Here is a 288358-nt window from a genome sequence, read left to right on the forward strand (position 1 = left end):
GTGTATTTATATTCTCTATTTAACTTCTCTGTATGCATGTCATGAACATAAAATATTCACCAGTGAATTTGTGCTAGTCACTGCATGTCAGCATGCAACCTCCCATTAAAAAATCAAATTGCCACTGATACACTTCTCATTACATTCCAGGCCTTCCGCATCATTATTTCTTTTAAAAGAGGGTATTTGCTTCCCTTCACTTAACTTAAGTCCTGAAAATTTCATTATAATTTTGTCACTTGCTGCAATTTGACCACTTAATCACCACTTAATCCAACCTGCCAAGAAAGTTGATTTCCAGGTAAAAAATCTCTTTGAAGCCTCTACTCAGGGGAGGAAAAAAATAAAAGAGACTACAAATTAGAAACTGACGAGGCTCATCTAAGGGGAGAGGAAGGAACAGTGGAAATTGGCATGAGCGAGATGCAAATCTTCCTTTGGAGGATCTAGATAATCAAACTAAATGGATTAATGTGAGGACTGAGAAGAAATGGCTTTAGTTGTTACCCTAATTCAATTCCATTTATTTTTATATGGCATCTTTCATAGAGAATGTCTCCCCGCCGCTTCACCCAGGGCATGAAATAATAAAGAGATAACACTCCAGCGGAACTGCAGACAGCGACAGCCGTAGGGGCTAGCACGACACACAGAGTGGGACTGGAGGAAAGGAAGAGGAACGGGGTCCGTGCCTAGGGGATTTGATTTTCCAAATCAGAAGGAAATCACAATCAATGTTTTCTTCTTTTTTTTCAGATTTCTAAATATAATAATATTGCTAGGCTTTGGTTATAGCTTCCTCGTAATACACTGGGGCTGATTCCAATCTCATGCTGGTTTTATAGCAGCATTGGTCTGGTCTCACACTGGTGCAGTTCCATTTATTTCAACTGAGTTGACTCCTGATTTATACTAGCAGAACTGAGAGGCGAAACAGGCCCAGTGACTTCCATGGAGTTACTCCTAATTCACACCAGGGTGAGTGAGAGGCAAATCAGGACCACTGGGGTCCCACAGATTTAAAACTGTTATAAACTTATGGTTAGCCCCCTTATTCTTTAAATATACATTCGTTACCTTATATGAAATGTAGCATGTTTATGAAATATAAGATATATAAGAGGAAGGACTAGGATTCAGGACACCTTGTTTAAACTCACAGCTTTGCCATGATGTTCTCCCATGGATGTATCCAGAAGAGGGATGGGACACCAAAAACTGTTATTGCAGTCCCCCTAATTGTCCTATACTGAATTCTGAGAGATCCACTAACTCATTTCCATTTGTTCTCTTAATAAATCTGTGTACATCTCCATCCTACTAAGTCCCAGTTCTGCCTGCTAAGTCTGTTGCTTTGGATTAAATGGAAATGTATGTCCTGTTTGCTTAAAAATATTAAAATGTAATCCTGGGGAATGAAATCCCTTAAGATATCAGTGTGATAGGCCTGCATGCAAGATAGTATTTCTTGCCATTTAGCGCACAAAGCAAAGAGACCAGAGCTGTGTGTTCCCAGAGTCATAGATTAGGTCACAAATGGATCTGTTTTCAAGGGCAGGATCACGTAATTCTAGTTCTTTTTTTTTTTTCTCATGTTATGCACTAGACAGCTGATCACTGCTTGCCCTGAGGTTTGGTTTGTTTGGGGTATATTCATTTCCTTGGTTTCTCCTCTGTGATGTGATCAGGGATGTAGCTAGCAATTTGAAACCTGGCTTACGGGCTGCTCCTTTCCCCATAACTGCAATAGCCCCAAAATAGACACAACACAGTGAGCTAAACCCTGAAATCCTTATAGAAGGCCTGGTCTCAGTTACGCAGGTGTCAATAAGAGCAATTCCACTGACTTTAATGACATTACCTTGGCTTTACACCAGTGCACCTGCCCTTGACTTTCACAGGGACTAACTCCCTTAAGAACGTTTGAAACCCTCACCCACTGAGAATAAAATTTGTCTTTAATTTGTACTTTCTCTTTACACAGACCAAACTCCCATTGAAGCCAACCGAGCTGCACTGTCAGGGAGTGTTTTAGGGAGGGTAATCATGTGTATCATCATAAGGGCATCAGAAATTGATGCCCGGATCTTTTCCAGAGACATCCCTGGGAAAACAATTGCACCCAGGCTGAGAAGCATTGCCAATGTTTTTATAACACCATAGCACGTTGAGTCACCACCCAAGATCTGGGCCCCACTGTGCTGGGCACTGCACGAACAGCTGTTGCCACAAAGAGCTTACACTCTAAGTTGATAAAAAGTGGGAGGGAAGATGCACTATTCGCTCTATTTTCTAGATGGGGGAGTTAAATACGGAAAAGTTAAGTGACTTGCCCAGGGTCACACAAGAAGCTTGTGGTAGAGCTGACTCCAGCGGTAGACTACCAGAGGTAGCCTCCAGCGCACCAGCAGCCCAACCCAGCATTTTAACCACAGAGCAATCCTTCCTCGATGGGGAGCACCTGCCATTTCTCCCAAGCTGGAGTTTTACCTTATCCTTGCGAAAAAGGGGATGTTTTCTCAGTGGGCTGCAGCTGCGCCCAGTAAGCACATCAGTCGGCTAGCTCTCCCTCCTCTCTCAGCCTCTCCATTTTTAAAGGACAATTCACTGAATAAAAATGGCCTTCTTAAGGCAGGGTGGAAACCTCAAGAGAGTTTCACTGCTGTTGCTCAAAACGCACCAACCACACTTTGTTCTGACAGCTGATCATGTCGGCTGAGTCTCCTGATCATTGAAATTTAGTCTTCAAGCCCGCCCCATCCGCCTTTCTTTGTCCGTTACGTATGAGAGCAATGCCCTTCCCTCGGTGAGGGTTTACCCTGGCAAGACTGATTGCCTCTCACAGAGTGAAGCACTCTATTAATAAGATAAACAAGGGCCAGTTGTAATTAACGACCATGCAATTCATCAAACATTCATGGATCCTGGCGTTTTTCTGCATGAAGCTTGAGCTTCCTTGCAAGAAAGGATCAGATCTGAGACCTGGGAAAAGGGAGATGGGAAGGAGAGACGAATGGTAAAGTTTGCTCTGTTGTTATTAATAAAGGAATTTAGTCATCCCTTGGGATGTTTATAGGCCCTTGAAAGCTGAGATCTCAAAGCACTTTGGTAATTCTCCCTCCTGACTCCTTTCTGAAGTCTGGCTATCCCCATTTTAAAGATGGTCACACCGAGGCACAGAGAAATGAAGTGGCTTGCCTGAAATTCACTTAGTCTGCATAAAGACTGGATAACTGGCCTTCAAGCAGGTGAAGTGTGAGAGAGATGAAGAGGTGAAACCCACCACCTATCAATGCAGGGATAGAATGCAACCCCCTGCTCCCCTCACCCCGGTACACTAGTCTACAGTCAGCAATAGTGGCCTCAGCACCGTAAGGTGTTAGTGTCACTGGATCAGTGTAATCTCAGATCATGTCCCCTTTTCTGCCCTCTACTTGGGCTATGCGGGGCTAGCACAGAACTCTTTCTGTGACAAACAGGGGTGCAAAACTCCCTGCAATAATGAGACCACTCCATCTTCAGCCCTGTAATGCAACCTGATCCTGGGGCCTAAATGAGGTGGAGAGCCTCTTAGCCCCCTCCCACCACCAGCGCCACATGGGTGAATTGACCATACAGAGAGTCAGTGGGAACAGAAGCCAGGAGTCCTGACTCCCACTTCGCAAAACCACCAGACACACTGGGTCAGAGTAGCTCCATGGAGTTTTATGGGTCTATGCCTATTTATGCCTGATGAGGATCCCTCATTGTTTTAGATCCAGGAATAATTTTGTGTGGCCCACCGGATTAGGAATTCCTCTGCCCTTGTTTTATGCAGTGCCCAATCTGGCCCAGTTGGATTGAATTTCTCCCATCTTGCCTTGTTTTCAACAATCTCGTCCTGATGTTCCCCCCTTTCGTACATTTTGTGTTTACAGCCCAGAAGGAACAATTTTCTGCTCACTACACCTTGAACTTGGCTCACCACAAGCCACACACCCCCTACACTCTCACTCAGACACACAGATAACCTCCAAATGACCTACCATACAAACTTACACTCAAGGAAAGGGACTTCTGATGGACCCTCTTTGCTTTACAAACTTTGTGCAGTCGGCTGGAGTCTTGCCAGGAGGGCCTATAAGGCTGGGATGCCATGAACTGACATCAGCAGAATAAAATATTACCCTGGCAGTAATCTGATAGAACTTGATGGTGATGACGGGGAGGGGGAGAGAGACATTTGAAAGGACAGTTTCTTTCAATGCGTTGCTGAGAAGACCATTAGGTAAACCACTAGATTATTTTTCACATTCTTCAGTGCAAAACTACTGCACTTTATGGCCGCTATCAATAACAGCTATCATATTACTAATGCTACAGTTGCCACATATATAATATTTAAATCACATTTGCGGCTGACAGAGACCTATGGATATTCTCAATCCCAACAGCCTATTACGGTTCATATCATGTCTGTCATATAAATATTATGAATCATTTCCCACTGTCTTTATGGGGTCTACGCTGACATCATCGAAAAGGAGACGGTGCGCCAGATACTGGTTGCATATTTATTCACCCCTTATGTATATGTATGTGTATGGGGAATGATTTATATAACAATCGTCAGGAATAAATGCTCCTGATAAAGCATATTATCGTCACACTTCATTTGCAAAGTGTTTTGTATGCAGAGAGAGTGAGAAGGCTGGAGGAGAAAGCAGCACTGGGCCGGATCCTCAGCTGGTGTGACTCAGTAGAGCTGGAAATACTTCACTGGAACTATGCTGATTTCCATTAGTTGAGGATCTGGCCCTATTATTTGTCTTGTTAGTGCAATTGGAGTTACAGGTAATATCACAGGACCAGATCTTCAGTTGGTGCAAATTAGCATTGTTCCATTGACTTGGCTGGTGTTATGCTGATTTACACGGGCCGAGAATCTAGGCCATAATAACTCAAAAAGGGGAACTCAGATTCTTTCACCAGAGCTCTGTAAATCTGATATTTAATGCGTGACATTTAATCTTCAATCAATTGAAATTTTCTTTCTTTTTAGCTTCACTGCTAATCAACTTCTGGTCCAGATAATCAGATGGATCCCCATCCATTGTGTAAGGCAGATGCAAGTCGGGCTTGCACTTATTCAGAGCCTTTTTGCAAGGTTGCCAAAGCATTTTACAAATATGAATTAATCAAACCTCACAACCACCATCCCTTTGCAACAGGTGAGCAACTTATTCCAGTTTCACCAGCGAGGGGAAATGAGGCACAGGAGAGGCTAGACTTGCCCAAGGTCATCTGGTAACAGATCAGAAATAGAACCCAGGAGTCCTGACTCCCCATGCCTGTTTTAAGTACTTGGCCATACTAGGTAGATAAACTACATAGGCATAGCTATAGACAGACAAAGACAAATGCTCTTCTATGGCTTAGAAGTGATAAGGATCTTTCATAGCATTTCATGTCCCATACTAAGAGCTGACCATATAAGACAATGTGTCTTGCACTTTCTTGTTCTTCTGATTAAGTTGTTTCTAAAAGAGAGTAGGGTGCGGAGTCTTTTTGCCTAACTTCATTGTGGGAATGTGGTTTCCAGGATCAAAGATCAAAAATATCATGTAAATTTCACTTTACAAACAAGCATCGTCTGCCAGTTAAATGCTTCTGGGAAAAATAAACTGTTAACTTTGAATCTACAATGCTTATGGAAATACCTTTAAGATTGTTTTGGTTTACATTTGCAATGTGTCTTGTAGGAATCAGCAACTGGACTCAACAGGTTTTATCATTACTGTTGATTCTTTGTATTTGGGGAGTGTCTGGAGATCCCAGCTGAGATCTGGAGACTGTGCTGGGAACTGTGGAGACACACAGCGAGAGACAGCCATGCCCCAAGGAGCTTACAATTTAGAGAGATAAGACAGAAGAAGAGTGGGAGGGAAAACAGGTTTTTCAGGCTGTTCACCCAGCTCCTGCCTCGCCCCGTGCTCTGTATTTATTTAATCTGCATGTGTTTGGAACGAGGGAAGTAGAATACTGGGCTGAGGGATGGGCATTTTGTTTGCTATTTGGGATCTGCTAGCAAAATCCAAAGGTCAGAAGGGATTTGAGATGGTCAAGAAACTTTAGGATTATGAGTGCTTGAAAGGCAAGTGGAACAATTTCTAGGTATCTTGTTTTCCTGGGCAAAACAGTAACACTACAAAGGACAGGGGCTGGTGGCAGGTGGAGGTGGGTGGGCGTAATAGGGGACCCTTACTACCAGTGTCCAGTTTTAAAGGAAATGAACCAGATTCTGACTGCAGTGCGGTGCAACCCCATTGACTTTCATGGGGTTGAACTGGTCCGACTGAGGATCAGAGTCGGGCCCTGATGGGTTTAGCAAGCACAGTAGGCCTGTACGAAAGGTGTCATTCTGTTTTTTCCTCAGCACACTTTTCAGTGTAGAGCTGTCTCCCTGTCTGCTGCACTGTGTGTCCATTTCAGAGGCAGTGCATTAGGGGTTGCCAAGTTGAGGGAAATTTGCATCTGTGAGACAAAGGGAAAACAGCATGACATCTTTCAGACACTGAACTACCATGTGCACTAAAGGCATTGAGACATGTCTACCCACTGGTCCAAATTCTCCCTCAGTTAGATCAGTGCAACCACAGTGAAGTAGTTATAGCCAGGCAAATTTCCATAATATACACAGGGTTATTTCTCATGGAGACCTTATATTAGTTATTTCTTTGTTCGCTGTTTTCCTTAATCTGCTATAAAAGTAATCTAGAGTGGAAAATACCTGCTTTTTGCTCTTTATGTGGGAAATCATGGAACAGCAGGAAACCACAACAAGTCCTAATTTTGTTCCATCAGTCAACTCTGAGTTGCAGATGAGATCAAATAAATAAATCCCAGTAGGAAAAATAATCAAGACTGCAATTTTCAAAGCCACCGAAAGGATTTAAACACCCAATCCCCATTCAAGGTGGAGTTTGTGCTGGGTAGCACTGCCTTTACTCAGCTGAGCTTCAGACACTGCTAGATTTTATAGCAAGAGCCAACCACAGCGAATCCATTTCCCACTGTTATGTGAGAAACAAGAAGTCCCCAAACATGAGCAAATGAGCTGTTATCCTGCACCAACAAAAGCTGTGGGGTGTGATTCATACTGTCCCTAACTGTGAAATTAAAAATAAATTCAAGGCATCGGGGAGACAACCAATGATGATCAGAGACCAAGAGGCACGGAAGGTGTTTTGCAGGACAGCTCCCTCTTAGACAGTGTCGGAACTCCAAGAAGCCCAGTGCCAAACAGACGTACAAGCCAAAGGCCCTGAAAATGGATCATTTTTTAAATTATTCAAGTCTTTACTAAAAAGTGCCAAGACAGAGTTCAGTGTAGCACAGATCAGCCTGATGCAGGTTATTAAAGCACATTAAAATTCATTGCCGGGGGGTGGGGTGGGGGGAATGGTTTGTAACAGCATAAAAATATCCTTGCCACCTTCTGGCATCTCATGGAGACTGCAAATATGGGACCTCATCTGGCAGCCTTCTCCAGGGCAAAATTCCCATTGGCAGGATCACTGGAATAAGGACTGCAGGATCAGACCTATTGACACTACAATTAACGTTTGGATTGCACTCTGTTGGGCTGGTTGGGGGGAAAATGTAATTTACTGTAAACAGCTTGCTAGGAGAAACATACTAGATATGAAAATGTGATGTTTTATAGTCTACAAAGGTCTGTTTCCAGCAGTGGCTACTGTGTTATTGTGTATCTCAGCTTTAACATGGTGTGGGATGCACCACTGAGCCAGATCCTCAGCTAGCGTCTCATAGGGGTGTAGCCTGCGTACACCAGCTGACGGTGTAACCCATTATTATCTACCAATCTACCTATATAAACATACACAGATTCGTAATGGGCCAATTTTTTCTTTCACTGACACTGATGTGACCCCAGTGGCTTGAATAGAGTTTTCAGTGGTGTCAACAAGCACAGAATTTGGATATATTGATCTACACACGCACGCACATTTACCTCGCTCATTTCTGTGGCGAGCCCGAGGTTTGCTGCCCCTATAAATGAGTTCAGCCCTTTTTAGATTAGTGCGTTTGGACACCATTGATTATAGCTGACTTCCGATTCGGAGATGTTGATCTCTGCCCTTGTCGTGTTGGGTGTCACACACGTGCATGTATTAAGTGTCTGACTTTCCCACAGCTGCACCCAGAGTTCGAAAGGCTGGACCTGCTCTCCTCTAACAATCCCACTCCCGTTTGTTACTATTTCCACCCAGGAGTTAATATAACAAACTCCGCCATAAAAATTGACTGGGAGATGAAACTTGACACGCAAGGTCCCAGCCTGGGAGCAAATGATGTTACCAGTTATAAACGCACACACACACCAATCTGTTTGGCCCTGCTTAAATTACAGGAACAAAGCATAAAAAGGAGTGCACTGCTTTATTTTGTTTTTCCTTCTACAGCTCCCAATGAGTGCCAGGCTGCAGCCACTTGCAGCTGACGGAGAATGGTTCCCGCTGGCATTTTTCATTCCTCTTGTGATGTATTGCTATCGCGAGCTATGAAAGGGACGGAGAGGGAGGCCCCATTCTGTTCACGGTCCCAGAGCTGGTCCACATAAGGATCCTGGGGATTAGTAGCAGTTTGCCCCTTTGGTGTGATCACAGTCCTCCTGCCCTCTGGGTAGAAGGGAGGGTGAGTGCCTGTCCCCTGACAGGGATGTGCTAAAGAGGCTGCAGGAGGAGTTGTTAGCATAGTAAATTACCTTAGCCTTTCTCTATCCTTGTCTACAGGGGCTCAGATACCACGACGGGCACAAGATAGACAGACAGACAGACAGACAGACAGACAGACAGACAGACAGACATGCCATGACAGCAGTCACCCTCGCATACATTTGCAACCTGTCCTCATTTTAGACTTAAATTTCGTTCCATCCCCCCAAAAGTCAAGGCCTGATCCTCAAGGCCTCCCGCACTCATAGTCCTTGTTCACATGAGTCTCCTTCAACAGGATCAGTCAGGTGAGAAGGGGTTGCCAGGTTGGGATCCCCTGGTGTTCTCCTACTTGCTCTTGTAAATGGTTTGTCTCTCAAATGTAGGGCCATTCACCTGAGTTCATACAGCCTGGCCCTCAGTCCAATACCACTTCAGGCTACCTGTGCTATCATGCCACTCATTCCAGGCCCCCGTCCCCACAGCTCGAGAGCAACTCCTACCTACGGAACAAACCTACTTGTTATGCACATTGTGGTCGTCCAGAGTGCGGGTCGATATGATGCTTCCTATGCTTTACTCACAGTCGAGTCGTTCCAGTCCGTCAGGTTACTAATATATGTTCTTAACAGGCTGAGCGTCATTTGTTAAAGCTGGAGACACCCCAACATATTGGATATGTAGCACAGACAGTTAAAACCAGAAGAAGGCCGAGGTGGGTTTGCACCCGAGAGGCTGGAGTGGGCATGTGAGCTCTCAGGAGCTCTGCACACCTACCATTAGTTATTGACTTGTATCTCCGTTACAGGAAGTGAAATAAAGCATGTTTAAGTAGCAGGAGGGTCAGACTAGATGATCATGATGGTCCCTGTTCTGATCGTAAAGTCTATGAGACAACCTGAGTCAGAACTCACACTTGGCTCTTTCCAGAGGGGCAGGAGCTTGTTCCTGTCTTCCTTAAGCCTGCACTTTGTGACTTGTGTCAGTTACTTAAATGTGGTTTGTCATGTGTGCGTGCATGAATCTATGGTAGATCGACTGATCATTTGAACAACCGACAGACAGACGGACCAGCAGATCTAGCCTATTTACCCACCCACCAATTTTCTCTATAAGGCTGAGAGATTTGCAGAGCTGCCTCCGGAATATGAACACTCCAACCTCCCGTCAAAATCAATTCCTTAGGCAGCTTTGAAAATCTCAGGCCAAAGGGCCCCATCTTGCATCCTTTACTCTCAGAAGTAATCCCATTGATGTAATTGGCTCTACTCAATCACCTTACTAGCTACTTAGCTGTACAAACTCGAGTTTCAGGACAGGGTCCAGCCTTTCTAACCCAGACAAAAAGCCCCATAAAAGCACTGAAGGGAGTCACTCCAGCAAGGGCTTTATCTAGCAGCATTTACACAACAGAGCAGGTCCTTTATCCTCCTCCTCCTCCTCCTCCTCAAATAAATGTACCTGTGAGCTGGCACTTTGCCAGCCTTTGCCAGTAATAGTCTTCTTTAAATCCTGCAGCTTTGTTAAATTAACATTTGCACGCATAAGACCATTTACTATGGTTGTTCTTCTGATCCTAAAGCAGCCCCCTCTTAAAACCCCCGCCCCACCCTCAAGGAAACTAGTTGAGGACAGAAGCACACAGCCGCCAACCCTTAAGGTTGGTTAGTTGCAGACTCCCAGCGGGCAGCGCCGTCGCTGCTACCAGGTTGGCCCTCCCGCTCCCCCTTGGCGGGGTCCCCTTTGCATTGCAGCTTCTGTAGTTGGAATAGAGAGACACAGAGACACAAGTACTTTAGTTACATTGTTGGGTGAGTTTGAAACAACTCCCCCTGCCTTGGGCTTACACACACTGTGGCTGGATTTCCTATCCCCCCCCCCCCCCGCGCGCTCCCGGGCTGTGTGCCTTCTGCTGCTGCTTATTGTTAAATCCATGCAAAGCTGCAGTCTTTGATTGTTTTTTTGCCTCCCCCCCCCCAGTTTTTTTCCTCTCTTTTGCTTTGATTTCTGCGCGCGCGTGTGTGTGTTTTGCCTCCACCGATCTTCACAAATCGTTCTGGCATGAGTTAAACACCCGATATGGACACCAAACATTTCCTGCCACTGGGTGAGTTTGCTTCAAAGGATTCTTCTTGCCGTACGGCGCGATGTCTTGGGCTTGAAACGCTCCAGCTCGCTCGGGGTTTGGGGGGGGCAAGCGGGGAAAGGAGAGACGGTCGGAGAAGTGGAGGGAGGAGATGTGTGTGTGTGTGTGTGTGTGTGTGTGGGGTGTCTGAGAAAAGTGGCTTAATGGCAGCGCTGATCGTTTGATCCGGGACACCCCCGTGCCCCCGTTTCCACAGGCGATTGCAGGCAGGCCGGCTGGCTGGAGAAAGCTTGTTTAATGCATGGGGACGGGAGGCATTTGGGGTGAACGCTGCCGCGTGGAGAGTTGTTGTCAGTTTCGCCGACTGCCCTCGGAAGCCTCGATCCTTGTTTGTTCGGTTTGTCCCGCTTTGCAAGGAACAGTTTTAGCCGATGAGTGTCTGGGGTTTTTGGTTTTTTCTCTCTCTCTCACTCTCCTTCCCCCTCCCCCCCCCAGCCTTTTTGGGGTAAGACAACGTGTCGAGTGAGCTTCATTGTGTTTTGCAGAGGGAAACCACAGATTAAACTACTGCTCAGGAAGGGGGGGGGGGGGGATTTGATTTTTTTTGGTTTACAAAGCGAGGTGACCCTGGGTTGGAAATGTGGGTTGCGTCGTGTCCTGGGCGCTTGGCAGATGGCAGGGGGCTGGCATTGCGTTGAACCCGCGCTGGCGTGGGGCCGGGTGTGGGGGGGCAGGAAGAGAGGGGAGATTGGAGAAGCTGGAGACATTTTTAGGGAGCAAACTGCGCGCGCGAGGGAGAGAGATCTGCGAAGGAAAGTGACAGTCGCAAGCGCTATTTTCAAACGTGGGACCAGCTACGGCGCAGCCAGAGCGACAACAACAAGGACTCAAGTTTGCCTTCCAAGTGGCTCCTCAGACTCCGGCCACAGGTTTGGGGCACAGAAGCCAGCCCCTTCCGCGTTGTCCCTTTAAAAAGAACACGCAGCTCTGGCGTGAAAGCAGGGTGTTCGGTGGGTGACATTTCGAGGGGCGTCCCCCACTCCAGACACTGGTTTGTTTTGTTTTGCACAAGAGGGCTGTGGCTTTGCCTTGCCTTGAGCGAATGCTCTGTTTTATTTCTGGAGCAGTGTTTGACATGTCACCAGGCCTTTTTTCTTTTCTTTATTTACTTCTTTGTTTGTTTCATCCTCCCCCCCCCTTTTTTTTTTTTTTTTTTTTGCTTTTCCACCCCTCTTCTCTCCTTCCTCTGTAGGCATTTGCAGTGTGCCGTCTGGCAGAGATAAATTTAATCGCTGGGGTTAAAGGTGCCTGCCGGTTAAACATTGACAGGCAAGTGTGGACCCAAAAGATGTATTTCGGTGGCATCTTCCTTCTTGTTCCAGAAAATATGGGCCACACCTGATGGTTCTTTGTTTTTGTTTTACTGTGTTTTAAATGTATCTCCAGCTGGATTTTGCCAACGTTTCTGCAAGGGAGTCAAGTCTTGGCTTGTAAGAGTAAAAGCTTCCTCGTGTCTCGGTTTCAGGAAAGTGCCGTGGTTTTGCACTTATCCTACAGGTCAGCATTAAAAAAAATTATATCAAACTCATCTGGGAGAATAACTCTGAGCTACAGAAGCAGGGAAATTCACAGCTCAGATGGGGTGGGGGGGTGCAATTCTGCTCTCATTGAGCTCAATGGCAAAACTCCTGATGATGTATCAATGGGCACAAGATCAGGCCCTAAATTCCATCTCACCTTTTTACCCCCAGGTTGTATTAGTGGGGCACTCGGGCTGGTCACACACATGACATGAGCTACAGCACCTTAGCCCGATGCAGGACAGTGAGAGCAACTGTGCTATCCTGAACTCTGAATTCTCTTGCCTTTGCTTGGTTCATATCCGTGCATGGCCCCTTTTTTAAAGAGTCGCCGTTTTAATTAACGCAAGCCTCTTTTTGTACGGCGGAATCAACAACAAGAAAAGCCGCACCTTCCGTTCGCCCATGCGACCGCTGGAGCAGCCTCAGCCCTGCGTGCTGTGTCAGGTCTTCTGGACCTGATATGGTCCTAAAAGTCACTGGGGTGTTATTGCCGCGTGCAATTGATTTTGATGGGAGATAAAAATGCCCCCGAAGTGCCCAAGTGGCTGTTCCAAGTGGCAAGATCTCTTTGCAGCTTGACACCCATAACATCTTCCATTTTCAGTCCAACAGATTTATTTTTTTATTACCGTTATTTTGGGGTGGCGCAACCCAGACCATTAAAAAAGCACGTTCTGCCGAGTACTGTGATGCTCTCTCTCTCTGCCTTCCCCCAACACATGCCTTACTTTTATTTGCAGCCCTGCATGTTATTTACGCTTCACGTTGGGAGGCACCGAGGCACTCGCATGGAAGACAAAGGCAAAAACCTCCACTGACTTCCTAAATCGATACTTGTGTTTTTCTACGGTTTTCTGAGATATTTTGATGGCCGGGTGCTTTATGCCTTAAACAAAATGTAGTGTTATTAGAAATTTGATCTCGAGGGGGCAAAAACATGTGGGACCAGGCTGATGACTTGTCTAAGGATTTTTACCCTGCTGCAAATGAAAAAAAGTTGATTTATAAACTCATTTATAAATGTTGGGGGCAGGGCCTGGTTCTCTGCTATGGAAATTTGCAACATACACTCAGCCCATCAGGATCTGTCTAGTGAAGCATTCAGAGGAGATCAACAATGCCAGCTAAACACATTAGCTTTCAGTAAAGGGGCGGGGAATAAAAGCAAACCGTGACTGTTTATTAAAAGATTTGTCCGCTTTCAGGAGCTGTTTGAAATGGGAGATCAATGTTAGTGACTTGCGGGTGTTAAAAATTCCCAGGCTTTACCCAGGAGCGTTTTCCACCTGCCTTTGTAAAAGTTTGGTTTGTGTGTAGGGCACCAGGCTCAGACTGGGGAGATGAGGGTTCATGTTTGGTCACAGAGGGCAGACGCAGAGCTCAAAAAAGAGAGAGGAACCCCTCGGAGTATCGGCCAAGTCCTTCCCAGTGAAATCAGAGTGTCTCATTGGGACCGGGGTCGTCTGCAGCTCTGTGGAGTCTGATTGGTAAGGAACAGGGAGAAGTGACTGGAGGCTGACTTTGTTGAGCATAGGACTGTTTTAGAAATACTAGCGGGACAGTGGGGGAAGCTGGCGGTTGTAATCAGAGGGTGAATTACGGACAAAAAAGTTTGTGCAGTTCCTGTATTCCCTGCAAACCATAGGGATCTTAGTTGGATGATCACAGAGAACACATATTGGTAAAGGGCCCAAATCAGGTCGTGGGTACTATGCAGTCCCACTGAAGACTCCTTGGGGTTCAATTTGGCCTAAAGAGGATCAGTAAGTAAAGATTTCTGGCCAAAAGTTCTGACCCCAGTGGCACTCGGGTAACCCCACTGTTGTCACCGGTGTAAATGAGGGCAGAGCTGGGCCCATTAAAGGTTGCAATCTAATGTACCTATCTAAGTACCAGTGAATGCCATAAAGAAACTCCAATTAGTGCACCGTGTGCCAGTACATCTTCTAACCGCCGCGGGGTTCTGAGAACGGTCCCTTGATGCTCTCCAGGTAATACCAGGCCCTAAACTTCCCCTCCAAAAGTCTTTCAATGGCTAGTATCTCAGGACTCCTAATATCTGCTGATATCTCAGTATCTGCCTCCCTTCCCATGACTGCCTTACCAAGATGGCTGTGCTGCTCAGGGACACTGGAGTGGATTATTCTCTGGAGTGAAACTCCCACATACCTCTTGGTACACATGGGCCTTCTTGGTAGCTGGCTATAGATTTCATCTAGGTATGAAATGGCCAGGGACCTTCCTACTTTTGGACTCACCCCTTTACATCAGCCATGCTGCACTAGCTCCCCAGGAGGAGAAAAACAAGAAGATATTATCGTGCATGCTCTCGGCACAGGCTGGTGGGACGAGATTACAGACATTCAGGCTGATGGTATGCTTTGGGTTACTTTGGTTATGCTCTAGCACTAGGCTGAACTAGGACTTTATAAATACCAAAATAGACAGAGTTTGATAAGAGAAATACAGATGCAAAACTAATCTCTGTTTTTGTTTGCTTGGTCTATGTCTGAACGTTACAAACCGATAACTCTTGTACCTGCTTCTATTTCATTGTTTCATGGATAGATAGGAAAAAAATCTATTGTGACTAGTCAGCTGTACCTGTTTTTGCGGAACAGGTGCATTTAGGACAATCACACTTGAGCATCAGGCTCTTGGAGGAAAGAAACAGTTAAATCTGAGGCTTTTGTTGAATCCAAGGTCAGTTTCCCGACCAGAGGTCGCAGAGTGGCTCAGTTCGTTTGGTTTCAATGTTCATAAAGTCCGTCTTCCCATCCCATCGGGGCTGTTCAGCCAGGGACAGTTGCAGCTGCCCAAGGTGTGGCTTTATTATTGGCTGTCCAAGAAACTGTACAATCAAAATAAGCAGAAGTGTCAGGGAGGATTACCAAAAAAAAAAAAGGGCAGGGTTTTGTTTTGAAGGAAGGAATGTGGTAGAGAACAAAGTGCTGGGGAGAATAAGAAACTATCCAGATTGGGTAAAGGCCACCAAGTGTGTAAACTTCTGGACAGCCTATGCACCTTCATCTTGACTTGCTTATATCCGTGTTAAGTGGGGCCTGGTCACCATCCGAGACTGGTCACTGGGCAGAATTCTGTGGCGGATTTCGTTATGTGAACAAAAGGCGTCACAGAGGAGACACGTCAGACTGATTCCTCCTGTTTGTGGCCCCAACTGTATCCTGATACACTGTTAATGAGCTGGAAGATGTGATGTAGCCTACAGCTGGGTGGAAAATGAGGGGGTGGGGGAGAAACCCCCAAAAGGTTAAAAATTTCAAAGCTGTTTTCATTTTCAGGTTTGTGAAAAGGATGGATTTAGAATGTGATAATTTTTTTTTAAATGTTTTTTGTTTTCTTCTTTCTCTGGGGAAACTTTCCTCCTTTTCCCTATTTTGCTGCTGAAAAAAAAGGAGGGGAAAGAAAAAAGAGGGCAAAAGAGGAACCCCTTCCTCTGCAAAATGAAAAAAAGGTTTTTGTCAGAAAAAAATGGAGAAAAATGTAAAAAAACAATTGGCAGAATTTTCGATTTTGAGAAAAAGGCGAGTTTTTGACAGGACGTGTTTTTATTAAAAATATTTTTTTCCTGGATCTTGAGACAATTGAGTCTTCATTGGGTGTGCTTGTAAATAAAAGGAAATCCTGTGACCTGGACAAATAAAGGTGCTTAGCATCTCCTTGAGGTGATGGAGCCCAGGATCAGGCCCTCAGGGGACTGAGATTTGCACAATAATTCTTCTGTTCAGCTATTTTATCTTTGACTCTAATATGGTGCCAGACCTCCCGACTTTACATATGCAAAATAAGTTGGAAAGGGGTTTTCGTGTTTATAAGACGCCTTGGTTGGATTCAGATCTCTGCTATACATGTGGAATCAATTCCCTGAGGGTCAGTGGACTCCACATTTACCCGGGTATGAGAGAGAGCAGAATCTACCCTTCTCTTATTAGGGGCATTTTATTTTATTTAAAAGAAAGAGACACAGAGCGGAATCCACAGAATTTTAGTTATTCATTACAAATATTATTGTTGGCATTTCCATCCTGTTCGCAGACCAAGGGAGAATCAAAACATCTTGCTGGAGAAATATACCACAACGTTGTCCCGCAACCTTTTGAATGCAAAGATAAATATTTTTTTGAGAAACAGGTTAAAAATACTCTGTGTCGAGGGCTGTGGTAGGGGGGCAGGTTCCTCGCAGCCGTGGTTCTGCCACCCGTCTGCATTTTTCGTGGCACCGTTAACAAAAATAAAGAAACAAAGCTATGTTGGAGCCGATCTCCTTGCAGGAGCGGGGCAGGGCCTCTGGCTCGAGATGATGTCACGACCCCCCCGAGACCCAAGTTCACAGAAGTTCTGGAGTCATCCAGATGTCAGGGTCATGTTACATTCTGGGGCAAAGAAAGCCCTGGAAGTCAAGAGTGATTCCTTACACCGAGAACGTGCAGGGTTTGGTTCAGGGATTGCCCTTTATTTACTAGGTGGGGGGGGGGGTGTTTTGGTAAAAACTAAGATAAGGAGAAAGCTCACTTGACCCCGTGCTTGATGTTGGTCTGCTGGATATGCCAGTGGCCAACAACTTAGCGTAAGGCTGTGAAGTTCTTTCTGGGGAGCTTTTGTAGCTGGTCAGTACGGCAGGGCAGCTCTGGTGTTTATCAGACAAATACACCTTCAGGTACAAAGGCGTTTACCCATTTTTGGTACCGTTTGTTAGGGCTTGAACTTTTCTGATCCCCAGCTGCTCCGCTCCAAGCGCTGCCAATGCACCTCCCCACCCATGAGCTGTAGTACCCCAGAGAAGTCCAGTCTTGGTGCCTCCTGAATGCAGGCTTGCACCACGGTGCTGCTGCTGATCTGTGTGGTGAAATCAAATTCTTCTTCCACCAGTGGCATGCACCAGGATTTGAACAGAGGGCCCCGCTGATGAAGGGGATTGTGCTAATCCCCAAACTCCACACACTTGCAGTCTAATATCCTAGCCACTAAACCACGCTGCCTCTTATAGAGAATGGATGTGCATGGCTCAGTACATTGAAAACGAGGCTGAGGGAAGTGGTGTATATTGTAGGGGACACTCCTTTGTGATTAGCTGACCTAGTAGGACTTTTACTATCCACTTCCATGGCCCTCAGCACCATTGTATGTGAGCATCTCCTAGACATCTTCAGAGCACCCCTGGGAGGTGAGGAAGTATCGTTATCCCAATTCTAGAGCGGGGGAAACTGAGGCACGGAGCAATGAAGTAATTTGTCCAAGTCTTACAGAGAGGTTGAGGCCAAACCAGGAATTAAACCCAGATCTCCTGCGTTGTTTAATGACAAGTCTATCCTTCCTTTCTGAAGTCTGGGATTTTATCAATGGATTTTCATCAATCGGATGAAGTGAGCTGTAGCTCACGAAAGCTTATGCTCAGATAAATTTGTTAGTCTCTAAGGTGCCACAAGTACTCCTTTTCTTTTTGCGAATACAGACTAACACGGCTGCTACTCTGAAACCTATCAATGGAAAGGCGCTCAGCAGAACTAAGCCGTGTGTCAGTGCAGAATCCAAACCAGGGAGAGGGTTCCATAATGTTTCCTAAAAGACCCAGGTGGGCTTTAAACCTTCCCATAACTACCAAGTGATGAGGAAGCTGCCTGGGCTGTTTTATTTTGATTGTTTTTGTCAGTAGGTGCCATATTTTATTGCATTTAAAGACCAGATTGTGGGATAGCTCTGAACATTTGATATACACACACAAAAAGCAGCTTTCTGACATTTTCCTCTTTGAAGGTCTTTTATTTTTCCCCCCTCCTACTTCTCAAAGAAATGGAGATGGGGGAGGGAGGACAGAGCAGAAGAGACCAGAGGCTGCGTCTCTCCAAAAGCTTCTCAATGCGAAGGAAGAGCAAAGCAGTTGAAGGGAGATCCACAAATAAGAATTTAAAAAACTCTACAAACTATCTCTCTTCTCCCTCGCGTGCCAGCAACTACAGCTGCTTGAAAATCTTCCAGTGGAACATTTTCCCATCAGAAAATGCTGCTTTGTTAAGATCAAAACTTTCTACTGGAATGTGTCTATTTTGACAAAGTTTTGTTTTGGGGGGAAAACCCGCCCAGAAAGGAAGCATTTTGATTTTTCATTTTGAAATTACTTTTTGTTTGAAAAATTATATTCCAAATGCTAATATAACATTTTTTAAAAAAAATCAGAACAAAATGCTTTACCGAAACGCAACATTTGGATTGATCCAAAATGAAATATTTCAGAAAATTTTGTTTCATGGGACATTTTTTTAAATGTTCTGAGTCGGAACTAAAACAAATGTTGAAATGTCGGCATTCCCTGGGGAATGGAAATTCCGGGTTTTGACTAGCTTTCCTGGCAACTGATCAACAGAAAGTGAAGTGGCATTAGAAAAGAAGATGGGGGCAGGTACTGGATGTGCTGAGCCGACATTCTAGGGCAGGGGGGTTTTCCCTAAAATGTGTCAGTTGTTCGTGCTGTGGTTTGAACACGTTGCCAAGGGATTTTTTGGTCTTCTGGCCCGAACCCCCTCTTTTTATTTGAAGTTGAGTTAAACAAACGTGGGCTTGCGGTTATGGAAGGCCTCTTGACTTGGGGTGTGATTCCAGTTCAGATAGGACTACTCACCAGCTTAAAATGATTTATTAGTATCATCCCATTCTTTGTCTTACAATAGTGTCTACATTAGAGGCCCCAGCTGAGATCAGGGCTGCATTGTGCAAGGGGCTGTGTGTACGCATAGTGAGAGACAGTCCTTGCCCTGAAAAGCCTACAGCCTAAATATACACGAGATAGAAAAAAGGTCAGAGGGGAAACAGAGGCACAAAAAGGGGAAGTGTCTCCTCAAAGTCCCACAAAGCCACTCAATGGCGGAGCTGGGATTAGATCCCAGGGATGAGTTTCTGGTCCCGTTGAAGTAACTGGCAAAATTCCCGTTGACATCAAGAGGGCCAGGATTTCACCCCAGGTTTGTTAGCTCCCAATCTAGTGCACTAGGTATAGGCCGCACTGCCCCGCCAGTTAAGTGCGTGCTTTAGTGCTGTGCTGGATTGGGGCCTATGCATCACCTTCTACTGCATATGTCCAACGTCGTTCAGCTCCATTCATTTCTGCTGGTAAAGAGCTTTGAGAAACTGGGATGGGAGACTCTGGAGAGGGCTCCGTGTTCATGCTGGGCCCGATTCCCAGCACTTACACCAGTTTCACACGGGAGTGACTCCACTGACTTTGATAGAGTCACTCCTGATTTAGCACGGTAGTGAGCGAGAGGTGAACCAAGCGGAAATGTTAAGTTTGGCAGAGTCCCTGTAACTTGGGTATGTGTGGGGACAGCCTGGCTTTTTGGATTCCCCAACAACAGCATCTGCGTTGAATACGCTCTGGTTAGGCATGGCGACAGGGGTTATTTTTCTGGCCCCCTCCGCTGGCACCTCAGGCAGGTTTTTGGAAACAGAGCAGGGTTCTTTCTGCTCCACCTCACTGTTGAGAGGAGGGTCTGGATCTGGAGACTGAGCTAAGCAGAATGAAATCAAGGGGTGAAATTCTCCCCTGTGCGGAGGAGTCACAGCAAGATCTAGGCAGCACTTGCCCCCTCAAAACAGGGCAACATTTACACTGAGGTTCTAGATCCTTTCGTCCCTCCCCACGCCCAATCAACATTGTGCTCACATTGGCCTTCATTTGGAGCTCATCTACACTCGTGTAAACCCAGAGTAATCTCTCTGAAGTCAATGGAGATACATGTTGGTAAAATTGAAATCAGAATCAGGTGTATTTTTTGAATTGCGGAGAACGGTGAATAGATTTTGGTGTGTGGCCTGGCAGTGCTTCCAACTCTCAGGACTTTATCATGAGTCTCATAATATTTGTTGTGTTTCCTACACACCCACTCTCTGAGGTTAGGTGATTGTGTGAGAATCTTGGCTTTCCTTTAAAAAATGAAGTAAGTTTCTATCCCGTATGGCTGGGGAGAAACACTTGAAAACATGAATAGGAATGAAAACGAACAGCTCAAAAACCAGAAGGCAAAGGGGAAACAACCAACCACTGTATTATTTTATAAAATTCTCATGATCTTTAAGCCAATCTCATGATTTTGGGGGGCCTGATTCATGACCTTTAAATGCTTGGGGTTGGCCATCCTGAAACTAGCTATTGTTCCTGACGATTTTGCAACGCTGCTGGGCAGTAAAATCTTGTTTTGGTTAGTTAATGGAGCAGGGAAGCCTCAGAAAATACAGAGGGAGAAGATAAGTGCAATTTACCAGGTGTCACCTTTTTTTTACGGAGTGACTTTTCTGATCTCAACCTCACTTTTTAACTTGAAGTGGAAGAAAATGTGGCTTTGGAGACCTTTCTGGCTAATTACTTGCTCGCTGGGGCTGCCAGAAGGAACTGCCAGAATCAAGTTTGTCGGATGGATTTCCCATCACAGTTAGCGGTCAGGTTCCTTTATTGTTTGCATATTTGGATTTGGGTCTCCTCTGAACCGTGCCCCTTTTCCTTCTATTGAATTGTGTGTGTGATTGCGGCTGAGCAGAGAGATAAAAGGTGCAGGGCTGGTATTTGTGACCCATAAAATGGGAACGGGATTCCCATCTGGTTGTTACTTTTCATGGCGTCTTTCTCTTTGTGGAGCCTTGGCTTTCTATCAGCTTTTATAGACTTTCAAGAAAAAGAAAGAAACTGGGTGTGGGGAAGGATAGAAAAAGGGGGATGAAAACACGAACCCAAAGTCCCTAACGCATCCCCGCCCTTGGAGGTTTACAGCTCCGCTCAGCTTGCAGAGAGACCCCTTTTGTATTCAGAGCTGCCAGGAATGTGAGGGATGGATGTCGTCTAGTTTCAACTCTGGGGCTCTCAGTATTAAGTCAGAAGCATCCTCTTATAATTACATATTTGGCTGAAGGTTAGTGCCGGAAAGTTTTTCCGTGGACTGTTTCGATGCAATTTCGTCATGGGTGGTGTGTGTCCCACCAACACATTCCAGAGTCAATGATACAATTGCAGAGGTTGGTGATAGGAGGGTGAGCCATGGGAAGGTGCTGGCATAAGGGAATAGATATATGTCCAGGTGAGATCTGAAACAGAGAGAAATTCGGCGGGGCTGCTCCGCATTGGCACAGGCTGCAAAGGAGAGGACTCACACACCAGCAGTGGCGACTGTGTAGCGGGAAAGAGAGCAGGCTGGCCTTAGGGGAGCGGAAAGTGTAGAAGGGGCTAGAAAGAAACCTGGCAAGTGAGAGGTAGGAGCAAAGCCATGGAGAGCGACGTGAATGAAGGCAGTTTGGGACTGGATCCTGAAGGGAACGGAGTCGCTTGGGAATGACCCTGAGGTAGCTGTACTTCTTTGTACACGGGAGAAGGCAGGCGGCAGCAGTCGCTCCACGGGAGAGCTGCCCAACTTGAGGCCGGAGGGGCCAGAGCCAAGGTGAGAGAGAGCAGGACGGGGCGGAGGAGTGTCCCAGGGATGGGGGCGCTTGATCTGCAAAAAACAACCTCACCATTTCGTTCTCCCGACCCCACTCCCATCTCGAGGAGCAGCCGTGAGGTGAGGCCGATCCTTTCATTTGCCTTCGTTCGCTGGGGCATGTGCTGCTGCGCTTTTGAGAACCCAGCACTGGGAGCGCCCGAGGGCATCCCCCTGCCAGCCAGCCGGGCGGGTTGTGGGAGTGAAGGCTTCATCTGGGAGTGAAGGCTTCCCCTTGCCACAGAGGGGTGTGCTTAACGCAGAGCCTCACACCCCACTGAGAGCTGTATTTACCCCTTAATTCTTCTGTGTTTAAATGCGTGCATCGAGCCCGCTTGATCTCCTCTGGCCGTGCTTCAGGTTTCCAGTGAAAAGCGTTCTCCCTTTCTTCATCCCTACAGGCGTGTTTACTACAGGTGCCTTTCTTACTTCCCTCTGGTGCCAGCTGCTCTCCGGCCTTGCCCCTGCTCTTCTGTGCAGGCTCTGGCTCAAGGTGCCCATCTTCTGCGGGTCCCCATTACTCCTCTGCCCCAGATATTGTGCAGACGACCCACCTGGCAAACAGGCAGGGTGGGGCCATATCACCTGGGCGCAAACAAAGGCAGAACTCCTCTCCTGCCCCGTTTTTATTAGACCCGTGGCTTTCTTTCTTTGCACCAGGTAGCTGCAGGTGCTTCCTTCAAGCTGAGCCCCAGTCTTCCCTGATCTGCTGTGCATGGTTATCAGCCCCTTGGGCTGTGTTCAGTAGTGACCACTCCTGAAGGTGAAGGAATGGTTCCTTAGAGATGCACGTTGGTGGCTGTAAGACTGGGGGTGGGGAGGCACTGGGGGAACGGTGAGGTAAAGACAGGGCTTCCGAAGAGATGCAGAGGACCCTGTGATCCAAACCATCCTGGTCCCAGTGAAACTTCAGCCACTTGAATAATCCTCTTGGAACCTGTACCTGAAATCCAGCCCTAGCATTTGACCTGCACTTATTCAAGTGTGACTTTCAATTGATCATGAAAATCCAGTGTGATTCACCTGGCTTTTGCCCTCCAGCCTGCAACATGCAAGTCTCTCCCTCTCCCTGTCCCCTTCCAAGTGTACCTAGTGTGAGAGAAGATTGCTCTCCCATGCACCCTCCGAATTCTTAAAGCAAGACGGAGCTCACTAGAGCTAATCTCCTTGCTCCCCCTGCACGATCCCTTTCAAATAATAAATGAAGATAGGTGGCTCGGAATTTTAAATTTCATTCCCCTGTTTTTTAAAGTTAGTGAAAAGAAAAGAAAAATGTTTGGGGGATAATAAAGGCGACGGTTATCTGTGGCTTTGTCTCAGCCCAGAACCCACCCGTGCGCACGTGTGCGTGTGTGTGTGTGTGTGTGTGTGTCTCACAGACAGTGAAATTGCACCCTAGAGTTATAAAGCAATTGTCTAGCTCAGCTGCAGAAATGAGCATGAAATGGTGCAGAAAGCAACTAAATAAAATTGGGTAAGGCAGATGCATGAAAATAATGACATCTATATACTGGAGTCAGACACGCTCTCTCTCTCTCTCATACACACACAGAGACAGATAAACTTTTACAACAGAGCTGGCATTTATTTTTATAGAAACTCTTAAAAATGTAAATTTGTTTAGTTGGGTGGTTGTTTTTTGTTAACAGAAAATACATGTAGTGGGTGAGCGAGTCATTCCTATTTCGACCCCCCCCCCCTTCCGATTTCCATTCTTGTTTTCCCTTTTTTGTTTTCAGAGCTGGATTTTTATGCTCAGTCAAACATTCAAACGATAACCTTTGCAACTTCATTTCCCTTTTGCTGTGGCTGCACTGCAGACTCGGGGACCGCTGGAAGCGGGTGCTGGTTAGCAGTGGCGCGCCAGGTCCAGTGGAAATTAGGTTTCAAGATGCTGTCATTGCTTGCTCTCTCTTCTCCTGGTCCAGATCCACAGCTGGTGTAAAATCCCTTAGGTCTATGGGAGTCAGTGGAGCAGAGCTGATTTACACCAGTTGAAGATGAAGTGTGTGCGTGTCTCGGAGGTGAAAATCTGGTCTATGTGTGTATCTGGTCCAGAGGGGGTGTTATATGTGTTGTATGTGTGTGCCGGGGATAGAAATCTGGCTGTGTGTGTGTGTTGGGGACAGGAATCTGGTCCTGTGTGTGGTTGCGGGGGTGAAAATCTGGTTGTGTGTGTGTGTGTGTCTGGCCCCTGTGTGCATGTTTGGCCCTGTGTGGTGAGGGTGGGAATCTGGTTCTTTGGGTTATGGAGAAGGGCTGGCTTCTCACCAGGGGTAATCAATTCTTTTTTTTTGTCAGGGTCCAAATTTCTTGCTCAAGGTATAGTCAAGGTCCAGACTTTCAGAGAAAATAATACAAAAATACTAACAATAACGATAATAATAAGTAAATAGAAAGATTTCGGGGTCCGTTCAAAACCATGTGTCTGGCCCGTGGGCCGCCTATTGCCTGCCCCTGATGTACACCCCTGTGAGTGCCGGCCCAGTCACATAAGGCCAGTGATCACCAGGCCGGTTACAAATGGTAACTAACAGGATCAATGGACCAGTTGGAAGTTCAGCGCCAATTATGGCATGAAATTAAAAACCCAGATCAATGCAGCTCGTTGTGTCTGCTGCCCCCCCCGCCTCCCCCCCAGTTGTCCGCTCTGCTGAGCGCAGCCGGCTGGTTGCTATAGCTGTGGCTGCAGCAGCATCGCTCGGCCTTGGCTGAGATGGGCAAGCGGGCAGTACCAGGGGGCTGCTGTCCTGTGTATCATTTCTATTGACCGAGGTTACAGCAGTGTCTGGGAACCTCCCTCAGGGATCATTGCGCTAGGACCTGGGTAACTTATGCAGTCCCTGCCCTGGAGAGCTTGTAACTCACTAGCCCAATGACCATTGGTCCAATGACCAGACCCTGCTGTTGCCCTGGGACACCCCTGCAGTGTAACCCTGGGTGCAGCAAAGATCCATAAGGTCTGATTTCCAGCCAGCCTCGGCCAGCTTCTGTTCTTTGCTTGTCTGCCCCACTGGTCATGTCTGAGCACCCTGGTATAAACCGGTCAGCCCACTTCCACTTTTGGCATGCAAACGACGGTGGCACGTCCATTTCCTTAGACGCAGTCAGTCACACGTGCAAAAACGGAGGCCTGTAGATTTGGCCTGTTAAATTCGATGAGTCCTGATTGCCAAGCTCAGCATTTGCATCGTTTGGTCATCAACAAGTCCCCCAAATAAGCCCACCTTAGTTCTTCCTATTCCTGCTCCCCCACTTTCCACTGAGCCCCTTGCTAAGTTTCATCCTCCTAGCGACTGCCTGCCTTTATCCTCAGACCGCTGTCCAGAAGCCTTTATCCTTAACGTGGGCATGATACCCTCTCTTCATTAGCTCTGTGGAGGTTTATATATTTCCTGACATTGTCTGATGTTTCACTCATTCTGCTGCGAGATCCCTCACAGGATGGGAATAAGCAGCTAATCTGACCACCCAGAAGGCCCTTAAGTGAAAGTCAAGTTGGATTCTGGCGGCCAACTGCCTGCTCTCCCTTTCCCTCTGTGCCACCCCAGACCTCGGGCTGGCACCGAGGGACGTGTTTACCGCTCTCTGTGGGAGGTTTCTTGGTAGCTCCAGCTGGCGCAATTACAGCGTGGTGTTGCCCACTGCATTCCACCCCTCTGGGCTGCATTTCGCAGCCTCGTCAAAGAATCGCATTTGCTGTGCTAATTCTGACCCAGAAGGCTGCCAGCTCCTTTAGGCCCAATATTCAGCCTAGCTCAAGAGTTGCTTTGACTTGGTTGGAAATGTCCACGGCTGAGCTATTCAAAAACGACCAACCCCAAGAACGCTGTTCTCGGGAGGTTTAAAAAGTCAAATAAACCAGGCACTATTTTTGGACCACCAAAAAAATAAAAAAACCCAGGGTCCATGTTTAAGAGCTTTGTCTGCCGCCTCTTCGTCACCTACGGTTTCCATTGTTTCAGCGGGGTTGGGCCAATTTACGCCGTTGCTCCAGCACCGTCCAGCTCTGGGAACCTGTTAATTTGGACTCCTCCAGAGACACAGCATGGACGTTTTGGGGGGGTGGGGTGGCAAGAAAGCATGCCGATGAAATGAAGCGGCTTTGTAAGGTCCTGGCATCTGTGTCTGAGAAACTCAGGATTGTAGCGGGGTGCCACGCGTAGGGCCAAGTCCTCCGCTGGTGTAAACCAGCATAGGTCCATAGAAGGCAATGGGCCAGATCCCTAACTGCTGTAAATCAGCATTTCTCCATTGAAGTCAATAGGTCAGATCTCCAGCTGGTGTAATGTAGTGTAACTCCATTGAAGTCCAGGGGACGGGTAAATTGACCTTAGTTCCATTAAATTGGATGGGGCTAGGCTGAATTATACCATATGGGAATCAAGCCCTTCGTTTCTTTACAAGGGCTTGATCCTGCTTTCATCGAAGTCAATAGGCCAAATCCTCAGCTGGTGTCAATCAACATAGCTCGTTGACTTCAATGACTGGGGCTTTAGTAGGAGTAGATCCTACATTTACTGGTGCAGGATCAGCATGGTGTATTCAAATGGTGAGCTGATACAGCACTCCAATAGTGACAAACCCATGGCTGTACGCTCCCCCTCACATCCCCTGGTTATAATTGTCTTCCATTCAGAGTACACAGTTGGTATATTGTGGTTGCGATTTGTGCTTCCCCCTCTGCTAATGAACACAGAGGCATAGTTAGTCCTTTATTTGCCCACGTCAGAGGCCCTGATTGCTCCCTTTCATGTTTGTTTGCATTCCAAGGCAGTGTAAAATTCAGTCTCTGATTTCCTGTTGGTCGGACCTACCCCTCAGGTCCCAGATTAACTGCTCAAGTGCATTGTCCACCGTCTCCCAGCCAGATGCAAAGAACACAGATTCCATTGGCTGCACATAATCGCACATTGTCTGCTCGCCCCCAAAGCAAACAGCGCTGCAGAGCACAGGATGCAGCATGAATGGACTTTATCCTTGCCTGAGCTCTCTCTCCGCTAAAGAGGGCTCTTTGAAGAGTTACAGAGAATGAGATCTCTCACAGAACACATGCTAAGAAGTTTTCAGGCCGCCAGAGAATGCTGTCATGTACAGTGCACGAGCAATGGTATTGATGGCAGTGGAGTTACGTGTACGGAAAAACAGTCTAGGGCGTAAATCAGAGGAAAGAAACCTAGGAGAAACATAGCTGTGCTGGGAGAGATGAAGGTCTTTCCTCTACGTTCTTCTGCCATCCACATGACCTTCCTGTTAGCATAACTAATACCACCTCGCTCTTATATAGCCCTTTCCATCAGTAGATACCAAAGTACTTTACAAAAGAAGTCAATATCATTATCCCCATTTTACAGATGGTGCCACTGGCTTTGGAAATGGGACTCACTAGCACGTTAATAAATATATTGGAGAGCCGCTTAGCCAGTGCCCCCGTGTATGTTGTGCTGGGCCCTCTCCTTCTGTAGCAATCCTCGGTGTATCACAGCAGATGTTCTTAGGTACCCTTGGGATGGGAGGGAGTTATTTCCCCATCCCTGTAGCCCAGTTCTAAGGCTCTAGTCCCTTTTGCAGTAGTATTTTCAAATGCAGCATGTGCAGCTGGATTGTCCAAAGAGCTCACCGTTCAAGGTGTACCCAGTGTGCTGAGCTCTTTTGAGAGCCTGGCCACTGATTTGGGTGCCCAAAGGGAGCTGAGCACTTTTGAAAACCTGTTCCCAGGTGCGGGTGCTGAGCCCTTCTGAAAATGCAAGTGATGAAGTGCCAAATAGAAAAATCAGATCTTGCTTTCATCCCCAAAATCTCCAAATGCTTCACAGAATCTATCTATCTATCTATCTATCTATCTATCTATCTATCTATCTATCTATCTATCTATCTATCTATCTATCTATCTAGCCTGCCTGCCTGCCTGCCTGCCTGCCTGCCTGCCTGCCTGCCTGCCTGCCTGCCTGCCAGGAATCACTTTTCAGCCACAAAGGAAATGCAGCCACTTTTGGATAGCAGTTGTTTAACAACCCAGAGCAACACTGCACAGCTCTTTAGGCCAGGGGATGGAGAATATTGAGTCCAAAGGGGAACTACAGGAAGAATTTAGACAGGAAGAATGTGGTCGTTCAGATTTCACCCTTGCTTATGGGGAAAGAATCAACAAATCTTCCATGGTAGTTAGTGGCCAGATCCTTAGTTTTACGTTAGCCGAGAAATGGGTTCCATCCTTAAAACCCAGAGGCACCAATTCAAGATTTGCTCTAGCTTTTCTCTGCCTCCTTCGGTTTTCTTTCTATGCCCAAATGCTGCTGCTACTCCTTCTGAGAGCTTTCCCATGTACAGCTGTTCTCACAGCTGTTTCATGGACACTGCGTTACTGCCCCAATTACTCAGAGATGCTGGGTAGCAGGCCGGATGTGCTGCAGCAACGTGGGTGCTGGCAGCATCTATAACAAGAGGCTGGGTCCCAGTAGGGGGAAAGGTGCCCGTGGGCGAGAGCTGGGCCCGAGTGTCTGTGTGTGTAGCGACGTGGAGGAGGATTTATTGTCAGCCTGTTGCAACAAATCCGGGATTGCAGCTAACAGACACAGTGACTATATAAACTCCACACCCATCCAAGCTGTGGGACTAAAACTCTGCTCCTTCCTACCCAAAAGCCCAGACCGCTGCTGCTTGAGCAGAGAGTGGTGTTGGGCAATCCTCCGTCTGTCCTTCTGCCAAGCAGCAACTCCTCTGAAACACCCCCAGGGCCTGATTCCCAGTTACACAGAGGCCCTTTTTGCTGCGCTGGCATGTGGCAATGACCCACTGTGAATACTTCTTGCAAAGGGGCCTCCCCAGTTAGTGTAAGAGCTCTGTGCCAGACATATCCCAGCTCCCAGAGTAGAGGGTGTGTCGGGGCATGGCCAGAGTGCACTGCGTCATAGGTAGTGTCTGTCTCTCAGAGCCCACAGGGGGACTGGGAAATGAGAGTGTAAGTTAGAGCAGCCCTGTGGCTACTCTAATTTACAGTGGGGGCCAGGCCCAGAGTACAGAGCGTGTCAAAGTGGCTTCAAAACCCCCAGTGCAGAAACAGAGGAACCAAGGATCAGGCTTGCAGTCTGCGCTGGGCAGAGCACAGAAGCCCCAAGGTCTGCTCACTCAGTAGGAGCAAGCTGTTGTAGGATCAGCTACTGTCCCTGACATGCCTGGGCCATGGTTCCCACTCAGCGTGCCAGCTGTAAGGCAAACCTTGCACAAATCCCATCCTGAGCCGTGTTTGACACTCGGCTTCAGATGGATCCCGGTGAGTGACTGAGACTCAGAGACAAGGCGAGGCAACCAGAGTGAGTGAGCTTTGCCTCACGCCTGAAGCTTCCGCGTCGGGGCGGTTCAGGGAGATGCCTTCCTGACTCAGCTGCATTCCACTCGGGACAGGGAAAAGCCAGCCAACCTGCTTTCCCACTGATTCTTGGGACCTCAGTCGCTGGAACTCAGGGCAGGGTTTTCAGCTGCTAACGAGCTGCCACCAGGGGAGACTGGACAATAAATAGATCCCAAGAAGCCTTAGCTTTACCTTGGTTGGTGTCCAATAATGCGCTTTACTCAGTAGCATTGTGAGAGGAAGGATGGCTTAGTGGTTAAGTACTGAGCTGGGACTCAGGGGAGTGGGGTCCAATGTCCATCCCTACCACAGACTCCCTGTGTCACCTTGGGCAAGTCACTTATATCTGTCTGTGCCTCATATCCCCAGCTGTAAAATGAACTCTCTCTACTGTCTAGACTGTGAGCTCTCTGTGGCAGAGTCCACCTCTTACCATGGGAAATGCCTACGACAACATTCTTCTAGGGACTACAGTCATACAAATATTAACAAGAATTAGGATAGTGAAACTTCCAGTCCACCTAAAAGGGAGAGTTGGTTTGAAAAAAATGAAACTGTGTTCACCCCACTGACTGTATCCTTGCAAATGAACAAGGTAGAAGCTAGTCTACCTAAAAATAGCGCATTTGGTCGCCTGTATAATTATTCGTATGGAAATCATCAATACATCATGACTTGGCAGCAAATGATCCAATATGATGCCTTATTTCAAAGCCAGCTTTCCATTGACTTATGGCATGCTCTTCAATGTCTAATATTCTAGCAGGAGTTAAAGTCTGAGCCGGCCATGGATTGGTGTGAGATTTTTGTAATACCATTAAAATCGGCAGGGTCGACAGAATTTATTCTACTGAACTGATTCAGCCTTGCATCGGCTCGGCCAAAGTAAGAAATGAAATTGACCTGTAGTGATTTGCTGACTTTATTATTAAGACAATGATTTCACTGGCGTGCTAGTAATTAACATCTGTAAATGGTGCTGAAATCCTCCAAGAAAAGGCTCTGTGGAAGTCTAAGGAATTATCATGGTTACTGTTCACACTTCTGTTTTTTATTGTATATTTCATTGTGAAAAAGGTGAAATCCTCTCTGTGCCTTGAAAGAAAGCTAAGAAGGACTCTCCATCCATCCCTGACCCTGTCAGGAGCTGTAGAAGAGGAATGCTGTACGGGGCTATTCATCATTTCAATTATTTTATTAAGAGTACAGAGTGTGCTTGGCGGCTGGAAGAGATGGAGCCCGTGGGATGCTTTCAGAATTGTAAATACTGGCTTATCATTACATCACCTGGTGTTTTAAAAACTGGTGTGTGTAGCCCTACTGAAAGGGGCTGTATTGACAACCCTGGAGACAGAGATCTCTTCTTTATCCCGAGCCATGTGCTTGAAGGCCCCTCACCCTGCTATGTAGGGGCTGCATCCCAAAGAGCAAAAGAAGAATTAAGTCTCATGACCGCTCAGTTCTTTGCCTCTCTCCTGAGGGATCCAGTCAGTGTCACATGTGGTGGTTTTTTCTGTGGTGTGGACAACTTGTCCACTACACACAGGACTGAAACCTCCCAAACGCACTCCCCCGGGCGCTGCTGAGCAGCCATCAAAGCAGGTCTTGACTTTTGCGGCCGGGTCTTCAGCTAGCGTGAATGACTTCAGTAGAGCTCCACCCCCCAGGCTTGTCTGACCTGGGCTGGATTTGAACTGGAAGCCTGGGGATGTGTGTACAGCCTGTGCCATGCAGGAGGTCAGACTAGACGATCACAGTGTAGAGCAGGGTGGAATGGTTTTGCGAGCAAGAAAATCAGCTTCCATAAGGGGAGGGCTAAAGCCCGTGGCAGGAAAGTGCCCTGTGGACTTTGTCAAGTCAGAGGGAGACCTGAACTTGGATCCCTTAACTATTTCATGGCAATCTCTTTCTAAAGGCCAACAGGAAAACAGCAGGCAGTGGCCTCCTTTTGGGGCTGGCTTCTTGCTCCAGGCTGTCATTAGAGGACTGTGAAAAGGGAGGTAGTTAAGGCAGAGCCTCCCCTCTCCTGTTGTGTCAGCGCAGTGAAATTGAACAGGCCAGGCAGCTTTCAGGAATGTCTGGGTTACAGCATGAGTGAGCCTCTTGCTAGACAGAGCACATTCCCTCCTGGTGGATTTCAGGTTCTTCCTCCACTGCCCCGCTTGGCCTCCCAGCCATGGCATGGAAGGAAGGGGACGCTTTGGTGGGGCCAGAATATTCAGGGCTAGATTCATATTACAGCGAAGGAGGACTTTAAAGAGCTCACAGGTCGTCATCCCCAGCGTCCCTAATGCGTGTGGAGCGTGCGGCCCTTTCTGTGGGTGGCGTCAATACAATGGTGACATCCCGAGGTTAAATGCGCTGGCTCCATCTCTCGTGTCCCTGCTCATTTGAGAGGCGGTTCCCCACCCTCCTTCTCCTTCCTCCCCGGCCAGCGGCACTGTAAACAAAACCCTTCAACACCGTATGACGCTCAATGATAAACTTGGTTTTTGACTGCGATTGACACTGGTCCGGCCTTAGTGCGGAGGGTTGGACCGGATGACCGTTTGGGTCCTTTCCAGCCAGATGGTTCTGTGAGACCAGACCTGACAGCGTTTCATAGCTGGCTGCGATACCCCCTTGGGCCTGTTTTATTTGCGCTCAGCAGGATGAGGTGCCGGCTCCCCTTGACCTCAGAGACTCAGACACTTGAAGGTCAGAAGGGACCATCATGGTCATCTCGTCTGTCCTCCTGCACATCACAGGCCACAGAACCTGTGTGTCCGACGCTCTCTAAACCCACAAGTGTAGCCTGCATTCCACATCTCCAGGAATTAACGGAGCCCCTTGCTACTGCGTACATTTATTACAAGAAAGGTTGGAGTGGGGAGGGTGTTAGTCCACTTCCTGGTGGACAAGCCTCCATGTCTCACGAACCTCCGCCTTATTTGGCAGCCTCTGCAGAGAGGCTAGAGAATGAATGGGCCACACAGACCGAGCGCCTTTCTCCACCGTACAGATGGCTCCTCCATGGTTCAGGCATGTTGGCTGGGAAAGATGTGTGCGAGGACCCGGTCAGTAGGTCCCCAAGCATTGCAGCACGGACAAGACTTCAGTTTTCAGGGCTGCCACTCCAGCTCCTTTCCCCTGGTTTGTTTTGGCCCCTCCTCGCTTTACAGAGGTGTCGGGAGGCTGCTAATCGTGTTTCCTTTGGGTGAGTCCAGTGGAGGGCTCTAGCAGATTACACAGGCCAGCGCTGCTCACCAGAGTTAGCGTCCCGTAAGACTTGGAACGTGGTTCTAAGGAACATTTCCGAAGGCCGTGCAGATGTTAAAGCGAGTTGGACTGTGTGTGGGGGGAAGGGGGGGGGGAAATGGTTTAAAGTTAGTCCAGGAAACTAAATCAAAAGACAGCTTCCCTCTGATGCTGCGGCCAGTTGTGTTGACCATCACGGGGGAATCAATCAATTTGCAGCAGCTGTGGACGGCTCCATGCGTCCGCGGGCTACACCGCTCCAACAAGGGAGGAGGCATGCTAGCATTTAAAGGGCCTGAGTCATGTGAAATCCGTGACTTTTGTCTGTTGCTGAGCAGAGCTCGCCATAGTTGCGTTTGGGAGGCCAAGGAGATGGGAACATCACGAAAGTATTTATCATCAGGCTGAACTCGTACAATGTTCACACGTGGTTTTTCCCAGGGTCCCAGTAATTGCTGATGTGCCTGGCTTTCCTCTAGGTTTAGTGCTCAGGGGGAGTCAGTGGAAAAGCTCCCGTACGTTTCAGCAGGCATTGGGTGAAGTCCAAGGCTCCCTATGGATGGGAGGAGGTGCAGAAGGGAGAGCCAGATCCATGTTGAGCCAATCCCAGTGATTTTCTGCTGATAGAGCAGGCTGTAATAAGCGTGCTTGTGGAAGCCGTGTCACCGATGGGTGTGCCAAATTAGTGTCATTGACGCTGGTGGGTTCTGCGGTGCAGGTAGATGCCTGCTGCCAGATTCTGAGGTGGTGTATTGAAGTTGCACTGATTTACGCTACCTGAGGGACTAGCCCCTGGATTAGGTTAGGGTCTGAGAAATCATCCAGCGGAGGTTACCCACAACAGCCGTGAGGTAATATCTTGTATTGCACCAGTTTCTGCTGGTGAGCAAGACAAGCTTTCGAGCGGCACACAGCTCTACTTCAGGGCTGGGTCTGTCTCTTTCACCAGTGGAAGTTGGTCCAATAACAGATATTACCTCACCCACCTTGTCATTCTACTATCCTGGGACCAACACGGCTGAATGACACTGCACACCGCGTAAGGTGATACTGGCTTTCTGGGGACTCTGGGCTTTGAATTCACACTCTTGTTCTGGGGGAGAAAGGTTTTGTGCCTTATTGCCAGTCGCATGAGCTTCTCAAAAAGAAAAGGAGGACTTGTGGCACCTTAGAGACTAACCAATTTATTTGAGCATGAGCATCCGATGAAGTGAGCTGTAGCTCACGAAAGCTCAGGCTCAAATAAATTTGTTCGTCTCTAAGGTGCCACAAGTCCTCCTTTTCTTTTTGCGAATACAGACTAACACGGCTGTTACTCTGAAACATGAGCTTCTCAGTAAGTGAAGCTTATTTTATGGTGAGAAATTACACACACGAACCCTTTAGTACTGGGTAAAGTTTGTTTTGTTTGTTTTTGTCACCCATTGTGTTTTCTGCTTTGGAGACTTGCTCAGATTTTTCTGATTTTCTGTGTTTTATGCGGGTTTGGGGTTTTCAACTTAATTTTTTTAAAATTTCACTTCCTCACACTGCTGCTGCTCGTTGTGCAAGCATCGTTTTGTTGGTTTCCTCAGTAGTTTTAAAGGGACACCGTAAACCTAAAAAAAAAAAAAAAAAATCACACGTTTGTGGGCAATTTTAAAGAGAAAACCCTGCTATTGTTACAGATAATACTGAAGATTACTGTAACTGAGAGAGATTAGAGAAGAAAAACACATTATTCCTCTGTTATTGCACTTTGTTTACTTAGTGTTTTTGACAGCACTTTGTGAGTAGTCAGTTTCACTGTTTTCTCTGTATAGTCAATTACACCAGGCTCCTGCAGACAGGTAGGTGTGTGCTTAGTTTTGCACGTGTAAGTAGTCCATCAAAATAAATGGGACTGTGTATATGTCTAAATCTCTGCAGGATTAGAGCCATGCTTTCCTCTGTTGTTTGAGTGGGTCTTTCACACAGCAGCAGGGGAGAGAAAAATCAACTGAAAAGAGAGGAAAATGTGATTGCAGACCCCCAAAAATTGTGAAGGGAGGTTGGTGCACAAATGTAGCACCTGGAACTACTTTAAACTCCGTTTCTTTTCTTTTCTTGGTGTGTTAATGGACAAGATTTCAAGCTGACACTGTCATTTAAAAAGAAAATAAATGTGAGACATTGCATAGATGTTATGTCAGATCTGACCCTCCGTGAGTAGTGTAGGTTGTTACTAGGAAAGGTGTAAATAAATAAATCATAAATCCTTTGGCAAGATTCCCTTGTTTTGGAAGGTGGAAACAAATCCATTCTGCATTGTGTGCTCTTGTGTTGAGTGCTATAATGCTCGCTTGTCATGGTGTGTGTGGGTGAGAGTGAGAGTTGTAATATTCACTTCCCTTTGTGGGGGGGGGGTGCGTGTTTGAGTGTTGGTGTGTGCGTTGTACCCATTTATTTTGGTTTGTGTGCAGGTGAGGGAGAGTGTGAGTGTTACAACGCGCACTTATCTTGGTGTGGGGGTGCGTGTGACAGAGCAGAGATTGAGATGAAAGAAAACTTCCTACTCCAATGTCCAAAATATAAAAGCACGAGTGAGAGAGATTTCCTCAAATGATAAAAAACCCCACATTTCTTTTAAAAAGCCAGGAGGGAAAAGAGCTGTGTCTAGCCCTTGGAGGGAGAAAAGGGAGCGTCATGCTCCAAGCTATAGCATCCTGTCAGAAAGAGACTCACAGAGGCTCAAATCCCAAACTCTGAGTGCTGGCTGCATCTGGCCTGATCCTTTTCTCCGGCCTGAAGCAGGAGTCACTCGGCTGCAGTGACGCTAGCGTAAAACCGAGCTGAGAGGAGGATCAAGCTGGGGGGTTTTGTGTCTCTTTTACACTCTGTCAGCACTGGCTTGTCAGGCCAATCTAATACATGTCTGCCAGAGTTACCCCGGGCTCTGGGATGCTCTGAACTCGTGAGGGCTCCGTCCCTTCTTTGTGTGGGCGAATGAGCCCCCGACCAAGCTCAGGGGACCCTTTGCTTGGGCCCGGTGTGTTCCATATTGCCCTGCTGGGGCTGTGCGTTCGGCCAACCGCCTCCGTGAAGGTTCTGGAAGAGGCTGGTTGCATACCTGCCTTGCTCAATCTGCTCCTTTACGGAAGAGCCAGGCTGGCTGAGCCCTGCCACCCAGCTGTTTACGCTGTGTGGGGGCAGGGAGAAGCTTTTCTCTTTTTGTTTACCTACCTCCCATGCAGGAGCAGCCTGGCCAGGAAATAAGGCCACATGCCTGTAGCACCCAGAGCATGCAGCAAGGCTTGCCGCTGTGGCTACTGGTTGGCATGGCATTGCAGGTGGCTGCAGGGCCTCTCAGATCCTTCTGCCCACCGTGGCAATGAGCTCAAAACCTGGAGGGAGTTGTAGGCCTGTTAGGGCCCAATCCTGAGCTCCCTCGACTCCACTGAACCTGATGGAGTTACGCCGCTGGGAGGTGAGGGCTCCCAGATCCCCTTTGCAGGAGTAGGCCCCTTACTGTGGATGGGTGCTCCGTAGGCATCTGAAACACTGGGGGCCCGATTCTCTCCTGCCCTGCGCCTCGCGTCATCGTTTACACCCTTGCAAAGGGGGCGTGAACTACTCAGCTGGTGGGAGTGGGTGGGCAGCTCTGGTCTGGGGGTGGGGAGAGGGGTATCTCACACCCCACTTTGCACAGGTATACATGATGACACCAGGTGTAAACATAATGCCAACAGACCCGGGCTGGCGGCGGGAGGAATCGAACCGGGGACCTCTGGAGCTTAGTGCATGAGCCTCTACTGCATGAGCCAACTGGCTGTTAGCTAAGGCTGTAGAGCAGACTCCTTTAACTCTCTCTCTTTAAGTGGTCTCGGTGCTACTAGATGGGCCCCTGATACCATGTGCCACCAGTTTCCTGGCATGAGCCAACAACAGCCATTTCCATCGGTCAAGGTCATGCTTGCAGTGCATCCTAGTCACCTGGTGAGGAAACCCGGGGGCCTTGTCATTTACCCCACGTCCCATACGGTCCAAATGAAGAGATGCTTCTGCGCTGGGTTATTTATTTGCAGCCTTTGCCCAGCTCGTGACCTGATTATAAACCAAACCCAAATGGCATCCAAGAAGCTTGTGCTAGCAGTGACTTCTTTCTTCCTAGGTCCTGTCCCAGCTCTGCAGGAGATGGGAGTTTCCAGCTTATGCTTATGGAAAGCAGTGCAGTTCAGGGACCTGATAGCTGGCAGGCTCATTGGTTAGGAGGCTGGTGGATGTAGACCCGTAAAGAAAGACTGAAAGAGCTGGGACCCTGATGCTGCACTCCATGAAACCCACGGGGACACTTGGGGGGCACAGAGTTATTTGAGGGTGAAATTCATCCATGTGCAGAGCAGCCAACACCAGCTGTATCCACCATTTGGATCTTCAAAATAGGCCTTAAGAGGGACTTAAATCGTGCGCAGGCCACATGCTGGTCCTCTGGCTAGGTTTGAATTGAATCACAAATGGGTGTTTGCAGGATCGGGGCCTGGTTATTTGCAGCTTGGTGACTGGGAGGGATCTGACACTGATGAAGACGCGAATAAGGGAGAGGGATTGGCTGGCGCTAGGAATGACAGGATGAAATTTGGCCAGGTAATATTTAGGCTGGATGTCTGATCAACTTTCCGGACAGAGAGATCTGTCAGGCTGCAGGACGGTCTCACAAGGGTTGAGGCAGGAAACCCATCACTTGGCACATTTCAAATTAGACTGAACAAAACAATAAGCAACAACCCCGCTTTGGCAGGGGAGATAGATTAATGGGCCTTGTCCATCACTGGGTTCTGTGATTCTCTCATAAATCGTATAGATTTATCTGCCTGTTAACGATTCTCATGTCTCCTTGTACTGGATAACGGTTATACATACAGAGGAAAGCCCTCATTATATCGGAGTGAACGAGTTTCTTTAAAAACCACTGGAAAGAAAACTCCATTAGAGACAAGCCTATGATTGCGAGGGAGCATGATCTAAAGGGCTGAGGAAAATGGTTGGAGTTCGGGAACACGACAGCTCTAATCCTGACTCTGCAACTGAGTGGCCTTGGGCAAGTCACCTCATCTCTGAGTGCTTTGCTTTCCCTATCTGGAAGATCGGGATTGCCTTACTAGTGAGGGTTAATGTTTGAGAAATGCTTTAAACATGTATATTACGGAAGCAGCAGCACTGACTACCTAGTCTGGCTTCGAGCTCGCTGCAGCCTCAGTTTTCCCTCTTGGGCTCCTCATTAATGCACAAAGGTTTTCATGGGTCCAATGTCAACACTCCTTCTTTGTGTTTGGTTTATTAACATAAAGTTCAAAGGGAAACAAAACTCCCTGGGGAAGCTTTTCCTTCACCCTGCTTGTTCCCTACACTCCAGCCTTTCTAGTGGTTCCTGGCTCCGTACTGTCTTCTGAAAGCTTCCTACTTGAGAGGATCCAAGAGCCTGGCCCACCCAGGGTCCACTGCCTACCTTGTGACACTCTGCTCCACTCTGGCTACCTTCCCCAGGCCTCTCCCTTAGCTATAAAGGCCTGATTTAATCACGTGAACCACCTGATATTCCTCATTCTCTTCACGTGGGGAGGCGAGCTAAGTGTGTCACAGGTGGGGCTGGACCCATTTCCACTTAAGGAGGCCAGCCATTCTGTGATAATTACTAATATTATTAGCTATAATTGAAATCTTATGCATGGGGAAAAATTGTTACAACCTCCTTAACTGTGAATGCTCTTTGAACCGTTGCTAAATGAGAGGTATTTTAGACGGTGGAATAGTCTCCCATCAAGGGAATGTGACTGAAACCCAACGGCTTGATACATTTAAAACTGAACTGGGGAACGTACTACGAGGAACAATACTGTGTTAGCTCAGGAGGCTGAGTAAGAACCAGCTGGTCTATGTGATCGCTAATTTCTATTTGTTTAGCGTGGGATTCATTCGTTCGTAGTGGGTGCGTACAAACTTTTCTGATCCATTGAATGCTGCATTGGAGGATCTAAGACAAGTGATGCAGGGCACTTTGCATAGGTTTTATGCCCTGGGGTGAATTTCATCCAACTTCTAAATCCATTGAGGTGTCTGTGTGTCTGGTGAAAAATCTTCCCCAATCAGGCGTTAGTTATCCTTTGTGCAATTTGTGGAAACGGTTGAAAAAGGGTGGTTGCCGTCCCTGCAAGTTAGAATCCTGCGCGCGCCTTGTCAGTTGCACTATCCCTATCATTACTGTTATTAATTCCTCCTGCCATCGGCAGCTGTTGCTTCTTTCCATCCATTCTGGGAGAGGGCGGGGAACGGGCACCTTTGTGAAAAAGACCAGGCAATTTGCTTGTACAAAAGTTGGTTTTTTAAAATCAAATTTGAGAAATGTTGGTTAAAAAAGTTATGTACATTTTAAGTGTCTGGTTTGTTAATCCTTCTGAGAGCTGAATGAAAAATGAGATGAAATTTTGAAGAAAATGTTGTTGAAAACTTTGATTGTTTTTAGCTGAAATTTGAAACGGCAATGAAAAAGTTCCTTGAAGTTTTGAAAATTTTCAACAAGCTATCGCAATTCTTAAGCTTCTGAGGAATCTGTCTATCTATCTACTTTAGAATATGCCATAACCTTGTCTCTAACGTTAGATTATAAAAAGTTGAGGCCTGATTGGGGAAAGTGCTGTTATTTTTTCTGTCATAGAAAGATCCCACACTGGCCAGATTATGAGGAACATGTAAGGAATATGCCAGAATGTCCTTATGTGGTTATGATCCTTGAGTAATTTTGTATGAAACTGTGTAACTGATCCTTGAATAACCTGCAGCGAGCCTGCTCCTCTTCTTACCAGCAGGGGAGACAAAGTGACCATAATTTTGAAGGTAACTGCATATCCTCTGAAGAAATGGTGTAAAAATTTAAACCCCATTAGTCCAGGATCTAACCCTTCTGTCACATTTTGGCAAAAACCCATCACCCTTTGTATACAAAAGGAGCAAGTGACTCATAAAACCCTCTAGTCTACTGGGGATCAGGAAATTAGCTCTTGCAAAAGAAAGAAGCCAACATGATACCTATAATTAAATAGACTTTCCTGTAAAGTAATGAAATGAGGATTCCTTAAGGTGCGTATCACTGGGAATAAAAACAATGTCTCTCAGCTGACTGGAAGGTGGTAATTCCTCTCTGGCGATGACATAAGGAGAACGAACACTGAGGTTCAGTTTTCAATGTTCTGTGTTGCTTTGCAAGAGACGAGGGTATCAGACTTGGTGACTTGCTTCCTAGGTCAGTAAGGAGTGAGGTTGTTGCCCTAGGTTGATTGCCCATGATCCTTCAGGATGCCTGGGAGGTGCAGATCCGCTCTGAAGGGAGGTAATTGTGACAAGAGATCTCTATTGATATAGATATGTAGTTATATAACTTCTATCACCCTGTATCTGACAGCCTCAGATATAGATGGTGCAGAACTTCAGTGCAGCTACTCTGATTTATATCTGCTGAGGTTCTGGCCCCTGGTTATCCTTGCAATGCTCCTGGGAGGCAGGAAAGTATTGTTACCATTGTAGGTGGGGAACAGAGGCACCAAAGATTAAGTTCCTTGCCCAAGGTCCTAGACAAAGTCTGTGGCAGAGGCGCAAGCAGAGCCCAGGTCTAGAGAGTCCTAGTCCAATGCATTAACTACAAAACCATCCTTCCGCTCAGGATTAGGAACTGGGAAATTGTGAGAAAGTGGTCAGTGCTAGCTAGCAGGGACACAGGGATCTGCCCAGGCCGAAGAAGAAATTGACTGAAGCTCTGTGGTACTTTCCCCAGCCGCTGAGAATTTGGACCTACCTTTCCAGTAGTGATCGTTTCATTTCTGAAATTGTCATCACTGCAGTTAGGATTCCGCCAGCACCTTGTTGATCACATCTCTACTATCATTATTGTTATGATGTCCTCCTGCCGCCCACAGCGATGGCTTCTTTCCGTCCGTGCTGGGAAGTGGTGGGGGATGGGCACCTTTCTGAGAAAGGCAAGGCAGAGCTCTCACGAAAGGCTTTAGGATCTTGAGGCAATTAAGGGTTTTTCAAAAACTCAGGATTTTCAACGCATTCTGGGCAACTGGCTTGGAATTTTGACTGCCCTGGTAAATCATGTATTCCTGTTATAAGAGGAATTGTTGTGTAGTGTTTGGAGCAGGGGAGGGAGCGGCAGGACTCCTGGGTTCTGGTCATAGATTTGCTGCCGACTTGTGTGGGCAAGCCATTTAGTTGCTCCGTGCCTCAGTTTCCCCTTCTGTATAATGAGGGTGATACTATGTACCTGCCCCATGGAGGGATGTGGGACTTGGTGCCAAAACCATTGGTAAAACACTTTGCAAGCTTCCATGCCTCCTGGCCTGACCTGTCGGTACAACATGCCTCCTGGCTGCTATTTTCCAGCCTGATGGGGTGGCTGGGAACCAGAAGCAGGATCCCCCCACGAGGGCAGGGTAAGAGAAAAGTAGGGTGGTCCAGACCCACTCTAGATTCTCAAACTGCCCCTTCCTTGCCTAGAAAACTTCCCTCGAGCTGCACCTCTTAGTGGATCTCTTGCAATTTAGGAAATTAACCAGTCGTCAGTGACGTCCAACCAGGGGATTAGCAAATTCCTGAGAGTTAAAGTCCTCGCTGATAGGGATCCACTGAGCGAAATCTCATGATGCAGAGTCTGTAATGTACTGGCTGCTATTTTACCAGGACAAGTGTGACATGAACTGAGCTCTCAGAGGGGTGGAAGCTATTTAAAGTGACCTATAAATAACACTGGTTGGCTACATTTGGGACAGTGAGTAGATGGGAGGTTGTTCGAGGCAGCCAAATGAAATCCTTTCTGCACTGACTCGTCGTTCTGGGTGTGGGCCGTAAGAATGTGGTAACCTTTGGGGATCCCTGGAACACTTCGTACTTGGTTAGTGCCTTCCATGCGAAGCTCTGCAGATGCGAATGAAACATAGCCTCATAACACCCTTGAGAAGTATCATTATCCCCAGTGTGCAGTGAGGAAAGTGAGGCATGGGGATTTTAAAGGACTTGCCTGAAGTCATATGCTGAATCAGTGTCAGAGCGCAGAACAAACCATAAGAGTCCTGGGCTGTGTTCCCTCTCAGAGCCTTTGATAACCATGGTGGGAACGTTACTGTGGCCTCCACCCCGACACAGACCAGCCGGCTAGTGCCGAAGGAGATGTCGAGGTACCGGTTGTGGTTGATGGAGGAGCCACTGTCCGAGCACATTGCAGCATTCTAAGCCACTTGCGGGAACTGCCGCAAAAACCGATAAATCTTTCAATCCGCCGATCGTTTCTCTTGAGTTCTCATGTCAAGGCAAGGGAGGCAGCACTAGATACCACACCACTGAGAACAAAGGGGGATTGAGAGCATCCAAAGGGTGTAGATAGCCAAGAGAGAGAGATGGATTGTTCAGGGCACTCCAAGTCAGGACTCCTGGGTTGGACGTGAGCAAAGGAAAATGCTGGCTAATGGGGAGGTCTAAGACCATGGCATAGTCTCCCAAGGGAAGCGCAGGAATGAATAGTACAGTAGTTAGCACATTTAAAGTAGGCTGGAGAAAGTGCTCTACTAGCTGGTATGAGAATGGTCACTGGATGATCTTCTCTACCTTGGGTACTCCTATGTCCCCCATCACTGCAGAATCTGATCGTGCAGTGCTGGTTTCCCCTCCACAGCTGGGGAACGGAGGCACAGAGAGGCTGAGTGACTGAACGAAGGTGGCACCAGGAGGTTTGTGGCGGAACAGGGAACTGGTCTCTCGAGTCCCCCCCTCGTTCCCCAACTCCTGGGCCATTCCCTTTCCAGAACTTTACCATCTCTAATTTCTGGGACCTCATTAAATATAAAAGTGAAACAACGAAACAAACTTAGAGCCGTGGGTTGGTTTCATTTTGTGCCCCCTAAATGGGGCACGTGCTTTTGTGTCATTTTCAGGCTTCCTAAACTTGGCTTGTCTAGATTTAGATTAAAAATCCCTCTACTACAGTATGCCCCGGCTGTTAGTTTATTTAAGACGAACTTAAAGTCTGCTGAGCAGGCGGAAAAAATAATAATAAAAGAAAGAAATGTTGGTGAGTGCTGAGTGGATTAGTTAAGAATCCTCAGTGGATTCCTTAGAAGGGAGGGTTCTGTGTTGGAACGTCAGCACCAGATGGTGTTCCTGCATTTTCCCCTGATTCTATTACTGGTTTGGGGACTGAGCTTTGCTCTGCAATTATATGTTTGTTTTTCCTTAAGCTGGTTTGAATCCTTTGAGCATTGCCTTTGCTTTCCACAGGTGCTCTCTGGTCAGAAGTTTCTTGGTGTTGGGACAGGTCATGCCCAGGGCCTGAAGTCTGGACAGGTGGAGAGTTCAGAAGTGATAAAAGGAAATACTTTCCCACACAAGGACGAGGCACTCAGTTTAACGCTGAGGCAAAAAGAGAGTTTTTCCACACAACTGGTCGGTGGAACTCACGCCACAGGACGTCTTGGAGGCTCAAAACTTAGTAGTATTCAAAGAGGGATTGTACACGTGCATGGATAACAAGCATACCCAGAATTGTAATTGTAAATAATACAAGAAGAGTTTTGGAAGGGATACAAACCCCCAGGCTTCAGGGCTTATATCAGCCTCTAACTACGTGAGGTCAGGAAGAGACTTGCTTGGGGCACCTTATCCCATAACTGCCATACTGCAGGGTTTCTTGTAGAAATATCTGCTGTTGTCTACTATCAGAGACAGGATACTGGGCTAGATCGACCACAGGTCTGAGCCTGTCTGACAATTCTTACGCTCTTTATTCATTTGGAGTTTAGCCTGAGTAAGGACCAAGTAAAATTTGAGCCAGACCCTCAGGACTTAGTGCACTGCATCCTATAGTCAGTGCCTCGCAAAGCACTGTACAAACATTACTTACAGCTGCTAGTCCCCCTGTGTGGGAAGCAGTGTGCCTTAGATAGAGCCCTGGACTAGGGCTTTTAAGACCTACTTTCTATTTCCGGCTCTGCTTGCCAGGCAAGTCTCTGTACCTCAATTTTCCCATCTGTAAAATGGGGATAATACTACTACCCTTCCTTTGTAAAGTGGTTTGCGATATAGAGCTGAGAAGTGCTATATGAGAGCTAGGCGTTATTCTAGAAGGCTCAAAGGAGAAGCAGCATAGTTAACTGGCCTGCCGCATTGAGGGGCAGTGCTCAGATCAGAAATTTATAGTGAAAATGTCCCGTTGTAAATCCGTTCTTTGAAGTAGTCTGTTATTGTAGGGTTGCATATGAATGTTGGGCCTTACATTTGTTATTGTGAGGTTGCCTGAATTTTGGGCCATACACTCTGTCTTGTTATTGTCGGGTTGTTCATACAGACTGGGATATACACGTCCTTTTGTTATTGCAGGGTTGGTTGTGTGAGCTGGGGTATACAATAACAAAAGAGTATGTAAGATTGCTGGTGGGGGTTGGGGGGTGTACACACACTTTTGTTATTCTAGGGTTGCTCCCGCACTGCAGTGGGGGAGGGCAGAAGCATCTAAGACATTTCCTTCCTTGCCATTGCAGGGAGCCGTGCTGATCTGACACTGCATGGGTTGCAAACCTTTGCCCCATAACCTTTCCCGCTCCAGTCCTTCCTGGGACCAGCTCTTGCCCTACAGCCTTGAGTTGCAGGGGATGCGAAGTATATCCTCTTGCTCTTGGCAGGCTGATTTGGGCACCTGCCAAGAGCCAAGCTCCTGCCAGGTTGCGTGGAGAATCCTCTCGCTTTCCTCCCCGCCTCACAAGCAAGAGCTTGGGATGGGAACTCGGGAGGATCCCAGAGACTTGAGATTTCCCAGAGCAGAGTGCCGGGCATTGGGGGCGTAGGCGGGGTGTGATTGGGATGGGGTGACACTTTGGTAACACTCTGAATTTATTAGGTACAGTTCCACATGAAAATCAGGATGGTAAAAAGTGTAGCATTCAGCTAGAGAGCTTGCTGGTAGGTTTGGTTACATCTCTTTAGGCCTTGTCTTGAGCAACCCTACAATAATAAGGGCATGAGCAATCCTATGATAACAAACCAGGGTGTGCAGCCCAGTGCTTATGAGCGACCCTACAATAACAAAGCAGCCACCACTGGCCAGCGCTCACAAGCAACCCTACAACAACAAGGTCGCATGGGAAGCCTACAACGGTTCTCATTAATGGACGTTTTGCTGTTGACGTCTGTGGGAGCAGGATCCAGCCCTCTGACAGTGTCCTTTGGGCTGGGGTCTCTTAGCGGTGCTGTGGCTTGCTATGCCCAAGTGCTTCCTTAATGGTGCAGCAGAGAGCCTGCAACTGCAGTGACTGTTATACAGATGGGGAACTGAGGCACAGAGAGATTAGGTGAGTTGTCCAAGGTCACAGAGGGAGTCTGTGGCAGAGCCAGGAGTTAAACGCTGATCTCCTGAGTCCCAGCCCAGTGCTTGAGCAACAGGACCATCTTTCCTCCCCAACAGATTTCTCTTTACTTTGTACAAACCCAGAGAGAGACCCTAGAAGAGCTTCCTTTTCTCTTTGGAGAGGCAGCAGCATCCAGACACTGGGGCTTTGTGGGGATGTACAGCCCTCATTCCTGCCTTAGTAGACGTGAGCGCTCACAAATTAGTAGGAAAATCCAAGGTATTTTTCATAATTAAATAAGAAATGTAAGCTCATTATTTATAATATTCTCGTGGAAGAGTCAAGCTGAATATTACTTTCTTACTAAATTTTTCCCTCTGTCGCTCATGCACGAGTTTATTATTGTTGGATTGTCCCTGAGATCTTGGCTTTATGTGCTGGTTTGCTCTTGAATGCAGGTCTGTGCCTGCTGGTTTGTTGTTATAGGGTTGCTCACAAAAACTGACCGATACACATTGGTTTGTTATTGTAGGGTCACTCGTGTCTGCTTGGTGATAAACATTGCTTCGTTATTGAAGAAGGTCTCGTACTGCTTTTTTATTGCAGGGTTGCTCATGAATGCTTCGTAGGGCACACTGGTTTGTTATTGTAGGGTCTCTCCTGAATGCTTGGTGGTGAACACTGGTTTGTTATTGTAGGGCTGCTCATAAGGGCTGAGCTAACAGGAAGCTTTATTTTAAGAACACAAAAATACACTTGTGCAGAAATACACGGCCTTAGCGAATGGAAGAAAGTCAAAAGGTTGGTCAAATTCCGGGCCAGCTTGACTTTGCCGTTGTCACTTTAAGGAAGTATCGTTTTGATCCTCTATATCGGGGTCACAAACTAAGCTGATGGATTCTGTGGAGAGCTGTAGATTGCTTGAGCTTCCCCTGTTTACCAGTGTGTCCAGTGGAGCGAGTCATCCAGAAACATAGCAGGACTGTTGGCTGTGCTTCCATTTAGCATGGGGGAGATTCCACTTTGAACTTGTGCAGAGCTCTCGAATGCTGGATCTAGGGGGGCTGGTAAATGGGGTATTTCGCTGCACTGGGCTGGGTGTGTGTGAAACTTTACTCTGGCCCAAGTCAGGGAGATAGCATTGCTGCACGCTGAACTGGAAGTTGGGGTTCATTCGAAATCGACTCAGCAGAAGAGAAGCTTGTCAGTTTTCCAGGCGGGTTGGGGGGCAGCTGATTTTAGCGGAGCGACTTTTTACGGTTGCCACTCTCACGGTGTAAGCCCTGAGGGACCAAGTCACGAGCTGATGACGACATTCCACTGCCATGATGATGTCAGTGTGTGCGCACAGGGGCGCTTTCCCTGCACCTAAGTTCCACGGTGCAGCCTCGCAGGATGCAGGACGGGCCTCTCACAATTAGTGCCAGCTGGTGTCGTATGGGCTGGCAGCACCCTGGTTTGAGATCACGCTGTGCAGATAACGCTCCACCCGCTGCTTTGCAAACATACCCCTAAGGGCAGGAGGCAGGATCTAGGTCCTGGACTGACTGAGGGGGCTGTAATGCAGCAGGCAGCGAGGCCAGCCCCGACTGACATGTCAGTGTGGTCTTGGTTGGGAGGAATATCAGGACTCAGGAGTTACAGCAAGACAAGTGTGCACTGGGGTTGGGAAGAGGAGTCCGTTCTGGGTAGGGTGGGGGTGGGGAGGGCTCTGAAATGTCGGTGGATCGGAGCTCTGTTTATCACTAGTTCCTGCCCTGCCTGGGACTGCTTAGGAGGAAGAGGAAACAGCAAGAGGCCCAGGAAGAGAGTGCGTTTGGTGGTGTGGGGGAAACAACCCAGAGAGGGGAGTGAGATGCAGCCTGAGAGGGTTCCCCCGCCCCCCTCCTGGCTGCACACGAGACAGACACTGCAATACGAGAAGCATATGGTCGTATTCTAGCGCCAGATGGGTATTTGTTTCCACGCCGCGGACCCCCTGTGGAAATGTCGAGCTTTCGCTCTGGGCAGCCGTACAGCCCGCTCAGATGCAAGGCGCTGCATTCAATCCAAGCTTTGGGGTTATTAACGAGTGCTGTCCAAAAGCTGTGAATGGGACGATGGCCCAGCCGGGCTGCGGGTTGGAGCCAGGGCGTGGGACTGGGAAGGCCGTGTCTATTCAGGGAACAGCAGGGACTGCAGAAGGAGGAATGGGGAGGCTGTGCCCAGTGTGGGATGTTGCTCAGCTTTGTTGCATGTGCAGATCGCTCTAAGGCGGGCCATGGCACTGTTTGCTGCACAGCAATGACATGATTTTGCTGCTGGTTTCCAGCAGCGGTGTACAGCAAATATGCCTCCGCGGCATCAATATTTTGGGGCAAACACCATATGGAGGAGTCAGATGGCGTCAATATTGACATGAATGAGGAGCTCGGGTAACACACCCGGCCCCTGGATTCTTTCGCGGGTGTTCTAGACTGGCAGGTGTTGGACGTGCAGACAAGCAAGTGACAGGGATCCTGTCTCAATCCAAACAGGATCCTGATCTTGTGAGGTGCCGGGTGTCTCGAGAAGCAACGAGTGCCTTCAACATCCACAGAGTGTCATTTTCGCTTGCGAAGCAAATGATGATTTGAAATCAGGCCCTCAAGGTCAAAGCCTAGCTAGTGCATTCTAATAATTAATGAGGACTTAACTTCAGAGTGCTTTACAAATGTGAACTGATTGGCTTGCTGTGAAGGCGGTCAGGATATGTAATAATCCCCACTTTGCAGACAGGGAAACTGAGGCAGATAGTGAGGTCACTTGCTCATGATGTCAAGGATTGTTAAAGTCAGAGCTGGGATTAAATCCCATGCGCCAAATTCTCCTCTTATTTACACTTGTACTTTACACACATAGGGCTCCTGAAATCAGGGGTTCAAATCCCAACACAGTTGACTTACTTCTGTCTTTCTGAGATAAATAAATTGAGATCTATGCAATTTAAAGTCTGTGAGTCTCTCAAACGCTGGTTCTATCTGCCTGAGACATTGCCAATCCAGTGTCCCGTTCTGTAGGAATAAGGGATTGCTTTTACACCCTTAGGTAAAGATTTCCCCTGCAGCAGGCTATCAGTTTCTTCCTCTCCACCCCAGAAGTGGCAGAAATTCAGTGGTGTCACATGTATATGAAAGGCACGACGTAAGTGTTTTTATTAATATTCATTATGCACATAATAACAATCAGACAGTGTGCGGTACATTTATTTGTAAAGCACCATTTGACTGAAGTATGTAGCACAGGGTTTATTGCTAGTTTTTATTTTGGTGGCATAAAATGTTTCTATAAAAAACTCACATATAGAAACTTGTTGAACCTGGTGTGTGTGTATGTGGATGGAATTAAAACTCAGACGTCCATTGTGTGACCACAACTTTAGTTCTCTAATGTTAAAATAGATGAAAGGGAAATGGGTTTCCCCACGAGCCAAGAGAAAATTTTCAGCAGACACTGGTTGGCTGCGTCAGTGTCTCTTCACCGGGGCCGCCTCACGGGTGGTCAACCAACGTCAACAAGCCAGGGAACCAGCCATCCTCAAGGCTGGCAACTGCCCACCCCACGAGGGCAGCGTGAGAACAAAACAGAAAACATCTCTGTTGAATCAATAATACCAGGCTTGGTGGAGCGTCCTTAGCCACACAGCGAAGTTCCTCCGCGAGTGAGGTCTAATGGGCCTTGGGGCATCTGGGCCACACTGTGGCTTTCTGTCAGGGATGGGCTTAGGGCCAAAGGGGTGTTTGTGTATGTCACAGAGCATCAGGAAGGGCGCTTTCTCTTCCCTCGGAATGTCTCTAGAAATGGAGGAACACCACTCTTCTCCAGCCTGGGCTACCTGGCGGTGATGTGGGGCTCAAAACTGCCATCTTCCAGGGGCAGGGATCACGAGTAGGGTGTTTGGTGTGTCTGTGTGTTGTGCGGGGTGGGGGGGGGGACGGGGGGGAACTTATTGACGAGGCAGCAAATACCTACAGCTTCTGAGCCACCCACACATGCAGCCAGCCTTCACGCTGTGTTCATCACCATTGTACCTGAGTGCCTCACAAGGATGATCGCAACTGGGTTAGTCCTGGGATCTGGTATCTTCCAAGGCAGGCAGGACGTTGGACTTTATTTCTTTGCTTTTTCTGCCCCCCCCCGCGTCCCCCCCATCTTCTTGGAAGTCCATGGAAATCCTTACAGGACTGGTCCCATCAGTATCCTGGCTCCATGTTAAGCAGCACGGTTAGTGTGCTCAGAGTTGTACACAGCATCCAGGAGGATGTTTCCCTGTGCCAAGGGATTTACAAGCCTGTGTGTGGATGGACTTGGAGTGATTCATTGTTACCACTTAATACAAACCAACCATTTCATGCAAGTTAGTTCACAGACGTGCCTGCGACGAGAGCAGCCGCCAGGAAACCAAGGTGAAGAGCCACTTCCAAAAAAGGCACTAGAGTGATCTGTGATTTATCCTTGTATGGTTTGGCCACATGTCTGGAAAGCTAGAGGTTTAGGGTTGAGTCCGTCCCATCACAGATTTGTGGACCTAACTCAACAGCACATGCCACCTCCGATTTGTACTCTGTTCTGATTTCTCTAACTCCTCCCCCGCATGCCTCAGAGCCTTGTGCGGTTCTTTGAAGCCTCCTCAGAGGGCAGCTCCACTTCTTCTCCATTTTCAGTCAGGGCTGCATGGAATTAAAACAAATAGCAACGTTTATCTTCCCAGATATCTGGAACAACCAGGCCTAACGGTAAGTGATCAGACTGCAGTCCTATGCAGGGAGGTCCATTGTGCTCCTTCTGTTCAAGCCAACTTGTTCTCAGCAATAACCTTCTCATTTTGGGCTCTGTAGCCATTTGGTGATGGCAATGGGTCTCTCATTCTAGCAATGCCGGATGGAGGTTCTCACAAGGGTTGCCATTGCATTGTCGCATGAAATGTAAGCGTATGCTTTTGGTTGTGTGCACCAGACCAGCTGAAGTAGAACCACATTCTTCTCACCATCCCTCCAGCTCTGGTTGACTGTGGATGGAATATGCATTTCTCCCATAGGCATCTCCAGGGATGGGCTACAGGACCTGACACTTACAGGACTGTGCAGATATTTTACAAGTCTGTCCTGTGTCCTGCAAATCTCTCTGGATGATAGCAGTGTCTTCCTGAATTGGAGTTCTGGGATGAAGATGGTGCCATGCATGTCACCGATGTCCTATCACCATGGCATCAGCACAGTATTGCCAACCCCAGATGTTCAAAAATCAAATAGCCCCCCCAAACAATAGGGGATTCTTTTTGTTTCCCTCCTGGTTCCTGAGCTTACCGAATGCACTTTTCAAGCTTTTCTCCCCAATCATGAGGGTCAGAAATGTACTTTTTTAAAAAAGGAAAGCTGAGATTCTCCCATAATCACAGGATTCCAGGAGCTGGGGCTTTAAGAAAGACATCAAACATTGCAAGGCTCACAATAAAGTCATGAGAGTCAACAGCACAGTCAGCAGCACCATCCAATGTAGCTGATTTGCCGCCATCGCTCTCTGGAATCCTGAAGATTTCCCCTGCCTTTTAAACACACACTGTTATAGATTCCCTGCCTTATGGCCATCATTGTCCTGGCTCACAACGAAGCCTGGATGGGATTCCCCTGCAGAGCCCAACAGTATTGCTCCCTCGCTGACCACAGTGGTCTCACCCCTCCCAGCCCAGAAAGACAGAGGCTGGAGTTTTGAGAAGCCCAAGCTCAGTGGTTCATTAGAGCACGTGCTGCTGAATAAGAAGAGGCTGCAGGCCTGGGATGGTGGCAACACCCCTATGCTAAGGGCTGATCATTAGGGGCCATGTCCAGCTTCTACTCAGCAGCACTTAACTCCCATTGTCTTCACTGTGAGCGAGAGCAGGCCATCGGGGAGGAAGAAGGGGATGCTAGTATAGTCTGGGGTCCCAGGGCTGAAGTGCCCATAATGGCATAGAGACCAGGGGCTGTGGGGCCCTGCTGCACTGAGTCCCCTCAGTGCCCTTTGTAGCTTATCCAGAGCTTGGTTCCTGCTGTCCTTCCTCTCACGCTTTAAACTACAAAGAGAGGTTTTCTCACTGCGGACTGGCCCCTTTCAGGCTGGAAACCATTTCACGGGGCTGACTGTCCCGTAAGCAAATGTTCTGGCTATATTAAAATGCTTGGGATTGTCTTGCGAATTGACGCTCCCTGAGCCCTGCCAAGAATAATTCAGCAGCCTCCAAAAACATCTTTCCCCAAGGATTATTTGGTCTTTCTGCCAGGAGGGTCGATTAAAGCTGGTGGGTCCAGGCAGCTCAGCCTGGCTTGTCTTAACCCCTTTCCCTGCTCTGTCCCACAGTGTCTTGCTTGCTTCCAAAGAAGTGTTTGAGATGGTTGCTGAGGTCCTTCAAGGGTGGGCTGTGTTGGGATCTCACAGTTAATCCCCATAGCATTTGATTCCCCCTTTCCATGCAGCATTCCTGGCGGAGCAGAGTCAGAAGGAACAGGCTTCAGTATTAGCCAGCAGCTAGCCGGGCATCTTGAAAACATCCTATGAACTTGTCAGCACTTGGTAATCTCCTTTCTCCCTTCTCCCCATGAAGCCCATTCCAAAGGTGCTGACAAATTCAGAGTCTGTTACAGCTGAGCCCATGATTGACCAGAACATAGAAGCAACACGCAGGACATCATGTGTTACTTCATTTTTATGTTCCCCTCCCACTGCCCCAAACACCCCTCCACTGCAATGTCCAATCCCAGTTGGCTGTTTAGAAGCCCAAACTCCGTGATAAAGACCAAGGCCTGGTCTACACTTAAAAATTGGATCCACCTAGCTTCACAGGCAGTTGTGCTAAGCATGAGGGAAGCGTGGCCTACATACAACGCCTTCCCCATCCTATGGCCTGGGCATGCACACAGGATTCTTGGAAATTGCTGAGGTGATATTGCCAGGAGAAAAGACAAGTCTAGGATCCGCCTTCCTTTTGTTGAGGGATGGGGCAAGTGGAGTGACCATGTTGGCGTGGTGCTGTGAGCTGAGCGATTCCTCCCTTCCCCCTCCCAAAATGCTAGCTACAAAGCAGTTAAGCCAATAATTCACAGATCTTTCCACCAGTCCAACCAGACAGAAAGCAGATCGCAATCTCCTCATGTCACCAGCTGTGATAACCTCTCCCATGCACTTGAATGAAAAGCCTCCATGATAGCTGCATAACCTGCTAACGCCCGCTTGTCTTCTTGAGTACATGTCTATTTTAAACAGTAATCCTTTGACAATAGATAGGGTAAATTCCAACCGGAGTGGTGGAAATGTAGCCCAAATGTTCTACAGAGGAATATTAACAAATTAGGGTATTTTTGTCTTTATTTTTTATTTAATTTTTTTAAGTGGATTAGTGCTCGTGTGTGCGTGGCCAGATTAAGAGCTTTGAAGATGAAGGGTGAAATCCTGGCCCTGTCAAAGTCAATGGCAAAACTCCCTTTGACTACCACGGGGCTAGGAGTTCAGCTGGAAAATTTGGAATTGATATCGAGAGTGGGTAATGTGATCTTCCTTCATCCAGCCCTGACCATGCGACTCTTCCCATCCTGGGAGAGACCTAGTGGTATTAGGATAGTTAAGTCTCCGTGGCCCACTGAGACGTCCTCTTCTAACAACAGTGGGGCTGTTAGGTACCAGCTTGTTTCTTGGTTTCTCTTGACCCAGACGAAACCACCACATTCATTTAATGTATGTCGCCAACAAAGACGTCAGTGGTAACATGGTTCGGTCATTGCCAGGCCCGCCAGTGTTCTCTAGAAGGCACAAGGAGGGACCTTGGGAGTGGTGTTCTTAATTTGGGCCTGTTTTGGGGCCTGTAATGGTTGGAAACCTGACATGGGAGGGGGGAAGCCATAGGGGGAGATAATATGAGGCCTTGATGTGACTGGTGTAAATGGCACTCACACTGAGAGGAGATTCTAAGGGAGAGAAAGGTGGTGTGGGGCCCAGCGAGAGCGAGCGATCATTCCCAGACCCACCAGAGACCAAGGATCTGATCCTTCAGGGAGCTGAGCACCCTCATTCCCTATACATCAGCAACAAGTGATGCCGTGTGCAGGTAGCGTTGGAGGAAAGAGACCTTTATGGAGCGTGCACAGGGGCCAGTGTTGAATGATAAGAGACCTCTGTTGAGCTGGAACCCCATAGCCCTTGGTGTAACATCAGCTAGATCCCTCCTGCAATCTGACTCTCTTTTCACAGTTCCACTCGTACTACAATTCCCTTTGAAGTCATTAGGAGTTGAGGGCGCCCAACACCTTGTACAAAGTGCTGAGCACCTTGCAGGACCGGGCCTTAATTCGTTGAGGGCAGGAGGGGGAAACCCAGCTCCCTTTGTCCTTTCAGCCAGCGCTAACCCATGGGCAAGGAGGGATCCAGAACCGGAGCAGGAGGCAGCCAATGGGGAATCAAGAGAGGACTAAGAGTGAAATTAGAAAGCAATGCATTGCACTCCTCCGCTCTTGCGGTCTCCGTCTCGTCTCTCTGAGTGGGGCCTGTTCCACGACGCCACATTGCTTTTCAGCTGAGCCAATGAGCCAGCCATTACTTTAATTTTCAACCGGCTTGGGCTTCTGGTGCTTTTTGCAATCGCTACATTACAGTACTTCAGGGAGCAGCCTGACTGTCTGCTTGACTGCCCTTCTAGTCTGGCAATAACAGCTGAGTAAACAGGAGCAGAAAGGGCCCAGGGAAGACAGGGAATTCTTGCCTTCCACTAATGCTAGATGTGGGGTGCTTTTAATTAGATGTGTGATTAAGTGTGGTATCCCATAGGGTCATCCCTGCTGGGGGGAGATCACCATGCTAGTGCCAAAATCTAATGGTATGACCATGGGTGTAGGGGCCACGACCTTATCTTGGTTCTTATATGAGTCTCTTCTCCCCCCTCCCTGCTGTAGGTACCTGAACACATCACAACCATTTGCAGGTTCCATCCTCACAACACCCCGGTGAGGGAGGGACATAGTATCCACATTTTACAGAGGAGAAACAGAAGCTTAGGGCTGATTAGGTGACTTGGCCAAGGTCACACTGGAAGTCTGTGGCTGAGCAGGGAATTGAACCCACTTCTCTTGAGCTCCGGTCCTATCCACTAGGCCAGCTTTCCTACCCTGCTCTGCATTCAAAATGCCATTTCTGTCCTTAGGCAAATCACTTAATTGCTCTGTGCCTCAGTTTCCCATGTCTAGCAAATGGCTATAATGCTATTTTACCCTCCTTTGCCCAGACCATCCTAAGAGCTTCACAAATTCTGTACATGCAACTGCCTCTGGGCAGAAGGTGACAGCGGCCTGAATTTTAGATCACGAGGGCAGACCCTTACAAAAACCTTTAAGGCCTTTGTTTGGTTCAAAAGACCCACCTACAGTTAACTGCCTGGTACTCCTCAGGAGGCAGAAGAGTTGGGATCTGAACCCTTGAGTCCAAGTTGTGCCAAACTAGAGCCAGATTTGCCTCTCTGTTGTGTCAGTATCACCCCTTTGAAATTAGTGGTATTGTACCAGTGTATCTTAGAAGAGAATTTGCCTCTTAAATAAGAATGGTTCAGACCCTTGGTCTATCTAGCCCACTATCCTGCCTCTGACAGTGGCCTGTCCCAGATGCCAAGATACAGGGGCAATGCTCTATGTTAAAGGAAGTATTTAGGGCCAGATTCTGTCTCCTTTATTTTAAGCAGTAGCTTACTTCTTGAGTAGTGCAGAGGACTAATTACGTTCTCAGAGGTACTACTCAGTGTGAGAATGTGGGAAGAATCAGGTCCTCTGTGGCAGGGAAAAAACATTGAAATTAAACAATATTTTCGAAGAAATATAACCATTTCTCCCTGCCGTCTTACCCAGCCTGCACCAGCCCCTTCAGAATGCTTAGTTTGATTTCCAAATATGCCACAGACGATCTAAAATGGAAGAGCTGCAATTTCCAGAGACTTTTGCTGTTAGTGATAGGCAGGAGTTAACCACTGAAGCTTAAATTAATTGTGCTTTTTTTTTTTAATTGATGCATAATGTATGATGAGAAAAAGTGAAAAAATAATTAAAGTCTGAACAGTGCTGCATGGATTCATTCATTACTAAATCTGGGTCAGCAGCCGGAGAAGAAAAACAAGGGGCGGGGGGCGGCGGTCGGAACGGAAAAACAGGACTTCAGAAACGCTGGAGGCATTAAAGTAATTCACAAAAGCGCGTTTGGGGCAGCTTGGGAAACCCAGAGTTGCAACCTTTCTTCCCAGGAGAAATATCACCCCTCCCCCGCCCTGCTTTGGCTGGATGGCATGCAAGTTCTATCTGAGGATGTATTTCAGGCACTTCGTTTTGGAGGGGGGATTCCCTCCGCATGGCATTTGGAAGAGCACCATTGGCTTCATTTCTGAGGCGGTGGTGGGGGAGCAGCCGTTTGGCTGGCAGGAGCAGCAGAAGAGAGAATAGATGACCAAGGCGTGGTCTGCACTAAAAAGTTAGGTCAACCCAGCTGTGAAAAATCCACACCCCTGAGCGACGTTGTTAAGCCGACCTAATTCCTGGTGTAGACAGTGCTAGGTTGATGGAAGAGGTGGATGACTGACGCTGATGGAAGATGTTGTAGATAGTGTCCGCACTGAAGTGTACTGCAGCAGGGTGTTTCAAGTCTAGACATGCCCCAAGAGAGGAATAAGGAGGGAGACACAAAGGGATGTGCTTTGAGCATACAAAGCGTGGGTCAAATAGGAAATCAGCTGGTGATTTAAAAGGGTCCCTTCTTCAGAGGGCGCTGAATGCATGGGATGGGACTGGGGGATCCCAAAATCTCGGGGTGAAACTGAGTCTGAATTGATGCAGATAGATTTTATCAGAGAGACACAAGGGTTGGAGCAAAGGTCCACTTCAAAGCTTGTTAAGCAAACAGCTGGTGATTGGGGAGACCAAAAGATAAGTCTGTATCATCTCAGTATCCACTTCAGAGCCCTGCCTGCCTCGTTCCATGCTTACTAGGGCTGAAATTTACCCCTCAACAGAGGGCTGGCACAAGTTCTATGCGTTCTGCAGAGGGGTGCATTTCACTTTAAGCTAGCCATGCCCACATGTGCAGCATGACCTTCCCCAGCTGTGTACTTCAGGCCTGATCCAAAACCCGTCTAAGGCAATGGGAAGACGCCTATTGGTTTCACTTGGCTTTCCACCGAGCACTTTACAAGCCTAAGAGAAAATTCCCATGCAAAGTGCACTGCTTGTGTGCCAAGTGCTATTTTCAATAGCCTGTAAGTCAGTCAAACCAGAGCAGATTTCCAACCCTAACCCTAACCTTTTCTCGGGTCAGATGTCAGCATCCTATTTCCAGCCCTATGGGAGGTGGAGCTGTTTAAAACCAAAAAGAAGCAAGATTTTTTTAAAAACAATCTTTTAATAATATTTGAATATTTTGGAAGGCTACAGCCAGTGGCGTTTGTAAAGTGACTGAGACCAGACACTGCCAACTCTAACTTGCTAACAGAGAGGGGCATGGGATTGTGTTTGAAGCACGGAGCTAGCAGGGTTCGATTGATGGCTCTGCCATAGGGCAAGTCACTTAACCCCCTGTGGGTCTATCTGCACTGCGTCTAGGAGCGCGCCTCCCCGCCCCGGTCCGCAGATTCGCGCCAGCCCGCTAAAACCAGCTGGGCAGACATTCCAGGATGGGGATGGGGTGGGCTGGGGAGCCTGAGCTCCCGCCCGAGTCACAGCGTCAAAACACTGCCTATGCCACTCTTTGGAGCGGGCTAGCGCGAGCCCCGCTACCTTCGGTCTGTGGGCCCAGGCTAGGAGGCTCGTTCCCAGATGCAGGGTAGACAGACCCTGTGGGCCTTCGTTCCCCAGCTATGAAGTAGCTCATTGGATTGTAAGTTTTTCGGGGCAAGGGGTGTCTCTTCCTATGTTTTTGCACAGAGCCGAGGCCTTGATGTCAGCCTCGAGGGGCTACAGTAATGCAAATAATATTTAATCAGACAGTTGTTGATAATTCTCCATTTACAACACACGCCTCCCTCTCTCTCTCTCTCTAATTGTACTACAGCAATGTCCACACACACATCTATCCCCAGACGGGACTACTATCATCACCCTCACCCAGACACACGTTTTTATCGCCCTCACAAGATATACTTCCTGCTCTCTCGCAGATCTACTTGTGTTGTGTAGAGACCATAAATACACCCAGGTTGGATTTAGATGCTAGCGGAGTTTTAGGGAGGATGATATAATCTTGCCCACACTCGAAATGGCAGAAGGGGATGGTTTTAAGGACGGAAATAAATGGGTATTGATTGTACTTGGCTGTGGTGTGTATGTGTCTGCATTTGTGTCTAAATGAACTTTATGAGGCAGATCCTCAGCGGGGATAAGAGCTATGACAGTTCCCACCAGCTGAGGAACCCTCCCTACGTTGATTGTGGATAATATGGGCTGGCTGGGGTTTGATGCAGCCACCAGCACAATGTAGAGCATACCTCTATGGCATGGGTTCATGTACATTTATGCCTGTACACAAAGTGTGTATGTTGTGTGTATAAGAGCGATGCTGCTTTCTCTGCAGGTATCTGATTTCTGCCATAGCTTCCTTCAGTGCGACTGGCCTTTGCTTTATTCTTAGGCAAAATCAAGGGATCCTTTGGGTCAGGCCCGCTGGGAAGGAATGGTTACACCAGAAAGCCCAGCTGTTTGCCCACACCTGAATGGGGAGGGAGTATTGAATCAGAGGGAAGTAATAATGCTTCTAATTTTCCTGTGTGATTTAATAAAAATGTAAATTGACTTCGGGTGGATGACTCACTCTGGCGGATGGCGTTGATCAAGATTAATTGGCTGCTGCATATGCCCAGTTGGGCTTTGTTCCTTCCCCGAAAGAACAATCCAAACTCCACTGCAATGGCAACGAAACAAAGCAAAATCTCAGACCGGTGTATCCCCTGGGGCTGAGCTCTGAGATCGGTGGGTCTAGGAGGCAGTGACATTGACTGGGTTGGCGGGTAATGGCTTCATAACAAAGGAAGAACAACCCTTGGCCTTTATTTTTTAATATTACCAAATAAGGCCAAAGTGACGATCATGCCGTGGGCCCTGTCTCGACTAGGAAAATGGTCACTCACGCCTTTGCACCAACTGATTTTTAGCTACTAGTCCAGGCAGAGTTTGACACCATGTTAGCTGGTCATGGTCAGCCCTAGGCACCCAAGTCTAGATAGGAACTTAGTGTGACAAGTTACGTGTTCCATTGCAAATCCTGCACTGAACTGTGTGTGTGAGAGAGAAACCCAAAGCGGCTTCTCTGGGGAGAGAGGGAGGCTTGCCTCATCTTTTCATTTTATGTATCTGGTGCTGATTAAAGTTACCTGGTGTCAGAACCACTGGACTAACTGTACGGCTCTGTGCAGTGTTCGCTGTCCTTAACATGGGCAAGGCTGGCGTGCCAGGCCACATAACTCTGCTCAGCATCCAGCATGCTGTTGAGAAGAATCTGACCCCAGTCGCAGGTGCTGAGCCCTTCTGAACATTACAGCCGGACTGTCGCAGGGAATGCTGCCTCAACCGGATGTACGTTGGCAGACCTGCTTGTGGTATGGACAGAGGCAAGACTGGATTAGCAAAGGAAGCGTTGCAGGTCAGGAGTCAGGTGCAGGGGTACAGGGCTGGAACTCCAGGGGGTGCTGCGGGTCCTGAATGAATTGCATTGGCAGAGTTGTGGGGGGAAGAAGTGGCCTAGCAGGGATGTTGCATTTCACAAGTGAGGTTCATCAGCAGAGGGGCATGGGTGCCTGGTGGACTAGCAAGGGGTGCTGCGACTTATGAACTAGGTGCCTTAACAGAGCTGGGAGGGGGGAAGCTTGCACAGTTGGTAAAAGGAAATATTTATTTACACAGTGCATAAATAACCCTTGGAACTCACCACCACAAGGTAATGTTGAGGCCAAGAGTTTAGCAGGAACTGAAAAGGGATTAGGGTCTTTACGGCAGGGACTGTCAGTTACTCCTACGTGTATGTAAAAGTGCCTGTCTCTGAGCTCAGCTGGGGCCTCTGGGCGCTCATGGAACACAATCAACAACAGCAACATTAAATGACAATAGATCGAATAATCTGACTAATGTAATTTATTAAATTAGCATAATTCTTTTCATAATAGTTGTACATTAGTATACAACTATTCCATTCGTATATATATGCATAAACCCTCATGCTTCAGAGCATAAGCCAACCTCTGACTGGTTGGAGTTAGGAAGAAATTTTCCTTATGGGTAGATTATTCCATATTTGTGAATTCTGCACCTTCCTCTGAAGCATCTGGCTCTGGCTACTGTCAGAGACAGAACAACAATCTAAGTAGACTATTGATCTGATTTGCTACGGCGATTCCTATGTGCTTACATTCATGAGGCTTGCCAGATTTATACCCACTCCAAGCTTGTGCTACCCGTCCCTCACTTCCACTAGCACTGAGATCATTCAGGAAAACCTCTGATGGCGACATGACAAACCGAGGGGTGTGGTCACAGCAGGCAGAGCAGGGGCTCCAGTGACCAAGCTGGGCATAGACAGGAGCAGCTCTGGACACAAATGACCGGTACATTTTACAAAGTTGGGTTTAGCTCTAGTCAAGGAGAGAGGGGGAATAAAAAGCCCCAAAGGTCTGGATGAGCTTGAATTTGGGCACTTCACACCTGAGCTGTGTGAGGGAATCCATGGCAAACAGCTCCTTTGATTTCTCCAAAGTGAACAGCTGGCGTGACCAAGACCCAGTTCTGTCGAAAGTAATGAAGTGAGAGCCCGTCCCCTCAGTTATTTTTAATGCACTGAGCGTGCAACGGTTCTGCTCCAGCTCTTGGCAATAAGAGAGAGCTGCCCTTTGTTTGCAAAGCAGAGCGTGGAGCAGCCAAGCACCTCCGAGTTTCTGATTCCACCTCCGGTGCTGGGTGTGTGTGTGTGAGCTGTAGAACTGATCATCTGTGTGTAAATTATTCGTTAGGCTAGTAGGGCTGATGGGCTCCCTTGCATTTGTGCCTGGGCCCCTCCGCATCTAGTCATATTAGCATAAGCACAGATGCCTTGTACTAGTGCTTGAAAGAGTGACAGCATCTGCAGTTTGGTGTTGGGCCCCAAACGCTGGAGCTGTTGGAATACCGGTTCTAGTCTAGGCTGCCAGTCCAGGTGGCTTGCACTGTGCTTTCCCAGTGGCAGTGCTGTGTGGCGTGACCATCCCTGCAATTCTGTCTCCTCCATGGGCAGTGCCATCCCCAGGACTGTATGATCATCAGAAGTCCGGTGTCTTGCTGAGAAAGGCAGGGCATAGCCGGGATCCTCAAGGTATTTACAAAAAGAAAAGCAGGACTTGTGGCACCTTAGAGTCTCTAAGGTGCCACAAGTCCTCCTTTTCTTTTTGCGGATACAGACTAATATGGCTGCTACTCTGAAACCTGTCAAGGTATTTAGGCACCTAATTCCCATTGGGAAGTTAAGCGAGACACTTCTTACCCATCAGCTGGGAGCCTGAATGTGCTCTCCAGTCACAACCAGGTCCTAATCCCAGCTTCAGCACTCTATGTGCGTGCAGCATCATGTGCTTCCACAAGACCACCCTCCTTGTGACCCAGCTACGCTGATGTAAATACAGAGTAACTCCAGTGAAGTCAATGGGCCTGATTCTCTGCTCACTGATGCCTGCATGAATCACTAACCTCAGTGGAGCTACTCGAGTGACATTGGTGAAAGAGCTCACTCGAAGAGGAAGCATGGCCTTGGGGTTAAGGCACTACCCTAGGGCACTGGGGAAATGGGTTCTGCTCCTGGCTCTGACACAGACTCAGGGTGTGACCTTGGCCACATTCCTTAGTCTGTCCGGCTAGAACTTTCAAAAGTGACTAATTATTTTGGGTGCCCAGTTGGAGGCGCCGTAAAAAGCCTCATTTTCAGAGGGTGGGTGCTCAGCACTTTCCAAACACAGACTGGTTTAAGAAAACTAAAGGTGGGCCCCACAAAATCCAGGCACCCCAAATTGCTAATCACTTTAAAAAATCTGTGCCTCTCTTCCCCATCTGTAAAATGGGGATAATCATACTGCTCTCTTTGACTGTGTAGTTAGATTGCAAACCCTTTGAGGCAGGGAATCTCTCTCACTATACTTTCATACAGCACCAAACACAACAGCTTTCTAGGCACTGGAGCACCTGTAATAATACCGATGATGAATTTATCTGGGTGTAAATCCAGTTTAATTTAATTGGCGCGCATATCAATGCGGTTACTCCAGATTTGTGCACAAGAGGGCCCTAGTCCAGGATTGGGGCTCATGACCGCTACTACACTACCGATAATAAATCATTGACACAGAGTTTGCCGACAGGGGACAGAGCACTGCCCTAGGCGATGCACAGGAATTGGGGGCTAAGAGCAAGACACCCGTCTATACTACTCCAGGTGGCTTTGCTGCTTCCTGAAACGGTGGTCTGCTTTCCTGGTGGGATGGACAAGGTAAAATGGGGAGGATTGGCATCTCACTCATGGCTGGTTGTGGCAGCGGCTGCTGCTTTGGATCCATGGCTGGGACAAACAAATGGGGACAGATTGGCTATTAAGAGATCAAATCGCAGCGTGCTGTGCCATCCTCTGTGCCTGCTTATTGCTCAGGAATCATTCAAGTGCTCCGACTTCTTTCCTTTGCCATCATGTCTTCTGCAGTGCCATGCTCTGTAGCTTCCAAGGAGGCAGCTGTAGAGGATGGATTACTTGGCATGTGGGGTGGGTTTCTCTACGTCCCCTCCGCAACCCCGTCTCTCTCCCACCCCAGCCCCTTCCGTCCTCCCATTAATTTTTGATCTCTCTTGCTCTCTTCTCCTCCCGAGAACGTGAGCTGCAGGGAAGCAGGAAACATAGACCCGCTGCCAGATGGCTAGAAATGTAGCATCTGTAATACTTCATCAGAAGAAATTACAGCTGAATCGCTCTCTCTGATTAAATAGCCTGTCCAGATCCTCTGCCAGCCAGTTGGACAATTTCAACCTCTCGTGACAGGATGTAAAATGAAGGAGCTGGCTCATGCGAGGTATTAGCCTGTGGTGGCGTGGGGAACAGAGACATAAGCTCCGGGTCTGGGGGGTGGGAAAAGGCAGAGAGAAATTGCAGGCAGTGGTGAGTTTTGCAGTGCAAGTTTCTGAAGGCTTCTCCCCTGGTCTTTCTTTTCATGGAATCATAGAATATCAAGGTTGGAAGGGACCTCAGGAGGTCATCTCGTCCAACCCCCTGCTCAAAGCAGGACTAATCCCCAACTAAATCATCCCAGCCAGGGCTTTGTCAAGTCTGACCTTGAAAACCTCTAAGGAAGGAGATTCTTCCACCACCTCCCTAGGTAACCAATTCCAGTGCTTCACCACCCTCCCAGTAAAAAAGTTTTTCCTAACATCCAACCTAAACCTCCCCCACTGCAACTTGAGACCATTACTCCTTGTTCTGTCATCTGCTACCACTGAGAACAGACTAGATCCATCCTCTTTGGAACCCCCTTTCAGGTCCTTGAAAGCAGCTATCAAATCCCCCCTCATTCTTCTCTTCCGCAGACTAAATAAGCCCAGTTCCCTCAACCTCTCCTCGTAAGTCATGTGCTCCAGCCCCCTCATCATTTTTATTCTGGTCTCTTCTTGCAAGAACGCCTCCTATTTGTTAATCCTCCAAAGCTAATTCTCAGCACTGGGGAAAACTAAACAAAACCAAACCAGCTTTCGGTTGATTGAGAATTAATTCCCTGTGGTTTATGCGCCAGTCGAGCTGTGACCATTCCAATGAAAGTCACTGCTGAATACGAAGCCATGGACACTCAGGGGACGTCTACACTTTGACCTGGGGGCGTAATTCCCAGCGCGAGGAGAGGTACCTGCGCTAGCTCTGGTCTAGCTAGCACACTAGAAATAGACTGTAGCCTTGCAGGCGCGAGCGGCAGGAGAGGCTCTAGCCGTCCCAAGTACATAAGCGAGGCACATAGTCAGTCAGCTAGCGCCCCCCTCACACCGCCGTGGCTACTCTCTACTTTTAGCATGCTAGCTCGACAAGAGCTAGCGCGGGTATGTCTCTCCGAGCTGAGAATTACACCTCCAGCTTGAAGGCCTTCAGGACACCTCCTGACCTCAGTTATGCCGGTGGAAATCCGCGTCGGCGTCTGTGGCGTTACTGCAGCGTTACACCGTAGAATTAGGGATCTGGCCCTTAGTCTGGCTATTGTCCAAATCAGGGAGCTGTTCCAAAGACACAGGGAGAAGGGAGGGGAAGAGACTACTTTGTAAGAGGCTGCTCGGAAAACTGCATGGAGGCGGGTGGAAGAAACTGATGTGGCTGCCCTTTGCTCGCTGTGACTTGCCTTCCTTCCCCCCTGCCCCCGACCAAATCTTCTGCCTTAAAAAACAAAACAAAACCCAAACCAAACCGCCCTGCAGTGTGATGACATTTTTGCTTCTGAAAATCCTGATCAGTTGTGAAACGGCAGAGTGTGACGAGGCAGCAGGGGGACAGCAGGGAGGACCGGGCATGGATCTCAACAAACAAACACAGACAGGTGTAATGTCACCTTCCTCCTCCTCCCCCAGCTAAAGCCCAGGTCTTGGGAGTCTGCCCCTCCCAGATCACCTTGAACAGGTACCTCCAGCGCTGGCTGTTAACCATTAGCACTTCCCATTGCAGCCCCCGCTGTCGAAGCACTTCCTAAAGGAGGGACCCAGTGACATTTTACAGAAGGGAGGTAACCTGACAGGCCGCCAGGGTGTGTGACTTCCTGAAGGTTGCTTAGAAAGTCAGTGGCTGAGCTAGGAATAGACCCCCCCCCCCCATCTCCTGACTTTGCCATCCACAGGACCCCACTGCTCCTTTGCTCTGGTGCTGCACTAGACTCACATGGTCAAATCCAGGGTCCGACTGAATTCACTTGCCAAACTGCCATTGGCTTCTCTGGTGCTGGGATGTGACCCAGGCACACGCGTGGGCGTGGCTATCCACTGCCCCTCCTCCCCCCCCCCATTTACATGCACGCCACTTTGGCCAAAGCAGCTATCAAACGTCAGCAAGTGAGAATTCTCCGCTCCTCGGCGCTGGCGTGTAACCGTCACTTGGCACCCGCGTCACACAGGTGCAGTGGCGACGCCAGACGGAGGACAAAGGAGAATTAAGCACTGCGGCTCGCCCTGATTGCATGGGCTGCAGTTTTCATGCCATATTTGCTGCCCGGGTGCTGATGAGGTGACCTGATTTTTAAAATGGTAAACAGGAGGTGTCTGCTAATGACACCGTGATGGGAGGGTATGAATGCGTGTGCCGGCTAAAGGGGTCGGAGTGTGTGGACGTGTTAGATAGGGTGGGAGAGGGTTGGTAGTTGCAGGGCAGGGTGTGTGCGTGTGAGCATGTGGGTGTCTTCTGCTGAGATTTGGCATCTGGACGTGGCCTGAGATGGAAGGCAGAAGGCGTGGGGCCAAATCCTAAACAATGCAACTTGCAGTGAAGTCAGAGGAGATCCATCCATCATCCCGTGCTCAGCACTGTATGCGATTCGCAAGTGCTCAGCATCACTCAGCATTTAGCTCTTTGGTTCGTCGGCGGAGAAAGTTGTCATGCAGCATGTGTCTCTGCAAGTCTGGAGGATTTTGGTGCTTGGGGCGATGTTGTTAGTGGTTTGGTTGCTGGAAGAAGAAACACAGTTTCCTTGGTGGAGAAGTGGGAGGACTTTTCTTAGTTGCTGTGGGAAGGTTCGACAGCTGTGGCCGTGATGGTGGTGCTCCTCATGGGGGATGAAGAAGCAACTGCTGGTTTCTGGTGTTATACACATGTAGATGCCCAAGCATGTTCTTGAAATGGTCCTAAGGAATTTCCAGTCAGCAGCCATGAAGCAGCACTCCCCACAACAATAACCTTGGAATGCGTCTGCTGTCGTGGACACAGGCAGGAGAAGAGGAACTGTACACCTTGAGAAACATTATCCCTTTCCTTGCCGGTAAATATTTCATGAGTGGATTAAAAATTTAAGCCAAAATGAGCCCTGCCATCAGGAGAAACCAGCTCGGTTTCAAGTTCTGTTTAAGTATTTTTCTTTATAATGTAGCTGTGTCAATTAGAAAATGACATTGCTATTTAAAATGCTGTTCCGTAGCCCTCTTTAATTAAGGCAGCGATATAATACCAATCTGCTCTCATTAATGAATTTTTAACAATCAAAATGAGAGTTGAATGATGCACAGTTGGGTTTGCAAGGCGGGTGCCTCTTCTTGTGCTTCCGATGGACAGATTTAAAGGGACAGTTTCAGATTCAGTGCTCCTCTCCTATAGATTAGAGTTAGGATGAAATCTACGTATTTAGGAAGAGTGAACTGTTTATATTGTTGAGAATCAAAACCACAGTGTTAGACTGTAGATTCTATCACAACAATAGCATGTAGCACGTACCGTCCTTTGCAGAAGGGAACAAATGAAGATCCTTGCAAGATAGGTAAAGAAACAGTGTTATCACTGATCTACAGATGGGGACATTCAGGCATAAAATGGTATGTAACTTGCCTGAAAGCACCCTAGGTCCTGATACTACACCCTAATGATGCTAATGGAAAGACTTCAATAGGCTTTGGAATGGTTCCCTGGTGAGTCAATCCCTACTGATTAGAACTCAGAAATTCCTGCATCCGGATCAAGTGCCCTACGCAGCTGTCAGATTCTTACCTCTCGTTAGGATTATTCTGAAGGCCAGGAGGCTCAGGCCTTCAGAATAAGGAGCTAGCTACTATCACATCACCCTGGTTATTCCTATAGGTCTTTGGCATCTACCCTGCCATCAGGAATTCTCCCTTTTGTGGGACAGTAATTTTTCATGGAACTGTGTGGTAAAGAGTCATAGGAATTAGTTATGGGAAAGACCCAAGTCTTTCCACTGGCCAGTGCAGGGGTGCTCCCCAATATTATATTTCCTAGTGGTTAGACCTTGGAAATCTGTCTCCTCCCTCCAGCCTGGCCATTGGGAATTCATTCTGGAACCTTGTCTGGAGTGAAATACAACATCTGATATGAAGAAAAGGGGCCACTTCCTGAAGTAGGGAACTCATGATAACAGATAATTGCGAGCCAACTGGAGTTCAGATTCCTGGGGAGATGGGAGGTGAAGAGGACTCGAAATGAGCTGATTGCTATTCCTGTCTGCATTTGATCTCTGGCACACTGTGGTTCCCAAACTCTAGTCCATGGGTTGGACTAGTGCATCCCTGCTGGGTGGTCTGTGGACTGAATTGTGCTGAGAACTGTGCTGTGGGGCACTGCGTGGTTGGGAGTGGAGTGGGCCCATGGGAGTGTCTGTCTTTCTCTTTGGAATGTCAGCAGAATGAAGAACTGCAATGCTAGAATAAAAACAGGTTTCAGAGTAGCAGCCGTGTTAGCTGGTATCCGCAAATGCTAGAATAAAGTCTTTGAGATATAGGTCTAGCCAAGGGGGCTGATCCCCTGCGTTGCTGGACTCTTTTGTATTGAGGTCAGAGTGGGAGGTGCGTGTGGCTTATCTGATGCTTAGGATGCCGGCTAGCCCAGAAGGCATTTGTTTCTTTTTTTAAGGATTTGTGCCTAATTTTTGCATCCTTGTCTGCTTCTGTTTCCAATAGCTTGTAAGTAGGTCCACGCAGGGAGTGTGCTTTTCAGAGGAGAACTTGCATTCTGTAGTGAGGTTGCCATCTCTGCAGGGAACACACTGATGGCCAACAGCTTTTGGATGGCTGGGGGAGGTGTGTGTGTTGGGCGGGGGGGGAGGAGGGGGAAGCCTGATGGACAGAAATTGAGCAAATAAGCTGGATTGATAGAGGCTGCTTTGGAGAGATGTAGCCACCTGCTGAAGGAGGGCTTCAGTACCAGTTTAGGGATCCTTGCAAGTGGCCTAAGCATATGCCCCACTCTCAGACACTCATAAATAACCAAGTCCGGAGCCCTTTCCCTGGCTGTGCTCTAGTAAATGGGCATGGTTCCCATAAAGAACACAGCACTCGAAGAAGCCTGCAGCGTAGCTACTCTTCCCCCTCCCCGGCCCTTCTTAACAAATCAACAGGCAGAAGGGCTAATGCATCTAGAACCATGAATAGACTGGAACCTGGCCGCAGCTGTTGCCAGACCACACAGGGGACTGGAGTGGGTGTGACCAATTCCACCGTAAAGGCCTGGTTCTCCACCTGCGCGTAGCACCCTCGACTCCCACTAAATCAATAGGAGCTGAGGGCGCCCCCGCACAAAATGGCAGCGGGCCCTGTAGGAAGAACTGCGGCTCCGTGAATGTGCGTTGATGGTGGCTCTGATGCATTCTGCTCTGGAGGGCAGTTCCATCGCTCAGCTGTTCGTCCACAAGGGGAGGGGGCGTGCGTTAAGTGATGTGCTGGTTTATGGGCGCTCTCTTTGGGAAGAGATTTCGTTTCTGGTTTTAGTGTGCGTGAATTTAGCAAGGCTAAATGGCCATGAGAGGAGGACTCCGTCCTGTGAGCCCCTCAGCCCTGCTCGGCTACTCTCCTTCCAGCAATTCCCCTCAGTCCTGGCCTGCAGCTCACCGTCCATGCAGCTCTGCGCGTCTCCTGAGCAGGGACCGCCAATAAAGCCAGATTGTGTAGTGTTGTGAGCAATTAACAGCTAAGGGACAAGGCAAAACCTCTAACCTCACTGCACTTGTGATCGGAGCCAGGGTTTGAATGCCAGGCCTTCCTAGCTGAGAGGCAAGTGAGTCAAGCCAGTGGACATATCTGTCCTCAGCTGGAGCCAACTTGCCTTCCCGTGAAACTACATGATGAGCGGAGTGGCCCGGTCAGAGGTTGCTGGGACAGCAGAATTCTGTTGGCCACACTTCCAGCGCTCCGTTTTGGTGCCTGCATAGGAGCTGTGCTGTTTGGGATATTCTAGCCTCCAATTTCCATGTGGTGCTTTTGATCTGTGGCTGTCAAAGCACTTGACAAACTGTTCATCAATTCTCACGACCCTCTTGGCAAGGGCAGATATTGTTCTACCCTACGTACAAAACTGAGGCACAAAACTGTTAAGTGAGTCAGGAGCCGGGCTGGGATAGAACCCAGGAGTCCTGAGCAGCAGCCCTAATGTTAGCTTTTGAGTTTCTCCATCGTAGTTTCTCTAGAGAGACAATGCGCTTTGGATTGTACCACTAAATGGGCAGCGCTGGGCCAAGAAATGGCACAAAAACTTTAACAACTCCCTCTCCTCCCACAAACTTGACCATTAAGCTTTTTTGTTTTGATAGAACAGAGCAGATAAAAGACGATCCCCTCATCATGACTTGTGCTAATTGTCTCCCATTGTTAGAACAGGAAGTGTTTCTTCTGGAGCTGTTATTATCTGCCGTGGCTTGAGGAGCATCTTCTCCTCTGGGCCTTCCTTCAAGAAAGCCACACAAAACCAGGAATGTCTTTGAACCATAACTTTGCACTCCTGTCTGATTTCTTAAGCACGGTCGTTTCCCTGAACTGCTTTGATCTTAGCGGGCACCTCTCTGGGTCCTGTCTCCTTGCCCCGCCCCCGGGAAAAGCCACCCAGAGTATGTCTACACTGCAGCTGGCCGCGAGCCCCCCCACAGCCCAGGCAGACAGACGTGCGCTGGTGGGGCTCAAGTTTGCGTGCTAACAATAACCGTGTGGATGTGGCAGCCCCGGTCAGAAGGGCTTGAGAGCCAGGGCTCCAGCTGTAGCTGCAACATCCACCCACCTATTTTTAGCATGCCAGCTTGGGCCCCACAAGCCCGCGTCTGTCTGCCCGAGCTGGGAGGCTCACTCCCAGCTACGGGGCAGACTAGTCCATCGTGCTGCCTTTTCAAACAGCCAGAGGGGGTCGCTAGAGAGCCACAGGCATAGCTCTCTCTGGCCCAGTGGTCAAATGGGTCAGAACCCCTGTGTGGCTGGGGAATGGGCTTTTCAGGTACGACCCCCCAAAGTCAGTTCCTTCTCCTCCCCCACCTACGAGTTTGAGTGTCCAGCCTTTCCCTTGTGGTTTTTTAAGCAGGCCTGTGGGGATGGTAACAATTTGGGGGTGGCTCAGTGCCTTGTGTACACCCTGGGGGGTCTCAGATTTGCTGTCAGGGCTCAGAGCCCTGGTTCAATGGGCTGGGCACTGAATTAAAGCTTCTTGGGGCCTGTCGCTTGGAATAACAGCGGTTCTGCCAATGGGCATCAGTGTAAAATAAAGCCACCTTCGTCCCAACTCTGCGCCCCAGTCCCAGCGGTTAGAAGCCCTTCCAGATGAAGGCTCCATGCTGCCCACAAGCTAAAGTGAGGGGGCACGCTGGCAAAGCAATAGAATGGATAAAGATCAGATCCAGGGGTAGGCAGCTGCTCTGAGATCCCAGACTGCACAGTGGGGCATTTTACGATAAGGATGGAGGGCTCCGTAGCAGCAGAAGCAGGATGACTCGAGGGAGGCACCCATGCCCCACTGAACAGTATGGTAGCCCCAATAGATCACTTTCAAAGAGAGCCCTTAATTAAGGAACACATGTGCAGCTAGGGCCTCACCTAAAATCTTGACCTAGTGCTCCCGCTGGTTCTGAGGTGGATTTCAGGGGCTGGCAGGGCAGAACTGCTAAGATCAGGGAGACATGCTCCCCCCTGCCTACCGAGCTTTTTTTGGCTGGGTTTTGTAGCCAGGGGTGGGTGCTGTACCCTGGGAACGATCCTCCCGTGAACGTCTTGTGGGTGAAATGAGGAGGCATTAATGTCTGGGAAAACAGCAGCAACAACAACCATCATCAGTACCATCATCATCAAAATCCTGGCACAGCTTTTAAAACTCCATCAGCGTGGATGGAAAAGGCTGCTGAAGTCAGGCTCACCGCGGCTGGAGAACGTGAACCGCCTGAGTGCTTCGTTTAATTGGGAACAGAGCCAGAATTATGAAGCAACCATAGTACGTGCAACTTGCTGACAGGTGGGACAAGGAGGGTTGTGTGCGTATAGCACATTCCAAACACCTTGTGTTGCTCTTGCTAAGTTTCCTCCGTGAAGGGCAGGGAGGGGAGCTGGCTCCTTAACAAGCCTGGAAAAAGAAATTCTCCCCAGACTGTTGCAGAAGGCGGAGGACAGAGGAAGCGAGGGCTGCTTCCGATGTGTCATGCAGGGATCACTGGAGAGTTGCCTGAAAGATCATATCTGCTCCTGGGAGCAGGCAAAGCTCCCCTAGATAATTCTGGAGTACGGGCAGGGGATACTGAGATCACTAACCGGGATCCAGAAGAAACGTCCCCAAGGTATAATATCGTACAGCTGGGTGTGTTAATAGGGGATTATGTAGAAAATAGGCCCTAAACAACTTCCCAAATCTGGATCCAAGCATCCTTGAAGTTTGAATCCAGATCTGAACGTTGTGGTTTGGGTCCTGGTCCGGTTTATACACTTCCCTGGGAAGCCTCTGGCATTGGCCACTGTTGGAGACAAGATACCAGGCTAGGTGGACCAATTGTTATGTTCTATGATGAAAAACGAATAGGGTCCCTATGACCAACCCTGCAGCCCAGTGCTATGGATCTGTTACAGCTCCTGTGCAGATAGGTTTCTCTGTATCATGTAGAGATTAAAAGGCAGCTGAGATCAGGGCTCCGTTGCGCTAGGTGCTGTACAAACATATAGTAAGACACAATCTCGGCCTCAGAGAGTTTACAATCTAAACTGACAAGGCAGACAAAAGAGAGCAAGGAACGAAAACTGCCCCCCCTTTTACAGATTGGGAACTGAGACATATAGTGCCTGGCCCAAGGTCACCCAGTAGCAGAGTCAGGAATAGAGCTCAGACCTTTTTCTTCTTTGCTCTGAACTCCTTTCTCCGTTAAGATACCGGTGAAAGCAACGTGTAGCCCAACTCAGTTTGGTGAATATGGACTGCCGGGCTCTCCAGATCAGTGCCGAGAACAGGTGAAGCTGTAGCATGCACTAGCTGGGATGTGTCATGCAACTGTCTCCTCTATATCCGACCTGCTCAGGGGTTTGGTCAGTTCTTCCTCGACTTTTGTGGATTTGAGGTCAGCCAAAAGTCACTCGAATCATGTGTCATTCAACCCTCCCCTCCATCTCCCCGCAAGTTCATGGCAAAATGACTTCGTTTCTGGACCTGGTCATTGAGATCAGCGGTTGCCTTCTTCCCAATCACTGGAAACCCCTACTGGGGATGGGGATGATGATCGAATACAGTGAATTCCAGGGCTGAGGTCAAAGTTTGGGTGCACAGCCTAAGCTTTGCATGGCACTACAGGCTGGTGGATTGACTCTGCAGGAGCAAAACCCAGGTGCACTCAGCAAGGGTTATTCCTCAAGGGATAATGTTGAGGAGCAGCCGTCAGAGCAAGTTGACATAAGCTCCGGAAAACTCAACCAGCCTACGCACCTGGGTGTGGAGTCTGACCTTCCTGAAGGCGTGCTTCTCGACATCTGTTCAGCAAAGGTATCGTCCTTCCCTAGAGTACCTGCGTGAGGAGAGGGGCAGAACTGAGCTAAGAGGAACCCTTTTTTCCCCTGGGTGGAGAGGCGATGGAACACCTCTGCCCCTCGAGAAATGCCCCCGTCCCTCATGTAGCACCTTAACCCTTTAAAAGCTTTGTTGCTCATTCCTCACTTTACACACAACATAAATCAGAGGAAAAATAACCCTGCTGTCCCTTGGGAGGATTTGAACAGGTGTCTAAGTTGGGGCTCTGCCGTGGCAACTGTACTTTACAAGGCGGAGCCTGGCTGTGTCGCAGGCAAACGCATGTGAACAGATTTTCCAGAGGAGAGAAATGCTTTTTGTCATCGAGTTGGGATCAGACATTTGCTGTGGGGCCTCCTCTGTCGTACTGGGTACTTGGGAAGCGGCTCCCCCGGTCGATTATTGCTGCTGATCTGAAGCGAGAAGCTGCAGTGCTTTAAGCATGTTCGTTCTGTCTCGCCCGCTCAAGACGTTTCTGGGGATTGACATTGATTTGCCAGTTGGAAATGCGAAGCGCAGTCCGTGAGGGCCCACAGTGTGCTCTGTTGAGCAGAAGGAACAGGCCCCTACCGTGGCAAAATGTCATCCCCCATGGGAGTGTAGTAGAATATCCATATCTGAGGTACTGGAGGGGCAAGGGTTAGTCACGGCTGGTCCCTCCTCTCCATGGACCAGATCCTCAGCTGGTGCAAATCACTGCTGCTTTAACAGCGCTATGCAGTCTTGCACCAATGGAGGATCTGGCTCTGTTTCTCTGCCCTCTGAACTCGAAGGATACAGTCTGAACAGAGGCTTCTGATGGACATGCCCAGCATCAAAGTGAAAGTCCTGGGGCTCGCAGCACCCTCCTTTCCTAGGAAATGAAAACACGTGCTTACAGAAAGCGCCACTTGCTACCCCTGGTGCTCAGGGACCAACAAAGAAGCAGCTTTTCATTTCTGTTCGTCAGCTTGGGTGTTTGCCTTTTGTGTGTGATGAGGGGAACTAGGGAGAACACCTTGGAGGCTACCACATAGCCACAGACCTGAGGCAAGCTGGTCCCTCAGGCGTGATCTGTTGGGAACCACCTCTGTGGGGGAGAGAGGGCAGTAGTGAGTCTGCCTGATCGGTAGCGGGGCTCTGTGCTGATACTATGAAGAAGGGTGGAAGTTAGAGTAGGCGGTTTTGTCACCTGCCCATTTGTAGCACAACCCAAGCCGTCAACTCACCAAACAGGCCATTGAACAGCTAATGCCTCTCTTGGATCAGCATCGTGTCCTGGTTCGTAGGGGTCGCTGTGAATCCCAAAGGTTTGTGATGGTGACACTGTTGTGTTGGGGCCATGGGACAGGCAGATCCAAGCAGCAAAGTTTGGGTCTGGATACAAACTGCCCCAAGATTTGGGGGTGGGAGGTTTCAGATAAGGCTCCTTGTACAGGCAGGAGCCTGTGACCAGATCTGGCCCATCTGTACCCGGTAGTGTATGGGGATGAAAATCCAACAGGACCTTCATACTGCCTCGTGGTAGCAGGGTGATCATGTTAAGATTTCTCAGTAGCTGTTAGTGGTGAGTGGGAAGTCAGCAGAGAAATCTGTCTCTTCTCTCTCTCCCCTTCTCCAGCAGGAGTCCAGCTTTCTTATCTGCAACGCCCCTTTCCTCCCCCTCACACTTATTTACTATCACTGGCGTTCTTGTCTTGAAATAACACGGAACAGCGAGATCTGCAAAGAGCCTTGACTGTCTGGAACTAACTGCAGCTCTCAGGACGGAGATGGAGCGGGGGCCTCGCCCGTCATGCCCCACAAGCGGCCCTCTTCTAAAGGTCTTTGGTCCCTCTCTCTCTCTTTGTCATGTCACTCACATATTCCTCATCGACTGAGCCCTGCCCTCAGCTCGCAAGGCTGGCAAATTACGCTGGGACTGGGCAGTCCCAGGCCTGGGTCTTGCTGGTGTCAGTCCTATACCGGAGCCGGAGAGGAGCACGGGGCCTAGGGAGCACTGCAGTGCTGGCAAGGTTTTCTGGGGGCTGCCCTACTTGTAAAGTGGAAGAGTGGGAGAAGTATGTCGGCTGGTTTGCAGAACAGCGCCTCCTGCTGGACAAGGAAAGGAACAGGAGTGCCTTCCACAGTAGCACTCATCCCTGTTGGAGACCTTGCAATGCTCGGGCTTTTTGGAACAACGTTGCTCTGAAACTGTCTGGCCTGAATCGGTACGTGACCATTTGGCTGCCATCCAAAGAGGGTGAAAGCGAGCCAAGGCCCGAGTCCGGGCGGTGTCGGGTTCGACACTGAATTCTGAAGAGAGGGGTCATGCCCTGCCCTGGGCCTGCGGTGGGAGTCATGTTTTCCGACCAGGGTGGTTGAGAGGAGAGTGTACCATGCCCAGCTGACTGCTTCTGCTGGGCTCTGCTCTGCACTTGTAGCCGGCTTGGCTCTGAGTCAGTTTATAATAGCGCACCGGCGGTTTGCATTTCTGTGGCGCATTGGACTCCAGAGTGTTGGGATTAGATGCAGCACCACCAGGATGCAGCCACCTCTGGGCTGGAGGGTGGCAGCCAGCAAGTGCCCGGCAGCGGTGTGTGTGTGTGTTTGTGTGTGGAGTGGGTAGTTTGGACCAGGGACATCCAGGCTTTGGAATTATTAATGCAGACAGAAACGGAAAGACCCCTGCTCAGTAAACTACAGGGAGGTCAGTCCCTAGACAGAAATATTTGACACTCCTCCCCCACAAAAGCACGCCATTCAAAGCAGTTCCCGGGCTAGAGACTCCATCCTGCTGGCCATTCTGCAGCAGTGAGTCCTCTCTGTGGTTTGTGAAGATGTTAACTGCAGTTATGGAGTCGATGGAGGGCATTGAGAGGAAGTGGTGGGGAGTGCAGGGGGCTCAGGAGCATTGTCCCACTTGGGAAGACCTGCTGCACTTTTTGCTGTGTTCTGGATGAGTTTGAAGGGCTTTGATGTGCCCACGAGAGAGGAGGGACTGGGATGGCTGGCGGGAGCCAGGCTGAGTGAGAACAGGTGCAGTGAGAGCCCTGATGTGATATACCCCTGCTTCTGCTGTCGTCAGCTTCCCCCACTCCCCAGCTGTGGCTGTGCACCTCAATCCTCAATTGTGTGGCTTCAGACAATTGGCTTTGGGAGCGTTTGCACCCTCTAAGGCTCAGCAGACAGCATTGCACGCTGCGCGGGCTGTCTGGGTTCTGTACTGGTCTAAGGCCAGGTAGATCGCAGAGGGGATGCTCCCACATTCTGGCATGCGACTGTTTGTTGCCTTCTCCTCAGACAACTTGCTTGTGTTACAGTCTGGGAGAAATCCATCACCCCACCTTGTGCGGTGCTCCAAATGCCGTGTGCTGAGTGCGTGGTGGGAGAGAGGGGAAATCTACTAGGGGAATAGGCCCAGAATGCCGGGCTAGGTATACCCCTCGGACCAACCCCACCGCTTCACGTTAGTGGCTTGGAGCTGGGGGGATCTCCACACCTGCCTCCCCAGGCGAGAGCCAGCCAGCCAGCACACAGGGACCCCGCGCACAACTGGTCACGAGAGCTCTGCAGTAAGTTGTGCCCAAGGACCTGAGAAAATCGGGACATCTCCCAGTCATTGACCGAACGTGGCTGCCCCCAAAAGGGGGACCATGGCCAGGAACTCCCTTAGCCCCACTGCTCCTTGCAGCTTGGTGTTGCAGTCATACAGCGCCGGTGGGACTCCTCTCTCAGGTCCCCTCCCCCACACATGCATTCGCCCAGCAAATGAATTTGATTAATGTACTAATTAGGACGGCTCTCCCGTTTCCTCAGGGAGGGGCATTCTGCTTGTGTGTGAGAAAGAGAGAGAAGGCGACCTTGAATCCCATGTGCTAACCGGCGAGCTGTCCCAAGAAACGTACGTGCGCCAAATCCAGCCAGTGTGCTCAGGTCGAGAGGCAGGGCACGCTGGCACATAGACTCGCCAGAGCTCAGGCAAGCCAGAGTTAGAAGTACCAGGCGCTTGAGGGAGAAGCTTGAGTGGGGTGTGAAGGCACAAGACCCTCTCCAGGCCTTTGAATGCATCTCTTCCTGGTTTCAGAGTAGCAGCCATGTTAGTCTGTATCCCATGAAGTGAGCTGTAGCTCACGAAAGCTTATGCTCAAATAAATTGGTTAGTCTCTAAGGTGCCACAAGTCCTCCTTTTCTCTTCCTGGTGCCTCTCCCTGTGTAGAAAACTGATCTCATTGAGAAAGGCAGTCCTCTGCTGCAAGCAGCCTGGGCATTTCAGCCCATGGGAGCAGGTCAGCTGGTTCAGTTTGTGTCCTGTGGGGGGGGAGGTAGGTAGGTGGGTGGGTGGGTTGGGGGAGCAGCTTCTTTTTGAAGCAGGAGGAGAAACGTGGCCATGGTTTAGCAGGAAGGGCTCCTGCTCTAACCTGCCTGATGGCCTCCAAAGGAGGTTGGTTAAAAGCTGAACTGCTGTGGACACTTAAGGGCTGGCATATGTAACTCGCCAGATCAGAGCTTGTGAGGCCTTAGAGATGGGCCGGGGATTCACAAAACCAGGGGTGTTCAGGCAGGGGATCCCTGAAGTTGGGGAGAAGGCTCCGGTAAAAGGTGCCAGTTTTGGCCTGTCTCTGATGTGAATAAGTGAGGGAATGTTAGTTCGAGGGTAGGATGTTAGACTGAAAGCCCCTGTGGGCAGGGACTGTCTTTTTGTTCTGTGTCTGGACAGGCCTGAGCACAGTGAGGTCCTGAGCGCTACAGTAATACAGATAAATCATCATTGTCATAATTAATAACCCAGGTGGATTTTCACCCGCAACTGGGCATTGACGTCATTGGAAGCTGAGAAAAGTTCCTATTTGCTTTCTCATAACATTTTTTCCCAATATCCCCATATTGCCAGCTGGGATTGGGAGTAGAAGTGTCACCGAGAGCTGCTTCTGTTCTGCTTTACGCCAACTTCGTGCCACTCGAAAATCTGCACCTGCCTGGCTTGCTCTGAGTCACTGCAGCTTTCCATGGTAGCTCCTAGGTCTGGGGCCTGGTCCATGCCCCTCTCCCTGAGCTGCCCCTGGCACGCTGCTGCCACACTGGGGACTGCTCCACCCATCCTGTGCCCTTGGGGGAGGACCCGTTGGCAGAGACGGTATTTCCCAGGGGTGCCGTTCTGCCCCCTTTACACTGAGCCACGGTGTGGGAGGGAATCAGTCCTACAGCCGCCTCCCTACATGGTCTCCTGGTTGGAAAATATCCAGCAAAATGAAATCTGCAAAAACATTTCCCCACTCCAACGAGCTCTCCCCTGCACTATGGACCCCGAAGGGGCTTCCCTTTCTTGCCCCTCTGTTGAAAGTTTTGGCCCCCAACATTGCTGGAGAGGGAGGAGGGAGGGGAACAGCGTCAGGGGCTGCCACCACTGGGGAGCTGGGAGGAGGAGAAGCAGGGTTAGTGTCGGAGCTAAAATTGCCCTCAATGATGCTATTTGTCTGCCTGGCGCTCCCCGTGTCAGAGCAGCGTGTTCCTGTGTTGTCACGAAGCACAAGATGGAATAATTAAGTTGCCCTTTTCCTTGCCAAATATTACTCGCGCTGCATGTTGACTCTTTATCCGGGCTGGCGGTAGCCCCATTGCCAATTACACACGCGTCGCCGCAGATTTCAGGTGCGATGCGTGCTGGGGAGCAGCCGGCGTTGACAATTGCCAGAATGAGTTTTTTGCTTCCCCAGAAGTAGCGTGGAGTGTGTGTGTGTGTGTATGCGCGCACAAGACAAGCGCTAAAGCGGGCATCTGCTTCAGAGGAGTGTAAGGAACAACGGTGAATAATCAAAGAGGTTATTCTTTTCTTCTAAGCCTCTCGAGCACGGCCGCTCCCCCCTGCCCGAGGGCTCCCGTGCCAGGATAACCGAGATATTCCTGCCCGTAAACTCTCAAGTGTTGCAGGTGTGGGTGTGTCAGGTACATCCTCCTGGTGGGGCAGAGACCCCTGGACCCTGTGTAGGGGGAATCTCTGAGACTGTGTGAGGCTCTCGTGACACAAGCTCCCTCGGACCCATCGTGAGTACCCTTGGGATTAGGAACTGCTCCAAAGAAGAGGGCTGCTCCAAGGGGCACTCTCCTGCATGTGCAGACGATGGCATTTTGTTCTAACAGAGTCTGTTCTCTCCCCTCCTATTTCTTCTTCTCATGACTGAAGGAACTTGTGTGCTAGAAAAACATTGGAGGACTCGTGTACTGCTTCTAGGGGGGGCTGACCACTGGGGAGCTGGGGAGGAAGAAGATGCTGTGAGTTTTTCCCAGGTCTGAGCTGGGGAGCGGAGCACAGGACAAGATGGGGAGGTAGGGAGACTCCCACAATGCCGCAGGGCAGGGCTGATCCGGGGAAGTGAGCGAGACGGAGAAGAGTGGAGGACACCACAGAGAGGATGCGCGTTTCGGTCGGCAGTAGAACAAGACTGCCCAGCGCGGCAGACTAGCGTGCTGGCGTTCTGCTGTCCACTTCCAGGCGCAAATCCTCACGGCAAAGGAGGAACTGCCGAAATATCCTGTCGCGGTCACAGCCCGGCTCAACCTGAGCAAGAGCTGGATTCATGCCACGTTTGCTGTCAGTGCACCACAGCATCACGCGCTCTGCTCGCAGCAGGACAGCTGGTCGAGTGCGATGGCGGCTTTGCGGAAGAACGGGGGCTCACCAGCTGGGGGTCCCACCAAGGGTGCTGGAGCACGAAAGGGAGACTGTTTTGGAAAGCCAAACTCAGCTCTAGTTTTCAGCTGGAAACTGGAGTGGCGCATTAAGGGGTGATTCCTGAAGGCAGCGTCTCCTAATGGCCAGAGCTGAGGATGGGAGCCAGGACTCCTGGATTCTGTGCCAACTTCTGCTGACTCCCTCAATAGCTTTAGTCATGCCACATAACTTCTCTGCCCTTCGGTTTGCCTGTCTGTAGGCTGGGTGTGATGCCCCTTCTCTCAGGGCGCTGGGGAGGGTTGATTAGTTAACCATTTGTAACGGGCTCGGAGACTCTCACTCGAAGGAAGCTGTATGAGGGTAAAGTGTTATTAATAATATCAGTCACTCTTGATCAACAGCTTACTTTTTATTCCCTTTCTTCCTTCCTCTCCCTCCTGTGCAGTGCCAAGCCTGCAGATCCATCAAGCATCCTTGCCGTGCCTTCAGCTATAACCCTGCTAGTTGACTTCCAAGAAATGGCTCTTCCCAGCCTGTCTCACAACTCTCCTGCCTGCAATCCTGCCCTGAAATATTAACACCACAAATCACAAGTGACATTAGCCCTGCTGGAGCCCCACTGGCTTGTCCAAGTGGGGGGTGGGGAAATGGAAATCAGTGTTGCTTTATATTCCTACCCGAAGGCAGTATTTCACCCATCGGTCTCAAAGCATTTTACATAGCAAGGATCATTATCCCCCATCTAAAGAAAGGGAAACTGAGGTACAGAGTATTTAAGGCTGGGGCATTTAAAGGAGACAGGCACTCAGATTCGGTGGGATTTAGGCACCTCATTTCTTTAGGCTCCTTTGAAAACTTCAGCCTAAGCATCTTTCTCATTAGCTGAGTGACAGAACTGGCATTAGCACCCAGATCTGCAGACTCACGGTCAGGTGCACCTTCCTCATGACTTTCCATGGCTAAGGAGACTTATCCTGAGTCTCATACCGTGTCACTCATCTGTGTTTTCTTAGACTTGCCCCTCCCCCACTGCTCCCATCTCACCCCTCGCTCCTCTGCCTTCTGTCCACAAAGGAATACTAATAAGAAACACGTAGTCCTCATGCACGTCTCTGCTCTTGAACCAAAAACACATCGTCTCGCAGAAGCAACACTAGAAAATGAGTAATGTCTTGCTCGTGGCATGACCACATGGGTTTACGCTGCCTTGATAGATATACTGTATGGATTCTATATTATATACAGACACACAGCTAGCATCAGGGTGGACTCCAAAGAACGGCTGTGCTCTCCTGGTCATCCTCCCCACTCTCTAAATATAGCAGCCCTAATGGACGCAGCTCCGGAAACGAGGCAATTAATTTGAATTACTCCTCTTGCGTCTGGGAGATGACGGGTTCGCTCACTTGAGCATGAACTCTGAGCAGCAGATAGTGTAAAGGAGATTATGGCGTCTTCTTGCCTTTTTGCTGAAGCAAATTGGTCGGGAGCTTGGAAGACTACGTGGGCTTTAGCATCAGACCCGCTGCTTAAAGAGAGGAGAGAGAGGGAAAAAAGGCCCGTGAAATAGACCCCAGGATAGTGCTGGCCTTGGTCGACGCTGTGTGGTGGCTCTGGAAAGGGGGTTCGGTGGATGATGTGGCTGGTCAGGATTTAGGCCTGTTTGTTTTGTGTATTCTAATGCCAGTCACGGGTGCCCTGTGTTTATCCACACAACGGGCACTGCATGCGTTGTGCTAATTTCCCTGCAGTGCCCTGCCCACCCAGAGACTGCTGTCATCATGGTGAGAGGGGAGCGCGTTCTCTGAGCTCGTTTCAATTCTCGGCCTCTCTGCTGACACTGCGAAGTGGACTTGCCTGAGAAGCAGGGTGGTTCTGTGGACTGACTGGAACCTGGGTTCGATCCCTGGCTTGGCCACAGATTTCCTGTGTGACCTGGGATCTCTCGGTGCCTCAGTTCCCCGCCTGTAAAATGGAGATTACGACGAAGGAACATGCCCCAGGTCACGCAGGGAGTCCGTGGCAGAGCCAGGAAATGAAATCTGATCTCCCGAGTCCCAGTCCAGTGCCTTCACAAGTTTTCTTCCCACGCAGTCAAGTCCCTGATGTTCAGAGTGGTGGGGACCACAGTGGTTTCAATTGGCTCGGTTGATACAACCCGTTTCCCTTGTCTGGAGACTTCACATCCCAGTTTCAAAGGGAGTCTCAGTCTAAATGGCTGAGCCTGGTTTTGCCTCAGACCCACAAATGGGGCCCAGGTTTCCAAGGAACCAGAGCCAATTGTTTGTGACTATTTCAATAAGCCAGGAGCTGTCTTTCAAGTAAAGCCAGTCAAGTGGCTGTGTGCTTTAGTTACAGAAACATTAGAGGCTCTGGGGGTGACGGGGCACAGCAGGGGCACTCCCTGTGAGTGGATGCATGCCCCCCATGCCACAGAGCTCAGGTCAAAACCAGAGACTATCCATGGCTCAAAGGTTTGGGCATCCAGGGCACTAGGGGAACCGCCCCCACTGTCCGTTAATGGTTTTGTCAAGGTTGTCAGCCCCGGGCTGGCTTTATCCCGACACCCATTGTTTCCCTGGAGGAAGAAGGAAGGTAAGAGCGAAAGAGAATGTTTGACAAATGAGTTCAGCGCTCGAGGAGGGTTGAGATTGCAGCGCACTAAGTGGTTCTAACGGGCACCAATTTCTCAGAGACATTAGACGCTGTAAATGACTGTCTCACATCATTCGTTTGTAATGAGCTTTTCCATACTGTAATTTGGGTCCCCTAATTGTGTGTACAAGTGCCTAGCGATTCTGATTAAAATCAGAGGGAACTCTGTCGACATCCTCTGAATAGGCAGGAGAGACGTCATCCCCAGAGCGCCTGGATAGATGGAAGTAGGTCTGAATCCTGGCCCAGCAGAGCCAGTTTACTTGCTTGTAGGGTTCTGTGGCTGTACCGTTTGCTCTATGCCAAGCGGTGCCATTCGTTAGTGGAGCTGTGGCACAGACAGGCTTATGACAAGGCCACAGTTTGCGAAGTTGACACCCAGATTTTTTTCTAAATTACTTTAGCGACTGAACGTGCAACGTTTATTCATGTGAGTAATTGTGCTGACTTACTCCAGGCTACCTATGCAATGATCCAGTGGGTAAGGTGCTACCCTGGGATGCTGGAGACCTGGGTTCAAGCCTCTACTCTGCCACAGACTCCGTGGGTGACCTTGGGCTAGTCATTTAATCTCTCTGTGCCTCAGTTCTCTCACCTGTAAAATGGGGATAATAGCACAGCTCTGCCTCACAGGGGAGTGTAACGACAAATACATTGAAGAGTGTGAGGTGCTCAGATACTGTAGTAATGGAGACCAGATAAGTACCATAGATAGGAAGACTGGGAAGGGCTCATCCCCTTTGGGATTTATCATCCCTTTGTTGGCCAGAGGGATGAGCGTTGAGTGACTTCTGCACCACCAGCTACTGAATACTGCTCCTGGAGCCAGAGATTGGGATGGGCACTGGGACCATTAGATGAATAGGCTGGTGGTAGAGATGGTTCTTTAACTTCTTGGGGAGGTGGTGTCCCCTCACTGAGCACTCTAGGTATCCTTTACTGTGGGTGCTAGACTGCCTTCTGAATTCTCTTCCCATGCTGCTTCTGCAGTGATTCAACTCCCCTAACCCACTGCACATCAGGCAGATGGGAGCAGCAAGGTGAAGGGAGGCCTGGGTCCTGGGGATTCTGGTAGAATTGTCGGGAACTGCCCTGACAAGCCAGGATGTCTGGTCATTTTACTGAAACCTCTGTGGATTTCCGAGAGATGGTCCCCCAGCACAGTGTACATTCCTATGGTCTAAACAAACAACCTCCACCCAGTCTACCTTGGCAGGAGACTTCTCCAGTGGTACCAGATCCCACATACTCCCTCTCCCCCACCAATATTGATCCCAATCAAATGTCAGGCCACAGACTCTGCCATTAGAGAGGGCAGGCATCCAGGCATGAATGAGGTAGGGAGTAGAGACTGGAGATCCAGGAGCCGACCTCCTCCGCTTTAACCATGGAGATAACGAAGGGAGGGATAACTATGGGAACCGAGGATGTAGGGAGCGACATTGAAGGTAAACGCAGATGTGGTTTTCAGATGATGTGCTTAAAAGGTTTGTTTCTGCATGGAAGAAGCTGTGCTCAAACCTGCTGCCAGGCTTCTCTTCAGGAAGGGGTATCCTGGTGCGGCTAGTGCTCTGGGAACGAATATGTTTCTCCGTGCTCCCTGTGGGGGCTCAGGAGCGTGGCTGGGTCTACTGAAGGAGATGACCTTGACTCTCTGCTGACCTTCATGCCCATTAGTATCAGCTTTGCTGCATTTAAACATCCGTTCTGCTTTCAGGATGAAGCAGGGAAGCCTGCAGTCTAAGCCACTCAGGCCTGCAAGCCTCAGTTGGCATTTCTCTCTCTCTCTCTCTCTGTGAGATGGAAAAGCCTCAGGACCAGCTTGTCTTCTCACTCTGGTCTGGGTCTGGGGTGGGAAGGAAGATGAGCTTATTTATTAGAATGCAGCAGGCATGTGGGGTGGGGGGAGAGGAAGGAGCGGATGTTTGGAGAATGTGAAAGGTCCGACAGGAAGAGGGAGGGAGGTTCACTTGGCCATATAATGCACGGACTTCGGCTTGCTGACAGAGGTTAAAAGGGGAGTGTTATGATCTGTTGGGAATTGTTAGTGAGGGCCTCTGCCACCTGATTTGCCTTTTACCCTCTTCCCTCCGTGCCCCATCCACTCTCATTATCCTTTTACAAATGAACACAAGAGCAAAACTTGAAATGAGATTTTATAAAGGAACCACCATGGAACTGGAATCTCCGGGGCCTTGTGTGTCCCACAGAGCAGTAGTATGGTGACCTACCTGCGTCTCAAAGAAACACAGGACAGCCTGTTTGAAAATACAGGACCCTGCTTATGTCTGAGGGAGAGCAGCACCCAGTGATGTCTTAGCTGTGGCCCATAACTCTACATTTGTATAACAGTGAGTGCCCGTCTCCATCATTGCTATTGAAATATGGGACTGAGGGCATTCTGTGTTGACTTGACACAGGATGCAGGATGTTAAGATCAAGTAAGCGATGTGCTTGGAAATAAAGGCCGGTCTCAGCCCACAAGATAATAAGTGTTGAAATGTTAAGTAGGATCTTCCCCGTCTCTCTGTCTGCTTTCGGGAAGGCTGGGTGAATCTGATGCTGGTGTTTGTGGAAATAATAGGGAGTTCTCTGCCCTTGACAGCACTCAGAACAGCCCAGCCCCAGACACTTGACTGGCTTCAGTTGAGTTGTCTGGGCCTTACTTCAGGGCATAAGTTCTTCATGGACTTTTCAAAGGTGCTTAAGGGAATTAGGCGCTCAACTACCGTTGCATTCCAATGGGTGCCAAACTCCCTTCGGTTTCATTGAAAATATCCTGCTTTAACTGGGGAGTTAGTAAGAAATTCAAACCTACGGGCAGGTAGCTGTAACCTTCCCTGCCATACCCGTGTGTGATGGGTGCTTCACTTTCCCCTGCATTGTTTGGCACAGGCCACTTTGGGAAACAGGATGCTGGGTGAGATGTACCTTTGGTGTGATGGGGCATGACACGTCCTGTGTAATCGAGGGATAATTGGGCCTTTATATTATCAGGGATGGAATATGTGTGATGGGGGGAAGCTGTCTCCCTGACTTGTGGCACGTTTAAGGTATTCCCTTCCTCTCTGTGCTGAGAGCGAAGTGCCCCATTTAGCTACAGCACTGGCGGCAGCCGTGCCAGATTCCTCCACCTGCCAGCCGGAGCCCTGCCCAGAGAGGAGGAGTGAAGGAGGAATTTGTTCTCCGTGGCTTAATTGGTCTTTGGTCTCTCTTGCCAACATAGGGAGGAGGGCCTCAGGATTGCGGGTTTTGTGATGTGGAGAACTGCTCTCAGGAAGAGGGCTGAGACCCACCAAACTCATTGTACAGATGCCACCAGATGGTCCTCGGATGATAACTTTCAATCACTCACTGGGCCAGAGCCAAACTCATTCCTTAGAGGTAAAGGGCCCCATAGCCTATTGCCAGTCTCCCAAGCCACCTAGTCTCCAGGCATGTTAAACACTAATTAGGGAGGTGGAACAGAGCTAGTTAGACTGCATGACCTCCTTGCATCCCACAGGGTTGTGTGCTTTCACTTCAGGAATCCAGTTCGACTGGACCTAGTTGCTGCCTCAGCCCTTTGCTGTGGGCATGTGGAAACCGTTCTGAGCGTTGGGGTGTAGCAATCCTCTAACAGAGGGAGGGAGGGTGGCAAGCATTCAGGAGACGTCTAATCCTGCAATAGAATGATTCTCCTCTGCTGTATTAACATCCCTACCTTTCCCTGACCTGCCATTCAGCATCATGGGACACTCTTATTTGCTCTCTGAAATCTAGGGAGAATGCCTGTCCAAGGGGTGGGTTTTCCCCATGGTGGAATGTTCCCCTGTCTCTGGGATGTTCCTTCTACCTGTCCATTTGCATTATAAATGGCAATGCTCTGCCCCTCCCATCTGAAGACCTCAGAGCACTTTGTAAACAGGAATGAACTCAGCTTCCCAACTCAAGGGGTGGGGCCTGTTCTGTCTCATTTGACAGATGGGGAAACTGAGGCATAGAGCAGGGAAGTGACTTGCCCCAGGTCACGCAGCGCATGAAAGGCAGCACCAGGACTAGACCCTTTGTCTCGGGACAGCTCGTCCTTTGCTTTCACCACTATGATCGGGATCTTGCTCTGTAAAAACAAACAACCAAACCAACAAAAAACACAAAGAGAATCCTACTCTGGAGGAAATCGTTACAACACGGCAAGCGGGGACTCTCCATTCCACGCTGTTCGTGAATTGACACATTCGGTGCCGTCTGTGGGACCACAGGACACTACTCGTCTTTTTAGTAAAGAAGCTAAATGCCATGCGCCACCTAAGTAACTGATGCCTGAACTTCATATCAGTACATCAGATGGATTATAAATGGGATTAGTCATTAGCCTTTCTAGGGAACAATGATACAGTAGAACCTCAGAGTTATGAACATCCTGAGAATGGAGGTTGTTTGTAACTCTGTAACGCTAAACAAAACATGACGGTGGTTCTTTCAAAAGTTTACAACTGAACATTGATTTAATACGGCTTTGAAACTTCATTATGCAGAAGAAAAATGCTGCTTTCCCTTTCTTTTTTTGAGTAGTTTATGTTTCACGCAGCACTGTACGGTATTTGCTTTTTATTTATTTATTTATTTATTTTGGTCTCTGCTGCTGCCTGATTGTGTACGTCTGGTCCCAAATGAGGCGTGTGGTTGACGGGTCAGTTGGTATCTCAGGTTGTACTGTACAGTTAATATCATATGCCACATGAGCCATGAAGGTATTTACAATTTCCAGTGTCAATTGTGGATTTTTGCAGGGTCCTCAATGTCATCCCCGCTGCAAAAAGTCTACTACCTTCTCTACCTAGGAATTTAGCATTGTCTTGAGAAGGAGGCCCTGGTCTCCCCTCTATCTCCCATGCATCTTACTGTAGTTTCAATAGCCCCCCTTTCCCCTCATTCCCTTTGTGTGAATGTCTGCGCATTGCGGTGTGAATTGCTCCGTGGGCTAAGTGAACCATTCAGGTCGGGGGAAAAACTGACTCAGGCTTTTGCCTCAAAGTCCAGCCAAACTTTTTGAGATGTTCAAAAGAGTCTGAATCCCTTTGATTATCCTCATTCTGTTGTTCTCCTGGGCCTGATCCAAAGTCCCTGGAAGTCAGTGGGAGTCATTCTGTCGGGCCCTGGTTCTGGCCAGGAATGGAAATGTTGAAATACCACAGGAAATGCTGTTTTTGTCAGATATCTGCCCTGGCAAGAAGCTGGAAATACCAGAAATCTTCAAGGAAAGCTCAGTCTAGCCCATATTGCAGCCCCATGACGTTCAGATAGTTTAGAGAAGCAGCCAAACATATAGTGAAAACTAGATGAGTGGCAATGGCAAACATGGGAGAGAAACTCCTCAGTAATGGGACATCTGAGGAAACATCAGGTGTAATTTCTTGAGGGGCATTCCTTCCAGTGCTCAGACCAAGACTTTGGAACAAACACAAAATAGAAAATCTATCCCATATTTTACACTGAGCCTTGTGTATACTGGGACAGGACTTTGAGTGCTATGTGTGGATAGCCATTTGGAGGAGATCTGGTTATGTACCGTATCGAGTCTCGGTACTTTGAACTTAAGGAGATTCCAGACTCCTGGAATATACCATTAGCTCCCGTATGTGTCACAGTGTGTGCTTTGAGCAGACAGACTCTTGCATGTGGGGTTTAGCTTTGCAAAACCAAGGAGTGGTGCTGATCTGGGTTCCATTGTATTAGAGCCCCCGAAATTTCAGGAGCATGAATGATTTGGATGCAGATTTCTCATCTCTGGCTTGGAGTGCCCTTTTCACTCACTGCAAATATCTGTTTTATCCCTCTGCTGTCCCAGGCAAGTTCATTATCACCAGCTTAACTGGACGGCCATCAGGAACGGCTGTGCAAACAGGGGAAAATACACAGGCAGCAAAGGAAGTCATTTTATGTTGCATGATCCCTATCACAGGCAAATAATCAAAGACAGCAAGAGTGACTGAACGAACGTTTCCTAATTGTGTCAGATTGTTTGAAAGATTCCCTGCTTGAACCTGGTGCGATCAGAGCTGGGTGGAATTGACTGTCCCACTGGACCTGCAGGGCGTTAACCCCTTCATCTCTGGCGAAAAGAAACCAAATGGCTGCTCTTTTTATTTTTATGTCGTGAAATGTGTGCTGTGTTGTGAAATGCTTTTATAAGTAGCCTTGGAGTTGTTCCATAAAGCTGTTTTAAAAAGGGGACACGCATGGGTATCCTTTCAGTCTTCCTCGTCACAAATGTAACTCACTGGAACTTTGAAATGGCAGCATGTTTCCTAAATGAAACATGATCTCCCTCCCCGGCACACCCCTGCCCTGCTGTTCGGAGCAGCACATACAGGTTTGTTATTGTAGGGTTGCCTGAAGATGGCACATTGGTTAGCGACAGCATGGTTTTCTTATGGGCGCTGGCTTGCGTATGCTGGCTTTCTGCAAATGTAGGAATGTTCACGAGTGAAGAGCTGTGCAGACTGGTTTGTGATGGCGCGATTTGCTGCACACCGTGGTTTGTTGCTTGTGAATGGTGGGCTACGTTCCCTGGTTTGTTAACGATGGGTTTTCACGATGGGACGTGTGGATGGATTTGTTACTGTTGGAGTGTTGTTTGTGAGCACAGGACCGCACATGCTGGCTTGTTACTGTAGTACTGTATTGCTCACAAACGGAGAGTCACACATGTCTGTTTAGTACAGTACAGTTGGGAATACAGAAGGGGTTGTTAGACAGAACATCGTTTAAAGCAAGCTAGAGTAGGGATGGCCAAACTTACACACCCTCTGAGCCACACGACAATCTTCAGAAGTTCGAGAGCCGAGGCACCCCTGCTGGGGTGTGGGACTGACCAATAGCCCACACACTGCCCTCCCTTCTCAACCACCCATCCTTCCCTGTTGCACTCCGACAGCGTGCCTGGTGCTGTACAGAACACCTGGCAAGAGGCCGAGAAAAAAGAAAATATCTGAGCTGAGAAACTTTGTGCTGCTGGGAGCATATTTTTCAGCATACAAAAAAAGACTCTGTTCTCTGCCTCTCCACAGTGGCTCTTTCTCACATGTAAGAGTGTGGAGAACATGTTCCATTTGCTGGCAGGCACCCTAAACAGCATATAAATTGGGGGCTTTTTCATGCAGTTCCCGAAATAAAACCCACACACACAAAAGGGAGAGGAGTCGTGTTGTATCGACTCAGGCGTTCTCTCTCTCTGTGTCTCTCTCCAGCCCAGGCAGGCCCTGGCCCACATTCAGGAATTCCACATTATCTCAAACCGTTTCCAGCTTCCTCAGCAGGGAACAGTTCTGCTTCTGTCTTCCTGCGGCCACATCTGGAAAGTGTTACATCAGGGTGTCAGCCGTCAGAGCGAGGGCTGGCATTCACTCCCCCGAAGAAACCCCATTCCTTCTCCTCTCCATAAAGCCCATCTTTAAAGCTCCTCCCTTCCAACAGAACCCGGGGGTGCGGGGTGGGGGGAAGAGCTCACTGCGGCACAATGGACGATTGTGACGGACAAGCTGGGGGAACCGCACAGCGCTGACGGGGCGGGGGGAGGGGTTGCGGAGAAGCTGACGGTCTCTCTGACTCCAGATCCTTCTCTAGCCCAGTCCACATGGGACGGACTCATCAGGGTTTCACGCTCGGGAGTAAGGCTGGTGTCCCGTGTGGCAGTTTGCAAAGCAAGATAGAGGCGGTGTGTTCGTCAGGCTGAGGGATCTTGACTGGGAGCCTGACCCACTCAGTTCATCCCCTTCTGGGCGCCTGGTTCCCCGTCCGGGTGGAGATGCGCTGTATGACATCTTCGTGGAGGCTGTCTAGGAATGGCATGGGAGAGATGCCATGCCAGGTCTCCACGACCTGCTCAGAGGGAATTCCTCACTGGCCAGCAACACGGCACAGCGTCAAAGGGCTGTCATGCGCTGGCGCATCGGGCCCTGCGTCTGTAAAATGCTTTCCAGGGGGCTTAAGGAGCTGAGTTTCAAGAGCAGTTTGCTAATGGGAGTTAAACCTCTCCACTGGTGCTGACAGGGTCCATGTTAGGAGAGCTACAAGGTGCCCTAGGGACCGTCAGCATTGTGATGATGGTGGATTTATTTCACCCAGGTTCTGTTTTCATAGTGAACAGGGAACTGCCAGGGTTGTAAAGGAGTGATGGCCTTGTCTTCTAGTTAGATCGGAGGGCTGGGAGTCAGGGCTCCCGGGCTCCCTTCAAGGTTGTCTCCCTTACTGGTTGTCTATGTGACCAAGGGCAAGTCCCTTGGCCTCTCTGTGTATACCTCTCAAACTCCTCCTCCTCCTCAAATATACATAGTCTATGGAGGACTGTGGCACCAGCCAGAGTGACCATGGTTGATGGTGTTGTCGCAGAGATTGGGTAGTGAAGTTCCCAGATCTGGTTCACATCCTGGGATTCCATACATTTCTGGTGCAGCCCTGCAGACGGCACCAGGTGGCGTCGGGGCGTGCACCCTTTTGCACGTCAATGGAGAGTCTGGGGTGTTTTGTTCATCCTGGTGACACGGCTGAAGAGCATGCAAACACAGCTTTTGAATATAATAAGCAGCCATGGGACAAAATGTGGGACAAAGGCCCAGAATGACAAGCACAAACATTTTATTCTTACAAGAAACTTAAGACGCTGTGAGACTCATTTCCCTTAGGGTACATAATGATCTCTATAATCTCAGCTCCATGATTCTGCAATTCTGACAGAAATAATGTTCAGCCATAACAGTGAAGGGGCAACAAGTTTGCACGGAGCACAGGTAACTTTTGGAATAAAATGAATGACATCTCTCAGACCAAAGGACATTTGGAAAGGAGTGTTCCCGTGCTGCAATTTCCCCATTTGCAAAACTGGGGTAACGGTCTTGACGGATCTGACATGGGGGGTGTGCAGCTTAATTATTGAATGTGTGTAAAGCACGTTCAGGTTCTCAAATGAACCTATAGAAGCTGGGCTAATTGACCCTTCCAACCCTACATTTTTATGATTCTATACTGTGACAAAGTTCCTCCTCTACCTTGGTGGGTCTTGCGCTTATTGACGGATTTGCTCGCCTTGGAGCTTCCTGGCAGCCCTCAGCTTGGCCTTTTTTCTGAATTCACAGTCCAGGTCGACTCCTCCTGTGTCTGACCAGGAGTTGGGAGAATTTGGGGGGAACCCGGGCCTGCCCTCTGTAACCCTTCTGCCAGGCCAAGTTGATAGCAGCAAGGGCCGGGTTCAGTACACAGGGGTTCCCTCTCATCAAAGCAAATACAAAACTGGCTCGAGCCCCCACCCAGTGACCTGGGAAAATCTTACACACCCCCTGGGCGCCTCGAAGAGGCAATACTTCCCCTCTCGCAAGCACGGAGTCTCGGTGTAGTAGAGAATCTTTAATAACATGAGGTAAACGACATCAGCATTAAATTGGGAAAACACCACAACTAGTGTTCATTAACCAAACCATGAGCAAAGACCCACCCCAGAAAATTGGGCCACATCCTTTCCCTCGGGTTCTTGAGTCCCAGAACCCAAATGTCTCTTGAGTCCAGCAATCCTCAAATCACCCAAAATCCAAAAAGTCCAGCCCCAGAGTTCAAAAGTTCATCTGCAGAGTGTTACTCCCCAGTCTGGCTAAAATGTGCCTGTGTGTGGGGGAAAGAGGTAAGGGGTACCTTACGTGTCCTGAAGCTGACTGCCCCACAGGGCTCTGCTCTGCTACGCTGTCTCACGAACGGCTCCGCTCCACCACGACCGGCTCCACTCTGCACAGCTCGCCGTCTCACGAACAGCTCTGCTCAGCTTGCCGTCTCACGAACGGCTCTGCTCCACCACGACCGGCTCCGCTCGGCACAGCTCGCTGTCTCACGAACAGCTCGGCTCAGCTCGCCGTCTCACGAACACACCGCTGTCTCACGAACGGCTCCGCTCCACCACGACCGGCTCCCTCTGCACAGCTCGCCGTCTCACGAACAGCTCGGCTCAGCTCGCCGTCTCACGATCACACCGCTGTCTCACGAACGGCTCCACTCTGCACAACTCGCCGTCCCACGAACAGCTCTGCTCAGCTCGGCGTCTTGCGAACACACCGCTGTCCCACGAACAGCTCTGCACAGCTCGCCGTCTCACGAACAGCACCACTGCACTCTAGATCTTCTGGCTCCCCACTACTTGACACAGTGCTCAGTGATTTCAGCTCTCAGTAGTGGGGGCCTTAGTGCTGGTGCACCATAAGGCCAAAGTGAATGCAGCACAGTACCTGTAGCAAGACTCTTAATAGACCCAACATTAGCTCTGACATTCCACAGTGGAGAGAGACAGAGGTGCAATTGGTGCTTCAGGCCCTCACAAAGGGGCCCACACCACCAGGTACTAATACCTGTCTCAAGTCTCTCTCCCTTCACAGAGTTTTGGAACCCATGTCCCTTGCCTAGCGAGTGCTACTCAGTTGATGGTGAGTCCCTCCATCATAACAAAAGGCCAAGTACAGTTCCAAGCACAGTTCCCATAATCAGGGTAATAACAATTTACTCTTCCCGCCCCAATAACAAAGACACTGGGGATCCCACAACAGCCAAAGTGACCATTTGGGCAGTTATGGCCTCATTCTAGGCGGGGTGGGTGTGCCTATGCAAATTGAGATCAGCCCCTGAAGTTCTTTTCCACTACTTGCCACACCTCACCACCAGATGTCAGGGTGGAGCCCATCCTGACTCTGCTTACACCTCTACTCCGGGTTCCAGCCCAGGGCCCTGTGGAATGCAGCTGTCTTGAGTGCCTCCTGGAACAGCTGTGCGACAGCTACAACTCCCTGGGCTACTTCCCCATGGTCTCCTACCAACACCTTCTTTATCCTCACCATAGGACCTTCCTCTTGGTGTCCGATAATGCTTGTACTCCTCAGTCCTCCAACAGTCCGCATTTTCACTCTCAGCTCCTAGTGCCGCTTACTCCCAGCTCCTCACACGCACACCACAAACTGAAGTGAGCTCCTTTTTAAAACCCAGGTGTCCTGATTAGCCTGCCTTAATTGATTCTAGTAGCTTCTTGATTGGCTGCAGGTGTTCTAATCAGCCTGTCTTAATTGTTTCCAGAAGGTTCCTGATTGTTCTGGAACCTTCCCTGTTACCTTACTCAGGGAAAAGGGACCTACTTAGCCTGGGGCTAATATATCTGCCTTCTATTACTCTCCTATAGCCATCTGGCCCGACCCTGTCACAATACGTTATTAAATGTGCCCAGATTTAACATTATTAACATCTGGTCAGATATCAGAGGGGGATCTCCAGAGTGTATAAGCATCCAGAAATTTTGGTTTTGTTATTAAACTGGCGCAGCCCTTCAATATGGGATTTTAAATTTGAGTAAAACAAAACAAAGCCCCCAGAACAGGCACAGGTTTTATAAACCCTGCGCAGGCCAAATGGATCCCTAATTCCACTGTCAATAATGTTGCACCAGGGATCCATCTGATCCATTGGTTTATGTGGACTGTAAAGCGTCAGGTAATTAAAGCTAATGTTCCCAGAGCGGTACTGACATCAGATGATAACATCAGCGCACAAAGACATTGTGGCTCGATGGGGCACTCTGGGGCCTGATCCTACATTCTAGAGACTCAGGCAAAGCTCTTTATTGACTTCAGAGCTCAGGTTACAGATCAGTGGGAGCTGTTGTTAAACAAACATTGCCATATTAATGTCAACTCCATGGGGGGAGATCAATGCTTGCTATTTTGAAAAGGAGACCAAAAAAAACCCGGTGGAAACTAACTCCAAATTTTTCAGTCAAGCTGCACAAAGAGGGAAGGTAAGAAACCCAGATTTTAGGTACCAAAGGCTTTATCGGGCTCCTAATGAAGGCAATGTCAAAATGCCCACTCTATTTATGACATTTATTTCTGGCCTCCAGGACAGCAGAATGTGAGCGCCTCACAGTCATCCATGTATTTCTCCTCACAGTGCCCCTGTGAGTCAGGGCAGGTTGTTAGCCCCATTTTACAGATGGGAAACTGAGGCACAGAGAGAGGCACACGGGGTCCGTCTACACCTGAGCTGGGTGGTGTGATTCCCAGCTTGCTTAGTTATCCTTCTCTCGAGCTAGCACCTAAAAATAGCAGTGTCTCCCTGGCGGAGTTGGCTAGCTGCCTGAGCCAGGGGGTCAGGTGGGATCATACTCGGGGCAGCTGGCCCGAGCAGCTGCTGACACGTGGTTAGTTTTAGCCACTAGCAGGGTACATCTGTACGAGCTGGGAACCACACCTCCTGGCTCAAACATAGATGTACCCTAAGTGACACACCCAGGGTCACATAGGGGGTCTGTGGCAGAGTGTGCATTTGAAGCCAGGTCTGCTGAGTCTAAGACTAACACCCTTGCCAGTGGGCCACACAGCTCGCTGAAGACTGTCCCCTTAGGCATTTGTTCCAGCCCATTTCATTGTCTAATATTATTTATAATATTATTATATTGTTATGTTTGGGGTGGGGGAGGGAGGACGTTTGCTTTTCCTTCAAGTTCAGTTAAAAATATCCACTCCCACCAGAAATCATCCACCGGATGAGAGGAGGGAAACATCTCACCTGAACCAAGCAGGGAGGAGGGGGGAATGCCTCTCCTGCCCTGTGGACTTGGTTCTGGCCTCTTGCTGTTGGCACTGTTCAGCCAAATGCAAGAGGCCTACAAGCCAGCAGAAGCCGGTGGGGAGACTGCAAGCTGGTGTTTCTGCCAGGGCCAAGTGGGTGTTTTGGCCCGGACGTGGCTATTGATGGCTGAGAGCTCCACGGGCTCTGAGGGGGTTAGCACCAGGCATGACTGAGCTCTGGGCTGGGAATCAGGAGATGGGGATTTCTAATTCTGACTCTGCCACTGACTTGCTCTATGGGCTTGGGTTAGTCACCACACCTTTCTGTCTCAGACTTCCTATCTGTAATATGGGGATAATAGGACTTTCCTCTATGGGCTGTACAGTGCTTGGGTCGGGGAAAGGCTAAGGGTTTCTTTCCAAGTGACAGTGCTCCCCCTCTCTCTGCAGAGGGCAGGGATTCTCCCCAACCCCGGGAATTCACAACACACTTTTTATCCTGAAGTGCTTTGGAAAGAACTCCAGTGCAGCTGCCATTTTCATCCCCCCGTGAAATGAATGGAGTTGGGGGGAACCCCAGGCCCTTTTCAGTGGGACGTGACAGATGGCGATGGGCTGGGGGAGAAGTTAGCACCCCCTCAAGAAGTTAGCATCCCTGATGACGCATAAGACTTGTAGCAGAGCTTTAAATTTCCTTTTTGCTTTTCCTTTTCTTGTGGATCCCTTTTGTTCCTCCACCGATGCTCCGGGCCTCCCAAGGCTGTGGTTTGGAAAACTTTCCATTCCCACAGTCAAATCTCCCAGGGTTGATTTTAGTTTTTTGGACTCCGTTTTCTGCCCACCCTCTCCCTCCGTACATTTAACTGGTTAGGCTAAACAGTGTGATGAGCTGCAGAGGAACCAGCCAGCGGGTCAGGAAACTCATGCAGTCGAGTCCCTTAATCACACGGAGCCCTTCATTGCTGGGTGGGATTCAGCCAGGGCTGTGAATTCCACTGGTTGGCTCACAGGGAGGGCAGTTACTAGTATGGGGCCATGTGCAGATGGCTGGGATGGGGAGGGGGGCAGTGCTCTTACGTGTCGTTTTTGCATATTCTTTCAGTGTTGCTCCAGGGTCAAATTTCTCAGCTGGCTGATTTTTTGCACCTGCAAAATTTGGGGCACGGTACCTTGTGTGTGACCCACCCCCAGTTTTGCCTGCAAACCAGGTAAGTGAATCAAGCTGCCCCTTGGGGGCATGGACACAGGGCCCACACATTTGCTCAGCCCCATCAGTGGCTCTTTGCGTGTCTCCAGTGGCCCCTGTCTGAGGATCTCAGAGAAACAGAGGCATAGAGAGGTTAAGTGACCTGACCAAAATCGCACAGGAAACCTGTGGCAGAGCTGGGAATAGAACCCAGGAGTCCTGACTCTTAATCACAAGGGCATCCTTGATCCTGGCACCTGCATGGCAGCCTAATGGACAGATCTATTAAGCAGCGATCTATGGTCCCATGAAGGAGGCCCATTGAAGAGTTGGCCCTTACATGTGTTTTCCTCATCTGGTGTACTGTGTCCCTTGGTGAATGGGGCTCTGGTGGGGCAGCCCCTAAACTGGCCAATAGGGGACTAGGAAGAGTGGTCATCCCCCTCTCACTGGCCTCTGGAGAGGGTGTGTGTCCATCACAGTCTCACTGTTAGATGCTTCAACGACTGGGGCTTTATTCTTGAACCCATCCTGGGGTTAGTTCTCTGAGTTGGCAGCTTGGCCAGCTACTGCTACAGCTGGGAATTCTCTGCTCCTGCAAAGTTTGTGGAGCTGCATTAAGGGATCAGGTATTCATCTACTGTATCCATGCATCTCATCCTCGTCTCTAAGGGGCGATGTCTGAGTGCCAGAGGCCAGAGTGTGAAGCAAGCATGCACCTTGCATTTCACGTCTCTAGGAACCTCAGAAGAACATTATGCTGCGGTTTAACAAGCCCGTGGAGCTTTGGTAGGTGGTCCACCTTTGGTAGATGGTGGAGAGGTGGTGTCCTTCCTCCTTCTAGGAGAGCATTGTCCAGCCACCCCTGTGTACAGCAATCGGCTGAGGCAATGTAAATTCATGTTCCATTGGCCCCTTGGCCACCGCGAACCCCGCACTGTAGTGCAACTTTGCCTGCCTGGAGAGCTGTGGAAACTATGCCGCTTCCTCTTGCCACTCGCTCTGCCGTGGTGCTGTCTCTCACTTGTTATCTGTGGCACCTCCTTCTCACGAGCCAGTCTCCGCTGTCCCGGCCCAGTTGCGTGCACTGGTTCTCAGAAGGACTCAGCCAGAACTGCTGCCCCTCAGCCAGCCCCAGCCCCAGGGCTGAATCACGAGCAAGCAAAGTCCAGCGGGGTCACTGAGAAGGGAGAGGGAAATGGAGATCAGGCCATTCACAGCACATCTCTGCACCCTGCCAGTACAGCAAGTTGATAATTAAACACTGCAGCTTTTATATCAATTCCAGTGCATTGCTCTTGGGCTGGTTCCATCCATGGAACACACCCACTTGCTCTCACCTCTCCCTTTTGCTAGGCACAGCTCTGTTTTCTCTTGTTTAAATGTTGGGTGAACTCCATGCTCCTGGGCGCGAAGGACTGTCACACTCATTCCAAAAGACGCACAGGCTATGGCCAGGTCTACCCGCCAAGGTTCAGTCAACCCAGCTACGTCGCTCAGGGGTGTGGAAAATCCACACGCCCAATAGATGGAGTTAAGCCACCCTAACCCACAATGTAGACAGCATTAAGTTGAAGAAGAATTATTCTGTCAACCTGTTTTTTATGCATCCGATGAAGTGAGCTGTAGCTCACGAAAGCTTATGCTCAAATAAATTGGTTAGTCTCTAAGGTGCCACAAGTACTCTTTTTCTTTCTGTCAACCTAGCTACTGCTTCTTGGGGAGGTGGGTTACCTACAGCGATGGGAGAACCCCTCCCATCGCTGAAATGAGGGTCTACACTTGAACCTCTACAATGACCCAGCTTCCCTCGTCTCTTGGCCCTCACACAGCTCTGAAATCCTGCCCAGCAGCATCCAGCTGCAGATTGCCTTCAGAAGCCTGTGCTATTCTACCTGAGCTCTGCATACCTCAGTCTGGATCTCAAGCACCTCCCCATCCTGGGCCTGCCCTAAGCAAACACTGCCAGCCTTGCTGCTCTGTGCATCTTTTCTCGGAGGCTAATCTCTTTTTACAAGGGCATGGAACGAGCCCATCAAACCCACTTCCCTTGTGGCCTTAACCAGGGCTTGAACCCAGGCCTCCTGGAGTGAAAGGCTGGTGCTCGTAGTCAGCTCACCATGTCCTGCAGCTATTTTTGACCTTCCTTTGCTGATGACTGCATCACTCCAGCAGCAGAGCCAGCCCCTGCGCTGAGTAATACATCCCCATATTTAAAGCACAGAAACCACAGGACTCTTGTCGGTCAGTAGTTCTGATTCTAAGACTGTCTCATCTGCATCATCCTTGGTGTCCTGTCTCCCCAGTTGCGGTTTGTGCGGTGCCAGGGGGTGGTTTTATTCCCTTGGCATGTCTCGCACGCAGCTAAGCTTCTTTTGCATTTCAAATCTTTGGTGTTTGCTCCAGGATCGCCTGAAATGCATTTGCTTCTTATCGCTGGCTGTAGGAGTCTCTGCTCGGTCACAGCAGCGTGGAGCGTGGCTTTGGAAAGACACTGCCATTCTTCACTGAATGTAGCGGAGAGACAGGGCGGGGAATACGGAGGGGAAGGATGGTCTTGTGGTGAAGGGCTGGAGACTAGGACTTGCGGCTGTGCCACCATCTCACTTGGGTGTCCGTGGACAAGTCACCAGCCAGAAGGCCAAAAGTGGCCACTAATTTCAGGTTCCTCGGGTTTTGGGCACTCAAGTCAGGCACCCCCAAAATGGCAGAACTGAACATTTTGGACCGAAGCTCTTTGTCCCTGAATCTCACCATCTGTAAAATGGGGTAAGACTGCTTCCAAGCCCAGGTGTCCGGTCATATGGAGCTCATTGCAGGTTCAGGGCCTTGTGCGGAACACATCCTCTGCACTGCCATTAAAGCTAAGAGCCAGGCAAGAGTCACCTTGTAGACGTAGTCTTCCCCCTGCTTTAAATGGTGCATCTGCAGTGCAGGGAGAAAAGTGAGAGAGAATACCCTGCAGAAACGGCATGGGGCCAATATCAAAACACAGCAAGTGGATCCCCGGTAAAATTACAATTAAATCTGACACTGCCACCAGGCTGGCTACTTTGCTTAACCAAGCGTTTAGTTCAGATCCTCCTTGAGGCAGGAAAGCAGTTGACCTGCTAAGCCCTTTACCATTGAAGTCTCTGGATCATTATTTGGTTAGCTCTAAGCAAAAGTGCTGGGCTCTTTGACCTGAGACTTTTAAAAAATGAACAGAGCATGTGTTTTGCAGATTACCAGTGGCAAAAAAGCAAAACAAAACTTCCATTGAATTAAAGGCAAGAGAGACATGCTGCTGCACAGAGTTTCCAGGATTCCTTTCGACGCTTTCCCAAGACAAAGAATTGATTAAAAGCATCAGGACATAGCAAAGAAAGAGAGACCACATTTCCCAATGGGCAAATGGCATGCGCTCCTAGCAAACAAAGTGCTGGATTCCTAGAGAATGGAGCATGCTGGAGCCTCTTGTGTCGACAGATCTAGGGCCCAATCCCAATCTTTTGAGATTAGTTGAAAACTCCCATTGACTTCAGTTGGAGTTGGATTGGATTTTTAATGAGCAGATAGGGGGATGAGGGGCTGTGTTTCTGTGCTCTAGCAAGCTGGTGATGTTTAAGGAAGACAACCAAGACGCTGCCCTGGTTGCATTTTGCAGAATGTGATAGGCTAGAGATGGGTTCAAACCCAAGCATAGCTCCTAGGGTTTGGGGGAAGTTTGGATCTGGATCTGCTTCTGAGCCCACCTCTCCCAAATCATTGTCATTGTTGAAAGCTGGACCCTAGCCTCTGTTTGCCAGAAGCTGCGAAAGGGCAAGAAGGGATGGATCACTTGATGATTCCCTGTTCTGTTCATTCCCTCTGGGGCACCTGGCGCATTGGCCACAGTTGGAAGATAGGATATTGGGCTAGATGGACCTTTGGTCTGACCCAGTATGGCCATTCTTATGTTCCTTCCCTGCCTCAGTAGAAAACTGTATCAAGTCTCGGGGCATAGATAGCAGAGGGGGAGAGCGATTAATTTTGTTCAGGCCTCAGAAACTTGATGGTTCGATTCCAGTGGCAGCCTATGGACACTGGCTGCCAGTATCCTGGTAGACCAGCGATCCTGTCCGAAGCAACAGATAGTTCTGCCATATGGACTGACTGATGTTTAAGTGGATTCAGCAGTTTCTTGTGAAATGTCTATGCCCCAGGTCTCAGTACAGTGCAGGATGAGGGTTTGGGTGAAGGGAGGAGAAAGAAGCATATATAAAAAGGGGGTGAGAAACAGTGGAGATGACATACTGGAAAAGCAGGAGGTGTGCAAGATTCCAAACCCAACTCTTCCCATGCACTTAGACCAACCCCCTAACGCCCCTGCCCATCCAATGCCAGCCTCACCATAGTCTGACCCTAGTTAATTATTCTCACTGGAAACCTCTGAGTTAGGTTCTTGCCCATAGGGAAGATGGACCTGGCAGGAGAAACAGGAAGATGGGGAAACTGAGGCACAGATACCCAGCCTGCTGCGGAGCTGAGAATAGAACCCAGGAGTCCTATCTCCCACTCGCCTGCTCTAACCAGTCGTCTGTGGTTGATTCGTGAGCTACATCAACTCCTTTTTGCCTGGTTCATTAGGTGGAAGCAGCAGGCTGATTTCTAGGCTACTCTCTTGAACTGACACAGTTCCAGACAATGCAGGGGCATAAGCGACTCAGCATCTTGGGCGCTGCACTGACAAGTCTTCCATTGTGCTTGGAGGAGGGCTGGGAACAATGGGAAGCACGCAAAACCCTGTGCGGGGGGCGTGTGCAGGAGAGTGCAGTGTTACTTGATCCACAGAATCAATAGGGGGATAATGGTCTCCGAATAATAAAACCCACCAAGGGAAGGAAGATGGGGTTAGTAGACCCAGCAGGAGAAAGAGCTTGTCTTGCCAGCAGCACTGGGGAATATCTCCGCTCCTGTGGCATGTTCAGTTTCATTCTCTGCGCTGTCAAGGCAGCATGATAGTGTTGCTCACAGCCTGACAGGAGTCACTGGCAGTGGCAGAAGGCTCAGAGCCCTTTCTTAGGTCGGTGTTGGCATTCCACAGCCTAGAGCTTGATGGCAGGTGTTGAAACGTTGCGGATCTTTCCCTTGGTGGAATTTCTCTGAAAGGTGTCAGAGGATTCCGGAGGATTCTAACTTGAAAGGAGAAGCTGATGTTCCTGGTCACTAGCAAGGGACTGAAATGCCCTGGGGAGGCAGTCGGGCAGGAGGAGGGCATGCTTGGGCTTGCAGTTCTTAACTGTAAAGGTAGGATATAGTAGTCCCTAGTTACTGGAGTGAGCTTCGCTCCGTAAGTGGTGGAAGAATCAGTTCCTGGGTAGGGACAGTAGCCAGGGCCCTCACTTGTTACCTTTCTATAGTACTTATACGGTCCCTATGACTGCAGAATCTGAGCAACTCACAACCTTTCATGCGTTTATCCTCACAACACCACTGTTAGGTAGGGCAGTGCTATTGTCCTCATTGTACGGATAAGAACCTGGGGAGCAAAATGACTTTTCCAGGGTCACACAGGAAGCCCAGGGCACAGTAGCGACTTGAAGCCAGGTCTCCCCAGTCCTAGGTTAGTGCCCTAAGCACTGGACCCTCCTTCCTCTCCAAGGGATGTGTTCTACATTCCATGCGGGTGGCTGGCTTTTAATAGCTACAAAGCACATAGAATCATAGAACTGGAAGGAACCTCGAGAGGTCATCTAGTCCAGTCCCCTGCGCTCAAGACAGGACTAAGTATTATCTAGACCATCCCTGGCAGGTGTTTGTCCAACCTGCTCTTAAAAATCCCCAATGACAGAGATTCCACAACCTTCCTAGGCAATTTATTCCAGTGATTAACCACCCTGACAGTTAGGAAGTTTTTCCTAATGTCCAATCTATACCACCCTTGCTGCAATTTAAGCCCATTGCATCTTGTCCTATCCTCAGAGGTTAAGAAGAACAATTTTTCTCCCTCCTCCTTGTTAACAACCTTTTATGTACTTGAAAACTGTTATCATGTCCCCTCTCAGTCTTCTCTTCTCCAGACTAAACAAACCCCATTTTTTCAATCTTCCCTCATAGCTCATGTTTTCTAGACCTTTAATCATTTTGTTGCTCTTCTCTGGAATTTCTCCAATTTGTCCACATCTTTCATGAAATGTGGCGCCCAGAACTGGACACAATACTCCAGTTGAAGCCTAATCAGTGTGGAGTAGAGCGGAAGAATTACTTCTTGTGTCTTGCTTACAATACTCCTGCTAATACAGTAGTTCTCAAACTTTTGTACTGGCAACCCCTTTCACATAGCAAACCTCTGAGTGTGACATTCCCCCCCCCCCTTACAAATTAAAAACAATTTTTTATATACTTAATACCATTATAAATGCTGGATGCAAAGCGGGGTTTGGGGTGGAGGTTGACAGCTCGTGACCCCCCATGTAATAACCTCACGACCCCCTGAGGAGTCCCGACCCCCAGTTGGAGAACCCCTGTGCTAATACATCCCAGAATGATGTTTGTTTTTTTTGCAACAGCGTTACACTGTTGACTCATATTTACCTTCTGATCCACTATGACCCCCAGATCCCTTTCCGCAGTACTCCTTCCTAGGCAGTCATTTCCCATTTTGTATGTGTGCAACTGACTGTTCCTTCCTAAGTAGAATTCTTTGCATTTGTCCTTATTGAATTTCATCCTATTTACTTCAGGTGATACATGGGTGATACATCACAAGGCTGGCCAGATTCTATCCACTGGAGCTATCAAGTTGGCTTGGTGCCTTGGAATCTCATCCATTGGCCCAGGTCCTTATGACAGGGAAGGAGTATACCTCCAGTTTCAGGGCTTTTGACCCTGGGAAGTGCCCTCTCTTTGCTGACTCCTGTGTAGCCAAATGCAGTAAGAAGCCCCTGGCTATGAGATTGGGGAGGGGGGAGAGGGGGAAGAGGAGGAAAGCAGGGGCTGTTCAACTCCAAAACTCACAGAAACTGAGGAGATGATCATCAGAACCTTTTCCAGTTGAAGTCACTGAGCTCGGCAGAAGACCAGAGTCAGGGCAGCTGAGACGCACATGTGGCTGCAAGAGATCAGGAGGCAGCGAGCAGAGACACCTATAGTCCCGTTAATAAATATTTATTTAGAGGTGACAACTACAGCTTTTCGACTGACTCATGCTTAGCGAGGGATTGCAAGGGAGTGACAAGTTTTGCGAATGTTGAAATGAACAGCTGACAAGTGAAAGTGTGTCGAAATACACATTTATTTCCCCGCTTGGAGTGTCAGCAGCTCTCTCTCTTTCGGGGCATGCGGTGTAATGCAGCACAGTAGAACTACCCACCTACTCTAGTAGCCTGGGGCGAAGGGGCCGCTGGGACTATTTTAGATAATCATGTGGCATAAAACTAATGGGTGAGAGAGGGATTTTTGCATCTCGAGGACAAGATCTCTGGTCCTAAGGGGGACTAGCTAATCACTGTCTAGCCCCTGGGTCTTAGCTGTCTCATGGGCAGGGCGCTGACTGTGAATTTGGGGGCTGTGATCCACTGAAGGATGGATTACCACTGTGGTCAAAGCTATTCTCTACCTATAGTGGGATGCAAAATGGCAAAGTTTAATATTCCCCTTAGGAAGGAAGAAGAGTCTTATGGCTAAAGCCATGGCACTCAGGAGATGTTCATTCCTGGCTCTGACACATACTCCATTCATGACCTTAGAGGAGTCACTTAATTTCTCTGCGTTTCAGTTCTCATCTGGGGATAATACTTCAGTTTCGCCTATGGCTTGTCTATTTAGGGTGTAAGATCTTTGTTGCAGGGGCTGTCCCTTACTCTTTGTGTGTACATCACGTAGCACAACGGGATTGGGTTGGGACCTCTATGCTGCCTTGGTACCAATAATAATAATGACTAATATTGGTTGGGTTGGGTTGGGTTCAAGAACCAGGGAAGTTTTCTGTGCATTCCCTGGCACCGCCAGCCGGATCTGGCTCGTTGACTCCAGGGGTATAAGAGGCGATTCCTGTTTCCTTTTCAGTCAAATCAGGGAGGGGTGAGGGGAAGAAAACAAAATGACAAATCAAGCCGCGGTGATGACTCAAGTGGTTTTATGTCAGTGACTCACTGTCCCTTGGGCACTGAGGAAGCCGTTGCTGGACGTGCTGAAATACAAAAGGAAGTGCTGGGCAGTTAGTTCTCAGCTGCACCCCACCGGCAACCTCAGCAAGTCTCCATAGCCAGGAATAGGAACCAGAGATAAAGAGGCAGAACTAATGAATAAAGGCTCCGTCTGAATCGGACACAGGTTGCGCTGGAGGCTTCTGCCCATTCTTATTCGGCCAAGAACAAGGTGCCAATTCAGAGCGGCCAAGCCCGTGTGTGGACAGCTGGTGCGGCGTGCACCGTAAGATTTACAGCATGTGCAATGTGGCAGCGTTAACCTTGCTGCAGAAAACTTAACCTGATTCCTCAACCGGGGTGGGGGTGGGGGTTGTTGGCGTTTATACCAGACTGAGGCTGCTCCCTGAGCAAGGGCGCCGGGCTGTGTGTAGGTGACACATTCACCGTCCGTGGGTCTTGCACTGCCGCTGGAGCAGGGCCAGGGTACAAGAGAGCACATGGAGAGTATTAGGCCTGGCTGACACTGGGATTGTAGTCACTGCAGCAGGGCCAAACCCAAAGCCACAATGATCTAGCCCCCTCCAGACACTCTGAGGCCCCTTTGCAGTGTCACAGATCCCGCCCCAACATGGAGGCATCTAGACTCACTTGTGCCTTTTGAAGATCTCACTAGTGTGGACACAATTTGCGCGAAGGATTTTTTATCTGGCTTTCATGCTGATATGGAGGTTTCAAACTAGGGTCTGCAGCCTCGGCTGCAAATCACAGTGCCCAGGTGTGACTCTTGGGGATTTGCTACAATGCAACTACATGAGTGGCTAAAATCCCCATGCAGACAAGGCCCAAGCAGGAGGAGGGTTTGTACGATGAATTGCCCAGTGTGATGCATTGAAACCATTTGGGGCTTTCACTAGCTACAGAGGTTCACTCCGTCTGAGTCCAGTCCCATATCTCTGGGCATGGCCTAAGTTAGCTGTACTATCTAGCTACGTACTATTCCACGCATAAGCCTCCTGCCATCTCAGCTAACAGCTGGCCTTCTTCACTCCTGTTTGACAGCTTGGAAAGCGGAGGTGCCTGGCCCCCAATGACCATGTCTACCAGGATCTCATTCAGAAATGGGCTCAGTGGAGGAACAAAAACTCTTGGACACTGGCGACCCGCTGTGCAGCAATTAGGGGAGTTTGAGAAGGATTTACAGTTGTAGGACCGCTTCTGAGCTTGGAAACAACCCAGTCTGGGTGGTCGGGTGGCTGGGGGCATCTCCTGCTGGATGGAGAAGGACAACCAGAGATGGAGGCACATACCAGGTCCCTCCTACCACGTGGGCTCTCAGCCTTGCTATTGCAGCTCATCAGAGGCAGGAGGGAGAGGGAGAAAGACCTGGGAGATTAATCATATAGAAACCCTGGCATCCGTTTTAGATCAGCGAGAGAACTCTCAGTACCCATCTTACCCAGCACATAACTTGAGTGCTGAGATAATGAGCGATGCTATTTATTTGTACAAGATCTCATGATATCGCGGCTCAGAGAGTAGCCCATAGCTGTCAGAGACTCCAGGGCTGTTTCCTATGGCTGCGGCTGTGAGCTGTAAGTGAAGAACTTTCCTGTGTGGCTGGTTCCCTTTTCCTGCTGCAGGTACAAGCTAAATCCGTGGCCAGAATTTGCAGGAATTATAGTGATTTGGGGTGCGGGCGAGCTCTGAAAGACACCCTTTGTTTGCCGAAGGTGCTGAGCACCTGCTGTCTGAAAATGGAGCCCCTGTAAGGTCAGGCGTCCAAAGTCATTCTTGAAACTTCTGGCCTCAGTTCAGGCAAAAGCTCCCATTGATGTCACCAGGACAAGGTGAGTGACGAGGTGAGGAAGGGCTCTAGGGTCTGCCCTGGCGCTGATGTCTGTAAAGCTCAAGAGGCATATGATGCATTCTCAGTCTCTCCACCTTTCAATGCAGTGAGGTAGCACCCCGTCAGCAGATGTGGTCTCTGGATCTGGGTTCACAATTACGGTGACCCATCCCTTTCTCGGAGGCTGGAGTTTGGCTGCAAAACTCCACCAGTGAAGCGCTGTCAGGTGGGCCAAGGCTGTGAAGACGGGACAACGGGAGATGACAATGTAGAGGGATTTGTACAGCTTTTCTCTGGTGCATGGTAGAAAGCAGGTTGAGCATCTCGCTCAGCCTGGGCCTTCCCCTTCCCCTACCTGTCATATTTATTCAAGAAAGGTCATGACAGGAAGGATGTGGTGAAGGGAAGCCGCTGAGATGGGGAGGAGGCGGAAGGAAGGTGCCAGAGAAGGCCTGCAGAATGGCTCCGAGTCACTTCTGTAAGCAGACAGACCAAGAAACCGGCTGAGATTTGTGGGGCTCTGTAGGAGGATTAGATGGTGAAGAACCTTTCTCGTCTGCTGCAGACACCTTTGCCTGAGACCTTTTCTGGGCTTGCCCTTATCCAACCTGGGTCTATGCTGTGTAAAACTAGACTGGGACACAACACTGGAGTATTTGCTGCAGGGAATGGTTCCCCTGCTTTGACTGTGGATGGGATGGATGGACAAAGTGACTGGTGTCAGTGGGTCTTATCTATCTCTCGTATCCCTGAATCTGTGAAGTCCTAAAAATCAGCTGCCTGAGTTAAAGGGCAGGGAGGTAAAACCTCCACAATTGCTTCTTCACTGGGTAGCATTTTTTCACACCCTACCCCCTCAAATAGCATGGTAAAGCCCCCCGGTTGTGTTGTATAACTGATGAGGAGCGAGCCTTGAGTTTTATTTGGCAGGCGGATGTCTCTTCCTTATTAAGCTTACCTCTGGGGAAATTACTGGGTTTAAGGCCCTGATGAGATAATGCTTCATTATTTTTGTGCTCTTGGAGGATTAGCAGCATTGGGATCTGTCAAAGGCTTATGAAGAGACTTTATCCACACTGAATTTGTTGGAGTGAGAGGCGTACTGATCAGACGGATTCACTTTGCCAGTGCTTCTCCACTTCCCTTCTGGTGTTGGGCTCAGCAGTGGGACCTTCCTTCCATCACACCAGAGGCCCAGCTAAGATCAGAACCATAGTCCTGGAGTTGGTCAGAGAAGCCCAGATCTCCAGCAGAAAGCTTCTGGAAATGCAGCAGGCACATTTGATGATGGTATAAATTGCTGTCACCTTAGGACCAAGTTCTCTGCCACTAGGTGTGTGCACGCAGAAATATATTCCCAAACTGTCCTCTGCTATAAGTGCAAAACCATTGCCATTGACCGCAGTGGAGTTTTGCCCATTTACAGCAGCCGGCGATTTGGCCCTGCTACGGCAACAGCTTCTGCTACAGTGTAAAATGCGTCTGTTGTATTTCCAGCCGCTTCCCGATTGAGAATTAGGCATCTCTGAAGGGCTAATTCAAGGACTTTTAATATAGGGTTAGCATGGTGCTCGGAAGGGGGGGGCAGGCAGTGTGTGTGCAGGGGGTGAAAACAACAAATTAGGCATTATGGGTCCTGGTTAATAAGCCAATTATGGTAATACACAGGGAGCAAGAGTGCAGACTTCATCTGATCATGTTTGGAGAAACTGCAGTTGGATGGCAAATAAAGATCCTAGCACGTGTTTGCCCGTCGGTGCATTGGCACAGCTTTGCAGTAAAGGATCCTTTTTACTCCTATTATAGTGCTATTAATCAATGGCTTTTCCTTTGGGCTTGGAGCCAAAGGGAGCAGAAGAGGAGACATTTACAAATAAACACTGGACTGGGTGCTGTGAGTGGAAGCAGGGAGGCTGAATGACTTTCCAGGTGGTGGTCCTGTGATTTATATCTGAGATGGTATCAACCTATTAGCACTGTCTATTGAAACAGTTTACTAACAATGTCAGCGCCTGGCTATTGTGCCAAGACCATGGACTAGTATCTAACAGGGGCAGAGAAGAACATCCCCCATGAGCAGGTTATAGCCTGACTGCTCATTACAAGGTTTTGTGCACCTTTTTCTGAAAGGATCTTGGTTAGAGACAAGATACTAGCGCTAGATGGACCACTGGTCTGCTCTGGTCTGTTAGTCCTTCTCTTATATTGTGTTAGACCACCTGAAGTGCTTAAGAGGGGAGCTGAGTCACTTCTGGTATTAGAGGAATAGGCATGAATTTATCACACGTCTCCCCCTGCACCTCACCACCCCTTCAGATCCAGCTAGTGGCTGCTGACTCTGAACCAAAGTGATGTAGCTGGCATTAGACCCAGGAAACAGGGTGTCTGGATGCTGGCCAGGCTGTGCACTTGATCCAAACACAGCTGGAGCTGATCGGATGAAGTGAGAGGTTAAGAAGAGAGCATCTGTTATCTAAAGGGGACACACAGCAGGAAACTGTAAGCTCTTTATTTTTTTTCTCTTTTCAGTGCATCATCTTTACTTTTTCCTTTGATGTATTAAGGGAGCACTTGCCTCCAGGGCGGTAATTAAGTGCCATCATGTCAGCATGTGATCATGACGTTCACATGGTCCCTCTAGATCCCAAAGCACTTTGTAGGCTGAATGGGCAGGAGCTGCTTCACCCACCATCGGGGTGAAACGTAGTAGCTGTTTTAACAGTGAGCGGCAACATTCCACCATAGTTCATTATAGACAGTGAAGAATTATGCTGATCAAATTAAAACTGCAGGGGAAGTGTAGGTCAGCCAGAAGTAAATACCCAAATTCAAGTTGGGCTAATATCTAGGAAGTTAACATCCTTCCTCTTGCAAATGGTACCCTGGGGTCTTTATTGACCAGCAGATGCCAGGATGTTGAGTTTAAGACTCATCTGAAAGATTCATTCACTACTAACATCATGCCAGGACATTACTTTGTTATTGTTGGGCAGTGCAGCTCCTGCCACCTCTGTACTAAGGATCCTCCCAGTCCAAAACCACAATAATAGTCCCCTGTTGGAATCCACTGTCGCCTCCGTATGGGCCCGTGAGGTCCCAGGGCAGACTCAGAGCAGCGTGACAGATGTGTGCTGATCATGGGACTGCTGGCATGCAGAGGCAGATTAAGATTTATTGGGGCCCTGGGCACAAAGAACTTTTGGGTCCCCCACATGCCCTTTGCCATGGGGCCTTGTCCCCTGTTCCACCTCTCCCCCCGAGACCCTGCCAGGTCAGAAGCCGGAGCTGGGCCGTGGTAAGAGCCATGCAGGGAGCCTGGGCTGCTGTGGGTAGCCCTGGACCCTCCAACTGCCCTGGGAGGTGCGCCCCGGGGGGCAGGGACACAGGCTTGGGGCTGCTCTCGGACCCACCGCATAGGGCAGGGGGAGGGTCCTGGGCTCCCCACAGTGACCTGGGCTCTCTGGACGGCTCTTACCATAGCCCGGCAAAAGCTGGCCAGGAGGCGGGGCCTCAGGTGAAGAGGACGAGCAGGGGGTGGGGCCACAGTTCCGGTGCTGGTGCCCATCCCCCCCCCCCTTCTACCCTGGTTCTGGTGCTCCTGCAGGAGCCCCCAGATTGGCCGGGGCCCATGCATTAATCTGCCACTAGTGTTTCGACTCGTCCACCTGGGGACGTTCATTCTGAAAGTAAGGGGCCAACTCTTGGGAGCACTCACAACAACTCCTGCCGAAGTCGCTGGGCGTTACAGGGGCCGCAAGGATTTAGCCTGAGATATTTCTCCCAACCCCCTCCTCCCTGTATTACTATCCTCTGATCTGCCTAAGAGCCATCAGATCAGGCGCTGGCCTACAAACCCCACGCGTGGGCAAGGCGTTGATTAAGTCAGGGCACTGTTCCCAGGAAATGGCTTTACAGGGTGAGGGTCCTTAGGAACCCTGAACAGTACCGTCCCTGCAGGCGGGGCATTGTACACTGCACTGTCCTGGGGGCAGATTCCTTTCCCCTCCATTTCGTTGGCTTCAGTGGATTTACACCAAACATTGCATTTGGCCTATGTCTCCTGGTGCACCTTCTGGGCTGCTTTTGGCAACTGCTATGACGCACTGACCACCCAACCTGGCATATATATAATTGTGCTTATTAGCAGGATTATTTTAATGGCATGGCTAGTGGTCCCATAAATAGACAGCTTGGTATTCTCAATGGCGATTCCCTCCATGTGTGCGCTCTTTCTCGCTCTCAATCAGAGCTGGGCCATTAAGCCTCCGGTTCAGCAATCGCCTTTGCATTGTTGTTCGTGTGCAAACAAGCCTGCAGCTCACCACGGTGGGGGGGGAGAGGGGGAGGAGGGGGAGGAAAAGCTACATGTAAATAAACTTCAAAATAAAAAGTGACAGAGATTATTTGCTGCTTAATGAACTAAAATGTCCAACCTCCCACCGAGCAGCAAGGTTGTTTATAAACTACAGAAAGGGCTTTATTTTAATGGGCAGTAAATCTCATTCATCCCAAGCGCTGGCAGTCACGAGCACGCAGGATTAATGGACTCACACTCAGCTGCAGGGTCCCTGCGTCTGTGCTCTTGGATTCCCTGCCTCTGTAAAACATCTCATGGCTTATTCTTTCTTTTCCTCCCCTTGCTTGCATTTATTTTTTCCCTTCCTTTTTTTAATCCTCTTCATGACACTGATAAACCAGAGAGATTATCTGGTCAGGAGGAAATTCGGGTTCTGTGCTTGTGATTAAGTCTGTCATATCCGTTCTGTGCTAGGTTTTGTTTATTTGCTTGAAAAATGTTTTTCCCCCCTCTGTTTTCTGTCTCTAGGTTGCAGCTGGAGACTAGCCTCAGATAATCACAGACAGTATTTTATAAGTCATCATCCTCTCTCCCCTGCGGTCAGATTTTTTTCTCTCTCTCTACCCCCAAGCTCCCGTACATTCAGAGATCTCAAAACTGAACCTGGCAAGCAGTACGGCAGGACTCGCATCCAGGGTGCCGATATGCCACAATCCCATTTTCCTGATGGATTCCTCTCGTGTTGAAAACCGCAGCATCTCGGCCCCTGAGGGAATCAGCGGGGAGAGTGTCACATTAACACAATGAAAGGGGGAAAAAAATTACATGGCTGCTAATATCTCAATAGTTTAGTGACGGCACTGAAAAGCGAGAACAAAATATCTACCAAAATAGATTGTTAGGTAATATATATCAGCCATAATAACACAAACATATCTTCTGTATAAATGAAAATGTTTGAGCGAAATGATGAGTGACTAAGAAAGTTTTCCTGCTTTCAGTGTAAAGGGTCATTGATGAGTAGTTTCAAAGATTTGAGCTGTTATTTCAGAGCTAACTAGGCCTGGTGTGACGTATTTGTTTTCGGGGGCTGTGACTTTCAGAGATGGAAAATGATATAGTTCAAGCCTTTTGAAAGCTTTTGAAATGTGCTCATCACTACCTAAAGCTGGAAGTAATTCTGACGTGCAAGATGTGTGCATTAAAGATGGGTCAGAAAGGTTGGGGGGAGATTTAAGTTGTAAAACATCATCGGTCAAGATCTCTCTCTCGCTGTCTCTTGCTATCTGTACTGCTGTCTGTCTGTCTACCGCCCACTCACTTATACTCTGCAAAACAGGGGAGTGGCTTGAAGGAAGGTTGGATGTCTTTTAAAAGACACGCTGTGCTTGAACCACGAGTTAATGGACTCGATGCAGGGATCTCTGGCCAACATTTTCTGGCTTGTGTCATGCAGGACACCAGACTAGGTGATCTAAATGATCCCTTCTGGCTTTAAAATCTATGCATCAAGGTTCCACTTTAACCAGACTGCCAGAGGAGGGCGGTTCAGATAAAACCCAGTTCCAATTTGAGCCTACCTGTAGGTTTGCTATACAGTATATTATTCTTCTCTTGGTGCAGCACTGGTCCCTGTTTATTGTTTCAATAGGGAGACGGTGTTTCACTTTGCTCCACCCCTGTTTTCTAGCAGGTTTTAGTGGTACAGTAGGGCCACTGTTAGGATAGCTGGACTTTCCTTTCGGCCCTTGGGGGATGCTAAGGTGATATAGACACTCTAGTGAAAATACACTTGCAGGCACAGATGATCTGGTAGAACTGGTAGCTGAGTCCCACAGGAAGAAAATATAAGCGAAAAGAGCTCACGAGAGCTGGCAGTTTTTCAAAGGGGCAATATTAAAGGCAACAACAGCAAACTATCCCAATGAGAAGGAAAGGCGGAAAGAATAGTAAGAGGCCAATATGTTCCATCAGCCGCTCTTTAATTACATGAAAATCAAAACAGGAATCCTACAAAAAGTGGAAATATGGACAGATTGCTAAGGTGGAGTACAAAAGAATAGCACAAGCATGCAGGGACAAAATCAGACAGGCTGAGGCACAAAATGAGTTACACCTACCAAGTGACATAAAAAGCTCGAAGAAGAAGCTCCGTAAATACATTAGGAGCAAGAGAAAGATGGAGGAAGGTGTCCGTCCTCTACTTAGTGGGGAAGGACAGATAATAACATCAAGACAGCTGAAGTGTTTAATAACTATTTTGCTTCAGTCTTCACTACAAAGGTTCATTGTGACCATATACAATTAATATTAACAAGGGGGAAGGAACACAAGCCAAAATAGAGAGAGAATAGTTTAAAGAATGTTTAGATAAGTTAGATGTAATCAGGTTGGCAGGGCCTGATGAAATTCATCCTAGGGCACTTAAGAAACTATCTGAAGCAATCCTGGAATCATTAGCGATTATCTTCAAGAACTCACGGAGGATGGGTGAGGTCCCAGAAGACTGAAGGAGGGCAAACATAGTACCTACCTTTAAAAAGAAGAACAAAAAGGCCCTGGGGAATTATAGACCAGTCAGCCTAACTTCTATACCTGGAAAGATACTGTAACAAATTATTTAACAATCAAATTGTAAGTACCCACAGGATAATAGGGTAATAAGTAGTAACCAGCATGGATTTGTGGAGAATATATCATGCCAGAAAAACCAAATTTCCTTCTTTGATGGGATTACTGACCTAGTGGATGGGGGGAATCTGTAGATGTGATATGTCTTGATTTTAGGAAGGCTTTTGACACAGTCCCACATGACATTCTCATAAGCAAACTAGGGAAATGTGATCTAGATGAAATTAGTCTTAACGTGGGTGCACAACTGGTTGATAGATCATACTCAATGAGTAGTTCTCAATGGTTCACTGTCAAACTGGGAGGGCATATCTAGTGATCCAGAGGGGTCAGTCCTGGGTCTGACATTATTCAGTGGTTTCATTTATGACTTGGATAATGGAGTTTAGAGTATGCTTATAAAATATGCAGATGGCACCAGCTGGGAGGGGTTGCAAGCACTTTGGAAGACAGGATTAGAATTCAAAATGACCGTAACAAACTGGAGAATTGGTCTGAAATCAACAAGATGAAATTTGTGACGACAAGTGCAAGGTACTACATTTAGCAAGGAAAAATCAAATGCACAAATATAAAACGGAGAGTAAGTAGCTAGTGATAGTACTGCAGAAAAAGATCTGGGAGTTATAGTTGATTACAAACTGAATATAAGCCAACAACATGATGCCATTGCGAAAAAGGCCAACATCATTCTGGGGCATATTAACAGGAGTGTCGTATGGAAGACATGAGAGATAACTGTCCCGCTTCACTCGGCACTGGTAAGTTCTCAGTTGGAGGCAGGACAAAAAATAATCGGCTTAACCTGCTGCAAGGGAGATTTAGGTTAGATATTAGGAGAAACTTTCTAACTCTAAGGATAGCTAAGTACTGGAATAGGCTTCCAAGGGAGATTGTGAATCCCCGGCATTGGAGGTTTTTAAGAACAGGTTGGACACCTGTCTGAGATGGACTGTATTTACTTTGTCCTGCCTCAGTGCAGAGAGCTGCGCTTGCAGGATGACCTTGCAAGGTCCCTTCCAGCCCTACATTTCTATGAGTTTATGATCACGCCAGAATCTCCAGAACGCACCTCTGTGTGCAGAGATTCGGAAGCATGCCACTTGGCTGGTGTTTATTTTTAGCACTCTAAACGGAGAGCCACTGAGTTACGATCGCTGGGGCACCGCAGGCAGAAGCAAATGAAACTGGACGAGCTGCCGAAGGAAGAGAGGGAATTGGGAAGGCAGTGCCAGACAGTGGAGAGAGATGAAATACTTCCAAGCTTTCCCCATTAGCCACCTTCTTGACACTGGGTCTGCCTCCTAGATAGGCACTTAATCCAAATGGTAGCAGGCTGAGTGCGGCGGAGGGTGGAGGCTGGAAGAACCAGAGACATAAGAGGATCCATGGCATGGGGGGGGGCTTGGCTTCTTCCTCCACTGCAGCACTGCCAGCACTCCACATCACATTAGCCGTGAGCTGCAGCACAACTGTTGCACAACAGCACCCCCTTGACAGACGGCCAGGGCTCCGAAGCCGAGTCCACCCCTGGAGATTATTGTCTGACAGACAAGCCCGTTCCTGCCGGGCTGCTGGAATCTGCGGTGGAACACGCATCCCTGCTGTGTTCGACACTCTGTGCAGCTGTTCAGGCTTGCAGTGGTGTGTGCCGTGTTGATCAAAAAATCCCAGACCCAACCGGGCAGGCGGAGCAGCCGCTTTGTACAACTGTGTTTTTGTCTGCTCTGAATCCTAATATTCATTCTGGGCATTGGAAGTGTTTCCGTGTCCCTCATCACATGAAAACATCCCCGACAGTGCCGGGAGCAGGACCGTGTTTGACAGCTCTGCTCCCCTGGCACGGGAGAGCTTTCTGCCATCAGGGTAAAGCTCATCTGTGCAGGAAACAGAGCTGTCCCTGGGGGCCGGGCCCAGCCTGTGGAATGGACTCCTGCAGGGACTAAGGAGCAATGCAACTCTCCCCACCTTCCACTCCCAATGCCAGGCTCGCTTCTCCGACTGGCCCTAGCTAACAAACACAGAGCAGTGTGGACATTTAAAAAACAAATCCAAACCCCAAACCCTACCAAAACGTAGTGCTCTGTTGCACACATACAGTTCTCCTTCTGGGGTGAGGAAGAAAGAAGGAGCAAATCACACGTGACAGACGTTAGTCCCATCGCTTAATGCCCAGCTGGAAGGCACTCAGGTACGACGGTGATGAGCACAGTACAAGAAGATATGGAAGCAGACTAGATTCATGGTGCAATCCTTAGCCAGTTTCCTTTGCACTTCAGAATCAAAGCCACTTTTGAATTATGTTTTCCTCAGTCATATAGTGCTGGGGAAGGGAGTTGTACTCATAACTTATATCATACTTGTTTAAACAGCATGCAATTAACCTGTGGAACTCATGGCCACAAGGTATCACTGAGGCCGAGAGCTTTTAGAGTTTTAAAAAAGGATTGGGCATTTTTATAGGTTATGAGCAGATCCACATAGTGACATAGGGTCTAAAACCAAACAAACCATGTCAGAGGCTAGTTAAGGGGGCTAGGCAGAAATTACCATTACTGTTGCATAATTGCCCAATCAGTCTTTCTTGCACCTTTGTCTGCATGTGCCAATTTCTCAATCCACGGCAGCAATTCTCCAGCCAGCTTATATAAACCCTCGATAGATAGCGTTTTCCAGTGCCATTGCCACTCAGCGCCTATGGCTTCAGGGTGGGCACTGCCAGGAGAGAGCAGAAGGAGAATGTCTGAACTGCCAGGGGGTAGGGAGGAAGAGCCGGGTAGGTGTTTTTGTTTGGTTAAAATCACCTCCTTTGCGAGGCTCTTCGAGCAAAGCTGATGCTGAGCAAACAGAGCGCGGGCTGAGATGCAGCATTTGGAACCAACGGAAGATTTAAACCAGAGCCTCTTCTGGGGTCTTGTGAAACCCAAGCGATTGTCCCTTTAAGAAGCTGGCTGTTTTCTGGAACCATCACTGTGTCAGCCCCTGAGGGACACTGCAAAGGGCATTCTGCTGGTAACTGTGACACGCTGACGCAGGAGCCTAACCTACAGAGAAGACCTCGTTCCCCCGGAGAGGTGACCCCTGGACTCACCCAGGCGAGGGCGCGGGGGCTTCTCTCTCCGCTCTGTTCCTCCAGGAGAGGAAGTCTGCTTCCCGTCAGCTAGTCAGGCTGATTTTTCTTGCTGATGTCTCTTAACACTTCACCCTCCCCATGGCTGGGTTATAGCAGCAAAGGCAGGATTCCTCGTCGCGGGAGAAATGATTCACACACATGGAGTGCCTTCCGTGGGGCGTGCGTCACCAAGTGTGAGATTACTGCTAATTAAGGGTGAGGAGATTCAAATAAGGACGGGCCTGGCTGTCTCCCACAATGCAATGCAAGCCAACGCTTTTTCTTTGGATGGTCAAATTAGCCATATTTTCCTCATTCTTTTTCATTCCCATGCATTTCCTGGATCCAGATAGGACTCAGACTACTAGCGATCTACTCACAGAGTTGGTTCCCAAGATGCCCCAACCCGCTTTGTAAGCCCGGATGTTTAAATGGCTACCCTTTACACTGGGCCCGATTGCTACAGGAGTGTGCGCAGCACTGTGGCTTCGTGCAGAGAGCACTGTGCTGGGACTTGGATACATGAGTTTTATTCCCAGCTCTGCCACTGGCCTGCTGGGAAGACCTAGAATAAGTCACGTCATCGCTCAGTGCCTCAGTTTCCCCATCTGTAATAATATTTCCCTCCTTTGGAAAACACTTTGAGACCTATAGAGTGTAAGAGTGAGAGGTCGTTTAAGAGAGAACCTCTAGTTGAGGCACAAGTTATTAGTCTAGATGCAGGAATCATGGAGTGACATTCTGTGGTCTGAGTTATACTGGAAATCAGATGGGTCCTTCTGGCCTTACGACCTGTTATGTATCAGAGGGGTAGCTGTGTTCATCTGGATCTGTAAAAGCGGCAAAGAGTCCTGTGGCACCTTACAGACTAACAGACGTACTGGAGCATGAGCTTTTGCGGGTGAACACCCACTTCATCAGATGCACATAGTAGAAATTTCCAGAGGCAGATATAAATCCTGTTATGAATCTTCTCCATGGTGACTAGTGTGAAAATATTTCTTTCCAAAGTTTCAAAACTTTTAATTGTTTTTCAAAACCTAACAGATAAAATCACACCCAAGTACAGACAGCTCGTCAGTGAGCACTCGCAATCTGAGGGAAAAGAGGCTCATTTTGTTTACAAAAACAGGTATAACAATCAATGGATCAAAATATTGGCTTTTTACAAAATCGCTGCCAAAGGATCAAAATGAGAGAAAATGTACATTTAATAAAAAGGAAATGATCAAAAATATTAAAAAACCCCAAAATATAAGCAATTTTTTTAAAGGGAAAATAAAAAGATATCTAAGAAGAAAAGGAGGAAGATGAAAAAAAAGACGAGGGAAAAGGAAAGCTTCGGGATGTGTTAATATTTTGGTGGCTTCATTACAGAGGTGTAGGAAGGCAAATGATGTCTATGCCTCTCTCTCATGACCCTATATGGGGGGATGCTTCTGGGTCCCAGAGCTTAAGCTCCAGCCTAAACCCAAGTAATCACAGGTTTATAGCTCAAGCCTTGTGAGCTTGAGTCAGCTGATCCAGGTCAGCTGCAGGTGTTTAATTGCTGTGGAGACATACCCTTTGAGGACCTGGAGAAAGGTCCTGAGATACTATGGAGGAGTTCATATGAGGCGAGTGATTGATAGAGAAGGTGGACAGACGGATGACATTGCCAGGAAGGCCATGAGAAGTCCACACATAGAGGGTCCCTGCCCCTTCAATGTAGATCTGTAAAATGGGATTTGGCCCAGGTACAGGGACTATAAGTGTGAGACCATAGTAAGACTCTCCACCACTGTGTTTTTTTTTTTTTAGCGTAGATGAAAATGTCTTGTCTCATTTCAAAAAGGTTGGAGGTTTTAATCCCGAGATCAAAGGTGCTGGAGAAGTGCAGACTTTATGACACCTCTGATCCAAGACACTTTCCTTGCCTAATCTTCAGGGAAGCTCGGATAGGGATCTGACTTTTGGGCTTGGTTGCGTCTGTAATTATGATAATAATAAACATCCCCAATTTCATCAGTGTTTATTCTGGGCAGGAACGTGTGTCTGCTGTCTCTTTAAGCAGAACCGAAGTTCCTCTCTGAGAATTCCTGCAGTTGATCTGCAGCTTGTTCCAGCCCCGTTAATTTAGGCAGGCGTCTCTCTCTTTCTCCAGTTTGGCAGCAGCGTGAGGAGAATGCAAGGTGAAAGGTACTAGACATGCTCCAGCAATACCGCGCTGGTGATACCAACCCCGTACGGAGATTACCTTTCCCCTCACGTGGCCTTGGAGCTGGAGCCGGCCCTAGCTTCAGAAGGGAACCCAACTCCTGGAGTCTCAGGTTCTGTTATTAGTTTGAAACTTTGCCCCAAACTTGCCCCAAGACTTTCTGCAAACCAAACTTGGCACCAGTTTGGGGTCGACGTGACCTGGTTTGGGGTGGGCAACAATGCATCGTATGGTGATTTCCTGTGGGGTACAAACACAATGCAAACCCAAGCAGGGGTTCTACAGACCCCACCAAGTCCTGTGCACCTTGCCTAGCTGCACTGGCAGAGAAGTAAGAACTGCAAGGGTCCCCACTGGAAGTCCAGGGTTTGGTAACGTGCAGGGAGCAGAGAGGCACCCAGCCAGCTAGGTAGATAAGCCTGCTGCCGATCTGGCAACCTAACAGATGCTACAATTAATGACACACACCTGGGTTGATGCTACACAAGACTGAGGGCCTGGTCCAAATCCCACTGAATTCAATGCAAGTCTTCCCACTGATGTCAGGGATCTTCGGATCAGGCCCCCCATGTGGTTTCTCCTGTAGGTTCGGCGGGGTGTGAGAGAAGAAGTGCTGAGCAAAAGCAGAACAAGAGGAGAAGGAACAGCCTCTCCCAGGCACAGTGAGTTCCCACCACACAGCAGCGGACACCCAGATGTTCAGAACACAATTCTCCTTGTCTCTCTTCAGTTTTGCCTTGTCTCAACTCCGCAGACAGGCCACCCCACTGTCCCAGCTGTCTTTGGGGAGAATGGCTCCCAGTTGCATCAGAATTCAGACACGCCTCTCTACCCAGGACAGATCAGAGGGCAGGAAAAGCTTTTCAAAGAGCAACTGACTGGGTGGGATTTGAAGAAAGCAAACAGTAATGTTATCTGCCCCAGTTTGAATTTAATATCCATAAGCTGTCATTAATCAAACCTAAGACTATAAGATCCTTACCCATACCCAATCAGTGCATAATGGATTATCTGCAGGAACTAATAAAGGGTAATTATCTATGCTTTGCAAGTTCCAATTACTGCATTTATACGATCAATTATTTCTTGTAGAGTTTCACAGGTGTAATTTGTGTGACGTTATGCTGACTTCAGGCGAAGGATTAAGCAAGCTAAGGAGTTGCTTGGCTCTTTAGTTACAGCATGGCAACCCGCGCAGCTCCATTGGGTTAGTGTGTGTGATCGCATCTGGAGAGCTCAGGGAATGCCCACTCACCTGGTTACTGAGAGTCTGAAGTGGTAGATTCAGGACTGCCCCAAGGAGATGACAGGGAGAGAGGAGCAGTGGGAGATGAATGCTTATCCAAACTTCATCTGAATGATCTGGGGATCTGGGGCCTGCAAAAATGGGTTATCTTGTGAGATGCTTTGATTTTGGGCAGGCTGGGAATATAGTGAGGGCTTCCTCTTCCATGGTGTTTAGACTCCAGAGAAACTAAAGCATCGACTATCCTGCTTCAGCATGGGGGGATGGACTAGACCAGTGCTTCTCAAGCTATCTGATGTGGGGGACTGGCAATTTTTTTCCCAATGTGCGTGCAGATCGGCAGCCGATGGCTTGCGGACTGGCGCTGGTCCGCGGACCACCACTTTGAGTAGCACTGGACTAGAGGACCTCTTGAAGTCCCTTCCAGCCCTGAATTTCTATGACCCGCTTTGCATTTTCTTCCCTCCAATGTCTTCTCCATCCTTAGTCCCTCCCTGATCCTTTTTCTGCTTGAAACATCAGGCAGTAGAGTCTTCCTGGCCTGCCCGCTCCTCTCTGCCCCCATCAATCACCTCCTGCCTTCAGGAGAGTTACCTTCCCCTGCATCTCACCTCAGGGTATCCTTCTGCTTTCTTCTTATAACCCACACAGCCGGCAAAGAAAATACCCCAACCCCCTGAAAACCAGCTGGCTTCGGTCATCTTCCTCCCAACCCCTCACCCTTCCCTGTCTTTTACTCTTTTCTGCCTGGGTAGCAAAGTTGTCACAGCGTCTTAAAGGAGGCGGAAATATCCCAGCAATGTCTGTGGAGTTTTAGGAATGGCTTAAAATTACAATAAATTTGAGACACTCTACATGTCCACTTGGGGCCCAGCATTGTTTTGGTAATTTGAAGCAGATTCTGTCAGCGCTTGTGGCAAATGGCAGATTTCACCGCTGTAATCGAAACCAGGGCAGAGTGTGAGCGACAGGAGGAGGTGGGGGAAGGGAAAGGAAGCTGAGTTCTGGGATGTTAGTTGGAGCTATGCAGCCCATTGATTCTGGGTGCTTTGGTTTCTGGTTAACCAACGTCAGACACCTTGGGCCTGACTTCCAGAGGCGATGCTCCGATTTGAGCTGGAGTTGCAGGTGGTCAGCGCATGGGAAATTAGGTCCAGTGGCCAAAAACTGAGGCACCCTAGACCAGGGGCCGATTTTTCCTGTCCCAAATTTGCTGCAGAAATTGTTGCCTCACTTTGTTCTACCATAGGGCAGCTCCTCTCGGCACATGTGCAGCATCAGGGCACCTTTGAAACATTATCTAATTCAGCCACCCAGTGGCGCTGGGAGGCACGGTAAAACAGGTGAGTGTTATTAGATCTGTTTAACGGTAAGGAAACTGAGGCAGACGGAGAGGTTACGTGATTTGCTCAATGGCTCAGAGTTGAGTCAGGGGACAGAACCACGCTGTGCTGATTCAGTCTCCTCTATCCAGTCTACCACCCAGCTAAAGCCCAGTTTCTATAGCATTCCTCAGTCCCAATAGTTTAGTCCTTCCCCTCTGGGAGCCGTTGTACTTTGTGCGCAGGCAGTGGCTGCTTTCAGTTGCCAAGCAGTGATCCCTTGTCTTCTGTTCTCCACCATGTCTTCCATTGCTTCTGTTTTTCCATTCTCAACCACTGCTTCTCAGCCACAGAGCGACAATGCCTTCCCAGGCAGGAGGAGGAGAGCTCTCTCTGTGCTGATGAGAGATGCTACTCCATGCGACTGTTAAAGCTGCTGGCCACAACAGATGAGCTGCCTCAAAGAGAATTTTAAAAAGCCCCCACAGGCTCCCTTAAACCTGCCTCTACATTTAGATCTTCCATTTGCCTGCCATGTGTTTGCAGCAGTGAAACTCCCATCTTCCCGGCTCCGAGCATTCTGTTCCTGCTTTGATTTTTGTTGGCCCAGCCTCTGGATTGCTGAGATCAAGTCTGCACAGGTGGATCCACATTAAAGCAGACGTTACGCCTTTTATTCTGCCTCTGGCAAACTGTGTACATGTGCACGTGTCCCCCCACACAGAGAATGCATCAGATCTGTGCATATGCTAGACTCCTGCTGCGGGGTAGCTATATACCCAGATATATACACTCACCAACCAGAGCCTGGCTCATTCACACTGCCTGGGAAACTCACTGCAATTGACTAAGTTATAAATGGTGCAAATGAGCAAGCAAGAACCAAGTCCCAAGTAGTCCCACTGATTTCGATGCGAGTCCTTGCATGCTTTAGTTAAACACAAGTTATCAGGCATATAACAAGAGAAACTGGATGAAATTCTCTGATCTATGTTATAGCTTAGCTTAGGTTATAGCTGGATGATCTAATGGTCCCTTCTGGCCTTTAAAATCTACGAATCTTAAAGCTCAGCTGATTCGACCCCAAGAGAATGATCATAATAAAAGAGCAAGGATAATGTCAAATGTACTTGGCTGCTTTGCGGTGTTAAATATTTAAGTTCATATGTGAGTGTAGAGTGGTAATGCATCATATATTTCGTAAAAGCAGTGAAATCTAAGGGTCTGATGTTCGAAAGTGCTCAGCATTGACCTGATTCTGGTCCCATTGAAATCAGCGGTAAAATTGACTCCAGAGTGGTTTTGAAAACGCCGCCCTTTGCAACACAGAATCCGTTGTTAATATTTGCCCGGCAGTGGGAAAAGACCAATAATTGTTTGCTCAGATTATAAAGTGTGTGGTTTGGCAAAGTGCGGATTAGCAAGGGCCTACTGTAGATACAGATATTTTTTATACAGTCTTTTCATTTGTTTTGTTTGCTTTTTATTTAAACCCAAACCCGTTTCTGAGGTTGATTCCATCATGAGTAAAACCTCTTTTGTGGTAAAGAGGTGATATTTAAGGAGGAGAGGTGCTAAAGATGGCGTAATACAAGAGCGGCCTCCTCTATCAAGAGCCCTTTCCAGTACATGCAGGCAAAGAGACATGTGGCTTTGGCCATTCTGCGTGGCTTCGCTATGGGAGTAGCTTCTCTCCCCACAGATTTGCACATAAGTTTCACTTGTTAGTTGGGGGAGGATAGAAAAGACATCAAATGTCACACATCTCACTTACAGTCATTCTGTTCCAGCGCACTCAGCAGTCTTAGGTTGATTTTCTTCCCCTTCCCTCCTTGTGCAATTATTTTCCAAGCCAAGGTTTCAAGTTTTATTACTCTTGCTTATTATTTAAATAGTGCCAGAGGTGTACATGGTGCTTTACAAACAGGAAGACAAGGGCCCTGCCTTGAGGAGCCTACAGCATAATTTAGACAGTTGCAGTACAAGTAATTAAGGATCAGGCACGAGAGTAGGAGTAGACAGTATCGGAGAGAGGATCAGTGTGAGATCAGCAAAGCAAAAGGAATGAGGATGAAGCAGGGATAGGTTGCTTGGAGTTTGTTCCAGTTACACAACACATGGTTTGCTAAGTAGGAATAGTGATGCTGATTTAGTGGAAGTGAAAGGAGAATCTGACCTCCCAGGATTCACCATACCGGATTAGATTATTGTTTGCTCAAGTCTGGTATTCTGCCTCTCACTGTGGCTTCAAAATCAGGCGCCCGCCCCTCTCTCTAATTCATCTGTCCAATCATGCATTGCTTTGTAGGAGGAAATAAAGTCCTCTCTGACTCTCGCACTGATCAGCCCGAACCCTGAAGCATGAGATTTGAATTTCCCGTATCTGAATGTGCACAACGACAGATGCAATAAACAATAATAAGTTTATCCAGCCCTTTTGAAAATGCCGTGAACAGCATTTAACTCAACGTGCCTTCCCCGGTGGATGGATCTCAACACGCCCTTTGCTGGGAATGCCTCTGGGCATGTGGAGAGGTGTGGGAGCACATTTCCTCACTACTGGCTTCTAGGTACTCCTGGGTTTTCATGGCTGTGCACGGGGCAGCTGCCATTAAATGGTCATTGCTATTTCCCTTCCAAGCTCCCACTGATTGGGTGTGGGGAGGGGGTGTTATCTCAGACCATTGGATCATTTCTTCCATTGCTGGAAGGGAAATATGTCTTCTGGCCCCAAACTGGGCCCTTTAATGTCATATTAGGCTTAAAGCTGGCATAAGAGTAAGGGGGAATGGATGCAGGTTTCCAGGCTTCCAGTTTGGTCTGGCGTTTCCTATTTTTGGGGTTGACATGTTCGAGCTGCCATGGTTGCGGGGTGAGATCCTAGTGGGGTCACTGAAGGACAGTGGGCCTGCAGTCACATAGGGGGTTTATTGAACGTTAGTTTGTCAGTGTTTTGCCCACGTTGGATCTGAGGTTTGTCTTAGCAGAGGGGCCCAAACCCCAACGAGAGCCCCAGGTCGCTGTTTTACCAAGAGTCAAATTTCAGTCCACCAGCATGATCTCGGGGTCAAGGGGTGTGGCTCTGCTGAGGCTCACCCCACTGCTAATCAGGAGGACCCCCCCTGCTGTCCGTGGACCGCCCCTGCTGTCCATAGATTTTTCCACATATACAGGGCCTGCCATTCCCACAGGATCTCAGTACACTTCACAAAGCACATATATGTAATCACTCTGCCTGCCACTGAAATGCTGCCACCTCGGGGGAAATGCAGCAGCATGTTATATCTAACAACCCTGTTTAGCTTGTTGCTAGACCAGAGATCTCAGTCCAAGGTGCAGTGGCTATGGACAGTCTCAAACCAGTTAATCTGGTGGTGTTGGTTTTGTTTTGTTTTTTAAATCCCAGCAAGATCATAAAATAGTGGTGCATTGATCAGAAAATCACATTTGTAATCAGCTTTTGACTGTTTCACTCATGCCTCTGAAAGGGAGGGTGGCAGAACATAACGCAACTTGTTGGATCTGACTATTGCAGCAACAGTATAGTAATATTTAGGAGCACTCACTGCTCTGATTTTCCCTGTAATCCCTTGGCCTAAAGAATATCACTGCAGCCTCCGCTCTCCATGTTCTGGTTTTTGTCAAATCAGGGCGTGGCCTTGGTTGTTATTTTCAGCACAGTTTGAAAAGATATTTGATACGTGTTCTGCTCTAGCCCTCCTCGACTGACTTTGCTGCAGCATTCGGGGCTCTTCCAATCCATCTGTGCACCTGGTGCTCCCCTCATGAGAGGGTGCTCCAAACGGAGGTGTTTGTCTATCTGTAAAAAGCTAATGCATGGAAAAGGCGTTAGCAGATGGCACTCAAGAATACGCAGCCTTGTTGACGGGTGTTCTAGGACGAATGCAAGTTGCTCTTTTGCGCTGTATGTGGCTTTCTATGCACAGCCCTTTCCATCAGCTCTTAACATTCCTCCGGTCAATCTGCACATTAGGAGGAGGTGCTAGCTAAGAGTGCAGAGGTGCTAGCTAAGGGTGTGCAGAGGATTCAGTTGACACAAGGGGTTGGATTTGCAGGGGCTGGAAGTCCGTTACCTCCTGGGGACTCACTTGTAAGTTTCTAGCCTGACAAACCTGAACCTCTCAAGGGAACTCGATCCAATCTCAGGACTCCGCAAAGACATCTCAGGTAATAAGGGAGGTCCCGGTGCTTGCTGGCAAACAGGAGGTGACTTTGGTTTTCTAGCTGTGTGAACAGCCGCTGCCCCGGTTCACGGTATTTCTATGAGCATGAGTGGAGATTTTCTGAATGCATCAAACCCAAGATTAAGTTGGACTGGTTCCGTGTGAATAGACTTCATGTCACTAGTTTTAGCGTCTGGTGTTCATACCAATGCTCAAGTTGCTGGGCTCATTTGGGCACTTGCTGCTTGAATTCTGAAGGGGGTTCTTGAACGGTCTAGCTTGAGTGGACCTTTGGTGGAGGAGGCTGCTTTCCCTGACAATGAACAGCTCAAGTGCTGGGCAAGGCTCTGTTGCATGTGGGTGAGGAAGCAATCTGCTTCTTACCTCTTGAGCCTCTTCACCATGCCTCATTGGGTCCTCTGTAGCACTCCAATGGGTATTGTTCACACTCTCGGGGAAGCACTACATGATAAGAGATCTGTGAGCCTAACACTTGCTGAGAGATGGATGCTGTTATCAGCCCTTGTCTCACAGGGACATCGGGTCCTCAGGTTCTGGTTGGCCAGATATTGAAGAAGGGACAATCTGCCAGGATTGTATTTCGTCTGGGCCAGAGATCAGGAGGCACGAGTGAGCTACAAGTTCATTAAGACTTGTCTGGCTGTGCAGGTTTATCCATTATACATTCCTGGAGACAGAGGTAAGGGACACACCTGCTGGTTGACCTGATGACATTTGCGAGTGGCTGTAAGGCTGAACATAACTGAATCAATACTAGACTGACATATTGTCCTGCCATGTAAATGTGTAGCATTACATACACTGTAGCCCTTTATTAATCCCAGATGTCTATATAAATGAGTAAACAGTATGTGCTGAATACTTATGAAAATGTCACTTTATATAAAAGCTGTCTTATTTATTTAGAATCTGATCAAAAGCCTGTTGAGCTCAATGGAAAGGCACCTGATCTAAACTCAATGGGCCTTAGGGGGCACAGTCTGGTCTACTGGATAGAGGACTGCACTGGGCCTTAAGAAACCTGGGCTTTATTCCCAGCTTGGCCACTGGCCAGCTCGATGACCTTGGGCAAGTCACCTCCTGCCCTGTGTCTCAGTTTCCCTGTCTGTAAAATGGGGATAATGCTACTGACCTCTCTTATAAAGTGCTTTGAGATCTAGCCTTGAAAAGTGCTCTGTAAGAGCTAGATATTATAGTTCATCAGATTCTTAAACAAATTAGTTTCTCATCAGACTGACTCCTTTTGCTTATCATCACTTATTATTTCAATTGCGGCTGTGCCTAGGAACCCCAGTGGTGGACCAGGACCCCATTGTGCTAGCTGCTGTACAAACAAAACCAAAAGATGGTCCCTGCCTCAAAGAACTTGCAATCCAAATTCAGCAGGTAACTGATCACAGAAACAGGATGGGGAGATAGTTTGGTTTGGCTTAAATTGTTGGGGAAAACACCGAGACATTTCTCATCTATTTATGCAGCCAGGAGGAGTCAATTTCCTCCTGCCCTATCTCTATAAGAAGGATGGATCACAACTGCTAATGGGTTCTTCTTTTCTGTTAGAGTGGCTTAGGGCTGAGAAGAAGGAACCATGCGGTACAAAACTAAGATGCCCATGATTGAGTTGCTTTGAGTGGGATCTGAGTGATTCTGGGGTGCGTTATGGTAAATTACAGAGGATCAACCCTTCCTCAGTACCCCCTCCTACTGTTGGGCGAATATTTGTTCTGGGGGTCCAGAGCCCTCTAAATTAGAAGGGAATTTCAGCATAGTCAATCCAACAGCAAGGGCCCGGGTCTGCGTTCTCAAGGAGTTAAATGCTCTGACCTCTTCTGCATGTTGAAGTGAAATTAGTCACAGTCATCAGGGAAAGTGCTGGCCAGGTTATAAAAATGAGTCATGAGCACAAATCAATAGCGAAGCTCGTGTTTCCCTGGGAATGCCAGATCCAAACGGAGATGCACATCAGCCTAGGCGGTGCGTGTTCTGTGATATATGGAAGGGATAGGTCCCAGATGTGCATCGCTATGTGGCATTGACCTCCTGTGCGCCTGGGACAGGGCTACATTTGGAAAAGGTCCCCTTCACTTCTATATTGCTACTTTGATCTTGAACTCTTATTTTGCTGTTTTATTGCTGGAGAACAGTGAACTCAGCGGATAGCTGTGTGTGTGCTAGTGTCCCTCACTCTGCATCCCGACAATGTGCCTTGGACCCGGACCCACAAGTGCCTTTGTAGGAGTGGTTGGGACGTACAGTGTTCAACTGCCCCATTTACCTCTTGGTTCATCACGGATACTGCCAGTAAAGTCACTAGTTGGAGCAGGCGGTTTTGTAACACAGTCACCTGCCCTCTAGCCGCAGGGCTGAGACCATAAACTCATTTCACATAGGCCTCGGCGCTGACTCCGTGGGTGCTTTGGGGCTGGAGCACACAGGGGAAAAATATGACAGCTCGGGGAGGGGCTTGAGGGATGGCAAAGAGCAGTGAGCAGGCGGGGGCCTCGGGGAGGGGGCAGAGTGGGGGCGGGAAGAGGAGGAGTGGGGGCGGGGCCATGAAAGGGGCAGAGTGGGGGCGGGGCCTGGAGGGGGAGCACCTCCGGGGGAAAATAAAAGTCAGCACCTATGCACAGAGGCCCCTGAGGAGCCAACAGTGGAAATAATACAGAACATTGATTGTAGCTGGAGGCACTGTGGTTTTAAGGGGCTTATTTAATATTTGTGACAGGGGGTCACAATTTCAAAAGCTCCGAAGTGACTTAGAACCCCGAGTTCCATTTTCAAAAGTAACGCAGGCACTTTTGAAAATGGGACTTTGACTCCTTAGTCACTTGGTGGTTTTGAAAACTTTTTCTCTTGATCACTGACGAATCCAGGCGTATTGAACAAAAATTCCACAGCACAAATGGACACCCTTATTATTATTGCTCAGCTATGAATGACTTTCAGTGACTCCCTGGCCTGGACCGTGCTCCAAAGAGTGACCCCACGCCCTGTTACTGGTCCTCCCACTCCTGTGTTTCTGGTGGTGTTAATTGTTTTCATACAACTGCCGGCTGGAGAAAAGCTCTAAATAACGTTTTTGCAAGGGGAAAATTGCCACTTTCCTCCAACCAGCTTATAAGCCTCTTTATGTAATGCAGACTGCAAAACCTTAGTTTTGGCTGGGCAGCCCACGAAATGAATTTAGTGTATCGAAGAGTTGCTTCTTTTGTTTATTAAGTTGCATGTTGCGGTCTCAGCATAGACATAAGGAGGGAGAAAAAAATCAGACACTTTTCCTGTTCCTCGCCAATGGGGACGTGCTCACAAAGTTTGCATCATGCACTTGGAGTTTGTGCAGATCTTTTCTTTGTTTTCACTTCGTGTGTGTTTGAAACTCTGGAGTTTTGGTTTTGAACAACCCCAAAAACTCAAGGCAAAAATTCATCTGAAACCACCAGTTTTCTCCTGGTCTTGCATTAAAAGCCACTAAATTTCAACTTGTTTGCAGTGTAACCATAAATCTGTGTGAAATGGGTCTCAGATTTTCTGGTAGTGCTTAGATACTATGGCAGTGGTGGCTTTAGAAATACACAGAGAGTGAGACAGACAGACTGAGCTGGGTGGCGCGTAGGGTACTGAATAGCAGCAGGGAGCTGCCATCGGGGTTGAGCTTCGGCAGAGCTGTATTGCGGCTCCAGGAATGAAATAAAGAGAGACCTTGTGGGTGCATTAACAGAGCTGTATATAGGGGTGTACAGATCTGCTGATGGGCAGAAGCTGGGATAAAAAGAGCTCACGGAAGCTTATGCTCTAATAAATTTGTTAGTCTCTAAGGTGCCACAAGTACTCCCGTTCTTTTTTCTCTTATGCAAATAACCCTTGAAAAGCCAAACGTTGAGCGTTTTTCAAGCATAAAAGCAAGGGGTTAACACAAGCCAGCAGGGTCATTGATACATGGAAAGAACTAATCAGTGAGAATCACATTCCTTCAAGAAAATCAATTACGGTGCGGCTTATGTTGCTGATTTTCAATGAGCCTTCTTAATCATGCTTGTAGAGTTTGCAAGTGCATGTATTTGTATGAACAGAAACCCGTGTTTCAGGTCTATTGTTTCCATTTGGAATATAAGAACCCCTCTCATTCTGGTCAGCATCTGAACCTCTAGTCCAGGCAGAAATGTGACCAGCAACTTTAGGTCCAAACCACCCCTTTTAACTGCATGGAAGTGTAAATCCAGACCATTCTCTAAAATGGGCCCAGCTCCCCAAACCCCACAGACTTGCAGGTCCATCTCTAATTCCAAGCTTGGGTGAGGGATTGGTAGCAAGTTTCCAATCCCATCACCCCCACACTGACCTCCTCTGGGCACCCTTGTCAGTCAGGGCGTGGGGTGCGATTCTTTTCTGATGCTTTCCAGAGCGGGCTGTAAAGTTGCAGCACCAAACCTGTCGTTCGGCATGATGGGCAATGGCTGTGCACCAGCCAGCCCTGAAGGGCCAAGGGTGACGCTCCGCTGGTGAATGCTATGAAAGAAGCCTTATGTGTTGGTTTTATTCAGCGTACCTTTCTTGAGTAAGACAGCTTCTGGGGAACTGAAGCAGGAAAACTGCAATGTACATCAAAGGAATTGGCCAAATGTCGCCCCCCCCCCTTTTATTTTTTTACACTTTATGTTTGGAAGAAATAAAACAATACTCTGGCTTGAGGGCTTCCAAGACCCCATTCGAGGCGATTATTATCAATTAGCAAACCTTTCAGTTTGCTCCCAAAAGGGAAAGGTCTCAGCCTTGGAAGCTGTGCACTAAAGCTGAATGGAGTTTTTTCCCTCCGTGGGAAATTTTGATTTTTTTGGCCAGAAATTGAAAACCGAAATATTTTGGCTGAAAACTGAAATATAACCATTTGGAAATGCAACGGTGGTGCCTCATAAGAGTGGTAGTTTGGACAGCTCTTACTCTCATTCTCCTTTATAGCCTGGGTTCCCTGGTCAGACTGCATCTCCCATGATGCACCACTGATTCCCCTCTTGGTGAGGAGAGATGGTGCATCGTGGGAATCCTATGGCTGCAAGATGACGTGCAGCCCCTACAGGAGAATGGGGAAATGGAGCAAACAAACTACAAGTCTTACTAGGGACTTCCTGATCACAGAGGTTCCATGGTCAGAACCTCGCTCAATGGTCTCCCCATGGTGTCATTAGTTACCACTACATTGGGCCAAAAGGAGCCAAAAGCACTGTGCAAAAAAGCTTTGCTTCCAGGGATTGTCTGCTCTGTGGTTTTCCATTTTGCTGCAAGTGTAAACACCTTGGAAATATCCTTTCTTTTGATCCAAAGTGACGCTGGAATTACAGCAGTGAAGGCATCCATTCCAAGGTTTATGCAAGACTCAGTGCATTCCAAGCAGGACTCTTCCAGTGTGTTAGTTCCATGCAAATCTCCAGGCTAGCTAGATGGCTTCAAATAAAAGCTACCAATCTGTCAATTTAATACTGTTCTAGCATATTAATTCCTCGCTCCCAGAGACACACCATAGTGTAATTCAACTTCAGTCTCTGTCTCTAGTGCTGCTACACAAAATGGTTGCAAGAAAAAAACCCCCCCAAACCACATGAAAATTGCCTGCTTTCATATTTCATTACAAACCCAAGGTTGGGTTAGTGAAAAGTTTGGGTCACTTTATGATCTTTTCCCATGAATCTTTAGCAATACGATGCAAAGTTTGTAGCTTGGACGCAAAGCCAGGTGCGACTCAGCAACTTTGAAAGTCACACTTAAACTCCCTGGGGAAGGGAGAAAAATATACAGATCAAAACAGAAGGAAATGTTTGAATGACGCCCTGGGAATGTTCTGAAATGGCCAAGTTTTGCACATTGGGACCCAAGTTTCAACTTAACTTGTTCCAGATCCCAGCTTCTCTGAAAGATTGGAGCATTGAAATCCAACATTTTGGTTTTGCCCAGTATAGAAATGGAGTCAGCCACAGAGTTTGGATCCTGACTCAAACCAATGTGAATCTTCACAAAGATAGGAGCCAGGCACAAAATGTGGAATCGGATCGAAACATTCCAACATTCAGGGCAGATTGTTTTTGGGTTGGATCTATCGATCTATCGTTTATTGTTGGATAAAATTATAGAGACAGTGATGCTTTGAGGAGGGGAGATTTGGCTACATTTAGACCCATTCTCAGACAGACACAAGCAAACCCCTCATTACAATATATTCATTGTTTGCTACTTCTCTCTCAGAATGTTAGCAAGGGAACCTCAGGCCTGATTCTGATCCCAGTTACACCCGTATCAAGGAGGAGCAACTCCACTGACGCCAGTGGTGATACACTGGTGTAAAAATGGCATGAGGTGATCAGAATCAGGCCTTGTATATTTCGGGAGGCAGTGCTGCACAGCTGACGTGCTTTCTGAGTTACTGCCACGCCAAGCCCAGTTTGCCAAGTGCAGACTCGCTGAACAAAGTTCCACCTCCGAATTAAATTTTTTAGGCAGCATATTCTTTCCTTTCCCCAGCAATTTCCTGAAATAACGTTAGGGAAATGTGAAAATCTTGAACTTTTGAACCTCCCTGCAGGACGGTGTAAAGGGGGTGGAGCGGTGGCGGCATGGGGGCGGGGAGATCTGTTTTGTTTATGTGGTTTATTTTGGCCATGGGGACTGGGTGTGAGGGGGCAGGGGAAGTCTTACTGGACAGCCACAGTTCAAGAAGTAGCCAGATCTGAGCTGCCCCTTATTAATGGGTTGCTGTTTGGTGGGTCAGTGACTTGAGTAAGTGAGAGGATGTTTTCTTAGTGTGCAGACGAAGGGGGTGCCCGGTGGCAGGGGCAGTAGCAGGGAAAATAACACATTGGGATGATGAACAGTTCCCTTGGTTTTCAGAATGGCTTTGGCCATGGGGAGCTCTGTGCTGAGGAGGGTGGGGGGTGGGAAAGGACGTCTGGAAAGTACTTTTCCCTCTGATGAACTTCAGGGCCTTATAAATCACTGCCAGGCTGCAGCTGCGAAACATGTGACCCTGGCAAACTAACTGTAGACCTTCCCTCCTCACCTCTTAAAGACACAGCACAGCTATTAGGCTTTCCCCGTTACAGTAAAGGGAAGGGAAGGCTGCGGATGGATGTCTTTGGCTCCATCTCCTTCAGGAACGCTACAGGTGGGATTTCACAGAAACGTGTATCTGCTGTTTTACTTAAACAGGCGAGCTTAAATCGAAAGCACAGCAGAAGGATCATCTTGCCTGGGACTCAAGAATTCTGGGTTCTATTCGCAGCTCTTCCCCAATGACTGGGGGCAACTTGCTTAGGTGCTTTTGAAAATAGGACTTAGGCACGTTTGGAAATGGGACCTTCATTTCCCAGTGCCTCAGTTCCCCATCTGTAAAATGGGGATAATAATCTGTCCTTTGTCTAGCTCATCTATTTACAGTATAAGTGCTTCCAGATAAGGGGTATAATTTTCAAAAGGGTCCAAGTGACTTAGGAGAATAATTCTCATTTTCTAAAGTGGCTTAGGAGCATAGGTCTCATTGCAAGCCAACGGGATTTAGGCTTCTATGTGCCCAAGTCATTTGAAAATGAGATGCATGCCCCTACACCAACTAGGCAACTGTGACAAATATTACCCAAGAACTCTGTCTTAAACTATTGTCTGAGCAGTGCTTAGTGTGGCTGAGCCCCAGTTCTGACCATTGGGGTGCAGGAGTGGGGGTCAAGCAGAGAATCCAAACCCAGCTTCAAACCTGAATCTCCCAGCTGGTCCTTTTCAGGATGAATCGTGTTTCTGTGTCTCTGTCGTTGTTCTAGTCCATTGGACTTTTCCCTTAGAACGATAATGTTCAAATGATCAATACACGTCTGGGATGATCTGGAACATACTAAAATTCCTATTGCCTCATATGATGACTGAGAGGCAAATCATTCCTCGTGAATCCTTCCCTGGCTCTCAGATGGCAGCAGAGCGCAAGGAAGGGCTAAGGAGATCACAGGGTGCTGTCTCCGCTCTCTTTGATGCTTAAGGTTGTCAAGACTCCTCATTTAGAAGAAAAATCTGGTTGCCTGTAAACGCATTATTATCATCTCAGTAGTAGCTACTCGCCCCGTTATGCTTAGTGCAGTACATATAGTTAGTGAGAGACAGCCCCTGCCTGAAGGATCTTACAGTCTAGACAAGACAGACAAAGGGTGGGAGGAGAATCAGAGAGGTGGAATGATATGCCCAAGGTTACACATTATAGCTGGGAACAGAACCTAGATCGCTTGACTCCCAGCCCAGGAGTCTAGCTCCTAGACCATGCTGCTCCTCTCTCTATTAAAAGCAGCTGCAAAAAGCATAAGCCAGTATAGCTGCTATCAGGGAGCCAAACCACCCTAGCAGAACAGTTAAAAATGACTAAATACTTTCCTAATCTAATTACGTCTCCCATGCAAGCAATTGCCTTAATTGCCACAGGGGTGTGGCACGGATGATGGGAGGGGAATCTGCCTGCTCTTTGCTTGGCTGTAATTTAGAGTTGCATTCCATAATATAAGGTCAAATGATCCTCTTCAGCCCTTTGCATAGCCCTTTAGGGAGCCTTAGCCCTGGTAAAGCCTGAGTGAAGATCTGGCCCATAGTGACCAGGAAGTAGCGTGCACATTTGGAAAGGCAGATTGAAAAATACACACTCCTGGGGCCTGATCCAAAGTTCACTGAAGTCAGGGGGAGCTTTTCCATCGACTTCGTTGGCTCAGTCCCAGCAAGAAGATTTAAAGGCTTGTGTACAAGAGGTTTCCTCTCTATAGATGAGCCCCCGGTTGCAACAGTTATCCCATGTGATTTCCATGACTCACCCACCTGTGTTTATTTTCAAAATACAGTCAGAGACTTCGTAATTTACGTGGCAGACTAGATAAGTGGGGATTTAAAGAGAAAGGAAAATAGACCCGAGACAACTATGTAACATGAGCACAGATCCTAGTAGTGAGATTGTAATCAGATGGGTTAGGAGGAGCCAAGGCTTATTAATGAAACGGCTCATCTCTTTGTCCGCGGAAAAGGACCAGCCTTCCTCAGAGCAGCCAGCGACAGAGGGGATGGAAGTGCCAGGATTTCACTTGGCATTACCACTGAGGGTGACGGGTTTGGTGCTTAACAAAGCTTTGGGCTGCCATCTTGCTGGCCATTTTGGAGATTAATGACACTGACTTCAGAAGGGAAAAGCAAGGCTACAGAGGAGGTGCGCGTTTGCTAGGAAGGTGGATGTTGCGTTTTCCTAGCTGTAATTTCAATTGTAGAAAGCAAGAGTTGGCTCCTCAGCTGGTGTGAATCAACAGGGCTCCATTGACATCAGTGCAACTCTGCTGAGGTACACCAGCTGAGTCCTGGCCCCTCGCCAGTCTTGTAGCTGGGAGTCCAATTCTCTGCTCTCCCCAGCGTGAATTGCAGGTAACACCACTGAAATCCCGACTGCTGGGATAAATTGAGGTAGTTCCATTGAAGTCAATGTGCCATCTCAGCATGGCCATATCGGTTATTCATTTTCACTCCTGGTCCACTGAAGTTATTGAAAGGCTGCTAATTTTTGCAGATCTATCTCGTGGAGTAAACCTGGTGTGAAAGGAGGAAAAGCCTGATATTCCCTTTCTTAAGCATTTATTCCCTTTTTCATGCCCTGTAGTTGCACTGAGATCAAAGGACAAATACTCAACGTCTGTGAAATGTCTTTGATTTCAAACATAAATCCATCCATCCTTCCCTTTTAGGCTCTTCTACAGCTCCCACCATTACGGGCTCTAAGATCTGACAATACAAATACTGGAGCACTGCCTCATTATTCTTAAGTCTCTGAACCAGACTCTTCTCTCAGTTGCATTCTCGTTATGCCACTGATGCATAAGTGAGATCATAATCCTGTTAACTGAGAGAAGGCTACTTTGGACAGGGTCCAAGCAGAGAAGTTGGAATGGGTGGAAGCAGAGAAGTCAGCTGGCATAGATTGTAAGGTCTTTGGGGCAGAAACTGTCTATTACTCTGTGTTTGTATAGCACCTACCACAATGGGACCGTGCTGTTGATTGGTTCCTAGGCACTATTGTAATAAACATGATTGATAGTAAACCCTTGATTGTTGAAATTCAGACACATTGCAAATGAGACACTATTTCATAGATCTCAAAATGCCCTAATCAGTGTTCTAACATCTAGAGGAGATACCCTGTCTCGTGTCTATCTATTGACTATCTAACTATCCATCCTATAGATGTAGATTCTTATACTGATGCTCATTGCTATCCTGCTAGCTGTCTTGGTGGAGGTTTTTAATATAGCTAGCACTTAACAACCATGGAGTCCCACCGTGCATTCCTTCTGTCAACAAAAACAGGTTCTCATGCCCAAGTCTGTCCATGAGCGGTTGCTGAATGTATAAGAGGAGCCGCATTTTCTCACATTGGAGACTGCGCTCCTAGGATCATCTTGGGATATACACTGAGTCTGGAGAGCTTGTGGTGTGAAAACCAAATGCTGACGATGATTCCACTTCTGTTATAATTTTTTGCATCCCGGACTCTTGCTTATTCTTGGAACAACCAAGACCATATAATGCCCTCAAACTGCAATCCCACTTCCCACCGGTATCGACGGGAATGGTGCAACATGGATGGAGGGCACTCATGGATTAAGGACATTGCTGGTTCGAGGTCATTGTCTGAGAATGTTCAAGAACCACTTGGCGACTCAGTTCAGAACCTGCCCAGGGGACAGCACCTATTCCTTTCATTCAATGGCAGCTTGCCCCTGGCAAAGGGACATCCCAAAGCTGCTTTGTCAAAGGAGGAAATAGTAAAAAAAAGAGGCTAGTGGCTGTTTTCACAAGGGGTGTTACAGTGAGTGAGCTTCTGCTCCTGCTGTTCCACACTGTTAATCTTGGAGAAAATCAGCTGGAAGGTGTGGCTGAGATACGTGGCAATTACTGCATTGTGAACATTAGCTGCATTAGTCTTAGGAGTTTACCCTGACCGTGAGTTTACTCTCACTAGTTAGAGTAGCAAAGTGCAGTGGCTGAGGAATGACCACAGCTGCTGATAGAGGAAGACGTCATTGTAAACCAAGAATTATGGGGTGGTTGGCTTTAGTGTCAGTGGTTTTTAAGTAACCCCTTTGCAATTGATGTAGTCCAGTTCTTCTTGTTTGTGTCACTCTCTAGAAAATTACATTATTGACAAATTGTATTCCATGCAACTCGTCAAGGGTCTGATTCTCCTCTGAGTCATGTTGGTGTGAAAAGGGGGTCAGGTCACAAATATGGTGCCATAGCACCCAGGTTCAAATCAGCCCTTCATCCATCTCAGGTCGATAGTTTACTGTGTGGGTCTTTCAGAGATGATCCAAAAGACTGGAGAGGTGTCTTGTCTTTTCTTTATGAACATTAAAGATGGCCATGGCACACTCCATAACATTTGGTATTTTCCCCAGCATCCTTGAGTTAAAAACTTTTCCCACACTGTGTTTAATGTCAATTGTCTGACTAGTGATGACTTTACTGGTTGCATGATTCCTGAAGTGTTTATGATTTGCTTTGGTTTTCAGGAAAGAAAAAGCACCAGATGTGAATAATGGCAATAATAGTTATTATCCAATCATTGGTTCCACGCTTCAGGTGGTCAAAATGGGGGCATCTGTTATGATTTGACATGCTGGCATAGTGGAAACACTAAGCATCAGTGTGGTCTGATGGTTAGAGCATAGGACTGAGGATAAAAAGCTCTGGGTTCTAATTCCAGCTCTGTGACCTTGGGAAAGTGACTTCCTCTCTCTGCCTCAGTTTTCCCTATCTGTAAATGGGCACAACACATACTATCCCCCTCTTATAAGGATTGCATTCTAAAATATCTGCAATGGTGCTACTCTGGTATTAACAGCTGTAGATGAGTAGCGCTGGGGACTGCCTGGGTTTCTAGTCAGTCTGAGATTCAGTAATGTAGCACCTTTGGAACTTTATGGGGACTTGGTATCTGAATGCCAATTGGTGCTAGAGTGCTTTTTGCTCTCAAAGGTTTGCCACACTCTGTCCTGGTGGTTGCATAGGCCCCCAGGAGAGAACGCCCATCCTTTGCCATGGCACATTGCATCAGTTCCTTCACATTTTGTAAATTACTCAGTTGCAACTGCTGGTCTGTCAGTGCCGAAAGGAGTGGAATGGTAGGAGGGGGAGAGGCTAGATGTGAGCCCTGCATGCTGACAAATGTGGGAGGGGATGCTCGAGACATCCAGACAACTCCCCTGCTTTCACTGCTGCTTCACTTTGAGCCTTGCTCCCTTGGCTGCCGAACTGGGGTCTTCATGCAGGGCTGGGTTTGGTGACTGCAGGAGGTAGGGTAACCTGAGCACAAGGTGTGAGCCCATGGCACAGAAGGGGTTAACTGCTATTCCATTGAGGAAGGGTTATGGGTGTGTGAACCAAGCTTTTTTTATTTTGGAAGGGTCCTTTCCTTTGCCGCCCCCAACCTCTTTATCTATCCAGAGGCCTCCTTGAATGCCTGGAATGCTGAAGTCCACTGGCCATTGACTGGACCTTTCCGGACTGGAATCACTGAGGTTATCCGATGGGACTTAGAACATCCTAATTAGGCCTGGAACCAATCCAGACATGAAAGCGCAGAGGGCACTTCCAAACAGACTGTCATTTGCTTCCAGGCGGCTGCAGACAGCCCCTGGGGCTTATGGGAGTTCCAAACTACCCCAGTTCTTAGTGTTTGGTAGAGGTCAGAGCCAGTGACCAAAAGTGGCAGAGCTACTGAACAAAAACAACAGGACAGTAGTAATTAATATATTGCTGTCAATAGTCACGTGACTCTTTTCATTCGCCACAGGCAGCTACATCACGGATGATTTGAAGGGGAAAGCATAGCGGTTGGATCCTGCTCTCCCTAACACACAAGGTCCCTGAAGTCAGTGGGTTTTCAGGAAAGTCAAATCTGGTCCTGTCTCTTTAAAAGGAGCGCTCTGTCAAGCTTGCAGGAGGAGCAAGGGCGAATTGGATTTGGCAGCTGCCTTCCCTATCTTGTCAGGCCTCTTCCTGCAGCACGTAGGCACCCGCTTCTCAGGCTTGCTGTTCCCCCGGACCCTCCAGCTGCGGTACAGAAAGCGGGTGGGTGGGTGGGAGGACGCAGTAGCCCTGAGGCCACTGACTTGTCCTGGAGCATGCTCCAGTTGGCGAAAAGAGGAGCACAGTTGGGTGGTGTTATTCCTGATGCTTGGAGGGGACTGACTGTGACTGTAATTCCAGAGCAGGAATAGAGGATCCCTTGCTTCAAATAGATGGCGCTTCCCTGAGATTTCAGGCTTCGTGCTTCTGTTATATAGGAGGTAGCTGATTCTCCAAGAAGACGAGGATCTGGGCCAAAAGAACAGTGTGCTTGGGAGTCATTGATATGCCTCTACTCTTTGCGCACCTGGTATTTTATTTTAACTCACGGCATCCAAGTGCTTAACAGTCACAGCAGAAATGCTGCCTTCAGAGACATCGCTCCACACGCAACAATTCAAGAGATGTTCTCTGAGGACAGAGCACATCTCCCCCATAACCAAATTCTCTGGCCTGTTCCAGTGTTGGTGACTGGTTCAAAAGGCTGATGGCAAAGTGTGAGCCCTGTATGCTCAGATGATTCCTGGGGAACTCATAGGTGAGCAGACTGTAGGGTTGAGGTGAAGAAGAGGGGAGAGAGATTTTTGTTGCCAAGGGAAAAAAACAGTCACCCACGTAATAGAAAAGTAAATGGCATAAAAGGGGAGACCAAGGTTTGAAGTCAATAAAGATTGAGGAGAAAAGGAAAAAAGCTCATGATTTGCCCTGAGGATGGCGGTCATAGGAAACGCCCCCTGATTTAGCACTTTCTCCTTTTGCTGGAGGTAGTCATGTTGTTGGTGGCAAAGCAGCTTCAGGGGCTTTAAATGCCAGCTGCATAGTGGCAAGCACTAAAGTCAGCCATGTTGGATTAATTAAACCCCATGATGCCAAGGGAATGACTGTAATTATCTCAAATGTGGATTAATGCATGCACACTGCACCGTAATCAGATCTCTCCGGCCGGGTGTTTGCAGGCCAGTGTTCCTGGAAACTAGTCTTAAAGAAACTCCACCAGATAAGTCCATATTCCCCTGCTCTCCCAGGTCTGCTGCTCCTGCCGCTGGGGCTGTATGTACAGTGCCGGCTTTCCTTTGCGGAGGAGACCACACATGACCAGCTGCTCTAGAAAGTTCCTGATGTTCTTCTTAACCAACAAGCCTAGCTTCAATACTCGGCCAGATTCAACCCTGATGGAACCAGGTGCAGCTCCATTGAGTTATGTAGAGTTGCACTCTTCTACCCCACTGGTGAATTGGGATTGTGGGATAGATCGTGGCCTCTATGTTCTATTCTGGGAGTAGGGACGGGCCATGACTATACAGTAACGGGCCAGGGGAGAACAGGTACAACGTGGAGCCACCATAAGAAGCTTATGCTGCCTCCTTCTCAAGCTTTGACATAGACGGGGCTGAGAAATCGGAGTGCCCATAGTGTACATTGCTGCAGGGATTCCGGGCCAGGCAGCCCCAGGGAGGCTGCTGTAAGTTAGCACAGCTGAGGGCTGCTCTAACTAACACCAGGGACAGTTTCAGGCCCCAGACTCTAGAGGGTGCGAAGATGGTGTAAAACCACCTTTCCCCCATTCCTCCAGGCTGTATTTTTGGTGCTCAAGGCATAGCACCAAATTTGAGCTTGTCTCCTTTAGGGGCAAATCTGGATTCCTAGCAAGCCAGGTGTAAAGGACGTTGGACCCAATTCCGTCCTCACTCTATACTGGTGTGGTTCCCCGTGAATTCAGTGGTGTTCCCGTCCTCATTTGACAACGGAGAGCAGCCTAGGTGCATCTGTTTCAGTGGGTTGGGGCTGCTGTGTAGCAGGACAGCCCTATAGTCATCACCAAAAAAATTAGACTCATTTCTAAACAATCAGAGGTTTTTACTCTGGGGAAGAAAAGCAGCCACCCAGGAGGTGCTGCTGGTATGGCTTCACTGCCACAAAGCTGCAGGTGCAAATTGTAAGCTCTTTGGGGCTGGACCCATCTTTTTGTTCTGAGCTTGTACAGAACCTAGCGCCATGGGGACCAGGACTGGTACTCAGAGGAACTACTGCAATGCAAATATTAAGTAATAACAATAGTAAAATCCTCACCAATATTTTAATGACAAGCAAAGCTCTCCTGCCATAGAGCAGCCTGAGTCTGAGGAGGTGGGAGACCCCACCAATGAAGTGAGGGGAGAGCCCACCTCTTTGGATCTGCCACTGTTAATATAATTTTGTCAGTTCCCCATCAGCTTTGAGTGCCTCTGGCCAGTCTCTGCAATTAATAAAAATAGCTTAGATTCCTGGAGTGCCTTTCGCCCCCACGGGGCTTGGAGTGCCAGTGAGATCTGTCAGCTGTTGTGGTCAACCTGACGACTTTTGGGGCCTTTTGAGTTCAAACCCGCTGGAAATAGGAGCCGTCTGGCTGTTGATGTTCTGTGGTATCCTGAGACTTTGGTATTTGGACTCTCTGGAGTTCCTTGCGGCAGTATGTAGAGAGAATATTGACAGCATCTTTGCCCCTCTGCAATGGATGGAGTGGGATGGGTGTTCCTTCAAAGGGTTAATGCTGACTGTGATAGCTGCTGAAAGCTCATATTACCCCTATCAGAATCCACTAGCACCAATCAACCCTGCACCGGTTGCTGCTGTAACTGATCTGTTTGCAGAAAGGGGGCCGGTGTTAAGTTGAGAGGAGAGTTGGGCAAGAGAAGGTCAGAAGGTCTGGGCCAAATTTTCCCTTGATTTGTTAAATCAACACTGCAATCTTCATGCAGCAGAGAGTAAACTTGCCTTTGCTGCCAGTCTCCTGATACTGTCCCGGTCCAGGTGTGCAAGGCTTTTGTAATGCTTTCTATTTAACAGTGCAAATTCCTCAGCACAGTTGTTCTCCTTTAGCAATTGCAACAAACACTGTGTTCTCCAGATTGGATTTAGAATAGGTTTTTTTAAACGCACCTTCAGTTCTTCCTTTAGCTTCTTTCACTTCACTACAGAAGGCAGAGAGATAGCTACTGATCTATCTCCCTCACAGTTAAATTACTATTATTGTTATCTACTTGTATTCCACTAGTGTTTAGAGACCCCAATCAAGATCAGGGCCCCATTGTGCCAGGTGTTGTACATACACATGGTGAGAGACAGCCCCTATCCCAAAGAGCTTATATTCTAAATAGAAAAGATAGACACAAGGTGGGAGAAAGGAAGGATTATTGTCCGCATTTTACAGATGGGAGGCTGAGGCACGGAGTGATCAGATTTTCAAAAGACCTCAGAGCTCTCATTTAGGCACCAAAAGAGGTGGCCAGATTTCCAAAGAGCTCAGTACAATGGGTAAATGACCCCATCTGAAAATCTGGACTTGAGTGTCACCATGAGAGCTGCTGGGTTCTGAGCACTTGGAAAGTCTGACTTCATTGTGCCTTGCGCGAGGGCACAAAGGAAGTCTGTGGCATTCTTCCTCATCTGGAATTGACCCCTGATCTCAGTCCCAGCTCATTATACCTGAACCACAAGACTCTCCTTTCCTCCTTGGCTTTCTGTTGCGTGGCAGTAACCCTGCGGAAGGCTGCTACTTATGCGCTGACGGCCAGTAGTTAAGAGTTCCTCTTAGCCCCAGCTTCAGAAATGCATCTTCTCTCCATGTCAATAGATGCCCCTTCCCACGTAGCTCAGTTGTGAGTTCTCTGGCCCAGCAGATGTGAGTTTGAGTCCTGCCCAATGACTTGGGCCCGTACCTGCGGCTGACATCGGAGGAGTAAGTTATTTTGCTGTTGTGGATGCTGGACTTCAGATGAGTTGCTCAGCTGAGCTCTCTTCCACCCAGGTCTAGTGGCTGCTTCAGGGGAGAACTGAAATCCCTGTATGAAAAAAGCCAGGTGTAACCCTAGCGTTGTCCAAATTTATGTGTGATCCGTTGCTCAATGACTGCTGTGTTCACCTGCATGGTCAGCGCCCGCTCCGCGTGTGTGACTCGTTATCGTCAGGCCCTCTGGGACGTTACCAGTGAAACCAAATTCTGTTCGCTTCCAGCCTCACGTTTTCAGCTCCTCCTCGAAAAGCCCAGCTCACTGAATCCTGATCTGCTTTGTGTCGCTCAAAGCGCAGCACCCCCTCACGGGCAATTAGATCATTTCCAATTTGCCCGTCACCCATAAAACCAATTCAGTGTAATTAAAAAACCATAATAGTCCTCGACAACCTGTGGGCCCATGATGCTTTTGTTCTTGGCATGCTCCCCGCGGAGAACGGGTAGGCCCTAAAGGAAGCGGAGGGACATGAGGAAGAAGCTTGGCCTGGTGAGCTCCGCAGCTCATTGGTTTGGCTCTAGGGTGTCCTTGCAGGGAAGGCATTAATGGCCGGTGTCTGCAGGGCATTCCAGCAGGCTGACTGCATTGTAACTGCCTGGTTCCCAGGAAAGTGTGGAGGCTGTTTATTGACGTCTCCTATCTCTGCTACTGACCATTCACACCCGAGGCCAGAGTGTAATAGAAAGCTAGTGCTAGCAGCTAAAGGAATGACTCTGACTGCCCCTTTCAGGCCATTTCCCCCCCTTTTGCCTGCAGTTCTTACAGGGCTAAGTGGGCGTCATTCCCTTCCCTGTTCCCTTTCTTTCGCTCAAGCAGCTAATTTTAGCAGAGGCCAGAGAGGTGCCACTGGGGAAAAGGTCCATCCCTAGGGTGCGGCACCCGTTTGGCATCTGCACTGAATTGGCTCTAGGCTGCCATTTGGGATGATTGACAGCAGCGGTGCAGCAATGCGGGGACAGAGGCTCAAACGCTGCGCTTCACCAGAGGGGAAAATTACAGGCTCATCGGCTGCCCTTAAATATGACATCGGGCGTGGCGAACGGCTCTGGAATGGACACTGTCTCACTGGGATAGCAGGGAGAGGGGCTCAGCCATAGATGCTGGGACAAGGGGTGCTGGGGGTGCAGCAGCACCCCCTGGCTTGAAGTGGCTTCCATAAAATACAGGGTTTACAGTTGGGTTCAGTGGCTCTCAGCACCCCAAATATACAAATTATTCCAGCAGCCCGGGCTCAGCGATCTCAACTCATCTTGGATGGCACATCTGGGATGTACCACTTCCCTACCCATCACTTCAAAAGGACATTTGACCACGGTGCAGCAGCAAAATCAAGTCTGGTGCAAACAGCTCATACATACCCATCTTCTGGTGCAGTTTGGGCATTTCAACACACACACGCGCACACACACACACGCAATGCCTTATGGGATGTAGGAGGACCATAGCTCGGAGAGTGGCAAAATTCATCCCTTGATGTAGCTCTATTCAGCTTCAGCGGAGCTAGCCTGCAGAAGGATTTGAGGAGGTTGACTCGGTAGTTAAGGGGCTAGCCTAGGACTTGGAAAACTTGGGTTTCAGTCCCTGCTCCACCAAACTTCCTGTGTGACTTTGGGCAAGTCATTTAGCTGCAGTGCCTCAGCTGTACAATGGGGATAATAGCAGTACCCTGCCTAGCCGGGGTGCTGGGCAGATAACTACACTAATATGAGGAGGCGTTCAGATGCTGTCGTGGTGGGGGCCGCATCAGTATCTAGGAGTGAAGGATTTGATCTTTTGCTCTTAACTCAAGAGTCTCTGGGCCCAGAGTGCTACTGCACTGAGCCTTTCAGCTCCTCTGGAGGCTCAGGTTTCAGATGTTGCCTAGGCCCCGAGCCGGAATGGATTCTGGCTGGGGGAGGTTACACTTTTCATAGCTTCTGCTGGCCAAGCTCATCACATGCACCAGGGGCTCCTTGCATCCCTCCATCTCTCCCCCGAAGCCACCCTTCCAGCCCCCTTTATTTCAGGGACTCACCTGTCAGTCCCCCTCCCCCTTCCTCGTGCCTGGGGGTCGGTGTCCCCCCATTCCCATGTCCCCGGTGCAGTGCGGGACGGCCTGGGTAATGCAGTGGGCACTGAGCCTGGCATGGGGGCGAGGGGATAGCACACTCGCACCAGCTTCTAAGTGTTCCCGTCAGCCCCTCGTGGGTAAGCTAAGTGCTCGTGTCTGTGAGAACGGGGACCCCTTGGCTGTGGCAGTGCCGACCTGGCAGGGAGGTTCTGGGGGAAGGGGCAGAGCAGAAAGATGTATGGGGCAGCTAGATAAGAGATGCTCTGGATTACCGGACTCCCACTAACATCAGTGGCAAGTCAGTGCAGTATGGACACGAAAGGGTCACCGTATTTACTCATTTAAAACCTGCCAGCCAGCCCTCTGCTGGCCCAAGAGCTCCCAGTGGCCCGCACTACACTGTCCCTATTATTGCCTATTTCTACCGTGGGTTCCCAGCCAGTAAATTAGGGGCACTTGCTGAGAGATGCTGACAGCAGAACAGAGCGCATTGTGAGAGCCAGGACAGCGCTGGCCCTTGAGGGATGAAATAGGAGCCTGTAATTTCTCAGGACTGTTGTGACATCTTTGCACAAGCGTGCGATTGAGTCACATTTGCTTTATCAGCACAATCCTTGTTTGCCTCAATGCCTTCCCTCCTCCCCGCCCCACACCAGTGCTTTGTCCCATGATGCTCCTGGGCACAGAAAGAGCCAAGTTTGGAACAGCTTGTTCTCTCTACTTCCCCTCCCCCTGTTTCTCCTTCACATTGTGATTTCCTGTCTCTTTACGCTCCTCGGGCTTTCCAGTCCCTTCAGTTCTCCTGCTTGCTCACATTCCTGCTCCTGCCTTCACCATTCACCCACTCTCTCCACCCCCGCTGACCACGGGGCTACGATCCTGTGGGCCAGATTCTCTCCTCAGTTACTGACAGCTAAGAGACCCTGAGAGGGCAGCTCAATGGAGATCCCTGCTCAGCGCATGGCAGCAAGCCAACCTTCCCACCCCGGCCCCAAACCAAGTGGAACGGGGTCAAGAATCATTCTGAAAACATTGTCATGGATCAATGGCGTGCCGCCGCTTGAATCCATGGGGAGAAAAATAGGACATGTCTTTTAACCCCATTGAAATATATTGGGCGAAGGAAGCTTTTTGGAGGCTACCGCAGGCAAGTCGGGATCGTTAAGTGCGGTGGGCCTGTTGACTCCTGAAAGGGAGGCCTGTGTCAGAATTTCCCAGTGACGCTCACTGGGAGTTGCAGGAAGCGCAATTCTGGACTGTTCGTCCTTGAAGCTTTTCCACATATAGGTGGGAATAGCCCTGCCTGGCTTCCTGCTGAATCAGTGATTCCAGCACTAGGCAGCAGCTACTAGGAGATCCTGTGGGATCTGCCTGGCTTATATAGACAGCAGCATCAAGCCCACGGCAATTAACTCTTCCGTGCTAGGCTGGGCTGTCTCCTCCACAGCATCTTCTGGGAACCATGCATTTTCAGGTGTCTCCTGACAGCTTGCTTTTCGTGGGTGTTTTCACCTCTTTCCTTTTTAGTGAAGCATCCTTGGCTGCAGAATTCCCATTTTATGCAACTGGGAAATGAGGCAAAAAGAGGTAGGGGAGCCCCATTTTCAAGTGTCTGCTAATTTTGGGTGCCTGTCTTTGGGGGGCCTGATTTTCTGAGGTATTCTGCCACCGACCTTAACTGGGAGTTGCGAGTGGTTAGCACTTCAAAAACGAGGCCTAGTAAGCCCCAGGCTGGGCCCCCAAAAACGGAGGCCCATAAAATCATTGGTCACTTGTGAAAATTGTGTTTAAAGTGACAGAGTGAGTTTGTGACAGAGCTGGGAAGAGAATGCCCCCTCTCCTGAGTCCTAACCCTGTGCATTAACTGCCAGGTCATCCTTCCTCCTGGTGCTGCTCTGTTCTAATTTTATCCACCCTGGTCCGCCCATCCCTAAGTTGCATCTGGAAAGCAAAGAGGAGTGAGATAAAGAGAGAGAGAGAGAAAGAGAGAGCGCACTGAAGCTGGATGGGTTGATGTGTGAACTAGAGGTGGGCAACATTTTTTGGCCATAACTTTTTTTTTGGTGAAAAATTGTCGATTCGTTGACACCAAAATGTTTTGCGAATTCATGTGGGTTTCTCTGAATTGTTTGTATATATAAAAAAAAAAAACCCAACCAACCAAACAAAAATTCAGAAAAAAAATCAAAACATTTCAATTTTTTGGTTCAAAATGATCTTTCGTTTAGAAATTTCCTTCAGCTTTATCTTAAAAAAATCAAAACTGTTAAAAACTCTTCAAAATCAAAAGGAAACATTTCAACTTGGGTGGAAAAAAACTTTGTCAAAACCAAAATAAATTTTTTTCGACTTTCTGATTTGCTGAAATTTTTTAAAAAAATTCTTCTTCAGTTTGACCCAAAACACATTTTTATTTTTTAAAAGACATCCCTGCCAGCTTCCATTTCTTAATTGCGGGGATTTTTATGTAGCTCACCAAGCTCCCGTCCTTGTAGGAGAAAAGCAGATGTTTCATACAAACCATTATGGCTGATAGGATTGGGGTTGGAGGAGGGAGAGATTAGTGTACAGTGTTACAGTGGAAAAGCACCTAATCAGTTATGTAATTTTATTCCACATCCCATATAATGTCGGCCCAGTAAGCTGAAACTCTGGTAGGAGGCAACATCTAACATTTATAAAGAACTTGTGTGTGTGTGTGGTGCAGGGCCTTAGGTCATAGCATGTGGAGGATTAGAGTCCACAGACTAAGCCAAGGCTGATTTTCCTAGAGCTGGGAAAAACTTCCATAGTGAGACCCAAATGTTTTGCTCCAGTCCTGAAATTCACGTCAGTGTCTCGCACGTTTCACGGAGCCAGGGCGGAGTGCCGAATAGCCTGCCTTTCAGGCATGCCTAGGGCCAGATGTAGGAGCGTGGGGTGAGAAATGTTGTGGCCTCATTAGTGTTTGGTTTTGCGGTTGAGTTTGTTCAAAGTGAAACTCGATGGGTGTGAGCCCACCCAGATCAGAACTCTGGGGCAATCAAGAGTCTCACAACCCCCGTGGAATGAAGTGGTGACGCTTACATAGCAACCACACACCGGAGCTGTAAGAAAACCATTGGATGTCGTAAGAGTTGGCAGCCCTGCAAGGGAGCCCTGAACTTCGTCGGTTTTTGTTCAGTGGCCACTGAACACAAATGTCGATGCTGGGACAAAGACAGGTTGGGAGCAAAGCTGTTCAGTGCTTCCTGCCTTAATGTGGATTTCAAGCTCCTGAGTCGTTTCCAGCACATGGATGGCTGGTGGATAGTCGGAGACAGAACCTCATGTTGATTCCGGCGGGAGGGTGGGGGGCACTTTCCAGTCTCGGATCTCCAGGACAAAGCCATACGAATGTCATCCCATCATACTGCAGTGCAGTGTAGTTGGGCCGGAAGATCCCTCTGATTCCTTGATCACAGAAGACGGGCCGGTCTTATGGGGAAGAGGCCAAACTGGGATAAGGGAACGCGCACTGGAGGGCTCTCTCGCGAAGGGGCAGGCAGGCAGGTTTGCTCATATCTCGTATCATGTCCAGTCACAAGCTCACATGAGACTAGCTGCAGTTTCTCCCCTGGAAGTTCTTCCGTGCGGCTGATGTTTGGAACCATGAGCTGGAGAGCAGAGGGTCAGATCTTGGCCTCTCCCCATCCCACCACATGTCTGAGTGTATTTAACTGAGCTTCTTTAGAAACAGAGAGAACATTTCATTGCTCCAGGCTGCCTCTTCATATCATCCTTAGCCCTTGTCTGGCTGTCTCTCTCACAAACACACACATGGTTTGGGTAGAGATCTGAGCTTTCCGACAGGCTGACGGAAATTGGCTGTGACCTTATTGCCGCAGAGAAAGCTGCTTCCGCCTTTCCTTGTTGGATGGGACGAACTTTGGGGGGAAAACTGCAGTGAGCCACAGTGATTGGAGGCGGTGGGACTGATTCTGTTCTTAGCTGTGCTGCTGTAAATTAGGAGCAGCTCTGCTTAAAGACAGTGGGCCAGAATCTATATAAATAAAAGACTCTAAATAAGCTCACTCTTGTCTCTCATCTGGCATAAAAGTGAAGTCCTGACCCCTTGTGGTCATTAAATACCTGGAGGCAATTTTCACATGAATTCTAGGGTCAGCTCTGATGTTCTGGCCAAATTTCAGTTCTGGCAGTTGCGTTTGTTCTGCGTGTGTTGAACTTTTCCTACAGTGTCACAACTCAGTACAATAGTTGTCACTGCTTTCTCTCCTATATCGTTGTGTGGTGTTGCTGTGTAGAATAGGCAGCCGCCACAGTCCACCCCAGAAATGGATGCATTTTGGTGATCCCTGAATGTACATTGGCAAAGTTTGTCAGCCACTTTAGGTTCTTTGGCTGAAAGGCACGCTAGAATATGGCAGTAGTTGTTGTTGCAGGGATTTGGGCGAAATGAATGATCTTTCATATATGCTGTGTACTAGATTTTCAAAGGCGCCATGCTCCCATTTAGGCCCTAAAATATGTGACCAGGTTTTCAAAAGTTCAACCCGCTGGGTGCATGATAGGTGCTGAGCTCTTTGGCGAATCTCACCATGGGTCACAACGAGAAGTGCAGGCTGAGGGGGAAAAGGAGTCTGAGCCTTTTGGAAAATCCCAGCCCTTGAAAATTTGGCCTCCACATGCTGGAGATGTTATGTGCAATGGGTTGAATTAAGGAAGGGAGTGGCAGCCCACATTTAGAATTTCCTGCTGTTTAATACCCAGAATTCATCTGCTTTCTGACCGGAGGAAGAGAGATTGAGAAAGATTAAAAAAAGGAAGAGCTGGGGTGTGGGCTGCCTGCCAAATCTGCGTTCGTTTCCGGGTTTGGAATTCCCGGGGTTAGCTGCAATCCGCGTGTGGGACTTAGAACAGAAAGCCTGACGCACTCCCTCCCCATTGAGACCACAGAGAGCTGTAAAACTGAAGCATCAGGCAGCCCTTCAGATTTCCCAGATGTTGTTTCTTTGCTACACAGTTCTGGTTTTGCCCTGGTGAATGCAGCCTTCGTTGGCTGCAGGGAGCCTAGACAGAAGAATCTGTTGTGACTTGATTTTTTACATCCTCTCTGTGTCGCATCAAACTGCTAAACCATGCAGCTTCTGATGAAAGTATCTGATCGAGGCCAGGTCTACACTAGAAAAGGTTTGCCAGTGTAGCTAGACTGACAAACCATGCTATCATAGATGCAGCTTATACTTAGGGTGACCAGGTAGCAAGTGTTAAAAATCGGGACGGGGATGGGGGGTAATAGGTGCCTATATAAAAAAAAGCCCCCAAAATCGGGACTGTCCCGATAAAATCAGGACATCTGGTCACCCTACTTATACTGGCAAAAGAATGCTTTTGCTGGTATAGCTCATACCAGATCAGTGAGCGAAATAAGCTAGCTGGGCAAAAGCATCTTTATGCTGGAATAACTGTGTCCACACTAGGGCTTTTGCTGGTATCGAAATGTTATAACAAAATCACCCTCCTAACTGATGTTTTGCTACTGGCAAAAGTTTTCAGTGTAGACCCGGCCTCAGGGTTAATAAGGGAACCCAGTCCAGAGACACCCAATGAAGGAAACACACAGCAAAAAAAGAAACCCGTCCAGTGCACCACATGACAAAATGACCTCCAGGGACCAGTTTTGTTCAGAGGCTTTCAGTGTGTGTAACTCCAGAACAGCAGCAAACTAAAGGGGACCTAAACCAGCCTCCACCCCTGCACATCCGAACACACCCCAACATTTGGTGGAATTTGGATCAGGCTGTGACTTTACAGCAAGACTCTAGTAACCTGTGCAAATGGGTGTAAAACGCTGGTGTCACGGAATGTGGAGGAGTCAGGGCCCTACACCTCCCCTTCCTGCGATTCACCGTGACTCTCAGCCAGCCAGTAAAATGGAAGGTTTATTGGACGACAGGAACACAGTCCCAAACAGAGCTTGTAGGTACAACCAGGACCCCTCAGTCAAGACCTTCTGGGGGTCAGGGAGCTTAGACCCCAGCCCTGGGGCTCCCTCCGAGTTGTCAGCCAGCTCCAAACTCAAACCCCCTCCAGCCGTCACACCCCGCCTCCCCCTGGTTCCTCCTCCAGCCTTTGTCCAGTTTCCCCGGGCAGAAGGTGTCACCTGGCCCCAACCCCCCTCCTGGGCTCTCATGTTACATGCTCAGGTATCTTCCCTCAAGGAGAATCTCCCAACCCCAATGCAGACAGTCCCAGTAAAACTCCCGACCCCTGCAACATTCCCAGGTCCATACTCCCCACTCCCTGCTGCATCACAGCTGGTGACTCCGAATAGTGGCATTTCATGTTCACTTTGCACTGGTGTGAATGACCATTAGAGCTGGCTGAAACTTGGAAAATACTTAGTGTAAATCTGTGCAAAAATCATGTCCCCTTTTTCCACTGAACATGTTCAAAATTTAAATAATTTCAGCTGGCTCGAATGAGGACATAATGAGCAAGGCAATAGGGAAGGTTAGGGGAAAGATGGCCCAGTGGCCAGACGCTAAGCCAAGTCTTGGATAGCAGGTCTGCCACTGAGTTCTTGTGTGACCTTGGGAAAGTCTGTTAGCCTCTCAGTGCCTCATCTGTTCCATGGGGATAAATGCCCTGCTGCGCCTCCCAGGGGTGTTTTGAGGAGAAATACAGTAAAGGCTGTGAGGCTTTTAAGTTATTAAAGTAATAGGAGCCTATATGAGTACCCAAGATAGAAAGAGTCAGGTCTCTTATCTCTACAATAGGTCAAACCAAACCTCCTGGGTCTAAACATCCTTGAGCTTTAGGAAAAGTCCAGTCCAGACTTTGTGGCTTATGGCTTTATGATTAGTTTAAAAAAAAGAGAAAAAAAAATAGAATTTCATTGCAACTCATTTAGCTGCCTAAGAGACCCAACTCTGATTTCTAAGTATCGTGGGGAGCCTTGTGAATATATAAAGCTCATCCGTGCTTAGAAAAGGAAAGCAGAGACAGAGAAAGCGCTGCAATTTTAGGATAGGGAGCAAGAGGGGAAAGTGCCTTGATAATGTATTTCTTTGATTTAGAAACAGGCACACATAACACACAGTTTATTTTGGTCTCAAACTAGTCATACAAAACTGTTTCCAAATGACAGAACTGCACAAGAAAAATGAATAGTGCATACCAGGCGAATAAATAATTCCCTTGTTTAACTTAAAATGGGCTTGGAAAATGCTCCCCCCCCCCCGACTCTCTTTTAGCCGCAGTACAACTAACACCCATCACTTTTGAGTTTACTTCTTTTCTGACAGGTTTTTTAAAAAAAAAAAAATCCAGAATTGTGAATTTTTGGAATGTTTTTTTTCTAGCTATCTAACTTTGCACATGAATATGGCCTTCATCACCTCAGTATCTGAGCACTGCACAACTCCCCTGTGAGGTGGGAAATACTATGTCCCCATTTTACAGACATGCAACTGAGGCACAGAGAGACCACATGATTTGCCCACGTCTGTAGCTGAGCAGGGAAATGAACTAGGGCTATGTACACACACAACTTAAGTCGACATAAGTTATGTCACTCAGGGGTGTGAATTAGCCCCCCTGGAGTGACATAACGTACGCTGACTTTGCTGCTGCCATGTGCAGGGTCTGGAATAATTAAGCGGATGGGAGAGCTTTTTCCCATTGGCTTAGAGCAGCTACACTAGAGAGTGCTGCTGTAAGATTTCTAGTGTAGCAATAGCCTAGGTCTGCCAAGTCAACACCCTAACCATTGGGCCATCCTTCCTTAGCACCTCCAAGTGGTGTATTCATACATCTGCCACGTTAAAGCAGCCAGGCACAGCCTACAGTCTGGCACACGGGTGTACACAAGATGTTGAAACAAAACCTTGGTCATTAACCTCCCCACAAAATATACCCTGAAACCAAACAGGATGGGTCTGGGATTGGGGCATAACACTGCCCTGCCTGGGGGACAAGATGGCTGTTTTAAAATGTTGCTGTACAATGATCCCTCAGTGGAGCTATTTGTTTTAAGAAAGATTTGTGTCTTCTCTGTACGTACAGCAGTTGGTTTCTTTTTTAAAGGAATACTTACCACACAGAGTGTTTATTTACATTCTCAAGGCACCGTGTGGAGAGAAACCAAGTGAGAGAGGCAAAGAGAGTAAGAGAAAGGAAAAATAGCCGCTCTCCAGGGTGAAGATCAGTCAGCAAGAGGGAAGATGAGGAACAATCGCATTCAAAGGGAGACACATTCGTCAAAGCACCACATGCCCTTGAGTTGGGTCTGGCATGACTTGTTGGCCTAGTGCTATGCTTCCTGGTAGCTAATCCTCCTCCTGCCAGGATGCCCCCTGGCACCAGAAGGCTAGAGGATAAGAAATGCCTGAACCTGCAGCCACATTTGGTGTAAGGGTCAAGCCCACAGCCAGCTTCAGTGACTAGTGAGTGTCCTCACAAGGGACTAGTGAGTTTCCTCCTGCTAGTTGCTCTGTGCGTGAGGCTCTCTGCTGCATTTTAACTGAGCATCCTCCTTGGATGGTGCTGACCCAGCAAAAGGGAGAGAGAAAGAAGAGGTGGATGACAAAGAAAGGCGAGAGAAGAGAGACAGATGCAGGAACCCGTCCCACCCAGGAGCACCCAGACGTTCTTTGTCATTAGGTCAGGACCTCCATGTATTTTAATTGCACGGGTCACTAATAATTACAAACCCACCCACAAAAAAAAGAGAGGCTTCTGCTTTGTAATTGCGTGACCGTTGCTATGCTGGTAGCGGGCGCGATAAAGGATGGCTCTGACATTCAAAGGTATAGTCCAGACAGGGTGAATTTCCTGTGGAATTTGCGATCCTCTTCTTGACTTTTCATAGAGGCTGTTGTTTGCAGAAGGAGTGAATGGATCTTGGTGTTGCTTGTCCTTTCCCCCTACTTGGATACAGCTTTAAGTCCTGCAGAACACGTATCAAATCCCTCTTTGAGCCTATGGTTTCTAGCAACAGGTGTTGATAAAGGAGGGGGCAGGGAAAAGCAGGGAAATATCTTCCTCTGGTGCTAACACCCATCCCCAGGGCAAGGCCCCATGTTCCTTCATGACTGTCTGGGGTACAGAGACTCACCTTCACTGCTGAGACTATTGTCCTTGTGAGGTTGCGGCTGCAGCCTCCTCACTGAGATGAGAAAAGGGTTTCTTTGGGTGAGAACTGCATTTCGAAAGCTGCATAAGGGTTTTGTCAGGTCGGCTGTGGATGAAAGGTGTTACACGCGCACAGAGCTCGCTACTTCAGTTTCCTTGATGCCCTGAGTCATGATTTTCCCAGGACAGAACTTTGCTGCTGGAAATGGTTATGCTAGAGCCAAGGGCTTGGTAGCATCTGTGTTAGTCTACAGTGGACTCTTGTTGGGTTTTTTGCCTTTTTTTTAAAAAAAGAAAAGCAAAAGCAAATGTGAATTCAGTGCTGGTGAAACAAGACTGACATTCTTGGAGATCGCCATTTCATAGACTTTAAGGTTAGAAGGGACCGTCATGATCATCTAGTTTGACCTCCTGCACATTGCAGGGCACAGAACCTCACCCACCCACTCCTGGAATAGACCCATAAACTTGCAAGTGACCTGTGCCCCATCCTGCAGAGGAAGGCGAAAACCCCCCCAAGGTCTCTGCCAATCTGACCCAGGGAAAAATTCCTTCCTGCCCTCAAATATGGTGATCAGTTAGACCCTGAGCATGTGGGCAAGATTCACCAGCCAAACTTTGTGTTTTTGCACAGAGCATGTACAGTGAAAGGCAATGACAGTCTAACCTCCCTGTCAATGTGCCTTAACCCAAGCGTGGAGAGAGCCCTTGCAGGGGTGAGTAAGTTCAGTCTCAATGCTGTCTTCAGTCCTTAGTCTTTTGGCTGAGAGAGCAAACAAAGGGGGCAATTAGTGTCAGTGGTTTTTGTATGACATGGGCACTCCTCTGTTGGGGCTGGACTAAGACCCCCCCAAATCCATTTCACATGGGTCAATGAGCAGAGGTTAGTCTCTACTGACCTAGACTGGGTTCCTAACTGGAGACTTAGGGGCATAAGGATGGTTACCGAACCCTTGAGCTGCTCAGCTCTTATTGCACCCGTAAGAATCAAGATCCCACAGTCTCCTGTGAGATCAGAGGTTTATTGATCCTGGCGAGGGAGTGGTGATTGGGTGGCGTTAATAAACCACTGTGAAAAATACATCTGACATCTGCATCCAGCCACATACACAAAAGCGTGTACACGAGAGCTGGCTGCAAAATGGGAAGGAAAATTCATTGAAAGTTTTCTTTCCCTTTTTTATTGTTTTAATTAAAATTCTATTCGCGGTGAAATTTTATTAATCATCCCCTATTTAAACGCCTCCTTAAGACTCGCTGTGAGACAGTACTTCGCAAGATAGCAATATTTGGCTTTTTTCAGAGTAACAGCCGTGTTAGTCTGTATTCGCAAAAAGAAAAGGAGTACTTGTGGCACCTTAGAGACTAACCAATGCATCCGATGAAGTGAGCTGTAGCTCACGAAAGCTCATGCTCAAATAAAATTGGTTAGTCTCTAAGGTGCCACAAGTACTCCTTTTCTTTTTGCGAATATTTGGCTTGGGATATGAAGCACCCAAAGTTCCAGGGCTGTTTGGGTCCAGGGCTTGGGTCTGTCTTGTTATGAATGGAGAGGCCATCTGAAAAATTCAGATGTGGTTCAGATTTGAGGGAGCGTGGTTTTCTCTGCTAAACACGCACGTGCAAACGTGCGCACCAATGCACAAAACACACTTGTGCACATGTCCCCAAAAGTACACAAACCCACAGCACGTGCACACAAGAACCAAATATATCCACGCGTATGCAAACAACGGCCATGTATGTACACTTATACAATACACTTGCACACAAACATGCACATACAACACGTGTGTAGAAACATACCCAAACAATGCACAGGCGTGCACACATGTACACAGACCCACACATTCATGCACTCACACTTACGTGGTTTGTCCACACAAAAGATTTGTCTCCATTTTCTTTGTGCCTAGATGATTTTCTCCAGACCTGCCCCAGAAAACACGCCCATTTCCTCACTGGGTGCCTGGGAATGTGTCTGCTTGGAAAGCAATGTGTAAACAGGATGAGTAATAGAAGCCGGTTCAGGAGAGTGAGGGTGTGTGGCGGCCGGGGAGGGGGGATGTTTTGCTTTTGGTTCTAATTTTACTGAAAGGTGGCTGTGTGTTTTGGGAAAGGCGCTTGGACAGCAGGCTGGGGCCATCAAGCTCTTTGTTTTCTGCTGTTAGAGTTTGCTGGATGTGGGCTGATCTCCAGTAACCTGCCCATGACCTTCCCCACTTTGTACATTTGACTTAAATATTCAGGGCCTTGTTTTAAAAGGAAAGACCCTCCCTGCCCCTCACCCGGCTTCCTTTCCTTCGCTCTCCTTTCAGTTCATGGGCCTTTTCTTTTCTGCTGTGCACCTCTTAGGAGCTGGTTCAGCCTGGATCCTCAGTGCCATCTCTCCAACATAGCATTCTGGGTGGTACCAATCCAAAGCGGGACTTGTCCCTTCCTGGCTCCTTTGAGGCCTGCCTGGGGGTACTCAAGCTGCTTGGTCACAATTGCTTGCCATCCTGCCTATGATGCTCCTCTGTTTATCCAGGTAGAGCTCAGGCAAGGGTAGAGTAAGCTTCTTGTGTGCTGGCCTACCCAGGTGCCTTAGCCCTGCCCTGGAGGGGGGTGCTCTCTAAGGCTGAGACAGGGGCGCAGTTTGCACCGTCCCATTGCATCCTTGACCCTCTGCCAAAGCACCAGTCACCACAGGTTAGCCCGACTGATGGACAGATGGATTGGTGTCCAGCCAAGTCAGATCGACAGACAGAGAGCCAGCCTGGGCTGTGATAAGCAGTGCCACTGCGGTCATGTTTTTTGGCCAGGTAGAGACTTGTCCACTGGGGAACAGGGCTGAGGCCCATCAAACTCATTTCACATCGGGGCTCGCAGCAGGTCTGGAGGGGGAAGTAGAGGGTGGGGGAGATGGGCCTCTTCCTGACTGGAATCCTCTGGCCTGCTCTTTAGTGTAATGTCAGAGTGGCTCATTGGACTGGAAATGGGGAAACCCATGGGACGCTCATAGGGGCCCTTCCCGGCTGGAAGAACACCTCAATCAGACTCATCTCGAGTACCCACCACACAACAGAGGACAGGGGCACCTTGTGGCAGGAATCATCTCTGCTCCACTGCTGAGGGCTTCTGTTGTTCTGCCCCTGCTCCCTTCTGCCTTCAAGCCGTTGAGATCCATTGTGCCTCTCATCTGGTTGGTTTATTGGCTCATTTCCCGCTATGTCCTTAGCAATGCTCTGGAGGCATACGTTACTGGAACAGTGCCTCTGGGAGTCAAGCTGGTTGAGCCCATAGGAGGAAATGGAGCAGCCTGCATTCTATCCCGGGGCGTGCTGGGGATGAGTTAGAAGAGCGGACTAGAGCAGTAGTGTTTTTCCATTGCTAAGTAAGTGTGAGCCGTTATCTAGCCAAACCCGGGCGGGGTGGCTTTGTATTGTTATCCCTGCTATACAGATGGGGAAACTGAGGCCCGATCTACACATTGACAGCGCTCAGGGGTTGTGAAAAAAAATTCGCACACCGAAGTCCATAGCTGTGCCGACCTAGTCCCAGGTATAGACACAGCTAGGCTGATGGAAGAATGCTTCCGTCAAGCTAGCTACCATCGCTTGAGGACGTGGAGTTCCTACCGCAATGAAAAAAACCATCTGTCGCTATTGGGAGCATCTACACTACGGCACTACAGCAACACAGCTCCAGGTCCGTAACTGGGCCATTGTAGTGTAGACGTGGCCTGGGGTTCAGAGAAGTTAAAATGATTTGCTTCAGATCTCTATCCCCTGTGTGGAGAGCATGGTATAATGGCACAGTCAGGAGACCCGGGACCTGGGCCTGTGTTGTATAACATAGGACCATCTTTCCTCTGAGCTGTTTCTAAACCAAGTGGCAGAGCAAGAGAGCCAGCCCTCGATCCATGTTAAATGCCTGTTACACATTCTGAAAGCATAAGAAACTTGCCTGGGTTCATGCTTTGTTGTAAACATGTCACTCCGCCCAGATTCCGCAGAGGGGTTGCCAAGGTTCCCAGTCTTGGGGCCAGTTGGTGATTTTGAACGAAACCCCTGTAAAACCCACAGTGTCAAATGCAAACCTGGATTTGGAGGTGGGGTGGAGGGGCATAAGGCCCTCCATGGGCTGCATCCAAATGAAAAGTTCACAGGGACCGAAACCCTGACACTCACCCAGTTCATCCCAAGTTCGAATGGTGGAGTGTGGGTGATGACAAGGAGTGGATTTTATGGCAGGAATTTACATGCCTCAGACACTCAGGGTGGCCTTGTTTTCTCCACTAGCCCAGGGCATTCAGGAATCTAGCATTAGTGTGCATCTGGGGCCCATGCCACTGTAGGTCAAGCCTAGGTGTGCAGGGTCAGATCACCTGTGCCACACGCTGCACACCTTCTCCCAGTTGCCAGGAGCCCGGGCGGGACTTTCTACAGCCACCTGTCCCACGATGTCACAGCAACCAGCAGGAAAAGAAACCTCCATGGAAGATGTTGAAACTTCAGCTGCAGTGCAGGGTTTCGGAGCCTAATCCCTTCCCGCTTTTGTGTTCGAGCGCCCGTGGAGCCAGTTTCTGCCCTTGTCTGGGAGGTTTAAGAATGATCTATTCAGGGAGGAAGCCTCTTTCTTCACACTTGTAATCCTGTTATGTCTACAACTTCGCTGCCTGCCAGACACAATGAGAACCGGCCTACAAGGGATTACAAGATGGGATTGGAGCGCTCAGCGCCGAGAGGACACAGCAGCCCTTTGTCTGGCTTGCTGCTTGGCTTGAGAGGGCCTTGCTGCACGACGCCCCATTGTGATGCCTCTTCACACAGAGAGATTCCCGAAGCAAGCTTTCCTGTCCTAGCTTTATAGAGCCGGCCTACAAACAGGTCCTGGTAACTGGTCAGCCAGGCAGCCAGTGAGACATCTTGCGGCAGTGTCAGCATCTGAATTTATCAGGTTGCCCAAACAGGCCTACAGGGGCCAGTTTGACTAGTGGTTAGCGCAGAGGCTTGGGACACAGGATTCTAGGGTTCGGTTCCTGACCCTGCAGCTGACTTGACATGCGAACTCTGGGGGGAAAACGTCACTTCTCTAGCTCTCTGTTTCCCCCACTGAAAACAGAGATACTATTTCCCTGCCTGCAGTGAATATCATAAGGCTGAATGGACAATAGTGAAACATTTTCAGATGAGAGTTGCCGTAGAGCCATGCAGTATATTTCTTTGTGTCTGCAAAAACTTGTATTCTGTTACTCAGAAATCCCCCGGCACTATATTGACATGGCATTCTGTTTATTAAGGGTCAGAGGGCTTGATCTCTGCTCACTGGTGTTATTGCGATCACATGCAGGCTCAGCAGATGGTCTAGTGGTCTGAGAGGGGGCCTGCCTCTTCTCTTAGAAGGGTATAAATCAGCAGCACCACCAAAGCCTGCAGAGTGACAGTGCTGTGACGTGGATGGAAGAGAGGAACCAGGCCCGGGGACTCAGCTGCTGGGTTCTCCTCCAGCCCAGCTGCGCAGCTCTCAGGCAAATCACAAAAGACAGCGTTTCCACTAATCTGGGGACTCCGAAAAATGGAGGCACCCCAAATCAGTGGCCACTTTTGAAAATTTGAGCCTTCCTGTCTCTGGGGCTCAGATTCCGCAGCGATAAATCTGGGACAACAAAGGTGGGGCCAGGCCTGGATTAACCAATGTGCACTCAGTGCACTTGGACAGCACCCCCATCTCACGGGGGGGCCCCGACCACTGGCTGGGGGTGACCGTGCGGCCTGGCACATATGATCACAGCACCATTCCAGGTTTGGCTTGGGTCATATAACCGGGGGCAGATGAGAGGAGAGGGAGGGCAAATTTGAGTGAAGGTGGGGGCCCCCCAATTTCAATAGTGCAGAGGGCCCCAAAATTCTTTAATCCAGCACCGGGAGACGATTGCTGTCTCTGGCCTAGACATGTATGATTGCATCTACAATCACATGGACTCGGGCTTGGGGTTTCTTCTTAACTCTCCTCCCTCACCCTCAAACCGTTCTAAATGGGGACCGTTTGAGCTGCTTCCCTGGCAGCCAAATGCCCTGTCATGCGATTTCTCATCACAGCCTTTGGAAAGCACTATTAAGAGCCCTTCTCTGCCTTGGTTGGGCTTGTTTCTCAGGCAGCGTGACAGGATGAGGAGGAAATGTGCCAGGAATGGCTCCGTCTACTCTCCATAGAGTTGGAGTCTATTTTTAAACATCCCCCGACTTCCCTGGGACTTGCAAAGCAGTTGGAGGTGTGGGGACGCTGCTCACAGAAAACTCCCAAGCCAAGCTGAATTCCAGTTCAAAGTCCCGAAAGGGCATGGAGCGACCCAGGGAAATGCAAGCCATGTATAGGAACCTGGACATCTTGTGCTCACTGGGGTCCGTGAGCAAACAAACGCTCCACCCCACAAACACGTACCATGCAAACACACAGCTCCCCTATCACACACACATTCAACCCACAAACACGTACCACACCCCTATCCCACACACACACACACATACACACACACACACACACTTCTGCCCCACAAACATACCATGCAAACACACTGCTCCCTATCTCACACACACACACCCCCCTCCTCTGCATACACTTGTGCCACACACTTTCCCCCTTATGAACACAAACCATACCACCCGCCCATATGGACACAAACACAACCCACACACACGGATATATAAACACACATCTCCCCCTCTCAGACACCACACACTTCCATCTCACACACAGATACCGAGACACACAACCCTCCCACAATACCACACAAATAGCCTACATATAGAGTGACACCAAAGTACATCCCTCATTCACGGACACACAACCAGCCTTGCTTAATAGTGTCATTATTGGGGTGGTTCCTAGAGGCCCCATTGAGCTATTGCCCACACACAATGGAAAGTTGATCTCAGCCCCAAAGAGCTTGTGTAACCCCGACAGACCCGGGTCGTCGGCAGGTGGGATCGAACCTGGGATCTCTGGAGCTAAATGCATGAGTCTCTACTGCATGGCTCTTAGCAAAGGCTGTGGCAGACTCATTAATCTCTAAGTGGTCTCCGTGCGGCTAGCGGGGACAGAATACCACACCCAGGAGGTGAGTGGGTTACACTTGCAATTAGGAAACAGCAGGTGATTACAACAAACAGCCAAGGGCAGCACAAGGTAACAGTGAGGCAACCGGAATGGGTGTTATAAGCAGTGGCCTCCACACACCAGCTGCCTCGCCGTTGTCAAAGGTTTTGAGCCTGTCCCCTGCGGGAGAGGAGCTCTAAGGACAGGTTTAAGGGCATCCCTGGTCAGATTTTCACAGGGATGGCCTGGAAGATAGCACAAAGGTGTTTGAGGGAAAGCTGGAGGATGGGCATCGTTAGCGGAACACAGGTGGGGGCCGGCTCGTTAAGCATGCAACATGATTGCTCAGGAGAGATCCCCTCAGAATGTCACAGACGGGGTTTTAAACCACAACCTTTCCTTTCTGTTTTACAGATTTTTCTACTCAAGTCAATTCCACGTCCCTGAACTCTCCAACTGGCCGGGGGCCTATGGCCGCACCTTCCCTCCATCCATCCATCGGGCCAGGCATTGGCTCCTCGCTGGGCTCTCCGGGTCAGCTCCATTCGCCCATCAGCACTCTGAGCTCCCCCATCAATGGCATGGGCCCTCCTTTCTCTGTCATCAGCTCCCCCATGGGGCCTCACTCAATGTCTGTCCCTTCGACTCCCAGCCTTGGATTCGGAACCGGCAGCCCACAGGTGAGCGGGGAGGAGAGAGCTGGGGGCTGTGGGGGAGGAGAAGGGTTTTATTTACAAACAGTGGGAAACGAAAAGTATCTTATCCACGTGGATTATAAAAAAAAAAAAACGTAGCAATGAGCTCAAACCAAGGCCCCAGACCGGAACAGCCGGTGAGGTGTTCTGATTCCAGATCCAGTTCTGAACTACACAGATGGGATCCCTCCAGATCCGGACACCTCCAAACATGAGCAAGGTTACCTGCGTGGTGCACCTGGACTCATGGAATTTTGTGGGGCGGTGGCTCAGTACGATCAGGGGTGGGAGCTTGGCTTTACAAGCCATGTGCCTCATTCTCCTCTGGCTTACGCTAGCCTCAGCCTGGTGTACCATTGTGGATCCCAGGGGCATATACTCCCGAGCTGCACCAGTGTATGTGAGAAGAGAGTCAGCCTCCGTCATTAGTGAAAGATGTCACCCGACAGGGATGTTGTCAGGCTGTTTGCCTGGGCTTCGTGTTATTGGGCTGCAATGGGGACAGAGTCACTCGGCCATTTAAAGAACAGTCCTGGTCAACAGCAAAAATCCAGCTGAAAAGCCTACGAGCGGAGCTGGTGCAAGCACGTTTGGGATCCTTTGCAAAGCTGGTTGACTGATGTCAGCAGAGCCGACACGGGTGCCACTGAGAGCAGAAACAACTGGATTCAAGGGCTTCCATCCTGGGATGAGCCAGGAACAAAATGGGAGACAGGGCAAAAATAGCTGTCAGGGCCGGCTGGAGACCTGCCCTGCTCCTGGCATAAATTGGAGGCTGTTTTAACACCTGTGCTCGTGCTGGAGCAGTCCCGTCCTGTAGCTGAGAAGAGCCAGAACTATCATACGCCCCCGTGCTGGGTATAGCGCCGTTCTGGGGCCCCCTTTTTCTGTATCGCCCCTATATACTGCTCCCTCTTGTTTCCCAGGCCGAATGTGTTCCCCTTCTCTTTACTGGCGGAGGGAAGCACTGCGGTTTGCTGACTGAAGATTATGTAAAAATCTCCCGCTATAAAGAAATAAGCGCCTTTTAAAAATAGCCAGAGCTGGGAGAGCCGCCCCGGCCCTGCCACCTGTTGCTGGCTGACTGCGTATACGTTGAGCAAAAGGGCAGATTAAGGGGTTGGCTACCACCTGCCGTTTGCTGTTGGTTTATTTATTTCACAGCCTCTCCGGGAATCAAACACCTGCCAGCACCTTTATTTTTATATCGGCCTGATTTATTTTCGAGGGATAACCACTTTCTTGGCTGGGGATGGGGGGGAGTGGCATTTTGTGCATGCCTGAGATGGAGCTATAAAGTCTGGGCTCCTCTGTCCCCCAGCCCGTTCATCACCCTCAGGATTCCACTTCTGTGCCCCAGAGAACAGCGTAGGGGTGCGGGGATAGACAAGAGTCCCTCTTGGGAGCCTGTCCTAAATCAACCCGAGTCTGCTGGAGTTCTGTCAGCACCGACTGTCCAAGCATGAGAGCCAGTGCCCGAGGGGATGGAGACCTCATCCATGTCCATGTGTCTGGTGCTGGGTGGGTCAGTGCCGCTGGTGTAAATAGCTATAGCATGTGTCTGTTCAGGGGTTGCTGGGGCCACTGGGGCCCCTGATGCCACCTAGGGCAGCCAAAACAGTTGCTCTGATTTATGGACCCTATGGGGCTTCGCAGGGTTGCAGAATTGCCAGAGAACATGCCACGTCCCCTGCCCCTGCGCTGAGTTCTCCTCCACTCTGCCAACCCCAGAACCCATGTCTCCTGGCTCCCTGTCCGGTGCTCTGTCCACTAGGCGAATCAATACATATGCCTATCCCCAGCATGGTGTCAACACTGAGCACCTGGGGTAGACAGACTGCCTTCCACCTTAAGGTCAGGAGGGGAGAAGTGAAACAACACTTCACAACTGTCTGTGGCACGAAGCCAGGGCAGTGGGAGACATGTAACAATGTGAGTGTGTGAGCTGCGAGCGGGAGAGAGTGAGAGGTTGCGATGGGAAGGGGCGACATCGCCAGAGTTTCAATGACACACGGCGGTTGTTGTAGGAAGCAGAGATGCACAAGACAGAGGAACTGAAATGAGAAGCCACGGAACAGAAAAGGGGAATTGAGAGCACATCAGATGGCGCTTAGCAGAACCCAAGCATTTACAGCAGCTCTAGACCCTGATGGTGTACCAAGAGTGCCTGTTATTTGCTCATGGCCTGTCTTAAATGGTTTTCCTGGAGGAGACCGTTTAAGATATTTTCAGTCTAATGGCTTTCGCCATCTGTCCCCTGTCTGTGAGCATTAGGCCCCTGTCATCGTTAGGGGCAGAAGGACTTACCTGAGCCTGCAGTGAGAGGGGAGGGAGGCAGTCCCCATCATCACAGTGTGGAGGAGGGCAGGCAGGCAGGCAGGAGAGGAATGCGATTCCCTTTGTCTTTGTACCAGCCCGCAAAGCGCCGAGGTTAATGAAGCATGTCCCCCGCGTTGCAGAGGGGAGATGGCACTGATGGAAGGTGGTTTGAATCAGATGGCAGATGCCACTTGCCATCAGACTACGCCTCGTTAGAGCTGGAAACCTAGCAGACCAGAAGGACACCAGGAGGATGAGGTGTGCCGGGCAAAGAGCCGCGAAGCCACACGCCTCCCAGCCCCGCTCGCTCTCCTTTGCAAAGTTTGTTTTGTTCTCTCCCCCATGGAACATTCTGTCCCTGCTGAACATATGCTGGTGCCCGTAAGCTTTGCGGATGGGCCTAAAGAAAGGCCAAGGGTTGGGCCAGCAAGGGTCTTCCCCAGACTTCCTGTAGTGCTGGACTGGGCCAGGGCAGAGTGTTTCAGGAGGAAGGGAAATGACGTTTAGGGCAAACAGGGCTGTAGCTTCCAGCTGCATCCAGAGGGCAGAGCTTGGCTTCTCTGATGCCTTTGGGGAACTTGAGGAGCTGGAAGGACTTGGCTTAAGAGCTAGGCATAGTGCAGGCAGGGGTCATGCTAGTTTCCCATGCAGCACAGTTTGCCAGTACCCCTCACTTTCCCCTTCAGCTCCCTCTGCTATTCCAGGCCTATTGATGCACCTCACTTCTAATCTGCACTTCAGTCTCGGCCGGCTGTTCCAGGTCTGGGGCCCCCTGCACAGCTCTACTGATCTGGCCTGCAACATTCCCGATTATCCCTCTCGTGAGTGATCCAGAAATAAAAGGGAGTGAGCAAGTCAGTCCTGCTGGAGCTATGCCTCACGCTTACTGGATTCTGTCATCCGGGGATCCCAAACTGGTTTTCAAATACTCCAGCCTCGGAGAGCACCCTCCTGTGAGGTTGGTACATCACCTCTATTTTAGCAACGGGGAAACAGAGCACTGAGAGGCCAAGACGTCTGCCGCAGGCCACCCACAGCAAGATTGCAGAAGATCCCAGGGCAAGATTATCGAAAGGGCTCTCTCTTGCACGCACACATGTGTACATCTGACATTGAAAGGGCTCAGCATCCAGCCGTTTCCATGGTGATATCCAATGTGTTGAATTCTCGTGAAAATCCGGTCTGATAGTGAGTCCCTGGCAATGCCAGGAATTGAACCCAGGAGTCCTGATAAACAGATCAGGACTTAGCTCTTTTCAAAAAAAATTGTGGGATCATCATTTTTTTCTTGACAACCCCAGGAATCTCTGAAGAACATATATGAGAAAGAAAGAAAGAAAGAAAGAAAAAGAAAATTACATTTGAGTATATTTCATAATCCCTTCTTCTGCTCACTTCAGTGCCATTCGCAGGACCCAGGTGCAAAACTGGAGAAGCAGCAGCAGCCTATAGGACTGTGGCAGACCCCCCCCAGGCATTTCTTGTAGCAGCTCTGCGGATGCCTGGGGAAAGCGAGGACAGATCAGACACAGAGTTAGGCTGTGGCGACTCTCTCAAAGCGGTCTCATTCCTTCAGACACAATTTATTCTTTTTAAGGACATCTGTGGACTCTGTGGCAGTTTTTAGACCTGGCTGCTATTGGGCCCCAACAGAGAGGACCCAGATCCCCAGAGCTTAAAACAAAGTCAACAGTAGAGAGAGGAATGGAACCCAGGAATCATGATACCCAGTAACTTGTTCCAATTGCTAGGCAATGCTGCCCACTTCCACTGTGAGCTAACTCAAAGCACTTCCTTGTTATCAGCCCTGTGGCCCTCCGTTGCGCACACTGAGCTGAGTTTGTGCTCACCAAAAGCAGAACTAGGTTCCATATGGCGACGAGGGTGAAGCTTTGGGCCAGGCTGGCTGGTTTTCTCACTACCCCAGCTTCAGGTTTTTGCTCTGCAGCCTTAAACCCAAGAGGAAGGAGCAGTATGCGCCAGGGGAGAGTGTGGGAACCAAGAGGTGCACGTGTAGCCTGCCTGTGGTTTCGGGCAGCCTCTGAAAGAGGAAACGGAGGCGGTTCCCATTCCCATGTGCTGACTCAGCAGCTAGTTGGGGCTCCTGCTGACTCATGGGGGAACACTCCCTGTATCAGTTTCGGGTCCCAGCCCCTAGGGGATGGGCAAGCGAAGAACCAGGGACTGCTGACCCCTAGCCATGTGCCAAGGGGGACAATGGGGCTTTCCACTGGATCTGCCCTTTATACCAGCCTTCCCTTCCCTGCCTATATTCAGTCCCCTTGCTCTCTGCAGTCACACTGCACCAGCCCCCCAGAAATGCTCGGTCTGACAGTGCTAGTCTCTCTCACCCCCTGAAGTCAGAAGGACATTTGGTTTCTACATGGAGTGAGTGATTAGCTCAAAGTAGGGGAGCACTGGGATCAACTGGTGACTTCTCCCCTGCTTGTTGAAGGTATCTGCTGCCCAGCAGTCAAAGTGGGCATGCTGTCTGGATTTTCTTCACTGCTCCTGGATGTCCATACAGCCAGAAACATCTTTGATCACCTTCAACTGCACCATTCCTCTCCAGGGCAGACCTAGTAACAGCGATTCTTGGTACCTGCAGCCTGGACCACTGAAATGTGTTCCCATCTGGGCCTGATTCTAAAGGTCACGCCAGAAGGTGCAGCAGGAAGTGATGCCTCTTAGACAGGACGAATGTGAATGCCATACACCAGTGCTCCTCTTGTATATTGGTTGGTTCTCAAATTCTGGTCCACTCCTCATCTTCAAAGCCCAGAATGGGCTTGGGACTGGCTATCTCAGTGAGAACTTGTCTGCCTGCTCCCTACAACACACCAGAACATTTTGACTGAGGGGCACAGGTTTGAATTTGCACTGATCAGAGCTGGGGAATTACTTCTACAGGAAACCAGCTTTTACCCATTCCCTTTAAGGAGCTTTACAAGATGCACTTGTTAAATCTGGAGTTGTGTCAACCCCTTAAAAAAAACAACAACACAACCAACAACTGTATTTGTTGTAGGCCACACAACAAGCATTGGAGCAACCTGAGCAATGGAGAAAGGCAGCTTACCAGGAGGGTGAAGGAAACTTTCATCTTCAACAGGCAGCTGATGTTCTTTGACTTTATTGGGGTACCCAGAAGCTGTGGTGATGGGTGCTGTCGAAAGATGTTTAATAATCATCATCAGCATTTTGCAATCGGACCTATATTCCTATAAAGCACTGAAGCAAACTGTTGGGTCTGATTGCTCCTAAACCTTATGAAGATTCAAAGTGTGGATCCTTATCTAATTCATAGGTTTTAAGGCTGGAAGGGACCATTATGATCATCTAATCTGGCCTTCCAAATAAAACAGGCCATGGAATTTCACCAAGTGGTTCCTTCATCAAGCCCGTAACTTCTGGCTGAGCTAGAGCATCCCTTTTAGAAAGGCAAAAAGTGTCAAGCGATGGAGAACCCACCATGTCCTCAAGTAAAATCAAAGCCCATGGCGAGCATTTAACAGAAAGATGCAGAGAAACACATTTTTTAGTCCTGAGATCCAAGCCTGCTTTAGCTCCTCCTTTTCCTCTCCCCCATTTTGGAATAAAAATTCAGTGCTGCGTATTTTGGGGCTTAGGGTGCTAGTAAGAAAGGGGAGACCACAAATATTGTGGGCACACTAAAGCCGAGACTCCCAGAAATTGAATCTTGCACCTCAGCAGCATTTCTGTGTTTCAAATTTCCCACCTCCCCGTCTCTCAAGGACAGCTGCCAACAGGGCAGTTTGAACAGAACAGAGAAGAGATTTTCAAGCACCCTTGTGTTCCTAGATTTGTACAGGAAACGTGCCAGTCAGCTGAAAGGGAACAATTGAGTGGTTCGGCAGAAGTCTTGACGGAGACAGGATGGGGAAGAGGGGATGATCGCCTGAGAGACGAGACCACATCAGCTGATTCAGGAGGAGTGTCGGAGGCGGGCAAGATGGGAAGTGCAGATTTTGCCATGGGCATTTGAGGAACCAAAAGTGCAGGGTCATTCATGAGACGGGGACTGAATATCGTAGAGAATAGGCAAAATGTGAATGAGCACCATTGCCCTCCACTGGAAGTGATCAGAACAACTTGGCTGTATGTGATAGGCCCTATGCCTCTGCCAGCTAACGGAAACACCCCTTTAGCCCCAGTGGCAAGGACCTGTGCCTTCAGAGCAGTAGGCCCTGACTTCTACCCCTGCTGAGGCTGTGACACCTGTGTGCCAAAGTGGTAGCTCTAATGTCCTAGGCATACACGGGGTTTTCTCCATAAAGAATGTCAGCGGCTGAGTTTCGTGTGACCGTCCCAGTTAATCCCATGGAAATCTGTCTGTGTGTCCATCCCTCAGGTCTTTCCATCTGTCTATTATCCGTCCAGGGGTTTTAGCCCGTACTCCTCATGGTAACTGAATGCCATTCAAGTCTCTCATATGTCTCCGACGAACCTGTGGATCCTCCATACAGATGTTCATATATTCTTATGTCCTTACCTCAGAGGATGGGGCCCAGAGGTCCTAAGGATCTGTCGTTTCCTCAGCAAACCAGGCAGGGCTTTTGGGTGAGGTAGGGAGGAGATTTAAAACTCTCTCTTGCGGGTGGGTTTACCTTGCTCCTTTCTGTGGTTATTAATCATCTGACAGACACATTTCCTAGGGTCACAGATATGCAGCGTTAAAGGCCAGAAGGGACCATGGTCATCATCTAGTCTGACTTCCTGCATAGCACAGACCATAGGACCTCCCTGGATTAATTCCTGCTTGAAATCCAATAGCTGTGGTTGAGCTACAGCATCTCTTTTAAGAAAAACAAAACATCCCATCTTGATTAAAGTATTTCCAGGGACAGAGAATCCATCATAACCCTTGGTAAGTTCTTCCAATGGTTAATTACCCTCACTGTTAAAAATTTACATCTTATTTCTATTCTTAATTTGTTTAGCTTCAACTAGAGCCATTGGATCTCATTAGACATTTGTCTACTAAACTGAAGAACCTCTATTACTAAATTTCTTTTCCTCACTTAGGTACTTCTAGACTCATCAAGTTACCTGTTAGTTTTCTATTTGGTAAGCAAAATAGATTGAGCTCCTTCAACCTGCCACTAGAAGGCCTGCTTTCCAATCCTTTAATCATTCTCATGGCTCATCTCTGAACCCCGTCCAATTTATCAATAGCCTTCTTGAAGTGTGGACATGACGTGTGAACACCAGTACTCCAGTATGAATGAAACCATCAGACTTACCTTTTTAAACCAATGCATGTCTCTAGAGAGGGAGGGAGTGATTTTGCTTTAATGGAAGAAATGTAGAGAGGGCAGAAATATCATGAGAACCCCAGTGTTCTCCATTTCTGCATCTGTTGCAAGGCTGGGAGAAGTCCTCGTGTATTAGATAACATACTAAGGGCCAAATTCTACACTCAGGGATTCTGGGGTGAGTCTGAAGTAATCCTACTGACTTTAGCAGCCTTTCCTTGGGTACACACTTGAGAAACTGAGAGCAGAATTTGACTATAAGACCACAGGTTTTGATCCAAAATCCATTGAAGCTGACAGAGAGACTCCCATTGACTTGAAAGGCCTTTGGATCAGGCTCATAGATGACTGTTCAGATTCTTTTCAGGCACTGTGTCTTGCGGGTGGGGGGCTATGCGGTGCTTTCCCAGCACAGCAGATTGGAAAGCCCCAGGCTGTGCATCATGCCAGGCATTTGATCAGCCCGATAAGAGTGGGAATCCTCCCTTCCTTTCCCACCACATGCTCTCTCATCACTTTGGTCCCTTCTGAGATGATGACATGTACACATCCTCCCTCCCCGCCACGCCATGCTGGTTGCTAAGATCCTCATGCACCAGGGACTCAAGAGCAGAGCAGTTCATAGCAAGAATGAATGAATGAGAGGCCTGGCAAAATATCTGCAGCAAAAGGGATTTTGTGGTGGTGCGGCAGGGGTTGGTTTTTCAGATGTAAATTGCCTATTTCCTGCTGGTGTTTGTGACACACACAATCTGGAGAGCTCTGTTTCCTTCACGATGGAATTTTGCACAAAATGTTTTCGCCACCTAGATGATTGTTAAGAGGAAAAGAACACTTTGGTGCAAGAGGTCCCTAGTGTTCATAACAGCAAGTATGGACCAGCGGTTAGGGTGCTAGCCTGGGACTTGGAAGACTGGCGTTCAGTTCCCTGTGCCATTGTATTTTCTTGTATGGCCTTGGGCAAGTCACTTAGGGCAGTGGTTCTCAACCTTTTCTCATTTGTGGACCCCTAAAAAATGTCAAATGGAGGTGCGGCCCTTTTTTAGAAGTCTTAGACATGGTGGGCATCTGCAGGCCACAGGGTGACAACCCCAGACTTAGGGTATGTCTACAGAGCAACTAGACACCCGCGGTTCACCCATGCCAGCCAACTTGGGCTAGCAGGGCTCAGGCTGTTTCACGTGGGCTGTTTGACTTCAGAGAAGTGTAGACTTCTGGGCTCTAGGACCCTGCAATGTGGGAGGGTCCCAGAGCTTAGGCTCCAGCCCAAGCAGAAAATCGACACAGCGCCCTGTGAGCCTGAGTTGGCTGGCACGGGCCAGTTGTGGGTTTTTCTGTGCTGTGTCTAAACTGCAACTGGCAGGTATCATTCCCAGCGTGGATGGATGTACACGTGCCAGCTTTGATCAAGCTACTGTGCTAAAAAGAGCAGTGGGCCTCAGTGCCTTGGGCTAGCTGTCTGCGCACAGTCCGGTCCAGAATCCTGGGCATGTACTTGGCAGCTAGCCTGTGGCCACACGGCTATTTTTAGGCACTAGCTCAATCAAAGCTAACATGTATACGTCTACCCGAGCTGGGAATTACACCTCCCTGCTGCTGTGTAGACGGATCCCCCATCTCTCTGTGCCTCAGTTCCCCATCTGGACAATGGGGATAATGGCACTGCCCCGCCTCGCAGGGCTGATGTGAGGAGAAGTACATTAAAGATCGTGAATTACTGTGGTGATGAGGCCCATATAAGTACCTACGATAGCTAGATAGAGGGTGTGGATGGGGATAGATAGATAGATAGAATGAGAAGAAAGCACCATCACGCCTATCCTCCTTCATACTATCTATCTATCTACTGCAAAATAATTCCAAATCACCACAGTCACATGGTCTGCTGGGTTAAATATCATACTTCACATCTCTGAGTTCTGTTCTCACCTCTGCCCCATACTGAGACTTCATAATACTTTCCATGTAATTAACACTTCGCAAGGGATACATACTAGGATGCTAATGGCTGCTGTGTTTGGTGCTATACATCCGGGGAGCTATTTAAATCTCCCTAACCCTTTCTGGCTGACCCTGCTGGGGATGGAGTAAGTAGAAGAAAGGGGACAAGGAAAAGTCAAGGGGATTTGCGGAGGGAACATAAGTAGAAACTGAGCTGAGGGGCCCTACACAACCCCAGATCCCTAATTCCAGCCCTGCTGCATCTGTGACCTGTAGCCATTCACTAAGTATCTTTCCCTTCAAGAGATAACATGAGAAGATGGTCTATAAATCCCAGGGTCTAGGGCAGCCAAACTGTGGTGTCCTGGTCTTCATCATCCGTGCAGGCGATCTCAGCCGGGGTGCTCCCACATATAATCACTGCAAATCATTTTCTCTGTTCGGTGTCCTGAGGCGGCATTAGGGGGAATCTTCCTAACACATTTAGATAAGGGCTCTCCTGCGGAGATGGGTGGAAATTTGGCAGCAGGAAAGGAATTTGCCTTCCCATTAAATCAACCGGCAACAGTGGTTTAAGGGACTAGCTTATTAGAGAGTGGTGTCAGCTCTTACTGCTTCCCTGGCTTTATGGAAGGATTAGTTGGATCCCCGGCCCCTTCCCCTTGTTGTAACATGAAGCCTGTGATCTGAATATTCACAGAGGCATGATTTTATCCTGCTGCAGGGATGAGTTGCCCTTGTCATCTTATTACAGTGGGATTGGATGTTTGCTGCTCGCTCTTTTTCCAGAGCAGTGGATTAGTGATCTTTGGAGATCTGTGTTTGAATCCTTGTTTTGGCTCATAAGATACTGGTAATTTCAAGCTAGCATCGTGCCCACTAAGGGATGTTTTCCGTGTCACACCCAATTTGGTACAACCATTCGGTTTAATGCAATTGTCAGGGTGGGGGTCAAGACTGGAATAATAGAGTCATGTTCTGGTCTAGGCCCGGGAGGCCTGGCAGGGGTGCTCCAAAAAAGCGAGGCTCAAACACGGCAAAAGTGGCGAATTATTGGCTTTATTGAAGGTAAGTGACACGCCCACAACGGGGACTCCAAGCGTTGCTGTCACGGCGGTGGAGAGCCCAGCGCACCAGAGCAATGCCTGGGACGGAGTCCAACGAAGGGGTGGGTAGCAGGCATTAATATACACTTAACATTATCAGCTCATGTATAATTACTACGGGGTTGTGCTCCTTTACTGGCATGGGGCCACACGAGGCAGTCAAGGCCAGTTGAGGACTGGTTTCGACTGGTTCCTCATGTCTGACACTGACCGATAGTAACCATCTGCACGAGAAAGCGTTCTTCCCTAGCTAGGCCATCACAGAGTCTTCCGCAGTCCCTTACAAGTCAGCTCCGAGGTTAGTGAGGCCCCATCGGGCTCCATCCCTGGCTGTGAATGGTGCCCGGATCATCGCATTGGTTGAGTGCAATTGCAAGAACTTTACATAGGTTGGGGCCCCTATGAGTAGAGCCCTGCAAATCCTCAGATATCCACTTCATATCCCCGGACCTTTTTGGCGGATAGTGAAGCGGATGCGGATACAACTGTGCAGGGCTCTACCCATAGGTCTCAGCCTCCAGGGGGTAACTTCCCCCCATGGGCTCAGACCTGCAGGGCCCCTCACCGGCTGACTCCGCAGCTCGGGGCTGCTTGGCCCTGCCTGCAGGAGTGGCGTGGCAGCTACTGCTGGCTGCATTGCGAGCGATGGGGTCTCGTGGCTACAGCCGGATCCTGGCTGGGCAGGGGGCGGTGCCCGAAGGGACCAGCCCACACCGCTGGGCTCTTTTTTTCGGGTTGCTGGCTCTCTCCCCCGCTCCCATCCCCAGCATAGATGGCATCATCCGCAGCAGCCAGGCGTTCTCAGCTTCCTATGGCTGTCGATAGGGCTCTAGTATACGGCAGCCACGTGGCCTAATGGATAACATGGGTGGCGCCTGGCCCGTGGCATCCAGCTCGGGCTGCCCAGGAGGCTCAGTGCGCTCGGGGCCAGCAGCCATGGCTGGGGCTGGGCAGCAGGCTGGAGTCGGGGCTGTCTAGCACCTGCTTGCCACGCCACTTCCCGTCCAGCAGCTTGGGCCCCTCGGGCAGCGCCAGCATCCCCACCATGGCTCGCCCTGGCCGCACTCCCAGCCCACTGGCTCCTAGGCAGCAGAGCCCCCCCAGCCACGGGGATTGGAGCGGGCCCCCCCACCTCTCCACCCCTTTGTGCCCCATCATGCGCTACTGCTACTGGATGCCCCCAGGAGCACCACATGAAGTCACACCACTTCCCCCCCACCTCCTCGCGCCACCCTGAGACCCTGCCCTGTGCCACCCCTTACCCCCAGTCCCTGCCCTCGCACGGCCTCTTCCCTGCGAGACCCCATCCCCCCGCTCGCTCATCTCTGCTCCCCCACCTTGGGATGGCTTGCTGCTGCGGGTGCGGATAGAGGTAAAAGATGGCTAGCAGATCGCGGGTCGGATCGCGGGTTGATCCTAGCAGATGCAGATTGGATGCAGATCCACGTTTTTGTATCCGTGCAGGGCTCTACCTATGCGGTATCTGAAACAAGGATTGAGGGGTGTGTGAGTGTGCAGTGTATGAGGAGGAGTGTATGAGTGTGAAGCTCAGGATTGCAACAGCAGGGGGTGCTGCAAGTCAGGACTGGGGTGGACTAGCAAATTTGGGGGGTGAGGATTGGGAGGGCATCAGCAGAGCGGTGGGAGAGACTCGCACCGAAATAGCAGGGGCTCTACAAGTAGGATCTAGGTGGGATCTAGGTAGATCCTTGTGAGTCCTGGGACTTGAATAGGAGGGGATCCTGCCACTCAGGATTGAGGTTCATAGCACAGCCATGTGGGGCACCAGGTCTGGAGCGATCAGCTCAAGATGAGGTGCATGGAGGAGTGTGCAAAGAATCTTCCATAGGGGTCTGACACTGGGGATGGGTAGGACCCGCTCTGGAGAGCATGACTTTGCCCATTCTGTGCAGATTAACTGAGGGCTCCCCGAGTGGCATCTGGAGACACCTGAGCTCTGGGTGAAGGGCCAGGCCCGAGTGGGAGGATGCCATGTGTACAGCACCCCTCAGCTTGCCTTTATCCTGGGCTCAATGATAACCACTTCCCCTGTGTTTCCCTCTGCACAGCTCAATTCTCCGATGAACCCCATCAGCAGCACAGAAGATATTAAACCACCCTTGGGACTCAATGGAGTTCTTAAAGTGCCAGCGCACCCCTCAGGAACCATGGCCTCCTTCACCAAGCACATATGTGCCATCTGTGGGGACAGATCTTCAGGTAAAACCCCCCAGATGGCAAGTGGAGGAGGGGGTTGGGGAAGTGGATCTCGGTGGAAGGAGAATCCCCTTTCCTGGTCTTTATTTGTCCAGCAGGAGCATCCACATGTCTTAGGTTTCTGAGCCAAGGCAATGCAACGACTTGGTTTTACCCGACTTCTTTCCCCACCTGTGTCCTGCCTCCCTGCCTTGGAGAGAATATGCAGCATGTATTCCCTCCCATCGGGGCACAAAGAGCCGAATGGTCTTGTGACCTGTTAAAGCCACAAGGGACCACTGGGAGCAATTTGTTAGTCTCTAAGGTGCCACAAGTACTCCTGTTCTTTAATCACATTAAAGGCATCCCCCAGCTTCTGAAGGTGCCATAGGAATAAATAAGACAAGCACAGCCTCTGGGGGGAACCTTTCGCTCTTCCATGCCAAGTGCTCAGGGCCATCCCAAACCTTAACCTCCCAGCTTCTCCTTCCCCTGCACCTGGAAATTGATGGCCAACCAGCTAGGGCTGGAGCAGTAAAAACGGCACCTCAGGAAAATTTGGGGGGATGATCCCATTTAGCAGCCCTACCTTCACCCCTTTTGCGGATATGCCGGAGGGGATTGGATTTAATTGAGTGGCAGGGCTGTGTGGAATATCCTCAACCACCGCTGAAAACAAACCAAAGCCGGCTTTGGTTTGAGGGTGCCCTTACCACCTCTCTGCTCAGGGCAGGTTCACTCAGAGGGAGACTCAGCTTGCAGAGCACCCCAGGGAGCCTGATCTGATCTCCCAAGCCAGGTGAAACTTGGCAGGTTCCTCTGTGGTCAGAGAAGAACTTGGTGTGGGGAACAGGTGAAATTTTGCCTCAACCTCTGCTTAGCCGCTGGTTGCTTCATTATATATTGGAAATTGGCTACCACTGGGGCAGTTCAGCTCCTCCTTCTACCGTAGCCTTTTTATCCCATATCCTTCCTTCTCCCTCGTCCTTTTATCCCGTGATGACCTTCTCAGACAGTACCAGATAAAAGATACACTTCTGATTGATTATCCCCACTCTGTAAAATAAAATGTGTTAATTCCCTTTGTTCTCATGTCATTAACTCTTATCACAGTGGGCTCCCTGCTTGTCTTTCTCTCCAGGCAAACTTTGCTCTCTGTTATGCCCAAGTGATTTTCTAGGAGAAGGTGGCCTGGATGCGTAACTCAGAGCAAACTTCAGTACATAGTCTCCATCAGTAACATTTCCCTAAAACTTCTGACTCCATTCCCAAGCTATGCTCTCTGGCCCATGAGTGATCCCTGCATGGAGTCTTCCCTGGGGACGTGCTCAGAATGAAACCACTCAAGAGCCACCCACTGAGGAAAGAGGGGAGCTCTCGCAAGGTTGTGCACGTAGTGAACATGTTGGAGAATAACCGTGCCAACTCAGTCCAATCTGTGGAGAGGCTGTTTGTTCTCACATAGATTACTGCGTGTGTGGGGAGAAGTCTCCTCAGCAATGAGCAGCCGTGTGGATTGTTCATTTCTTATGATACCCCAAATGCCATGGACAAAGAGAGCAGGGGCCGTTTGTCACAAATAACGCTAGCCTATTGACTCCTGTGTCCACAATGTGAGCAGAGAGGTCAAGGGCTGAAAGAGTCTTGGAGACATCAACTACTCTCTGGTCCCTTGTCTTCACTTGGAAATTAGGTTGTGTTAGAACATGACTGTGGCTCATGATGTTAAACATGATTTGCAGCCCATATGGACGGGGACATCTTGTCATCTGGTTGTGGCAAGGCCTGTACTTCCAGTTGGGTTTGATCCACGACCAGTGGACATGATGGTAAACATGATGGTTGAGGCAGGTTGCCAGGGCAACATGGGGGAAGCTTGCCTGGATGTTGTACCTATTCTGTGGATGAATAAAGAGTGGGCAGGACCTTGTCCAGACAGGGGTGTCTAGACTGAGCTAGCTAGCTTGATTGCATTAAACTGTCTAAAACCGTAGGCGAGACAAAGCAATTGTATATTAGCACATGCTAATCTGGTCAAGATAAAGCCTGATCCCCCCTTCAAATCCTATGCTAGACAAGGCCTAAGGTAATTAAACAACCCAGGAGTAGTAATAAGAGAGTTGTGGGGGGGCAGGTAGGTGACCTGTTTGTTGCTCAGTGGGTCTGCATGATTTCTGTGTTTCTTCACCCTCCTCAATCCCCTGCAGGTAAACATTACGGGGTGTACAGCTGCGAGGGCTGCAAAGGCTTCTTCAAGCGTACAGTGCGGAAGGACCTCACCTACACCTGCCGCGACAATAAGGATTGCTTGATTGACAAGCGCCAGCGGAACCGGTGCCAGTACTGCCGGTATCAGAAGTGTCTGGCTATGGGCATGAAGCGAGAAGGTAAGGCAGACAGAGCAGTGACCTCCCCTACGCACGCAGGCACGCTGCAGTGGACCCGGCGGGTGCTCAGGTACACTCCTTTCCTAGGAGGCTCCCTCCTGTTTCTAGCCCTGCAACGTAACATGCACCAAACCTGCATTTAGCCCCTTTTGTTGGTGATTGTGAATGCAGCCAGGAATATATGCCAATGATCTCACTGTGGAATCGCTGCTCCTGGGCCTGAACCATGCTGTTTGCTGTTACATAAAGGGTGGATTTTTCTCCCTTGTGCATGTCTCTCTTGCGTATATTCTATGCTCGCTCGACAGTGACCATTAGCAAGGTTGTAATGGAGGAATCAGGCCAGATGTGTATCTGAGAGGAAGTTGTTGCCCTGAGTAACTCACTTAGTTCCTTCACCAGCAACAGAATGTGTCTGTCCAGCTTCCATTGCCAGAGTATGCTTTTATTTCTCATAAGGAGCAGCATCCTCATCAGATTCTTCTGGCTACCCAGGCCTGAGCAAGGTTACACTACGTGACATGATATTACTGTGTGTTAATGTGCACAAGCAAAGCTCCGAAGGTGCAAGCATAGTGTTCGTTTCAGAGGGGCGAAGCAAAGCGAGAATGGGTAGAAGCAGATACTATTATCCAGTGGCATGGAGGAAGGCAACAGGAAAATACAGATTTGCCTTGATTTTAAAAAGCTTTCTTTTCCAGTGATCAGAAGGCTGTAAAGCCCAGATCAAGGGGTGAATTTGGGACTAGCATTTTAGGTTTATGTTGGGTGACAAGCACTGTAATCTGATCTGGCCCATCCTTTTACAGATAACATGATCTGAAATGATGTTAAATCCTGGAAGATTGGTGTAGATTATAATGAGACACTGTCAAGATACAAATGGTGTGTTTAATAAAATGCTTTCCCTGCAGCACTTTAGATTAGTAAACCTGAAGGAATGTTATCAGCCTAATTTATTTCTCATGGTGCTGTTTGTGTATATTTTGCACTTCTCTGAGCCTGAACGAGACTGGTTAGTTTCATTTTTTCTTTATAGTCACTTTTACTTTCGACTCCTATGAACTTTCCCTGTGCTGTTGTGTTTGGGTTTCCAGTATAGTGGGAAAATAGTTGAAACTCTGTTTTTTCCATGAGGAAGAATAATTATGGGTTTTTTTTTTTTGTTTTTTTTTTTTTTAGTTTTTGTAAAAATTTTTCCCCTCCTGAAATTTAATTTTGGACCTAAACGACTTGACAATGGCTCGTCAACGCTGTGTTGGTCGGTGTGTGCTTATGACTTGAGAGCGACTGTGTGAATGATCCTCCACTGGTATCACTCCAGTCACTGATATCTGCATTCATTACATCTTCTGAATCACATCTGCTGTGCTCACTGACACATAAATCCACTTCTTTACTGCTCTCTGTTCTGCGGAGTCACAATAGTCGTGGGAGAGCAAAGCTGCAGGATGTGTCTCTTTGAAGAGCAGTTAGTCTTGTCTGGAGCGTTAACTAAATAGGGCAGTGCTGAAGCTGTGTCTAGTGTTTAACAAACCCTGACATGCTTGATTTATGGGGTCATATAAGGACCCACACATGCAGATTCTTCAAATGTCAAAGCCATCTCTGCTTGGGATGCTTTGGAGTTCCAGAGGCAACTGATTAAAAGGGCATTTGGATGGGGCTGGGGGAAAGGGTTAGCTCTCCAGAGAGAGCAAACTGCAGAGGACTGAATTCCTAAAGGGAACCTTCCTCACCCCAGCAAACTCAACCCTGGGTGTCCGGAGTAGAGATTTCCGGAGGGAAGTGTAATATGTTTTGCACTGAGGAAGGCTGGAAACTCTGGCAGATGTTCTGGGTTTTATACAAGGAATTTTTTTTTTATCATGGGGTATCCATGTATAAGATATACATATATGGTCTTAATCAGACACAGAATGTACCTCTGGTATGTTTCAGACATGAATCAGGGTGTGTGTGTGGGACCCAGAGCATTTTGTTTAGGGTGCTATAGTTTTAACAGGTATGTTAGAAATGTGAGCAGCCCACCCTATGCTAGCAACAAGTCTGCATCTTCCACATGTCAGGCAGTGGCAGAAAGAGTGCGAGTCACATTTGTTTTCTTGTTTAAGGGGCAGGGATTGTGCGGCTGGCTCTGCAAACAGATGACAGCCCTCCCTCACAGTAAGGCAAGAGGGCTCTCTCTACCTTTTGAAAGTAAAGCAGCTTTGAGGCTGGTTTCCTGAGCTTCCCCCAAGACCCTGACTTGACTGCACAGTAGGTGCCTTCCTGACAGACAACAGAGAGAAGGAGAGAGCGCGCGATGTCCTGAATCAACCCTGTCTCTTCCAGGTGGAAGAGACCGAGTGCTGGGATATGGACAGACAGACAAAGCTACAAGCTGGTGCAAAGAAAGCAAAACCAGCAGGGAATATGGATGGAAAGGAGAAGAGGTTGGAAAGTCTTTGGACTTCAGATGAAAATTCACAAGTGATGCTGGCTGTGGGCAGAGGCAGGTACCTGAAGTTAGGCAGGGATTGGGCTCAGGAGGACCGGTTGTTATTGGAGTTTCATCTCAGCCGTGGCTATAAAGAGTGTCATAGGGTACGTCTACACAGCAAAAAAAAAACCTGCAGCAGCATGTCTCAGAGCCTGGGTCAACTGATTTGTGCTTGCAGAGCTCACGCTGCAGGGCTAAAAATTGCAGTGTAGACATTTGGGCTCAGGCTGGAGCCCTGACTCCAAGACCCTGACCCCTCCCTGGGTTTCAGAGCCCAGGCTCCAGCCCGAGCCCGGACATTGACACTGTTATTTTTAGCCCTGCAGTGTGAGCCCCAGCCAGTTTGACCCGGGCTCTGAGACTCGTGGCCGTGGGGTTTTTTGGCTGTGTAGACGTGCCCTCCTTAAAAGGGTGTTGTGGCTTAGATTCTACAGGCTCCGTGTGAGGCTGTCGCAAGGATGTGTGACCACTCAGTGCTCCTGCAAACTCAGCCTTTGTGTGTGAAAAGCATCGGAAGTAGCCAGGCTGGTGTCTGGCTGCAGGTGTTTGTTCTCTGTGGTGCTGCCAGCATAGGAAGACTCATCCTGAAGAACAAACCAACTCCCCTCTTCCTGTCACGTCTACCCTCCATAGCCCCTTGCCCACCGAGATACCCACTAGTACATATTGGCAATCTGTGCTGGCATGATCCTGGGCCTGTAAAGCTGTGAAGGAAACAGTCCTCAGAGGAAAGGCACAGCTGCCATGCCAGTGTGAACAGAGCGCTGTCAAATTGCATTAGCGGATAACTGTTGGGCGTTGCGTTCTTTGCTGGATAAAAGTTGCAAGTCAGGAGGTCAGCTCTGTAACTTGTACTCACCGAATTGTTCCACTGAGAGAATAAAAGTGACTAACAGAGGCCAGCTCATCTACTGTATATTCAGCAATGGCACTTGCTTTTCAGAGAGAGGTGAGGGAACGTATTCATTTTTGTTTTTATTTGCAGCAAATGTATTGTTGAAGGCTGGGATTGTCTCTGGAGCTTGTTAAATTTCATTGGAACTGGGCACCTAATTCCCCTAGGCTCTTTAGAAAATCCAGGTGAATTTTATCTTTATTTGTCCTGAATCAAAATGGAGCCCAAAGGTTCTGGTTCTCATGCACTTCAGGATCTGTTTTTTCCCTGGAAGTGTCAATTAATGTGAGAGGGTTACTTCCAGAATCGTCCGCACTCCCTGAGATGGTGTCACAGGGCGAGCTGGGTCTGGAAAAGGGTTAAGGCCTCAGAGCTCTGGATGATGTGTTAGAAGCCCAGAGTTGGCACCGAGGATAAGAGGTGCTGTCCTCAGAGCAGGAAGGAGAGTATACTGTGAAAGACCTGGTGCGGGGCGCTCTTGCAGTGGGCAGCTGTCTGGGTGGGGAAAGGCAGTGGCCGGAGTTCTGGATTGGGACTGGAGGAGTTCCTGGAGATGAGTGAACTGGGGCCCAGGAGCGGCTCAGTGGGTTCAGATCAGCGGGAAGCCTCGCTAGGGGGAACTGGGCTGGGCTGAAGGCGAGTCGAGTGGTGGCAGGAACAGAAAAGGAACGGCTTGCGCCTGGAAAGGCGGAGGAAACTCTTTGTCTTGCTGTGTCTTAATAAACCTGGCCCCAAGAAGGGGAATGTTACTTGAAATGTGGTTGTGTGGGCACCCATTGGCAAGTCAGAGGGGAAACTGAGGCAGCACCCCGTGGGGGTGGGGCATGCCGCTGTTGCAGATCGATTTAAGTGCAATGGTTTGGGGCTCAAACAATGGACCTGGCTGCTTGCCCCAGGTGATATGTGGCTTTTCTCATTTTCTTTCTGTTGGCTCTGCTGAACTGACATCCTGTAAATCAGGTGACTATTAAATTCCTACAATTACGGCAATTGCCCGGGCAGCGCCACTGTAAAATTATAGGTCCATTAATTAATTTCTAAACGGCAGTGCAGTTCCCAAGGGAGTGCAGACTGTATGCCATCTGTGTGAGGACTCTATTAATTCATCTTGATTCACATTATCACAACGTATACCGAATGAATCCATAATAATCAGCCAATTATTTAAAAGTGTGACAGATGGGACCTTCATAACCCTAGAACTGAACTCACACACTACTGGCAGACTGATCTTATAGTGCAGTGTATATATTATGGAGGGCAAGGAGAAAGAGGAGAAAGTCTTTGTGTTTAGCATATGTGATGAGTAGACGTTCGGCGCTAGATCCTCAACTGAAGTGAATCAGCACAGCAGAGCTCTACTGATTTCCCTTGAACTATCCCAATGAGGATCTGACCCATAGTAAATAGCTATTTGATGCTATGTTGATAAAGACCTGGATTCTGTTCTTGGCACTGCACTGCGACTCAATTGCCCTCTCTGTGAAATGGGAATAACAATACTCCGTGGTAAAGTATTTTGAAGTCTGTGGGTAAAAACTGTCTATAAATGAGCCATCCATCTGGCTCAGATATACAGTTCCAAGAAGCATCTTCTGCCCATTTTGGAGCAGCCTTTTCACTTTTTTTATTCCTGAAAATAAGTTGGATACGGTTCTGGTTTTCAGAAGTTCATGGGTGCAGTTATGCGTGCAAAGAGTGCACATGCAATTATTGACCGAATTTGCTCATGCAGTTATTGCAATGGACAGAGGGAAGTGACCATTTGCACATGCAAATGGTCAGTGAGATACACATCTGGCCATTTGCCCACATACACACCAGAGACAATTTGCAAATATAGGTGCAAGAATTGTGTGCAAAGCAAACACATATGTATTTTCCACATGCAACTCTGAGCCTGCATCTTTGGGAATGAGGCCTTTGCTGTGACTTGGTTCCCTTCGACCCATTTCCCATCTGAGACCTCTTCCCAACTCACTTTTCCCATTGCTCATCTCACCTACCAGCACCACATTCCAACATTGGCTCCTTCCCACTGCATCTTCCTCCCTCATCTGTTGCCTGCTCATTCTGACTTGTCATCATACTCAATATCTGATCTGTACAGGCCTGATATCTCTCTGATTCCCCTCCTCCCCTCCCCCTGCCCCTACTGAGCCTCAACTCTAGTTTTGGCTGAAATTTTGAGCTGGTTTGTATGATCCAGCCCCATTTGTCCATACTCCTAATCTAAACGGCTACATCTTATTCACAATAAAGCCAGTGATATGGGCCTTAGTTCCATTCAAAATATGTTGCTCTGGAGACCACATTTATGGCAACGGAAATAAATACTTGATTCCTGTCGCCCCAACAGTATTTATATGCCAGGGACATACGGTAAAACCCTCTTACCAAGCTCTCTCGCTCTAACAGAAGAATAACACAACGGTAAATCATTTCCCACATGGGAAAGGAGAATAATGTTGTGACCCAGGGAATCAATATGGGGAATGAGAGAGACGTAGGCCACACTTCAATAATGGAAATTTATGCAAGAGGAAAAACCCTCTTATATAAATAGCTGAGGAAGGAAACATGCTTATTTAAGGAGCCTAAGTGCAGGTTTGCCATTAGACAGCTGGTGGAAGACACAAAAGGGGGCGGGCCATAAGAATCCCTCTGTCAAAGAGTACTCAGAGAGGGAAAACTTATGGGACTGAACTCGGAGGAAGTGCAAAGAGCAACTCACGATAGACAGAGATGGCAGAGCCTGGTTCATGCCCTAAGCAATGTCTGACAGCATGGGAAGGATCAGAAGCCCCGCATTGGGGAGCTAGCTTAGGAGTGCCTGTGTTTTATATCATTGGCAACATCAAAAGGCAAGAGGGTTGACATTTAGAATGAAAAGGATCAAATTGTCTGTACTCTGGGCTTGGTGTTAAAATTTAAGGCTTTGCCTGTGTGATGTTCTTAGTTTAAGGGAGGAAAAGCATATAAATGGAACATTTTTTCTGGCATTTAAGTCTCTTCTCAAGGCTGTCTATTGATAAATTTAAGTAGGATATCGATGCTAATATCCATGGTGCACTTGCCTTATTGATTCCGAGACACGGAAGCTGCAATAAATGATTAACTGAAAGTGTTGTTTGCCATATAAATTACTGCCAGCTGCACAAGCCTTTGTTTTCTGTACTTTGTCTTCCGCTAAGTATCAGACGTTCACCAAAACTAAGGTTACAGTCTGGAGAGCTTCACCAATGCAGGGTGGGGTTAGTGGTTTGCATCAAGTAGTATAGATCTCACTCCTTGACATCAGTTTTCGATGCTTGGAGAAACAAATTCAGCCCTGAAGTCTGCAGTGAATCCATGAAACACATGCGCACGCGCACCCACAGGTCCCTGGTGCTGCCAGCCTGGGAGAGGTGGTGGCCTTGATGGAGGAATGAGCACTCAGCTAATGAATGCTGCAGTGAGGGACACCCTGAAGATGCATCATTTTGTTGTGTGTCTCTTCTCCACAAACAGCCCACGCACAGAGAGCTCCTGCCCAGGGTTTGACGATGGTGGGGAGAAGAGTAATGGAACTCTACCCGGCTTCCCACACCCAAACAAGACTCCACTTAGAGGAAGGATGGTCTTGTGGCTAAAACAATGGACTGGGACTTGGGAGATCTGCGTTCAGTGCATGACTCTGCCACAGATTGAGTGAGCTTGGGCAAATCACTTCATCTCTTTCTACCTTAGTTTCCCATCTCTCACATAGAGTAATAATATTATCTACCTCCCACCCTGTCTCTCTATTCTTCTTCAAGTGCCAGTCCCTATGCGTGTTCCACACCTGGGTGCACATGTGCCCCATGCGCCCAAGTCCAGAAATTCTGACAAGCGGGGTCACGAGCACAGTAGTTCACCTTGTGCTCCGGACTGAGGGCACAAGAGGTAGTGTGGGCCAATGCCTCTCCTGTTCCTTTTTACCACCTCATGGTGTCCCAGCGTCCACAGATTTCTCCAGTTTTTATACTTTGTAAATACATTTGTGAGTAGTTGATTGATAGTTTATATTCGCATAGTTGGAATTTTTAATATAGTTGGTATAGGTAGTCTTTTCCCCCATACTGTGAGCTCCCTCCACACTGTCTGGGACTGTGCCCTGAGTCCCATGTTCAAGAACTGTGTCTCCTGCCTTTTGTCTTTCTCCGTGAGCAATGATCACCAATGCTGTCTCTGTTGTTTGGGTGAGACGTACATTGCTACAAAGTGCAGCTCCTGTCGCTCTTTTCCGCCGTGAACTTGCAAAGCTCAGATTCAGAACATACCTTATGGAGAAGGCTCTGGGGCTTCACTCTGATCCAGGCCAGGGTAGACCTCTCCTTTACGTTGGCCCCGTCAGATGAGCAGTGCCCCTCTGAGCACAATCTTAGGAGTGGAGTCTGCAGGTGGCTCTTCCCCCAGCTCAGAAGAAAGCCAAAAGAGGCTCTTGCATCCCCCCAGAGGGGCTGAATTTCTTTTCTCCCAAAATTGCAGCGTGCAGAAAAAAAACCATTGGCGCACTCAACTGCCATGAACTGGCCCAGATCGATTCTTGTTCCTGATGCCAGCTTTCCAGAAAACCAGGGAGTTATTCTGCTGTGTTTTCTTCCTTGCGGGACAGTGCTTAGGAACCATGTTTCCGCTGTTCGCATGTCATCACCATTAAACTTCATTTTGGTGGAACTGTGTGACACAGTGTCAAAGTGGTCCTGGAAAGGAGCCTCTCATAGCCTGTGTTAATACTTTCCAGTGCACTGCCAGACTCTTGGGCGGGGGTGAGGGTGGGTATGTTAGTAGCTGAACTAAGGGTTGCTTTTAGTTCTGAATGCTGGGCTGGAGAGAATTCACTATCAATGTGCAGTGTGAGACAGGAAGTCACAGAGTCAGCCCCCTGGAAAGTGATGCTACCACTGTCCACAGGGACACACTCCGAGGGAGGTGAGCCTGAGGAATATCCCTCCCTCCCCAGAGGAGCTGAGCTCCCATGTGTTGGGAATGGGGGGAAGCCAAGTGATCTCAGCAAGGGATGGGGCAGTTAGAATAGCCAGAAGCCAGCACTGGGTCTAAGAATGGTTTGCTTCTCCACATGGCCCCACAGACATTCATTTACCTAAGTCACAGCCACCGTGCATTTTGCTTGCTCTTCGACAACCACATGTTCTCCTGAAATGGTAGACGTGGCCTTCCCAAGTGGGCTTCAAAAAATATCAGTAGGGTGCATGGAACATGCAGGTGGGAATTGGGGTGAAGGCCCTTGAGACAAATTTGTCTCCGGCGGCTTAGTGGAGTTACCCCAGGGATGGATTAGGCCCCTTGTGAGTTTCTCATATTCACATTGGTTGGCAGCTTCACAGCTGTTCAAAAGAAGGGGACCTTTCTTCTGAGAGGGATTCCGAGTGCACCTGATCCCTGGAATTCATTTCACTGTTGGCTAGAACTGCAGCTTCATTTCTCTTGTTTGGCTCTCCCCCTCCGTCTTGTCTGCCTGATAAATGTTGCTCTCTGAATAAGATTAACCGACGTGTTACTGGAGAGCCCACTGAAATCTTCCCCATGGATGCAGTTACTGACCATCACCTTCTATTTTGTCATAGTTAGCCTGAATGTTGACTGGTAGGTTTCTGTCCTTCTCTCTCCTAGTACAAAATTTTGACCTGTACGTTCTGTACCATTCTATATTCCTCTGCAGCAAACCGAGTAAGCTACCGCTTACCAGAGCGATATGTATCCCTCCTAGATCTGGGAACATACAATAGAAGGTACTAGCTGTAGTTCAACCCACAGTGGGTGGACACCATCCTTCTGATTGAACTTGAAACGAGTCTGGAGGCTGCCTGGCTTTCCTATCCAGCTACACCATGTTTTGCAGGCAGGTGGTATGGTGGAGCTGGGTGCGTTCCCATAATTATTGCTTGGTTGGTTTGTTTTTTTATGTATCCATTCTTTCTGTCTTTAGCCTTCTCTTTGAGGCAGTGCCTCACGATGGCAGGACACTGTTGGTAGGAAGCACTCACCATCTTCAGTGCTTAGATATCTCTCTTGGTGACTTTGGATTGATTAGAGTTTGGAAACAAGACTATAGAAATAGGCAGTAAGGTGGGGAAGCAGTGAACCCTGGAGAATGGGCATTGGGGAAGAGCAGTGGCTCTTCAGTTCAGATGAGCTTGTGCAACTTCTGTTATCTTTGCGTGCACAAAACTTTCCTCTGAAATTACCCCAGTGTTTCCCAGGGGCGTTAGGTCTAAACCAGAAACCCCAAATGGACAGTCCTTACGTGCTGAGAATGGGGTTTGGGGGCTCCTTTTCCTGTGGCAGATAAACACAGGGGGCCAGATTTTCAGCGGGTGTGAATCAGAGTGGCTGAGGATCTGGCCCAGTGCCTTTCCAGAGATGGACAGCAAGATGTCCTCTGTGTCTGAACTTTGCTTGGTACAGTGGGTGTGTTTGGGTGAGGGCAGGGGGAGGGCATCAAGGAACCAGTTACAGCTCTTTTATTCTGTTGCTGGCCCAATCCTGGCACCACCTAGCGCCATGTAGGAGCTGCTCTAACTTCTATCTCTAGCCGAAGATCCCTAAGGGACCTAATACCAGTAAAGAATCAGCATAGCAAAAAGCAGCTCCCCGACAGCCATTCCCACCAATCCCTGGCCGTGCCTCCCAACCCCTGGCCATGCCCCTGTGTCAGCGTGTGGGATGGCTGGTGAAGAAGCTGTCTCTGGCCAGCTTTGCCATACTGAGGAGTTCCACCAGGAAACTTCTTTGCTGACCCAGCTATGGCCTGTGTGCATCTGCTTTGCACCGCCTGAGCAGCACAGAGTCCAGACCAGAACAAGGAATCTGGCCAGGCTTCTTCCAGCAGGCTGGCCGTCCAAGCAGCACCGGAGATAGGGCAAACTCCACTCCTTTTCCTTGCTGTGCGTTGCTGTCCTGTGTGATGATATCCCACTGCATCCAAAACTGGAGAAACTGCTGCGATCGCACAAACCAAGCAGGAAATAGCAGTCGGGAGCCCTTTCTCATGCTCCCTGCAACAGTCGTGGGACATCTCACACAGTGCAGACTTTGGGAAAGCTGCAAGATGAAGCTCGGGGCCATATCCCCCCACCCCATCCCTCCCTCCCTGTTACAGACTTACCTGTTTATTGGCACCGGTGGTTCCCAACTCAGCAAGAATTCTCTCCATTTCCCATGTCCTGAGAACCGCAATCTGTTAATTCTGGGGACCCACCATCACAGATCATGCTATGATTTTACTGTTATACATTTATATAGCGCATCCTTGGTGCACACGCCGCTTTACATAGCGAGTGAAGAAGCCACGGCTTCATCCCAACTCTGCTACTGCCAAGCTCCAGCACCCTGCTCTGACCAGTCGAGCAGGGTGTTCTGTTCCCCCAGCTTGAGGCCATAAAAGTCCTCCCCAACCTCCATAATCACTGCAGGTTCCATCTTCATTGCTGCAAAAGAAACCCACACTCGTTCCCAAAGGCATGCACCAATGACGTGCCTCGTTACCTTCTTTGTGTTTGGAAAGAGATGTGTCCATTCAGGATCGGGGCCCCATTGTGCCAGCAGAGAGAGAGACGTGATCCATGCCCCATAAAGTCTACAATAGAGCAGCAGTGCCTTGAAGACCAGGGGCATTCCCCCTCCTGTAAACTATATGATCCCTGACTCTGAACATTCAATAAGCTTCCCAGTATAGGACTGTCTTTTCCCTTCTTCTCGCTGCATTTTCCCTAGGGCTTGCAGTATGGTTTGCACATTGCTCCACTCTCCCCCCTTCGGTGTTAGCCCACTGAAGCTGAAGGAGTTAAACCGAGGATGAATTTAGGCTGTTGTGACGCATTAAGTTACTTCCGCCTGCAGTTTCAAGACCTCTCTGTGACTCCTTTTCTCCTAGGAATTTCTCAGATAAATCACTGAGTTTATAGAGACCAAACTTTCCCCTTGTTCTATCCTAAAATGACTTAGTCAGAGCCCAGGTCCTGCAGTAACACAGTTGCCATTGACCCATGCCTAATCTCCTTCTCCTGATGCCCCGGCTGTGCATCAACCCCCCGGTGAATTACACACGCTCAGGAAATCCTGGGACGTCCACAGCATGGCCGTCTCCAGTCGATTCATTTCAGTGGCAGCTGGCGTGACTCGGGGGTGGGGACCAAAAGGAGTCCAGAGAGAAATAGGGAATTCAGCTTTCCAGCTTGTTGTTCTACATGAATATAAAAGCAGGCAAATGGCCACATCCTACCGCAAGAGCAAAGTTCAAGAGAGCAATTATTTATAGATATAATTTTAGACTGCAAAATTCTGTCCCTTCAGTTTAATGTGTTTGTTACTTCTGTCTGCCTGATGCTTTGTTCTTCAGACCATGCCATTAAAAATTCTACTTCTAATAATAATTCAACTTTAAAGGGACACTATTGTCAGGTTGAAAAATCACATCCATCCCTCCATCTCCTTAATCTGTGCGCCTGTGTTACTTTTAACTATTGATGCAGTTTGTTTATATTCTGCACTTCACTCAACTTTGACGACAATAGATTCATAATTTTCACTTTTGTTTACCATCAGTTTCACTTGTTGCTTCCCAGTGCTGCAGCATTTGCAGGGGGGATGTTTAAATCCATTTTTTAAAAGGGCTTTTCATTTAAAAAAAGCATGACCACGTTTCTATTAACTTTAGATTTTGCATAACTTAAAAAAAAAACCACACATACAAATTTTGGGTCCAAGTTACAGGACAGAGTTACAATTTAACTTTTTATTTCTCAGCTTTTTTTCATTTCCAGCAATATAAAGCTCTGTCTTTGAAAGAGGCATATTTGGTTCAAAAGCCAAAGAAAAAGGAATCTAAGGCTGAATTAGGTAACTTAGGTCCCCAGTATTTTTTAGGGATACAGACACTCCCTGGCCAAAGAGCCCCAAGGTTCCTAACAATATATGGCTAACACCTAACTTCATAAAAAAGGCACAGAACACAATACATTCCACCTGCGGTGGAACGGAAATCCCCAGTAACCTGTCCCTCCCAACGCTCCATAAATAAAACAGCCACCCTCTCACAGAAGGCTAGAGAGGAAACTAAATATTCCTGAGGCTGTGCCTTGAGGATGCCAGCAAAGGACGTTGGCTCACAAGGAGAGGGGGAGTATTGCAAATGGAGAGGGGATGCTGCCCCTGCCGCTGTCTACTCCTACTAATACCCTGGGATGCTCGGTACTTCCAATTCTGCTGGCTCATAGCTGCTGTAAGGGGATGTCCGACATAAAACAAATACTGAATAGAGCTGGACAGTCCAATGGTTGTGGTGCTAGTCTGGGACTCAGTCTGCTTTACCACAAACTTCCTGTGTGACCTTGGGCTAGTTCCTCAGTCAATCCATGCCTCAGTTTTCCCTTCTGTAATATGGGGGCACTCATACCTCACAGGAATGTTGTGAGGATACATACATTGTGAGGCACAGAGATCTCCTGCTGATGGGGCTATGTAAGTACCAAAGATAGGCTGGTAATAGCAATGTCCAGAAAGGATGCACTTCACCGCTGGTTTGTCTTCTTTTGTCATTTGCTCTCCCGGTGGATCCTTATGTCCACCGTAGAACTATAGTTGAGAGGTTGGGATGGCAGCAGGATAGGATCAGGCAGCACTAGGGAAAGAAGGAGACACGAGAGAGAAAATGTGCATCCAATTGACCATCCATTGACGGCCTTTTGCGTGCGTGACGGAGATGGATGTAATCCCTGGCATGAACAGCTCTGGCTAATCCAACGCCTCAGATTCCCCCATGCTTTCTGTCCATGCACTTCTCAGTTCTGGCAGCAGAGCACATGCGTGCAGAATTTCTATGGAGACTATTTGTCTTCAGTGACATTTTGGTCCCGGGGGCAGCCCTGCTGAAAGAGTGAGAGAAGCTCTCCCAGACAGGAGCAGCAGGGTGGCCTCCCTGATTGTGTGCTGTAGCTTCAGGATTCTGGGGAGAGCTGAAAGAGACAATGGATTAGACAATCGCTTGGACGCCAGTCCTGGGGTGTAACCGAGGCTAGATGCTGAAGTACGGCCATCCTTGCTCACGTTTACAGGGTTAAACTAATCGCCAGATGTGAGGTCAGGGAGGGATTTCCCCCCAGCGCACATTGGCAGGGACCTTGCTTTTTATCTGCTTCCTCCGGGGAATCATCTCTGTTAGGATTGGGTAGACGATGACCAAACCACCTTGGCCAGACACGGTCGGGTCTGCGCAGGGACGATCCCCACTCCACTCCCCTACCCTTTGTGTGTGGTGTTGCTAGCTTTATGCAGACATTACTGAAGGCAATGAGTGACAGGTCTTCCCCCTCAGCATTCTGTACTGCTCCATAAGCCCTGCCTGGTGGACAGAGCTTTTGCCACTTAGCTCACCATATTGACTGGGTGGGCACAGGCAATCAGAAACTTGTTCAGGATGTGTGCAGCTCAGTTGTGTCCAGGAAACAATCTGTAGCGTAGAGGGAACTGACCACTGATGCTTGGCTATCGTCTTGGGTTTGGGAACAAAAGACTCGGGAACTATGAGATCTTACCAAAGCTGGGAAAGCTCTCTTCTGAACTTGAGTGTTTGGGTGTAGTACCACCTGAAACTCTGCTCCAGGTCCCTTCACAACGGCTCGTACATTCTCACAGGGGTGTCTGCAAGCAAACATATTGCAGCGGCTGGAAAACAGTCCCCCACACAATGGCTGGTGGACTTCTTGGAGATGCGTGGGCAGTTGTGTTACTTTGGTCTGCGAATACCAGAGGACAGTGGCCTGATTGTCATGAGTGCTGATCGGTGATAAATTGAAGTCCCCCCTGGAACAGGAAGCTGTTTGTCAAGAGCTCTCAAAGGCATTTCTTAAAGCATGTGGGCATCTGTGTTAAAAATAGGGACTGAGGAACAGCTTTGCTAGGCCCATCTCTTGCATCATTTAAAACTGGACCAGATCATGTATTGGTGAATATATTCCTGGGGGGAAAAATCCCAGCAGGCCTTTTCCATCAATGAGCGCTAGGATTCTTTGATCACTAATCAACTGTGTCCTCTCCACTCAATAGTCGCACCTCCATGAGGGCCACGTAATATTAAAAAAAAAAGCATCTTGCAAAATAGGGCAGATTAATGGGGTAGTGGGAAAAGACTTTTTACAAACAAAGATCCAGGGCACGTGTCAGCTCAACTTTGGCATCTGCAGCTATTGCACCTCTCTGGGGTATTTCCAAGCAGTTGGTAATGGCTCTGATGCTAATACAGCCTGAAAGTGGGAATTGGGCTAAAAAATATGAGAGATTGAGAGAGAAGGAGGAGCAATGTGGATGGAGAAGAAATGCACCACAGAGCGGAGATACGGTTTAAGTAACAAGAAGGGCATCCCTTCCCCTGTACCCCTGCACAGGGCGGCTCATTGGAAAGTAAGTAACTCCCGTTCATATACCATGCACGCACCAGAGTGCGGCAGGTGGCTTTGTTCCCAGCTAGGAAAGCAACAGCAATAATGTGTTCGAGTGGGATCGGAAACTAGCTCAAGACAGTGACACAAGTGGTCAGAAGAGATGGAGATGGCATGAAACAGAAGGGCTTGAAAAGGAGAGAAAGGAAAGGCCAAGGAACGTTAAGGGGAAGAACCGGTTAAAATCCCCATTGTTAATTAAACAGTGGGTACGATAACACTTTATGCAGCAACTGGACTGCTGTCCCGCACCACCATAATCTGTTCTGAATCTCGGAATAGCATTTCTCAGAAGTACTCTCTTCCCCTCTGGGCGGGGACCTTGGCCCAGATCCTTAAGCATAATTAGGTTCCTAACTGCCACTGAAATCAGAGTGTCCTTGTGATTGTATTTGTCTGTATTTGCAAAAAGAAAAGGAGGACTTGTGGCACCTTAGAGACTAACCAATTTATTTGAGCATAAGCTTTTGCTGTAGCTCACGAAAGCTTATGCTCAAATAAATTGGTTAGTCTCTAAGGTGCCACAAGTCCTCCTTTTCTTCTTGTGATTGTAGATATCTCTAAAGCTCCATGCACAGCTAATGGTGCTATATAAATAAAAAGATTTCCCTCTGACCTGGTGTACAGTAGGTCTGTTTCGGAATAGATTGCGCTTCATTACCACAGGAAAATTCTCTCCATCCGTCTGTCCATCTATCTATCTTTTCACACCCTGCCCATCACATACTGGGATTGAGTGCTGGGTCCTATGAAAAGCTTCAATTCCATTACATTAGTTTCCGGTGAGAGCAACATGCACCGTGAGAAAATGGCATCACCCCATCCAAGTTATTATTCCTGTAAGTACACATTTTCGTCTTGGAAAAACGTGCTTATCTGTATTAGTGCAGGGTAAGTGGTCATTAGAAGCTGCCACAGCCTGTTGCTTTTCCTGAATAAACAAACAAATGCTGTAATATTAGCACTAATGGAGGCTCTCAAAATGCTTCATTCTGGCAACTCTGCTGGTGGAAAATCCAGTCTCCTTTTGTCCCCATTGCTGCCCTCATTAAAATTCTTCTTGGACACAAAAGCACTTTGGGATGTTGAATCTGGCTTTGCAAATGGCAGGTGGTTTTGACGCGGCGCCCAGGGACATGGATGCAAAGTCCACGTGTTGGAACAGAACGTCATGCACATTGCTGTTTGACGGTGCCACATTTGTGAGAGACCTTAAAGGTACAGGTCACTGGGGAGCATAAGCAGGAGGGGATTAGATCTTCTAGCTCCTGCTTGGAAGTGGCTTTGCCTGTTACATCTTCCTCCCTGCCAACCTCCTCCCCAGAAACTGAAATGGACAGAAAGGCTGTGCAGGAAAGATGAACGTAGTTGCACGGCAAAGCTTCTCATGGAGTCAGGAAAAGCAGCCAAGATCGAGCCCAGTGTAGCCTGAATTCTCAAGCAAGATTGTTGGTACCAAAGGGTAGGTTACACAAACTGGGGAGCAGTCTTAGGCATGACCAAAGCAGATGGTTCTTAGGGTACCCCATCCAAAGGGGTATTGAATCGGCACTGCAGTCCCCATGGAAACTTGCAGACAAGTCAGTCGTAAATCACCGCTCTCCAGCATCACAGACCCTCCCTGTTGTCCTTCTCCATTCCAGCAGCATGTCACCTGTTGCTCAATCATGTGTCATTGGGTCTCTGATAGACCCCAGGACCCTTTGCTCTCAGCTCTCGGGGCACAACTGCAGCTGATGCAGTTGAGGGGGGAGGTGTTGGGTCCTGGGCTGCATTTTGGCATCTCCATGCATCTGAAGAAGTGGGTTTTTTACCCATGGAAGCTTATGCCCAAATAAATCTGTTAATCTTTAAGGTGCCAGCAGACTCCTCATTATTTTGGCCTAGAGGCACCTGTCAGACCTCACTGAGCAGAAAAAGGACAGTCCTTTCAGAGGATGGGTTAATACAGTTGAGAGACTAGGTGAGTTACTGAGCTGGTTGCTTAGCGCACGCCCCCATTAAAGAGCACCAGGCACTGATGGGTCTGATGATGAAAACCGTTAAGGTTCCATCTCAGAGTACTGACTAAGGAGGGGACTTCTCTGGGAATTGGTTATCCAGCCCCTTCCCAGCTCAGAGGGCAAGGCAGAGAGACAGATATAAGAGCGGCATGACCTCACTCCACTGGCAGAGCACCTTATATCCTAGTGGTTTAGGCATCTTCAGTCCCAACCCCAGAAGATACCTCAGCTCTTTAGAAGACACCTCAGCTCTTTGCAATATTGCTAAAGAAAAGTGCTAAAAAATCACGAGTCAGGCTCCACAAATGCGGAGATTGGGGTTAAAAATCATGATTATTAGTAATACTATCTTTGGAGCTCTGGTCATTCACCTTTTAGTTTTTGAGCCTGTAAGGATCACATTTTCAAGCTTTTCTCTGCAACCATGTGGGCTAAAATCTTCCTTTTCTTTTTTACTGGGAGCTGAGATTCTGGTGTATTCACACAACTCCAGGAGCTGGGGCTTTAAGATAATTGTGAAGTATCATGAGACTCATTATAAAATCACAAGCATTGGTGACGCGGCAGTGGTAACCAATATTTTCCCTTTCCTAGTTAAAACTCTAATTGCCAACCTCTTGTTCTTTTCCAGCAGCTGGTGGATTTATTACTCATCCACACCCTCATGGTGGTAGCTCATCTTCACATGCTCTAAAAGATAGTGTCTTGTTATCAATTTCACTCTGCAAGGAGAAAATATCTACCTATTAAAGTGATCAGGCAAAGTATTGGTGGGGGGGGGGTGTATTTTTTCCTGAATCTTCTTAGAGGCCACCTTTTATTCTGTTTCCTTGCTTCTCACTGGCTGCTTAAGAACAAAACCGGACCAAATCACAGGGGCTAAAAGGATGGCTGCGAAAAATACTCTGTAAAGATCTTGGTAGACTTTGTACTTATAGGTCAGAGGGAATCTCATAAAAAGTTCTCTCGTGTCTCATGACTAGCACTTTGTGGAGGATGGAAGTTCTATTTCACAAAGGATTTTGAGATTTCCAAATCTGATATCGTTCCAAATTGGAGCAAAAACTGAATATTTCCATATTCTCCGCAAAAAAAATTCTGAGAATAAATATTGTTTCCGGTTGATTGAAACATTTCATGTTGATTTTGACTTTTAATTATTTTTTTTAAAGTCTTTTCAAAATGAAAAATCAAAAGATTTTGTCCCAAAAATGTTGCAGTGGGCTATTTTGACTGTGTTGGAACTTCCCCTCCCTCCCCCATTTTTCTTCTTAAATGAAAATTCTGACAAAATTAACCTGATTTTGTGAAAGATTTTGATTTAGACAGAACTGCATATTCCAATGGAATATGGTTCCACTGAAGTTTCTCCAGCCAGCTTTATTAATGACAGTTACTTTGTTGTGTACCACTCTGGGGTAGAACTTTGAATTTGAATAAAAAATCATTTAATAAATATATTGGAATCAAATCACAGGTTTGCCCTAATTAGAGATGGAAAAGGCCCACTATATCAACAAAGCCAGGATAACATAACACAAGGACTAGGGGTCACCAAATGAAATTAATAGGCAGCAGGTTTAAAACAAACAAAAGGAAGTATTTTTTCACACACTGTCAACCTGTGGAACTCCTTGCCAGAGGACGTTGTGAAGGCCAAGACCATAACAGGGTTCAAAAAAGAACTAGATAAATTCGTGGAGGATAGTTCCATCCATGGCTGTTAGCCAGGATGGGCAGGTATGGTGTTCCTAGCCTCTGTTTGCCAGAAGGTGGGAATGGGCGACAGGGGATGGATCACTTGATGATTACCTGTTCTTTTAATTCTCTCTGGGGCACCTAGCATTGGCCACTGTTGGAAGACAAGATACTGGGCTAGATGGACCTTTGGTCTGACCCAGTATGGCCATTCTTATGTTTTTATGATACAGTGTCCCCTGACGGAGGGATATTAAAACTGAAAGAATTCCCAGTTCTCAGTCACGCATCTGATTCACAGGACATCAATGTACTCAAAAGTCTGCTGCTGATGCTGTGTAATAAAAGGCTCCTTTCATGAGATGGGGTTCCTGATCTTAAGGGATGCGAAACAGGGTATCTGCTGATTCCAGACTCAGCTTGGCTGGTTGAATCCTTCCCCGCTCTGATCAGCAGTAGCTTTGTGCAGAGGGGAAAGGGCAATGTTCTGCAGCCCCTTGCTCATTATTACTGTTTTTATTACAGTAAAGGCTAGACGGGCCAACTGAGATCAGATTCCGACTGGATAGACACACAGCACTGGATAGTCTTTGACACTGAGAAGTTACGATCTAAACATGAAAGACAGACTAGACAGAGGGGGAAGTCGAGGACCAGAAATTGTGGCCAATTTCACAGCAGGTCAGAGTCCAGAACAGAACCCAGGTTTCATGAATTCCAGGCCAGGGCCCAATCCACTGAACCACACTGTCTTGTCTTTCACCTCTCACATGTGATGTAGGGGAGAGAGGCACAAAGCTAGCCCCTCTGGCGCTGAGAATTCTTTTTCCAGTTTGCCATGCAGTATTGTTGCAATTCCCCACACGATTCCCGTTCCAGTTGTGCTGCCATAGTCACGTGCTGCTGTGCCGTGGTGTTCCTTTGGGATGTTGGGTTGTCGCCACTGTACCCTGAACAAGGATTGCTCTGGGTCATCCAGGGTGTGAGCTGGATGTGCTGTGTACAGTAGAAGGGCCTGAAATGCAACGTGTGTATCAGAATCCACACCCTCCCCAGGTTCAGGGGGTTCACCTCTAAGGTTGGTTTCAGCCCCATCATAGAGACAGGACTAGCCACAAAGTCTGGAGCTGGTATCAGTGGTGTTCTGACCCGGAGTTTTGGTTCCCACACTATTCCTTTATCAAGATGTACGGAAGTTGCACAGTCTGCTGAGACAGGCATCCTGCAGCTGCATTGAGAAAATACTAAGAAGTGCTAGAATCCAGGCCACCCATGCCCTTTGTCTCCTTGAGAGAGTCACATTCCTAGGAGAGAGAACAGTAGGGTTACAATCTCATGAGGCCTTCCCTACACAACTAACACACATTGAGAGAGCCGTCCCTTAACGTCATTGTATAGTGTCCTGTGGAGGGAACAGCCTCCCACCCCTTGTAGAGAGGGACCCCTTTTTGAAATGACAAAACCAAGCCAAAAACTTTGCAACTATGTGTAAATAAAGGAAAGACGAAACCAGCATAAAAAAAAAAAAAGCAGCGACCACCAAACGATATAATGATTTTTGTTTCTAAATTTTATTCTGTTACAGGGATGGAGCACCATCCATCCCGGCCCACAAGACTTCTGGGAAGCCAAGAAGAACAAGGTATTCCCATTTCAATATTACCAGACAAGCTGCCATGCAGCTACCAAGTTTATATATCTATATATCTAGAGTTAAAACAGCCACCGCCAAAATCTAATTGCAAACTGCTCCATGTACTCTGTCAGCAGGCAGTGCCTTTTCCCCTGTGACTAGCCCCTAGGCCAGGCGGGAGTAGGGAACAGATTCAGCAACAGTGTCCCAAGTCTACATGACTAGGGCTTCCCTGACAGCCACTAAAGAACTTGTCCCTGGCACCCTTCTCCCAGATTGCATGATAATAAGCAGTCCATCTGCTTGACTCCCAAAACTAGCAGATCCATCTGTATCCTCAGCTTTCCCTCCCAGCTACCTCCTAGTCCCCCCAGTTCAACCCACCCCATTGTGTTCTCTGCACGTAAAAAAACAAATGGATCCCCCCCTCTTTCCAAACACACACATTTCGTCTAGAACCTCTCTCTCCTGTGGACAAGGGTCAGCTCTGGTTAGGTTTCTCCAGGCATGTGGGGGAGGGGGAAGGATTCTCGCCTGTGGCTGAATAGCGGCAGATGAACATACTGTAGAGATCTCCGTCGGAAAGAGCTTGGGGTTCCAGGATGGAGAGGGAAAAGGAGGCAAGGAAGAGCTGGTGGAGTAGAGGTGTCTGCATTAAGGAAGCCTGGGACTGAAGGGTTAAACCCAGTCCCTTCATCAGGTTTGCTTGCTCCTTGCAAAGTGCAAATTCTGTTTCTCCCTCTCTCTACCTCTCACCTTCTCCTTGAACTTCTGAAGCATAGGCATATTACCTCACCCACTTGGTCTCTCTAATATCCTGGGAGCCACCTGGCTGCAGCAACACTGCACGCTTGTGTAAATAGTCATCATTTTATAGCTGTAATTTGTCTTCGCCAGGGCACATCTAGAGATGCCGAATCCTCTTTATTGTCAGTGATGATCATTTTTGTCTTAGAAAACAACCACCAAACCTACAAAAAGTGCAAATCTCTGTGGCAGGGTCTAAAAGTTGTCCTCCATCCAGCGGCTGTTGGCAGCCTGCGTGAGACGCATTTGTGGGCCTCAGCGTAGAGCCTACGCGTCACAAATATCCTGGCTGCTAGTAGCTTAGCCGTTGGCAGTCTCATCTGAGAAGAGGTCAGGACTCAGGTGGTATTGGGAAGTCTGCACTGCCCATTAGGGTGGATAAACTGAGGACTTTGGCTGACAGTACTGTTGATCCAGCCCCTGGCATTCCAGTCTCTTGTCCATGCCTGCATCCAAGCAGGGATCCTCTGGGAAGCATCCACTGAGTCCTTGGCCTCCTTGCAACAGCAGCCATTGTCTGGGGTTTTTTGCTCGGTGTTGCCTTCTGGTTCCTTCCTTTGACCCTGCCTTCCATTGCCGTTTGGTCATTCTTTACGCTGATATCTGGTTTCTGTGGCCCCTCCTGCAATTGAGGGGGCGGCCTTTCGTTCTGGTAGACTCCTCCCACCAAGCCCAGTCACCAGATAAGCCGGCACCTTGCATCTGCACTACGTTCATACACAAAAGATCTGAGGGGCGTAGGCTCTGCTCCACACAGAACACCACTCAAGGAGCTGCCGAGTACTTGCTGCTCTGTCATCTCCCTGCTGTGACCTATATGCAGCAGACACCCCAAGCATGTTCTCAACACTAGTTAAAAATGCATCCGTGAGAGGAAAACAGCAACACCCCTTGTGTGTCTGCAAATAGCAGCCCATTGCCTGGTCTCTCCTCTGGACGTTCAGAACAGTGATGGTATGAAGAGCGTCCTTTGGGTCACTGGGGCACTAGTGCCCATGTTTAATCAGTTCCGTTTCCTTCACACTGCGTACAAGTCTCCTTTGATTGGTTCTGTTTGTTTGTTTGTTTTTGTTGGCAATGCTGACCTAAAAAAAAATGGACCCTGTGGCATTTCTAATGAGCGTGCTTAACTGATTTCCATACTCGGGGCTCGGCGATATCACTTGCTAACACGTGCTCAGACAGGCCACGTGGGTCTTTAACATCCAGTGCTGAATCAATAGGGAATAGCTCTCCAGTCGATAACACAGCTTGGGAGGATGAGCTAATTATTTCGTGTGCAGTAGAGCGGTCCGGTCGCTGCTTCGTAGCTCAGTGCACATCTGCTTTTCGCCCATGGTGGGGCACTGCAAGGTTCCAGAGCTGCGGGACTGCTCCTTAGGAGCATGCCCTGAGCCCAGCACAGAGCCTGAGAGGCCAGGCAGTGTTGCAGGATGGAGGAAAGTGAGAGGAATTGCCTCACTCACTTGCAGGGCAAGGAGTGACTGCAGCATCTGCTGCAGCTCTGAAGCCAACTATGTCGGGGAGAGCATGGGCAGAGCTGCATGGCAGCAGATCCCACCACCAACTATGCCCTGCCCCCTGCAATGACTGCATGCTGTCATACAAGGCAGGGGCTTGCAGGGAGCATTGTTCTGTGACACGCACAGCTCCTCTCTGCAGGAGAGCTCCACGGATTCTGCTAGAATGCTTTTGTGGCCACAGGGCTGGGGCTGGAATGGTTGTTAAGGGGCTGTCCAATTTGAGCTTCAGCCCGCTGCTGTGGCTGCCGCCACTGTCTCCGTGAAGTCCTGATGCTTTGAGGTCTTACAGGAAAGTTGGCTTCCCAGTCTGGGGCACAGGAGCAGCTTCTGCTGCAGAGATCCCTCATCCGGAAGTGTGATGTTGTAAAACTAACAGCTGCAGGTGGTGCATTGAACTGGGAGGGAGGTACATGTGCTGTGATTTGATTGTTTCGTTTTTTGGAGTGCCCCAGCGATGGGAGCGAATGTGCACCTGGAGGGGAGAACCCAGGCCATGTATCAATCTGGTTACGTGGAAAACCTTGCCTCATGTTTAGGATGGCGTGGCTCCTGCTTCATTCTGTCCCCCCCTCAGGGGTGCAAATGTGCATGAGATGTGAAATCCAGCGTGGACACACAATCCCAAACCTTTCCAGAGCAATTGCTGCTTTCGCAGTCATCTTTGGAAACCATTCAGGCTCCAATCCCCACTTTGTGTTTGCAGAGCCCATCGCTTCAGCATGTGGTGTGTCCCTGGGGGACACTTGCATGAAAACAGGGGGGGTAAATTCACTGATACGTTCCATCTGCTTTGCACTGCCCCGCTGACAGGACCCATCTGCAAACTCGGCTTTAGTGGCTGATGAAACCAAGTTGACAGCTGTTTTGCATCACTTGAGTGTACCAATGAAGGTGGCCTCAAATCTCCCTTTCTAAAGAGCTCACCTGCTGCTCTGGCCTAGTTGTGTATGATCTGGCCTCCCTCAGCACTAGTGCTCTGTCTAGTCTCCTGAGTGACCTCCCTTAGTGAGGTACCCCATTCCTGAAGTGCCCCCACAATCAGAATGTTTTCCTGAATGTCTAAGATAAGTTTTCTCTTTCCTGGTTTCAGGCCCATGACCTCCTTGTTAAATGATCTAATTCCCCCGCCTCCCCCATTCTTGTATGTTACCGCCTCTTCCCCCCGCAGGTTCAGCATGTCTCAAACCTGTGGCATCACGGTTCTGCAGTCTGTGGCCCATCAGAATTCATGGTGACAGGGGGAAGAGAAATCTCCTATAAATCCAAACATTTACCCACAAGACTTGTTACTCAATTGCCTAGTAACCTAGACAATGTAATGGTTAAAAAACGAAGTGTTGGAAGTGAATCCAAACGCGTGTTATTCCAGCCCTGGGCTTCTCTTGAGTAGAGACTGTTCATTGGGCAGAACTTTCTGATATGGGCAAGAAGCCACCGAAGACTGGAATGAGACTGTTGTGTTAGTTTTCCTTTGTGACTTCGTCCAGATTTGCACCCACATGCGTCATGCCTTTCGTCCTCGCTGCGGAGGGAGCTAGAATTTGGTGATGATGGAAAATTGTAGCTATCGCTTTTCATTGTTGTCAGACCTTTAGTTTTCACGTGGTTGGTAAGAGGAGCGGATGGAAGGAAGAGCTTACAAGCGATGAGGTGTGTGTGTGTGTGTGTGAGAAGCTGTGGTTGGAAAGGAGAGAGGAGGAGGTACCCATGTCAGAAGAGGTGGGGGAAAACCATATTCTGATATTGGGGAACTCCCTCTCTTTAAAACAGACCACAAAACAGATTATGCTACCCTGTCACGCCTTGTGACCCTGGAAGCTCTGAACCGGCAAATAAGCAAGTTTCCTCACTGGGAATTTAATGCACGGTTTCTGTTTTCGTTTTGGACCGGGGGCATTTGATGACAACGTGCTACCTGCTTCTGCTAACCAGGTTCTGCTGGGCCGGAGCAAGCCTGCCTCAAGAGTTTAGACTTGGGTTGAGCAGAATTGAGAGTAGGCTTTCCACCAGCCATAAGCACAGACCGCCTGTGGAACAAACTTTTTGGTGTAGTGCTTTTCAGCAGTGATCCGTATAACAACAATACTTATATAATCTCTCCTTCTCTCTGGCTTCTCTGTGTCTGTTCCATCTGTTGTCTATCATTTATATCATCAGCCAGATTCACTTTCTTCACTAGCAAAGCCTGTTCAGATGTCTCCCTGTCCCATCATGTTCTGTAAGATCTGCTCCCTCCATACCCGCATACAGCTTCTCATACCTGAGGGCATTTCAGTGGGTTTCCTTTGGGTCAGGATTCATAGATCTAAGGTCAGAAGGGACCACTGTGATCATCCAGTCAGCCCTCTTGAGGTCATAGAAAGTCACCCAGTGACTCTTTCATTGGGCCCAATAACCTGTGGTTGAACTAGTGTGTTTATTTTAGAATGACTTCCAGTCAATGTAAAAACTCCTGATGAGGGAGAATTTAGCCTGTTCCCTTGGTAATTGTTACTTTCAGAGCAAGGACTTGTTGTCTGCACTCTTTCTTCGGAACTCGCTGCTATTGTATATTAGATCTTTGTAGCTTAAGTCATTGTTAAAATCCCATTTGCTCAGGGCTGCCTCTGTCGTAAGTTTTTAAATTGGGTTTTTGGCTTGCTCAGCGTCATTTGTAGCCAATTTATCTCCTGTAACATGCCCAAAGGAGTTCCAGTGAAGGGGGCCGCATCTGTGAGATTGAATGAAAGGTTGACATTATGAGCAATAAAGTTCTAGGCTTATGACAGTTGAGAGAGAGAGAGGCACCTCCGTCCCCCAGTAACAGGGAGATTCAGGGTCTAATGTCAGCCTATAAAAGTAAATAGAAAAATTCAAGTCAGACCAGGGCCAGATCCTAGGCTGATGTAAAATCAATTGGATCTATGCTGCTTTACAACAGCCGAATATCAGGTTCTGACTCCCCACTTAGCAGATGTTGCATTGTGCCTTTAGAGATGTAGCAAACACAGTAAAAAACTTTAGATCAGTTTGCAAAACTAAGTACTTATTTTTACATAGCACCTTTTATCTCAAAGGATCCCAAAGCACTTTAGACACTATAGAGATAGGTAGTTACATATATATCTATGTACAAGAATCACTTTACCCTCCACCTCTGGGGTGGAATGTGATTGCTGTTTAACAGCAGAGTGACAACACTACACTACAGTTTAAGACTGGAGGCTAATGATAAAATTGAAAAGCATTTGCATGATCTAGATATAGAGGATGAGTTTAAGACTAACACGATTACCATATTCTGTTGTGTAATCTTTTAGCATGTGTTTGAATATCCCATATTTTTTGTTGTTTTATGTTGCCACGTGGCATGGAGCCAGTTTACCTGATAATCTGATTTAAAAGCTTTATTGTGTTATGTACTGTGCCGATTTCCATGGAACAATCTCTGTGTCCTGTTACTTCCCATTAGTGTCACATAATCAGCTTCATCCAGCAAAGAGATAATAGATTAGGATAGCTGCTAATAGTGTTTTCTCTGCATTACTGAGCTTCTTTCAATATTGAACAAAGAGCTGGGTGAAATGATGCGGTTGTTCCTCATGGCAAGCAATGGACGCTCCATGGCTGGAGTCATTCTGGACTAGAATGGGCTAGATCAGTGCTACGCAAAGTGGTGGTCCGCGAGCCATCAGCTGCCGGTCTGTGTGTACACTGGAAAAAAAAATGCCGGTTCCCCACATCAAATAGCTTGAGAAGCACTGGGCTAGAATGTACTGCAGGAAACAATTCTGTACTAGGGAGTAGATGAATGAGATGTCTGTTGGCTCTTTTCCATTTCTAAAGCTTGATTTTGTATTTGGAAAGATCAGCTAATGCAATTAGCTCCATAATGTGCTGCTTTCCTAGGTTATTGCCATTAAAACGGTGTGTGCTACATTTAAATGCGGACTAGCGTGAATGATAATAATCAATAATAACCCACTTATACAGTATTTTTCTTCTTCAGAGCACTTTTTCAGACATTAGCTAAGTCACAGGCCTGTCATCCTTGTGAGATAGGTAAGATTATCCTCATGGCATAGATTTGGGGAACTGAGGCAGAAAGGTTAAGTGATAAGCCCATGGTCCCAGAGGGAATCAGTGTCAGAGTAAGAACCAGAACATCGGAGGATCCTGTCTCCCAGATCTGAATTTAGACGACTAGGCCATACCTCTCTCAAGGGAAGAAGCATCTTTCAGTAAAGTATGTGGCATCTTATGTTGTCTTGGCAAATGAACATGTTATGGTCCAAGAGAGGCGTGGGGAAGCCAGCTCTCTGGAGACAGAGACTATGGGACTGTGCCGATACCTCCGGGCAGCAAACTGGGAATGCGTATTGCAGTTATGCCCCCCGTCTCCACATATTGGTAGACAGTGCCACGTGGCTGGCAGTGTTACTGCCTAAGAGGGGAGGAAGGGTTGGCACGCTCTGCATTCCCTAGGAGTCCCCTTGCAAAAGGCCTTTCTTTCTTGATCTGTGGGAGGTCTGGTGGCTGCTCGGGCACTTTCCTGCTGGCGTCTTGGGATGACAGCCAGGTAGGGAGGCCTGGAAAACAAGGGCTTTTGCAGTGGCTTTTCCCATATAATTAAAGGGTTTGCTTTCCAGATCTGTTGCGTTCCCTGGATGTGGTGTGGACAACTCAGGAGGCATTCCCTTTCCTCAGTGTTTGTGTGTGACTCAGGGCTGGACAGTGCACTGTAAGGTTCCGATCAGCCATCTTTTAATCTCCAGTTCTCGCTTGGTTTCTTTCCCCCTCCAAATGTCACAAGGGAGTGAATGGGTTTTTTTTGCCCTTCTATGCTTTTTAAAATATTGGTGACTCATTGTCGCTTCTAATGCCAGGTTCTAGAGGGACAAGGATGGTCAAAGCAGAGCAGACACGTGGCAAGATGGGGATGGAATTCAGGTGAGACTGGACCAAGCTGGATGGGTGGGAGGGTTTCTTAGGCTGCGTGTTTTGCTTGTCTTAACACATGACATCAAAGCCCTGGACAACATGGAAGGGACTCAGGTGCAGAAAGAAACTCCCTCTCAGTGTCGAGGTGGCCAGTCTTCAAAGACACAAGTGAGGAGAAGGACTGTCTTGAGGTGACGGCACAAGTGCTGGGATTCAGGAGGCTAGGGCTCAGTTCCTAGTTCTGCCACTGACTTCCTGTGTAGCCTTAGGCAAGTCACTTTCTCTGTCCCTGACTCAGTGCCCCGGCAGTAAAATGGGAATAATAACGCTTCCTTTGTGTGTCTGTCTTGTCTATTTAGATGCTCAGCAGTATGGGGCAGGAGTTGTCTCTTACTTGGTGCACGTACAGCATCTAGCATGACTGGGCCCTAATCTCAGCTGACGCCTCTAGGTGGTATTGTAATAATAATAATGGCCTGGTGGCAGCCATCAAAGACAGTGGAAATCAAGTAGCTGAAAAACCCTGCGTGACCTCTTTGGAAATTCAGCCTGAACAGCCTCCAGAAATGGTTGGGCTATCTGGACTCACGCTTTACAATTATTATCTTCTTTCTTTTCTTCAGGATTGCCCCATCCTGCCACCCAGCCGCCCCCTTTCCTCTCCCTATCCCGGTACTGATCCATTCCCTTCAGCTGCATCACCTGTGTCCAGCCCCCTCCTTAGCTCTTTACTGCAAGTTCCTTAACCTTTTAGCATTTCTTTCCAAGAGAGGGGTTCTTTGCAGCTGCTCAAACTTTGGTCAAGGACAAATTTGGGGGGCGGGATCTGGAGAAATCTCTTTAGGTTCTACTCCCAAACTCGTCTGCAGAGATGCACATGCCCAGTCCAGCTCTGTTCTTGGGCCAAGAGAACTGTACTGCAACTCCTCTCAGAACTAACGCTTGCTTTGTTCCTCAGTTGGGTTCCAGAGGTCGGAGTCCCCACTGGCCATGCCAGTGAAAGGGTTAAGTCAAAGAGAACCCAGGCTTCCTACATGTCAGCAGATGCTTGTGCTACCATAGGTCAATGTTCCTTTCGATTCTGAAGCCTAGCGATCCTCACAGCTCCCCAAATCTCAGTATTTTAACTCCCCATCCCAGAGCTGCGAACCACAGACTTACGGTGCCTCCCTTCTTCCCTGTTTGTGTCTGCAGCTGTGCAGGAGGAGAGGCAGCGAGGGAAGGACCGAAATGAGAACGAGGTGGAGTCAACAAGTAGCGCCAATGAGGACATGCCCGTGGAGAAGATCCTGGAAGCTGAACTCGCAGTGGAGCCAAAGACAGAGACGTACATTGAGGCAAATATGGGCTTGACTCCTAGCTCGGTAAGGACGCCTGCCCCTTTCCCCTGTGCGCTAATGCCATCCCATTTGTGGGAATGCAAAAGTGAATCGGTGGTAAGGCCTTGAAGGCTGTCACTGCATGACTATACAGACAAGCATGGTTAAGGGGAAAGGGGGGCCTTGGGCACTGGGACCGCAGGAGAGCTGTGTTCTAGTCCCAGCTCTGCGACACCTATCTGTGTGACCTTGGATAAGATGTTTGATTGCCCTGTGCCTCAGTTTCCCCATCTATAAAATGGGAATATCACTTCCCTTCCTCTTAGAGGTGTAGTGATGAAAAAACCATTGCATGTCTGTGAGGTGCTCAGGGCGAGTGATGAAGTGCGGTTGGGAGGGTGCATAGAAATGATCTGTATTGTGGGAACACAGCTTGTTATACTGCACGCTATATAAACAATGGAGTAAAAGCCTTGCCTTGAAAAACTTGCAATCAAAGGAACCCTATAAACACACCCTTTATCACTAAAGTGCAAAAATATTGCTGTATGTTTTTAAACACCACAAATTTGAGGATTGTTTGGATCCATTGTAAAATGTATATATACTGTGTATCTATATGGATGAGGGCTTGGACTTTAAACCCACTCAGTGTTCTGAGGTGTTTGGATCCAGAGTTGTGGTTCAGCCCCTTCGAAAGGTGCGGACTCTAGGGGGACCCTTTTTGAACAGCAGATGCCCCATAAATAACCCACACCTGGTCCCACCACTCCCACTAAAGAGCCCTGATTTATAAAGAGCATTTGTTTTTCTCATTTGGGTGGTTGTTCTCAGCTATAACAACTTGGGCCTTATAGTCTATGAACTCCTGCTCCTCTGAGAATAGCTGCCATATTAGGGGAGGTCACTATGCAGTTTGATCAAATTTATAATGCATCAGGCTCAGTGGGTGTGGCTAGTGACTCCACCCCAAAACCCTCCCCTTGGTTTTAACCAGGGGAACACTGGGGTGCTGGAGGACTGGGAAGCCTCTTAAGAAGAAACAACTGGTTGGAGGGAGGGGAGAAACAGTTGTTGTCATTTTACTTTTTTGCCCATGTTGTTTGAGCCGATATCAGTCATGCATATTGAGTTTGCAGCTTCACTTGTGAAAAGGGCAGCCCTATGGAATGGCTTGATATATAAAAACAAAAATGGAAGTACCTGGCCTGAATGAGTTTTTCCTTGGGGGAGGGGATAAGGGCCCTATAAAGTCCAAATGGTCCTAACTCTTCACAGTCTTGCTGGTAGTGGGGTGGGAAGTATAGGTTTCTTACATTTCTATGCAGTAAAGCTCATAGGGAGATTTCTGATTATTAGCATTTAGAGATCTTCGCTATAATGCATTGTAGTTATGTTCCTCCTTCTGCCAAACATTCAAAAGTCATGCATCAGGCCCCCAAAATCATATGATTTTTTTAAAGTAAACTAATAAATGGGGGGGAGGGTATTTTTTTTAAGCCTTTAAAGTAAACTTGGGTCACATGTTTCCAACTTTTCTCTGTAATTATCAGGGCTACAAACTAGGGTGCTGTTTTAAAGGAAAGCTGAGCTTTTCGTGTACTGCCATGACTCCAGCATCTGGAGCATTAAGAACCACATCAAGTATTGTGAGGCTTGTGGTGTAATCATGAGAGCTGGCAACACTGAGAGTTATGTTTATGCACTATGTGATGTTAATCATTTTTCTTAATCTTGTTAAGGATTTGAGAGTTTGATTCTGACTCAAGTGACACTGGGCTCATGCTCCACTTCAGAGAATAAAAAACTGCAGGATAAGATAGGGTGGAGGGTGAACGCTCAGAAAGCAGCTAAGAGTGGGGGGGGGGAAAGGGCAGAGATTATAAGAAAAAAATATAGTAATCTATGCATATATTGTATATAAACCATCTACTTGAGCCGGTCTAGCAATGTTCTTCTGTTTCCTAATAGAGAATACAGGCTGCCCTTTAGCTGGGGAAACATGTTTAGTTTTTTGTTTTTTAATTAATTTCTCCTCTTGGGAAAGAGAGTCAAAGTTTAAACTGTCAAAAACAGAAGAAGATTCATGACCGCATGCTAGTGGGGCAGACCCAAACTAAGTGGGGTAGGTTTGGAAAACTTTACACTCACTGAGCTTTGCCTGCCCCCGATCCTGGCACAGCTGAATGCAGTAGAGAACCACCAGCTCTCAGCATTAAAATGAATAACTTCTGCGCCACTGGTGGTTTGAGGCCCACTACGCTCAGATCGAATAGATCGGCAGATACGGTCTTCTAATCAACTTGCAACATGTCTGGATACTGCTACAAACTAGCTGATCATTTCTTCAGGTGTTGTAGGGCAGAGCCAAGCATAGTAAGGGAGATGTTTGCAGAATGTGTATGAGCTTCCACTAAAAGTCTTTTGTCACTGCACATGTTCTCCCCAACAGCTTCCTCATTGTCTTCGGTAACTGGAAATCCACGCTGATGATGTAGATTTTTTACCCCAGATTTAATTGCACTATTTCCCCCAGATCCTTTTCCATTCCTAAGGCCTCTTCCTTCAAGAGGTGGTGCTGGATGATGGCAAAAATCTCTACTCAGCTCTTTGCCGAGAGGCACCTCTGCTTTTAATTGTAAGAAGCGTGGGGAGCATGCTCTAAGTCAGTTATTTTGGTTTACTCCAAGCCATGCTAATGTGTCCAGAGCACTCAGAAAGATGCCGTCTCTCCGCTCTAAACTTTGAGTTGCCCTCGTAGTTTATTGTGCTTAGCTCTTCTGGACAAGGAACTGTGCCCGTTTTATTTGTGCGTGAAGCCCCAGGTACACCTATGATGTTGCGTGACATTCGGCAGCACCTGAGCTCTTGGCACCAGCACTGCAATGGGACAGCGATAATATGTTGTTATATCTTATTGTTCTGTAGCATTTTTCCCAGTGACTCCGATACGCTTTACTGGATATCTATGAGAATCATGAAAATGCAGCCACTTTTGGGGTGGGGTACGGCAGCTCTTTCACAGCACACAGCAACGCTACAAAACAACAAGAGCTGAGCATAGGACTGGGAGGAGGGAATATCCTGTCTGGTGGCACCTCAGAAAATCACAAATGAAGCTACCAGCCTATGAACTGCTGTATGCGCCTCTGACTTGTATCGGATAGCTCAGTGATGCACCAAACACTGGGCTCAGTTGTACCCTCCTAGGTGTTGGATGCCAGGCTTCCGTTCCTGTTCAAAATAAACAGCAGAGCATCCCCATCCCCATCAAGCAGTCGGGGCTTCCCTGCAGGGAGGAGCTGGAGATCTGTGCCTCAGTTAATGATGGTGCTTCTGATACTATTCGGCTGTGTGGGCGATCAGGATTAAAAATACTTCAGGGGGAGTTGTCGCCAGAGTTGCGCCAACTTGAAAACAAACCCCAGAGAGGGAGCTAAAATAAATGGCTTCATCTGGCACTGTCTCTCCCCTAGCCTCTTGTAGCAAATTGAAAGCTGGTTCCTGCATAATTCAGCACACATTACGGTGAACAAGGATGTGTGCCGCATCTCAATAGAGGCGGGAGGCTTGTTGAAATGTCCTGTTATTGTCAAGCGGCTTCTGTCAATTACGTGACATTTGTAGCAGGTTTAGCAGATGTATGAGATCAGTGGCTAAGCAGTGAGGAGGCTACAGGGTGGGTAGAGAGGAGAGTCTGCTTTCCCCCCGGAGAGCTGTTGTGATGGAAAGGCAGACAAATTCAGTACCTAATAGATTCAGCGTAAAATACAAGCTGGTTCCCGTTAGCCCGGTGTGTTGGGTCCTTGTGGTGAAGCCCCCACACCTCGATGCATCTGCTCCCAGCACTGCCACATGGAATTCATCTGGGAGGATGGAATCAGCTGTGATTCCAGGGACTTTCTCCCAGGGCTGTGCCAGATTGGGCTGGCGAAAACAAGGCCTTGTATGAACTAACCCTCTCCTACAACCTCTCTGCCTATAACCAGATCCTTCCCGCCGGGCTCCAGTTGCGTGTCTGCAATCCTTGCTCAGGCTGTGGCAATCCTTGCCCAGGTCTGTGAGGCTCTGTAATCTCCGGGAACTGCCCAATCCTATGTAAACCTGGAAAAGTAGAAGCAGGACCTCAGCATCGCTCTCCAAGTGGACAGCAGGGAAGGAGAATAAGGGAATTCGCTCCATGTGTGGCCCACCAGCACCAGAGCCCAAACGATCCACCCAGCGGCAACTGTGAGCGGCTCAGGCTGAATGTGGGCACATGAGCAAGACCCAGGGCAGAGCAGGGCTCTGTGTGGGCTGTGTAAAGACCTCAGGCCTCAACTGGCAGGGGGCACGTTGGGGAGAGGCTGTCCTAGGTTTCTCAGGGTTTGAGAGGGGAATCGGAGCAGGTGTGGCTTGTCTCTGGTGAGCTGGCCCAGACCATTGTTGGAGCTGAACGTTGGCTGCAGGGGAGATATTGCAGGTTCCCGCTGAGCCCGCTGGGTGGCAGGATCCAGTGGGATGGGGGAGGGGAATACTAGCTATAACAAGACACTGCATTGACCTGAGTCACCGGACTCCCATGCTCCACTCGCCTCTCCCGAGCAGAAGGGCTCTAACGCTGCAGTGACCGAGAAGAGACCTGCCCATGAAAATGCTCAGACCTGTCCATTGCACACAAGCTTTGAGAGTTGCGGTTTAAACGGTCGCCCTTAAAACACCTGCTCGGAGAGCGATTGCACCCAAGGGCGGCTCTTTAGTGATTGTGGGTAGCTGCTAATCGTGACGCTGAGCAGTTTTGTCATTTCACACGGCTCCCTGTTTTAAACGGTCTCGGTTTCACGTAGCGCATATTGCAAAACCCTCCCGTGACACTGAGCAGCGTGGGGATAAGCTCATCGTGGGGCTTCTCTTGAGGTCTGCACCCAGAGCCACTGGAGCACCTTCATGCCGGGTGTTCTTGGAGCAGCGCTCTGTCCCATCTGTAGGTAGCTGATCACCTCCGGCAGCTTGGCAATTAGAGGCCAGCATTAAGGTCTCTCTACTGACTCCTATAACTCAGCAGCATGGAAAGGAGGAATTCTATCTCTCCACTGCTGTCCCCTTGTGTCACTGCCCTTCCATGCCTATCAGCTGACAACCCTGTGCCTAGGGCTTCTGCAGTCTAAGTCTCTCCTCGGATGGCCTCCTGGGCACTGAAAGGGAAAGCTTGTAGCTGTGATCAGCCTTATCCTCAGTAGCTCTTATTTGGCATTTGAAGGGAAGGTTCTGAGTGATCGGTTTCTGGAAGATGCTTCCAAGTTCCTCTTTCGCCAGCAGGATCAGGTGCCTGACTGTCCTTTAATTCTATCATGCGCTGATGCTTTGCCCTTACCGTTTACTGCAAGGCTTGGGAATCACTTGCCATGAACGAGGAAGGCTTCCAAAGACTCTAAGCCCAGCTTGCTTTTTGGAGGCAGGCCGGGCTGCTATAACCTTAGCTGCTTCTCATGCTACAGTAATTAAAATGAGGCCAGTAAATGCCATAGCTGTTCCCGGAACAGAAATCGGAGGTATAATTAAAGCACGTTGGATGGATTTTCAGTCTGTGACAGGCCTATGTCATCTCTCTCTAGCCTGTAGCATGCGCTGGGCAGAATCTTGGCCTTGCTGACACTTGCTGTTGTTTCCAAGGGTATGATCCCTCCAGCAGTGGCCCCCTCTGAGGAATTTTAAGCAGAGCCCTGAACTGCTTTTAAAGAATCACCAACGCCACGCCAAGGCAACGAGGCCTCGCTGATAACTAACTCGCTGCACTTTTTGGGAGGCCTTTTCCTGATGGATCCCGGTAACCTACTCAAAAGCAAAAGCAAAATGCAATGGCCTTTGCTGTGGTGTGGAATTCTTGCAGAATACCAGTTTTAGTGCATGTCCCAGTGTAGGCAAACTAATGTCCCCCATCAGGCCATGGCTGGCGCCTTTTTAGAGCATATACATAGTCTCCTATCAGAGTGTGCCCCTGTTAGCTGTACCAGGCTCCATCCCTCACACACACACTGTGGCAGCCCGGACTCCTGGGTTCTAGTCCTAATTCAGCTCCCATCTTGCTGAGTGAGCAAGTCCCTAAGGCCCAGATTTTCATTCTGGATGCTTAAATTTTTGGGTGCCCAGTTTGAAACATCTTTTTTTTTTTTTGGTATTATTATTATTATTATTATAATTTTATTCTCAAATTGAGCTCCCCAAATCTGTGGCCATTTTTGAAAATTGTAGCCGTTAGCCTCTCCTCTGAGTCTCCCACCTGTAAAACAAGGATTATCCTGCCCTAGTCCCCAGGGTGGGCTGTAAGTCTCGAAGTCACTGATGTGAGTATAACGCTTTGGGACCTCAGGTGAACTGCTCGTATCACTGTCCCTGCTCGCCTCAGTCTGCAGACTGTTCTGAATGCTGCAGACTCTGAATTCAGCATTTCCAAGGGAGAAGGAATCAGAAGGTGCCAGACCCTGCTCCTGGCTTGGCGTAACCATATGGGGGCTGTCGAGGGTAATCTGAACATCTCCTGACCTCCCCTCCCAATCCTTGTCAGACCCAGCAGTCCCTCTTTTCAGACAAGGCATCTCCAAGGCAGAGTGACAACCCTGCAGGATCCTTCACAGGACAACACTTCTACCTTTGGCCCCTAGTCTAGGAAATAGTGCCCTGATACCTGTGTTCTCTCATGTCCTTTTCCTCAAGAGGAGCAAGAAGAGGGAAAACTCCTCAGCAGAGATTTCCAGCATCTTAGAGAGAGCATTAAAACCAAGTCCGTACCCCCAGCTCTCTCTGCAGGCAGCAGGTGAAGACATTTTGGAGCCTGATCTCCAAGCACTTGCCAAGTGCTTGTTATTTTTAAGTACTGAGGATTTGAGCTGTTGGCCACCTAGGCGAAAAGTCAATGTTTCCTTTTATGTGGCTGCAGAATAACCTAGGCAGGCACTTTGAGTAGCAGCATAGTGGTATCTTTAAAGAGGTTAAGAACAAGGACATTTAGGTGGCAGAGAGCAGGGCTTTCTCAGAGCCATGTCATGGAATGGGGAGGGAAGGGGGGATATTTTTCAACATTTCAATCTTAGCTCCTTCAAAAATAGGATTTTCTCCGCTTTTCATCCAGCGTTTGAATGTTTAATGTGGTTTCTGGGTAAAATACAGTCAATGTGAAAACGAAAGGGAAGTATTTGCATTAGTAACCTCAGAACCTCACTTTCATTTTATTTATTTTTACAACTCTTTCCTTCCCCCAGTCTCCCTTGCAGTGTCTTTACTTTCCCTTTCCAGACTCATTCACTGGTCTCTGGAGTAGCAACTTGTCCCGCACACTGCCCAACATTCTACCTCCCTGAGCGCCCTGTTTTAGGTCAACAATTCCCATCTTATCCACTGTGTGGTCTTCACCATCGTTCCCTTCTTAACATTCTTTTCCTGTCCCTGTCTGCCTTAATGTTCAGGGAAATACCACAGGATATGTTACATCCTCCCTCACCAGTCTTTTGTCCCCCTTACAATCATGGGCCAGGTCCCTCACTCCCCAGATAAAGCTTCTCATGGACATTCAGGATTGCCTGTCAACGTGTGATCACTGTTACTTCCTCTGCGAATGGTAAAAACAAGACACCAATTGCCAGATATCCGGTGTGAGCTGTATTTGTATAGTGAAATCGGTGCAAGAGACTAACTGCACCTGTGTTGCATTTCTGCTCCACCTTCATTAATAGGCCTTCTCTATTATTCAGCTACATCACCGTGTGTACAACTATGTCAGTCATACACACAGCTTATATATACTTATATCCATTGACAGTGCCCTTGGTGCTGTGTACAAGACCCAGAGGAAGACATCCCTGCCCCAAGGAGCTTATAGTTGAGGGGCTATATCTGGCCACCATCACTTGTACTGGTCTGGAAGCAATACCCTTGCTCACACTGAGTAGAACCTTGCTCCACAAGTAACCCCATTGATTTTGGTGGGACTAATCATGGTAGAAATTACTTGTCAGCATGAATAAATGGATCTACCAAGTAGTGCCACCGAGTAGTGTTTTAATTTTCAAACAGGACTTGTTTCGTAGTTTTGAGAGTTTAAGGCCAGAAGGGACCATTAGATCCTCTAGTCTGGTCTCCTGTATAACACAGCCACTAAATGTCACCCAGTTACCCCTCTATTGAGCCCAAAGACTTTAGTTAGACCAATGTAATTCAGTCCTCAGGAGACTGAACTGTATGTCACAGGCAGAGAACAGGAGAGATCGAGGTGCCACCAAGCCCTGAGGAATTAAGTGAGACATGCCCAGATGACCCCAGCAGGCAATTCACACCCCACGCTGCAGATGAAGGTGAAAGGTCCCACAGTCCCAGCCCATCTGAACTAAGGGGGGAATTCTTTCTTGATCCCAAATCTGTCCATCAGCATGATGCTGAGCATGTGAGCAACACATGTCAGCCAGGCACCTAGAAAGAGGATTTTCTGTACCATCTCAGAGCACTGAGCCACCTAGCTGGAGTCCCACCTCCAGCTCTGGCCAGTCTCTGATGCTTCAGAGAAAGGTGGAAAAATAAACATCACCAGCATACGTCTGGCCAGATGTGAATCAGGGGGAAATTTTCCTTCCTGATCTCTGCGTGCGGTTAGTAAGGGAGGCAGAATCTGTCTCTAAATAGAATGTCTTATTTATAGGCTGCACCGGATTAGTATGATTTTCCCATGGGATCCAAAGGTAATATAATTAATTACACATTCTCTGGTTTTGTACACGTTGTTTTAAGGACATTGAGAGACACAATTATGCTTAATAAAAGGTGCGGCCTCTAAATGGAGCCGTACGGTGCTGTGTATGTATAGACAGACTTTTATATATAAAAATTTATAGAGGTGTGTGTGTGTGTGTGTGTGTGCGTGTGTGTGTGTATATAGATAGACATACATGTTCCGAGATGTAAAATAAATAGCGGATGAATTTTTTTTTTCTTACTTTTTCCAGAGGGTTGGATAGTCTCATCCAATTTGTAATCACAATCCCACTTGAGCTGTTAGCAGTTCCTCTAAACAGGGATTTGGTCTGTTTAGGCTGCCTGTCCAGCTAACGAGCAGATGGTTTTTGTTATTGGGTAGTATTTCAAAGGGAAGGGGTTTTCTCTTGCTTTAGTATCCCTATTGTTGTGTTTTATTAAATTATGACATTCTGACGCTTGGAACACGTGAACTGTTCCGTTCCCCCGCAGAAGGAATCTGGGAGAAGGGTTTTTCTTTCCTTTTTGTGTCGGCTTGGATTGCAATGATTATGAAACCCAAGCAGCACTGACTAGAGTCAGGTACTGAGAGGGACCACGGTCTCTCTAGTGGATAGGGCATGGTGCTGGACATCAGGACATCTAGGTTCTGCTCTGGACTATGCTGCTGGCTTGCCTTGCATGAGTCACTGCTCCTTTCTCTTCCTCATCTTTCTCTCCCACCCTTTGTCTGCCTCGTCTCTTTAGACTGAGATCTCTTCAGGTCAATGCCTGTCTCTCACTAGGTATAGGTACGGCACCTGAGATACCGGGGCCGTGATCTCCATTGGCGCCTTGTGGTGTTACTGTAATACAGATAATAAGTACGAAGATGCGAGCGGCTTTGTGAGCGTCCTCCAGACAGCCAGACCTGAGCTTTCAGAATTTGATTGATTGCTGTAAAGGGTTCTCTTAGGCCAGCTAGCTCAGCCCCCTTTGCATGTAAGAGCCCATTTGGCTGGTCTTTAGAGGCTCTGGCAATATTTTTATAGATAAGATCTTGCCAGGTTAGCTACTCCTCCTCCTAACTTCCAGGTCTCTGTGCAATGGGACATCAGTCGCACAGATGGAATCTACATCAGTAGTGGCCAGAGACTAGTCCATTAACCCTCAGTGTCAGAAATCCTGACATTTCATATGTGTGCATGGTCACCTTCCATTTTTCAACTGGCCAAAATTGTGCATTGCCTGAAATTTCCTCCTTTAAAGGCAAACACAGTGTAGTAATCGTGTGAGGGAGCTGATCTTTCTCCTTGGGTCCCTCAGACCGAGAGGATCCATCCCAGTTGCTTGTCTGATTCCCCTTCTTTGTCCTGCGCTACATTGTTGTGCCTCATTTTAAGTCTTCTTTTCTTTGCAGCCCAATGACCCGGTAACCAACATATGCCAAGCGGCAGATAAACAGCTCTTCACCTTGGTGGAATGGGCAAAGAGAATTCCCCATTTTTCAGAACTGCCGTTGGATGACCAGGTCATCTTACTCAGAGCAGGTAAGAGGGATATCTTAGTGAGGAAGATCTCAACAGGGCTGGTCGGTGTAGGTGGGATGCTCTGCCGAGGACGAATGTTATATTTATAGTTAGTACACTACAACCTGAAGGCTACTAGTCACGTCTGCCTTTTAGTCACTGATAATTTAGTTGCCAAGAAGGATTTTAAAAGCCCTAAGAAACACGTCACTGAGCCTGCTCCAAAGTGCAGAGCCCGCTGCCAGTCAGCCCGAGAATCACTCCATTTCATCTTTTGAGAGGCAAGTGTATCAGAAGTTGGATGGGTTGTTGAAATCTGAAGGAACCATGTAATATCTTCCTCGTTCACAGAGACTTGAAAGAGAACTGGATTGGGGGCTTTGCCAGATTTCACAAAAATAAAATGTGTGATCAAAATTAAAAACAGAAATGGGGGGGGGAGGGGAGTGGAAATCACCCATCCTTTCCCACCCACAAAGATAAAAATACAATTCTCCAGGCTCATTCTGAATTGCCTCTCCCTGCAGAGGAACTAGTGGGGGTGGGCTAAAAGCAGTGAGCGGTTAAAAATGCCGTCTTCCCCCTGTGCAGATTTCAGACCAAATGCTGGAAGGTATGCACAGAAAACAGAAGGAGTGAGAATCCAAAACTAAAACTTGACAGGTGCGGGTTTGGACATGAAACTGTTTGCATAGCTCTGATTGTCAGATAAGCTAAATACAGCTGATTTTAAAAGGGTTTGGCCTGTCATCACAGAATATTGTGCCTGCATATTCAAAGTGGATGGATACATTATCTTATTAAAAGCGCCTGCAGCAAATGGCAAAGTTGATATTAAGGAAGAAATTACCCTGAAACCCAGCCATAACTCATAGCTCTGTACTTCACAATGAAAAAGTGTTACTGTTTAGAAAGTAAGAAATCAAGGCTCTGTTTGGTGCACCGGTGAGTTACAGCACTGCATGGGGTGCTGTTAATGGTTAAGGCACTGAACTAAGACGCTGGAGATCTGGGTTCAGTTTCTGGCTCTGTTGCAGACTTCCTGTGTGACCTTGGGCGAGTCACTTAGGCTCAGATCATCAAAGATATTTAGGTGCCAAACACCCATTGAAATCAGTCTCTATGCCTCGGTTGTCCATCTGTAAAATGGAGATAATAATACTTCCTTTGTTTGCCTTGCCTACTTACATTGTAAATTACCTAAGGCAGGCCCTGTCTTACTTTCTGACCTTTTAATTTCATTGGAATTTAATTGGATTAGCACAGGAAGTCATCAGTTTCATCTGTTGGTTACAGCAGTGGTCTGGGAATCAGGACTCCTGGGTTCTATTCCCAGGTCTGCCACTCGCTATGACCTAGGGCAAGTCGTATAACCTCCTTTGTGCTCCAGCTGACGCATCAGTAATAATACTTCCCCTAATTTCCAGGAGTGTTCTGAGGATCAATAAATCAGTGTTTGTAAAGCACTTGCAGGGCCTTCTATGAAAAATGCAAAACGCTTTATTTTAAAAAAGCATCTCTAAAGCCTCCTGGTAGAAAAGTATTTGGAAAAACAATCTTTATGGAAATGGATCTTCAAAGTGTGAACTGTATGCAAAAACCATAGAGGGAGAATGATTGATTGAATCCAAACAAAAATCAATATTCCATGTATTTTAAAAAAATCATGACAACAGTTCTCAGTTTTGTAAAAAATAAAATAAAATGAACAAAACCCAAATTTGATGCCTAAATTACTTGATGTTGTCCCTGTAATTTTGTTGGTATTGCCTTTTAAGCATGAGCATGGGAATGAGCGACAAGGAATGGATCAATTGATGATTATCTGTTCATTCCCCCTGGGGCCCCTGGCACTGGCCACTGTCGGAAGACAGGAGACTGGGCTAGATGGACCTTTGGTCTGACCCAGTAGGGCTGTTCTTATGTTCAAACAGTTGCATGATTCTCACTCATTTCAGCTATAGACTAGTGTAAATCTGGAGTGACACCTTCAAAGTTAACGGCTTGTAAGTGTGATCAGCGTCAGGTCCATTTTCTGTGAATGTTCTTACCCTACCCCCACATTTTTTTGCTGTCAATCTGTATTGACTTTCCCAGTTCAAACTCTTAATTCTCTAAGGCTGTCTTGTAAAATTTACCAGCTTGGGTGAGTCAAATTTTACGAGGGCTACTCCAACTCCATAGCACCTTAGCAATGTAGGTTCCATCATTGCTCTGACCTTTAGCGTTGTTTTCATGTCTCCTAACCATGTGCCCAAGAGGCTGATGCTACCGAGGAAGGCAAAGTGCCAGGACCTGGAAAAACAGTGCCAGGAACAACTCCGACAGAGAATCAGAATCCAAGTGTCTCTATCAAGTGGGGCCTCAGATAACCTCCCTAAAGTCTTTTAACTAGTAGCTTTATCTATTATTGAGTGCAGAGAGCGGCCTGCTGAGAACAGCTGCTTATGAAATATTTAAGTATTAAAATTTAGCTAAGAGCGTCGGTCGGATTCATCCATGCATCCTCTGTGGCAAAATAAATGGAACTCGCATCTTCTGAGGAGCAGGAGCTAGACGGGTCCTCAATCAGACGTGCCATGTAATCTTTAATCATTTAAAATCCGCCCTCTTAGAACTTTCTCAAGGGGAAGAAAAAAAAACCCAAGTTTTTAAACCTGCTTTCATGTTATTTTTTCCGTTCCAAGTCTGAATTACAGTTGAGATGATTAAGATAATCTGAGGTGGTCCTGCAGCTTAGACAGTGGGCTGGCCAAAGATTCTCTGTTTGGTATGTGAGGCACGAGGGTTTTTTAATGGGACCGAGTGGCTTATTGAGACTCTTGGTGGTGCAGTTAGTTAACACGCTGGCCTCTTCGCTGTCATGTGCCTAGGTTCACGTTACAAGTGAAACCAGCATGGGCAGTTTTGGGTTTACTTACAGTGAGAAGAAAGCTAGTCTTGAGGAGAAGGGATGGTCTTGGGATAAAGCCACTGGGATCCAGGAGATCTGGGTTCAGATGTGATCCTAGGATGTATCTGGAGAGAGATTTCCAGTAGAGCTAGGGGGAAGTAGTAATGCCATTGTACAAGGCACTGGTCAGACCTCATCTGGAATACGGCATAAGTTCTGGTTGCCCGTGTTCAAGAAGGTTGAATTCAAACAGGAAGAGGTTCAGAGAAGGGCCACTAGCATGATCAGGGGAATGGAGAGCTCATCTCACGAGAGGAGACTGAAAGAGCTTGGCTTGTTTAGCCTAGCATAAAGAAGGCTGAGCCAGGATCTGATTGCTCTCTATAAATACATGGTGGAAGAAGAGCTACGTAACATAAACAACAGTGTTGGCACAAGAACAAATGAGGATAAACTAGCCACAAATCAAATGTGGCTGGAAATCAGAAGGTTTCAAACCATCAGAGGAGTGGGGGTTCTAGAGTAGCCTACAAACAAGGATTAGGGAGGACAAGAACCCTAACTCACCCAAGTTCGATAGGTTTATGAACAGGGTGATAACCAGCGATTGCCTGCAATAGTAGGGCACTGGACTTGATGACCCAGGAGGTCCCTTCCAATCCCATGTTCCTAATTCGCAGCTCTTCCACAGACTTCTTGTGTGATGTTGGGTAAACTACATAATCTGTGTGCCTCAGTTGCATCTCTCATCTGCAAAATGGGGATAATACTACTTTATTTTTTTCCCCTTCTTTGTCTCGTCTGTTTAGATTGTAAGCTCTCTGGGGCAGGGACTGTGTTTTAATATGTGTGTGTACAGTAGTCCCCATAAATGGATACCTCATGTAGGTTGGATCCTCTAGGTGCTAAAGACAAATAAGTAAGGCTATGCTGATTATCTGAAATTTCTCCTTCTTTGAAATAATAGTGCAGATGTCGTCTGACCTCACAAAACCATCACACACACAAAACCGCTCATGCATGGTGGGCGCACTCCTGGCTTTGAGAGGCCCAGGAATGGAATAGCAGGGGAGAAACTAGAAGCTGGCCTGGCAGCATTGCAGAGCTGTAGGGGAAAATGGCAAGGACTGGCAGGGTGCGGTTGGATGGGGCTGAGATGCATTGGCATTGCCATGTAGGGCCTGCTGAGGACAGGAATAGGAGAAGGGCTGCAAGCCAGCACTGAATTTCACTAATTAAAGCTGTGTGGAAAGTCTGGGTCCGGAACTCCAGAGGATCCGGATGTGACGTGACATAACTACATGGAGGAAGCACACACGACACCTTCCAGCATGATGCCAGCGATTCTCATGCAGTTCACATGCAGTTGTAAACTGTGGTTAATGCCTATTCCCTATTCCAGCCCCCATGGTTTGCCCTTGTTCCCTCTTGAGGTATGCAGTGTTGCACACTCCTCTGTAGCTGCTAGATCCCTCCCTGTAGTTAGTCATAGAATCTTCTCTTAATTGGGGTCGAAACATCCTATGGCCATTTAGAAATGGTGGACTTTATCCCGTGTATGTCATTCTAATGACATACCTTGTGCATAGCCCGTGATTGCAAATGTAAATATGACAATCCCTAAACAAGCTACTCACCAGCATACCTGGGCGTAATGCTTATTGCTGATATAAGTATCAGCCACCAGCAGAAGTTGTTTTCTCCAGGACGTCTCCCAGACATGCCTTCTATGGAATGGGGGAGGGGGGCGGTTAATAGAGAAGAATTTCTTCTGTGGCTGTCTTGCTTTTCCAGCTTATTGACATGTTGCTGCAGTTCATCCGGGTGCCAAGAGAGGGCAGTACGCACCTCTCTTTGGAAACAGGCTTGTCTACTGATTAGCATGTAAATTACTGTGACTGGAGGTGGGACTGGAATTTGATTCTCCAGCTTTCACCAATAGGCGGCTCTGTCAGATGAGGAATCAGATACTTTGCACTTCTCTAGCTCCTTTCACCTGAGATTCTTAAAGCAATGTACAAACATCAAGTAAGCCTCCCCCCTTCTTTGTGAGGTAGGTCAGGGTTGTTAGCCTGGTTTTCAGATGAGAAAACCGAGGCACACAAGATGAAGTGACTTATCCAAGGTCACATAGCAAGTCAATGGCAGAGCCAAGCAATTGCATCACAGAGTCCTGGCTCCCAGTTCTCCTAGCGGACCCATCTTTTCTTATCCATCCTGGATGTTTCCAAGGCACACATCGGTAGAGCATGTCAAGAGATTCCGGAATTTTGATATTTTGATGAAAATTTGAATGTGGAAATTTGGGTATTTTTTTTTTTAATGAAATCCCCCCCCCCAACACACACACACACACACATATATTTTTTAACCAGCTGTAGCTATCCCCTTAGTATCTAAGCACAGAAGGTATAATATATATACCTTCACAGATGCCTGACTTCCAGTGACAACTTCTAATAAGACAAGCACCTACACTTTAAAGAAATAAAACAACATGGAAAACATTATTTATTTGTGTTGGAATAATGTCTGGTGGCCCCAGTTATTGACCTGGGCCCCATTGTGCTAGGCACTGTACAAACCCAGAGCAAGGAGATGGTACCTGCCCTGAAGAGCTTTGCAGTCTAAGCAGAGGACCGAAACAGACAATATCCCCAACAGTTTTCAGAAGCACGCATTTGAATCACAGGCTCTTAGCTCCTTTGCATGCTTATTGCTTGGAAACAACTTTAGTAGTAGCTCCTTATTGGACACATGTCATGGGTATTAGGCCACATTAGGTATGTGTAGTTACACACACACATACACAGGTCAATTGCTGTCTGTACAGGGAAACTCTGGGGAAGGGAATTACTTGCTGTAATGCGAGCATTTTGTTTGTAGAGGAGATGGCCTCTATTACCTAATGTTGGCAATAGATTTGTTTAAAAATCTTTTTACTGCTTCTTCCCATAGTTTCCCCTCCGACAACCGGGAAAGGGATCTTTCCATAGACTATTTGGCATCTAACTTGGGATTCCTGCAACAGGGGTGGCTCCCAAAGAAAACTGGGCGGGGCCAAGACCCGTTCTGCAATGACCCCTCCTCGATTCTTGGAGCAGGCTAGTGCCTGGGAGGTGGCGTTACTGATTCCGAAAGCTGTAGGGGAGCCATTGGTATTAACCATCATCCTTCGTTGTTTCTTCTCTCCAGGCTGGAATGAGCTCCTAATCGCCTCCTTCTCCCACCGTTCCATAGCTGTGAAAGACGGGATTCTCCTGGCCACTGGCCTCCATGTGCATCGGAACAGCGCTCACAGTGCAGGAGTCGGCGCCATCTTTGATAGGTGGGGGCTGATGCCAGGTGTTGTGGAAGGGTTCTAGGCTGAGGTGCATTGGCAGAGCCCTGGGCGGGGGAGCCTGGAATAGCAGTGAGTGCCGCGGGTCTGGGCTATGGTTTGTTGGCAGAGCTGTGACATGGGGGTTTGGTTTGAGGGGATGGGACTGATGGCCAGGATTGAGATGTATTGGCTGTGCTATGCATATGGAAACTTGCCATCCACGTCGGTCCAGGCTGCAACCTCAAGTCTCTCCTTTTAAACGCACAGAAACGTCCAACTAGGAATAATTTGTGAGCTGCTCACCCAAAGCAAATTAATACATCTTTCATGGGGGCCAGCTGGCTCTAATGCCATGAAGAGGATGCTTGTTTATTGTGCTTTTCATCTTTAATTGGACCAAAATATTTGATTTTCACTCTGAACAACATAAAAGCACCAAAAATACCCAGCTGGCGCCACACTCCTGCTCTTAGGGCGCATTTAATCCACTGCTTTGGCAAAGCGTTTTAACGTGAGCCTTCCATACTGTCTGACCCAGTTATTACTCAGAACACCACTCACATTGTGACTGCATCATCTGCCCTTGATAATTCTCAGAGATAGCTGGGTTGCGACCAAGGGATGTCTCATCCTCTTTGCCTCCTTCCGTTCCTCTTCTGAGCTGGGTGACAATATTCATTTCCTGTGAGGTCATAGGAGTGGGATCCTGACTTCACTGCAGGATCTCACAGGAAAAGCTGGGCAAACACACCTGCAATAAGAGGAAAGGGAACAATAAAAATTACCAGCAGAGGAAATTGCTTTTGGATACCTGGCTTTTTTACTTTTTAGCCTTTCTCCAGTGTCAGAGCCCCTTACTAAACTCGCTCTGAAGATAGTCTTTATGGTCCTCACTATGTCTCTCAGGAACTGTAGGCACCCAGCTTGGATTATGTTTGTGCAACAGGAGAATAAGAGAAGGGATCGGGGGGCAAATCTTCAGCAGGCACATATTGGCACTGTTCCATGGACTTCAATAGACCTACTCCAGGTTACATCAGTTGAGGGGCTGGCCCAGGGTTTGTTTTTTTTTTCATGCTGATCCCATGGAATTTTTTGTCTCCCTGCAGAGTACTGACAGAACTCGTGTCAAAAATGCGAGACATGCAGATGGACAAGACGGAGCTGGGCTGCCTGCGAGCCATTGTCCTCTTCAACCCTGGTACATTCAGATGCTCTGTCTTAATCTCCCAGTTTTGGCTTGGCTGGGGCTCTGTCCTTTTGGCTCTTTCTTTTATTGACTGTAAAATGCTACTGCAAATCACTCTAGGCACCAAAGACAATGAGAGCCAGGCGAAAGAGAAGAGACAGAAAATCAAGGGGGAGTGCCAAGGATGGGAGTGTGTGATGCTATAAATATGCCTGTTTACACTATCAGTGTATTATGTGTAGTCCCCCCTTCCATCTAGGGCTGGTGTAGGTAAAGCCTAGAGAAATAGCCATAATCACATCTTAAATCTACCTATTCTAAAGTGAATATAATATTTTGTTGTCAGACTAAGGGGCATTTCCTCCTGGGGAGAAGGAAACGTTACAGATATTAGGATTCTCTTGTAGGCGCAGGGTAGCTAGGAATTGAGCTTAGCACAGCGCAAAAGCCAGCTGATAGCACTTCTTCGGAAGATTGCTTGGACCCTATTAGTCACAAGGGTTTTCCTAGTTGCGTCCAACAGGCCAGATTCTCAGATGGTGTTAATGGGCAGTGCTGAACTGATCTTCAGGGAGTCCTGCACCGTTTTATGCCAGCAGCCCAACAAAGGCAAAAGATCTGAGATTTCAGAAGTCAAAGCTGTTCTGTTATCTCCAAACAGGTTCAAAAGTGGATCGAAACAAGAGAACTACTTTGTAGCTGCCTTCTAAAAAAGGATATCTCCAAGGCAAGACTAAAATGGTGGCCAGTGTTAATTATTCTTGATTCCATATAGTGCCCAACACTCTCTAGAAAACTTAGTAACTGGATCCATGTGAAATGCTCGTATAGCAGCTGGATAGGGAGTATTATACAACCCCTCACTAGGCCACAATTGTTGGATTTTGTGAGAACCAGCACCACACACACACACACACACAGGGCTCATCAGATTAAGATGATTTATCCCTAACAAAACAACTCTGAGGATGGCATTTCTCCATGTAACTGACACGCCACTAGCTGCGTGTTCCAGCAGACCTTGATGATCATTGGTGGTAGTTTTCTCATTAATCATCAGTAATTTGGGAATGACCATGTCTGGCAAAAGAGAAAGTCTTGGAGAGGTTCCCGTGACACATTTGCTCAAGGATATCATTGGATTGATATCCTCTTGGGAGTCCTTTCACCCTTCCAAAAAGTGGACAAGGGCCCAGATTTTTAAAAGCATTTAGCCATTGGTTCACTCAGCATTGCGACACTGAGCTAGGAGCCTCAGTCTCATTGAAAGTCAATAGGATTTAGGCTCCTAAATACCTAAGTCGCATTTGAAAGGAGATTTAGGCTTCTAAGTGACTTAGGCCTTGCTGTGCAGAAGGTGTGGGATTGTCAAAGGGGATCAGCTAGGGAATGTAGATACTTACCAAGTCCCATAGGGAGCTGCCAAAAAAAGGGCTTTCTTTTGGCCCTGCTGCTGTGGTTTGCATTTGGGAAAAACCACAAGTCAGTGGCTTGAGGGGAGCTTAAGTCTTTTTGATGAGGGCTCGTAATCGCTGGAGTGAACCAAAGTGCTGGATCTGAGATGCTCAGAGTGGGCAGGATAGAACCTTAGTCAGGCAAAGCAAATCCTACAGCTGATTATCTGTCCAGCAGCCATCGTCAGACGCACAATCGCTTGAGCTCTCCCAGAACCCACTGAACTGATGCACAAAGGGGCTGGGATTCCGATCGCAGGTTTTAGGGATGAATACGGCAGCACAGCGCAATAGATAAATCGAAGGGGGTAAAGCCAAATCTGAGATTAGTCAGCATAACTGGATTTGCCCAAGTAGGAAATATTTGAGTGTAACTCTGCCATGTTTGGTTTTTTTTTAAAACCCTTTCAAGATATTTTAATTTACTCTTGCAATCCAGATCGGTAGCCACCAGAAGTTGCCACCCTCCGATGGCAGTTCAGTGGCCTGTATGAAATGAGATTGGTGGTCTCAGACCAGTTCCCTTGTGTCCATGATGCAAAAACCACTAGCACCATAGCTGGTGCTAACTGTCCCCCTTGTTGGCAGCCTCTGCCAGGAGGCCAAGGCTTAAAATGGCCCTTGTCCCCTAACTACAGGGTTCCTGTCACATGAGGGTTGAGTCCCGTGGCTCCGGGGATTGAGGAATGGAGCGGAGAATCTGTTGCTTCCCATCCAGGCCAGGTCTGGAGTGGCTGACCCATATTGCTTTTGAGTTAGGGCAATCGAAATCCAATTCCCAGTGTGCAAAATCCACCAGGAGCTGTACAGCCGGCCCCTTTAATGGCAGTCTCAGCAAAGAGGCCAGGGGTTAAATCCACGCGGAGAACAAACTCCCCCTCTGGCTTGTAGAGAGCTGGCAGGGTTGACACAAGTGCTGTATCCGTCCTGAGGATGTAACTAGCACACTAGCTCCAGAGCTGTTCTTTGTAGCTCTTTCTTACAGGGGAGTAATTGGGCTGTGGTAGAAACAATAGATGGCCTCCTAACTCCCCTCCCCACTCCTCGCTCGCAGCGTAAAAGCAGGCACAGTTGGCCGATGAAGGCCATCAGTTCCTGGTTCCATCCCCTGTCTAGTTCCCTGGCTCTCTCCCTTCATCCAGCTAGCTGGTTTCCTGGGCCGGAAGGGGAAGCTGATTTCCCAAATGGGGAGAGACGCTCAACCATTGCCTGACTTGAGTTCTGTTGCTTGTGAAAGAAGCTGGGGAATGAAAGCACTATCCAAACAGGTCCCCCTCCCCGTCCCCTGCAGCACACTGCTCCTCAGTGCTGTACCACAACCCTGGCCTGGACGGGGGGGCCTCCATTCTAGGGTTGCAGAGCAATTTGGTCTCCATTTCCATTCTGCTCTCGGCCTTTGTGCTGAGCCAGCCAACAACCCGACTGCTGGGAGCTAAACTGAGATAAACACCCTCCCCCATCAGCCCCGACTCATTTCACAGCGGGCACCAAACAATCCTCTCCAATTAGGTGCCCCTAAAGTGCTGTTCAGTCACCACCAAACTAGGCCAGAATCAAACCAGTGACCGGAGACATCCATTCCCCTTAGCTGGCCATTAGGGGACGGCTCTGCATGTACGCGGCCCACCAGTCGATACGCCTCACTCGTCTACTGTCTCCATCCTGAAAATGTCCAACGAGCTCCAACATGTGCCTTCGTCTCAGCTAAGGGTCCTTGTTGTGTTTCAGACTCGAAAGGACTCTCCAACCCCGCTGAGGTGGAGGCTTTGCGTGAGAAGGTGTACGCATCACTAGAGGCATACTGCAAACACAAATACCCCGACCAGCCTGGAAGGTGAGTGTCTGAGCATGGATGCCTGCCATGGGCAGGGCTGGCACCAAGCTCCTGTTCTTTGCTACTAGACAAGACCTGTCTGCAGTGCCATCCAAAAGCTGCTCCTGGGGAAGGGTTCCAAGAAGTGTCATCCCCTCCCCATTCCAAGTAATAACAACACTATGCACTTACTGGAAGCAGTGCCTTTTGTCTGGGGAACACAGACCCTTTACAAGCCTTAAGATTTGCAAGAATCGTATAGATAGGTAATGTGAACCTTTTATAGATGAGTAATTGGAGAATGAGAGCTACATTTCCCGGCTGGTATAAGTGGAGGCAACATGGTTGAAGCTAAACAATTAATTTTGCCTTGCTTGATCAATGGAGCCTCACAAGCCCCCCACTATGAAGTGCAGAAGTGTCACCACCCCCGTTTTACTGAATGGCCAATGGAGGCAGAGAGAAGTGATGCAACTTGCACAAGGTCACGCAGCGAGTCGGTGCTGGGAAAAGAACCATTGTGTTCCTTCTGATCCCCTACTGTAGCCACTAGAAACACATAGCAATGGGATGAGTGCACCCCAGGGGAAACCACCAAGAATAAACCACCGAAAAACAAGACACACACGGAGTTAATTTTCAGTGGCACATGAGCATCACTGCTGGGAAGCGAAAGCCTCAGTTGAAGCTCCCCCTTTCTCTCTCCCCCCACCCCAATCCAGCTGGGTACAGGAGGTGAAATTCACAATGCTTTCCTGGATCATTCCAGAATTGAGTGGGCGCATTTTCCCAGTCACAGCTTGGTGTTGGCAACTTCCAGCTAAGATACGGTCAGGAACAAAATGAAGGAATGCATTGTGAATTGCCTGTTGGTACAAGTCAGTTAAGGAATGTGTATATCAGTAAAAATGGCAAAATAGTGTAGAAATTTGGATTCACATCTCATCTGGCTTTCTGGGCTTCCTTTGCTGGACAGTAGAAAAAAATGGATCCTCTTACAACAGTAACTGATTCATGCAACGATTGAGAGCCATTGTGCCAACCCAAAATTGCTTTGAGGTTGCAATGTTCTGGACTTCAATATCAAAATTCAAAGTCGGCCCTGAGCCAGGGATGGCTCATCAGGCTGATGCGGTTTAAGACTCATCAGTTTCCATAGCCAGTAGTACACAAGTGAGCAAAGTGGCAAGCATTATGTCTGACCACCTTTGACTACTCTGACCTAATGGATCACCTACCCATTTTGCAGCTGGGTAAACAAGAGGCACCCTTTCAGTGTGCAATCAAGCAAGGCTCAGATCCATGGCTGCGGGGAGTGTAATCAAGCAGTGTTTTGTAAGATTGTTAGAATGGCTAAAAAATAGTGTGAATATTATTGCCTGCCCTGTTTGGTTTGGAGGATGGTGGGAGGTGGGTTGGCAACCTTGAAGAAAAGGACAGGAAAGGTTGGTTGAAGCCCAGAAAATCCCATGCAACTCACCTAAGTTTTGGATCCTCTTGCCAGCTCTGAAGCCAACTCAGGTTCATGTAAATTTCACCTTTCAAGTAAACCTGGACCCAATTTTGACTGAACTTTTGTAGTAATTTTCAAAAGATCTCAATTCCCATTTGGGTTTGAAATAAGTGGTCAGCCATAATTGCCACAATGGGAGCTGCCTTTGAAAATCAGGCCCTCTTCCTCAGCAATGGACTGACCCAAACCCCCAGATGCAAACACCCTGTCTTTGGAGAGGTGTGCAAAATCCACATTGAACTTTCCAGCCTGTGCTCATCACTACTCCTTTGTTTGCACTTCAGATCTGAGCAGACTTCATGGGAGCGGGGTGGGATTCAGAGTTGCGACCAAGTTTTGCTCTGAGTTTCTGGATTCATTGGAACCTGAGATTTGGGAGGTGTAAACCTACCTGGATCGAAACCAAAGCAAATATTCTCAGAAAACCCTGTAAAGCAAGATCACCCCGTTTCACTTAGCTCTGTTCCAAAACCCATGAAGATCTAAATGGCTTTGACACAGCTGGACTAAGGTGTGAGGACTCCACTGGAGATCTCTCTGCTCTGAGGACTACGCTAGTGATCACCGTGAAATGGAAGGAAATATTCAATGCATCAGATGACCGATACCATAGTCCAGTGGACGGGAGTCCTGGATTCTATTCCTAAATAGGGCGGAAGAATCCCATGCATTGCTATAGGCTGGGGACTGACTGGCTAAGTGGCAGTTCTGCAGAAAAGGACCTGGGGATTACAGTGGACAAGAAGCTTGACAAAGCCCTGGCTGGGATGATTTAGTTGGTGTTGGTCCTGCTTTGAGCGAGGGGTTGGACTAGATGACCTCCTGAGGTCTCTTCCAACCCTAAAAATAAAAAAAATTTTTTTTTAAAAAAAAAATGACACAATGTGATTCCCACCTGGGGTCAGGAAGAAATTCCTCCCCTGGTAGAACAATGGACAGTTGAATTCTTTGTGGGCGATTTACTGGATCATCCCACAGTAGGCACTACCAGAGACTAGACAGTCCACTGGTGAGTTTCAAATGCCCTTCCTGCAAGACTATGAATAAATATTGTACTCTAGGAACTGGGCTCACAAGAATAGTGTAAATGCTCATGCACCAAATAAGCAACTCCTTCACAACAGCCAGGCTAAGGGAAACTTTCCAAGGCCAAACATAACTGAGCCCCAGCCTCCTTGTGCTGCTCTAGCAGGGAGGGCTTGGTGTGCTTGTGACATGAAGCAGCCTCACACAATCAGCTCCCTTCTCTCCTGCCCAGCCCCAGCTCTGGTGCATTGTGCGGTGGGCTGGTTATCTCATGGTTAAATGTATCCGAAGGCTGCAACCATCATCTGGTTTGGTTTAGAGTGAAACTTCCTGGATGGGATGGCAGGTCTGATTTGTTTTTTCTGGCCCTTGTCCCACTGCTCTTTCCAGCTCAGCAAATATACATACATACACACACACACACACACACACAAGAGCACACACTCCTTGTCCTCCCCCCCAACACACACACACTCCTTTCCCTGGCCCAGCTCCAGCCTTGAAACTGCATTGGTTATTTTGAAGCCCTGCTTGCATGGGGACAATACAAATAAATAAATAAAGACATTCTCTATTATTAATAGGAATTCTTTAAAAACATTCATCCAAAGCGCAACGGTGTGTAGCGGGGTGGCGGGAGGGGGAGCCAAATGAACTGAGCAGAGATCTCATGGAGCCGCTGTGGAGGTGGGGGTGGAGAAGGGTCACTGGAGAGACAGTTCTGCATCTGCGCCCTATGCAATTCCTAACTCATTGGGCCTGAGCCTATCAACCCAAAGGAACAGGAATTGCAGGTGAGTCCCATTGTTTGCCCTGGGGTCAAAATCCACATCACATTGAGAAGCCATATTGCAGCTACCCCCGCTAAAGGGAGCTCCTGGCCTCCTCTCTTCCCTCTGGATCACTGGTGCCTGGCGTGTATTCCCCACCAGCTGGCTCCTCTCCACTGGACTCTAGATTCAGGGCAGGCAGAGCACAGCCTTCCCCAGAGCTGCTGGCCAGCCTTGTGGGCGACGGTGGGGGGTGGGGGAGGTCCTCTCACATCCAGAGTTTTGCTGAAAATCACCAGGGCCTGTCTGTCCCCCACTGCTTGGGGAGCTTTTGAGGCCACAGAGCCAGCTCCTTAAACCCGTGATCCTGCTCCGGTTTGGAGTGTCCCTCAGTGCCAAACGCTGTTTCTCCTGTGGTTTGAAAGTCTTTCCCATGAAGCATCAAAGCCCTTGTATGTGAATGCAGCACTCGTTGCTTGTCAGCAATTTTTTTGAAGCATCGTGGGCACAACAGGAAAAGCACCTCTGCGGGGCTGAGCTGAGGGAGAGAGCTCCTTTTAGCCGGTGGATAAAGTAGATGGGCAGTTTCCAGAACACCAGCCAAAGAGAAGTGGGAGCTGCTTACCCACCCCAGCGAGAGGAGGAGGGGCTGTGTTTTAAAACCTGCCCTGGCACATACAGTGGAGTCTTTGCCTGGGGGGCAAGTCTGAGCTCCAACTTCAACCCCTTGCTTGAGAAGATGCTACCATCTTCCATTTGATTCACCCCGGGTATAGTGCCCCTCAGCCCACAGTCCCGCTTTGCCAGCGGGTCCCGAAGGCAGAGAGCCGTTGAAGCAGGGTACCTGTCTGGGGATATGTGTGAAGAGTGACTTGTGGCACTGCTGGCTATGGTGAGTTGCCGTGTTACTTCATTAAGGGGATGCAGTCAGGCTGAATTCTAGTCAGTTTCATGAAATGAGTAAAAAGTCACCCCAGCCCCTCTGGCTGGTTTTTGTGCTTTTACAGTCACATTTTCCTATATCTAAAGGGGAAAGAAAAGAGGGCCAGATGCTGATGTGTTGTCTCCACTGACTGCTGCCCTGCCGCAATGTTTCTTCTCTCCCCTACTATTGTGTAAGACTCACACAAACGACAACAGGAAAATGACTTAAATGGCTGTACACAGAGTGCTGCCAAATGCAAACCCAACACTCCAGAGGGAGAGATTCCCTCTACCCTATTTCACTTCTGGTAATCGCAGACTATTGTCATTGTTTACCTTGATCGGATGTCCCGCAGGGAAGAGAGTCAGTTGGTAACTTCTCGGTGTCCTGAGTCCACGGGGGATTTAGCCATGTGACTTCCAGTAACTAGAGAGAGGTCCAACCCAAAGGATGACCTGTGCTTGGACTAGACCCATCTCTACCAGGAATGTTCACAGGAGCCATGCGAGCTCTCCCTTCCATGCTGCACTGCACCTCTGAATCCGATAGACAGCACCAGCTGAGTGTGAGGAGTCTAACCATGTTCTCTTCTTCACTCTTGCTCCCCCCTGCAGGTTTGCGAAACTCTTGCTTCGCCTCCCCGCCCTCCGATCCATTGGCCTGAAATGCCTGGAGCACCTGTTCTTCTTCAAGCTAATAGGAGACACGCCCATCGACACCTTCTTGATGGAGATGCTGGAAGCACCCCACCAAATGACATAGAGAATCTCAGCTGGGTCAGTCCCTTCACCCAGCAGGGGCCTCAGCAGCCTCCTCCCACCTCCGCTCTTCCTCTTCCTCCTCCCTCTCCCCAGTGCCAGAGACCGCATCCACTCTTCTCCGTCTGACCCAGGGTGACACCCCGCTGGCCCTTGCCTCCTCGACACACTGACTTTTGCTCATTTTGTCACCGCTGCATCGAAGGGGCTGACGATTGTTTTACTATTTTAGATGTAGAGAGGTGGGATGTAGCGTTTCAGAAGCAAATAACCCCTCTGCTCTGCCTCCTGGCACACCTGAGTTTGAAGCCAAACTGAAGGCCAGGCTTCTCAGCTCCCTGTCTGCCCCTGCCGTAGTTGGGTTTGGATTTCTGCATGTGGCTGAGATGATTGGTTGGAAGCAGGCAGCGGGGTTGATCCCACCCATAGGAACTCTGAGCTGCTGGGGTTTGGATGGACTGGGGGAGTGGTTTAATCCTGCTTACCCACAGCTGGATATTTTCAGAGGATGGAGTTTTTGAAAGAGGAAAGAATATATATTTTTGGTTTCTAACAATTAGTATTTACTTCTCTCAAGGAAAGCCGCTCTGAAATGGCCCCTGCCATGTCGCGAATGAGGATTTTTTGCAGAGCCTTCTCTTTTAAATGAAAAGCAGGGGATTGTGCGATTGATCGCTTATCCCCTTCGCCCTCCCCAAACTAATGACCTGAACGGAGAGATGACCGGTCACACCGAGAGACTGAGCCCCCCTCTGTGTGTGGAGGGCAGTGTGGACGGCGGTGACTTCAGTGCCCTGCTTTCCTTCTGGAAAAGCAACAGCGTGTCATGATTTTTCCAAAGATGACTGTTCTCTCACTTGTGGATCTAGCCAATCAAAACACGAATCATCCGGATTGCACAAGTCTCTAGCGGTTGCTTTAAGGCTGCAGTGATTCCAATTCCCACTCCCTCCTAAGAGTCTTACTGGGATCCCTACCTCTCCCTTAACACACAGGCATTCGTCATGACCCATAACGCTACGTGCATTTCAAATTCTGGTGTCCACGCACACTTGCTCAGCCAGGCCAAGCAAACTAGTTGATGTTAGTCAGAGTGTCAGGGCTTCTGGGAGAGCCAGTTTGCCTGGCAGTAGGACTGATGGCTACTAGGAGCTCGTAATGGGCATAGTGGTGCTAATAACCGATTCTTCAGCTCACGTGCATGTCGATAGGGCCCAATTCATCATCGTTTTGCAAATCATTGACATCAGTGCAAAATGTTACCACCCTCATCTGACGATTTGGCAGCATGGGTATAGATGACTGCACAGGGTGCTAGGCAATGATAAATTGGGCCTTAGGGCAGCACTTAATTGGTGAGATTGATTGGTGAAGTGAGGGCTGTGCCTTCCCCAAAACTCTTCCCCGTCTGCTCTAGTTATTGATTTTTGTGGGTGATTTGGTGCTCCCCACAGGGATCAGGAAATGGGGGTGCAGCTCTGTCCTAGTGGCCAAAAACGTGGTTTTCCATTTTCTGGTTAAATATTAAATTTACCATCTCAGAATAGAGATTGCAAAGAAATCCCCTCATCCTCCCCCCACAAAAAACCCTTTTGCTTTCTCCATTGGACTCTCGCACCATTTTCTTAGAACAACATGTGATGAGCATTCAGGAACACCTCCGTTTTGAAAGGGCCCGGGCAGGAAACCTTTGCCATGCCTGGGGAGATATCCGAGAACAGCAGGGAGCACTGAAGGGACTACTTACCTTTGCAGTACCTTTGGCTGATATTCCATGTTTCTGTGGTAATTCTGAGGGAAGCTGTATTATAAAAATTCTGCTTTAGCCAGGAAACAAAAATGCAGTAACTTTAGCTTGATCACTCAAAAATCTCTGATCTCTTGGACAGCAAGGTGGCTGGTGGGTTTTTAGGTACTTTCCTAAATGCTTCGATCCTAGAAACACAACCACTGAGGAGTAATTACTTGCTGATCAGAGATACTAATAAAATCTTATCTAGCCCATTCATTAGAAAGCAGGATTGTTCCCTACAGTCTATTCCCCAGAATTCTGTCCAGTCCAGTTTGAAATGACCTGAACAACCAGGACTCCACCACTTCCCTGAGTAGGGAGGTTATTTCACAGTCTGCTGGATCTCACTTTTACAGATTTTTCCAGCTCTTCAGCCTGTTGGCTGATTGTCCCAGGCAGCAGGAGCCGCTTTAAAAAATGTGTGGGGAAGGTGGATCAGTTTTTTTTGTTTTTTTTTTTTTTTAACAGACTGCTGGTTTCTCACTTAATCCCTGTGCATTTGCCAAAACACAGCACTGCACAAACTCTGGGGAACGTCCTCAGGCTTCTTAGGGAGCAGCGAATCAGCCAGGTGTCGCCTGAGGCCAAGCTAAAAAACAAATTAAAAGGAAAAGCAGAAGAAACAATGAAGTATCTTGCTGATTTTTTTTCAGAGGAAAGTAGCTATTCTTAACACACGAAAGGAGCATTTGGGCCAAGCCAAGAACGAGATGCCTGCAGTTGGCTCCCTACCAGGGACTTCCCTGCTACTTTTATTTGGTTTGTGCTTTAAAATGACAAATTATTAACGTCCAAAACTATTTCTTCTCCTGCCCCATTCGTTACAACTGGCTCTTTAAATAGCTGCTTTGTGTCTCAGTCAAGTGTGATCAAGCAAATCCAACCCTGGGCTATTACCTGTGTTCATTCAGAGGCATGGTTGATACTCAATCTTGCAGCTGCTGCCCACTTTCCAAGCATGCTGGCAGTTCAAGTTCCATCAGCTAATAAGGCCATCTTGTAGTTAAACAAGGATTTCAGGTCATAACTGACCCCCAGGCCAGCCTGAAGTGTCAAATCCACAGAGGCAGGGAACGTGTTTTGGCTGTGTTTCTTTGGCAGCCTGGGCGCTGCTGAAAATATTATTAAACAGCTTCGTCCTGGAAGAATTTGTCAAGGAAACAAGGCAAGAGAACATAGTTATCTAGAGGATGCCAACGTGGACCATCATGGTCTATGCATTTCCATCAGAAGCGTGAGAGAGCGGTCAGCAGGGGATTGTGGGTACCTGTAAACTTCCCACCAGGCTGGCACATGGGATCTGAGCCCAAAAGCATCATGGTTATTTTTTAACCAGCATTTTGGATCACCATCCCTGTCATTGCTACTGAATCTCAGGTGTTTAAACGTTTTAGGAGTCTAAGAAGCCTGGATTATGTGTTATGATGTCTGCCTAGAGCCTGCTTGCCCGAGAATATCAGAGTGCTTTATTAAAGAGCCCATTGAACCTAGCACTGTAATAAACCTTTACTCTTGTTTATCTCCATTGGGCAGAACCCCCTTTTTTTTCAATTGGATGCTTGAAAGGAGCTGTGTTGGGGCTGGAAGTCTAAGTTGCTGTTTGTTTTTCTAGGTTGCAAATGTGAGCTCTTAGCCAGCTTTTCATCAGCCGTCAGAAGGAGCTAGGGAACAGGGGCTGGTTTAGGCCAAAGACGGACTTGTGCGGGGGGGACGATGACTTCTGAGCCCCCCTGGGGAAAGGTGGGCAGAGCTGCGATCTAATGAGCATTCAGCACATCTCACCCACATTAATGTAGAACCACGTCTGAGTCTAAACAGCTTCTCCGGCTCTTCAGTAAATAAATAGTACAGTATCCTAGAGCAATAGCGTCAAATACTGCACTACCAGTATTAGAAACTTGAGCATCCCTGCAGAATACTGTAGTGTAAAGATGAAGTATCATCCATCAGTTACAGCAGGCGGTTTGGCAGTCAGGACTCCTGCCAGTGACTTGTTGCGTAACCTTGGGCACGTTTCTGTGCCTTGGTTTCCCTTTCTTTAAAATGAGAAGAATAATAATAATGCCTCCTAAGCATGGAGCATGAGGTTCTTTTTAATTTCGAGGGGTGTTTCAGCAGAGGTAGAGACAGATCTTCAACTGGTGCAGATCGGCAGAGCTGCATTGACGTCAGTGGGGGCTATGGTGATTTGTACCAGCTGAAGATCTGGCCCGTAGGGAGTCGAGGCAGCATTTGTAGGAACGTATTTTACCCTGAACAAACATGAACGACCCATTTCAGGACCTGCAAGCGACAGTTACCAAAATCATATGCCAACCCAAATGTTCCCGGCCCTGCTTGTTCCCCAGCTGGAGTGACACAGAAGCCCACATGGGCTCTGTGACTTTTGCAGCAGCAGCAGCCTTAAAGTGACCCGCTTTTACTTGGATTTAATTGACTCCTTCATTTGTATCTTCCTTCATGTCGGTTTTTTTCCCCCTCCTCATCATTATAACTATTATAACTATAATACATGCTTGTTTGAAGAGGTGATACATGGGTAAAAAAGGAAAGGCACATTATTCACTAGAGAGCTAGGACTTTTACTTAACCAGACATTAGTATTCTCGCAAAATCTGGTTCGATTAAGGTGATTTATTTTTTAATTCTTGGTTGGTTTTTTTTTTTATTATTATTATATTTGTTTGGTGGGACAATCTTTAATTTTCTAAAGATAGCACAAACATCAGCTCTTCAGCCACCCACCTGCCACACTGGATGTTCTTCGCTGCCTTGTGTGTGTGTTTCCACTGGATCCTGGAACAAACTGAGCTTAAATCAATGTGCATTTTAGGATGTTTCCTCAAGAAGCCGTTGCACCTTCCCCCCACTTTCTTTTCCCCCAATCCCTAACTCCCAAACGCCCACTTCATGTAAAACCTTCACCGCGGAGCTATTTGCGTGAAAGGCCTTGAAAACGTACATGTACTGTATACTTAGGCAACATACAGTGTAACTGGCCCCATGGTTCCTGGCAGCCAAGCTGATCTCTGCACTTTCAACCTTTAGACAGCGGTTTCAACTCAAATCTGCGTCACATCCGTTGAAGGGGAACGTTCCAGCCTAAACCCAGAGAAGTCTGCGGCGGGGGAAAAGTAATACATCAGATTGGTTTTGTCTCAAAGGTCCAGGACTGGAAAAGCAAATTGGCTACACCCCCAGTCCCTGGAGTTCTCCAGTGAACTGTAAGATCCGGTCTCTCTGAGTCGTATATTTCTTTGGAACAGACTGCAGCCCACTTGCGTAACTGAAGAATATATTCAGCCACCCATCCTTTGACTCTTTGCCTGCTCATCCCTTCCCACACTGCCACCACCCATCAGCCCGTTGAAACCAGTGCGGGTGTAAGTGGCACACATCCAGCAGCAAAGCTGACGCAACCTTCTACCTGGACTGTTCAGCAGCCCTGAAGTGATTTGCTCTTTTCCAAAGGGCAAGAGGAACTTAAATGTTTGTAATCAGCAAATGGACAAAGGCTGGTTCTTTATCATCAGAGCAGGACCAAAGGAACCACACCTGACCACCGACCTCCCAGTCAACATTTTGGCACTCTTTGAGGACAATCCTAAATGGTGGTGGTCGAAGTGGGGTCAAGGATGGAGACACGTGACCTTGTAGCTGGCCCCTGTTACCAGCAGTGGCTAAATAGCTGATGATGTCCCCATCAGTGACCAGAGTGCATGATCTATTTTAAGTTGATACATATGTGTGTGTGTATACATGTATGTACTGTAGATATATACACTGTATAAATATCCTCACTCACATATACATATATTATAACCGTAGCAATTACAGACTTTTTGTTTTCTTTAATTTGATTCTTTTTTTTTTCTCATACATTTTTGCTTCATGTAAGCAAGTACATTGTATCAGAACCCCTTCTGGATTGGCTTGCACCAAGACCGGATCTTTATAACTCAAGACAAAGGAAATGCATCTATTTTAAGATGCTTTTTTTTTTTTTTTTTTTTTTTTTTTTTAGAAGCAGGTGATTTGACTAAAATAGCTTTAGCAATTCCCAACACTTAGCGAGAGATGCCTTAGCTATGGGGTGCATAGCTAAAATAAAATAAAATGTAGAAAGAATTACAAAAATAAAAAAACTGAAATAAATAAAAAAGAAGATAAGGAAAAAATATCTAAATCATCAATAAAGTTTAAAAAATCTATTTTTGTACAAATGTAATTTTATCCCTTACATATTCTTTGTTTTATTTCTGCTTCTATAGAGATTGTTGTAAACTCTTTCTCTCTGTATAGATGTTCCACCAAAGGGACGGAAACCTGAATGAGAGGGAGAAAAAATTGACAGTGTTTTAAAGGCTTTCTATGAAATCTCTTTGGAAATATTTTTTTTAATGGACTTTTTATTCTTTCCCCCACCACTTCTGAAAAAAAAAATTTTTTGGTCTCTTGTCATGTTTATCCGGCGTTCCTGCAGGTCTGTTTTACTGTGAAATCACTACCGTATATTATTGTTCACACACACACAAAATGCTGCTGGAAACGCCAGTATTTTGATGAACAATTGTATTAGAATTGTAAAAAAAAAAAAGAGGAAAAAAAAAGAAAATATACGAGCGTTTTAAAATATAATCTGGTTCAAGCCCTCTTTTGTTCTTAATGGGTGTTCTTTGATTTACTCTTTAAAGACCTGATCCCAACCCCATTGAAGTCAATGTAAATACTCTCTCATTGACTTCCCTGGGCTTTGGAGTGTCCCCTCCACCAGTACTTCAATGGAATCATTGGCAAACTTCATGTTTTCTCACTTGTATCTGTAATGAACCAGTGTGCACAGCTCCACCTTGTGGCTACCTTTAGTCCTGTTTACATTTCTACTCCACTTGGCTTTTTTTTTCCCTTCCTGAACTGGGCAACCTGAGCTGCTTGATGTCAGAAGAAGAGAGGCTGAGATTCAACGGCTCTCTTAGGTTATTGTTACCATTTGGTTTACACATGATCTGTCTACGGTTGGACAGAGGACAGAAATTCAGTCCAATAGCCAGCCACCGTTGTGTGAGAGCTGTATTCCCGTTCGAGAACCACAGACCTGTCCACTCCAGTGTAAAACACAAGCTGTTCCTCGCCTCCCAGGCCACGCGCTCCAGAATACGCAGCCTGTATTGGTGTTATGCTCTGCGATACATGATCGCAAGTGGCCCGAAACCTTTCAATTGGGTTGGGTGGGTGGGTGGAGGAAAACAGACATTTTCCTTCCCCCATTGCCTGCTGCTCAGCCAGATGAGCCTTTGAATTCGCCGAAACACCTGTGGGACCAGAGAATGCTCGTGGTACAGTTCAGAACTCCAGGCACTCCTAGAAGCAAACTGGATACTAGCTGTTGTGGGGGAAAAGCTTTCCCTCTGCCGTAGGCAAATCACCCGTAACACCTTCCAGATTTTGCCTTAGATAACTTAATAGAAATACAGCGGTGGCATAATTCTCTCTGCTTAGCATAGGGGATCCCGAGGGAATGCTGCAGATACTCAGGTATTGTAATTAATGCAGGCCATTGGAAAGCTGTTAAGGCTGATCACTGGAGATTAGGGTGAACAGGTCATAGGGATGGTGCCTAGTGTAAAACCCCTACTGCTGATGACGAGCGCTGTGGATGCACAATGGAAGATCCAAAGCCAATGTCAATTCAGTTTTGCACCTTGCGGGCCGTAGTCAGACTTAAGGGTGTAGAGTCCTGTGCACATGGAGTCCTTTCATTGACATCAAGAAGGCTTTGGATCAGGCCCTACGAGGACAATTGATATCAATGGGAGGGCTGGGTGAGGGTCTGGGAACAGAGGTTACCCCTTGGCTTTTCTTTTGCTGAGGGGGATTGTTTTGTGCAGCTCTGGTGCTTGTGATCGGCCAGTATAGAGAGGAGCAAGGCTGCCTTTTGGGTAGCCTATTCCACTGTAAAACATCGATACCTTGAACTAATATAGCAGGACCGTGACTGCACAATGGAGACGTTAATCCACACCCCTTTGGGATCCACTAAGTGTTCGGCTCAGCATGGAGAGTAGGCGCACCCCGGTCCTTTTGTGACACTTCTCACTCACACAGTGACAACGTTATATTGACACTCTGTCCCCTGAGGGCTGGCATGAAGATACCAGGAGATTGTGTTGTTTTAAACCCACCTTCCCTGCTGATGTCCAATTTGTGCCCTCAAGTGGGAGCATTGCAGTGTAGGGAGGTGTCACTGAATTCCTAAGGCAGGTTGTGTGTGAACAGTAGCTGCTAGCAGTGGTCTGGGCTCTAACCTGAACTTGGTGCTACAAAGAAGACTGGATTTGCTCTTGGGTTTACAGTGGAGGTGAATGTTCTCCAATTGCGACAGAATAGATCAAAATGTTGGGGGGGGGGCCTTAAATTGAGTTAGTGCTGATCTGTGAATTTAAAAAGCACTTACATTTTGTTTGAAAAGGGAGGTGGGGGAAGTTTTTACCTTAAACTCAGCATATTTAGCAAGATCGCTGCATTTTGTGCTCACTAGTGCAAGCCTTCAGGAAAATATACTGCAGTAATAATCTCTAATGCTACAGCGTAGTGTTACTGCAGAGTTTGAGGCTGTTATTGCACAGTACTATAGTCATGATGGTTAAGTATACAATACTGCAACAGGGTGAAATGGCAGAAGATGGGCCCCAAGGAGCTTTGGACCTGACTCTGAGCTGATGCTGGTGCAGCTCAATTGACTTCAGTGGAATCTTTCCTGATTCATGCTGTAACAGAGATCAGGGTCAGGCCTGGTATTTGGATATAGATTAGGGTTAAGATAGCAGTTTGAAGCTCTGAGAGCTAGGGATTGGGTTGTGGTTCAGGTTTGACAGCTGCAAAAATGGTGTGAGCTGTTCTTGTGAAATGTTGTCTTGTGGGATTCTGGGGAGATCAGCTGATTTGGGCCATTTTGAACGGGGGACTTCTGGAAAGAGCAGCTGGCTATATGAGATGTTAGCCGTCTTGTGCTGTTCCCCTGGAAATATTGGCTGCATCCAGTCTGAAAACAGATCCCATTCACCGCTGGATCCCCTCCAAATCCATCGTGTTTGAGGGGGAATGTTTGGAATTGAGCTTCCAGTTTTGCCCCATTTCTAAGGACAATTTAAAGAAAAATGGAGAGGGGTTTTTACAACTGGGTTAGATTTTACATGGTAATGGGGAAAAGGACACAGTCGGATGCTGCTGAGTGAAGAAAGGTCTGGCCTTTTCACCGCTGAAATCCCACATATGCTCTTAAATACACAGCGCCCATTCTGGGCCTCTGCATAGGGCTGAAATTCACCCCCCACCCCCAAGGCAGTATCTCAGGTGAAGGGAGGGGCAGACGGCACACACAGCCTGTTGAGTTGACAAATTTCCTTGCTCCTGTCTCAGAGGCTGGTTATTTGTCTTGTTAATCTGCAGGCAACAGTATGTATTTGGAGAATAAATATTTACCTCCCTTTCCTGTGTTTTTTGGTTCTCCCAGGGTTGAGCTAGGTGGCTAGGACCGGTGGCGATGTGATATTCTTTCTCTTTAACAGAGGACTCACATTCACTGTAGTGATTGATTAGTAGTCTGACTTAAAAGCGCTCACTGGTTTTAAAATACATTTATTTTTAACATAAGATTTGTTTATATATTTAAAAAAGAAAGTAAACATGAAACAGCTTTCTTTCTTTCTTTCTTTCTTTCTTACTCTTCACAGCTTCTTGGTGATCAACACTCAGTTTGTCGAAATCTCACTTGTGAAGTTTCTCTATTCTTCCCTCCCCTCTCCTTTCTTTTCCTCTCCTCCCCGGGAGAGGGTTCATGATCAATTTGCTGCTTTCTCATGGCCTTAGAACATGAAGGGAGTAAGAGGTGCGGAGCTTGGAAAACTCTTTGGGATTTCTCTGTCTTATGCAGAGATCAAAGCGCCTGTTTTGAACTTTTCTTGATTTGCTGGTATCAGATGATTATTGTTTAATGTAATAAAATCTGTTACATACAATCAATGTGTGGGGGCTTTTCTTCTGTCCGAATTTTGGGCACCAGAAATTAGGGCCTTGAGTGTACAAAACTCATCTATATTTTTAAAGATCTTTTTAGCCTGTGGATGAAAAGCTGGACACTGGTGCATGGATGCTACCCCGGCTGGTTCAGAGATCTGACTAGCTAGGTCCACTCAGAGTGTTGCCAACTCTCGTGATTTTATCATGAGTCTTGTGATAGCTGGTGTTTTTTCTTAAATCCCCAGCTCCTGGAGGCATGTGATAAAGGGCAAATCTCAGCTTTCGTTTTGAAAAAAATCATGATTTTTAAGCCAGTCTCATGATATTTTGGGTCCTGACTCCTGATGTTTGAATGCTTGGGGCCGGCAATACTGCGAGCATCCAGAAGTTTGGCGCTGATCCAAAATCTGATGAGAACAGGCCAGAAAATACTGCAGGAACAGGTGTCATGGGTGTATTTTGGCACTTGCAACACTGAAAAGCAGGAGCCGTGGAGGGGAATGAATCAAGAGGGGTTTGTCTGAACCACAGCCAGAGTCAGGAGCTGTTGGAGAGGTGAGCTGCAGGGAACAGGACTCCTGTGTTCCACACTGGCATCCATGAGCTCTCCATCTGTGGCGATGGGCAAGTCTCCTGAATTCATCTTTGTCTGCCTTGGGCTCTGTGACTGTGAAATGGGAATAATAATAGTGGCCAATCCCAGAAGGGTTGTGCAGGCTGGTTAATGTTAGTAGAGCTCTTCGTGGAGACATACTAGGACATCCAGGTTGCATTTGGGAAGTCCAGGTCTGTTGGTTTGGCTATCGCTAGTTGCATTATGGTTTTAAATTTATTTTTAAAAAAAATTCCAAAAATGTTTCAGAATGGTTGAAACCAACAGAAAACCTTTTGTTTGACCCGAAACATTTTTTTCCCGACTTTTTGAAATTGCCAACGAACTGACAAATCCATTATTGGTCCAGCGTTCTAGGTGGAAACAGATCGAGGCTAAGTGCATGCTTGCAGTTGCAGGCGAAGCCCTGGGAAGGATTGTCTTGTGGTTAAAGCACTGGCCTGGGTGTCAGGAGTCCTTGGCTCTATTCAGCTGGGCTACCAACTTGCTTTGTGACAATGGGGGAGTCACTTAACTTCCTCATGCCCTGTAGTAAGTGACACCACTTCCCTTCCTCAGAGCAGTGGGGAGCGGGAATTGTGAGCCATCAGCTGCTAGGGTTTGTAAAGTGGTTTGAGATCCTTAGATAGGAGGGCAAAGTTCCATTATTTCTTGCCATGACTCAATCCTGCGGGGATAGGGGCTTTGGGAATACAACACGAGAGATCATTTCTCTCTCTGGTACTTTATCATTTACTAACTGTCCAAGGAGCATGGGCTAGTTCTCTCCTAATGATCCCTCTCGAGTGGCTTTTTCACCCCAACCAGCCCATTAGGATAATCATCGTAATGCCTCCAAGGAGGGTCGGGGCAGCCGTCACTGTGGGCACAGTTCCAGCGGCCTGAGTGGGGACCTCAATCTTCTGCATCAAGTTGCCAAGCAACACTTCTGCAGGCCTCCCCATCACATCCGGTATCCATAGTGACATCTCTCCCCAGAACAGAGATACTGGACTAGCTGAGTTTGCTGTGTGAAGAAGCTCGAGCCTTTTGGCCTGATTCTCCTCTCCCACAAAAAGGTGGAAAGGGGTGTTGAATTATGCTGGGTGTAAAAGCAGGGTGAATGGAGGGCGAGTTCCCTTGAATTTTCCTTCTGGTCTAGGAGTAATACTAATATACCATCAGGACTCACGCTGAATCACAGTCTATCTATCTCTAGTACTTTACATCATGGCACCGGTTACCTAGCAGAGCAGCTGAGCACTGCACAGTCTTTAATGTATTTACCCTCTCCGCGCCCTTGTGAAGCAGATTGTTACCCATTTTACAGAATGTGAAGGGGAACTGAAGCCCAGAGAGACTAAAATGCCTAGCCTGAATTGAGGAAACGTTTATGCGAAGAGATGCCTTTTGCATTGTGTTGTAAAGTCCTATGGAAGTCAGTGAGTTCTAAGGGCTTTGGAATCAAGCACGAGTTGATTCTGGTCTCCTGCTGCAGAGAGTTCCACAGATGGACAAGATAGCTTTGCCTCCAGCACATCTGAGATTTGGACTGGGTTCTAGCTGCGTTATCCCTGTGGATCTTAGACCCCTAACATAGGATATAGCAATCATCTAAATATTTTTTGTCCCATATTGCCCCATTATAATTGTTTTCAGGCAGGGCAGTCAAACCGTTCTGAATGTGATGTCAAACTCTGATTGATTGTTTGGCTCATCTATAGCAGTGGATAAATGATATAACCCACTTAATCTGCATTCCTGTTCCTTGAAAGGGGAGCATCAGTGTCATTCTGTTGTTTGCTAAGTGTCTGCTTTTGTTAGCACACTCATTAACACGGAGGGATATTGAATAGCAAGGCCCAGCTGTCCAGAGAACTGTATACTCTGGCTGTCACCAAACCATCAGGCCAGATCTGCTCTTATCTCTCTGTAGGAGGCTGTACTTTGGGAGACTCCTTCAGAAAAAGCAACACTCCTCTTGATTAGCCAAACTTGCTGGAGATAGAGGTTTCAGGGTGGGCCTGGAGTCCCTGCAAAGTGGTATGCTGACAAGAGCAAAGTGATGCTGCCACCTGCTGGGCAAAGTGCTGTACTTGCCTTTAGAGGAACATTTTTAAGAAACCCTGTTGGGAAATCTTTGCAACCGGAGGAGGCAGAGATCTGGGAGAGGCTCTCAGTAGTTTTAATTCAAAGAGGCTCACGGGGGAGCTCCTTAATCTTGTTTCATGCCCTATGGGTCTGTGGTCACTCTGAGTTTCTGTTGTGAGCAAAGGCCAGAACTAGAAGAGAAACTCAGTTGAAACTAGAGGCCATCAACTGTCCCCTGGCTCACCTGAAACTCGGACCTGCAGCTCGCTCTCTGGTTTGTACACATCCATGGGCTCTACTTAATGTGTGCAGCTCCGTGTGCATGAATTCTCACAGCCATCTCCTATTGTTTCAAGCATGGCTGCTGCTTCTTTCTGTTTTGCACTCCCTACCACCAATAAAGGCACGACTGTCAATAAAGGCAATAAATAATGTTGTGATTAGATTTAGGATATTCTTTCCTGACCCTTGCAGCCAATCAGCTTATTCCCTGGAAGCATGTGCTTTACTTTCACCATAGCTTCTTTAACCTTCCACCCTCACGCCCTGCACTGTATTTGACTCACTAACTTCCTGCAGCAGTGTGTTCCATAAGTTGACTGACCACTGTGTAAAGCAGTATTTCTTCTTATTTTCCTTTAAATTAATGAGGGGAATTCTTGTTGTTAAAATATGGGAAAGGGTTAAAAATAAGTTTATAGTTAAGTACTCCGTAAAATGTGTACTTTTCATTTCAAAAGGTCTTGAGATCCCAAGGGAGGAGAGAAATACTAGCCATAAAAATTTAGCATCCCTTTCCCCTGCAAAGCTGGTGGCAAACCTTTGTTTGGCTTTACATGCAACATTTTCCATATGGCACTCCAAAACATCTCACTTCCACTAAACCCACGTTTTGTTTTTCTACTAACAAAGTGAGGAATGACTCTTGGCTTGATGATTTGCCACTGCAGAAGGCTAAAAGAAAAGATGCTTTTAAGACTCAGTCCCTCACAATCTAAACCCATTCAGATGGTCACACTGAAATTCATCAGAAGGGCTTTATGTGCAACCACTCGCTCGGTAATATACTTTAGCTGGTGTTTGAGAGAGAGAAAACTATTATGCCAGGGAGAACCTAATTAAAATAATTAAAATATGCATAATTATTAATATACTGATAAAGATGGAGTTGACTGAAGACCAGAAGGACTCTGATTCACAACTGAAATAATGAAAGCACTGTGTGGTTGATTCACTGTGATTCATAGGGTCATATTATCAGTTGCTCGCTCTCTGTGGACTTTTTATTATTTATAGTGTAGTATAGTACAACCAAAATCAGGGCCCCACTGTGCTAGGTGCTGTACACACACATAGTAAGAGACAGTCCCTGCCCCAAATGCTTGGGATGAGGCAAAGAATGAGAGGGGAAACTGAGGCACAGGGAGGTGACGTGTCTTATCCAAGGTCATACAGCTGGTCATTGGCTGAGCTGGGAATAGCCCCCAGGCCTCTTGACTCCAAACCCAGTGCCTCATCTACTAGCCCATGACAAATTTCTATGCCTGCAGTTATTCCCAAATCCTGAGAGTTTTGCTTCTTTCACCATGAATGTTTATTTGTCTGAAAAATAAAAGACATTATTTGCTGTTTGTCATCCTAAGAGGGAAAAAAACAGTTGCTTATCCAATCACAGGAGCAGAAAGAATACCACGTGACTTAGGGGACCAGTCACACAAGATGAATGATGAACAGTGATACTTTGCAAACAACTCACAGGTTGAAAATTATCCATCTGGACCTTTTGGTGAATCCCTACGAACAACGAATACAGGTGCTGGTGCTGGGGGTCAGCACACCACTTATGCACTAACCAAGGGAGGAGCAAGCAGTCTGACTAGCTCTGAGGACTAATGACAGTATCTAGCGATTATCTAGCACTTTTCATCTGAAGACCACAAGGTACTGTACAAAGGAGGTCAGCATCGTGACCCCCCACTTTACAGATGGGGAAACTGAATCACACAAAGGGGCTATGACTTGCCCAAGGTCACCCAGCAGCAGAGCCAGCCTTCCTGAGTGCCTAGTCCAGTACTCTGTCAACGGTGATCAATGGAACCTAATCTTTGAATGAGGCCTCCTGGCTTCTCTCCATGTGCCAAGCTGAGGCAGCTGATTGCCTCAAGTCTGGTCTAGTTAATTTCTCTCTCCAGTGCCTGTTCCTGGAATTGTCGCTATGGAAATGCACAGCCAATCCACCCAGTCAGACCTGGTTAATGCATGCTAGGTTTAGCTTGCATACCTGCTGTTCTGAATGGCTTTAAACAAGGACTTGGTCTGATTCTCCAACATGGACTGCTGGCTGGGCTGCCAGCTGCACTGGAGAGAAAGCACCAGTGAGATGCTGTCATGGAAGAAATCGGAGACGATGTTTCAGATGGATTCTTTTCAAAAGGTAAGGGTAAGATTTAAGCCTTACATTTTTCCCAGGCTCCCTGCTGGATGGTCTAAACTTTGGGATTTTATGTTTCCACCAGTCTTTGCTGCACAGAGGGGGACACTAAGGCCCAGAGCAAGGAGGTGAGTTGCTCAGGGTCAAACAGCAACTGACTCAGATAGGCCTAACTCCTCTTAGCCCAGTGCCATCCCCACTGGACTGAGTGAGCAAACAAGGCTTGACTTCATAGAGGTAAACATAAGGGCACATCACAATGGTTTTATTGGGGAAAATGTTGTTCATTTGTGGGCTGATCCCCCAAAGTGCCATCCTTGGCGTGGAGGGTAAGTCCCAAGGACGGCGTAATAACAAAGCCATTATGGAACTCATGCTTTTGGTAGCTGGTGGTACCGTCTGGCTTTTCTTTGGTACAAACAGGCAGCAGTTACTGGTTTCCGAGTTCATAGGTGGTCTTCAATCTTAGAGAGCAGTTGAAAACATAATTAGCGTGGGAGTCAAAGATGGCATGGAAATGCTCTGTAGACCATTTTTTGAGTGGGCATGAACGCGGTTACATAGACACCAAGGTGATATGTGCCAAGGGAACAGCCTAAGGTAGGTAGATATTTCAACCCTGCAAACTAAGCAGAGGACAGTATTTGTTTTCCTTTGTGCATTTCATGGGGTGAAAGGTGCCAAACTGTGACAGTGTTGGAAAGTCAAGTCAATTGATTAACCAGAGCACGGTATGGGCGGTGGCAAGACAAGCTTTCCCTGGTATTCCGCTAACCCTGACCTGAAATGAGCACAAGTCCGAACTGAAACATGTCTATCAGTTTCGCAGCCTCTTGGCTGAGACCAGCTGTGACGGTGGGCACCTCTTATGTGCAAACGGAACTGAGACCCCCACAACAGAAGCTGTAATTTGCTAACAACTTCCAGTCACTAGTGCCCCGGGCAGAGCATGTTATTTTCAAAATACCTGCAGGGTGTTTGCAGTTATAGACATCCGGATTCTCCTGTCCCTTATTCACTGGCTGAACAGGCAGATCAGGACGTGGGTCTCTGGGGATTTGAAGACATTGCCCAATCTTTGAAACTAGATGCACCAGTCCTACTCCAGAGGGCTGAACAAGGCTTGCTTGAGCCTGTCTGTTCCTGCTCAGAACTAACAGTTACCTTATTATTGCAAAGAACGTGCTGTGTTCGTCAGGAAAGCACACGACTAAGACCCCATAAACCCTGCACAGCCCAGCCCTTGTCTCGAGGGGCCCTCCCTTTCAGATGATGGAGGGATTTTTGCACGCGTCACAGTAGAAGAATGACATTTCCCCATCTTGTTACATGAAAAATACCCTGGGACTGAGCCCTATGGACTCTAATCTGCCTCCTGGAAGAGACTAAGTGACAGGTGATTCCTGGAGGCAAATACAGAGGCTCACGTGGCAGCTCCGTGACTATGGAATATCAAGCTAATAGGGATTTTGGCGTGGCCAGTTTTTTTATCCGTTTAACCATACTCGCTACGGCCAATCCCAAGTGTTCAAAAGTCATGAGTCACAGCCACAAAATTCAGGAGCTTGACTTAAAAATCACGTCATCTAAGAAAAATCATGCTCACCCTTGCGCTGAGTGGTGGCAGAATTCTGGGGCCGTAGTACGCTGGCTTCAGAGTGGAGGAGAAACCAGTGACACCGAGTATGGGTATGTGCAGGGTATAATTTGCTTTGTTTGCGCACACACCTGATCCTGGAACAGAAGCAGTCACAAACCGGATGCAGGCAATCCTCTGGGCCAGGAACCACACACCCACAGCCCATGCACAGGAAGCTACTGTGTCCCAAGAACTGATCCTAGTTAGAGAGATTCAGGTGGACAGCAAACCCTCTGACTGCTTGCCACAGCTTCTCTCAAAAGGCAGCCACATAACAAAACTGAGAACAATACGGCCATTCTTCCAAGACCTAAATCTTCTCGCACACAAAGAACTTGGAAGACTAAGTGTAATAGCACCAGCTGGTGACACCAGAAATACATGTTGGATTCTTTTTAACCTTCTGGGTTTTGAACCTTTAGGTCACACTAGAGTCATATGGACAGGCTTTGCATCACAACCATAAAGGTTAGGAACTTTAATTTTTAAATGCAAGTTGAGAGTCTCAAACAATCACGTGAGTCCAGGAGCTGAGGCTTTAAAGAAAACACCAACTTTTGTGAGAATTCTGGGATTTTGTGAGAATTCTGGAATTTTGTGAATAAAATCTGGAGTGTTGGCAATGCTGCCTACAGTTGCTGAAATGGTTGAACTACTTTATTATCTCCCAGTTCTCAATCTTACATTGAAAAACAACTGTTTTAACATTAAATACATATCAGTACCCTATGTCCTCCTGCCACATCCTTCTTTCTTTGTCCGCTTGAAAATAGCAAAACTCGGAGGAAGTAGCCCGTGGGAGCAGTTGCCCTGAGTATCCGAATTTGCCTCCCCCACTCTCTACTTTTGTATGAGGATCTAACCAATGAGCAAGATCAGTCCTGTGAACTGAGCATCTGCTACAGTTTACTAAAGTCTGGTCTGGTGGTTCCCTTCGGTGTAGAGATTTCACAAACTCTCCTTAGAACTCCCTGCCGTGAGAGGTGGTTGGCACTGGTTTGGTTTCCTTGCATGGAGAAACAATCTTCAGGGCATCCAAACAGGGCCTTAGGGCAGGATTGTGTAGGCCCCATCTCCATGTGTAGCACGGATCTGCCATTGACTCTGAGGGGAGCTCAATGCACTGATGAGATACAGGGCTGGGCCCAAATTGGGATGCACCCAACTTTGCAACACCAAGGGGCTGGGCCGGCTCCAGCTTTTTTGCCTCCCCAAGTGGCAAAGAAAAAGAAGCAGGACCTGCCGCCAAATTGCCGCCGAAGAGGGAGTGAAGGGCCCGCCGCCGAATTGCCGCCGAAGACGCGGACGTGCCGCCCCAATCACGGACAGAGCGCCTCCCCTTTCTATTGGCCGCCCCAGGCACCTGCTTCCTTCGCTGGGGCCTGGAGCCAGCCCTACCAAGGGGTACGCTGGCCATTTTCCAGGAGTCCAGGGCCTGCACCGAAGTTGCTTGTAGACTGGTGTGCGTTTAAAAATCTGGAGTAAACGCACACAGCCTCAATATTGACTGGGACCTGCATTTTCCATGATGGAGGAATAAACTTCCTTGTTGCACAGGTTAGCAAGCTCTTGCTCAGATGCATGCTCAGCTTTCAGAAAGTGCACAACTGAGGGCCTCCTTGTATTTCAGACTGGTTACAATGTGCTCGGAGCACATGTATGATCTGTTGATTTTCTGGCTGTATAGAAATATTATATCTTCTCTTGTTAGTGTTACCAGGAATCTTGAGGTGGCAAGACTCTGCTGACTATCACGGCTATTTCTTTGCTTTGCTAATCCCCTGGCCACCATCTTATCCATCACGTCTGCATTTGGAGGGATCTCTCATCTCCCTGACAGGTCTGATGGACAGGTCTGTAGGAGAGACTGGCTGGCCGAAACGATTTGCTGGGAGCTATTTGCTGCTGTCATTCCAACCTCTTTGCCTGAAGAGGTAATAAAGATGAAAGCCAATAATAAGCAGTCAGCCATCAGTTTTGTAAAAGGCAATAATTTAGTTCTATTCCGTGGTTGCAGGGAGTCCATTTGAGGCTGCTGTTATTGACAGTAAAGCTATATGTTTTGTTTCTTAAAGTACTCGTGAGCGTTCAGAGCCTTTGAAGGCCACATTTTTTTCAAATCTAAAAATATACAACCGGTGGCAGATTTTCAACACTGCAGAAGAAAAGAGAAGGATTTATGTTCAGAATCCTACTGAGCGGTAAGAAACTTACGAGTACAGACAGGACTGAAAAACCGATAATGCCCTAGCAATAAAGGAAAGTTCCATTGTAAGAGGCCAGAACTGGTGTCATTTGGAGTAGCTCTATTGAAATCAGTGGAGCGTTGCAGATTTACACTTCACTGAGGCTCCTCTCCAAGGAATGTGGTGCCTTGAAAGCCAAGTCTGATTTCATTTATACGAGTATAATTCAGGAGTGACTCTACTGCAGCCAGTGGAGTTTCTCTGGTGTAAAACTGATGTGAATAAGAGGAGAATCTTCCGCTGTCTGGAGCAGCAGCAGGGTCCAGTTGACAGGGCATGCGCCACAGATCGTGAAGATTAGAGCGGACTATGCAATTTGAAATTCAAGTTGCATCAGTTTGTTACGTTAGGTGCTTGTGCTACATAAGCTAGTTACCGCCTGTCAGTCACGGTACTGCTCACAATGCACAGTTCAAACAGTCTGCAGACCAAGAACCGGTCACTGCAGCAATTCATGAATAATTCTGAATAATAAATAAGTTTGAGGCTGTCGTATTCTGTTCACAGACAAATTGCAAACAGAATTAAAAGCAGAAGTGGTTGACTAAAGTATGAATTGTGAACTATTTGCTCAGCAACAGAGACTGGGCTGAGAATCTGGACACCTGGGTTCTATTCCCTTCTCTGCCGTGCAAGCTTGGGCATGTTTCTTCCCTGCCCTGTGCCTCTGTTTTCCCTCCCCCAACTTTGTCTATCTCGTCTATTTTGCCTGTAAGTCTCTTATTATGTGTATGTACAGCACCTAGCACAATTGGGCCCCAGTCTTGGTTGGGCCTCTCGGCACTCCCATAATATAAGCAATGAAGTATTTTCTGCCCCAGGAGTGATCATAACTTGAGTTAGCCAGTGTCACAGGGCCAAATCCAGCCCTAGCATAAGCAGGCACAACCCCACTGAGTTCAGTAGTATTTTTCCAGCTTTTATACCAGAGCTGAATTTGGCCCAGAGCATCAAAATAGTCTTATGGTCATTCTGTCATCCCAGGGACTATTGTGTAAATTAGTTCATAAGCTCAAAGAAAGGCGAGCCATGGGCCTGATTCTGATCTTACGCTGGTATAAATGAGGAATAACCTTGCTGAAGTCAATAGACTATTGACCTCTGATGGGCCTCTAATTCCTTCATAAGAACTTAAAAACAGCCACACCAATGGTCCATCTATCCCAGTATCCTGTCTTCTGACAATGGCCAGTGCCAGATGCTTCAGAGGGAATGAACAGAACAGGGTAATTTCGAGTGATCCAGCCCCTGGCATCTAGTCCCAGCTCCTGACAGTTGGAGGTTTAGGGACACCCAGAACATTATTAAACTGAACTCACCATTTCTGATCAGTGTCTGTCTTACTCAATATTCAGAATACTTTCCAACTTCCCTGCCCTTACTACCCTCCCGTCTGGTATTAATTCTGTCCACCTCCCAGCCTGCCCTCACTCAAAGTTCTTAAATATTTACCCTGCCGTTACACTGTCACCCCGGAACATCTGTGCCATTAACTCAATTGCCCAGTGTTGCCAAGTCTCGTGAGATTTGGTAGTGTTCTTACAACCCCCGCTCTTTCCGATTACTTGAGAATTTAAGCATTTTCTTAAACGACCAAGTCGGTTTCTGGCCTTCATGTTGCAGAGAAAAGTTTGAACGTGTGACCTCGGTGCACCCTTAAGGTTTGGAATGCAGAAGGCAAAGAAAAAGAACTCAAAATGTTTTTTGGTCTTTTTGTTGTTGTCTTACTCCCATGATTTTGAAGCCAATCTCATGATGTGGGGGGCCTGATTCATGAGATTTGAAGGCTCAGGGTTAGCAATAGTGCACATAGCTCCTAGAAAAGAGTCCTTTGGTGTTGCGAGTCCTGAATCTCAGCTTGTTGCCAAGAAATTACCCCCTAACATACCATGGGAACTTGCCATTACTTATACCCAGGGGTTATGGTCTAACTTTTGCCGATCACGACCACCCTCCCTTTCTGCGAGTTGGGAGGCCTGGAAATTATTTTCTGTTGCAACCTGGGGTGCCAATACAGAAAAGTTTTTGAGACATGCTTAAATCAAAAACCATTTTCAGCATTTCAGTAGGCCCTGTTTCTGTGATGCAGTGAATGAGGCCCCAATTAATATGAACAGGAGGACTTGTGGCACCTTAGAGACTAACAAATGTATTAGAACATAAGCTTTTGTGGGCTACAGCCCACTTCATTCTATGCATCTGATGAAGTGGGCTGTAGTCCATGAAAGCTTATGTTCTAATAAATTTGTTAGTCTCTAAGGTGCCACAAGTCCTCCTGTTCTTTTTGCAGATATAGACTAACACGGCTGCTACTCTGAAACCAATTAATATGGCGTCTCTGGCTTATAACAGCCAAACGGCTGAACCACTTACTTACCTTGAAAGCAAAGCCTCATGGAAATCAAATCAATAATTTCTGGAGCCTCCGTTTTTTTGACATCTGCCGTGAGCTGAGCAGAAATAAACCCTTTGTTAATCTTTCTCCAGAGATGTATGATCACTCATAAAAAGCCTCTAAAGTAAGTAACTAATTACAGCCTGCACGCAGCTCCAGTATGTCACCCCGAGACAGTTATGGATAGCGTGCACATACTGGCCCGTGTGATGTATCGGTATACGGGGGCTTCCGGCGTCCCATGGAAACAGAGTGAATGAATGTGCAAATAAATTATAAATCAGTTATTAATCCCTAGACGTGTACAGGGCACTGTTCATGCCGGGTATCAAATATCCATTTCTAATTAACTCAACAGGCCTTGTATAATGCATACTGATGTTGTCCAGTGCTAGCAATATTAATTTTGTTCCTGTGAAGTTTCTAGCTAGGGCCTTTCATCTGTATCTTACTGCCTCCCAGTGGGATTCAGGCCCTGATTCTTCAAAGAGAACTGCCTGGGGGCAGGGAGCTGCAGCGTCGCTCCCTTTAGAGTGGGGAGGACCTTATAGCTAAGGCACTAGATTGGGATTCAGGAGAAGTGGGTTCCATTCCCAGCTCTGCCGCAGTCTCCCACTGTGGCCGGTGGCTCTGATTCAGCATGGTACGTGATGGATTGACGCATGTGTTTAAGTGCTTCCCTGGCCTGGTGCATTCATCTTCTTTGAGCTTCAGTTCCCCAGCGATAATGGTATTTCCTTGATCCCACACCTTAGTCTCTGTCTTGAAGAGTTTACAGTCCAAATCAACAAGCTGGACAGTCTCTTACTATATGTCTGGACAGCGACTAGCACAACTGAGCTTCTGAACCCAGTTGAGGCCGCTAGGTAACTTGCGTCTGGGTTTGAAATTTCTAGACAGATTTAAAGTCATATCCTTGGCTGGAGAAATCCGACATGAAATGCCAATCAAATATAGGAGCTGGCTCGCTACAGGCAAATAACTAAGGTTAAAGTCCTTGCGCCTCCTCTCCTTTAAACCAGCTGTCACTGAGTTCTCACTGTAGTTCCATCCGTTTCAGTGGAGTGGCTCCTGATCCACTGAAGTGAAAGAGGAGAATCAGGCAGCCAGCCAGAGATTCAGGCATGGAATTAATGGCTGGGTCTCTGCAACGTGAGGGCATTTTAGGAATTAATCCTTTGCGCAATCTGCCTCCTATAATAAGACAATATTTCTGTCTCTCTCTAATCATTTATAATTCTTGTACATACCTCACATATGGTGCCTCATAAATTGCTCTCTCTGGCTTATCCAGTCAGTCTTATTTGCCTGCCACGAGCTCAGGGGTGAATATTATTTTTATGTTAATATTAACTCGAGTGCCTAGAACGACATTACTTTATTATACAGAGATTTTTAAAGCACTTTAAAAGCCAAGACCCAGGTCCTGAGGCGCTTAGACTTTATGGCTATGTCTACACTGCAGTGTACCCAGGGTTAGTAGAACTCGAATTAGCAGACCCTGGGTTCGTTAACCTAAGGCTTGAATGTCTACTCTCATTTGTAACACCAGGTTAGGATTGTTGAACCCTGGGTCCCAACCTGGGGCGCCAGTGTCTACACTGCATTATACGGGCCTGAGCCCAACCACCCATAGCCCAGACTTCCTAATGCCCTCCCAAAATGTGACCATTGTAGCCCTGTTCATGGTGCAGTGTGGGAAAACTTGACTGTCCACCAAACTTGACTGTTCAGAGGACAAAGGAAGTCAGTCCGTGGGATTGTGGGATACTTTTGGTTGACTCCCAGAGCATGAGTCTAGTGGGACTGTGTGTCTATACTGTAAAGCCGTGGGGCTTGAACCCAGGTCTTGGCTTGACTCAGGCTCGGGCCCTCCACCCCATGGGGTCCTGGGACCCTAGGTTCAAGCCCTGATTTAGGACAACATGTGTAGATGGAAGGAGGGGTTAGGCTTGAGCCTGAGTTCAAACCCTGGGCTTACATTGCAGCGTAGACATATCCTGAGGGACCAGTCTGCAACCCTTACTCACACACTTACTCACTGAGGTAAGGATAGCTCATGCAAGGGCTTCAGGGACCAGGCCCTGCCTAGGTTAGAAACAATGCAGAGTGCAACAGGCCGAGTGGCAATAGGTATGGCCATCAGCATAGGAAGCTCTGCTAATGCAGGTTTGAGAGCGGGTGCCTGGCAGATGGACACTGGGAGACTGTTTCAGGCAGGACAGAAAGGTGCAGAGTCAAGCGTGGGTGGCCTTAGGGGAAAGGCTGGAAGAACGTTATGTAAGCAGGGCTGGGGTGGGTCTGGCTGGGCAGAAACCTGAATCTTGAACTTGGAGGCAGGAGGAGAGAGGAAGCCAAGAGAGGGAGTGAGTGGGTGGTGAAATGGGCAGGGAGGATGGTCTGAGAACAGCGTGGAAGCAATTTCAGAATAATTTGTGTGTGTGTGAGAGAGAGAGAGAGAGGAACACTTGGTTCACCTGACAACGCTGGGTGTAAATGTCAGCATATAGGGCCTCAAAGTGCAGCACCAGGGAGTACAGGCAAGACTCCACTGGGGGGAGCTGAGGATTAAAATAGCCTCCCTCACCAGACCCCCTAACCCAGAATGTCCCAGGGCTTCTATGCCTGTCCACTCCTGGTGTCCCCCTTTGCGGGCCAGCAAAGGGAAAGTGACAAGTCTGTTTCAGAGTAGCAGCCGTGTTAGTCTGTATCCGCAAAAAGAACAGTAGGACTTGTGGCATCGTAGAGACTAACAAATTTATTTGCGCATAAGCGTTCGTGAGCTACAGCCCACTTCGTCAGATGCATGTAATGGAAAAGCACGTCCCTCCGCCAGCACTGCTTCCTGCACCCCCCATTGGCCTGGAGCGGCGAACCGCGGGCCAGTGAGAGCCGTGACCAGCCGAACCTGCGGACGCGGCAGGTAAACAAACCGTCCCAGCCCGCCAGCGGATTTCCCTGTCGGGCCAAAGGTTGCCGATCCCTGCCCTAGAGCCTTCACCCACCCTGCCAAGCTCCCGAACTGGCCTGTGGGCTGTGGGGCACATTTTCTCAGGTTGTCAATGCAGCTCTGTTTACAGGGCCCCTAATTAGCCGGCCTCTCTGTTTCTACTCCTGATTGTGCTGAATAAACAGGGTTCCTTTTTTTTCTTCCATGGGCATATTCCACGCAGAATGACAATTCCAAAGGTTAGCTCAGTGGCAACTGGGAGATGGAAAGCACCCCTCCCAACTCCTGGAGTGCTGGGGGCGGGACGAGGTCTGGGCCTTGGAACCAGCTCTCAGGAAATACTAGCGCATCCTTTCTCTCATAAATACTTTGACAGCACAGCTGTTGTTCGCTGCCTTCATTTTCTAATGTAAACAAGAAAGAGTTCGCAGCTGTACTGAAACAGTTTGCAGGGGGAAAAGACAAGGCCTGTAGCTTGCTTACATGGGGAGAGCGTATGTTTGTAAATGAAGCTTTTACTCAGGTTCAGGTTTCCACCAGAACTGGGGAGGGGGGGGGGATCCATCAGAAAACCCCCCTGCACATCACACACAAACCTTGCATCCAGCTAGGGTAAATCAGCTTATTTATGGTTTGCAGTCTGGTGTGTAAAGTGCTTGGCTAGCACAGAGTCATTTCTTCTCAAGGTAATCCTGCGAGCGAGTGTGTGCGTGTGTATGTGCAAATCATTGCAGCTGCACTGAAGGGGAGAGCTAGGCTGATCTAAACCAGCTGAGGCTCTGGCCTTGAATCTCTCCCGCCCCTTTTAAAAACCATGCAGTTAATATTTAATTTTGGCCCAGATTTTCCATTTTTGGAGCTCTCCACTCCTCTTGGTCAGCCTGGGCTCTGGAGTGGGGGGATTTCCCACCAGAAGGCAGCAGAAAGGCTATTCTCAGCTCCACTTCAGAGCAGAAAGTCGCAGGAGTCTTTTAAGATAAGCCTGATCTTAAGAAATTTCCAGCCCAGTTGTATTGTGGACTGAGAGTTCTGAGAAGCAATCTGGGCTTTGGGGCCCATATCCAAACTGATCCCTTTGAGGTTTGCTGCCCATCACCAGGACCTATCCTGCTCTTGCTGAAATCAATTACTATTTATTGTTGTTATTGCTGTTACAGTAGAACCTAGAGTTCCCTGCTGAGATCAGGGTCCCATCGTGCTAGGCGCTGTACATTCACAAAGTGAGACTGTGTGCCTGCTCCTCAGAGCTTACAGGCTAAATAGACAGGATAGGAGAAAGGAAGCATAATTTTGCCCCTTTTTACAGCCAGGGAGCTGAGGCACAGACAGATTAGGTGACTTGCCTAACGTCACAGAGGGAGTCTGTGGGAGAGCCAGGATTTGAACCCAGCTCTCCTGAGGCCCAGCCCAGCATTTTAACCATAAGACATCAGTGATGGTCATTCTACTGGTTTCAATGGAGTACTTGTGTGAGGGCTCGCCCTGGAAAAAGTCCATGATTAACCTCGCCATCTTCCAACCTCCTCCCTGTTGTTACACTTACTACACTACCTTTTAATGCCAAGTTGCCGTCTTGGCATCTAAAGAGTAATTAACCTGGTTATGCTTAAAATGAGCTAACTAGGATTAACAATTTCTAAGTTAAAACATATGAAGGAGGGGCAGACGACTGATTTGGCATGCTACGGTTTGGAGGGCAGAGATCCTGTTGGGATGTTACTATAAGCGCCGGAAAAATAATTCAGCAAAACTCAAGTACGCTAAGCTTAATATGCGGTGGGATAAAGACCGCCGGTGTGCACTTATTTATTTATTTCTGCAGCCCCCTTGCCCTGCACTTTGTGCCTGATGCCACCGATGGACACCCAGCCACCAGATGGTGCCATTGCCCCACTAACCATGTTGCTGAGGTAATGGGGACCCTGTTCTCATTGGCTGGCTTGGAATGTCTCCTTAGTAACGCCTGCTTTGGCAACAGTTACCCAAACGTCCCTCCCCCTCCCCAGGCTCCTGCAAGACTTGCACATTTTAGCTAGTGGAACGTTTGCACGAGTTCCAATGAGCATAATGTTTAGTTGGCTTTAACCCTCCGCCTCCTGGAATGTCTCTTTCTCCCCGTCTCTCCGTTCACCTTCTGTATTTTTATTGGCATGACCAAGTATACTCAGTGTGGCCCAGCTTACTAGAGATTGTCTCCTCTCATCATCATCATCATGATGTATTCTTTTTTTTTACAGTAGAAGGCTCAATCAGGGATGGGGGCACCATTGTGCGAGGCGCTGTACAAACACGCAACAGGAAGATGGTCCTTGCCTCCAAGCGTTGAGCATAAAGTGAGAGATAACAGGTGGAGACAACAAACAGACTGTCAGCATGGGGAAGGAGATGTAACGAACTTTCCCACAAATTGTCTTCCTTGCCCCATCCTCCTTACTTGAGGCATTAGCATCTACTGAGAAGCTTTGTGTGTGTGTGTGTGTGTGTGTGTGTAGCAAACCCCTGGTAGTCAGAGGAGGTGGTCTGCAGTCATTTGAACTGTCTCCATGTATAATAACTGTAATTAAAAAAACCCCACCCTACACATTTCTATAAGCTGCTCATAAAATAACAGCGACATGGAAACAGGGTTAGTGCAGTCAAAGCGCCGAGCCAAAATGTAAGAAAAGAAGGGTTGTGCAATAGACTGTGTGATTCCAGGGCTCCTCGACCCAAATACCGAACATTTCTTTCTTTCTTTCTACAGCGGCCGAAATCCTGGGCTGCCATACTTATTTATTTATTTGCACCGTCTAATAACCGTGCAACATATATGGTTTGTGGAGTGAGCCATACAGTTTGGAAGTTCAGTCCCTGGACAGCAAATTCTTCAAGGAATAACTAGGCAGCTGTAGCGTGTGGAAGGAAACACAGACAAACTCTAGCATGGAATTGGACGGCGGCCTATGACATCTGGTTGGCCTGATATGGGAAATGAAACTGCAGGCTATCAACGCTCAGGACAGTCTTTGTCAGACCAAACTTCCCTTTGATCCTCTGGAGCCTCCAGTGAGGTCTCATTTTATGTTGGATGGACATGATTCAATTAACATCCATTGGAAATTACGTGTATCAAGGTAGAGGAGGACCTTAGAACAATCATGATTAGTGGTTAAGTACAGGCCTTTACAGTGGTGACCATTAAACATTGACAGTCTGCTCAGTATTGTATAGAATACAGAAGAAGACCTGGGCTCTCCCAAGGAGAGGGCTAGCTGAAGGCTATGCATCACGTAAGTGCCAGGTAAGCCCTATTTTGAGGGTATCAGTGCTGAGGCCTTATTTTGTCTCTGTGCACAGGGGTGAATTTCACCTGAATAAAATATTACCTCTCCTTTTTATCTCCCTTTCTGGAAAAAGAAAACAACCAAGAACAGATAGACCAACCAAGTCTTGAATGCTTCTGAACTGACTCAGAAATAGACCCAAAAGGCTGCTAGCCTCATCCATCCACCTCCTGCTCTTCCGCTGTCTGACAGATTCCAGGGGAAGACATCTGTAGTCCAAAGGCTTGTGTCCCCCTTTTTGACCCATGCTACATTCTTGTTATTAACAGGAGGCTGAAAAATCAGTGGGGCCAAGGTCATACCTGGTGCATCTCCACTGAAAGGAAGGCAGTATGGCCTAGTTGATAGAGTACTGGATTAGGATTTGGGTTCTGTTCCTCTGGCTGGCTTGCTGAGTGACCGTGGCTAAGTCACTTTCCCTGCTATAAAATGGGGTTAGTCCTGCTGATCACTTTGAGCTCTACTGATGAAAGACCATCTATAAAAGAGGCATTATTATGAAGTTATTGGATGTTACTTGACTTGGGGTTACTCCAAAGATGAATTTGATCCAATATATTTATTCACATTTTTTGGCTGGTTGTGTGATAGCATTCTCTACCCGCCTAACCCCCCTGCCATTGTTCCTCTCCCAGCCCACAGCCCACATTCTTACTGCTAATGGACTTGCTAGTCCTTAGGAAGCGCCCAGTTCATTATTGGTAAATTGCCTGTGTCTCTCTCTGGAATGACTCCCTGTCTCGTCCAGCGGTCAAGTGATGTCATCCTTCCTCCTTTTCTTTTCTTATTTTTTTTTTTTGAAAGCCTGCTGGGGATTGAATGTTCAGATTGCTGCTGGGGAATGGCATTTGCAGATCCGCTGTTTGTCTGTGGGATCCATCTCTCCCTTTGTATCCAAAGGCTGGGTGGGTGGCGAAGGGGGAGGGGTGGAGGAAAAAGTGGTTCTTGCAAGAATCATTTGCTCCCATCATCTTCTGTGTGTTGCAAGATTTTTTAAAAAAAGAGAGAGATTGTGGGATCCAATTTTCTCTTCGGATGAGGTGGGGAAGCTGAGGCTATTTTGGTTTGTTTAGCTAGAGCGGGCAAAGTTTCCCCTCCTTGGAGATGCTGTGATCACCCCTTATCTACTTATACTTGGGGAGCATTGATTCACTGTAGATGTTAGGGCAAGAAGAACTCTGGGTTTGTAGAATGGACCCTCCCCTCCCCGGTGCTGATCCTTCCTCCCCTTGCCACTATGGCATTCTCCTACCCTTCCATTACAAGCCCCAGGAAACCAAACAGCTGGGTAAGCCAGCCTCACTGCAAGCAGTCCTGGGCGGGTCTGAGCCATTTTCTCTTCCTTTCCAGAGGAAACGAAGAAGGGGAGGAGAATGCAGGGGTGCAGGCACGGTCTTTTGAGTCTGTTACACTTCCCAGAGCAAGTTCAGTGAATCACATCCTTAATTGAAACCATGTTCTGCCAGTGTCAGTCTCTGGATGCGCATTTCTGTGGAGGCAGTTTGTGGTAATTGACAAGGTCCTATGGAACTGCTATGCACGAGTCTTACTAAGATAGGGTGAGACTTTCAAAGGGGCCTACATGACTTAGGAGCCTAAATCCCCTAGGTCACTAGGTGCATTTGGAAATCTTACCTAGAGTGTGGGGGGCTATCTAGTAGGCAAACTGTGTCAAACAAGTTGGTGACCCCCAGAGTTTCTGGTCTCCAGGCAGGGAGTACTGTTCAAAACAGAAAGGCGTGGGGTCCTTGTGTCCAAAACACTTCAAAAATAGATGGGCTTGCAGAAATGGAAGCCGAACTGATAGAGGGGGTGATTGGGGGCCTCTTTTTAATGTAACCAGTCTGGGTAGCTTGACAGCAGAGGGGACCTATGGCTGACTGGTTTGATACACATGCACTCCCCCCTGCCAATAGGAATGGCCATCTGTGAGCGTGGACATGTGGTATATTTTGTTTTCTGTGTACTCCACCTTGAAATCCCTATGGACTCTGCTGTCTGCAGACAGAGGCAGACGTTTTGTGATCAGTGCAGTGTTTCACAGAGGGGCGTGACATACTGTTGCTCCTGGAGCCCTTATTACTGTTCTTTCTTGTTTTCTTTATCTAAAATAAAGGCCATTCTTGTTTCATGTACCGTGTGCTGGGTAATAACATGAGAGGACTCCATGCTTGTAAAACTAAACTGGTTCTTTGTTTGGAGAACTATTTACAGAGATGCTGCAGCTGCAGTGAGCATTCCAGCCATGGGCACACAGACTTACTTCTGGGTGCCTCCTCCAAATGCTTCCCTCTTGCAACCTGTGCTCCTCCCTCCAACTTCCATGCTGGTTGCTGCAATTCTGACTGAGGATATCCCTGTGTTCTTTGTGCATTGAGAAATGCAACAAGAAACAGTGTGAATTATTGTCCAATAAAAATGTTGGTTCACCAGAAACCTGGCCTTTCGAATTGTCTACTTGTTTACAGATGCTGCTTGTGAACTCATCGCCTTCTGCATCTTGCTTTAAGCATGTTGATTGCTCTCCTAACAGGAGTCATGATCCGCCCCACTAGGGGATGCTAACAGGCTCCTGGAGGTAAGGCAGATAACAGGGAAGGGAAGTAATTGTGGATCGGGAGACCTATGCACCTCTGAGCAACTACCTCATGGAGGCAAAATGATGGAATTTACAGGGGCATGATTTAAATTGTTATCCTGCTCTGACACTAAATGGAACCCCTGGTGGTTGTGGAAAAGGGTGTTTGGGGCTCTCACAGCTGAAAAGGGTTTTGAAGTTCATCCTGGAGAGATCTATGACATCTCATTGCTCACCCCTTGGAAGATCTCCCCATTGCCCTGTTTCGCTAGCATTGACTTTGAGACCGTGCCATGCAGACAACATCTCTCCGGACAGGACTCCGTTCAAGGGCCTATCACCCCCACCACTTTTTCATCCCAGCCAAGAGGCTTAGGTTGTGAGTCTGACTCAGAATCCAGGAGTAACCCCAAGGTAAACAAGAGCAGATTCAGGCCTAGGATAGTGTTCTGTCTCCAGCATCTTCCCTGCCTCCTCACCAGCCTGCTCTGCACACTCCTTTTTCCCTAAGTGGTAGTGATGCTGGCCTATTTGATGGCTCTTTTTACAAAAATCCTCCTCTTTCTTTCACTGCTGTCTGCACGTATCTCAGGCCAGGTCTGCCTGCTATATTCGTCCATGATGACATTACCCGATTTAGTTACATGGTTCCAAGCATGGGTTTGTAGCCATATAAACCGTAATCCTGTGGCTGTCAAACATCCATGTCAGTGCTCAACAGCACCGTGCAAGCCTAGCCAACAAGCCAATGTCACTATTCAGAGGAAACATCTCCCCATGCCAAATGGCTTTCCCCTGTGCAGTCCTTGGGCTCAGCTTCTGCCTTAGCTTTCCCCGGAAAAGCAGGGAATTCCTTTCGAGGCTCAGTCAGTTCCTGACTCCACAGGGTGATCCACTCACTGGATGTCTAAAGCGCTGCATTGCTGTCGGGAAGGCATGCCTTTATTCCCAGTGAAGTGCCAGAACCATTTCAGATTAAAGATACAGAGCCTGATTCACCTCTTACTTGCACTGGTGTAAATGGAGTGACACTGGGATAAAACTAGACTGAGAGGAAAATCGGGTCCATAAGGGCAAATTCTGGCAAAAGTCTGGACTGACTCCACTGGGGGCTATGCAGTTACTCTGGATTCACACCAGGATAACTGAGAGTATCTGGAGTATGAAAGAACACTGATGAATCTGACAGTGGAGCCTGTCCCATCATGTGAGCAAATTTGAACCCCATGTGTTCTCTGGTTTCCCCTTTCTGGCTCGAGCATGGCTTACTATATGTGCTATTTTCATGGGAAGCTGAATCTGATCGCAAAATGGCAGCTGCCTCTGGAACAAATTGGCGGACTTCTTGTGCAGTACACAGCAAGCAAGTCCCACCAAGTACAACCTATATTCAGCCTCCACATGCCTGTGCCTCCCTTTACTAAATGCAAAGTAAGGTCTACTGGTGTGATGGCCATGCACAAACTCAACAACCCCCTGTGGTAAAGTGCATAAAGTCAACTTTCCAAACAGAGCTTCTTTAAAGGACAAACTTTTTCTCACACCAGCGATCTGGGTATTCATAGCAAGAGGCTCTTCCGAGCCTGGATACACTATGAAACGGAGCTGCACAGAAATGGTTTCCATCCCAAGAGGCAGCTCTGAGTCATTTAGCAGTGAGGTGCTTTTTATTTATTTTTTTTAAACAAGATGGCAGATGCTAAGGAGAGGCTTGGCTGAATGTGCAGGGAGGCATAGCACCAAATGTCAGTGAAGGCAGGAATTTAGAGGTAGGGTGAGATTCCCTGGGGCTGTGCAGTTGGGACTCCAGTGTGGGACACTGAAGGGTCAACCATCTCAGGTAGCTAGCAGTAGCTCGCCTAGCGTATCTGAGCATGGTAGGGCTTGGTAACCTCATGGGGTTGTGCTCAACTCTGGTGGTGGTTGGCATTTCCTATAAATCCCCACCTCATGGAGTAATTTGATTACAGGAGACACTCAACTTTTTTATTTTTTAAAATAAAGTAAGTGTCTAGCCGTTGTGGTTGTACAAAACTTGGAAACTTGACCTGCGTGTGACCTAAAGGCTGAGACAAATAAAAAGAACCCAACATTGATTGATTAATTTTAAAAAAATATTGTGATTGTTAAACCAATCTCATGATTATTTAGAGGGGAGATGAATTCTGATCCTTGGTGGTTGGCCAAACATCACGGGTCAGGTACATTAGCCTTTAGGGCTACTGTTAGAATCTGAGGGAAGGGTGGTCAGGGATCTTGCCATTTCAAGGGGGCCTATTAGAAGGATTTCTTTCCCTAGGAATGGCTGGGAGTGAAGGGCTTGTATGCAGGAAATGGCATGTACTCCTCTCGGGCGGGGGGGGGGGGGGGAGCGTGTGCTGTAGGGTGACTGGGTGAGAGAAGCCCTGGGTGTATGCTACAGAATGGGGTATGGAACCAAAGACACATGCTGACCGCCACCATCACTGGAGCTTCCCCGAGCCTGGTGCTGATGGTCGGATAACAGAAATCACACATGGATCCCCCTCTTTGGCCTCTGCCCCTTGGGGCATCCAACATATCACGTCCCCACTTTCCTCTTTGCACTTCACGTCCACCACAGAATATTGCCGTTGGCAAAGGATGGGCCGCTTCCTCCTGTGGGTGCTTCATTTCATCCTGGAAACATGCAGTGTCAGGCGAGCCCAGGGGATGCAGGGCACATGGAAAAGCTGCGACTCATGGAAAGTTGGATGAAAGAGTCTGTTTTACAGGGAGATTTTTTTTTCCAAGGCTGCAGTGGCACCAGAATGGGGTTCAGTCCAGCCCAAGCTGACTCAGAGGCACATTTGGCAGCAGGCTGAAATAAAGCACTGGAAACGGCCCTCACCCACCACTGAATGTATATTTGGTGGTGGTGGTGGTGGAGAGAATGCTGCTTCTTTGTGTGTATTCCCAAGACACTGCTCTGAACTATGCTCCTGTAAATCTGGAGTAAGCCCATCAGCGCCAAAGCAGTTGTTCTGGATCCATACTGATGTCCCTGAGTTCTGACTGCAGGATGGGTCCTGCCACTTGCCAAGGTCCAGAGTGGTGCAAAGGGACCTTACATTTGCTCTAAATGAGCAGCTGAGGATCTCCCCTGGAATGGAGGAATCCTCAACTGGTGTCAACCTAGCATAACTAGCTCTGTATAGGGGCCACAGCACACTCCCTGTAATGATCCATGCAGACCTGTAGCCCCTAAAGGGCCATGACAAGCCATCCCAAGTCAGGGAAGCCATTACTTTTGATGCAGGGGCCATCGTGCCCTAGGCTTGCTAGAGGGGCAGAAAGGTGGTCCAGTTAGGAAGCTGCATCTTTAGCTCCTGACTCTGTTTGTACTCAGATAGAAATCCCACTGAAGTCACTGGGAGCCTGTCCGAATGCGGACAATGGAGCAGGGATTTTGATTCTACCCAGTGCTTTCAGTGTGTTCTCCTCTCTCCACCGCCCTCCGGCCCAGGGACCCTGCTGCCACGCGGCCCTTTCCACTCCACAAACCCTGGCAATGTGGGTTGTTTTTTCTTTTTTTCCAGGAAACATCTGGAAGCTGCACAAGAAACATAATAAAAGAAAAGGGGGGCGGGGGAGGAGAAGCTTGGGAACACCATATGATTTCATTTTTGCTAAGACTACTGCAATTATGCCTTTGAGAGTTTACCAGTCGCTGTAGATTCAAACCATGTTGGATGATGTAAGTGGGAAAATATGAAGAACCTACTGGCTGTTTAAAAAAAGTCCTGGTGTTTTATTTAACTTTGTGAATCAGGAAAAGGGAGCTGACCAGATGGGCTTTGTCTTTATTACTTTTCTGGCCTGAGCTGTATCTTACTGATCTCTACAGAGGGGGAAAAAACAAAGTCTCCTGCATCTAGAAGATGGAGCTCTGTGCTCCTATATGACACACTGGGCCTGGGAGCACTGCTGTCACAGCCTGCCTGAATGCCCGTCGGGCAGAGCGGAGCCAGAATTCCTTGCTGGCTAGAACCATCACAAGCTGGTTGTTTAAAAAATAGCCACATATCAAGCACCAGTGCAACATGCCAGGAGTCCCAGCTTGGAGCCTGGCTGAAAACAGACCTCTCAGTCCAAATGGGCACCGTCTCTTGCCCTCTTTTCAAATCTGAGGGGCCAGATGAGCTGGTGGAAGTCGAAGGCTGACTTGCACCAGCTGAGGATTTGGCCCTGAGTTTTGGTGTAAAACAAGCTTTACATTGGAGCAACCCGCTGGTTTTACAAAACCACCCAATCGCCGCCCCCCCGCCCCCTTTGGCTACACTTTGGGGTCAGGGGTTTGGCACCAAGTTGGGCATCACTTAGGATCTTAAAGGGCTAATGTTTTTGTCAGCCCGATTCAGCGGGGTTTCCTGTGGAAAAACCAGGAACGTGCCAAAGATTTGGGCTTTAGTTGACAGGGGTTAAACCATCTTAAAATACTGCTTGATGAATGGAACTGATGAAGAGTAATTAGTGGAAACCTTGGCTCGAGACTATGAATGGGAACCTCTGGAAAAATTTGCAGCAGAGAAGCTGCCTCAAAATACTAGAATGTATTGGTTAGAGGTCTGGCATCTTGGAGCGTCATCTGAAACAGGGGCTGTACGAAGCCTAAAGTTACAAGGGAGGGGAGAGGTAAGGGATAAGAGTTTTTCCTAGGGAAAGACGGAGCAACGAGGCTAGTTCAAAGAGCTCAGACTGCATCGAGGGAGTTGCCAGAGTGCAGAGTTCAAAGCTATGTCAATTTTGTTCTTGTTACTCAGAGTGGAGGGAAAGAACAAGGGCAGTGAAATTGTCAGACGTGACAATAGATTAATCACCATGGGAAATGTACCGAGTGTTTGGTGTGGGGGTGTGGAAACTACTGTAGAGTGTCTTTGGAGTAACAGCCTTTTGAAAAGTACTAATGGAGCCCGTAACCCCCAGCCATAGGGAGGGAGATCAACTATGAAACAGGAAAGAAAAGCAAATGCCAAAAGGAACAGCCTAGGCAGGCTTTAGTGCCCTGCAGCGGGGTGTATGGTACGGTGAAGTTCTGGTGACATCAGTGTGGGCGGGGTTTTCTCCCCATGAAAGAAGCAGCAGAATTGTTCAGATGAGACCTTTAACCCAAACTGGAAGCGGCTTGATCTAGCTGCTTGAGCGCTGGGCTGGGATTCAGGAGAGCTGGGTTTTATTTCTGGATCTGCCACTGACCTGCTACGTGACCTTGGGCAAGGTGTTGCACTTCTGTGCCTCACGTTCCCCTCCCACCTTTTGTCTAGCTTGCCTCTTTAGCTTATAAGCTCTTCCGGGCAAGGAGTGTCTTGTACTATGTGTGTGCGCAAAGCCTCATATATTGGAGCGTATAGGCAATACTGTAATACAAATAATAATTATAGTCAATTGGTGTAGATCCTAGACATTTTTTTGTAAGAACGTTAACTCCTGAGATCTGGCCATATTCAGGTTTGGGTAATTTCATTCAGTTTTTTCAGATGGACACATTCTTCTTCTTCACTTCCTGTCTAAAACTGTTGGAATGTTGCTGTGCACTGTTAAACAGCCTGTTCCATATTACCCCAGAGATGGCTGCATTTCAGTGATATTTAAACAGGATCCCAATCCTGCAAATACTCCTACAGACATATAACTGTCTGCATGTGAGCAGTTGCATTGAACTCAAGGGAACTAAACCCATGTGTACGTAGTTGCAAGATTGGGGCCATAGTTTATAAAGTGCTTTGTGATCCTTCATGATGGTGAAAGGCATTCGAAAATGTGTGATTATCTTCTGCAGTCTGGATTTGCTCAAGTGCTTCTGGAACTCAGCTTGATATTTCTTGGGCTTTTTTTTTCTGTCCAGAAAAGGTATTGTTTTTAGCAATGGCTGCAGATTCCAAAATATGTTATTAAACAATGGACATGAAGTCTATAATCATGCCAATTGCTTGCTTTTATTAAAGAAAGCTTTAGTAATTTGGGGCAGCCCAGAACAATAGCTACGGTGAGATGAATTTAGCTGCATCATATTCAGAGCCTGACCCTGAAAAGAGGAGCTAAGAGAGCCCCTTATCCCCGTGCAATGTGATTATTAAACTTAAATGGCATTAGCAACATCTGCATATGGCCTCCGATTTATAACACAGTAGAACCCCCATGTTACAAATTAATTGGGGAGTGAGGAGCTCATAAAATTGAATATCTCAAAATTATAGTGTGTATGGTGCATAAATTGAAGCATGGAGCACTGAATCAGTTTCTTCTTGTCCTTCCAACCATGGCAAAGAGACTTCCAGTGAGTTGAAGGCATCAGAATGTATAGGGATGTCAGCTGTTCTTCACCAACCTCACTTTGGTTATATGATATCGTTTTTCCATCGGGGAACTTGTCATGTGTAAGACTAGTGTTCATAAAACTGAGGTTCTGCTCTAGTTATTATTATTATTATTGTATCATATCACTCATGGGCACATTGTGCTAGGAGCTGTACAAACACAGAACAAGAAGACTGTCCTTGCCTTAAGGGGCTTTCAATCTAATGCAACAAAGCTGCACAGATGTGACAGCAGTGGGGCTTACATCGGGACAAAGACTAATGGCAAACAGGTAAGGGGCATCAGCTGCTGGAAATGCCCATTGAGGGCTAACAGCAAAGCTGTTTGTAGGGAAGAGCTGTTGATATCATTATCTCCCGGGGGCTTTTAACGACAAAGGCAGCAAGACAGAAGAGCAATCGATTCTCAACCAAGGGGTCCCAACCCCCGTCCTTTTCTTTAGGGTTAGCTCAGCTCTGGCAATCTGGGAAAGTCTTTCAGCATTTCCTGTGCCGGAGTCAATTCCTGTCCCATTGGGAAGATCCAGTCCCAGACTGTTGGCCCAGTCACCAGGGCTGTACGAGGAGCCCTGTTAGGACTGGAATAACCCATGGTCTTTATTTTTCCACCTCTCTTATTCATTAAAGCTGGGCATGGAGCTATTTATGGCAAATGCAAGAGAAACATCCCCTCCTTCCCTGCCCCACTTTCTCTCTGTGAGTGCCTTTCTCTTCTTGTTTCCTCTTCTGTATCAGAGCCAGTTTTTTCACTTTGCTGAATATCAGCAGAGCTGCAGAGGTCAAAAGAGGATTCATGAATCTTCGCACAACATTCCCAGGAAGAACATTTCCCCGTAGCTATAACCTTCACGCAACCACAGTGTCTGCCTGCCCCTCACCATCCCTATCCGGTGTTTCCCTTATGCCGAACATCTGCCAGGGCCCGGCTGTCTGCAAATAAAGGTGTTCTTCCACTAACACCTCATCGCTCTTTGTCCATGAGCAGCTCTCCCTGCCATCCCTCCAACTTCCCTGCTGTGCAGTAGCAATAGACCCCAGGACAGTCAGTTCTAATAAATGAAGATTTCTCAGTGGATTAACGCTTACAGCGGTTTCCACTCAGCCCATCCTGATTCTCTCTCGCTACTCGCTTGCCTGTTTAAAATGGGAGCATGGTGCTGGCAGAGCTGACCGGGCGTAGGCCCCTGGGGGATTGTCCTCAACAAAAAAAAAAACAGTGGGCAATAAACACAAGGGCTCTGTGAGAACCAGCCCACTCTGCATTGCTCACTGCCTGCAAAGGTTAGAAGGCAGGATTGGTCTCTTACCAAAGGGAGGTGGACACTTGGGTGTTCCTGGGCCTTGTTGCTAGAAGAGAAATAAAGGATCCCAGCCTAAAAGCTGCGACAGAGATTGGGCTGTGCAGAAATGGGATCGAGGATTATTTCTCCTCTTGGTCATCCATGACAGTAACTTGAAGTTCTCCACCTGCGCTTTTGGGGGGAGGACTCGGTGACCTCAGTGCGGTTTCTGTTCTGCTGAAGTTCACATCACAGCTATGGCTGCCTGGCGATTGCAGCCAGGCAGATGGGTCATGGAGACTCACTATTCTTTTTATCACGGTAACACCTAGAGGCGCCAAGACCAGGGTCCCATTGTGCTCGGTGCAGTACACACACGTAGTAAGGTCCATGCTGTGGAGTGCTTAGAATCTGACTTAGATGGGGCAAAGGAAGTATTGTCATCCCTGTTTTGTAGCTGGGGAACTGAGACAGACTCGCCCAAGGTCACACCAGGAGATTCATAGAGTTTAAGGCCAGAAGGGATCATTAGCTCACCTAGTCTGACCTCCTGTATATCACAGGCCATGAATTTTCACCCAGACACCCCTATATTAAGCCCAAAGACTTTAGTCTCCCAAGGGCTGAAATGTTTTGGTCTAACTAAACCGTGTGCCCCAGGCAGAGACCAGGAGACACCAAGGTGCACCGATGCCAGAGGCCCCTGCAGTGGCAGAGAACTGATTAAGTGAATTATGCCCAGATGATCCCAGCAGGAGATCCATGCCCCATGCTGCAGAGAAAGGTAAAAAACAAAACCCCCAATGTTTCTGCCAATCTGACCTGGGGGAACATTCCTTCCTAGCCTCACATCCAGCCATCAGTTGGAACCTAAGCCTGTAAGCATGACCTACGAGCCAGGCATCCAACCCAGATCTCCTGAGTCCCTACCCAGTGCCTCAGCTATGAGACCATCCCCCATCTCAAAGACTGAACTAGCCCCTCATCCCAAAGTCCAGGCCATCCATCCAGGTCAGGGTGGAGGCATGTTGCTGAGGTGGGCTGAGGGAAGGTCGCACGGCAGCTCTCCATGCAATGTGATGGCCTCAGTCTCTTCAGGGCCGTGTGTCCAGCCTCTTTCAGCAGCACCCGAAAGAAACTAAAACCCGGAGTTTGATCACAGCGGCTGAGCCCAGCTGTGCTGAGTGAAGAGGATCCTGCAGGACCTGCTCTGTGTCAGACAGCAGCACGTTAACCGCTGCTGACATCTGTCAGCACAGATAAATGAGGGGAGGGCTGAAATCCCCTTCCTATTGCACTTGCAGGCTGCTGAGAGCAGGGATTCCCCAGCTGGGATGGCTTCCCCCTCTCCCGCCTCTTCAGGCCCCAAAGCAGCGAGACTCGATCCTCCTTCCCCCGCCCTGGTGCATGTCTGTCCGTACGTTCCAGTAGACCTCCCGATTCCAGGAGCCGTAAGAAGAGTGGGGAGATCTGGCGATTGCTTGGCTGCCGGGTGGGCAGAGATAGCAGGGGAGCGATTGTTAGCTCAGCCGACCACATCTTCCCTGGACGGGTTGCACTACAGAGCAGTGGACTTGGTTGCACTTTTCCTACTGTCTCCTGGAGAACACAAACACAAACCACTTTCTCCCTCCAGTTACCTGGGGATGGTTAAAATGAAAAGTGGGGGGAGTGGGGGCTAGGGAAGGCTCTCAGATCTCAGACCCTTTTGCTTTTGGTTGCAGGAGGGAGGCTGCTGGTAACAACAAACCAACGCCCCATCCCTGGAAACTGATGTGATTCTGAAATCCAAAAGACTGGTGTGATGCCCCGAATTTGATCTGATCCAGCCCAAACCTCGGGCTTCCTACAGCCGCAGAGTGTTATAAACCATATGGCCTGGGTGTCTACCATGGAGAATGAAAGAGTCCAGACAAGGGCCTCACAATTCCTGCTATGCCCAGAAATGTCACAGCCACTACCCAGCAATTCAGGTCATTGCGAAAATCACAACATCCCCCCCCGCCTCAGTGAAGCCCTCTCAGCAACTTTTCCTTGTAGCTGGCCTTTGTGTGTCCTCTCCAGGTTGCCTGACCACAGACAGAGAAAGGCCAGTAATGCAAGTAGATTAACCACATAGTTAAGGCCCTGTTGCACTATTGAGATGGCACAAAGGTCCAGAATCTGGCTTCAAATAACCAGCAGCCTCGTTGGATGGGAATTCCTTGCCAGTGCAAGCACTGCTGAATCTGTGCCCGCCCCCCCAAGACTGACTTCCTGGTATATGGGCACATTGGGGCCCTGGCAGAGCAGACCTCTGCTAGCACAATCCTCCATTGCTTTGGGGTCCACAGAGAACTCTGGGCTGCTGGGACAACTTGGAACCGCCCGGCAGCTGCTCTAAGTTGCGTCAGAGATAGATCTCAAAAATCTGGGAGCTGAAATTGGCTCCCAGATGCCCCCCTGCACAGCGCAGGAGAGAACGGAGCTCTAATGCTTGCCAACTGCATCAGTAGGGTGGATGGTTGCGGTGGCTTTGATTGCACCATGATTGATGTTTCAAAGCCTGCGGCTGAGATACAGCAGTGGGATGGGAAAGCTCCTCTTTCGGGGGTGGCTTAGTGTCTGGGAAAGCCTCAGTCTTTGGAGTTCCTGAGTCACTGTTTGCGGCTGATGTACTCTATGTTCCTGGGTTACTCCTTGAAGAATATTTTCCAAATAAAGCATGCATGTTGTGGGGTCTGTTTCTCCAGAGGTTAATGATACTGATTCACCAGTTTCATGAATTGTGTCTGTTTCACTCTCACCACATTTGTTTGTGCTCTGCAGTCCTCTGGGGAAGTTCTCATACAAGAGACTTTGTGCAATTATCCCTGTTACCATCTTAGCATAACAACTTGATTGCAGAAAATAAATAAATAACTTTTGAAAAAATGATGCCGTAAAATCCCACATCTTCTCCATACCTTTTTTGCATTAACAAGCGAGTAGATAGGTACAAAGAAAAATGGGTGTAAAATCTCGCTCTCCACCCTCTAGTGAAATCAGCTTTCTTTCCTGGCTTTTCTTTAGCGAATGGGGGATTTCAGTGTGTTTGTGTTTGTTACTGGGATAATGTCATCTGCCAGTGAGACACCTATGTAAAAACTCATGCTACCTGTGTTGGAGTCCCCCCGGCATGCCACCTGGAGCTGTGGTATCACTGAGCCCTCTGACCCACCAGCTTGGGCTCCCTCTCACACTGTGCTGCTGTGACAAGTTGCAAAGCCCTCCAATCTTGCACTTTCACCAGCATTCACACAGGTAGGGACACACCCAGCTGCAGTTACATGTAGGCTCTCTATCCACCAGTCTCCCAGGCTAGGACCCCAGAGCAGTACGTCCTGCCCCGGTCAAATCTGGCCAGTATGTGGGTTTAACACCCGGTCCACCTCTCCCTCAATGTGAAGAGGACCATGCACATTTGTGGTAACCATGCTGAGATTTTCCCAAGACACCTTAGTCAAACGCACACTGGTTTGGATTAAAACATAAGTTTATAAACTACAAGAGGATAGATTTTAAGGAATTATAAGTGTTAGCAAACAGATCAAAGCAGATTTCCTAGTAAATAAACAAAACTGCAAACTGAGCTTAACACACTAGATAGGTAGGATATGAATTAGCAAATTCTCACCCTGAGTGATAAGCAGGCTGGCAGATTCTTAAGGCACTGGCTGCCTTGGCTTTGCAGCTTGGGTTTCCCAAGTTTTCATGCACAGTCTAGAAATCCCTTTAGCCTGGGACCATCACTTTCCCCCGTTCAGTCCTTGTTCCTCAGATGTTTCCAGGTGTCTTGTTGTAGGGAGAATGAGGTGCCCACATGATGTCATTTCCCCCTTTTATATCTTCTTCCCACTTGCTGGAAAGGTCTTTTGCTGTGACCTCTCTTTTGCTGTGACCTGGGTCCAACAGTTCCCATGGTGTAGTGCTATCTCGGAGAGGTTTCTATTGTTCACAGTTCCTGGGGTAATCCTTTTGCTTCTGTGCACTTCCTCAGTGAGCCATTCACATTGTTTGGCCTTTTTACTGTTGTACCTGAAAGGCTGCTTGTGGGTGTTCTCACCCTCACAACAGGTTTCAGTAGCACATACGTAGCCAAACTTCATAACTTCACAGACGACGGTAGCACATACAATCCAATGAGATATGACTGTCTAGCAGATCAAGACTTTTAGAATGATACCTCACAAGGCATCCTTTGTGCAAAACATATCCTAATTACATGACAGTGGTGAAGACTGGGGTGTCAGGATGTCACACTCACCATCTTACAAATGCAGAGGCTGCATCAGTAGTTGGGATCGAGCTGAAGGATCAAAGCTTACAGTTAAGTCCAGGCATTACTTGAGTCCCAAACTATTATTTATGGGGTCTCACTGTTGCAACAAGGAAGGAGATCACAAGAAATCTCAGGTGTAAGGTAAAATTCCTCTCTTGTATGCACACTGCGGCTCTATTGCAAACCTATCCCCAACGTGAAAAACTATTTTTTCTCCCTTGAGTAGGCCTCCCACTTAGTACTGAATGGGAAATGTTGGGGTCCCCCCCCAAAAAAAGTAGGCAAAAATGAAAGAATTTTTCTTAGAATTTTTTGGTTTTTCATAACCCCATCACCATCACCCCATCACCATCATCCCCAAAATCCGAAAAATTTCAGCCAAAACCCACATCTCTGGTTTGGGGTTTTTTTGGTTGTTTTATGAAAAAAAGTAATCAAACCCAGACGTTTCCCACAAAAAGATCTGTTTTGACTAAAAAGCTATTGCCCATCTAAAAGAAAGTTTTGGATGGAAAATTTTCAACCAATTCGACTCTTGCTGTACCAATCTGTTTATAAGTGCACCACTGCCCTCTGCTGGATGGAGTTAGAACTGCTCAACTGTGTATCAGAGGCCCTATCCTGCTAATAGAGATTCTCCTTCAGGTCAAGTGGTAGGGTCCCGTGCTTTTTGGGGCAGGAGGGCCGGTACGGTACTTCAGGAGGCTCACAGCTAAAGGGTCCTTTCACTCACTCCCATAGCTGTGCAGCATTCTCTTAAAACTGACATACACCCAGGGACGTTTTTGTTGGGGACCTCCTATAAATTAATGCAGATATATTGACTTGGCTGCAGGAAGTTCATCCCTCAGTTTGGACACCAGATGAGAAAACTTGTGATTTATGATTCTGAACCAAGGCTGAGGGGAACTGTGCATCTGATTCTGATCTGACTCCCAGTGGCGTTAATCAGGAGTCATTTGATGGAAGTCAGTGGAGCTATACAGCTGCTAAGACAGAGAATCAGGCCCCTGAGATTTACACTGATCACTAAAAGAGGGTGTGCCGGTTCCTTATTTTGTTCAGCGTAACCATCGACTGTGTCAAGGAATGCTCATGTTAATAATAAACTCCCTGTTATATAGTGCATGGAACCACAAGCACGTTCCCTCTCCTACTGTGGGTTTTCAGGAGCAGTGACACCAGCCATTATTCCCTTTGGTTAATTCTAGCACAGAAAATGAGATGCAAAATGTGGCTCCAGACCTGAGCTGTCCCAAAGTGCAGGGAGTATTTGGAGAGCCAGAGTTTCGCATGGGCCAGTTCCTGAGACTGGAGTCAGCTGCAAAGCTTGGCTCTAGATCCAGACTTCATGGGTCAGGGGTATTCAGAACAGAGGTGGGCCCATCTGTAGTTAAAATGGAATTTTAACGCCAAAAGGGGCTCTCTGGCAAAGGTCTCTGCATTACTGGGGCTTCTGCCCCTGGCATTTTTTATTGAAGGGAAAGGATGTGCAGAAGGGAGTCTGAAACATTTCTCCCCCTCGGTGCAGCCAATTGACTTGAATATTTTAAACAATGAGGCTTCTCTGTGGGTAATCAAAAAGCAGCCTTTAATCTGCAAGGATTTTAAAAATGCACAACTTCCTGTCACTTGAGCGGAGCTCAGAGAATCCTCAAAACCTTCCCACCACAGTCCCTCTCCACTGCGTCAGGGCTGCCCCCACTGAGACATCCATCTGGGCATGAATAATGTTCCACACTTAAAAATGTAAATTTGGGTTACATGCATCTCCCAGCTGAGCTCCCCAAGCCAGGAAGTGAGGTGCACTGCCTGCCAGGAGATCAGCAGGTCAGCAAGATATGTTTCTTCATCTGCTTAAATTATGTAAACGTATTAGAAAGAGCTGATGGGTAAAAACCTCACCAAAGCAAAGGGCGTTGGATGTCTCTTGGCTGAATTTGGAAGCAGATCCCTTGCAAATTCAGTGTGCACAGCTCCAGCTGTTGATTTCACAGCTGGGCAACACCCCTTTGCTTACCCAGAATATTTCCCATGGCTGGAATCCACCTTCAGAATTTTAAAGATACATTTATCGTCTTGATGGGTCAGCCCCAAAGTCTCGCCTACCTTCCTCCACATTATCAGTTTCAGGTGGAAACTTTAAAACTCAATGGTTTCCTGTGCTTTGGACCTAAATCTTGGCAAAACTTGGCACTGTTGGCTGGCTTTTGGTTTGGGTATTTTGTTCACCAAACTGGAGCAAAAGTCCAAAGGGCAATTCAGCTTTTGGCGTGATACCAAAAGGAGGTTTCCACAAAACCCTGCAAACCTCTTTGTCTCACACAGAACTAGGCTTTATCTAGCATTAGAATTATTAGCATTGTTGTTATAACACTAACCTGAGCCTGGATTCCCATTGTGCCAGGTGCTGTACGCTAGGGCTGGCCAGAAACTAAGAATTCTGTTGTGTGACAAATTTTGAGACCTTGACATTTGTTTTCATTCCGATGTGGAACAAAAATGAGAGAAAGAGAGAGAGAGAGAGAGAGAGACACACACACACACACACAGAGCCACCCCTGAATAGCCAACGGTCCAGTGGGGGGGGCACTTACCTGGAATTATTCTGCCTGATTCAGACCAGAAATTTCAACCTGCTCCTGAGAAACCTTCCTGATGAAATTTCTATTAAAAAGACGTGTTTCCATGAAAAGTTTGTTTCAATGAATTGGCATTTTCCAATGACCAAAAAAAAAAGTGTTTTGAAGAATTTCTAACCAGCGCTTCTCTCCATCCATATAATCAGAAACAGTCTCTACCCCAAAGGTCTCACCATCTAAGTAGACAAGTCAGACAAAAAGGGAGAGGGGAAGTGACTTGCCCAAGGTCATCCAGCAGGATGGTAGCAGAGGTGGGAAGGGAAACCAGGTGCCCTGATTCCCAGTCCAGCTTCCATAGCTGAGCAAACAGTTCACAGTGAATATTTTAGCCAATGACTTTTGCTTTTTTCTTTATTTTGAGATTTGTCTGTGTACAGAATACAACAGTCTCCAGCTTATTTATTATCCAGTAACAAACGGCGCAGTGAGTAGTTCTTGGTCTGCAGATCATTTGGCCTGTGCATTGTGAGTAGTACAATGAAAGACGGGTGGTAACTAGCTTATGTAACACATCCACCTGACGTAACAAATCAACGCCACTTGAATTGCAAATGGCCCAGGCCACTCTAATCTTCACAATCTGCTGCATGTGCATTAGGTACATAAGCCGTCCAGAGCCTGATGCAAAGCTCACTGAAGCCAGGAATGGCCTGGCTACACTGCAGCTGGGAGCGTGCTTCCCAGCCCTTGTAGACAGGCACACGCTAGCTAAAAATAGCAGTGTGGATGTTGTGGCATGGGCTAGGCACCTGAGTATGGACCTAGGGGGTCGGCCTGGCTTGTACTTGGAGGGCCAGTCCACATTGCTACTTTTACTGTGCTAACGGGAGCAGAGCTAGCGTATCTCTGTCTCCCTGCGCTGGGAGCCACGCTCCCAGCTGCAGTGCAGACACACCCTGAGAGCCTTGCTCTGACACCAATGGGCTGTAGATCAGGCTTCCCTTGAGGGAAGAGAATCCATGGCACTTTTGCGGCATATCTGAGCTGAACCCTCGCTTTTCATGAGTCCCGGCACCAGTAAAGCTCAAACGTTCCTGGAAAGTGAACACACAAGGGTCTCAAACGTGGGCACCTTAAAATTTGCTTTTAGATTTAACCAGAAATGCACAGAAATGTTTGTTCCTCCTATTTACTAAGGTTAGAGCTGTAGGGAAAAGGAAGTTTTACCTTCTCTTCTTTTCCACATTATGACATTCAACCTGAGAATGCGCACATCATTTCTGAACATGATGGACACAAAACCAAAAATTAAGGCCCTGATCCTGCAAACACTTATGCATGTGCTTAACTTCAATCGCCTTCCATGGGTCTGCTCACACCCTTAACGTTAAGCATGTGCATAAGCGAATGCAGGACTCAAGGTGTTGGGTGGGACTGACCTTAGTGGGTGATAAGTCTGAATAAAGCCCCAGCACATCTTAATTTTAAGCATGGGACTCGTCCCACTGAAGCAAAAAGTCACAATACTTAACAGTTACATGGAGATTTTCATTGGTGGGTCTCAAAGCCCTTTGCAGCACGAGGCAAGTATCCTTAGCCCCATTTTAAAGATGAAGCTATTGAGAGACACCGAGAGGTGCACTGACTGGCTCAAAGTCACGCAGTGGACTGAGCGGGAATGAGGATCCAGGTTGCCTGACTTTAGTTGGAAAGCAAAGCTAGCTGCTCCCTCGCATGAGGGTAGCCCCCACACAGTCCTGCTCCTTTCACAGTTTAAGGGAGAATGCAGGGGTGTCACTCAGTTTAAGCCTGTTTACACGTGCGATCTGCACAGCCAATCTGCACCTCAGTCAGACTGTATGTATGGTTTTTATTTGGCTGACCTTTACGAGCCATTAACACTGTCCACATGATGACGTCTTCAACCCTTAACAAGATTCTTCAGTGGTGGCGGTGAATAGCTCCTTTTGACAAGGCTGGAAAGAGGCAAATTAGACCCTTTCAGAGTACATGGTTAGCATGCTGTAGACGGCCTTTTTAGCAGCCTTCAGGTTCAGCTGTTTTTTCACTTAATCTTTGTGCATGGGGAGGAGGGGGAGTGGAAATAAAACCATAGTGTTTACAACTTAATGGTCCTCGCTACCAACTTCCTATGGCCTTGTTAACCTAAGGTACTGTACTCCAAAATTCTCACTGGTGCTAGCCCCAGGTCAATTACAGCCCTACGGTAGTCGACAAGGATCCTCTTGTCAGATCCATTTTTACTTCCGATAATATTTTAAGGGCTCTCATGAATTTTACTATGCCCCAATCCACACACATTTCTATTCTATGCTCTATGCTTATCAGAGGAGAATTGGGATAAAATCCTTGGAGCCACTGATAGCTGATACATACAGTTCACAAATAAATAATTGCTTCCTACAAGTTATGCATGTTTCCTTGTAATGTGTCATTCAGCCTCTAGGGGTCTCTGTGTACTGCACAACATTCCAGAGCGGGTGTGGAACCTGGTAGACAAGGAAGACAAAACTGGGAATAAAGCTGTGTGGAAGCCTGTTTCTTTGTGTCTATAGTTGTAGCTGTTTCTTTACTAAACACTCTGTTTAAGGCAGACTGTGATTCCATATGTCATGACAAGTAACATATCTGATCCTCAAAGCATTCTTGGTGTAATTCCTAATAATCCATTCTATGATACCACCACCTAGGTAGAGGTGACCGAAAATCCCTGGAACCCCCTTTGCTTTTCTAATCACCATGTGAAGAAAATATTATTCATCTACAATTACTCTTTACACAGGCTATTACCTCTGTGCTATTTCAGATCAAGTTACAGCACAAGCTGCAGCATTTGGAGCCAGGACTAATCTTCCTAAATCATGAATGGATATTAAACAGGTAGGGTTAAAGTTAGGGCACTACACTCTATACCACTTGAAATTCCTCTAGATGTATAAGAGCCTTGGAAGAACAAGACCTAATGTCTGCTGGTCACCATACATGATCACTCCTCTGGACAATTAAGCCCTTGTATGGGGTTTGCCATACAAAGATTTATTGGCAGAGCCAAGACTAAGACTTGGGCTTCTTAATTGCTGGTCTGGTACCCAATCCACTAAATCACACTGACTCCTGGAGCATTGCCCCCTGGCACTTCACAGCTACCCTAGTGCTGGTAACTTTGCTTCCTCTCCTAGCTCCTTCTTCCTTCCATAGGATCCCCCTGTTGGAGCTATGGTTTTGAAATGCCTATATTATAATCCCAGTAATGCACATATGGGCAGTACTGATACATTTCACAGGCAGCTGATCACATTGGGCCTGAGTTTTGCATTGGTAACAGACATTCTTCCGTGCCTCAGTCCTGAATCACATTCATATTTGACCCAATTAAAGTTTGCATGCTCCTTTAGACAGAGATCATGGAATTCCTGTAATTAATTTATTTCTGTATCCCATGGCATGTCTTATTGACTAGTTAAGACTTAAAGCCCATGGACTGGAACATTTTTCTGCTGTAGTCTTTAAGTTTCTTTCTTACCCTGTAACTTCAGTTGGCCTGGAACTGAGCCTAGACATGAAATAGTGAACTTAAATCCTTAGACACATTGACCAAAGAAAACAGGCTGTCAGATATAAATATTACCCCTTCTTTTCGAAGCGCACCAAATCTCGCTCCCATCTGCAGATATCGTTACATAGGGAAGGCGGTGTAAGTAACACAGCATGAAATTGTAAGTGACAGCGTGCAGTATTGTTTGTAGAGCATAAATCAATATGGGAAATGAAAAGCTTCATCATTTTTTCAGGGTCTCTTGGCATTTTATACTTCTAAAGGGACACTGTCAAGATGATGCATTCAAACCCCCAACCCTAATATGTGCTACTAACTCCATCATTTATTAGAGATGAAAGAGATTTGAAACTCCGATTTGCGTCTCACCATTTGCACTGGGCCAGATTCACACACATTCATTCATATCCTGCTCCAAGATCAGTTCCGATGAAGTCAATGGCACTACACATGCAGTAAGGAACATCAAAATCTGGCTCACTGGCTGGTTTTTAGCTCAGCCTAGACAATGATACTAGACAGGTCAGTTTCACTTCCTGCTTTTTGCATGCTTACACACCACTGTTGTGTTTGGGTTTCCAATACTGCAAGAGAGGACAATAATAGCAATAACAAGTCCACCCGACGGTTAAACACCACTAGGAACAAATGTTTGTCCCTTGTCTACATTATGATTTACCGTCATGCTAGTTAACACATGTTAAAAGTGAATAGCAGTTACGGGCTAGCCATATCCAAAGTGTGTCCAGTTGGGCATCCAAAATTAGAGTCTTCAGATTTAAGGGCTATTTTAGAAAACTGGGACTTGCCCAGTGTCACCCAGCAAGAAAACGGAAGGACCGGGATTAGAATCCAGGTCTCCTGACTTCCAGTTTGGTACTTTTAAGAATAGGGAGAGCTCAATAGCTTTAGTTCTTCACGTCTCACAATGGCTCTTTATCAGATGTACCAAATCTTCTCTTTGGCACCATTTAAAGAGGAGCCTGGGCGGCAAAGGTTAGCTCTGCTTCCGACTGAAGGCTGCCAAGTGTTTGGTCAGCATCCCCATGCGTTAAGTAAGAACAGCCTATCCCCATTTTACAGATGGGACAACAAAAGTGCAGAGAAGTGAAAGACTTGCCCAACATCCCTCAGCAGGTCTGTGGGGCTCTTGACTCCCATACCCAAATTCTTCCACCGTTGGGTGGCATTCAGTGACGAGAGAAGCACACAGAGAGATGCACATCTTCTTCTCCCAGTAACCTCGAAGAGAATTGCCCGCATGGCAAAATCTGGCTCGTTGTGTTGTGGCATCACCCACTGGAGGGTACGTCTACGCTGCAGATGGGAGACGCAGGCGCAGCACACGCAGGCATTCCTGAGCGGGCTTTGGTCTAACCCGATCAAACAGAGCTGGGATAACAATAGCCGTGTCGTCACAGCAGCTCGGCTGACTGCATGGGCCAACTGCTCAAGTCTGAGAACTAGCTTATGTAGCAGGAATGCAAGAAACCCACAGGCCTACATCCTGAAAACCACTCGCTTGAGCAGTGAGCATAAGGGTAACTGCTGGGCAGCTCACTCATAGGCTCATAGGCCCCAAAGCCTTGTGCTCACTGCTCAAGTGAATGTTTTATAGGATGCAGAGGCCTGTAGGTTTCTTGCGTTCCTGCTACAGTATCCAGGGTCTGCTCATCTGCTGCACGCCTGCTGCAGTGGGGGGTTTTATTTTTTTCATATATCTGATGACGGTGTCTATAATGGCTTGCACAGGGAAGGCCCTTCTTTAGTAGTTATTCAAATGGCATCGAGGCTGTGAATTCTCGAACAAAACAGCAATTAGTGCAGATTTTCCTAGACAGCTGCCTGCATCTGCTCTGCGGGTTGTTTGTTTTGGTTCGGTGCAGAGAGCAGTGTTTCTGCTGGGCTCAGATGGTTTATTACAGTTGAGTTAGGCGGGGTGGGACATGCCGCAATTTAAGACTGATACTTCCTTTACGGTGGAGAGGCAAGCCTAGTGTTCAGGTTACGCTAAAATTGCACAATGAAGCGGTAGAGAATGAAACCTCTCAAGTGACGTGACTGTAAACATCTCCCAAAGAATCAGTTACATTTTTATGGCAAATTAGCCAATTATTCATCCACCGTGGGGAGATTTCATGCAACATAATAGCTGTATTTTAATATATTTAGGGCTAGATTGTGACAACCTATACGTGCACATCCTCACCCCTAGGGTGCTTCTTCATGCCGGGAAACAACATTACAAGGGACTTCACCTCTCCAGCCCAATCCCTGGTGGCCACTTCCTTGGCTATAACGGCCAGTCCCAGCCAGTAGCTTCTTCCAACTCCCACTCTGGGTTTTCTGTGGCTTGGGCCTTCGGCCAAGTCGTGTAACAGTTCACTCCCCTTAAAGGGTAACAAAAGGTGCAACTTGGAAGTCCAGATCAAATGCCCAAACTCATAGTTCTTCTGCCCCTCTCTGGTTCCAACGAAGTCCTCTGCTGCTTGGCTTATGCAGCGGTTCTCTTATCTCGCTTCTTCCCCAGAAGGATTCCCCTACTGCTTCCCTTTCCTGGATCGCCCTGCTCTTTTTGGGCCCTAACTCAGGGCTTCTCCCCCCACAAGCCTATCCTGCTCCCAGTGGGTGACAGCCTGACTTCCGCAGGCTCTTCCTAGAGGGAAACGCCCCTTATTCCTCCCCCCACAGTCTCCCTCTCTCTCCCAAGCTCCCAGCTTGATTGAAGTCGTGCTCTGCCGGCTCCACCACCACAGCTGGGGTCACTTTTTCTCATGAAGCCCCATTGCACCCAGGTGGGGTCACTGATTAACCCTTTATGTTGCTAGGTCCTCAGTGAGGCTGAGGGATAGAAGGTAAGTCATGGGCTGGGCTGAGCCCAACATACCTCGAAGGGCTCTCCTGGCTCTCCCACCTTGGGGGGCTCTGGCAGCTGGCTGGGGGCAGGCTGGGCAATGAGCGGCTTCTTAAAAATGGGTGAAGGGACTGAGTTACCCTGTCTCCACATGGGGGCGAGGGATTGTGACTCCAGCTGGTTAGAAACTATTTATTTCCCCTGCGAAAAAGTTTGACAGAAATAGTTTTTTAAACATTTTCTGCAGAAAAAATTGACTTTTTTTTTTCAAAACACCTGCAACTCCTAAAACCATAATATTTTTGGCCATTGGGTTTTATTTATTTATTTATTTACTGAAAATGTTCAGCGTTCTCATGGGAAATGCAAGAAGTTCAAGGGCAAAGCAGACGCTGCTTGCAAGAAAGGTTTTGTCGAACACCCGATTTTTCTGATGGAAAATATTAGACCGGCCCTGTGACTGGGAATTACAACGGGGTCTGCTCTCTGCCCAGGGGCAGCACAGCTATAGGGCAGATTGTAAGGTTACAGTGAGTGGCTGGGGCTAAATTCTGCCCATATGTTGCTGTGGAGAATCTCTGCTGACTTCACTGGCGTCACCCTGGTGTGAGTGAGACCTGTATTTGGCTCACGGGATGTATGGACAGTCAGCCACCTGGATGGAGAAAAGATGGGAGTTGTGCCATTCGCTTTCAGTAATAATTCTTTTGTTTTATGAGAACAGAGATGGGCCCTGGGCCATCTGCCTTGGTGGATTAAATCCCAAAGTTGAAGATCCCTTTAGGAGAATGCCCTGCTGCTGGCAGCCCTGTCCCATTATAACGTATATTGCACTGGGAAGATCATTTCCTCCTAGCTTTCACAGTAAGGACTATTCTTTATTATTTGTAGTACAGTACTGCTGAAAGGATCCAATGACCTGTTGTGTCAGGTGCTGTACAAACACACAGTGAGAGAGAGTTTCTGCTCTAAGGAGGTTACAAGTAAACAGACAAAACAGAATTATTAGCCCTGTTTTACAGATGGGGAGCTGGAGCACAGGCCCCATGTTACATAGGGAGTTTGTGGTAGACCCAGGATTAGAACCCAAATCTTCTGACTCCAAATCAGCGGCCTTAACAAGATAACCTGACCTCTCCAGAGACTGGAAGGTGCTGTGAGAGCCTTAATGAAAAGTGTTATCATCTTACTATTAACAAGATAAGGGGCTTGTTATGGGCTGTGCTTCATTCTCTTGTGCTTTGGTGCAGTCCTGCTTCTGCTGAAATAAATGACACTATCTCGCAGTCCATCATGAGAAGCCATAAAAACATATTGTGGTAGGGTGAGAGGTAGATGACAGATGGTGTTTGGGGGATGAGTTATGGCTGACGCTGAGAGTAAATCTCACTGGGCTACAATATGGTGTGCTGCCATTAAAAAGTGAGGAGAAAGAAAGACTCTGACTTATTATTTTTATTAATAAGGAAAGTGATTATCTGGCCAGGGACTAGGCACTTTGCCTGTCTCCGTGACAAATCAGGGTTACTAGGCTGACTTTTATGTGACATTAACTTCAACATTCGCCGAGCGATTTCTTCATTTGTCGCCATTCCAAGAAGTTTGGCTCATTTATTGCCGAGGGTTTCACAGCCCTGGCTCAGCTCATTGAGGTCCCCCGGTGAAAGGAGCTCTGGGCACTTTGTCAGTGACAGCAAGGAGAGGCTGCCTGAGGCCTTTGCGCTAATTCCTCAGAGCTACAGGGTCACAGCCCTTAGCTGGACTGGAGATTGAGGGGGAGTGAGGCTTCCGTTCCCCGCTCCAGCTCAGATTGCAACACTAGCTGTAGGGAGAAGAGCACGACCTACTCCCCTGCTCCAGTCCAAGGCCAACCAGCAGTGCTGATGCTAGCCCATTGGAGGCCTAAGGAAGTATATTTTTGCCCCTCCTCCCCACAACACATACTAAAAAAGCGACTTGGAGGCCCCGTTGAGCTGCTCGGGGCCCTAGGCAATTGCTTAGTCTGCTGATGCCTAGTGCCGGCTCTGCCAACCAATGTGGAGAAGATGGAGAGGTAGGAGCCCTGCTTTCTACTTGCTGGCCAGAGTAGCTCAGCAGATAAGCTGCTCCACGAAAGGGGATGAAGTAGTTTCCCACTCCAGACAGTTCCTGGCTAAGGGGGTGGTGGCAGAACGCAAAGTCGCAATCTAGCCCTCAGGGAATGATCAAGACAAAGCAGTCTTTGGGGAATGAATCAGTGCTTTCTGGTTTTTGAGCTTTATAAAGATGTACCTGTAAATTAGTTCAGATTAAGGTAGGGTGTGAATTTAAAGTGCAATAGCCACTCCTGAATAACTAGTCTGGAATGCATAGATGAGCCTTAGAGGAGGAATTTAAAGGAAAAACTCGGCCCGAGGGGTGTGTGATGTTCTGCCTCTTTTAAATTGTTGGGCATTTTGTCCTCAGTGCAGAGCCTTATTTCCGTTTGTTGTCAGAACAAGAAAGTCACCACAGCAAAGAACTGTGTTTAAATCATCTCCCCCTGTGTCTAGCTCCATCACTTCTGGGTCCAAATCTAACAGTGTGGGAGGCTGGGTTTTTGTGTGTCCTCCAGACTGAATTAATTTGGCTCTGCTGCTATTTCAGCTGATTTTGTCAAGCCAAAAAATTGTGCTTAGTTTGACGGTTGATCCTGGCTTGCCCTCAGCCGTGAGTTCATTTCCACGGGTTAGCAGGTGTGAGAAGTGGGGTCTGCTTTATCATTCTGGGCTGGAGCAGTGTCAAAAGTCAAAGACTGGAAGCTCCCTGGGGCGGAGACTGGCATTTTTGTTATTTGTCTGCTAAGCACCTACCACAGTGGTACCCTTAGCCTCAGTTGAGTTTCCTATGCACCACTGTAATCTAAATAATAAAATCATTAACATATATCATTTTGATGATGCGTTACTGGATAGAGCACTGGGCTGGGACTCTGCCTGCCACCAGTTTGCTGGGTGACTCGGGCAAGTCACTTTGCTTCTTTGTGTCTCAGTTTCCTCATCTGTAAAAAGGGGATGGAGATACCGCTTTTGTAAAGCACTTTGAGATCTGTGGAAGAAAAGAGATCACTATTATTATAACTAAGGAGTGCATTGTCCCTTTGGATTTGCTTAGTGACCAGAGCTATCACCAGGTGGTCCCATAAACACAAGGCTTATAGCTCTAAATTATAAGCCTGTTGCTCAGGGTCATGGGTGGTCTGTTTTCTCTTGATTACATTGCTCAGCGGTTCTCGGGAGGTAAATCCTATAATGGGATCTATTCTCTGAGAGCAGAGCCCATGGTGCGGAGTCTTACCCCACTGCCAAAGTATTTCAACTTTGCCCTTTCCTCTTTGTGGAATCAGTAATGCTTTTGTGCTAGGCGGATAGTGCTGACGTGACACCGTGAAAACAGGCTTGCTGCAAACGAGCTGGCGGGGCTTATGTATGGATTTCATTTCTTACAGAAAAAAGGAGGGGGTTATTATGGAAGCTGTTTCTATGGTGACCTTAGAAAGCTGGATTCTGCTCCATAAAACTTCTCAGTCATATGGAACATGCTTAGGACAATGCGTGTATGGACCCTGTATCTGAAGCCAGCAAGACTGTTAATTAATTGCCCAGAGAGGCTGGGCCACATTCTTATATTGTAGGATTTTTGAAGCTTCAGCTTTATTTATTAATTCATTTGCTAGGGGATGTCCAGGAAGGACAGGGCAGGAGCAGTCATGCTATGTATTACAGAAAATCTGCTAACCCTATGGAAAAGTCCTACAGGGATTAAATCACTAGGGGGGTGCTTTTAGTAGCTATAAACTGTGCCTTTTGGAAGCCAGCAGCTTGGTCATGAAGAACACTCAGGGCACCAGTGAGTTAGAGCAGGAGGGACTGAGGTAGTTTGGGCGTGGAGGGGTAGAAGGATCACTTGCACCTGTAGGGAGCCTGAGGCACTAATGAGGTAATTAGCTGACCAGCTGGATAGCGCTGAGGAGGAAAGCAAGCGGTATAAAAGGCTGAACCAGGGAGCAGGCAGGGGACTGCATATAACTGCTGTGTTGTACCTGAAGCTGAAACAGCAATGAAAACACTGGGTGGGGGCATATGCTGGACTGTGTGTGCTGCTCAATTCAGAAAAAGGGCTTCCCTTGTGGGAGGGGGAGCCATTCACAGGTCCTCTAGAAATGTAATAGGGTTCTGGGGCATGACTCCAAACCCCCATAAATAATTATTCCCTTTCTTGTGGTTGTTTGTATCATGGGAGTGTCTGATTGCCACAGCTGAGATCAGGCCCCATTATGCTAGGCACTGAATATACACATAGTAAGATCAAGCCCCAAAAGAGCTTACAATCTAAATAGATAAGATAGAAAAAGGGAGTGTTACAGATGGGGAAACTGAGGCATGGACCTGTTACATGGCCTGCCCAAGATCACAGAAGTCTGTTGCGGAGCCAGGAAATGAACTGTGCTTTCCTGAGTCCTACTCCAGTGTTTTAACCACAAGTGCCTCCTTCCTTTCTGTAGCTTATTTATCCATCCTAAAGAATTCTATAGTGGGGTAGCATCTTCTATTAGCGTCCATAGGATGTTTCAACAGCAATCGACAGGAATCAGTCCCTATTCGTATTTTCATATTCCCGTATTTCATAAGGGAATGTCTCCTGAGGGCAGGCATTTGGTTTGTTTTAGATTTCGTATCTCCTGCAAAATTGATACTCCTACTTTGCAACCCAACATCTGTCCTGGGAAAGGGAGTTTTGTGTAGCCACCTTATTTCTCACGGTAGAGAGCAGTGCTAGCTGCCATGGTTGTAATAAATGCCTTTAAAACCATTAGAAACCAAATAACACAGAACACGCCTGATGCACTTATCAACCACCAAACTACCCCATTACCCCAAAAGTTGTGGAACTAACATGACTTTTGCTTTTGTCACGTTGTTCGCTTGGCTGGTGTGTTCTACCCCTCCCCCACCCAGTGTCTGTCTTGTCTAGACTGTAAATTCTTCAGGGCTGGAATCGTCTTCTACTCCAGGTTTCTACAACACCTAGTATAATGGGGCCCTAGTCTTGGTTGGTCCTTAGGCACTGCCATAATAAATATGATTAATAATAAAAGGCTCAAGGTAACCGGTCAGCATTTGACACTAAAAATGCCTCTCTCTTCCTTTTGCATTTCCGTTCCTGCATCATCATCATTGTGTATTAGTCAGGAGGGGACAAATTCGTTCAGCTTTGTCGTTGAGAATCTAGATTCAACTGAAATGCTTATGGGCAAAAGTTTACCCACCACGGGGGAATCCTGTTGTTACAGCTCTTTGAGGTGATGGAGCAAAAGAATCTATTGACGTCAGGGGAGTTGCACTGATTTCCACCAGCTAAGGGTCTGGCCATCCAGGGCCCCGATCTCAGTATGATAGTGTTTGATTAGAGAAGGCAAGCGTACCTTGCACCTGCTGCCAGGGCCATTGCACGAGTTGCTAGAGGCCAATTAGTGCTCTGGGATTTTTGCAGAGCCATGTGAGGGGGTTCGGGTGGGTTTCTGTAACCCGACTGAACTGGCTGGTCAGGGGATGAATAGCACTTCTGTTTGGTCCTAACAGCTTGGGTTTCAGCTTGGAGAGAGACCTTGTGTTTGAGCAGCAGGCAAGGCAGTGGTTTACAAAACAAATAAACCACCGTGGCCTATAAGCACGAGTAATCTGTTATTCTAAAGGGTCCGGGGATAATTTACCATCTGATGGCAAATGCCCATATGCTTACAAAGGCAAGTTACATAGGGCAGCTGAGACATAAAGGGAAAAGAGTCTCCATCAGGCTTTCTTTCCCAAATTGCTTTTCTCTCTCTCATACACAAATGGTTTCCCCGCTACGGTTTCCCTTACATGGGACACTCACCAAGCTTGTACATTGTTTGTGCCTACAAGTGCTGTTTGGAAGAGCATCCCAGTGTGCTGATCAAAACACAAACTTTACTCTCCTGCTAAGCAAAATGGGCTGATAATTACTGTCTCCTGGTTATCTTAAGTATTGGCCAGGAACAGAACCTGCCAATTCTACTCCCCAGAGGTGGGAAAGAATACCTTTTAATAGGATGGGGGGCGGGGGGGGGGGGGGAATGTCACCCAGCTCAGAAATGTAAGGCAGCAGCTACAGAATATACAACTTCATGTTGTTGGGCTTACCAGAGTAGAACTTGGGTAGGAACCTTGGGTTTGGTGTCTAGTAAATTCTCACCCAGAGCTTTAAAGCTTCATTGACGATTGTTGATAAATGGATCTATTGCAAATCTAACCCTGGGTGACCCATTCGATCATTCAGTCCCACTCCAGGCAATGCAGGGTTGTTCCCTACATTTCAGCACAGGTGTAAATATGGTTCTCTGTGTGAAGAAGATCTCAGAGAGATTCTGTAACTACTATCTGTTAGTAGTACTTTGTCCAGAAACGTCAAAGTGCTTTAAACACAAAAGCGCTAAGGGTGGGATTTGCAAAAGCCCGGTAAGTGACTTAAGAATGCAAGTCCTGGCTTCTAAATCACGTAGGAGCTTTTGGAAATGTTATCCTGAGCCTTTAATTAACTCAAGTGAGTAAAATTAATTACAGATGGGGAAACTGAGGGACAGAGAAGTTAAGTGAGTAACTCAGAGATGCAGTGGCAGAGTCACAAATAGAACCCAGGAGTCCTAACTTCCAGTAGACTGGCCTGGCCCAAGTTGCTCACCCGAGCCCTCTCTCACGCACATGGGGCTGGTGTCACCCTCCCCCCCGGTATGTTCCTCTGCACCCCATTAGTGGCCGCACCACACTTTTTTGGGCAAAACCGGGCATTTGTCCCGTTGGGCAAGAGCAAACAGGACAAATGCCCAGTTTTGCTGAAAAAGTTGGGACAGGCTTAAAGAAGGGACTGTCCCAGCCAAAATGGGATATATGGTCACCCTAGTCATGGACCAGGATCCCATTGTGTCAGGAGCTGTACAAACACAGAACAAAATGACTGCCCCTGCCCCAAAGAGCTTCTAATCGAAGTACAAGGCAAGAGACAATAGATGGAGACAGACAGACAGGAGAGCACAAGGAAAGAATGAGTCACTATGGGTCAGCGGGACAGTCTGTGGTCTCTGCACACCAGTAGCATAACTGTTGTCGGGTTGTTTGGAGGCACTGAGGCAAAGAAGTGTTTTAAAGTAGCTCATGAGGAAGCTGTTCATGGGGTGTCTCCCCAGTGTGAGGCGCAGCACGGGAATGAACCCCAGGGGGCTTGTTTGAAAATTTAATCCCATGTCCCTTGGCCCTAAGCCAGCTCCAAGTCACCAGGAGTCTTTCCACTCACTTTACCGGAACCTGGAGGAAGGAGGGATTCTTGTGGCTCTCTCTTTTCACACCAGGTAGCTTTGTGGCCTTTTTGCTGAAGTTGCAGCACTGGGGCGAGGGGGCTCTGTTTTGTCTCTGCTAGGACTTGCCTGAGCTCTTTCTTATTCTCTGCATATTCCTTCTGGTCTGTTTCTTCTCCGAGTGCAGCGATCCGGCTTGGGCAGTGTCCCAGGACAGTCTATCCTTGCGGTGTTATCTCAGAGAATTTAAAAAATGCACATTGCCTGCCATTGGCCATGTTTTCCAAAACCATGGGCCAGATTCTCAGCTGGTGTAAACTGATGTAGTTCCATTGAGCTCGCTGATTTGCAGCAGCTGAGGATCTGGCCCCATGCATTTGTGAAATGCTGTGTCTGTTGTCAAAAGATGGCAGTTATATGTGTAAAAAGAACAGGAGGACTTGTGGCACCTTAGAGACTAACAAATGTATTAGAGCATAAGCTTTCGTGGGCTACAGCCCACTTCATTGGATGCATAGAATGGAACATATAGTAAGAAGATATTATATATACATACAGAGAAAGTGGAAGTTGCCATACAAACTGTAAGAGGCTAATTAATTAAGATGAGCTATTATCAGCAGGAGAAAAAAACTTTTGTAGTGGTAATCAAGATGGCCCATTTAGACAGTTGACAAGAAGGTGTGAGGATACTTAACATGGGGAAATAAATTCAATATGTGTAATGACCCAGCCACTCCCAGTATCTATTCAAACCCAAGTTAATGGTATCTAGTTTGCCTCTTACTATAATATTCTTCCATGTCTACTTCCCCCAGCAGAGTGAGCCAGATTGGGCCATATCCCAGGCCTATCGCTCCTTGACAAGTGGCTGAAACAAGACATCTGCTAACTGTTGTCTGGGATAAACTCTTCCACGAGCCCTAACTGGATTACTGGGATTGTTTGAAGGCTAAACTGTTTCATCACAGCACCAGAGCATATGTGTTAGAGAGGAGAAAGGCCTATTAAATCCTCTAGTACAAGTCTCTGCCAGGGCAGGATTGTTCC

The 288358-nt window shown here is 48.0% G+C and overlaps 1 protein-coding gene across 2 annotated transcripts; it reads left to right on the plus strand.

The window, feature by feature from the left end:
• The first annotated feature begins 10719 nt into the window (after window positions 1-10719).
• Window positions 10720-235600, plus strand: RXRA (retinoid X receptor alpha). 2 transcript variants are annotated; one of them, XM_074973501.1, is made up of 11 exons: window positions 10720-10824; window positions 158837-159102; window positions 171829-171979; window positions 174163-174342; window positions 194486-194542; window positions 202978-203147; window positions 213223-213352; window positions 219420-219552; window positions 220656-220747; window positions 223918-224023; window positions 228851-235600. In XM_074973501.1, the coding sequence occupies exons 1-11, from the start codon at window positions 10797-10799 to the stop codon at window positions 228996-228998; spliced, it is 1461 nt and encodes a 486-aa protein (XP_074829602.1). In that variant the 5' UTR covers window positions 10720-10796; the 3' UTR covers window positions 228999-235600. The 2 variants fall into 2 exon arrangements, with proteins under 2 accessions (XP_074829602.1, XP_074829603.1); XM_074973502.1 differs by lacking the exon at window positions 194486-194542 and having other exon boundaries at window positions 228851-235599.
• Window positions 235601-288358: the final 52758 nt, after the last annotated feature.

Source organism: Natator depressus, chromosome 16, assembly GCF_965152275.1.
Source record: "Natator depressus isolate rNatDep1 chromosome 16, rNatDep2.hap1, whole genome shotgun sequence".
NCBI classification, from domain to species: domain Eukaryota; kingdom Metazoa; phylum Chordata; order Testudines; family Cheloniidae; genus Natator; species Natator depressus.

Bases quoted from the DNA above. Each gene is read 5' to 3' on its own strand.
- RXRA (XM_074973501.1), top strand. From the start codon at position 10,797: ATGGACACCAAACATTTCCTGCCACTGG. The intron at 203,148-213,222 runs GTAAGGACGCCT...TTTTCTTTGCAG, and splicing joins TGGGCTTGACTCCTAGCTCG to CCCAATGACCCGGTAACCAA. The intron at 213,353-219,419 runs GTAAGAGGGATA...TCTTCTCTCCAG, and splicing joins GGTCATCTTACTCAGAGCAG to GCTGGAATGAGCTCCTAATC.